At 46.0% G+C, this 288358-nt stretch overlaps 2 protein-coding genes, 1 long non-coding RNA gene and 1 other non-coding gene across 12 annotated transcripts; 1 reads left to right on the forward strand and 3 right to left on the reverse strand.

Moving 5' to 3' along the window:
* The first annotated feature begins 57424 nt into the window (after positions 1 to 57424).
* Positions 57425 to 192226, forward strand: WASF3 (WASP family member 3). Of its 9 annotated transcripts, none has more exons than XM_043575632.1 (11): positions 114635 to 114847; positions 115081 to 115198; positions 118498 to 118594; positions 147250 to 147392; positions 168466 to 168600; positions 170720 to 170873; positions 174810 to 174927; positions 180157 to 180332; positions 184708 to 184974; positions 186375 to 186742; positions 189035 to 192226. In XM_043575632.1, the coding sequence occupies exons 4-11, from the start codon at positions 147260 to 147262 to the stop codon at positions 189190 to 189192; spliced, it is 1509 nt and encodes a 502-aa protein (XP_043431567.1). In that variant the 5' UTR covers positions 114635 to 114847; positions 115081 to 115198; positions 118498 to 118594; positions 147250 to 147259; the 3' UTR covers positions 189193 to 192226. The 9 variants fall into 9 exon arrangements, with proteins under 9 accessions (XP_043431547.1, XP_043431603.1, XP_043431576.1 ...); XM_043575646.1 differs by having other exon boundaries at positions 118498 to 118575; XM_043575612.1 differs by lacking the exons at positions 114635 to 114847; positions 115081 to 115198 and adding an exon at positions 57425 to 57551.
* LOC122496270 lies at positions 89605 to 89711 on the reverse strand. The gene has a single exon (XR_006300748.1). It is a non-coding gene; the product is annotated as a U6 spliceosomal RNA (small nuclear RNA).
* Positions 145873 to 147243, reverse strand: LOC122480837. Its single transcript, XR_006296676.1, has 2 exons — positions 146808 to 147243; positions 145873 to 146104 (listed from the first exon to the last, which is right to left on the reverse strand). It is a non-coding gene; the product is annotated as an uncharacterized LOC122480837 (long non-coding RNA).
* A 54605-nt stretch (positions 192227 to 246831) lies between the features above and the next one.
* GPR12 (G protein-coupled receptor 12) lies at positions 246832 to 250094 on the reverse strand. The gene is made up of 2 exons (XM_043575688.1): positions 249970 to 250094; positions 246832 to 249162 (listed from the first exon to the last, which is right to left on the reverse strand). Exon 2 carries the CDS (start codon positions 249145 to 249147, stop codon positions 248143 to 248145), a length of 1005 nt encoding a protein of 334 aa, XP_043431623.1. The 5' UTR covers positions 249148 to 249162; positions 249970 to 250094; the 3' UTR covers positions 246832 to 248142.
* Positions 250095 to 288358: the final 38264 nt, after the last annotated feature.

A 288358-nucleotide genomic window follows, 5' to 3' on the forward strand; every position in this document is an offset into this window, starting at 1 on the left:
TCTCTCTCTCTCTCAAACATAAAAAAAATTAAAAAAAATTTTTTAAATGAATCAGATCTCACATTAAGTTGATTTATTTACTTGAGAGAGAGAGAGAGAGAGAGAGAGGCAGAGAACAAGTGAGCAGGGAAGGGCCAGAGAGAGAGAGAGAGAATCCCCAGCAGGCTCCCGCACTGTCCCCGCAGACCCAGATGAGGAGCTCGAACTCACGAACAGGCAGATCACGACCCGAACTGAAGTCAGATGCTTAACCGACAGAGCGACCCCGGTGCCCCCAGATCTCACATTAAAGACAAAGTTGGCAATGGCCGCTGAGAGAAGGTTCCATATTTTCCCTTTTACTCCGAGTCGGCTTTATTGGGTCTGAATCACCGCTACCTTTCAGCCTTCCTTTCTTCCAACCCAGCGCGTTTGGCCTGAAGGTCCCAGCAAGGGAGGTACTGATTCCAAGGTGAAATTTGTCATCCCGGCGAACGGGCTCCTCACTGAAGCTCGGACATAGAATGGCAAGTGCAGCCCCCCCATCCGTAAAAAGACAGAAGGAGGCAACACGCTGCTTTCAACGACTTTCGGTCTCTGGATGCAGGGGAACTGTAACCACAAACTGCTGATGGCATTTGCAGACGTCACCTCAGAGTCTTCGAGAAACGCAAAATGGGACGAGCACCAGGGGACCGGAGACAGATCACGTGGTCGGAATTTTCAAAAGGTGGAAACAACGAGAATAGACCGAACTCCAGACGGAACACGCCTCAGTCCTGCGCTGCTGATCCAGAAGGGGCTTTCGAACTGTGTGTCGCTTCGGGGTCATTACACTAGACACGCTTATCGCGTCCTGGAAACGGGCAGATGTTCGCATTCACACGCTAACTGCTAACAGTTAACAGCTTCCTGGGCAACAGGGGTTGTTGATCTGTTAATAATCTCTTCCATTTATTGGCCCCCTCTGCGCCAGGACAAATGCTAAGTGCTTTCTTTGCATTTTCTTGTTTAATCCGTCCTGCCGCCCTTCGAGGTTTGCATTCGGAGGACATTGAAGCTCAGAGAGGTGAGCTGGCGTGTCTGCAGCCACCCAGGGAGAGTGAGGACAGCTGAGGCTTGGGCACAAATGGATCTAATTCCGAAGCAATGGCCCTTAACCATTTCTCTGTCCTGCTTAGAGAACCCCGGCCACATTTCGAGGAGCAAGAACCAACGAAGGAGACGGAAAAAACGCAGTCATGGGAGCAGGGGGATGAGGCTTCTGCGAAATGCCTCGCTCCCCTCCCAGCTAGGGCGAACTTTCCACATTGGAAAGAACAACGTTCATGCCGGATGAACGCGCTCTCCACGAAAATGCCGGGAGCTGCTTTAAACCAAGGGTTCGAAGTCATGGCGGGGGAAGTGGTGACTGGATGAATGGGACTCTAGACACTCGCCCTGTTTATGTCGTGGTAAATGTCTTCCGTCTGTACTACCAACACTCATCCTCTGAAACCAACGTGGGATTGATATTCTGTTCACAAAAACAATTCTCGGGGCGCCTGGGTGGCGCAGTCGGTTAAGCGTCCGACTTCAGCCAGGTCACGATCTCGCAGTCCGTGGGTTCGAGCCCCGCGTCAGGCTCTGGGCTGATGGCTCAGAGCCTGGAGCCTGTTTCCGATTCTGTGTCTCCCTCTCTCTCTGGCCCTCCCCCGTTCATGCTCTGTCTCTCTCTGTCCCAAAAATAAATAAACGTTGAAAAAAAAAAAAAGAGAAAAAAAGAAAGAAAGAAAAAAAAAAAACAGTTCTCCAATTTTCCCGTGTTCTACTCTAGATCACTTCATCCTTTCCTAGTCACAGGCCCTGGCAGGCAGCAAATGGGAGCCTCAGACCCTCACACCGTGCACCTTCTGAGAGTTTCACGAAGGGGCAATTCATGAAGATTCGGACAAGATTGAAGGAGACCGACAGGTCATGGTCTCAAGATTCCTTAGCTCACCTGCCCTACAAGGGCCAAGAGCAGGGGGCAGGTTCCAGAGCCTGGAGAGTGTGTCTTCCGCAGAAGGAGCAGCAGAGGGGAGGGGCGGGGGGAGACCCGGAGGGGTACGTGCTCTCCCCGCACTTTCTTCCCAACCCTTGACCCCTGTCAGCGCATCCTAATGGAAGTCACTGAACAAGAGACACTGTTACTGTTCCCAGCACACAAATCAAGGTAGAGAAAGATGGAAAATGGATTTGGGTGGGGTTCACAGAAGACACCTACCACACTCCCCTACTTCCCCAGAGAAAAACTGGAATGAAAATAGTTAAAACAAGCAAAAAGAGAAAAAAAAAAAAAAGGCCAAGTGATGCAATGAAGTAATAAATTGTTTTAAAAAATCACAACAAAAAATGCCCACTGAGAGGTCACAAAGAGGTCCTTGAACAGAAAATAACCCCGAGGCTGTGTGATTTGGCCTGGCACATGCCTGACATGCATTTGAATTTGTTGCCAATATTATATTTTAACGTTTTTATTTTATTTTATTTTATCTTATTTTTGTGAGAGACCGAGCACAAGTGGGGAAGGGGCAGAGAGAGGGGGACACACAGAGTCGGAAGCAGGTTCCAGGCTCTGAGCTGTCAGCACAGAGTCTGACATGGGGCTCGAACTTATGGACCGTGAGATCATCACCAGAGCTGAAGTCGGACGCTTAACCCACTGAGCCCCCCAGGCGCCCCTATTGCCAATATTTAAATATTGGGGGATTTTACACAGACATCTGGATTTCCTGTTTTTCTTTTCTTTTTTTAAATGGAATAACTATTGACATACAATGTTGTGTTAGTTACGGGCGTACAACACAGTGATTCAGTGTTTAGGCACATTGCAAAATGGTTATCCCATTGGACCTAGTCACCATCCGTCACCGTACAAAGTTGTTACAGGATTATTGACTGTATTCCCTAGGCTGCACATTATATCCCTCTGTCTTATTGTATAACTGGAAGATTCTACCTTTTAACCGCTGTCACCTCTTTTGTCCACCCCCCCACACACACCACTCCCCTCTGGCAGCCATTCGTGTCCTCTCTGTATCTATGAGTCTGTTTTGTTTTGGTTATTCCTTTGTTTTGGCTTTTAGATTCCACAAGTAAGTGAAATCATAAGATATTTCTCCTTGTCTGATTTAGTTCACTTAGCATAATAGCCTCTAGGTACATCCATGTTGTGGCAAATGGCAAGATTTCCTTCTTTTCCATGGCTGAGTAATATCCCATTGGTACATCTGTTCTTTATCCATTCATCTATCAATGGAAATTTAGGCTACTTTCATATCTCGTCTATGATAAATAATGAACATAGCTCATTAGTTTTTGTTCTCTCCAGGTAAATAGCTAGAAGTAGAATTACTGGGTCGTACGATAGTTCTATCTTTAATTGTTTGAAGAGCCTCCATACTGTTTTCTGCAGTGGCTGCACCGATGTTCATTCCCACCAACAGCACACAAGGGGTCCCCTTTTCTCCACGTCCTTGCCAACACTTGCGTCTTGTCATTTTGAGGCTAGCCCTTCCGACAGGTGTGAGGTGGTAGCTCGTTGTGGTTGCGATTGGCATTTCCCTGATGAGCGGCGATGTTGAGCACCTTTCCATGTGCCTGTGGGTCATGTGGATGTCTTCGTTGGGAAAATGTCTATGCAATTCCTCTGCCCCCTTGTCAAGCAGGTTGGTTGTTTTTTGATATTGGGTTGTATGAGTTGTTTATATATTTTGGATATTAGCCCTTTATCAAATACGTCATCTGTGAATATCTTCTTTCATGCAGTCGGTTGCCTTTTCATCTTGTTGATGGTTTCCTTTGCTGCGCAGAAATCTCTTTAGGTTGTTATCATCCCATTTGTTTATTTTTGCTTTTGCTGTTCTTTTTTGAGACGACAGAAAAAAAAAAAGAAAACAAAACCGCTAAGACCGATGTCAAAGAGCTTACTGCCTATGTTTTCTTCTAGGAATTTTATGGTTTCTTACATTGAAGGTCTTTGCATTGAAGTCTCTTACATTGAAGTCTTTACATTGTCTCTTACATTGGTCTCTTACATTGAAGTCTTTAATCCTTCTGAGTTTACTTTTGTGTATGGTGTAAGAAAGCAGTCCAGTTTCATTCATTTGCACGTAGCTGTCCCGTTCTCCCAGCACCATTTATTGAAGAGGCTGTCTTTCCTCGTTTTCTATTCTTGCCTCCTTTGTTATAGATCGACTGACCATATAATCATGGATTTATTTCTGGGCTCTCTGTTCTGTTCTGTTGATCTACGTGTCTGCTTCTCGGTCAAAACCATACTGTTTTGGTTATTACGGCTTTGTAGCGTTTAGCCCCTTCTGCCTGGGACACAAGCATATCTGCCTTCATCAGCAACCCTCAGGAAGTACCTTAGATATCACTTCCCTCCCTTTAGGGAGCTGTGTCTCAGACGCTCTTACGGCATCCCCGAGCTAGTGATGATCTTGTTCCGTTATTGCCTCTAGACTCAATCTCAAAGGACAGGGATTGGGCCTCTCTTGGCTATTGTATCCACAGGACCTCTTCATGAGAACCACTCAATACTATTTGACAAATCCATGGCCACACCTTACCCGCTAATAGGTTTAGAGAAATGAGACGCAGGTCCTGTCAGAAGCTCCAGTTTTGTCTCCAAGACAACCAGTACGAAAGAAGCAGCTCCTGGGAGAAAGTGAGCGAGGGTGAGAGAGGCCAGCCCACTTCCCGGCAAGGGCCGGCCCCGGCAAGGGCTGGCCCCGGCAAGCCCTTGCAACTCTACCTCTCTCGAGAAAACATTTGGTTTGTAGGTTGTTCTCACTTGGCTTTGAAAACCCAAGAACACGTTCAATTTAATGACCATTCGGCATTAGTCAGCATGGGTTCACACAAGTCCTCACTCTATGTATTTATTAAGAAATCCATCGACCCTTATTTTTCTAGACAGGGCAATTTCAGACACTTCCTGTCTCCAAGAAGCCATTGCTAATATTGAATTCCAATAGTATGTGAAGCTGTGGCTGGCGGCCAATAAAAGATGCTTTAAAGCCCAGCCCTCCCCTGATCGCCCGGCAATTTGTGAGCAACCTAACAGGCAGTGGAATTCATAGCATTCTGACATCCAAGCTGCTCTCTTTTGGTGGCGAGAGCCAAGCCGGGATTGATAACCCCGAAGGAGCCAGTTTGGGAATCAAAGTTGCACGCGTTCACTCACTGCGTTCACGACGAAATGTAATTTTTCCAGAAGACTTGAAAGTGTACCCTGACGTGACAAAGGAAAACACTAGAATACCATTTGCTTTCTTCACCTGGAAGGCAGATGCCCTTTCCAGACCTGACTCCAGCAAGGCAGGTGGGGGCTGGCGCCAGTCAGCTCGGGCCCCTGCCTGGTGCCGGACCTCAGGGCCTCCAGAGACGGGAAAGCCCATCTGCTTGCCCAGCGTGGCCTCGCCGTAACGTGCACAGCGCGTACCTTGTATTTCCTCTCTGTGGGGATTTGATGTAATGTCTGTCGAACGCAACCAGAATCTCAAAAGCATGGAGCCTTAGGGAGAGAAAGGGCCTCAAGCTGTAAATAGCGGCAGAATGAAACATTGTGTTTTTCGTTGACAGGTGTTCCCTGGGGAAGGTCCCCCCCCACCCCCCGCCACATCCCAGGAGGACCTACAATCACCGGAGGTTTCCAGCGCCCCTGACAGGACGACGTGACAGTCCAGAAAGAGGTTGTAGACATGACGGCTCTGTTATTACAGTGAGATTAAATGGGACTCATTGTCAGGGAACAGGAACAGTCTTACTCGTCTTTCTTTCCGTGGAAAGTGGCCTGGGCTGCTGGATTGGGCATGGGCTCTAGAATGAAGTCCATCATGCAGTTAACAGCTGGTTTCACGGAATCACAGGCTGCTACAGCTGCAACAGCACCTCGATGCCACATATCCAAGGTTCCACGAAATGCCTTTCACAGATGACGCACCCTAAACGCAGAAGGTCGGAGTGACTTCCCGGAGGCTGTCCTGGGAGCTAGAAGCAAAGAGGGGACTACCTTTCCTCACCCAACCTGTTACCTTTTATACCGTGCCGTCACCCTGAGGACACAGCCCTGCTTACTTGGGGTTTAGGCAACGAGCTCCAGGTTTAACTGTCTGCTGTAGTCTGTTTGGGCCGCTATAATAAAACTACGGTAGACTGGAAGGCTTCGCCAACAAGCATTTATTTCCCTGGAGGGTGGAGGCTCGGAGGCCCAAGATCAAGGCTTCCGTAGATTTGGTGTCTGGTGAGAGTCCACTTCCGGGTTCAGAGACGGCCACTTTCTCAGGGTCCTCACGTGGTGGAAGGAGCAAGAGAGCTCTCTGGGCTCTCTTTGCGAGGGCCCAAATCCTATCAAAGAGGGCTCTACCCTTATCACCTCCCAAAGGCCCCACCTCCTAATGCATCACCCTAGGGGTTCAGATTCAGCATAAGAATTTTGTGGGGACACAGCATCCGGGCTATAGGGAAGGTACTGGAAGTTTCTAGGCCCCCACAGGCGCTCAGTGGGAGACAATTAGGCCTCTCAATGCCCGGCCGCTGTCTCCTCCCCACTTCCTGCCCACCTTTTTTTTTTTTGCCTCCTAAATCAAAGACAGAAAAGCACAGGGCAGGAAGGTTCCCAAGATCTCAGACCACTGTGACGGGGTCTGTCAGTCACCGGGCAGACGGCAGTTTTGTCCCGCGTCCAGCCCCTCTCGCCTGCTTCTTTCAGACAGTGTCATCTGTGCTGACCGGAAGTTTAGCCATTTCCTGTTTTCAAAGGAAATACCTGTGGGGGCACCTGGGTGGCTCAGATCGTTAAACTCGGTCTTAAGGACTCTTGATTACTGCTCAGGTCTCAATCTCACGGTTCATGGGATCGAGCCCCGCATAGGGCCCTGTGCTGACAGCACAGAGCCTGCTTGGGATTCCCTCTCTCCCTGCCCGCCCCCTGCCCCTACTCCACTCTTTCTCTCTCTTTCAAAATAGTTATTTTAAAAATTGTAAGTAAACAAATAAATATCTGCAAAGGCGACAATGTCAAGGGGCCTAAGAGGTTTTGGGGGGGCAAACGGTATCAGACTCCTCAGGATGAAAAACCAACCCGGGCAGGAAGAATGGCGCCCGTGGGTTTTTATTCTTTTTTTTTTTTAATTTTTTTTTTAACGTTTATTTATTTTTGAGACAGAGAGAGACAGAGCATGAATGGGGGGGAGGGTCAGAGAGAGAGAGAGAGAGAGAGAGAGAGAGGGAGACACAGAATCTGAAACAGGCTCCAGGCTCTGAGTGGTCAGCACAGAGCCTGACGCGGGGCTTGAACTCACGGACCTCGAGATCATGACCTGAACTGAAGTTGGACGCTTAACCGACTGAGCCACCCAGGCGCCCCTCATGGGTTTTTATTCTTAGGGGAACAAACTGCACAACAGCTCGTGTCCAGCCTCTGGCTCGTGTTTATTTCTCCGGCCAGTCAGTGAAGGGACTCCCAAGTCATTATGGACCATCTCTGATGAGTGCGGTGATGTGCTTTTCTTGCGGCCCCGATTTTCTACCTAATGTTTCAGGGGGCTGAGGAGCCACGGGTCCCTTGGCCTCCTGGCAGATCTGGGAGGGATGCAGGGCAGGGAAAAGGTGATTTGATCCCCAGGCTTCATGTGTCTGGAGATAAGACCCCAACGTGCGGGCCAATCCCGTCCTTCATGGATTAATTAGGCTGACAGTCATTAAAACGGGCTTTGGACATATGGGGTGGGGGTGGGCTAAACAGGGAGACAGGCCAATAGGATCCATCAGTTCTCCTTCCCCTGCACCTCGACGTGCAATACAGATACTAGATCTCAGAGTATTAAGAGAGACAAGGGCACGTTCATTCTCTCCTCCCATGTGCTCACCAGGCGGGAGCGAGCCAGGAACCTGCTCCAACAAGAAGCCACAAGGCTTGGCTCTCGAAAGGGTTGAGTTCTGCCTCATCCTTAGCTTCTCTAAGAATATTTGCTTTTTGAAAAAAAAAATTAATAATAACAATTACTTCAAGGCTTACTTAAAAATGGGTAACCTGATTTGCCCGCAAAACAACCAAGCCTGCTCGTCCCTGGTGAAAAAGGTCAGCATCTTCCTTATTCCAGTGTGTGAGCGAGTCTGCCTCTGGGAATTCGCCAAAGTAAATAATTGTAAATTCTGAAAAATCTACACTCAAGATTATGTTTATTATAGCACTACTTAGTAGCATGAACGAAGAATAAACACCTTAATATTTAATGATAGGGTGGTAATCGTTAAGTAAACTGTGTAAATTCCCAGGAAGGAATATTATTCAGCCATTATAAGTGATAAGAAAAGGCTAAGTTCGCCAAAAAAAAAAAAAAGGATATAAAATTAAATAGTATTTGTGTATCTCTATAGAGGCATGGAAAAAAACCTGCCATAAAATTTCCTAAAGCATTAACAGTGATTGCAGAAGGGCGGGGGGCAAGATCATGGATGATGTCTTTCCTTTCTTTCCCAAGTTCTCAGTTACGTAATTGTATTTTTGTAATGGAAAAATATAAATATAACTTTCCAAAAAAAAAATATTGCCCTGGCCCAACTCAAGACATTCAGCTCTTCGGACCTAACAGACAGCTACCTGACTTGAAAGAAATGTCCGTGTACAGGACGTGGTAGTTTAGTGACTCAGCATGAGTCACCCGTGAGTCAACTGAGTGTGAACCGTGTCAGGTAGTTGCTATGACAGCTCGTTAGGTGGTGTTGATAAAAGTGTGGTTTCTAGAGCTCCTGCTGTTCTCTGTGCCGGTCGGTCAGGTAAATCAGAGTTTCCGGTCCAGAAGTGCACGTGAAGGCCACCAGAAGGTGACTAGGGGTGAGGGGTCGGGGCAATGAGGAGTCTGAGAGTCATGTGACGGGGCGGCTGAGGTCTCGAGATGGGCAAGTGGCACTGGGGAAAGAGACGTAGCAACCCTCCTGTCGGTTGTCCTCAAATATCTGAGAAGCCAGAACCTTGTTTTTCTCTTACTATCTAATCCAAGGAGGTTGGTGTCTTTATCCAAGAGCCACCAAGGAAAAGGTGGCCCTCATTCTGATTCTCTATGTGCCACGCACTGGTTCACACCCAGAGGTAGTCCTCGGGGGGGGGGGGGGGTCTGTCTCCCTTATCCCTGGCTTGATTTGCTGATCAAAGAATTCTTCCTTCCCTGGTGCTTCAATTCAGACATTAGCTAGAAAATCCCTCGTCAGTGGTTCTTGAGGTTGACTCTCTGCTCTTCCTACTTTGTTACCGGACAAACCCACGCCGTGCTGGCATTTGTCATCCATTTATGCCACCAATACTTTCATGAGCACTCACCTCGAGCCAGCTCTGAGCTAGACGCGGGGAGGGAGGCAGCACGGAACCCAAAACACGATGACGCTTTGCCCTCACTCAGTAAGCTTATGTTCTAGTGAGGGAGGGACGTTAACATTTAAAAGGTATTTGCATGTATTAACTTAATACTCATCCCAACCCTGTTGGATGAGTACTATTATCATCTCCATTTTAAATGTTTGTTCATTTATTTATTTATGAGAGAGAGAGAGAGAAAGCATGCATGTGCACAAGTGGACAGGGAAGGGGCAGAGAGAGAGAGGGAGACAGAGAATCCCAAGCAGGCTCCACACTGTCTGCACAGAGCCCGACTCGGGGCTCAGACTCACAAACTGTGAGATCGTGACCTGAGCCCAAACCAAGAGTCAGACGCTTAACCGACTGAGCCACCCAGGGGCCCCTGTTATTTCCATTTTAGAGAGGAGGAACTGGAGGCACAAACGTGCTGAGCAGCTCATCCAAGGAGTCAGAGCTGGCCGTCCTCACTCTTCCCCACCCCCCACCCCGGGCCAGAGTTGCCCGTCTGTGGTCCATACTTCTCGGACTCGGCTGCAGCGTTCTTTGGCAACCCTCCGTCTGGAAATTCTCACTCGGCTGAACCGAGGTGGGAGGCGTGTGAAGGACTGGGGTGTGGGAAGAATGACATCGAAGCTGGGGACTAATTGAAGAAATGGTTACCTCTAAGTGACTCTCTGTGCAGTGTCATCCTCCGGACCCTCAGGCTTCCGTGGGGCCCACTCATGATCGTATCGGTTATGTTTTTTAAGAGCACCCCAAAAATAAAAGTTTCAAGTAAAGCATTTCCTTCCCTGGAACACACTTTGGGGAATATTGTCCTAACCGCCTGGGATAACTGCTAAGTACAGGGGAGACGCGGGGAGGGAGGCAGCGGGGAGGGAGGTTACAGGTCAGCACTGTGATGAAAGTGCCTTCAGACCAGGACAACACGGGTCAGCCGTCCACACCGGGACAACATGGGGCAGCCGTCTACAAAGGTTGGAGAGGATTCTGACACACCAGCTCAGAATGCTGAGTTGTCACTAGACAGTGTCATTTTCATGATAACCGTTATAGTTATTAGTTCAATTCCTAACTTGTTAAGGGCATGAATCGAATAGGAAATTCTAGATGACCCTGTTAAAATAACGTCGCCTGCAAGCATTTTTCTGTTTTCCCGATACACAGCTGAAGATTTTGAAAAGATCCTTAATGAGGAAGACAAATTTTCCCTAGCCTCTGGTGTCAAATCAAGAGAGAAAGTATCCTATTTAGAGCACTCGTATAGAGCTATTTTTCTCTTCAGGATTACATACATTCCTTTGTGTTTAAAATTAGTTTTATTTATTATATCATTAACCTAATATTTCCTGAGTGCCTACCATATGTCGGGCATTTTTTCTGGGCATTTATCAGTGATAAATGAAGAAGACAAAACCTCTCACGGAGTTTAAATTTTTTTTTTAACGTTTATTTATTTTTGAGACACAGAGAGACAGGGCATGAACGGGGGAGGGTCAAAGAGAGAGACACACAGAATCCGAAACAGGCTCCAGGCTCTGAGCTGTCAGCACAGAGCCCGACGCGGGGCTCGAACTCACGGACCGCGAGATCATGACCTGAGCCGAAGTCAGACGCTTAACTGACTGAGCCACCCAGGCGCCCCTCTCACGGAGTTTATATTTTTGGGAGGGAAAGATAGTCAATAAAAAGAATACAAACAGGTGTATAAGATAATGTCACCTGGTGATAACCACTATGGGGGAAAATAATACGAACTAAGAGGAGACAAAATGAAGGGCAAAGGTAGTCTTAGATGGGTCACAAGGCAAAGCATCTCTGAGGAAGTGACACAGCTGTAGCTTTAGGGACAACAGCGTCAGGGTCAGACCTGGCTGGGCACGAAGGCCACCTCCCCACAAGCCGCGTGACCTGGGGCAAGTTACACAGCGCCTCTGTCTCCTAGTCACTAAAATGGAGATAAATAATCGTGTCCACATCAGAGTGGTGTTTATTCATCATTCAGTTTCTAAAAATTTCGAATGCTCCTCCTTTCCTTGTCTGCCTGTTTGTCTCATAAATGTGTGGTGACCATATTTGCCGGACACACAGCAAAAAGTGGGCAGGTGCTTTTGCAGATGATTTTGTCTGGTGTGTACATTTTACTCTTACAAAGAGATAAAAGTCAATCGACACTTTGATGCACATGTAATTCAATATGTGTATATATATATATATGTGCACACACACACACGCACACACACACACATATGGTAAAACTTGGTTTGTGAGCATAATTCATCCCGGAAACATGCTTGTAATCCAAAGCACTTGCATATCAAAGTGAATCTCCCCATGGAAAATAACGGAAGCTCAGATGATTCATTCCACAACCCCCCAAAATTCATATAGAAACGATTACAATATTGTAATATAATAGAAAATAATAAAGAAAATACAAACGATAAAGAAAAATAAACAAATCAACCTGCACTGCCCTTTGAAAACCTTCGTGGCTGGTGTGAGGGAGGCGAGAGAGGAGGGTTATCGTGTAGGACAACGTTCACTATCACTAACGAGGCGAATCACGCTGTCTGTCGGCTCGCTGGAATTCTTTTCTTTCAATGCAACTTTAACAAGGAACCTATCCAATGACTGGCTTTTGCCTCCTCTTGAGGATTTCTTGGAAATGGGACATTGCATTGATGATCATGCACCATCCTACAGCGAGAGAGAGAGAGAGAGAGAATCATTGGCTGAGCTGTGATCGTGTGACATTCACTATCTGTACTACTCGTAGTGCAAGGCGTCGTTTGTTTGTCAAGTTGAAGTTTATTAGAAATGTCTGCTCGTCTTGCAGGACACTCGCAGAACAAGTTGCTTGCGGTCCAAGGCTTTATACGTATATATAAACTTTTCATGTTGAAGTAATTACAAACTTACATAAGGTTTCAGGACGAGGACAGAGCCCCACACACCCCTCACCCAGATTTCCCTTAGCAATAATTATATTCGCTCTCATGGGAGGGGCTGTGCAGCAGTAACCTTCTACGGTTGGGCCTGGGTGCTGGTTCACTGAATGTTTGCTCTTTAGGTGTTAAACTGTACACAGAAGCTTTGTCTATTTTTCGGTAAGTTCTATTTTACCATTTCTACAGGACTGAAAGAGACAGAACAAGGGAGCAAGAATGAACGCTCCTGGTGAATTTTTCTCCATTCTTTGGTGAAATTTCTCTCAAATGACATTAAAGAAATTCTTGGAAGTATGAACTCACAAGGAGAAAAAAGTGGGAGAGGAGATGACAGAATATTTCAACAAGTATTTGGAAGATGAATGAGTAGAAAATGAGTAGAAACTAATTTGGCAGAGTGGGAAAATACGAAGCCTCCCTGTAAACCTTCTTCCCTACAAAGGCCAGTGAGGGATTCAGGACATGCCAATAAGAAGCCAAAATCCCATAAAGATAGTTAACTGTAAGGGGACAGGGGGATGGGCTGGAAGGGGAAAGAGGCAAGAGGAAGACTTTTCAAATTATACATCTTTTTACAGTGCTTGGATTTTGATACGTGGAAATGGTTATCTGTCCACAAGAGGAACAAGGTGGAGGGGAGGAGGAGGGGCCGGAAGGGAGAAGGACCCAGGATAGACCTCTGTTGTAGGATCCAGGAAAGGCTACACTGCAGGAGACTCCCAGCCTCATATCAGAGCCTCATATCAGACCCCCAGCCTCATATCAGAGGGTTTCTCCGCAGGAAGGAGATGGACAGAACATCTGAGTTCAGTAGAACAGCTGATTTGAATGAGGGCAGCCTCTGTGTCCCCCCGCCCCCCGCTCTCTCCCAAGGTTCTAAGTGCTCTACAAGGCTTGACTGGTTACCTGTGCGTGGACACTCTCCTCATTCCCAGTTTCCAGAAGGGAAGCCGACATAGGGAGACATTTTTTGAGGATTCTCCTGCATTTAGGGGCAACGCCCATCACACCAGGCATGCATTTGCCACCCCTCCACCTGCTCTGAGCCTTTAAACTGGTGTTTGTGATTTCCCTCTTTTTTGGGTTCTTGGTTTTGGGGGGTCCACTGATATTTTTAAATGCCTAAGCTATGTATTAGAGGAGTTTTAGACTCACAGCAAGATCGAGCAGAAGGTGCGGGGATATCCCCCCACCCCACACCCCTGCCCCGACATGTGCACGGCCTCCCCCGTTGTCCGAACCCCCTTCCGGAGCAGGACATTTGTTACAACTGGTGAGCCCCCATCAACGCAGCATCGTTACTCAAGATCCATCATTCACCTCTGGGTTCACTCTTGGTGTTGTACATCCTGTGGGTGTGGACACGTATCCACCATTATGGCGCCACACGGAGGGGTCGCGACTGCCCTAAAAATCCTCTGTGCTCTGCCCGTTCATCCCTCCCTCCCTGTAACCCCTGGCCACCACTGATCCTTCCACTTCTTCATCGTTTCTCCTTTTCCAGAATGTCATACAGTTGGAATCATAATTAGTATTTTAAAGATAATTTCTATTGTCTAGCAGGGCTTGGAAGAATAAGGACATTAAAAAATTCGTGTTTGGGGCGCCTGGGTGGCTCAGTCGGTTAAGCCTCCGATTTCGGCTCAGGTCATGACCTCGCGATTCATGGGTTCAAGCCCCACATCGGACTCTGTGCAGACAGCTGGGAGCCTGGAGCCTGCTTTGGATTCTGTGTCTCCCTCTCTCTCTGCCCCTCCCCTGCTCACACTCTGTCTCTCAAAATAAATAAACATTAAAAAAAAAAGTTCGTGTTTAATATGTCCCATTAGAATGGGAGATAAGGAAATTCCTGTGTTTCTATTAATTTTTCTTTTCAAATGGAAGACAGTTGCCACGGGGGGAAAAGATATCTTCTATAAGTTGAGTCCAAAACCTGTGAGTGAGGGTTTGATGTGAATACACTGGGGACCCTCTGGAGATTTCAGTTCTGGGGGTGCTTCCGGGAATGTGCAGGGGAGTCATGGCTTCCAATGCAAGCCGCGAGGCAACAGTACCATGTTCTGGTCTATTCTCACCCAAAACCCTGTTATGGGTCGGATTATGTTCTCCGGAAAGAGATACGTGGCGTCCTAACCCTTCGTACTTCAGAAAGTGACCTTATTTGGACGTCCGGCCTTTAGAGATACAATCCAGACAAAGGAGGCCGTGGGGTGGGCTCAGATCCAATACGACTGGGATCCTCGTGAAAAGGGTAAATTTGGACACAGCCACACAGAGAGGGGAGATCACGTGAAGATTGCAGAAGATGGCCATCTGTAAGCCAAAGAGCGTCTGAGACCACCTGAAGCTGGAAGGGAGGCGGGAACAGAATCTTCCCTGCAGGTTCCAGACCCAGCAGGTCCCTGCTGACAGCATGGTTTGAGCCTTCTCGCCTCCAGAACAGTGAGACAACGAACTTCTGTCGTCCCAAGCCTCCTGGTTGGTGACACTTAGAATTCCACGCGGTGAGTTTTCTAGATAGAGACTTGTTGGTTCCTGGTTTGAAGGCCAGATCCAAGAGTGTTCTGTTTTTGCTTTGTTTAAACGGCATTGGCTTTTAAAATAGAAACATTGAACTGGACACCCCCCCCCCCAAATCTGGAGAATTCCTGATCCCTTTGGCTAAAGCAGGGGTTTTTCCTCCTTTAGAAAAAAAGAGGGGGGGTGGTGGGAAATGACAGGTAGTTAAATTTCAAGGTCTATCTCCTCCCGGGCTTTGAAGATGAAGAAAAGCAGCTTAATTGGCTCTGGGCTGTCTTGGGGGTGATTTGATACTCTTTTTAAAAATAGAGAGCAAGGAAAACTGTCTCGTGTTGAAATGCAACTCCCTCAGTCTCAGTTTTAAAGGCTCCTTTGCAGGCATCCCTCCCGGCTTCCGGCTAACCCCGCTGGCTCGCTCGTCTGCTCTCCAGGGCCAGCTGGAGAGAGCTTCCCCCGGCTTCCCGGCTGCTCTCCCTCTGCCAGGGAGAGCATGCCCCCATCATTTTTAGGATGTCCCCCTTTCAAGATCTGCCCACATCCTGAGGAAGTTTGGGAGGGGAAAATGCACCGCTTTGTCTCAGCCACGCTGTCGCTAACCCCCAGTGGAGGAGGGGGTGTTCTGTCTTCATGTTGGCTCAGAGGGAGTCTGTTGTCTCTCCCTAGCCCACACCCCGACCCCGACCGCGGGGCAACTCCGTGTCTCTGGGCCTTCCTTCGAATGTTCGGTGCTGACACGAAAAGGGCCACGGCCCTCACGGTAGTTCAGGGCTGCTAGAGCGTGCTACGCATCGATAGCTCCCAATTGCCGTGGCTTCTCAGCCCAGGGCATTTAGTCCAGCTCATTTCCAGTGGATGCAGCGGAGCATAACCCTGGAATTCGAAGAGGAGGGGACATTTTGAAACCTCATTAACTGTTGGCGTCTTTTCTGTGAACATTCTAGGCCATAAAATTGCTTCATTGGGGTATGTTTTATTAATTTTTACTATTTTTATATGACATTTATTGTCAGATTGGTTTTCCACACCACACCCAGGGCTCCTCCCAACAGGTGCCCTCCTCCATGCCCATCACCCACCTTCCCCTCCCTCCCCCTCCCCATCAACCCTCAGTTTGTTCTCAGTTTTTTCAGAGTCTCTTATGGCTTGGCTCCCTCCCTCTCTAACTTTTCTTTTTTCTTCCCTTCCCCTCCCCCCATGGCCTTCTGTTAAGTTTCTCAGGATCCACGTGAGAGTGAAAACATATGATATCGGTCTTTCTCTGTAGGACTTATTTCACTTAGCATAACAGGGATGGCATTGGGGTATTTTTAAATGCCAAGGTCTTCTGTGCCCTAATGAATTTCAGGCCACCCCTCTTGCGTGCACAGGTGAATTGTACTCTGACGAAACGTAGGAGCCGTTATGCGGACAGATTTATTGATAACAAAAGACCACCAGAAAGATCTCCTTTCCCTCTTGGTTTAGTTTAAGACTGTCCCGGAAGCTTCTGGTAATAGTGTCTGTCGTGGTTTAAGCTCTTGGCCAAGATGGTGAGATAGAGGGACTGTGGGAAAATTTTAAATTCTTCTCTGGGTCTTTCACCGAGGTGCTAATAGCTCAAAACGTGGAATCCTTTATAAAGGTGTCAGAGGGAAGGAGATATATAAGGAAAGAATCAGAGTAACGGTACCGTTATCCCAAATTACAGACCTCTTCGGAATTTGGTGTGATGTGAAATTATAGTCTGTCTTCAACTTCCTTTTTGCAGCTGTGAGTTGTTTACTATTGAACCATACAACCTTAAATTAGAGAGAAGATGGGAGGGGGAATCCCTGTTTGGGGCACAGTCTATGCTTATCTTTGCAGATATCTGGGAGCATGCACAGCATATTTCTATTAGTTGCCACACGGGTTCATTTTAACACCCACGTCCTGGTTGCTTCTGTAGTCCTGAAAGTGGTGTATTCGTAAATAAGGAGAAATCTAGAAAATCTGGAAGAATTTCAAAGCTGAACTAAACTGCAGTGATCTGGTTTTAACCTTTAAAAAAAACCAACTTCATTGTTAATTTCCCTTCCGACATCTCTTGGGATCTGGCAAAGGCAAACTGCAAAAAGGTCAGCCAGATTGCAGTTGGGCAGAAAATCTTGTTTAGATTATATTATCACAACCAACTAGCAGTATTTGGAAATCGGACGTAAATGACGCCAAGGAATGAGGGAGGGGGGAAGGACTCGTAACTCTCACGGCGCCCGCCCCAGACCCTGGGTGCTACTGGGCGGGGGCGGAAGCAGCTGGCAGGGTCTGGGCCCGCTTGCACCACCCGATGGCCGGTGGTCCGTGGGGGAAAGCATCCAAATGTGAAGGCTTCAGTTCCCTCATCTATAAGAAGAGGGAGCTGAAAGAGATGATCGCCAGGATTCCTTCCGGTCCAAAACAAGTTCTGATTCTAGGCCATTTTCGATTCATTGGCTGACGTTGGGTGCTTACGGGAAGCCTTCAAGGAAGAAACGAAGTCTGAGCTGTGCCATGACAATTTGGTTCAAGAGTTCCAGGGGTATTGTGGGCTAGGAAGTGGTGGAACCGATACCTTACAGATAAATGAGAACGCAACACCCTTAGACGGCTGGATTGACATCCTGGTTCTTCCATTTCCTTAGCTTTACAAACACCTAGAAATAATGGTAAAACGCCCAGCACGGTATCAGGAACTTTGTAGGTGAACACCAGACGGAAGCTAATGATGACGCTGGAAGTTGGCCGCCCGTTGAAGCAGGAAGGGTGTGTGTACAGAAGAATATGTGAGTGGGAGAGCTATTGAAAACGTCTGAAGTCTTCAGTCACAAACTACAAATTGTTGTGAGTGGCAGTTGTGACCGTCTATTGATCTACAAAGAGAATCTGAGAGTCCCTGCTTGAGGAGTGGGACCAGGTGGGCAGAAGCAGGACAGGCCGCCAAACTGGGAGACACTTGGCGTGCCACAGTTTTCTCCTGAGATGATGTGGCCCCGGGAATTAACTCTAGAAGTTCCCGTGAGGTTGACAGTAATGAAAAGAATGTGAACAACCACGCAAGGAAGGCGGGGCCAATGCACAGCAGAAAAGTCCTGGCAGTGGAAGCTTGGGAGGCAGTCCTGGTCAAAGCGAAAGGTTGGGGGACCGAAGGGAGCAAATGTAAATCAATAAGAGGGTCCCCAACAGGCTGGGACGGCTCCTGCTCATATGGGACACAATACATACGTGTTCATTGACAGGCTAACTGGCTAGATGGATGGCGTCCTTGAAGCTAAAGAGAGAGAGGGCAGAGGATCACAAGAGGCAGAGTGTATGTCTGAAAAACTCCATTGTTTCCTTCTGCCCTGGTTACTATTATTATTATTTTTTTAATTTATTTATTTTTTGGTTCCTCATCTCCCTACTTGTCCAAGGACAGTCTCAGGTATCCCCAAACCTTGGTTAAAGCCCCAACGGTCCCGGACAAAGGCCTTACACAAGGCTTTAACACACGATAATCATCGTGCCCTTTTCAATTTCCCTTTCTCTGGTCATCCTCACTGCTGTTTCTCTAGAGAGGCTCCCCTGCTCTGACTCTCCTCACAACGGTCAGTCCTAGGGAGACTTGTGCGTACCGATTCACTCCAGCATAAGCCGTTAGATCGTGTCGTGTCCACGCTCAAAACTTTCCCAGGGCCCGGCACTGGGTATGAGTTCGAACCCCAGCCACTTGGCTGGGCTGTGTTTCGTCCCCGCACAACTGCCCGCGCCCCGGCTTTCTTCCAGGAAAACTCCACCCCTGCCTGTGTCCTATGCATTTCCCTTGCCTGCAAAGTCCTGGGTCCAGCCTTGAGGTGCTGATCTGTGGGTCCCTGCTCATCCCTACTCACCCCTCCCCTTTTCCTTTCTGGACTTCATTCGTCCGCTCTCTTCCTTGGGCGATTTTTCCGCCGATTCCAACTAGATAATACACCGCTTGAAGGTAAGGACTGCATTTACCTTCCCTTCTCCACAGTACCTAGCATCGTCTGATTAATAGAAAACTATATTGGCATGCATGAGATAGCTAAAGCACGCGTCAATTTACGAAGCCGTTTCAAATACATTTTAGTAGTTAACGTGAAGGCAAGCTACCTTTCCAAAGGCCATATAAAAATAGCCTTTTAAAATCAGAATTCCTGTCTGAGTAATAAGTTGAATCAAATTTTCGGATTAAAAAAAAAAAAAGATGGGATACGGGTTTTTCATTTCTTCTGCTAGTTGTTTCCAGGCAACCTTGAACTTGTCAAATAAAAAAGTCTAAGCAGAAGACTGAGATGTATGACCTTACTTTGAGAAGCCTGCTCTGGTCAGGCTAAGTGCGCTATTCAGCATTACAAGCAGACATTCTTTAGAGACCAACGTCTTTTCTCACGTTCGGTCTTCTTGGGTGATTTCAGGAAGAAAACATGGTGTAGTGGGAGAACATAGTATTTGGGCTTACTTACTCTGAATCCTTTGAAGCCAGGCTTTATTGCTGTGAGCTTGGGGAAAAAATCATCTAAGGTCTCTGAGCTTTGATGTCTTTGTCTCTGAAATGTGTCTAACCGCCCAACCTGCCTCCCTCCTCATGACATCACGTGTACCACGTGACTGAACGGTAAACTGAAGCTGCCTTTTGCGATCATCATCATTGTCGTCGTCTTCCGTGAAGCTCCCTTCATCGGCTGCCCCTGCCAGGGCCTGCACACATGTGGCTGTGGCCAGTTCCCAAGGTGCGGCCCCCTACCCCACTGCTCCCCACCCCAGGGCCACCTTCGCGCGGCCGGAATTAGAACCGGCTCGGCTCTACCTTCTTGACTTCCACGTCCTTAATCCTTGGCCAGCGAGGGCTGACTCCAGCTCGCACCCACTTTGGCCCTTGGCCGCTGGCTTCCGGTCCTTTCCAGCCACTGGGCCCAATCTGGGGTGATGCAGTTCCAGCCTGATTTGGGGGGTCAATCAAAGAGAGGCCTTTGCCACTTGTTCTGAACTTGGTTGGAGTTCTGATCACCCCTCAGCCCTGCATTTGGCATCTTGCCTTTCCTTATTCACGCGGGGAAGGAGCAATCATTGTCCCTGTGAAAATGGCAAGGCCTCCGTTCCCCTTCTCTGTTCTCAGGCAGCACCAGATAGGGAGAGAGGAAATAAAAAAAGCCACGGGGAACCGCTGAGGCTGTTAACTTCTCCAAACCTCTTTGGTCTTCAGAGACTCATGCTGAAGATCCCCAGGAGAGAATTTCTAAATGGAAAGAGGGAACTGGATTTATTCAAAAGCTACTTCCTCCTTGCAGGATGGAAGGAGCCTTCTGTCTCAACACAAAATATGCCATTTCAGAAGAAAGCTCTTTTTTTTTTCTTCTATTATGGCAAAATACAATGTTCCTTTGTCAGGAATGGGGAAACCTCAGAAGACGTAGCTCTTCCCTCCACAGACGTGAGGACTGACTTCTATATTTTCTATTTTAAGACGGATTCAAATCCTTCATACATGATTTAAGAGCAGCAGTGGAGAATGATTCTTTGGAGGAGAGATTTTTTCCAATGGCATTCTACGCCCTCCCATCCGGCGCCCAAGGCTGGACTGGACCTCACCTACTGGTTATGGCTGGGATGTCGTTATTCTGGAATGGCAAGCTATCATGAAACATCATTATTCTTCATCCTGACCCCAGGAAGCTAATGAGACAGGCCCAATTATGAAGCCATATGGCAAAGAGATATTTGGGTAAACAAATTTGTATTTCAATAAAATTTAACAGCCCCGTAAGATATAATAATTGAAACGTAAATGACAGTAGGTGCACTGGCTTAAAGCTGACTTCATAACTTACCAGATGGCATATTGTAGGTGATTTGTGTTTCATGAGCGGAGGTTTTTAGGCAGGCGATATTTTCAGTATTCTCCCTGTCCATTTTGTCTCTTTGGGTAATATTTCTAGTTTGTTGTCTCACCCCCTGCGATCAGCTTTATTTTATGGAATTGCTTAGGGCAGGCATTGAGTAGTACAGTATATTGAGGGGTTTTCTTGGTTTTGTTTTCTTTGTTTTAATTTTCTCCTTTGCCCTTGGGGGATGAGTGGGGAAGAGGGCAGGAAAATGAGAAGAACAGGAGGTGAGGTTACCAGCGAATTCCCTCTTGCCTGGACTCCCTTTCCCCCCATCAGTCTAAGCCTCCATCAACGACACGAACATCATCTCCTCTCCGTCTCCTTCAGACGCACACGCAGTAGCCTGCAGCCTCCCTTCGGGCAGTCTTTTTCTGAAAGTAGCACTAACCAGCAGGGAGATGTTAAGAAGATCTAGATTCTAATTAAGGTCGCCTCTGATTGCACTAGACAAGTCCCTGCTGCTTGGAAACAGGCTGAAAAACCTCAGATTAAGAGGGTTGTGGAGGATGGCACAGATCAGGGGCAGGGGCTCGCATGAGCCCTCTTTCTGCCAACATTATCTAAAATGGGGGCTGTAGAGGGCATACGATAAAAATGTCAATAGTCAACAATGCCACCCCTTGCTAAACCATGAATTTAAGATATAGCACAGGGCAAATGGTGACATCCATTGTGGCACGCAGCTCTATCTGGTAAACACTTGGTGTAGAATGATTGTGGGCCGTGAAGATGGGGGGAGGGTGTTGGACAATGTGTAGGCTTTCCCTTAAACCAGCAGTGTAAAAAGGTTCTGCCTTTTGAGAGCATAAAGTAAAAATGAGAGCACTGCTCTTCCATCGGAAGAGCGGGAGCTAGGGTTTACCTTCCCATAGCTGGGGGCAGGCAGAGTCTGGTGACGGTCTGGAACGCCCTCACCCCTTCCCCTCAGCGGCCACACTGCTGGCCAGACTTAGGGTCATGAAACTTGGCATCGTGAGTGTGCGCTTTGTGTCTGAAATCGTTCCGGTTAATATGGAGAGACAGGCCAGACTGGTGATCAGAGTAGGTCATCTGATAAGTGTTGGATTAAATTAACCAAATATGTGAATGAATGGTTGTTTAAATGAATGAATGCCTGGTCCCTGCCCTGTTGGGGCTTAACATCTAAAGGAGGCGTCCAGACCAACATACAAGAGGCACGAAGCTCACAGTCTCATCCTCTTGGACCTGCTCCCTAACCGGAGTTAACCAGTGGGGAGAGGGGGTGTGTCTGCTTTTCCATCGGGGTTACCAGGAGGGGCTGGGCAAACAGGGTGGCTTCCTTTTTATTAGTGGAAACCTAGAAGCCCAGCAAGGTTAAATGGCTCCTCTTGGGCCACTGTCGTCCACGGGTAAACACCAGGTGAATATAACTATTTGTCTACGAGGATAAATATGTCTGTATCGGAATTTATTTTTCAGCAACTTTAAATTTGGAAATATATAACTTCCCAGTATACAGAAAAGCTGCAAGGATAAGAAATGTACACAGAACACCCATACCTCCCTGCTTCACCTACTTTGTTGTTGTTCCATTTGCTTTATTATCTGTACACAGTAATAGATGTTTATATTACATTATATCGTGTATCATGTGAGTGAAAAACTATTTTTCTGAAATATTTGAGAGTCAGGTACATACAGTTGATCCTTAAACAACATGAGTTTGAAATGTGTGTGTTCATTTACAGGAGGATTTTTTTCGATAAATACAGTACAGCACTGTAAATGTATTTTCTCTTCCTAATGATTTCCTTAGTAGCATTTAGTTTTCTCTAGCTTACTTCATTATAAGATTACAGTATATAATAAGTATAACATACAAAACATGTTAATCAACTGTTTATGTTATCAGTAAGGCTTTCAGTCAATAGTAAGCTATATTAGTAGTTAAATTGGGGGGGAGCCAAAAGTTATACGTGAATTTTCAGCTCCTTGGGGAGTCAGCACCCCAACCCCTGTGTTGTTCTAGGGTCAACTGTATATTTGGCCTCTTAATGTTTAAATACTTCAGTGTGTATTTCCTATGAATGAGGCTAGGATCCCTACCCCGATCAGCATCTTTCACAGAACCTCTCCTCCATGTGGCTAATTGGGCTTCCTCATAGCATGGCAGGCTCAGGGAAGTTGGACTACTTTCATGGCTTTAAGAGGGAGCATTCTAAGCAGCAAAGGCAGAAGTTACAGATCTCCTGAGGACCAGCTCAGAAGTCACATGGCTTCACTGTCACTCATTCTATTGGTGCAGACAGGCCACAGGGTTGGTTGGATTCAAGGGCAGGGGAACCCAAACCCACCTGCGGTGGGAAAGAATTGTTGGCCATCTTGAATCCAGCACAACACCCACCATTTTCTTTTTCTTTTTAAAAAATGTTATTTATTTATTTGTTTATTTTTTAATTTACATCCAAGTTAGTTAGCACATAGTGCAATAATGATTTCAAGAGTAGATTCCAGGGATTCATCCCCTAGGTATAACACCCAGTGCTCATCCCAACAAGTGTCTTCCTTAATTCCCCTTACCCATTTAGCCCACCCCCCCCCCACCCACAACCCCTCTAGCAACCTTATTTGGTTGCTGTATGTTTTGTCCCCCTCCTTGTTTTTATATTCCTTTTTGCTTCCCTTCCCTTATGTTCATCTGTTTTGTATCTTAAATTCCACATATGAGTGAAGTCACACGATATTTGTCTTTCTCTGACTGACTAATTTCACTTAGTATAGTACCCTCTAGTTCCATCCACATTGTTGCAAATGGCAAGATTTCATTCTTTTTGATTGCCAAGTAATGCTCCATTGTATGTATGTGTGTATATATATATATATATATACATATATATATACATATATATATACATGTATGTATGTATGTGTATATATATGTATTTATATGTATGTATGTGTGTGTATATATGTATATGTATATGTGTGTGTGTGTATATATATATATATACACATATCTCACTTCTTCTTTATCCATTCATCTGCCAATGGACATTTGAATGCCCACCATTTTCTATCTTGTGGTCTAGGCATTTATGTATGATTCTCTGTCTCCTGCTAAACTCTAAACAGATAGAGCCTTGGTGGCACGATTCCTACCTGTCTTATCTTAGCAACTTCTCCCATGATACTCAGCTCACTGCCTTGCACATAGTAAGTGCTTAATATTTATGGAATAAATATTGATTGTAAACAGACTCCTCGATGGTTCAATCTCCTCACATTATTTCTGAGGACCCCGAAACCCTATGAAAGGCCCTTGATAGTCTCAAGGTCACAAAGCCCCATTGTGTTAATCTCCATGACAGTCCTGTGAATCAATGTTCCAGTAGGGAGGTGTGACTGGGGACTAAGGAGGGCTGCTACGGGTTGGTAGGAACTTGGTAGGGAAGAGACTGTTGGCTTTCTCATTTGGTGCCTGTGTTTTTGAGTAAAAATCCTGCTTTGAATGGTTAATTGGCTTACCTGGGTCATAATGTATCTGTAAAATAAACTGGAAATATCTTTTTTTCTACATCTACTGGCAGAGTAAGGATACTAGATTTAAAATACCATGGGAAAGACAGGGAGGAGAGATGGGTAGATGGTTCCAGAAGTAGCAGTGTTGATGGTTGAAAGGATGTCCTGTCCACTTTGTCCCTCCTTGGTCTCTGTAACTGTGCTTAAGAATCCCTAACATGAGCACGGTCAGTGAACATGCCAGCAGTTAGCAAGTACTCGGGGTCCCTAAGTGGCTCTGCTCAGAGCTGAACAGGAGGGCTCAGCATTTTCCCTTCAGCACTAGCTTGGCCCTGTCCTCATGCGTGCCCATGCCAAATCAGAACTAATGCCCATGGCATCTGTCTCACAGGCCGATTTGCTCAACTTCAACTTTGGTCCTCCAGATTTTTGTTTTGACGTTTAAAAAATGGCCTCGTCAGTCGATACACCCTGATTTTTGTGACGGTTCTGAATGAATTCTAACGAGTTAGTGAATCTTTCTGGATCTGTATAGAGATGTAGGAAGATAAATTGCATCCGTCTTCAGGAGAGTTACGAATTCAGCAGAATGTCAGGCTGGGAAGGCGGGAAGGGAAGCATCTCTGACAGCAGGGCTGCGGAGCAGGCAGCACACGCTGGAAGACTGTGGGCTGTCGGACGAGGCAGACTGGACACAGGGGAAAGATAGAAATGGCCTGCACGTTCCAGACTCCTGGGAAACCACTTGCACCTATTAAGGAGGACTCTCCATCATTTTGGCCATGAAAGCAACATCTCACTTACCCGGCACTCGTTTAGATGGCCAGCTCCAATATCTGCGATGCCACCATAACCTAGGAAGGAAGCTAAAACATCTCTGAGGCGTTAAAAGAGATGTCTCGGAATTTGTGACAAAACTCCATGAAGTTTTAGACAGGATCTCAACAAACTTGGTTATCTGCTGTCCAACTCACAGCTAGTAAGAACCAACTTTGGGAAGAAGGCAAGAGGCTTCTAGAGGCAGACGTGAAAAGCAGAAGGAAATCACAACCTGATGGGGGAGGAGCCCTAAAAACAAGTGAAAATCCTCAACAAGTACAGCATCCTGGGACCAGCCTGGGAGGAGGCAGATAACTCTGTATTCTGAATTACCTGAGTTCCACGTTACAACCTGATGGAGAAATGAAGATAGATGGGGCCTGGTGGCATCCACAAGGGGTTAAAACATCCTCATTATATTGTCATTTATACCTACAGCTTAGAAATCTATCCCTCCAAAATGATTTGACATTTTAAGTTCTTACACTTAAAGGAATAGATTTTAGTTATCTGGAAAATGCATGAAGTAACTGTATTAGTCTGCTTGGGTGGCTGTCACAAATATCACAGGCTGGGGGCTTAGTTAGGCCACAGAGATTATTTTCCCACAGCCCAGGAGGCTGGCGGTCCAAGATCAAGAGGTCAGCAGGGTTGGTTTCTCCTGAGGCCTCCCTCCTTAGCTTGTAGAAGGTCCCATTCTCCCAATGTCCTCACTTGGGCTCCTCGCCGTTCACCTGCATGTCTGGTGTCTCCTCCTCTTGTCATAAGGACACCAGTCATATCGGGTGAGGGTCCCGCCCTTATGACCTCATTTAACTTAATTACATCTTTCAAGGCCCCATCTCCAAATATGGTCACTTCCTGAGGTACTGGGGGTTAAGATTTCGATGTATGAATTCGGGGGGACACAGTGCAGTCTATAAGACCAATACAACTTTATTTCTTTATTTGTGCTTTATTTTGTGTCAACACAACTAATTCAGCCTTGGGGGGCGGGGTGGGTGCAGAAATTAGCAGAGTTACTAGGTAATCTTCTTTTCTAGTTATTCTGAAGCCACTGACAAGAGGGTTGAGGACACAACTATTTGTATGTAGTTCTTTCGATGTTTTACCGTCTCTCTCTCTCTCTCTCTCTCACACACACACACACACCCCTAGGAGAGCAAGTCTTATTTATTCATTTTTCTTACAAATCTTTGAAAACCTCTCCCTTCTCCTGCCACTGCTTTCTTTCAGACGCTCATCATTTTTTTCCCGAATTCCATTATCCACCCTAGTCCCCCTTCCCACCGTCCCCCCGGCCAGGTGAGGAGGCGATTTCCCGAAACACAGATCTCATCACACCACTTTCTGCTTACATCCCTTCAGTAGTTCCCCTATTGCTTCCAGGATTAAGTTCAAACTCTTCAGTGGCTTTACAAGGAGGCTGACCAAACTGATGCTATCAAGTGCTGGTGAAGATGTGGAGGAACTGGAACTTTCCTACGTTGCCAGGAGCAAAGCAAAGTGATACAGCCACTTCGGAAAACAGTTTGGAAGTTTCATGTAAACTAAACATACACTTATCATATGACCCAGAAATCCCACTCCTACATAATTACCCCTAGAAAAATGAAAATCTACCTTCACACGAAAGCCAATATGCAAATGTTTACAGTGCCTTTATTGATGATTGCCAGAACCTGAAACAACCCAAAAGTCCCTCAACTAAGGAATGAATAACAAGCTGTGGGACATCTATAAACTAGGATACTCCTTAGCGATAAAAATAAAACACACACATTCCAGATACAAGTAACAACATATATGACTTTCATATCCACTGTGCTCAGGAGTCAGATTCAAAAAGCTAAAGACTTGATGAACCCATTTCTTCACACTCTTGCAAAGGAACAAGGCACAGAAAGATCATTGATGGCCAAGGGCTGAGCTGGGGGAGGGGCTGGTCATAAAGGGCACAGGACTTTGGTGGCTTGTGGAGCTGTGTCCGTATCTTGACTGTGGTGGTGGTTACACACTTGTATATATTGGTTCAAGTTCCCAGAACTGTATACTAAAAAGAATGACTTTTACCACATGTAAACAGTTCCTTAATTTAAAAAAATGAGAAAACAGGGGCGCCTGGGTGGTTCAGTCAGTTAAATGTTTGACTCTTGATCTCAGCTCAGGTCATGATCCACGGTTCGTGAAATCTATCCCCGAGTCGGGGTCTGCCCTGACACTGGAAAACTTGCCTGGGATTCTCTCACCCTCTCTGTCTCTGCTTCTCTCTCTCTCTCTCTCTCAACATAAATAAATAAGCTTTAAAAAATCCTTTAAAAATGAGGAAACAAAAATACTGACCATATGTCCTGATTATCCTGGTACAGCTCAGATTTATGCCTATTGTCCCCGGGTAATTTAGGCCACCTTCCGCCTTTTACTCTAAAAAAAAAAAAAAAATGTCCCCAAATTGTACAATCATCATCTTAGCCCAGGATAAACCCAGAAAGCAGCCCCTGAAATCAGGATTTGTGGACAGACACTTTGTTTTGGAAAGTGATGCCAGGGAGTAGGACTGGAAACTGGGAAATGGTGAAGCAGGGAAAAGGGCAAGGCTAATACTCGGGGGGCCGCCCTTTGTGTAGTGGGGGCTTGTCTCCACGGGTTCTTACCCTGTGTGGTTTGGAAAAGAGGAGCGTTTCTACCCTGCTCTCCTCCTGGGTCGGTCCGACACGGCCCACGGGGTGCTGGGTTCCAGGTTGCACATCCTCGGGGCCACGTGGGTCAGTGTTGGCATCCTATTCATCATCTGAGAAGCCCCCAGGAGGCGAGGGGAAGGTACAGGCAGAAGCCGAGATGTGGTTCTGTCGGGCTACACCCGAGGAAAGTCAATCGCTGCAGCAGTGGCTGGCGTAAAGCATGGGCGGAGATGGCGTGAGGTGGGACACGAGAGGTGTCCGATTCAGGCATCCTACTTAGAAGGCCCTTTGGTGCTGGGTCCTGATTTCTTTTCTGACCTTACCTCCAGCTCGTCCTTCACGTGCTCGTGACCCAACCACCTGACCCTGGACATCTTGTGCTCTCCCTTGCCTCTCAGTCCCTAAGTCGTTCTTCTTTAGGGCTGCCACCGAAGGTTACATAGGTTGTACGTACAACCTATATAACTGCCCAAGGGCTACTGGAACAGGGGACATATCAGGACTGTCATCCAACCCGACCTCCACTGTATCCTCAGTGTAGAGGTGCCCACAGAGCGGTATCTCCCCAGCGACGGTACCTTTTCCCAACTTGCACAAAGGCACCCTGTAGCCTGGAAGCAAGCCCGCTCCTCTTGGAATGTGTCCTCTGGTTTCCATAGTCTCATGTCTCCTGTCCCTCTCTGCTTGCCTACTGTTCATCCTCCAAACTCACCCTAGGAAACATCAGCCTTTCCTAATCCTCCTCCAACCCAGCCCTAAGCTATTAAATACCCTTTGTTATGGGTTGAATTGTTCCTCCCCAAACTCGTACGTTAAGACCCTAAATGTGTACTACCTCAGAAGGTGACTCTATTTGAAGATACGTCCCTTAACTAAGTGATTGAATTAAAATGGCGCCCCTGAGAGTGGGCTCTAATCCAATGTGACTGGTGTCCTTATAACAAGAGGAAGAGACACCAGACATGCAGGTGCATGGCAAGGAGCCCGCGTGAGGACACTGGGAGAATGGGACCTTCTACAAGCTAAGGAGAGAGGCCTCAGGAGAAACCAGCCCTGCTGACCTCTTGATCTTGGACCGCCAGCCTCCCGGGCTGTGAAAAAAATAGATTTTCTGTTGTCTAAGCCCACAGCCTGTGCTGTTTGCTTATGGCCACCTGCGCTAATAGACCCCTGTTCTGTGCCCTCATAATACCTTGAGCATATGTATTTTAGCTAGTATTCCAGAGTCTGAGAATCACTGGTGTCCCTGCTTCCTCCCCCAGCTGGATCATCGGCTCCTGGAGGGCGGTGTGATCTTGTTAGCATTCACTCCCTATCACCCAGTGCAGCGCCCGACATCAGTATTTGTAGAATGAATGACTAGGCAGAAAAACCCTTATCTCATTTGGCATCCTGAGAAACTGTAGCTGCTGAGGCCATTAGAAGCTCAAATGAGAGAAGCAAATTTTATGAAAAATATATCCAGAAACGCCGCTTCATTCCATAAAATGTTTCCAATATAGATAATACAGTGTCACCAGCGGGAAATTATGGCTTCCCATTAGCTATGGGGTTGGCTTCTATCTGCGTTCCAAATTTAACTCCTATCACTCTTTACCTTGATCACTGTGCTGGAGCAAAGATCAACATTTTGCTGCCTGCTCTATCTGCCTCTTTCTGCAGCCACCCCGGCCACCACCCACCACACAGGTCCCGCACATGCTGGGTGGGATCCTGCGGCTGTCCATGCTGCTCTTCTGGAAGGTTCCCCCACTTGTCCCTGACAGCCCTCCTTCCCCTCCTAGGTGCACCATGCCTCTCGTCTGCTCCAGGGATTCTCCCATTTCTGCTTTAGACTAGATCAAACACTTCTTCTGCATGCTGTCTTATACCTGGGAGTACAACTTACCATATCTTTTACCACAGTACATCACAGGTACCCATTTCCACGGTTGTCTTCCTGATATACCAGAAATTCCTTGAAAGCAAGGACCTTATCCCTTTCATTAAACACACACACACACACACACACACACACACGACTTTATCCCTGGTGCCTGGCAAAATGCCTGATATATAAGTTACTCAACACATGATAGTTGTTATGATCATTTCTAATAAAATAGTAGTAAATCATGGGAAGGACAGTTAGGTATCATATAACGTCAGTATGACTTATTTATAAACTAAATATTTTTTCTTTCCAGGTTCATTTCTTTTCCTTCTGCTAATTTCTTTTGAACATAAGTTGTTTTCTAACTGCTGGTCTCCAAGATTGGTGAGAAAAAAATAGAAGAAAAGACAATGAAAGTTAAAGAGGGTGAGGGGAAACAGACACACACACACACACACACCACAAGTATAATTGAAGACAAGGATTTTACATACTTAAATACCCTAACTGCAGCATGGATTCCCTTAGTGCCCTAAAGTGAAGTGTACATAGTCCTTAGTCTCTGAAACTAGAGATGCAAAACATATCTCTTTCAACAAGGGGCTGAACAGATTAATTAATGCTTACAAAGCTCTTTAAAAATGAAAATGTGCACACAAATCCTTATTAGTATTAGTTATGCTCTATATAATAAGCCTTAGATGTGAAATTTATGTAATAAATCAGGTAACATGGCTCAAAAGTAGAAAAAGCATGTACAAAATACACACTGGGCATCCACATTAATCATATAATCAACAACTCCTAAACCCTCGTTCCTGACTGAGCTATCAATAATATAATACGAACTTGAATCCTTTGTGTGCTTTCCAATGTGATTATTGGCACAGTGTTACGTTTTGTGATGTAGATTTTAGCACACTTCTAGAAGATTTCCCTTTTTTTATATTAGATACATTAGAAAGACCTCATTCTGATGTGTTTTTTTTCTGGTGTTGGAAAAAATTGACAGCACTAAGAAAATTCATATATTTTCTTTTATAAGACTTGAAATGCTGGGTTTTGCCATAATGCGTCTATTGTCGAGGAGACAACTGGGCCATTATAATGATAACAATTTCTTCTGTCACTTTTCTTCAGTTTGGGTGAAAGTCCTTAAGCTCTTTCTAAGAAAGAGCTACTTTTCACTTCTCTGAAACAGGGAGATCCTTATAGGTGATAACACTCCTGCTTTATGGTAATTGCATATTTAATGTCTGCCTTCTCCCCCGGATGGTAGCTTCACAAAGCCAGGAGCTATGCCTGCCTTCTCATGTGATATTTGGCACACAGCAGGTGTTCAGTATACATTCAGTATACATCTGAAGTGGAGGGGCTAGGTGTGGAGAAAGGGAGCATGAATATTAATGATATTGATACTATCTATGAAAGAGAGAAAGTCAGATGTAGGAAGGGAGAGACTGGTGGAGAACACGCATTTTAGAAAACTATAGAAAAAGATTTTGAGATTGAACAGAAGGTCCCAATTTGCTAAGGTGATAAATGTGAGTTCGAACCACTCAGTTATGTACATATGGTTTTGCTAATATTTAAACCTTATGATATGAGGAAAAAAAGAGAATAGCATGATTATTTTTGCACGTAAGTTGTATCTCGGTAAGGTATGTGGGCTGACTTTTGACGTTATCATTGGCTATCATTTATGGAGCCCTTACTCTTTGTCTGGTTGGACTCAGCATTTCACATTGTTTATCTCCAATTCTCACTACTGTGCGTCAGAGACATCCTTAGAGACATTTTACGGAATAAGGAAACTGAAGCCCAAATTCCAAACAGCTGTTGAGAGGCCGAGTGTGGATTTAAATTCATTTTACTCTAATGATCCTTTCCCTACATTGTGCTATGTTGGGGGAAAGACTGCTTTTTGGACTTAAGCATGTGACTTGAACATGTTGTTTAACTTTAATGAGCGTCCATTTCCTCATCTGGAAGATGGAGGTCTGAAAATAATTAATCTTCAGGCCTATTTTCCACTAAAATTCTACAAATAGAGGGAGGTAAGGCACTCCCTGCTGGATTTGGAGCTGTCCATGGTCCTGACAAGACAGACCCAATAATGCCATAATCCCTTTAGGAAGAAGTCCAAGAGTCCAGAAACGCCTACATTAATAAAGATCTTGGTCTTATTCTCTGGGTCTCTTAAGTAATTAAGCATGCCTTCTCTTACTGCTGAGTGTATGGATTATTCCAGGGCCCAAGCCACTGCAAATTAAAGATACAGGCAAATATGCACGCCCTTCCCCTCTCCAACACACACACACACACGCACACACACACACACACACACACCCCTGAAATAGTCTATGTGTTCCAGCCAAATGAGCTGTCCATCTTGCCTCCATTTTTTATTCTTTTGCCTTGAATTACAGATTCTTTTTCTGGGCAACAGATGTTCTTGAGCCTGAATTTCCAAGCTTAGCCACCCTACGAACCAAGTGAGATTAATTGAATGAATTATCTCAGAAGCCAAATAAGTTCTTTGGTTTTAGTCTACTTTTATTCCTTTTTCCATTTACCCACAGGGATATATATTTCACATGTGTCTGTGTCAAGGGACGCATATTTATTGTATAAGCAATAATTTCAACACAAGATGTAGTGGATACAGGGATGTGAAAACTTAAGATGAGTGCCCACTGTACGTTTTCTCTGTTGATCATGGGCTAGTCACTGAATTTTGTACCATCATCTCTTACCATTTACAACTTAACCCTAATGTATGACGTAACTTGTAAAATAGCATTAATAATAAACCTCTGGTATTTTGAAGTCTTTTTACTCTATGATGGCCTTTGCAAGATTTTTTTTAAAACAGCAATATTTAAATGCATAAGGAGTTCTCTCCATGTTGAAATAGTGTGTCCCACTGAGAGTTAATTATAAGCTGGAGCTACTTTAATAAGGATATATTAGACCACAGTAAAAGTAAAATCCTAAAAACAAGTGATAAAATTATAGCTAGACACTACTTTTAGTGTTTGCTTGAGTCCCTTTTTGAATTCTGTGTTCATTCACAGATCTGTGTATATAAATATGGTTTTACATTTTCAAATACACATACATGTATTTTCTTACATGCATGCATAAGTAAATATATACGGCTAAATCTAAGCTGTTTACATTTAAGGCCAGAGAGGATTCATTTTTTTGCCCTCCAAATTATCTTCCTGAGTGATCTTCAAGGAGAAGAAGGTCTTCAAAAGGAACGTTTTTAAGGTCCTTGAAGAAATGCTGAACAAGTGAATTCCTACATCAAGCCAAGGAACAGAGTCAGAGAGCCATAGCCTATATGGTGCTCATCCCAGCCTCAAAGAGTAAGAACAGTCTTAGGGAGAGAAACATTTCACCCAACTCATGCATAAAAAGAGGCTTTAGGGCTGGGAGGTCTGAAGGGGACTTAAGATCTTTGGGCTCCTAGAGAGTTTGCAGCTCTGGGGGTGTTGGAAGCAGCTCCCTGGGCAGGGGCAGCATCACCCCAGGATGTTTGGCAGAAACAATTACCAGGAAATGGTGGATGTCCAGCACTATGGGTGGCTGTGCACAGGCCTCGCCAGGCAGCAACAACAGCAGCTCAGGCAGACTGAATAAATCCCTCAGCAGACAACAAGGACCCAGGGAATGCCCAAAGTCAGCTGTGTTTGGGGGAATCGGTAGCAACCTTCAAATCAGATACAACATGCCTTTGCCACATTATTTATACTTAGTTAAAATTTAATTTTTAGGGGCGCCTGGGTGGCGCAGTCGGTTAAGCGTCCGACTTCAGCCAGGTCACGATCTCGCGGTCCGTGGGTTCGAGCCCCGCATCAGGCTCTGGGCTAATGGCTCAGAGCCTGGAGCCTGTTTCTGATTCTGTGTCTCCCTCTCTCTCTCTGCCCCTCCCCCGTTCATGCTCTGTCTCTCTCTGTCCCAAAAATAAATAAAACGTTGAAAAAAAAAAAATTAAAAAAAAAAAAAAAATTTAATTTTTAAGTAAATTATAACGCATGGATATGTGCTTCCTTAGAAAACGTTCAACAATTAGAGAAAAGCTGAAATCCCATTTGCTATCACCCCCCAAACCTGGTTCCCTCTTCCTTTTTTTGAAGACTAGTTTATTTCTGCCATATTAAGGAATCGTTTTCCAAAAGAAAAAAGAAAAAAATTATAGACTGGAAGTCAGTGAGAATACTGGTTTTCATATTGCCTTAAAAAAGTTTTTAATGTTTATTTATTTTTGAGAGAGACAGAGACAGAGACAGAGTATGAGCAGGGGAGACACAGACAGAGGGAGGCACAGAATCCGGAGCAGGCTCCAGGCTCTGATCTGCCAGCACAGAGCCCGACGCAGGGCTTGAACTCACAGACCATGAGATCATGGCCTGAGCCGAAGTTGGCTGCTTAACCAACTGAGCCTCCCAGGTGCCCCTTAATATTGCCTTTTTAAAAAATAAAATAAAATAAAATAAAATAAAAAATAAAAGAAGCACATGAAACACCAAGAATACAGGCAGTACAAATAGGGGGGGAAAAAAAGGAAAGAAAGAAAGAAAAAACAAATAAACAGAGCTTCTGATGAGATGTTGGAAATATTTACCTCTATCAGCCCAGTCTCATAAGTATAACATTTCTCAACGGAAGGGAAATGGAGTTAAAGGTCTGGGTCCACGTGGCTGATTGATGTACCACTCTGATGTGTTGACATAAAGAAAGAAAGAAAAATCACATTCCCCAGGTTGTAGCTACATAAGGCAAGCCTCTGCTGGCAACGTCTAATCATCTTCCCCAAGGCTGTTGTGTCTTTCATATTGATGATTCAAGGTAGTTAAGAGATAGGAGGCTGGGCAGCCTTTCATGGGGTGGCCGATTAACATTTTATCAGTAAAATTCCCTGATTTGGACACGTTTCACAGAGCAGACGTGATTCTTAAGGCACAGAATAAATAGTCAAGGTCTCCATGTGCTAGTTAATTTCTTAGTCACATGTTTTAATGGGGCCCTGTGATTATCATTATTTAATTTGATGAGGCAGGTGCTCTGATTGCTGTGAAATAGTCATCTGGTAAATGGTACTTTCATGGCCTGATGGCGTTGCTGCAGCTACCCTCTGGCTTACTGTCCAGGGGCAGAATCCCTAGACATTTTGTTCTTTGTAACAGGTCACATGGTGCATGGACAGCTTGGCAGTTCTCCGAGGTGTCAGGCAGGTGAGACAGGAATCCCTTCACATCTAGGGAAGACAAGCCAAAGATAAGTGAGCTGGAGACCAGTGACCAGTAAGTCCGTGGTTATATCATGTCCCCTGCCTTCACATCCAGCCTCTTAGGAGCACCTTCCAGAACACTTGGGCAACCAAATCCTTGTGCTTCCCTTTCTGCAAGAAAGTACTCTGTGAGCCTCTAAAGAAGAGGTCACCCTCGCTTTCTCTCCCAGTCACCGATGCTCAAGCAACTTGGCTTATGACAAATGTGAGCAAAGTATCTCATACAAGTTGTTTGGCAGCCACCGTATTTTTGGATGTATATACTTTTCCTTTCTTTAAATGTTTATTTATTTGTTATGAGAGAAAGAGAATGGGAGCGAGTAAGCGGGAGAGAGGCAGGGGTGGGGGGAGAATCCCAAGCAGGCTCCGGCTGTCAGTGCAGAGCCTGATGCGGGGCTTGATCTCACAAACTTCAAGATCATGACCTGAGCCGAGATCAAGAGGCCGACACTTAGCCAATTGAGCCACCCAGGCACACTTGACTCTTTTTAAGTGTGTAGTTCAGGAGTCTTAAGTATATTTACATTGTTCTGCACGCCAATCTCTAGAACTTTCTCATCTTAAAAAGCTCAAACTCCACATCCATTAAACACTAGCTCCCCCCTCCCCACCTACTTCTCCCCACCCCCAACTGCTCCTGGCAACCACCCTTCTCCTTTCTGTCTCTATGAATCTGACTACTCCAGGTACCTCACACAAGTGGAGTCACACAATATTTGTGTTTTTGTATAACCGGCTTATTTCATGTGGCTTAATGTCTTCCGTGTTCAACCATATTGTAGACTGTGGGCTGAATAATATTTCATTGTATGTATATGCCTCATTTTGTTTATCCACTCACCTTTCAACCGATATTTGGCTTGCTTCCTCCTTTGGCCTATGGTGAATGTTGCTGCCAGGAACATGGGTGTGTGAATCACTCTCCTCTCTATCTCTGTCTCTCTGTGTTTCATAATCCAACCTTTGGATCTCACCCTGACTCAACGTTCTGCTGCCAGGAAAGGAGATGTGAGAAATCATTAACGCCTCGGTGCAAATGTGCGTAATGTGTTATTCCTAAATGAGACTGTCTGCATTTTAAAAAGAGGACCAAAGGGAAAGGAACATAAGGGAATGAATACCAAGTTGTGGAGTCCCTGGGTGGGCGCTGTGTGGGCCGATGGCACCCTAGCACTTCTCAGAGCTGATGGGAATTCTGTACCAATGGAAGCGGGACTCTGCTCCCATTGGCCCAGAACACCCTTGTCTTACGTGTCAGTTCCGATCCGAGTCTGTCTTAACCATCAAACGTTAAGCATACACTCGTCTCGACCTGTCATCATCTCGTGTTAGGCTGGGAGAGAAAATCCTTATAACGTGCTGGAGAAAGCTCACTCTGCTCACAGAGCAGGTCTGGTTCCGCTCAGACCCCAGATCACACCTCCCCACTGAGCCTTTTTTCCTCACACCAGCATCCCCGGGGCCACAGCTCCTGCACGGTTGTAATCCTCCCCAGCGAGGGTTGGCTAATCTCTATTATCTTTGCCTTATGACACCTGTCAACTCATGCTCCTCTCGGAGTTCACCACCACGAACACACTGTTGCCAGAAACACACGTCCGCCCACAACTGAAGATACGCAACCTAGGGAATATTTGTCTTCCTACAGACTTTACCCGCTGTAGTCTCAGAAAATGTTAATAGGCTGCAAGAATTCGTGGCTGCTGAACGGAATCTCTGTCCTCTTTTCTTCGGTTGTAATGTCACAAGCGGAGCCTGTCACAGCAGATCAGTCACCGTGACTTAATGTGTTGCCTTTCTGCTCTCACCAGCTGGACGCAGCCTGGGCGGGGGGTGGGCCTGCGGGAGACAACGGGGAAAGACCCAGTCACGTCTGGAAGGTGCAGAGTTCAGAACCGTAGGGAAGGCTGATTTCTGAGTGTTGGGGTGGCCGACCGAGACTTAGGTGAGAGGGGGCGGCGGGCTGGTAAGTCGGGGCGGAGGGGATGGGAGAGAGTGATGGGTGCCAGAGTAGTGCACCCAAATTCAGGAACTGTGCCAAAGTGAGAGTGCAGGAACCAGAGACCTAAGGGGGACGTGGAGAAGTGAATTTAATCCTGGAAATAGCTTTCCACGGACCTGCCCTTATTTTATTATTTATTTATTTATTTTTGAAGTTTAGTTGTTTATTTTGAGAGAGAGAGAGAGAGAGAGATAGAGAATCCCAAGTAGGCTCCATGCTGTCAGTGCAGAACCTGTCCAGGGTCTCAAACCCACGAACCACGAGATCGTGGCCCGAGCCAAAATCAAGAGTCCGAAGCTTAAGTGACTGAGCCATGCAGGCGCCCAACATGGGGCTTGAGCTCACGACCTGAAGATTAAGAGTCGCGTGCTCTACTGACTGAGCCCGCTAAGCACTCCTCACTGATTGCTTTTAAAAGCTTAGGTATATGTTCTGAGGAAATTTCCTTTCGTTAGAACTTCCCATTGCCAGTTAAAACCCTCATGGTATTTTAAAAATATCTTCCGGGGCGCCTGGATGGCTCAGTCGGTTAAGCCTCAGACTCCGGCTCAGGTCCTGATCACACAGTCTGTGAGTTCGAGCCCCGCGTCGGGCTCTGTGCTGACCGCTCAGCGCCTGGAGCCTGCTTCGGATCCTGGGTCTCCCTCTCTCCCTCTGCCTCCCTGCCCCGCCCCCATTCATGTTCTGTCTCTCTGTGTCAAAAATAAATCAACATTAAATCAGAGTCTGTGAAGGTGGGCCTTGGGCACTGGATACAAAACAGCAACTTCCCGCGTGATTGTAACGAAGCCATAATTAACCACTGCTTTGGCCTCTCCCCATGTACGTCCACCCTGCATACCACTTCCAGACAAACCTTTCAAAGTCTGATGCTTTAGAACCCTCAGGGGCTCTCCGTTGACTTCTCAAGTTGATGGGTTTCCTCGGCCTGTCTTCCAACACGCTTCGTGTCATGGGGCTCAGCGCCTGTGGCCTGCCTACCTTCTCCTTCTGGCTCATTGCCTGCTTGACTGTGGCGGCGTAGAAGCCCTGGGTGGGCCAGGCGCAGGTGTGGGAAGGAAATCCCATCTGGGGGGCAAAAAGGGGTGTCTGAGGGGCACGTGAGCAAACACGAGGGGAGCCCAGTACGGGGAACGGAGGCGTCCCATGACACGGGGTGGCAATATTCAGAGGTTCACGCAGACAGCAAGATCACAGACCAGAGAAGGCTCTCAGCTACAGGCTGGTGGTCCTAGAGCCCTGGAAGCCATGCTGCTCAAGCCTAGCTGGGCAATGAGAATGAGGTAGAATGTCCATCTCAGCCCCAGGCCAGCTCTATCCCGACTGTCCACAGTAAGTATCCAGAAATCTTCCAGCCATGCTGCCTCTCCCAAGGCAACAGCATCTGCCCAGGGTACCAGCCTTGGCCCCATAATCGGCAAGGTGGTCGAGGTCCTGGGCTGCCAGACCCCGGAGGGCCAGAGCTCAGAAGGTCAGGCAGGAAGACCAGGCCACCTGCTGGGTTGTGTGCTCCTGTCTCATTTCCTGGGCTTCGCCTGCCTCCTGCTTTCCTGAATCTTCGCTGCCTCACCAGCTGGAACCCCTGGACTGGGCTGGGCTGGGCTGGCTCTGCATCCGTCCATCCGGTACGCTCCGTGCTCTGCCCCTCTGAAATCTCATCTTAGTGATGAGCTCTGCCAGAGCCCCCTCTGGGCTCCTGAACCTGCTTGGAAACGGGTCGAATGTGCCAAGCCCTGTCCGCCCTGCCTGAGCTGGGTTTATCATTGCAATCCCTCCCCAAAGCTATCACTTCTGCTCCCACTTCCTGCATTTGGTCCGTTCCAGGCCTTCTTCCTTGGTCCAGACCCCAAATGAGCTCTCCCCGCACCGGCATGCCCCCTGCGTCTAACTCCCCATCAGAGGGTAACACTTGGAGGGAACCATTTAAAATTGCCCTACAAATAAATATTTGTTGATGTTTGTGTTGGTGCTAAGTGGAGAAAAACAAAAGGTAGTTTGTATCTGTATGTGTTCACCCCACCTATGTAACAAGTGCACAGACAAGGTCTGCAAGGGTATTCAGCAATATGTTAAGAGCGGTTGTCTCTGGGAGGTGGAATTATGGAAGTCTTCCAATTTTGTCCTTTTTGTTTATCTCTGTCATATAATTATTCCGCAGTAAAAAAAAATTGGTTTTTTTAAGAAGGAAAATTATATACATATGTGTGTGTATGTATATATATATACACACACATATATATTTTTTATTTGTAAATACACACACATACACACACACATTTACAAGTACAAAACATAAGGTAGCTACAGGGATCCTGGTTCTCAGAAACAACACAGAGGTCGAACTGAGAGCACCCGGCCAAAAGCGTAGTTCAATTAAGAACTAGAGATTGCAGGGGCGCCTGGGTGGCGCAGTCGGTTAAGCGTCCGACTTCAGTCAGGTCACGATCTCACGGTCCGTGAGTTCGAGCCCCGCGTCGGGCTCTGGGCTGATGGCTCAGAGCCTGGAGCCTGTTTCCGATTCTGTGCCTCCTTCTCTCTCTGCCCCTCCCCCGTTCATGCTCTGTCTCTCTCTGTCCCCAAAATAAATAAACGTTGATTAAAGAACTAGAGATTGCAGCCAAGCCCCAAAGTGTTGGGCCCAAGCTCCCGAGGGCAGGTACTTAAGACTTAAGGGGGTGCTTGAGACTGTAACTATTAACAGCTTGCTCGGGTTTGAATTCCAGCTCACCACCTGAGAGCTGTGCAACTCTAGGCAAATTGCTTAACCTCTCTGTGCCTTGTTTTTCTGAATACTTTGGCGCTTCAGTGGATCAAATCGTGTAACAGGTACTTCAAAAGGTGCCTGCCATATAGCAAGTATGCAACTGGTGTTCACTGTTCTGGGAAGGAAGGCGGGAGGGTCTGGGTGGAAAACCTACCTGGAGCTTCTAACCCTCTTTGGGCTCCTCCTGTTTATATTCCTGAAATCCCACCCATTCTTGAAACTCCATCTCAAATGCCACATCCTTCGCTCAAGCCTCCCCTTTCTGGGCCTCCAACCGGGAGGGGCCTCGCTTTCCTCCGCATCCACCCGTCACTGTGTACCGTGCCCCCAGCCCCGAACGCACCCTGCCTTCTCAGCCAGTAATTTGTACACTCGTTTTGTCCCCTCTTTGCAACCGTACGCGGAGAACCCGTGTCGTGCCTTCCACGCTGTAGCACACATTAACTATCTGAGTTGAATCGCACGTTTTGAAGACGATCAATTCGTCCTACGAAAATGCTAACTGAAAAGTGCTGAGATTTACCGCTCGGATGGAACCGTATTTGTTGCTTGACCGATATAAGGAAGAGTAGTTGTATATTTAAACTTAGGCACTTTGGTCCCACGGAAGATTGGATGTGTCAAAGGGTACCGGCCAGGAACCTCTTTGTTATTTGCAAAACAGGTTACAAATAAGATTGCAGGTTGGCGGAGTAAAGCGGGATCTGGCCACGAAGTTGCCAATGTCTGTGATGGCATCCAAATGCCGAATGGGGACGGAGACGGCGTCTCAGTCCCCGCCAGTGCGAACGTGAGCAACCGTGCGAGGCTGTGTTGTTGGCCTGCAGTCAGCAACTTTCTGTTTGGGGAAGAAAAATGCTACGCTTGCTAGAGTTTTGTTTCATATTTACCTCCCACACGTCTTGGCAAATAAACTATACATCGTTTGTTGTTCTCCATCCAGACCACACTTCCTTTTCAAATGTGTTTGTGTTACATTTGCCAGGGAGCCAGGGGATCTTAACTGGAGTACTTACCACATCAAAACCTGTCAGTGGGAAGAGGGTGGCGTATTGGGCACCTATTTGCACACGGGCTGTACGTTAGCCGCGTGCCCTGAAGCGATATATCCGAGAATGAGAGCTCAGGGCCATACACCGGACACATTTCGTCTGGGTTAAACAGGACGCCACGCCGCCTCCCGCCCAAAGCCCGCTGAAAATTGATCAGCGGGCGCTGTCGTTGCCTTGGACATAGAGTAGGCGCTCAATAAATGCCTGTCGACGGACTGCCTTGCGCCGTTTATTTAATGTCAATTTTTGAAAGGCAATGAGTAGAGCATACGGAAATAGCGTCTGCGTGTAAGCAACCTACAGTTTTCACGGGACAAAGAATTTCCGAATTGGGCTAGAGAGGTGGGAAAACGTAAAGTAGGTGAAGAGAGTTAGAAGGCGGTGGTGGGCAGTGTGGGGCTTTGGGACACTGTGTCCCTCGATGTCCTGTGTTGAAAGGCTGAGACCTACCTCTCTAAGATGTTTCTGAGCAGCAGGATGTTGGGGTGATGGTGAGGTCGGGGTTGGGGAGGGGAACGTATCTGCCCTGGCTTTGACACTGGGGCCTTTGTTTATCCAGAAGCATTCCTGCTTTTCTCCATGGCTTTTGGGATTTCCTTTGCATGTGCGGGAGGGAGTTAAGCAGAGATGGATAGATGGATGTCTCCTGCCTTTAAAGCTGGGACTTAAAGGGGAACAAAATGGGCAAAGTTATTGGGAATGAAAGTGCATTATTTATTGATTCCGAAAGGCTTCATCTTTCATTCATAATTTTAAAAATACAACAGGGATCATTTTAAAAGAGAAAACGACTTCATTTTGAATCATCTGAAGAGAAATATTACTATTACCGTGGCATGTGGGGGCAGGGTGGGGTGAGTAATAGATTAATGCTGTCTCATCTCAGATCTAAAGACGCGATTCTAGGGAAAGGCAGAGACATGTGGTGGGGAGATGGGACGATTTTAAACGGGCATAACTACCCAGCCCAGAGCCGAGAGCCCTGAGGGCGCCCAGAGCCCTCGCTGGCTGCACCGTGTGTGGGGAATGAACTTGCAGCGCGCCTGCTAACCTGCGGCCGTGGGTTTTAACGGCCCCTGCCTGAAGGGTCTTTATCTTTCACAAAACTGGAATTACACAAAGATTGTGGGGCACTGTTAGTTTCCCTCGCCTGGCTGAACTTGACCCTTTCTCCTGGCGTCCACTGGGAATCGAATGGGAAACTGCTTTTAGCAGGGCTTCACTGCAATAATCTATAAGTCATTAACTGTAGCTATATTTAAACCTACAAGAATCAATCTCTGAGATCCTAGCAGATGTTACTGACATAAAGACCAGCGCCTCAAAAAATCCTTTAGAAACAATGATTTGAGGTCTGGGGCTGGGGGTTCGCACCTCCCCATCTTCCAATCATCTTCGATTTGCTACCTGGGGCTGGGACGCACGCCTCCGTCACATTCTATTCCAGAGCACCTGGCACTGGTGGGTCTCACACGCGGGACTGCGATAGATCTTCCTCGTGTCCTGGGGCAGACGCAAGGTTAGAGGCCCCTGTATAAATAGAAGCTGAAGCCAATGTTCTCCAGGGAGACTATAGCGATGATGCTGTTACGTGTTGAATTGTGCCTCGCCATTCATTTGTCGAAGTGTCAAACCCCAGGACCTCAAAATGTACCTATGTTGGGAGATAAGGTCTTTAAAGAGATGATTAAGTCAAAAAGAGGCTGTCAGGGTGGGCCCTAATCCTATATGACTGGTGCCCTCACAAGAAGAGGATGAGACACCAGCGGGCGTGTGCCCAGGAGGGACACCAGTGAGGACACAGCCAGAGCGGCCATCGCCATCTATGAGCCAAGGAGACAGCCTTCAGGAGAAGCCAACCCTGCCTGCACCTTGACCTTGGACCCCCAGCCTCCTGACCTATGGGAAATAAATTTCCATTGTTTAAGCCCCCCAGCCGGTGGTACTTTGTTACGGCAGCTCCAGCAAACTAATACGGAGGCGAAATCACTTCTGAGCATGCTCCTAGCTAAGTATCAAACAGACGGAATTTTTTATGTTACTTATTTGGGGGGGGAGCGTATTAGGGAGCGTTTCAGTTTTGGTCTTGTTAGAAATAGATGGCACACTCCAAGGGTGTCACCGAAGCGTGTGAGGAAGGTGACTGACTGGTGTGGGCAAGGCTGAGGGAGCGGAGGAGGGATGGGGCGACCCGGGGACTGGCAGCCGTGGGGTGCCATTGGCACGCTTGACCTGAGGGCCAAGGGGATCGAAGGGTTGCTGGAGCCCCCGGCAGCTGTAGCTGTAGAAAGGAGGTGGCTGGCCGCAGAGTGGCCGGGGTGGTGGAAAGGGAAAGATAAACACTCAGCCCTCTCTCTCCTCCGGCCCTCTTCACCTGTGCCAGTGCCTCCTGTTGCCCGACCTGCGTGATGGTGCAGCCCTGCAAGGTCAGGCTCCGGGCTATGGCACAGGGCAGAGAAGGGCCGAGAACACACGAGGGTGGGCACGGGGAACGTTAGCTCCTCTCTCAGAAGATCCACTCCTGCCACGTTCAGAATGGCGCCCTCTCGCCCTGGGTTTCTTTGCTTCTCACTTCTCCTCTCGCTTTTGGCCATTTTCTTAGTTGTAGTTTCGTCATTTTTACAAGTGAGAGCCGTAAATATTTTCCTCATGGGATTGTCGTGAACGAAACAACTTATGGACCTGTTGAAAGCCCCTGGCACGGAGGAGATCCTCTAGGAACCTCATTTGTTCTTGTTCGCCCCTAACTACTCCTCCCCCGCCTGTATCTTCCCCATGCTCTTCTTCAAGCCTTCGTAGGTCCACACCAGACTCTCTTGGGATGGCTTTGTCACCAGGTCAGTGTGCTCTACAAAAATGGGACAGGAACAGGAAAGAAATAGGTAAGAAGGCAGTTTTGTGTATTGGCCAGAATAGAGATAAAATAAAGGTCCGTTAAAGAAATGGAAGAGGTTAAAAAAGAGGAGGAGAAGGCTAATGTAGGGACACGAGAAAGTGCCGAAGATCGATCACAAAAGAAGAAATAGGTGCTCTCTGGCTCCTTTTCCTTCCAAGGTCTGAAACCTCACTCCTATGGAGGAAGGGAGGGAAGGAGGGAGGGAAGAAGGAGTGAGTGCATGGCTCGGTGGATGGGTAGATGGGTGGATGGATGGGTGGACAGATAGCTGGCTGGCTGGCTGGCTGGGTGAATGATTGGATGAATGGATGGATGGATGGATGGTTGGTTGGTTGGATGGATGGGTAGATAGATGGAGGCTTGGGTTCCTGCATACCTGTACATAACTGCTCTGTTCTAATAACAACATTATGATTTGAGAGGCACAGAAAGAAGTGCTAAGGATCCTAAGCCAGGGTTGGGGAGGAAATTTTTATAGGAGCATATGGGTACTGTCTTGCCAGGTAATCTAGTTGTCAAGAGTGGATGGGAGGGTGAGAGAAAGGAGTGGTAGTATTAAAAATAGATACAAGAGTACAAGGTGAATTTTAGCTCTTGGTCTTATTTTTGGAATGAGAGCCATAAATAGTCACAATCTTACCCATTCTTCATCCTTCTGGGCTTTTCACAGGGAACTCTTATCTAAGCACAGAAGATGCATAGTCAGATCTGAGCCTCAAATACATTTTATACCAAGAATTAGGAAAACCTTTAAAAAGTGTATTGACAGGCCAGCAAGAGTGCTTCTCACTCAAAGAAGGGGGCACTTCCTGTCCCTGGAGGATGGGAGTCCCAAGAATGGGCATTTCTTGGTATCACCAAGAGTTCAGTGCATCTCAGTTCTCCATAAAAACATCAAAATGTGCTTACTACTAATAGAACGTAAGCTAAGATCTCATTAGTTTTAACGTGTCTAAGGTAATGTCATAACACAAGTTGTTTCTTCCTAAGAATCTGCCATTGTTAGTCTGTGTTATATTGTTCAGAGCAAACAAGTATAGTGAGTCTGTTTGGTGGAGGACGCTACCATGGGGACTCACAGATGCTTGGTGACATGAGCTGACGACTGAGGTCTCCTATCTGTCAAGAGGAAGACCAGACTCTGGACCGGAGACGTCCCACCACACAGGGGTTGTCCAGTGAAGCTATACTTGCTCTGCCTGTTCTTCTGCTTGTTTCCACGTCTCAAGGGCAACCCTGGCTACGCACCAATCCCACCCACTTTAAACTAAGTAGCTTGTCTTCCGCTAATAAGTGTAAATAACTGAAGACTGTTTTCTGAGATTGAACTGGGCACATCCTAGGCGTTTGAGTTAAAGAGGCAACCCACCCCTGATTTCAGATAGCACCCGAAAGGAGTAGTGACTGTCGGGGCGGGGGTGAGAGAGACTGTGGGAGGTAGCAGGCGTGGCCTTGCTCAGCCACATTGTCCTTTGCCCCCTGCCTTCCACGCCTGTGAAAAATGGGATCAAGGGAGTGGGAGTCAGAGGAATGTCAGGACTTTGTTAAGATTTCTGCTACTGGAGGCTTTCTGCTAGTTTTCCCTCATTCCTCCACATTTTAATAGAGAAGTTGAAGTTTCCCCACTACTTTAGGTTTCTACAAGATTATTTCTGGGTACAATACAGCTTGACTTACGTGGTTTTCATTGTACTTTTTGATATTTTCAATATTCCTTCTCTTTCTCTAATTTGCAGAACGCTTAGATTTTCTTTAAAATTGTTTTTGCTTTCAATGCTAGTACTTTTCTTTTTTCTTTTTTTTTTTTTTTTAAGTAGGCTTCATGTCCAGTGCAGTGACCAACATGGGGGCTTGAACTCAGGACACTGAGATCAAGACTGGAGCTAAGATCAAGAGTTGGATGCTTAACCGACTGCGCCACCCAGGAGCCCAATTCCAGTACTTTTCAATTTTGTGTTTACTTTTGATTTGCTAGTCTCCATACTCACTTCTGGCTTCATACATTTTTTTCCATTTTAATTGCAATAATTTCACCTTTTCCATCCTTGTCTTTAATCTTTTATCCTTTCCATTTTTGCATTTTAATTTTTTACTTTTCTAGATTTTATTAAATCTTTTTTTAATGTTTTATTTGTTTTTGAGACAGAGAGGGACAGAGCACAAGTAGGGGAGGGGCAGAGAGAGAGGGAGACACAGAATCCGAAGCAGGCTCCAGGCTCCGAGCTGTCGGCACAGAGCTCGATGCAGAGCTCGAACTCACAAACCACGAGATCATGACCTGAGCCGAAGTTGGGCGCTCAGTCGACTGAGCCACCCGGGTGCCCTTACTTTTCTAGATTTTAAATCTAAATTCTATTTACCCGATCACCATCTTATTATTTAAACAGTTTTGACTTTCAGTCTTGGATGTGGCTTAATGAATTCACTTAAAATAGTGAATTGATGCTTTAAAATACCATTATTTAATCTTAACTTATTAGATTGATTCTTATCTTAAACCACTACCTTCCCTTTTAGTCTTGCCTTTCTCTTATACTTTAAATACTTTCATTTTCATTTTATTTTAGGGATCACACATTGTTTAGAATTTTATTTTGGAGATCACGAAGATCAGACAAGAAACAAATGTATGTGACTTAAGCTGGATATAAGATGATAGGAGAGTAGATAGCACAGGTACCTGGAGATAGAACATCCTGCCTAGAAGACCCATATGAAGACAAACCACATGGGAGAAAATATCTAGGAAAAAAAAAATAGGAGCTAATAATGGTGCTAACTTTTGAGTGGGATTATAGTTTGTTTTTTTTTTCTTTTTGTTTGTCTCTATTTTCAAAATCTTACAAACGTCAATCACAATGCGTTGGTAATTATGGGAGGAGAGTAAACACAAAAGCGAAAGACAACATAAGGAGAATACTATTCCAGCCAGACAAACACATCTGCCGGCTGTATGTGGCCCGCAGGCTCCAGCGTGTGACCTTGACTTATTTTCCCAACGGCAGGAAAGAAGCTTACGCTGCAAAGAGGGGAAGCTGGAGCCACCCTCCTGCCCTCCTACTCAGGCTCCGTGCCTCTCAAGGAGAGTTCTCCCCGAAGCTTTAGCTGTTGGGTCTTGATGTTCCATCAGCAAAATTTCTTGCCAGTAAAACATAAGGAGCACTTTGCACATTCCAAGTGCTCCTGTTTCTTCTGAGCCACTGAATACTTTTTATTTAACAGCTACCGGGAGTCATTTCATTCTTTGGGTTGAATAGAATAGAATGGTTGCTATTCATGATTTTAGCATGATCTCTCAAGTGTCCAACTCACATATGTTTGTTCTTTGGTTTCCTCACTACTTTTTAATCCCGTGTTGCTGAATACATACTGGGAGACACCTTAAGTCAGCTTTGAAATAACATAGGGTATACATAAAGTAATTGACTAAATGCGTGGGAACTGCCTCAGTTTACCTCCTCAGTCTCATTTCCGTAAAACTCTTTCCACACTGCTTGTCTACACACACACACACACACACACGCACACACGCACACACCCCATATGCATCAGTTTCCCGGAGATATCCAGAATTAACAGAGATACTTACCTGAATTCACCATGCATCCTTCGTGCTTTGCATTTGGTCTCACCTCTGCCTGGAGTTGGCCCTTTGTTTATCTTACTGATTCCTTCTCATTCTTTCAGAGTTTGAATCTTCTGTTCACATAGCCTTCTTCAGTTTCCCTTTCCTGCCTTTCCACTTAGATGCTTCTCCCAGTGCTCATATAACCCTCTAGAATAGTGTGTTGGCCTATTTGCTTCTCTTGATCTTCTCCCCTAAACTGGGAATTCTCTGGTGGCTGGGACTTAATCATTTTTTTAACACTTCCATTAAGTGCAAGGAAAATGTTCCAGACACGTGTCCACACTGAAATGAGTGACAAAACATAAAACTGAAACCAGAACACTTTTAGGGGCATGGGCCTTTGTTTGGGTGGATTAATACATTCCATATAGATTTGATCTAGTCATTTAACCATGCATCAATGTCAACGAATGACGCTACCTTAAATCGCTTGGATCTCCCTGGAGAGCAAGGTTTCACTCTATTAATATCTGTCATGACAGATCACTTGGTTTGCTACACTGACCTTGCATTCAGTCGTGTAGAGAGATAGTTCAGGTTTTCAGATTCTGCGTGATTAAACCTCCGCACAAATAGTGTTTATGCATTTTTATCTTTTCATTTGTATAGCACCCAATACATTTCCTTAGCATTCACCATACAACTCCGGATGTTTCCCCTCAAACCTGCTGTTTCTCTGGTCTACCTGTCTGTAAATACCTCCTCCCGCTCCTCCTGCAGAAGCTTGAAACCTGGAAAGAGTGCCTGACATTTTTAATCCCCTCCTCTTCCAGCCCATGGCCAAACCCCACGGATCGTACCCTACGACACACCCCACATCTGCTCTTTCCTTTCCGTTCTCCTTGCTACTTTCTCGGTTTGGGCCTTCATTGCCTGTCAGTCACTGTGAGAACTTAATGACTCGTCTCTCCTCCGTGATCCGCTACACCTGGATGAGAGGAATCTTCACGAGGCCTGCCCGCTCTCCCCTGCACTCTTGTCCACAGCACTGGGCCCAACCTCCAGGCTTACACGTGTTCAATGGACAGGCTCTTCAGAGGCTCCTCACGGTCTATGTCTGAATTCCTTACAAGACACGAGTGACCCTACATAGTTACGTTCTGATCTCTTCTCCTAGCTTCTCTGCAACCCGCTCCAGCATTTCCCAGTTCTCTAGCCTGTCCTATGTCATGTCACACCCCGGGGTGTCCTTGCCCAGCTATCTCTGCTTGTCAAAGTGACATCTGCTTTTCAAGGTTCAACTTGGTTGGAGCCTCTTCCATGCTTCCACTTGGATGCATATATTTTCCCTCTCAATGATATTCCGGTGGAATTTATCTTATAATTTACTTCTCTCCCAGAACCTACTACATTTTTTTTCTTGACTTACATCTTTTTTTTTTTTTTTTTTTTTTTTGAAAACATGCCTGAGTTTCCCTTTCCAGGATGGGGGGATTCTCCCGGAGAGCAGGAAAAAACATTATAGAGTAAAACCTTGAATTGCGAGTAACTTGTTCTGCGAGTGTTCTGCAAGACGAGCAAACATTTCTAATAAATTTTAACTTGACAAAGGAGTGATGTTTTGCAATATGAGTAGTACGAGACGCCGAAGGTCATGTGATCACCACTGAGCCAATGGTTCTCTCTCTGTGGGTGATCGCCTCCCATGCTTGGAGGCTCGGTCTCAGGCGTCGGGATTTGGCAGAAATCAGTGATTTTTCAGAATGTTGGAAGGTGCCCACAATTGGTACTAGTGTATTTGTTGTCCCTTCAAGGCACCTATGGACAGTCCTTAGCTTTTCCAGACAAGAGAAAGCTTAGGGATGCTTAGCTTCACTCTAGGTCAGGCTGCCTGCAGATGTAGACCCTTTCCTCTGCTGCCTTATTGCCAGTTACATTATATACAGTGAATGACAAGAGTTTATGAATACTGTACCGCAGTCAACATCCATGCGAGCATATACAACGGCCCCATGCAGAAAAAGATTCCATTGAGCCAGCAGATAGCAGTGATTCCGGTAGTGATAGTCAAAGTCGTCCTACACAATAATCCTCCTCCCTTGTCTCCCTCACACCAGCCACGAAGGTTTTCAAAGGTAAGTGCAGGTTAATTTCTTTGTTCTTTATATTTTGTATTTTCCTTATTATTTTGTATTATATTCCAGTATTGTAATCATTTTTACAAGAATATTTTTGGGTTGTGGAACCAATCATCTGAGTTTCCATTATTTCTTACGGGGACATTTGCTTGGATAGACAAGTGCTTTGGATGACAAACATGTTTCCGGAATGAATTATCCTGGAAAACCAAAGTTTCACTGTACTGGGCTTAGCACCCTCTGGAGCACCTTGCAAGCTGTGTCCCCTTTTCGAAGCGCTTACCAAATACAATTCGTCCTGTGTACGTAGCAGACTGAGAAAACCTGATGATCTCATATGGGGAGTGAGGGCCGGAGGATGCTCTCTCTCTCTCTCTCTCAAAAATAAATAAACATTAAAAAAATTTAAAAAATAAAAAAACACCTAAATCTGTTAAGATCTCTAAATTTGATAAGAAAAGCCATTGCATAAATGACCCACATACAAATGGGTTTGGAATGGCTAACTAGCAAAACTCCCAGGCTCCGATGGTCAAGAGGAACGACTGATAATGAAGGCAGGTTCTTCAGGTAGCATCAATCTGGGAGTTATTTCCTTGCTGTCAAAGCCCGGGGGGCTTATATAACTCCACCTTACTGCAGCACAGAGATAAAAGGCGTCCTGGGCAATTGCAGCAGGTAATTTTGCAGACTATGCATGGCAAGAGTGTTGTATGTTTGTTTCAGGAGCAAATTAGGAACAGTAATAGCCCAAGCAATAAAATGAAGACTCTGGATTTTTAATAACTGAATTCGGAGCAATTGCCCTTCAATTTTTCTAACAGTATGAAGGCAAGGTACCCGTGGATTTAAAAGCAGCAGAGGTCCCGGACAGGGGCGAGCACACTGGAGGAAGGTCTCTGTGGGACCAGCACAGGGTCGTTGCCCTCAACATCAGGCTCCAAGATTTGTTTTTTTAAAAAAAAACTCATTGCAGGAAACAGGTGCACCCTATACCTTCTTTACCGCTTGTGTAAATGTGCAGCATGAACTTCAGTTCACTTCGTAAGCTTTGGTGTCGTCGTTCCCACGTAACCCTTCCGCCTTGTTTGTAAAATATCGACTTCCAACAGATTTCCTTCAGGTAGTGGAGGAAAGGGATCTAATCAATCAACAAGTGCAGTCTGGAGAGGGAGAGGGTTGAAGATGAGGAATAATCAATGTTCTCTGAATACCGGCAATCGTACAACCCCATTTTTTATGTTCATTTTACACGAGGGAAATGGACAGGCTCTCCGAGACCGTAAGTTACCTTCCTCAGTACACAGTGGATGCGGAGTGGAAACCCTCTGTGGTTTCACTCAAGAGCTCATGCCCTTTGCATCCCGGTCCCCGGCCCCCTGAAGTTTGGGGTCCAGGGTAAGCAGACAAATGAATGGCGTCTACTTATGGCCTGTGCTTATGTTCCTGTAACCCACTCCACGGCCGGATCACTTCAGATCCGGGTATGCTTCCTCCCCTCTCCCCCCAGCAAGGTCAGGACTGTGTGTCTGTTGGATGAGGGTCAGGGGAAGCTGACAAGTGTCATGTGGGCCCGGGGCGGTGTGGAGGCAGGCAGCATGTGCAGGCCCTCGCGCTTGCCAGGCCAGCAGTCATGGGTTCACCTTCGTTCTTCCTGACGCTGTTGTCGTCGGCTTCCTGACCTTCGTGGGGGACAGAAGCCTGGGGAAATTTCTGAGCCTGATGCCTCTCAGAGCTCTCTGTTAGTGCTATTTGGATTGCTTGCATATTAGTTTTTCCTATGATATCATGAAAATCCATTCAACAAAGATTAGCTGCATGCCTGCATGTGTTTGGGTCTGGGGATTCGAGAAGAGGAAGGGAGAGTGTCTGCCCTCTCGGAATTCGCTGGCTGCTGCGGGACTGTGAGACAGGGTAGGACAGGCATGTGAAGAAGTGTAAGGGGAGTGCTTGGCGGGTGTGAGTACCTGCACGAAGGCTCCCGAGAGGTGGGGGGGGGGCGTGTGAACTGCGTTGTGCAAAGCGAACTTCCCAGGGGAAGAAAGGCAGGAAAGGTCTTCAGACAGAAAAGGTCCAGGCACACAGGAAGAATGCTAGGGATGCTTTGGGGAAACTCGTTGGAGGTGGTAATTAGTAAGGGTTTTATTTGACTTCCCCTGGAGACGGTAGGCGCCTCTGACGGGTTCTGAGCAGAGGAGAGACACAATTCGATCTGTATTTGAAAAATCACCCACGAGATAATGCAAAGACAGACCGAAGGGAAATGAAGCCATGGGAAACGTGTTAGAAAAACTACCCCAGCGCAGAAGGGGACCGCAGTGGCCTCAATTTGAGTGGTGGCAATGGGGAAAGAGTAGGGGGACAGACTTGAGGGAATTCCCTGCCGTGGTGTCAGAAGGGCGTGTACATAGCGTTCCGCTGTCTCGCGGAGTGACTTTCAGGGCTGCCCCGGCCCCCTGGAAAGGCAGCTTTCCGTGAAAATATCACGTCAGTAACTCTGGTAAATAACATACTTTCTTGGGGCGGCCGGGTGGCTCAGTCGCTTGAGCGTCCGACTTCGGCTCAGGTCACGGTCTCACGGTTCGTGAGTTCGAGCCCTGCGTCGGGCTCCCTGCTGTCAGCACAGAGCCCGCTTCGGATCCTCTGTCCCCCTCTCTCCCTGTTCCCCCCACTTGCTCTCGCTCTCTCTTTCTCAAAAATAAATAAACATTAAAAATAAAACCATACTCTCTGTGTCTTATCGGTAAAGTGGGCGTCACACCACGTATCCAACAGACACCGCGAACGTTAACTAAACCAAGGCCGCCGTATGGCAAGTAGTGAATTCACGATTCATGTCATATTCACCTTCTCGTATTTTTCCTCTCTTAAAAATAAGGTTAATATCAATAGACTGCCCTGCTCTCACGAGATAACTGGCCTCACATTTCAAGTTAAGATAAAGTTCCTCACTTTTTCGGGGAAGGTTTGATTCCTGTGAGATGCGGGCATGTGGACGCGAGGATTTATTTCGCTCTAGCGTCAAGATAAACATAGATGCTCTCCTCCAAAAGAAAGCTAGGCTAAGCGCAGCGTGTTTATAAAGATTTATGTACGGAGCTAAATTAATTCCTGAGAACTGAGGATTTGTAATCATTCTACCTCGTTCTGAGAACACATACAAATGGGCATGTCAAAAATGATGACAATTATTATGCCTTTGTAATTCGATTTCTTACACAGTCTCATTATATTCTTTTAATTAGTAACCACTCTCGTTCTGGAGCTTCCCCAAAGTGAGACTGAACTCAGTTCCTAATGCAAAAACAGTTTGTAATCTTTATGTCACAGGACACGTTGTTAAGTGAAAAGAATGACAATTGTGTTTTTCACCGAAGACTTAGTCACGGTGAGAGAGAACTTCAGCTAATCACCGAGCATGTATCTAATTTATAAAGCGTCTAATTTGTAAAAGTCACAGTGTCATCACTATCCGAATCGTCCGATTAAAGTAAAAGATGATGCGAACACTACATTTGAACTTTGGGCATTTACCCAAGAGCTTGGCCAGGCAGGAGTAAAGAGGAACAAAGATGACACATTTCAAGAGGTTTAAAAAAATATCGTCTGGAAGAGCTCATTAAGAATACGCTCGGGAGCTTGTTCAGTTGTCATCACCCTGGACAGCATGCGTTCAGCTGGCTGGTGGGCCCAGAACCGGCCGCATTTGATGCACGTCATTTCACAAAACACGAATGATGGCTCGCTAGCCTTGCCTCACCAGAATTCTCCTTGGCCGGATGCCACACCACCAACCTCCCTGGCTCCCAAATTTGATTTTACCTGCTCAGCATGATCCCAGTTCATGGGGATAAGGACGTTCTATGTCAGACTGGCCAGGTATTTACAGAAAACAAAAGGGAAGTGATGCAGCTTGAGTAGTCAGACATACCTTGTCTCCACGAGCCCATTTTAAAGGCTCTGCTTGTCTCTTCTTATGTGCTAGAACAAGCCAGACATTTTTGCTCTTGGAGGTACATGCGGAGGTATTTAAAGTGTCTTAGTGTCTGCGAATTGCCTCCAAGGGTTGACTGAAAAAAAAAAGCCATGTGCAAGAGAGAGAGAGAGAGACTGACGAAGAATGAAGAAGCAAATATGGTACTGTGTAGACATTTGGTGAATCTGGGTAAAAGGTTCATTGTGCCATTTTTTCCGTTTTTCTTTACATTTGAAAAATGTTCACTGGGGCGCCTGGGTGGCGCAGTCAGTTAAGCGTCCGACTTCAGCCAGGTCACGATCTCGCGGTCTGTGAGTTCGAGCCCCGCGTCAGGCTCTGGGCTGATGGCTCGGAGCCTGGAGCCTGTTTCCCATTCTGTGTCTCCCTCTCTCTCTGCCCCTCCCCCGTTCATGCTCTGTCTCTCTCTGTCCCAAAAATAAATAAACGTTGAAAAAAAAAATTAAAAAAAAGAAAAATGTTCACTATAAAAATTGGAGCACCCCCCACATCAACAAAAAAAAGCATATGCGATAAACTTTTTAAGATTTAGCAATAGTTGAAGGGCGATAGCATTTGTCTGTGAATGCATTGAAGGCCCATAAATAAAACAAAGGTGGCCTCTCCAAACATTTTTATTTCCTCTTTATTATGTTCACCTCATTACGGACCAGCGTTATAACAGCATCCTTGACCGTTAACTATGGTTCCCTTGTTTTAGTGATTAACAGACTTTATTTTTTAGTATAGTTTTCGATTTACAGCATAGCTGAGGAGATAGTACATAGTATATACTCACCCCACCCCACCCCTCCACCCCTCACACAGTTTGTCCTATTATGAACACCTCACACTGTTTCTCCTGTTATTAACATCTTGTGCAATTATAATTAATGGACTAATATTAACACATTTTTTATTAACTAAAGTCCATAGTTCACCTTAAGTTTCACTTCTGGGTTTTGCATTCTGTGGATTTTGACAAATACATAATGACAGGTACGTACCATTACGTATCGTACAGAATAGTTTCCTTGCCCTAAAAATGCTCTGTGCTCTGCCGACTCACCCCTCCCGCCCCCAGCCCCTGGCAACCACTGATCTTTTTAGTTTTCATAGTTTTGCCTTTTCCAGAATCTCCTCGTTGGAATCATACAGAACGTAGCCTTTTTAGATACGCTTCTTTCGCTTAGTAATATACATGTAAGGTTCCCCATGTCTTTTCATGGCCCGATTACTCATTCTTTTTATCACCGAATCACATCCTCCTGTCTGGATGACCGGTTTGTTCATCCACTCACCTACTGAAGGACTTGGTTGCTTCCAGTGTTTGGTGATGATGAAGACCGATGCGGGGCTCAAACTCACGAACTATGAGATCGTGACCCGAGCCGGAATCAGGAGTGAGACGCTTAACTGAATGAGCCACCCAGGTGCCCATTGCTCATTTCTATTTATTTATTTATTTGTTTGCTTATTTATTTATAATATAACTTATTGTCAAATTGGCTTCCATACAACACCCTGTGCTCACCCTTGCTCATTTTTAAACTGGGTTGTTTGTTTTCTTGAGATCTGAATGACCTTTTTTTTTTTTTTTTAAAGTGGGTCATCTCATGAATAGGGGGTGGGTCCAATCATGTGTTCACTTATTCCACAACCATGCCAGAAACTGCTTTCCCTTCTCCTTTACTAACAGAATCCTGACATCGTGGCAGACAAGGTCCCTGGCCTGAAATATTTAGTCTTTCAGACTCCTTTGAGAGGTGGTCAGTGTGACACAGGTCTGGCCCACAAGAAACAAAAACAAACAGAGAGTGCTGGTTGGGGCTTCCCAGAAGGACTGTTAGAAAGGAAGACTCAGTTGGCATGCACGACTTTGATCTTTGGTCCTTACCTGTACCCCTACCATTTCCCAGAATGTGATACAGTGCCCAGAAAGGGAGAGATCATCTTGTGAGGAGGAAGACAAAGTCACTTGACGAGTAGAGCCAATGGATAGACGGAATCTGAGGTATAATGACACCGTGGAGGTGTTGCAGAAGCCAGGACCGTCCCTAGACGTCCTGGTTTGTGATGAGAAGCACCCCCATTTGGTAAGCATTTTAGTCAAGTTTCTGTTACAGGCAACCAATGCATTCCCCAATATGGCGACATTTTTCAAGCACAGTTCAGGGTGACACGCTGTCTCCCTGACAAGACTATTTGAAGCAATGTTTATTTAAAGGCCTGGTTCGCAGAAGAACTACATTTGAAAAAATTTCTGTATGTTATGGGCACGATTATATTTACGACATGTTCAGCACTGTGCTGGGCATCACGGGGAGAGGAAACAAGAGAATGAAATAATGAGGTTACCCTCATGGAACTTACCATCTGATTAGAGATAAGAGCGACCTACGTGAAATAATCCTGAGCGCATCAGGACAGTCAACGTTTATTTATTTTGGGACAGAGAGAGACAGAGCATGAACAGGGGAGGGGCAGAGAGAGAGGGAGACACAGAATCAGAAACAGGCTCCGGGCTCTGAGCCATCAGCCCAGAGCCCGACGCGGGGCTCGAACTCCCGTACCGCGAGATCGTGACCTGGCTGAAGTCGGACGCTTAACCGACTGCGCCACCCAGGCGCCCCAGGACAGTCAGATGAAGGGCTCATAGTGGGTATAAACAAGGTATAGCAGCAGCTCCCATAAGGTGAGGTCACTGAAGAAGAGAGGAAAGGGGAATGTGATTGTCAACTCTGAAAACACACTTTGGGTATCCTATAGCTTCACATTTTTGAGTATTAAATCAATGACCTGAATATGGACAGGAAAGCTAGTGCCTGGGTAAGTGAAGACAAAATGAAGAAAAGTCATTTTAATTTGTATACCAATTCAGCTTTGAATTCAGAGGAAATTTATCACACTAGTACCAATATTTCAAATACAGAGGACTGTAAATAATTCACTAAAATTCTATTTACCTTATTAATTGCCAGTATATTTCATGTTGACAGAAATGGAAACTGAGTGTATGTTATCTCAAAATAGAGCTTTCCCAACCCTTCCTTTGGTAGGTTAATGGATTTCACCCGAAGAGGGGCCCATGCTTTTTCTTACGCATTTCTGGTGGTGCAAATTTTGCTAATACTGTCAGCAACTGCTATTCATTTTTCCTAGCTTGCGGTTGCCGTTACTAGCTGGAACAAAGGTGGGTAGTTATCACACGTCTGTACAGACAAGAGCAAGGCAATCTGAATTAGTTTTTCTTGGGCCTCTTTCCTGGGATTTGAAATTTTTTTTCTCAAGTTTTTCAATTTCCATGATAGAAGAATAAAGGCTTGCAACTAAAATACAGATGACATCTCTATCTAAAGTTTTTAAACCCCTTTTCTTCAGGACTTGGGGGCACGAGGACATACTTGGCTTTTCTTTTTTCTTCTCTTCCTCTCCTCTTCCATTCTTGAGTTTACGCCTGAGTCATCAAGTCAAGTCATCAAGTTTACGCCTGGCTGTGCTTCATTGCCACGGGGCTTAGTTTCAGGGTTATCAATCAGATCTTTAATGGGCACTGTGGATTGTCTCACATCTGGGCTGGAGGGCGACTGGAGATAGGGTGAATCAAAAGGGAAGAATCTGTAGAAGGATAGGAGGATAGGCAGAATGTTAACGGATTGGAGAAGGGCATGGAACCAATAGATGACAATGGCTATAATCCTCTCAAGGTTGCCTGAACTTAACCCTGTAGGACGTCTGACTACCTACAGGTAGATGGGACTTGTTCGCAGGGGCCCTCAAAACCCGGGTAAGGTTAGGGTACGGGTGGAAACTCAAAGGGACTGCAGTGGGTCCATCGGTAGCAGAGGCGATGGAAGGGCCCCTGATGATAAACTCAGCCGAAAGTAACCCCACCTCTCCACTCCGGGGCCGACTCCGGCCAAATCCTCATCCGGAGCCGCGGGCGGAGGACTGATCGTGAGAGCCACCTCCTCTGCAATCCCCCGCCCCTCGGCGCCGACGCTCCGCGCTCCTTCCATTTCCCCATTGGCTGAGGCGCTCGCCAATCCTGGTGAAGCGGCTCGGCGAGAGGCCTCCGGTTGGTGGAGCCGGCGCTGAGCCCCCCTCTCGCTCCGGCCGGGCCCCCGGCCGAGAGGGGGCGTGGCCGCGGCCGTGGCCGGGCCGGAGGCGGCGTCGCTGGCGCCGCTGCGTGCGGTGTGGTGCGGGGCGGGGGCGCCGGGCGGCCGCGGCGCGGCGGGACCATGGAGCTCGGAGCGCAGCCCCGGCGCGGGCGGCGGAGCCGCGGACCGGTGAGTGCGGGCTGCGGCCGGCCGGACTCCCCGGTCCTGGCCCCTTCGCTGCGCGGCTCCGGGTCGAGGGGCTGCCCCGGGGGAGGGGCGGGCGCGGGCCGGGTCCCCGCAGCCCCGTGGCCAAGTGAAGTTGCTGCATCGCGCCGGGCGCTCTCGGGCGGCCGGCGGGGCCCACTGCGGGCCGCGGCGCCGCCCCGCGCCTTGCCCTGCAGCCCAGCCGCATCCTCCGCGCCGGCTCCCGTGCCGGCCCGGGCTTCCCGCCGTCGCGGCGCGGCCCGGCGGCCGCTCTCCCCCGCGCGGTCCCTCGGCCCTCGGCCCCGGCGCTGCTCGGTGCGCGCTTCCCGGGCTGCGGGGCAGGCGCCCGCCATCCCGGCCGCAGGTGGCGCCCGGGCCTCCGCTCGCGCCCCACGCACGATGCTCGGGGCTGCCCGGCGTCCGGGACCTTCACATCCCGTGGCTCTGCGCGCCCTGCCGGCATGTGGCCCAGTCCCCGCGTGCCTGCCGCCCCGGGTCGGGCCCTCCACCCCCGGCTTCGCCCTCCCCGCGCCTCTGCGCCGGGTGCCCCCTCCCCCGGGTCTGCAGGCCCGCGGGGCTCCCGGCCTCCGCAGCCAGGCTCGGCTCCCCGAGCGCAGGGCAGGGGGGTCGGGCAGCCGGCGAGGGGGCGCGCTGCAGGGCAAGGGGAGAGGGCTGAGCGCCCGGGAGCCGCTTCGCGGGCATGGATCGTCCCCGGGAGACTTTGCCTGCGCGGCGGGCGGGGGCCGCGGCGCCTGGCTCTCGCCGTCCTCCGCGCCGGAGCTCCAGCGCGTGGAAAACCTTCCCCTCTCCGTCCGTGGTACTTACGGGCAATGGCGATTTCTTCTTGCTTCAGCCTCCCTGCAAGGGATAGTTCCGTGGCGGAGAGCAGAGTTCTTAATTATTAAGAAGCTAAGCGATGGGCTTAGGGATGAATGGGAACATCTCATTTTTCTCAGCCGCCGTCGGGCGTATTAGGAATTCTTTCTCATTTGGGGGTCAGTTGAAATCGTACTTAACTACCAGCAGTAATTTCTCAGTTTTTAAAAGACCGAACATTCAGAGGTCAGTTTTTGCTTTGTGCTTGCTTCTCCAAATCAAATGCATACCGGGGCACGAAATTTTAAGATTCAGAATCCACATTTTTGGTTTTTCTTGAGGGGAGGGGCTAGCTAGCCTCATTAAAAAAAATCGGTTTGTCTGAAACTTAAAAAGCCTGCGTCTCTATCAAAACTAAGTTCAAAGTGTTATAATGGACTTATTTTTCTGTCGCCTCTAGGGCAAATTCTGTTGAACCTTGGTCGCTTCTTTTCTGTGTATGCTTTACTCAACTTTCCTTTTCTAGCAGTGAAACAATGCAGTGATTCTCTAAAGCTATTTCTTTTATCTACTAGAGAGGTTAAACAAAGGAAAGCTGGGTTTGACCTTTCCCATAGGCAGTTCTTATTGTGTATCTGGTCTCCTTTCTAACCGCCTCCACATAGCGCTCAGTTTTCTTCATTTTTGAAGATCTTAATTCATATTCACAAAAGTTGTGCCCTTTCGGATGTTTAAAACTCACTGGGTTGGGAAGTTTGCTTGACTTCATCATACATTTGCAGTTTGACCTGTATTCACTGCTGTCTTAAAACCGCGAAAAGAAGCTTGTTCTGAAACTGCCTACATAAAAATTGTTCTTGCGTTTCCAGTTGCTGACATGAAGTTGCTCTATAGCAGCGTTTTATCTGTTTCCTTGAAACTTATGACCGAATAGCCAATGGTGTACTACTCTGTTTTTAAAAAATTCTGGAAAAAAAAAAAAGAAAGGGCGAAACTGCACTTTACTAAGTGGTGGTGTCGGCATCGTAGCCCCCTGTGTGTTCTCAGCGTGTCTTTGTACACCTACTTTACCCTTCCCAGAGTAACCGTGTGGTAAGTCACTTCTTGGTTATTGGAATGGTTCCATTAAAACAGTTGTCTGTTTATAAGTATTAAAAGAATTACCTGTCAGGGCGCCTGGGTGGCTCAGTCGGTTGGGCAACCGACTTCGGCTCAGGCCATGATCTCACGGTTCGTGGGCTCGAGCCCCACGTCGGGCTCTGTCCTGACGGCTCAGAGCCTGGAGCCCGCTTCGGATTCTGTGTCTCTTCCTCTCTCTCCCCCTCCCCTGCTCATGCTCTGTGTCTCTCTGTCTCTCAATAATAAATCAACGTTAAAAACATTAAAAAAAAAAAAAAAGAAAGAAAGAATTATCTGTCCTGGGAGGCCAGTACTAGTTCCCAGAACTTTTCTTTGAGAAATAATCGTCGAGTATATTTCCCACTTCTACGCTGTTATCATTCCTTATATCTTCTTGGGCCTGCCCCCCACATGGTCGTACAGACTGTTGATGCTCACCTCAGTCCTTTTTGCTCAGAAGCCTGCTTTCCTCTGCAAGGTCAGGTTTTCTTGGGGCCTGCCCTGGGGCATTTGGAGCCCAATGCTACTTGCAGTCCATGGGTGCTCAGGGCTGGGTCTTCACCCATGGCGGCTTTTACGCGGGTAATACAGGAATAGTGTATGCCATTCATACGTAAATAAGGCGTTAATATAAAATAAATTGAGTATCACTACGGAGATCCATGGAGTAACAAGTCTCAGTCCCCTCTTCCTCTTCTTCTTGGGTGCCCTTGTCCTGTGTCTTTCTCCAGAGGTAACCAAACCTGATCCTATGGAGTGTGGCCTTCCAGAACTTTTTCGATAACTTTTTTTTTTCTTCAGAAGCCAGTGAGTGGATGCCCGCTAAGCGCCTAGCGCTATTTTCATTCCGGGAGCGCAGAAATAAGAGAGAAAAGCTCTCAAGATGTTGTTAGTGTGCCGAGACCAACGATTTCAGTGCAGTGTGATCAGTGCCGTGATGGGAGTTAGTAAGCAGAGAGGGGTGCGGAGCATCACATGAGTGGCCTAGTCCATTCGTTTGCTTGCCTTATTCATTCGCTGGACTTCAGAGCTTATTCTATGTGCTGGGGATACAAAGGCAAACAAGGTAGATGCCTCTTTTAGCATCTGGTCATCGGGTTCTCGGACAGTTTTACAGAAAACATTTTTTTTAATGTTTGTTTATTTTTGAGAGCGAGAGAGACAGAACATGGGCAGGGGCCGAGAGAGAGAGAGAGAGAGAGAGAGAGTGGGAGACACAGAAGCCGAAGCAGGCTCCAGGCTCTGAGCCGTCGGCACAGAGCCCGACGCGGGGCTCGAACCCGCGAGCTGTGAGATCATGACCTGAGCCGAAGTCAGTTGCTTAACCGACTGAGCCACCCAGCCGCCCCATCGGACAGTTTTAACCGATGGGGCACGCATTTAGTCAACCAGTGTGGTATATGGTAAGCGCTCTGAAAGGGCTCAGCTACCGGAGCTTAGAGGGTGACTGGAAACCGAAGCTTAGGGACCATTCAGAGAGATGAGAAAAGCCTCCGGGGGAAATGCAAGGGAAGGAATTGGTCAGAGTCTGGGTCAAGGAGAGGCTTGGTAAGGGCTGTCAGGGACACGGTATATTGGAGCACCTGAAAAAATTTAGTCTGGTGGTGTGACGAGGTGTGGATGGGCTCAGGGAAGCGGCAAGAAATGGGGCAGGAGAAGCGACCCGGGGCCATGCGGCATAGGGCCTTGCGATTCCTGTCGTGAGGGCTTTGGACTCTTCTGTGGACGAAAGGAAACGGTTGCGGAATTCTGAAGCAGAAGGGCATGATCAGGTTTGCCCTTTGCAGAGTGGATGGAAGGGAGCAAGGGTGGAAGGAGGGAAGGTCGAGGAGGTAGAGTTACTGGGGCTTGGTTGTCGGTTGGTGGGGGTACATGTGGGGGAGTTAGGAGAGGCGGGAGTTCTGGGCAGTGCTGAGTCCTGGGTGGCCAGCCGGGTGGATGATGGTGCCTTTCTCAACGGAGCAGCGGCCATTTGGAAGAAACGATGCCCGGTGCACTTGCCTTGGTTAAGTTTCAGGTGGCCGCGGGACACGGTGGTTAGTCGACTGCGTTGGGGGATGTCTGGACTTGAGACAGACATCTGAGAGTCCTTAGACCACAGTTCCCAGACTGTGTGCTGATGTGATGCAGTGAACTCACAGGGAGACTGCAGGATATTGAACTGTGGAAGGAAACTCAGCAGTCCATAACATCTGTCCTGCCCTGTGGGGAATACTCGCTCAGAGGAATCTACGGTTTCCACCATCAGTTGCATTACTCTCTTTTCGTTGATAACGTTTGTAAGGCTGGGCGTTCAGTGGTTGGGTTCCCTGTGGGATTCAGTGTGTAGTAGGACGTGCACGAGGTGATATCCAGTCCAGCTCCAGGGTTTGAGAAATTGTGAGGTGCCCAACAGGTGCACGCGTACCGTAAGTAAATACTGGTGGTTTATTCAGACATGAAATTACTGATTTTTTTTTTCTCAATTGAAATGTGCTTTTTAAAAATAGGTAATAAGTTGTTAGGGCATGAATGCTTAAGTTATTTGAACTTGTCCAACAATGCAGCAGTCAGGCGTTTCTTTTGGCCCGAGACGCTAAGGGTGCCGTGAACAGAGAAAGTTCCAGAACCTCTGCCTTGGCCCGTATTTGTGAACGGAGGCTGTTGGAGTGGATGGAGTTATTCAAGAAGCACGTACAGAAAAAAGGAGTGTGTCGGATGTGACCTGGGGAGCTCCTGTGTTCAAAAGATACGCAGGAGAGGGTAGGCTCTCACTGTGAGACCGAGAAGGACAGTTGTGGGGGCAGGGGGGCACGAATGGCGTCCGGAAGCCGTGGTCCAAAAGAATGTCAGCAAAGAGGGGTGCTGAGAGCCAGGAAGTCATTAGTGATATGGGAGGTGGCAGCGGTGACACGGTAATGGGGACAGGAGCGGGATGGCCAGATCGTGAGAGCGTATAACAGCGGGAGCCAGGAAGTATGTGGGGACAGTGTGTGGGGACAGCTCTTGGGCGTGGTGGTGGTGAAGGGTGGCTCCAGGAGGCCAGGGAAAGGAGGGACTTTTTTTTTTTTTTTAGTGCAAGGATTTGAGCATGTTGAGGAACCAAGGGGAGAGGGTGCTAGCTAGCAAGAGATCCAGACAGACAGTGGGTACAGAATGTCCATTGGCTTCCGCTCTGGGACGTCATTACTGGTTTCACAGGAGGAGTCCCAGGGGAGCGTTACTGCCAGGGACCAAGGATTGTACTCGGGTGGGGAGGCTGGTCGGGTTACGCGGTGCTTCTAAACCTTGGTTATGGAGAGGAGAGAAGGGTATTCGCTAGGGAGGCACGTCTGGTTCAAGGGGAGTTGTTTTTTGTTGTTTTTTTTTTAAACATTGACTTTATTTTCTTTTATTAACTTTTTTTTTTTTTTTTAAGAACGCCTTTTTTTCTTTTCCATTTAAGACATGCTTTTCTTAGGACTGGTTGAGCCTTCTCAGGGTGGGGTGCTCTGGGCATGGCCGTGCCTTTTTCTAGGTCCTGGCGTCCCGTGAAGGTCGTATGGTCCGCGACAGTGCTGTCCTGTTTTGCTTTGAGTGGACGCTTTCTGCTGTCAGTGCTGTGCTGCTTACCTCAAGGTCAGTTTTGTTTGTTTTGTGTAAGAGCCTATCCTCCTGTCTTAGCAGATGTCCCTAGATTAGGATAATTTTTCCATACTCAGATGTCGGCCTTAATCTTTGGAGCCACCGTGTTCTGGTTCTTCTTCCCTGGATCTGTGCCTCTTCTCTTTTCTCCTGTTGATGCTCTGTTTTTTTTTTTTTTGGTGGGGGGGGTGGGTGGGTAGGTTTAAACATCCTGAATATCCCAGGGTGATTTCTCCTCTTTCAGGTCTAGTAGGAGCTTCTGAGCCTCAGCTCTGGGCTCAGCATCCGGGATGGAATTTTCCCTTGGGCCTGTTCTTTGGGGCCCTCCGACCTCTGGGAGCAGTGGTCTTGTATTGATCTAAAGATGTCTTCTGCTGCATTGTGTATTTTTGAACTTTTTCAGTGTTTTATTAACATTTCTCTTTAGTTTTTGCTTTATGGTTCTTTTCACATGATTGAATGCCTACTGTGGACCGTCCTGGTTATTGGTGATAACAGCATTAATCGGACAAAGCACCAGTCCTCAATACCTGGAGAGGGAAAACAGAGGTAAATTGTCTTGCAGACTAACTGTAAGCTCCTTGTGGGCAGGCACCAGACGGCACGGTGCCTCATCCACAGCCGGCTCTTAGTAGATGTGCTCCAGCTTTGTTAAGTAACCTCTTAAACACTGTGGCCACTCACAGACTGTTGTTTAGGTCATTACCTTACTGGCCAGTGGTAACACCCAGTGCCTCCTGGCTCCAGCTGGCCATTTGCCCAAAGCCTTTGTGATCTTTGGTCCTTGAATACTTCCTTTTACTAGCGACTGAAAGCCATCTTGGATTTTAAAATTTTTTTTTAATGTTTATTAATTTTTGAGTGACAGAGAGACAGAGCGTGAGCAGGGGAGGGGCAGAGAGAGAAGGAGACACAGAACGCGAAGCAGGCTCCAGGCTCCGAGCTGTCAGCACAGAGCCCGATGCGGGGCCTGAACTCACAGACTGTGAGATCGTGACCTGAGCCGGAGTGGACACTTAACCGGCTGAGCCACCCAGGCGCCCGCATCTTGGATTTTTAAAGCTGTGCTCCAGTGCATCCTGAAGATGTTATTACCCTGCTGCTGTGGTTCCTCTCGCGGAGTGCTGTTACCCATGTTGTGCACACGAGCAGCTCAGTGAAATTGTGTTGCATATAAAAGTATGGATGTGATTGACCGAACTAAGAGCCCATGTGGCCATATTTTATCAGCTAAATGGAAGAAATGGTGTCTTCCTTGCACATAGCAGATACTCAACAAATACGTTTTCATTGACCGAACGTGTCATGGGTTTTGATTGAGGACCATAGGAAAAGCAGAACACTGTCACTGCTTTCTAATTTTAAGGGTCCGGACTGAGTCATTTTGCTCTACTCATGTTGCACTTTTGTTTTAAGCCCCCCAAAACACGTGCATGACACTTCCCCCCCTTGTTTTGTCATGTAGTCCTGTGTTAGAGTTATTACCTAGGCACAGGTCGCCTCTGAATTTGACTTTGTAACTCTTTTCGGGGCCATATTCTGTGCAGTTTAGAATGAACACTTACCGAGAGGTTCATGGATTTAAACTGCCCCCTGTGGTGCATGGAAGGAACACTGTCTAGACACTCAGGGAGTGAAGTATCTAGTCCAGTAGAGGGATGACATTAACCAGAAGAGTGGCAAGAAAGTGAGGGAGCAGCTTATGTTTGTGTTTGTATCATTCTGAGAGAGGCTGTTCACAGCTTACAAGGAAGAGGAACTCACTTGCCTTCCATCTCTTGAAAAGTAAGATTTTAATTTTGGCGGGAAGATTGTAGTTTTCCAATATAGGTTACATGCCCATTTTCAATAGAAACAGAAAAACACATTTTGTTTATAACCAAACCTATAGAGTTTGAAACATAACTTGGTTCTCGGTTTTCCATAGTACTTATCTCCTGTTTGTGTACATCTTTTAGAGTCAATTATCTGGTTTTTGATTTAAAAACAGAAATGCACAGAGACCCCTTAATTCCCCAATCACCTGTCTTCAGATTTTAATTACACACTGCAAACAACATTGTTTCCAAAGGCTTTACTAAAATGTGGATTGTCCTTTGAGATAGCCCAGGGAGGAAGATTATTAAAATGTTACTTCTTTTTGAAAGCTAGCATGGTAAAATTGGAGGATTGCAAGGCCTATCAGTGATAATGAAGTTCATACCTGAGTTTGCCCGTTGTATTGCATAGATTAATTAAAAACTTCTTCCGTTTCCGACATGTCCAGCATATTCCATACTACCTGTCCAAAAAACAAACAAACAAAAAAACAAACAAAAAAAAACGTGGTAACAACAAAACCTCATGATATCATTTGATAGAATTATAGAGGCATTAGGTATTACAGGGTCTAGAACAATTTTCGTTTTAAGCTACATTTATAGTTATTGTTGCTAGACAGGAGTTTAGAAACGGGTGGTTTCATTTCTTAGGCTATTTGGTTTCTGATGATTGTCAAATTACATTTGAGATAAAACATATTGCCCTGCATTTTAGTATTCACCCAGCATGCCCTCTGGTTCTGGACTTAGACCAACTGTGTACAAGTGAATGTTACAAATAGGGTTTTGTTGCAGTGTTTATGTTTTATCCAAATATATTTGTTCAGATTTTGTTGTTTGAGATGCTTATGATTTTATTGAATGCAAACAGTGGAGGCTTGTCCCTCGTCCCCCATTACGTAAAGATTTAAATTAGCTTCTAGGAAATACTCATAGTGATGAAGCTGAATATAAATAACGAGAATCAAAACCATGTGAAGATCATGAATGAAAACAATGAAACCTATTCTTTGACCAAGGGCCCAGCCTCCCAGGTGGGTGTTTTAGTTGTGGAGGGCTAGAATTTTACTCGTGCAAGGCGTCAGTGACTCAGCCCCAAAAGCATCTGTTGCTTAGTGTTTGTGTTCCTCATGGGGTCGTCTTCCATGGGGCCCTTCTGGTAGGCCAGCTTTTTCCACCTGTGACTCAGCCTCCATTAGGAAGTAGGAACTTCCTCCTGCTCGGTTCAGCTGGTGGGCAGGGAGAGAGCCAAGTCCCGTGGAGGTTTTATGGGCCAGCACACATCACTTCTCATCCCCCTGGCTGGACTCCGACGCGGCCTCATTTAATGTGCTGAAGGCTGAAAACGTCGGCTGACTCTGAATCCCGTAGGCTGACTCTGAATCCCCGAGAAGAGAGGACGTAGATATTGGTGACATAACTAACCAGTCTGCAGACTGGGAACTTGGCCGAGCATCCTGGTGGTGAAAGGGGGAAACATCGTCAGCTCTACGCTGCAGCTTTCACCATCTGTAGAAAACATACCAGCTTCCTTTCCTTAATACGTTCCCCACACCCTCACTTGGGGTTCATATTGGTTACACTGAGAGCCGCAGTGAGGGGTGTGCAGCCCATAGGACGTGGTTTTTCTGAGGCTGATTATATTCTGTTTTTTAGATGAAGGGAAAACACACCTTAATAACAACGTTTCTGCAGAGGGTTAAACTCACATGGTTCATGTGCTTTCTGGTGGCAACAGTGAATGCACTGCATCTCTGTCAAAACAGCCCTTCAGGAATATAATGAGCCTCAAATGGATTTTTTGGTAAAAGGTGTATAGAAGCTGGTTTGAAGTTCTCTTTCCTGATTAGGTTGGAGTGCTGGTATTTTATGTTGTCAATTAGAGGTAGACTTTTTAGAGACCAAAAATGGAGAAATGATTGATTAATTCAAAGTCAATGTACTGCATGCCAAGCTTGTTCCAGAACAGGGCTTGGTAAACAGTAGCCTTCGGGCCCAATCTGGACTTTTGCCTGATTTTGTAAAGAAAATTTTATTGGAGTAGAGGCTTGTCCATTCGTTTACATACTGTCTGTGGCTGCTTTTGTGCTATAAGGCAGAGGTGAGTAGTTGTGACAGGAACTGTCTAACCTGCAGAATACAAAATATTTACTATCTGATTCTTTAGAGCAAAAAATCCCGACCCCTCTTCTAGAGGGTAATAAGTGCCCTTTCTCAGAGAGATCCCGTTTGAGTGGGGGGGAAAGATAATAAATAAGCAGCATAAATACATGTAGTGATAATGGCTATATATATAGCAAGGGGACAGTGTATCGGGGACTGCCATTCTTGATAGTGTGGTCAAGGAAGTGGTCAGGGAAAGGTGTCTCTGGGGTGACAGTTGACAGAGGCGTGATGAAGGTCAAGTGCGCCAGTCTGGCAGATATTTTGGCCAAGAGCCTTATGGGAGGAGGAACAGCAGGTGCAAAGACCCTTGAGGTGGTAGGAGGGTAGTATGAGTAAGTGGGGTGTGTGTGTGTGTGTGTGTGTGTGCGTGCGTGTGTGTGCGTGTGCAGTTACAGAGGTAATAAAGGACCAGATCACGTAGGGTCTGGTAGACTGTGGTGGCACTTTGGATTTTATTCTGAGTCAAATGGAAAGCCATTGCAAGTTTTTGAGCAGGGACACGATACCATGTGGCTTAGATTTTAAAAGGGTCACCAGCAGTGTCGTGTAGAGAATAGATTGTAGGGGACAAGGTAGAAAGACAGTGTGTGCACCTGCTAGGCATTGCTAGATGCTGAGGGTATCAGGATGAATCAGATGGCCCTTTCCTCCAGGGGCTGATGGTGTAACCGCTGAGAAAAACAAGTGAAAAGATCACTGTGGTGTATAGCTGTAGGTGGGGAAGTGTAAGGTGCCGTGGGATTGGGCAGGAGGGGTGCTTGATCCAGAGTGGGAGACGACACCCGCCTGAGAAAATGGGAGGACGCTAATGAAGACTGATCGGAATGGGTGCCCGTTGCATACCTGAGCTCTGAGAGTTTTGGAAGAACCACGCGAACAGATCGTCAGAGATTCTGCCATCGAGCAGAGGTGGCGGTGGGTTTCAGATCCTAACGATTGTTCTCTGGAGCACTGCAGGAGAGTGATTCTAAGATTGCATTGGGCCCCGATGGGATACGGTGCAGTGGGTGCTGAAGGGGCACAGATGATCTTTGCCAGAGAGAGCAGGACCAAGGTAATTTTGGTCCGGAAAAATTGTGGAAGAGTCTCCATAATTTATCTGCGGAATGTATTGTAGAGCGTTGATAACCTTTCCCATGAGCCCAGCAGCATGAATGAGGTTGCAAAATATACCTCTAAGTAGTTGAACAAATTGATCTGCCGTCTGCAGTTACTGGATCTGACCCAATGAAACTTTGGAGGATGTCTATAACGATGGTTTTTATTTTTGAGAGAGGTGATATTATCCCATTTTGGATAATAATTAGCGGAAAAAATTGCTGCCATTTTTATTGGTGTAGTGAAGGTTATTCATCTTTTTATTTTCTTTAATAGAGTGTCTAGATCATCTGAAAATAATTTCAGTGATTATAAAAGAAATAGGGAGATGAAATGGATACGTTCACAATCGTAGAGGGAGTTGTTTTTTGTACTACCCTGGTATTGTAGTGAACAGAATTCCGTAAGGATATAGAAGATTTGAACAACACAATATTTGAACAATAAACTTGCCTTGCATGTCTAGACATTGCCCCTAACAACTGCAGAATACACATTATTTACCAGTTCATGTGGATAAGCTGTCAGCTTATGGGATATTTCAGAGGATTGAGGTCAAACAGTATAGTATTCTCTGCGTTAAACTAAAATCAATAGCAAAAAGTAAAATCATTTCTAAATACCCACAAATTATGGAAGATCTTTAATTGCAATGAGAATTTTAAATATTGACAAAATATTTTGATCAGAATTAATATAAAAATACTTCATATCGAAATCTGTGGGATGCAGCTAAAGTTATACTTAGAGGAAAGTTTATAGCCATAAACACATGTTAGGAAAGAAGACGGAAAAACATTCAGTGATCTGTACATCCATCTCACGGAGTTAGGAACAAAACAGCAAACTAAACACGGAGGAAGTACAGTTGACCCTTACCATGGGGGTTAAGGATGCTGACCCCTGGGCAAAGATTCACATGTAATTTTCGGGTATGGATTTTAAGTCAAGGTCTGAAAACCTTTCCCTGCACCCATGTTACAGAAGGCTTCACCAATGATTTCCTTAAGAAGTTAGGTATCTTTCAGCTTTTACATTTTGATTTCTGCTGCACTTGGAGTTTATTCTGGTGTGTGATATTATGAATGGGTCTCGTTTTATCTTCCACATGGGTGTTCACTTGCCCCAACATTGATGAAGCCCATCTTCGCCCATGTCATTTGAGATGCCACCATTATTATATATTACTAGGTTTCCGTATATAGGTTGGGTCTGTTTTTGTATTTTCTGTTACATTTCCCTGGTGTGTCTGCCTCTTTGAGTGCTTACAACCACAATTTTAATCATGGAACTTTGTTCTCATATCTGGTGGGGCTACTTCTCCCTCGTTCCAGGTCAGTGTTAACTGAGTGTCAACTTGTCTAGCTCCATAAAGAAGCTTCCGAGTAATTTTTATTGCAGTTGTGTTATATTTGTAAATTCGTTTAGGGAGAACCAACTGCCAGTCTACTGAAGTTGTGATATCTCATCCACGAATGGTGGATGCGGAAGTCTCACGGGGTGTGCCTTTTCAGGAGTGCGAGTCTGTAGATTTCTTCATGGAAGTTTTGAACATTTCTTGTTAAGTGTGCGTTCTTTTCTCTTGCTGTTACAAATGGGGTTTTCTCTTCCATTACGTATCCTGACTGGTTATTGGTTGTGTACACGAAGGCTATTGTTTTTTTGTTTGTTAGTTTTATATCCTGCTGCCTTGCTGAATTCCCTTTCTTGAGTTATTTTTTATCACTGATTCTTTTGATTTTCCAGGTTTACTGTCATGTGATCAGCTAGTAGAGAGTTCTATTTCTCCTTTTTCACTGTTTGTGTTTTTAATTGTTTTCTCTTGGTGAATGCCTCCAGAACAGTGTTAAATAGTAGACAACATATTGGGCATCCTTGCTTGGTTCTTGGCCTTAAGTGGGCATGCCTCTAGTTTTGACCCAGTAAGATGTTGGCACCCCCGCTCTCTTGTGTGCGTACTCTCTTGTGGGTGTGCTCTCTTGTGTGGGTACTCCTAGGCACACACTTTCTCTATATGTACTGGTAAAGTCATGTTAAGAAGCATTCATTCATTCCTATTTATTCAAGAGATGGTTTTCCAAAATTAGGAATGGATACTGAATTTTGTCAAGGGTTTTTTTCAGGCCTTTTTGGAGGTTATTATGTATTTTTTCTCATTAGATTTATTAGTATGGTGAGTTGTATTCAATTTGCTAATACTGAATAACAATAATAATAATAATACTAGTGGGTTTTTTTTTTTATTCCTTTAAGTTTATTCATTTATTTTTGAGAGAGAGAGAGTATGTATGTGTGTGAGCAGGGAAGGGGCAGAGAAAGAAGGAGGGAGAGAATCCCAAGCAGGCCTCACACTGTCAGTGTAGACCCTTGACATGGGGCCTGATCCCACAAACCATGAGATCATGACCTGAGCTGAAATCAAGAGTTGGACGCTTAACTGAGTCACCTAGGTGGCCTGGGTTTTTTTTTTTTCTTTAATATTTTATTTCATATCTCTGCATCGGTGTTCCTAAGTGCTATTCGTTTGTAAAGGTGTTCTTTTTTTTACTATCTTAATTGGGTTCAGGTATTAACGTTATAGTTTTTTATGTTATACTTGATTCATAAAAAGAATTTGGAAGTTACTCTTTATTTTTCATGTTTTAAAACAATTTAATATTGGAACTGTCTGTTTTTTAAGGGTTTGGTAGATTTCCTCTGGGCTCTCTGGTTTGGTCCTCTTTTAGTAAGGTAGTTCTTTGGTAACTTTTTCTGATTCTTCTAGGGAAGTTAGTTGGTTTAAGCATTGTCTCTGCTGGGGTCCGTTTTGATACGCTGTATTTCCTAAGAAATTATCTATTTCATCTAGGTTTTTAAATGTGTTTGCATGCAAGGGGGCAGGGTTTTTTTTTATGATTTATAGATTTTATCTTTTTTGTATTCGTGTATTCGCTCCTTTTTTTTCCTTTGCTGAAATTAGTGTATGTTTTGTTTTGTTATTTCAGCTGCACAGGTCTGTGGCATTACGTCCATTAAGTGCAGCCATGAGCACCATTCCGCTCTAGAGCTGTTTCACCTTCCCATAATCCAAATTCTGTGCTGGTTGAATATTCACCCCCTGTTCTTCCCTTCTCCCAGCTCCTGGCAACCACTGTTCTCCTTTCTGTCTGTGAATCTGACGACTCTAGGTCCCTCATATACGTGAACTCAGTTTTTTTTTTTTTTTTAAAGAACGAGAATTTTTATTAAGTTAATTTCTGCTTTTGTATCTTTACAGTTACCATCTTTAAAAAAATGTATTTATTTTAAAGTAATCTCTAGACCTAACGTGGGGCTCAAATCATGACCCTGATCTTGAGAGTTGCAAACTCCACCAACTGAGTGAGGGGCCTTCTTTGTACTCCTTTTGGTTGACCTTGTTCTCCTTTTTAGCTTTTTGAGTTAGGAATGGAATACATTCATTTTCTGCTCTTAAAAAATTGACGTAGGTGGTTAGGGCTCTGGATTTGTTTCTGGTTAGTACTTTAAATTCTTCCATGGAGTCCGATATGTAATATTTTCATTATCATTATTTTTTAGGAATTCTGTGACTTGTTTTTATATTCTCTTTCTTCCAAGAGTTGCTTAAGGTTTTCGGTGGGAAGGCTTTAAAAAAATAATTTCTAGCTTTTCTCTGATTTTTAAGAAAAAAATGTTAATTTTATTGATACTGATAAAAATCACATCAGAAGTGTGGAGCTTGGGGCATTTTCACAAAATGTATTCCATCACCCATGAACCTAGCACCTAGAACATTCCAGTGTCTCCTTTAAGTCATGACCACCCCGCTCTCCAAGGGCATCCCCTATGCTGACTTCTAAGCTGATGAGTTTTGCCTGGTTTTGAATTTTGATCATTAAAAATGGTTTTGTATTTAGGTCTTTTGTTCACCAATTTTTAAAAATTCGTCCATGTTGTTGCAAGTACTCTTGGGTCATTTATTCTTCTTGCTGTGTGTGATTCCATTGTGTGTACCAAAATTCATTTATGTGTCCCTTCTTGTACCATTTTACATTGTTTCCAGTCTTACTTTCAGTTTTCTTTGCAATTTTGATCACTGGTTATTGTTGGTAATATTGCTGTTTCATGATTACGTTCATGATTTATTTGTGCCTTATCCTGGGATTAATGTTTTGTGTTTGTTCAAAGGAGGTATATTCTCTATTCTTAGAGCATGGCGTTCATATATGTCCAAAAAAACCCTTCTTTATTGGTTATGTTGTTTAGATCACTTTTTTTTTTAAATGTTTATTTATTTTTGAGACAGAGACAGAGCATGAACGGGGGAGGGTCAGAGAGAGAGGGAGACACAGAATCTGAAACAGGCTCCAGACTCTGAGCGGTCAGCACAGAGCCTGACGCGGGGCTCGAACTCACGGACCGCGAGATCATGACCTGAGCTGAAGTCGGATGCTCAACCGACTGAGCCACCCAGGCGCCCCTAGATCATTTACTTTTAGTCTTTGTTTATTTTCCTTCCTGATCTGTTTTGGGTACTGAGTAGTGCGTGTCTCTTATTTATAGAGATTGTATTTTTTCTTGGATTGGTTATAGTTTCTGTTATTTGATTCATAGATATTCATACTTTTTTTGCATTGTGAAATAATAGCTTGTAGCATTCATCCGCTTGAATACTTTTTTGTCTTAACTTTTATCTTGTCTGGTATGATTGCCACCTAATTGCTTCCATTTGCCTGATAAGTTTTTTGTGCATCGCTTTATTTTTAGCCTTTTCGAATCTTGCATCTTAAATCTGTCTTCTCGTTACTGCGGGACAGGGTTGGCCTTTGCTCTCTGAGGAAGTTTGAAAATCTTTTAAGTAGGGAAGTTTAGTTCATTCACATGAATTGTTATGACTGAGATACTTGTTTTCACCTCTGTTGTTATCTATGATACAGTTACCGTGGGTGTCGAACTTACTGGGTTCACTCATTATTACGCGTATTTTCCTTGAGCTTGATAAAGACAACTTCGTATCTAGGAAGGAATGAATTTTTGTTCTAGCGGTTACTTTTCAATTATGTACCTGTATAGTACACCCTCCCCCTTTTTAACCATTTTAACCCATTTTACTCTCTTGTATGTCACCTTGACATGGCTTCTTTTGATTTTCACCTGTCACCAATACAGTAGTGATTTTATTGTTTTTTTCTTTCTCTTTTACCTCCCCATTTTACTCACTTACTTAACTTATTTATAGTGTATACGCTCGCTCGCAAGCCGGGGAGGGACAGAGGGAGAGGGAGAATCTTAAGAAGCTCCATGCTCAGTGTGGAGTCCTACTTGGGGCTCGATCTCATGACTGAGATCACGATCTGAGCCGAAACCAAGAGTCAAGACGCTTAACCGAGTGAGCCACGCAGGCGCCCCTTCCCATTATTTTTGTTGCAATTTTCTGCTTTGTCACAACGTAGGTTTATATACTTCTATCCGTGACCCTAGTCTTGTTTTTAGTTTTAGTTCTGCCGTTGAATACACAGACTGGGCACTTCTTCATCAGTCCTCTTCAGTCATCCTGTTACCGGTGGGAGATTCTGCATTGTGTGAATGGAGGTCCCAGTTCTTGGCTTCCCCAGGAGAATTATGTGCGGATCCACACTTGCTCTGGAATAAAGGTGGCCAGATGGAAAGTAGCAAGCACGAAGCAGTTTATTAAGGACAGTACATCCTCAAGGTGGGAGAGTGGGCAGGCCCAGAAGTGGCAGCTGCCGGGGTTAGAGGGGACATTTCTTTCTGTGTTTGCATAGGTCATGGGTCACAGCTAGGGCCATCTCCCACTGAGGGCTGAGGTTGCTTCCAGTCATCTACGGGACTACTCCCACAGGTTAGGAAGGGGAGCTTTTGGCCCTATACACACACGGTTCTTGCCAGAACTGTCATGGCCATCTCCCCCAGGGGGTGGGGGTTGAAACCACAGTGTAAATATATTAAAATGAATCTACAGGTTACCCTGGGACAGAGGTTGAAGAGGAGAGCCATGTTTTACATCTGTGGCTCTTGGTCTATCAGCCCTGTGTGTTAGAAACCACAAAGTAAGGGGGAACCTGGGTGGCTCAGTCGGTTGAGCCTGACTCCAGCTCAGGTAATGATCTCAGGGTTCGTGAGTTTGAGTCCCACGTGAGGTTCACGGCTGTCAGCTCAGGGCCAGCTTCAGATCCTGTTTCCCTCTCTCTGCCCCTACCCCACTCATATCCTCTCTCTCTCTCTCTCTCTCTCTCTCTCTCTCAAAAAAACGAATAAACATTTTAAAAAAAAAGCCACAAAGTCAGGATGTTGTGCCCTCGGGCTTCTTATGTGTCTCCTGTGTATCACTGCCTTTGCCTCTTACTCATGTCTGACTGCCTGTTCCATTCCTTGGTTAGATGGAGTTCAATGTCTAGTGCATCCATTGACTATAATGGATTAACTTCTCTCCCGTGCATGTAGAAGTGTGTTAGTTTTGTGTCTTTGGGAGAACTGAGAAGATAGTCACGCCGATCATTCTGTGTCTTTGATTCAGATGATGAGCCTGAGTTGAGAAGGGTGATTGGAATCCTCAGGATGTGTGCCTGTGTAAGCATTTTTTGAGTTCTTGCTTGTTCGAGTATTTTTCATGGTCCTGATAGTTGAAGGACAGCTTGGCTGGATATAAAAACCTATGTTTCGCTGAGTTTTCAGGCTGACGCAGGGCTCCATCTCACAACCGTGAGATCATGACCTGAGCCAAAATCAAGAGTCGGATGCTTAACCAACTGAGCCACCCAGGTGCCATCCCTCTTTCAGTATTTTAAATATCTTTTCCCAGAGTCTTGACTCTTCGTACCCTGGAATACGTGTGTCTTCAATTACATGATGTTTGACCTTCTTTGCCTGTTTTCTGTTTCATTCACTCTCTGCATACTCATTTCTTTATCTTTTTCTTTTGGTGGTTTTCTCACTTTTTCTTAATGCCTTTTATTAAATTTTCATTTGAAGTTAATTTCCTTTGGGAAATTAATTTGGGAAATTTGGGAAATTAATTTCCTTTTCATTTAATCTTCTGCAACAGGATTTTTTTCTTCTATTTCTTTCCCAGTTAAGTTCAGCTTGCTTTTGTTTCAGTTTCTTTTTCAGTCCATTTTCATTCTCAGCTTCTGTATTAGATTCACATGTGCTTGTTTGAGGGTAGTCAGTTCGGTTTTGAGTGTCATACTAGAGTTTTCTTTGGTTTCACAGATGCTTTGGGGGAGAAGTTTTGTTAGTGAAATGCTTTGATTTACATTTTCTGTTTTCTTCTAGCAGTTTCGTGTGGGTATGGACTTCATTTGCGTTTTTGAATCCCTGTTTGTTTTGTGAGTAGGTTTCTTGGTTGGAGAGCACTCTTTCCAGTTGTTCCCCAAAGTTCTTTTAATGATGTCAGTTTTGATGGGTGGGTGGTTTGTCTTATTTTTGCTTTCATTTCTGCAGTTTCTTAATTTTTCTCTTTTTTCTTTCTTTCCCCTTTCTGCCATGTCTCCAAGACGTGCCAGTCTCTCTAAATAACTGACCCTTCTTCACAGACGTTGCTTCTCCAAGGCTGCGACTTCTAGTTCCACTCACTTTCAAGCCCCTCTCTTGCAGCCAGTTCTGTGAACTACCAAGTCTCGATCTGTGTTCAGTGATGTAGCACTTTTTCTCCCCCCAGGGGGTTGAGGGTCATTTAGGTCTTCCACATGTCTCTACTCTGTTTTATATAACCTTTCATCTCTCCCGCCTTGTTCTCTCCAGCCATAGGCTTTCAGTGGTATAGGATGGAAGCTCTGTTGGAATGCAGTTTATCTATTTACAGGTTATTTGAAGGCTGTTGTATTCTGCTTCCTATTCATGCATGAAGGCATGGGTCATACGTGGATGTTTTTGCTCTTCTTATGGATGTTTCGGAAAGAGGATGTATGGGGAGATTTGGAATCAGGGTGGCCAAACTCTTGCAAGCCTGGAAGTCCTGCCAGACGAGCATAATCTTAACATCAAATATTGTCAAGGAATAAATTATAGGACAGTCTCATTCATGAACATACTTGCAAAAATCCTTAAACATGACAATGAGATCTACCAGTGTAAAAGGGTAATATGAGCGTTTTGTATTTATTCTAGAACACAAGGTTGGCTTAATGCTCAAAATCGAATGTATCTCATCATATTAATGAAGGAAAAAAACTATTATAATCATTATGAGATGCAGAAAGCACTCAAATTTAATATTTGTTCATGTTGAAAACTCTTAAGCAAACCAGGAAAGAATGATCTCAGGAAGAGTACCTACAAGGAAACTTACAGCAAATGTCATATTAATGGTGTTCAGTGATGAAATGCTTATCTTCTGAAATCGGGAATGAAATAAGAATGCTTGTCCTTACCACATTTATTCACCATTATGCTGTAGGTTATGGCCAATGCAGTAAGAAAAGAAAAGTAAAAGGATAAGAATTAGAAGGAAAAAAACAATTGAATAGATGTAGGTAGTACGATTGGTCTATATAGTATTGTATATAGAAACATCCAAGAGAATCTACACATAAGTTATTAGACTTTAGAAGTGTATTTAGCATGGTTGTTGAATTCCCTATAGCGATTGGAAGATGAAATTAACAAAGGCATTGTTTTGGCATTAAAGATCCCAATATATAGGAGTAGAAGTAGCAAGAACGTTATAATACCATTGTGCAGGAAACTATAAAATATTTAGAGAATTTAACGGAAAGGTAAGGAAAGGGGGACTGTATCATGTTCATGAAATGAAAGCCTTAATATTATGGAGATGTCAGTCCTCTCTAAATCAATACATGGATTCTGTTCAACCTTAGACCATAGCCTGGAAAATTTGGGGAGGGATGGAAATTGACTATTCGTGTCTAAAATTTATGTGGAAAAATAGAGGGCCACGAGTTTCAAGACATTCTTGAAGAACACCAAATCCCTGGCCTTATCAGATACATAGAGTTATTATAAAGCTATAGGATTCAAGCAGTGTGGTATTAATACGTGTTAGCGTAGGCAAACACGGTTAATGAAGTGGAGTAGAAAGCCCTAAAGCAGGCCCAGACATTTATAGAGGTCTGATTATGTTAAGTGCAAAACAGTCTGGAAAGAATGTTTTTTTTTTTTTGATAAAAATTGTTGTGTGATTGCTTAGATGGATGTCCCTAATTGACATTTGACCCCTATCCTGTATCATACTCAGAGATCAATTCCACACAGACTACAGGTCTACAGGTAAAAAATAATATAGAAAATCCTCATGGCCTGTGAGCAGGAGAACCTTTCTTAAACAGGACACAGAAGGCCCTGACTATAAATAAACAGATGCTAAGTCGAACTGAGTATTAAGAGCTTCTGTTTATTAAAGTGTACCATTGAGATTAAAAAAGTAGTCCATAGGCTGAAAAAGAATGTTTGAATCACACGTAAACTGACATGTCTCCTACCTTGAAAATTTGAAGAGCTGGCAGAGATGAGTAAGAGAGCCAGATAACCTAATAGGTCAATGGGCAAGAGACTTGAACTTGCACTTTTCCAGAAGATGTACAAATAGCCAATGAAGATACGAAAAGAAGTTTAAACTCAGTAGTCGGGAAGTGCAGAATAAATAATACTGAGACATCACCACAGTCTTCAGATGGGCTAACGTTGAAAAGACTGGCAGTCTGTAGCGTGGAGCCACCAGAATGCATATCCCAACTGACGGGAGTGGGAATTGGTACATACGCGTTGAAGAGCTGTTGGGGGTTGTACCGAAGTTGAAGGTACACATTCCTCGTGAACCAGTATCTGTCTTCTACATATACGCTCCATAGCTATGCGTGCGTGATTGCACCAAGATACGTGTATGGTGCTGTGCATAGAAGCATTATTGGTAATACCCCATTCGGATACATCCCACGTGTTCGTCCGTAGCACAACGATTATGTAAAGTGTGGTGGATTCATCCACCACCCAGTGATAGAAATGAAAAAATTGAAGCTGTGTGCGACAGCAGTAATAATCTCATAAATTTGACGTTGAGTGAAAAGATGCTAGACATAGCAGAATCCAAACCGTATGCTTTTGCTAAATACAGTTTTAAAGGGTGTCAGGAACAGGGGAAGTGATGATCTTTGGGGAAGAAGAAGGGATTCTAAGTGAGAGAGGCACGATGGGTACTTCTGAGGGTGCTGGCATTGCCTTATTTCATGATCTTGATGGTGGTTCCCTGGATTTGTCCACTTTGCGTTAATCCTTCAAGCTGCAATTTCTTTAATAGCTAGATTTATTCTGTATACGTCACGTTTACACTAGTGTTTGGATATAGATTTCCTTCACAGCTCGTGTTCGGTTTTGATTCAGTTCACTTATAGGTGTTAATCTTTTCATCGAAAATCAGTGTGGGTTTTGAGCCAGCTCTCTCCCCCTCCCCCTGTCTGTTTTTTCTAGCGGAAGTCCTGCCTCTCTGACAGCTGCAGACCTCATTCGTCCTCCTTGCTTCTCTACTCTCTCCCAGCAGTTTTCTTAGTGTAGAATGGGACCTCGGGGAGTCTCCAGCACCTTTTTAGGGGTCATTGAGGTCGCACTTATTTTCAGAATTATGCTAAAATATAATTTGCCCTTTTTACTCTCGTTATTTCAGAGCATACAATAGGGTTTTTCAGAGGCTGCATGACAGAGCTAACAGTTACTTGCAAAGACTATTAAAAACTCCTCTTTCCAACTAGATATCTGTGTAAGACTGAAATGTCTCCATACACTGCAGCCAAAACAACGTATTACAGTGGAATGAATTCAGAAAGCAGATACGACAATCCAGCTGCCTTCTTTTAAGCCAGATGTTAAAGAAACTCGTAAAAAGACAATGGTGCCAATGGTTTTTTGTTTTGAGAAATACAGTTATTTTTTAAGATAATGTTTGTTCACACATAATGAATTTATTTTGTCCTTTTCGGTGCTTTTTTTTTTTTTTTTTTGAGAGAGAGAGAGAGGGAGAGTGAGCGCATGTGTGTGAGCCAGGGAGGGGCAGAGAGAGAGAGAGAGAGAGAGAAAGAGAAAATCTTAAGCAGGCTTCATGCCCAGCACGGAGCCCAGTGTGAGGTTCTGTTTCATGACTGTGAGATCTTGCTTGACTTGAGCCGAAATCAAGAGTTGGGCGCTTAACTGACTGAGCCACCCAGGCACCCCAGCGTTTTATTTAAAACATTTTTCTCATAATTTCTAATATGGTAAATATTGATACATACAACTCATGAACAATTACAGTTTGGGGTTTCAGATGGTAAGAGGTCCTGAACAAAAATTTTAGAGGATTATTGCTTCATACAGCAGTGGTTCACCCAGGGAGTTTTAAAGATACTCATGCCTGTGTCCTGGTCCCATAAATTGTGATTTAATTGGGCCTGGGGTGTTGCATAGGTTTGAAATTTCTAAATGACCTCTAGAGGATTCTGCCGTGTACACAAGTTTGGGAATTCTGTTGATTTATAGTTTGGAATGGTGGTATATTGTATGCTTATGTGACTTCTGCTCTTGAGGTCTTGAAAAAGAGATAAGGCGCTGGACCCCAGATTTGTACAAAAACCTTACCTTGGGGGTCTTAATTTCATTTCTGGTTGTTGCTGTTCTGTAGAAAAACAATCGATTTTTCAGAAAATAATTAAAAAAAAATTTTTTTTAATGTTTATTTATTTTTGAGACAGAGACAGAGCATGAACGGGGGAGGGTCAGAGAGAGAGGGAGACACAGAATCTGAAACAGGCTCCAGGCTCTGAGCCGTCAGCACAGAGCCCGACGCGGGGCTCGAACCCACGGACCGTGAGATCATGACCTGAGCTGAAGTCGGACGCTTAACCGACTGAGCCACCCAGGCGCCCCCAGAAAATAATTTTTTACTGTGAAGGATTGGTTGCTTTGATACCTTAAATAGTCACGTGTGAAGCCATTTGACCCTGAGCTTTTCTTTGTGGGAAGAGTTTTAATTATTAATCCAGTCTGTTAACTTGCTACGACCTAATTCAGCTTTTCTCTTTCTTTTTTAGTTACTTTTGTTAACTTATATGTTTGCAGGAACTTTCCTTTTCATCTGAGTTGTCCAGTTTGGTGGCGTACATTTGTTGGTTATTCCTTTATAATTGGTTGGTGGTAATTGATGTTTTCTTATTTCATAACTGATTTTGTGCTCTACTCTCTTTTTATCTTCGTCAGTTTCAGGGTTTCAGGGTTTGTCAGTTTTGTTGATCTGCTTCCATCTAGGTAGGATTTAACCTCAAAATCGTTTAAAAAATGATAATTATCTGATGTCTGTGATTAGACTGTGGAATTTTAGGATGATGGTTGTCTGGGATTGTTTTTTGAACATGAAATGGATACGTAGTCCCTGTACAAACAACAAGAGAGAAGCTAGATTAAAATACATAAGTAGAGGTGCCTGGGTGGCTCAGCTGGTTGAGCATCCGACCCTTGATTTTGGCTCAAGTCATGATCCCTGGGTGTTTGGATCTGTCTCTGTGTGGGGCTCTTTGACTCTGTCCCTCTGCCCTTCTCCCCTGCTCGGTCGCTCTCTCTCTCAAAAAAAAAAAAAAAAAAAAAGTAGTAGTAAGCAGTAGTAGTAAGGTGTCTAAGCTAGAGAAAGGGGAAGGATACTGATGATTGATTATAAGTAAGTTATTTAATTATAATCCTTATTTTTTTTTGCTTACTTTTTATTGGGTCATTTCGGGTGGTAGACAAATGCAATTCAAATATTTCAGTGTTCCATGGATTAAATAAGTGAGTAATCTGGGTCCGGACAAGTGTCGAATTGAAGTGCCAATGACAGAAAATAAGGTTGAAAATAATATTTCTCCTCTACTGAGGAGACATTTCTGTTTGGGTTATTTTGCACATATAACATAATCTCACATATATTGTCTCCTTGCCTGTTTTGCCATTATTTATGTATGTATTTTTGGTCTCTGTGAATTTCTGATAAAAACAAAGGAAAAAAAGAAAAACGTAGACCATCTTGCGGTTCCCCCTCCGACCTCCCGTGCAGTGATGTATAGACATGATATGTACCCTTGCAGTGACCCTTTTCTACCAGGGGGTGACATTCCTCATGGTTAGTGTGAACCCTGATTATGCATGGTCATCAGAAATGAATGAACTGGTAACGCAAAGGAATGGATGAATCCAGAAAAAATGAACCACATCATGCTGAAAAACAGACGATTTCCAGACTGACTGCGTTTCTGAAACCTCAGATGTCGAACATTGGAGATGCCTGCATTTCCAGGAATTTCTTACTGTGTATTTTTGGCTTTCTAGTATATAAGATTTCATTAAAAAATAGCCTCTTAAACTTTTCCTTTTAGAAGAGTATTGGGGCAGATCCATTAATATGAATGTGTCTAGAAGTGGGTTTTTTCAGAGATTCTGTAGCATGACATGGGTTAAAAGTATGTGCACTTTCCATTTCTGTCAGGAACATTGGAAAGAATCTCCGTGAATGGAGTTACTCTCTCAATGGGCTTTGTATAAAACTGGCCAAGCATTAGATTCATATTCTTTCATAGGTCCAATTAGCATTCAAATATTATTTCTGAAGTGTTGGATTTAATATATTTTAGAGCTTCTTGACCCTCGCCCCCCAACTTTCTCCCTCCCCCCCCCAATTTTCTAATTACAGCCTCAAATTATTTCTAGTAATTTTTAGAATTTCTTTTCTTGATGATGGCATTTGTTTTTACGGCAGTGATGGTTAATGAAACCCTTCCTTCTCTGGAGGAATGGAATATGATTTCCTAAATTGAGTAGAATTTGATTTATCCTAGTCTTCTGATTGAAGTGCTAAAATAAATCAGAAGATTCAGCAAATTTAATTTGAAGTTCCCTGAATTTTTGAAGTGGTAGGCATACGAATGATTAACTAGAGAAAGCAAATTTTTGGAAAGTTGAATGAATAGAAGCCCAGAGTGCTTTGAGTTGACCAGAGCATTTTGATCGGTTTCCCTTCCCTTTCCCCCAGATGCAGAAATGATAAATGCTACATCTTAAGGTTCTATTTTACTGCTTTCTTTCTGGTTCTAGAGTACCGAAGTTAATCTAGCATAGGTTTGTAACTTTTTTTCAGGCACTGTTATTTTCTTGCTGCTGTATGTAAGTTTCTTCGGTTAGCTTCAGTTTTCTTAATTTGCTGTTTTTCCTTCCCAGTGAGGTTTCCTACATGTATGTATACATTTAATAGCTTTATCATCCAGAGTTTCACTTTGGCTGGTAATTGTTCCTTTGGGAAGGAAAGTGAGGGGGAAACTTCATAAATTCATATTGTGATAGAAGGAAGCAGTAGGACACGAGTTAGCTGTAAACGTCAGAGAAGGACGGGGAGTAGTCACGAGTGACAAGTTAGCGTGGAGAAATCAGTCGGCACCCTTCCGCTCTCGTTCCAAACAGACTCATTCCCTTTGCAGCTGCTTGGTGTTCTAATGAGAAGTTACTGTTAACCTAAAAGAATTAAAACAGCCAATTCTACCAGCAAAATGGGTTTATCCGAGGATAGTGGAGAACTGCAGTCTGAGACGTGCAATCTGTGGCAGGCCAGTCCCCCAGACGAAGGAGAGGAATGTTAATTTATTGAGAAGGAGGAGGAAGTTGGGAGGGGTTGTTGGGAACAGAAAGCCCCTCGGAGAGAAGCAAGAGTTCAGGGTGGCAACGGTTTCTCTTTGGCCGACTTGCAGGGGTAGCACATTCCTCGTAGGAGATGCGGTGTCCCATCTTTTCCCGTTGGGACCTGTAATTGACACTGCTTCCTGTAATTGATGTTGAGTGGGCCAGGCTCCCCTTTCTGGCCTCCCTGGTCCTTTTTAGTGAGGTTTTCCTTCGCTCATTTTCACATCACAGAACCACTGCTCTTGTGGGTAAGGGGTCCCAAGTTGTCATGTTTTCAGTGGAAGATAATCAGAGTTTCTTGGCTTTTTGTTTTTAATTATCTTGTACTAGAGATTCTCTGACAATCGTTTGCTACAAACTGGGCTTTGGTTTCGGAAGAACACAGGGGGGCTGTTTGGGATATTGAGGAGGAAGGGATATGTACTGGTACTTTGGGATAGGATGTTAGCAGGTGTGGATTGAAATATGTTTGCTTTCGGGACTTCGAATCAGGAGTAAAGGCAGTTTCGATGAGTGTTTGGCAGGTTTGTGGCTGTAGACATTGAGTTCTTTAGTATCTCAGATTTCCCTTTGCAAGTCCTTCGACCAAATTTGTTTCACCTGTAGCGGATGTACAGGGTTTAGGGGCTGCCTTCCACACTTGTTTCATTTCTAGCTTACGTGATGCTTCTAGTCTTTTTTTTTTTAACTGACTTCCATCATCTGTTGTCTTTTTGAACAGGGGGATGTACATAAACGCAATCATGTATAGATGGTTCCTGACTAGACCTACCCCTTTGTAGGTTTCAGGCTCGGGACTGATGACTGATGGCCTCTGAGACCGGCTGAGACAGAATTGCAAGCCAGTGGAGCAGGGGCTCTGGGGGGTGGCTCATTGGGTTCAAATCTTGGCTTTGCCATTTCTTAGCAGTGTGGTTTCTGGGGCACTTGCCAACTTCGGGGAGCCTTGCTCCTCTCATCTATAAAACAGTAACTACCCCATAGAGTTGTAAGGAGTAAAGGAGAGCATGTAAATAATAAATAAAGGGTTGAGAGTGATGTACCAAGAATAGAAACCTGCCCGGCAGCTGGCAGAATAGAGGACGATAGAAAGAGTAAGAACATTCTTGGGAAAGTTTCAGACCTGCGTGTGCAGCGTTGACCACACTTTTGAAGAGAGGGACACAACCACCTAGGTGTCCTTTTTAGCTATTAGAATTAATAGGGGAGAATTATGAGGGGATAATCTGTCAACCAGAAAGGTGATGACAGGCCTCTTTGTGGATGTTTAGAACAGGGCAGGAGGAAACTAACGCCGAGTTAGTGATTTGGGGTCTTGGTGTGAAGAGAGTGACAACTGCGGTGTTGTGGTTTGGGCGGAGTTAGTGTGGATAACTTGTCACCAGTTCTCGTAAGACTGCATGCTTGTCTAGTGATTTATGGTGTTAAGGGTCTTTACGATCCGGTGGAATTTGATGAGTACACTCAGAAGGTAGCTTATTGTTCAGATGGTTCTCGTTTGCATGGGGGCAAGTTCCAGAGGCACTGGGGAGCAAGCAAGGATGAGAAAAAGTCCAGCGATTTTCCTTCGATGGGCGAGAGAGAAAGATTCACAAGGTCAGTGAGTGAATGCACCAGGCCTGTAGAGAATTCCTGATAGGAGCGCGGGGCTCTTTCTCCTAGAGATCAGGGTAGTGGCTGTCTGTGGCCAAAATGGGAGCGCTGAAATGTACAGAATAGTTCACAGGGGAGGTGAGGTGGAAGCTGGACCCCAGGGGTCCTTCAACCCGAGCGGGAACTGTTTTCTGCTGGATGGTATCTTCGTAGAAAATTCCTTACCCTATTAAAAAAAAATGTTTACTTTTTAAATTACTAATTTGATTATAGTCTTTGTTTTTGTTGTTTCTTTAGATGGTTTCTCAGAAGAGTGTCCCCTGAACACATGGTACCGTGGGGTTGGGACTATGTTTTTTTCATTTGTTAATTCATTAAAAAAAATTTTTTTTTTAATGTTTGTTTATTTCTGACAGAGAGAGCAACAGAGCATGATGCGGGAGGGGCAGAGAGGGAGGGCGACACAGAATCCGAAGCTCCAGGCTCCGAGCTGTGAGCACAGAGCCCCACGCGGGGCTCGAACTCATGGATGGTGAGATTATGACCTGAGCCGAAGTCGGACGCTCAACCGACTGAGCCACCCAGGCGCCCCTAATTAATTCATTTAAAAAAAAAATTTCTTAATAATTTTTGAATGAGCCCGATGTTTTTATTTTTCTTTATTTTGCTTGTTTTACTTCAGGTTTTTTAATTCCACATATGAATGAGAACATATCGTATTTGTCTTTCTCTGACTGACTTATTTTGCTTCTGCTCTCTAGCTCCATCCATGTTGTTGCCCATGGCAAAATTTCCTTCTTTTCGTGGTTGAGTAATATTCCATCACACGCGCACACACACACACACCCCACTTTGTCTTTATCCATTCAGCTATCGATGGACACTTGGGATACTTCCATAATTTGGCTACTACAAATAATGCTGCAATAAACATAGGGGTGCATGTATCTCTTTGAATTAGTGTTTTTGTAATTTTTTGGTAAATACCCAGTAGTGCAATTGCTGGGTCCTAGGGTAGTTTTATTTTTATTTTTTTGAGGAACCTCCATAGTGTTTTCCACAATGGCTGTTTGTGTTCCCACCAACAGGGCCCAAGGGTTCCTTTTTTTCTACATCCTCACCAACACCTTTTGTTTCTTGTGTTGTTGATTTTAGGCAGTCTGGCAGGTGTGAGGTGATACCGCTTTGTAGTTTTGATTTGCATTTCCTTGAAGATGAGTGATGTTGAGCATCTTTTCGTGTGTCTGTTGGCTATCTGGATGTCTTCTTTGCAGAAGTGTCCGTACCTTCTGCCCATTTTTTTTTTAATTTTTTTTTTTTTAACGTTCATATATTTTTGAGACAGAGAGAGACAGAGCATGAATGGGGGAGGGTCAGAGAGAGAGGGAGACACAGAATCTGAAATAGGCTCCAGGCTCTGAGCTGTCAGCACAGACCCTGACACGGGGCTCGAACTCACGGACTGCGAGATCATGACCTGAGCTGAAGTCGGATATTTAACCGACTGAGCCACCCAGGCGCCCCCTCTTCTGCCCACTTTTTAATTGCATTATTTGGGGATTTTTGGGTGTTGAGTTGTATCAGTTCTTTATGTATTTTGTATGTTAACCCTTTGTTGGATATGTCATTGCAAATATCTTTCGCATTCTGTAGGTTGCCTTTTAGTTTTGTTGGTTGATTGCTGTGCAGAATCTTATTTTTTTGATGTACTCCCAATAGTTTATTTTTGCTTTTATTTTCCTTGCCTCAGGATACATATCTAGAAAAATGTTGCCATGGCTGATGTCAGAGAAATCATTGCCTGTGCTCTCTTCAAGGATTGTGATGGTTTCAGGTCTTACATTTAGGTCTTTAATCCATTTTGAGTTTATTTTTGTATATGGTGAAAGAAAGGGGTCCAGTTTCATTCTGTTTCATTTGGCTGTCCGGTTTTCCCAGCACCATTTGTTGAGGAGACTTTTCCCATTTGATATTCATTCCTCTTTTGTAGAAGATTAATTGACCATATAATTGTGGTTTTATTTCTGGATTTTCTGTTTTATTCCATTGATCTGGGTGTCTGTTTTTATGCCAGCACCATACTGTTTTAATTATTATCACTTTGTAATATAACTTGAAATCTGGAATTGTGATAGCGCCATATGTTTTTCAAGATTTCTTCGGCTATTTAAGTTCTTTTGTGATTCCGTACGAGTTTTAGGATTGTGTGTTCTTGTTCTGTGAAAAGTACTGTTGGTATTTTGATAGGGATCCCATTAAACGTGTAGATTGCTTTGGGTGGTATAGACATTTTAACAGCATTTGTTCCAATGGTTTGGACTAACTTTGCATTCCCCTTTTGTATTACATTTATACAGTATCCCCTTTGCTCTTTAAAGCCTTGAAAGCCTTTTGAAGCTACTGTAGCTTTGTCGTAGTTTGCTTTTGTCATTAGGAGGGTGCGTAAAAACCAGGTCTGTCTCTCCAAAGAGCCAGATAGTAATAGGAGTCAGGGGTGTAGGTCGGCACTTTCGTACCCTGGAAAGGTTGGGAGTGCAGGAGGGAAAAGGCTCACGGGAAATTTGGTGTACTCAAAACGGTCCTGAAAACTCAATTTCAGTAAAGTACATTTTGGGCTCAGTGCATTGAATCTGTGACCTCCTGTAAGATCCTGCATTTTTGCCTAATGTTTACTTAAGCCTCTAACTTTTAAGAGGTACCCCTCCCGCTCTCCTACCAGGCTCAAGCCCTCCCCAGAAGATACTCACTTGGTTTTGCAGGATTATGGAGATCCAGCAAACGTAGCAAAGGCACTTCCTTTTTTAGGTGCCTTTTTTTCTCTGGCCTCATAGCTTAGTTACTTATTTGCACGGGACCCCTAAGTTAGAATGCTGGTGTTTTTTTTCTGTTGCTTTCTCTTGAGGGCTAATGATTTCTGCTGGAATGCAAATGAAGCATCTCAAATTTTCCAGATCTTTACTGTGAAAAATCCCGGACTGTGGCGAATGAGGATATTTTATTAATTCCTGGAAATACTTGCTAAGAATACTTTTCTAGAGTGCTTATTTGTAGAGTAAAAACTGTGACTTCAATTTCCATTACCATGCAGTGAACATAATTTTTGTGAAACAGTGGCTGTAAGGATCTAGAATTAACACTATATGGCTCGTGTTCACCAAATCTGTATTTGATACATTCAGTGCAGTGTTGCGAGTTCTGGCTGTTTAACCAGTGGAATTATTCATTACGGAAGTCGATTTTTAAAAAAAAATTTTTTTTAACGTTTATTTATTTTTGAGACAGAGAGAGACAGAGCATGAACGGGGGAGGGTCAGAGAGAGGGAGACACAGAATCTGAAACAGGCTCCAGGCTCTGAGCTCAAACTCACGGACCGTGAGATCATGACCTGAGCCGAAGTCGGCCGCTTAACCGACTGAGCCGCCCAGGCGCCCCTACAGAAGTTGATTACGGACAGCTTATCGGAGTTGACTTACAGTTTCGTTCATTGTTTTTCATAATTAACCAGGTAAAATGATGACAAATAAGTCAGTCATTTTCTTTTTAATTAAAATAAGGAACTTACAAACGATTCTTCGGTTTTATGTTCCGTTATGTAGAGAAGTTCACAGGCAGCCAGGACATGGGGTAATTATTCAGGAATTTCATTTGCTAGTATTTGTGTGTTGAAGGTACAGAGGGGAATGAGAGGTTTTACGATGTCTTTGCCAAGTCAGAATTGCCTTGTAAAGGACCTTACAGAAATTCCTAACTGTTTCTGAGCCTTTTAAGCGAAGAAACGGAAAGTTAGTACTCCTTCGATAGTTGTGGTAGGGTGGCTCATGCTAGCTGGCCGAAGGAGTGGAGGGATGCCACTATCCCCTACTCCGGGAGAAGAGAGGAGTGTTGGTGACAAAGCCCTTCCTCCCAATCGGAGCTTCCTTGTTAAAGTACATAGTATAATTCTCCCAGGCAATAGTGCGGGAAGCAAAAAAGGGAAGAGGAACTTAAAAAAAAAAGGACTGAAGGGAGTTAGCACATGATTTGTAGTAAGTAGTATCTCTAGGTCAGCAAGGAAGACTGAATGAATGGGTAAGAAACTGGGAGATCCGGATACCAGAAATGGATAAAGGGGAGAAAGCGCATGGAAATAAACACAACATGGTTTTGGGATCAAGGTGATACGGGACTAATGATCTGAATTTACATAGCAGCTGTTCTGCTACCCTGCAGGAAGATACCTCACCCAGCTGACAGGCTCTGACTGTAGTGCCTTCGGGTTTTGAGCCGAGTCACTTGGGTATACCCATAAACTAGTTTAAAAAACGACATGGTTGATGACGATTTGCTTCCAGTAATAAGTTAGAGAGGGGTACTTTTGCTTCGTCGGGCAGTCACCCGGGGAGATTTGAGATGGAAACATAATGTATGTTACTGCCCTTGGTGAGCAGATACCCTTTCTTCATGGTCTGACTAGTCAGCTGGTTCCTGGAAGGCAGAAGACTGGTTCTTTTTCATCTCAGAGTTTGACATACCACCTTACATACAGTAGGAGCTCAGTTAATCTCTGTTGATGCTATACATTTGGTAAGCATTCACTGTTGAACCTGCATGTTGCCCATCTGGCCACATACCCCAGGGCAAGCTTATTCTGGGAAAACTATTAGCCTCGTATTGCTTTACTGTGTGTGCGTTTTGTTGAAATTAAGCTGTGACCTGAAGATGCCTTACGAAAGACATTGCCTTATTGTAGGTTGGATAGTTTCTAACACGAGTGGAGGATAGTAGCTGCGGGTGGTGCTGTAGAAATCTCAGGTCAGGGGCCTAGGCAAGTTTGAGATTCTCACCGTGCATTCTGTTGGATTTGATTTTTTTTTTTTTTTTGTATTGTTTTAAAACCCCTGGCAACTTGGGATCGTAGGAAAGACAGAAAGAGTGCTGTACTTGGCATGGCATAGAACCTGGGTTTTGTGCTGGTTGGACTTGTGCTTGGACTTCATGCCTAATCTTGACCTTGTCCATGAAGTTTTCTGTAAGGAAGCCATGTTTTATGTTTCTTTCTTTCTTTTTTTTTTTTTTTTTTAATATATGAAATTTATTGTCAAATTGGTTTCCATACAACACCCAGTGCTCATCCCAAAAGATGCCCTCTTCAATACCCATCACCCACCCTCCCCTCCCTCCCACCCCCCATCAACCCTCAGTTTGTTCTCAGTTTTTAAAAAATATGGAACGCTTCATGAATTTGTGTGTCATCCTTGCACAGGGGCCATGCTAATCTTCTCTGTATCGTTCCAATTTTAGTATATGTGCTGCCGAAGTGAGCACCATGTTTTGTGTTTCAAGTAGTTTCATGTTTGGCTTCTGTTGTTTTTCAACCATTCTTTGAAAGACCTTCTCCACTACCAGATTGTTAGAAAAAGATCCTTTCGTGTTTCTTCTAGTCCTTTAGTGGCTTCATGCTGTATATTTTTGCTGCACTTAGAGCTTTGTGTAGTATATGGGCAAGGTAAGGACTCAGTTTGGGATCCCCACCCCCCCCTTACTGCATACCCATTTAATTAATAGTCTTTACCCCAGTGATTTGAAATGCCACCTCCATTTTATACTGAGTTCCTTGGTATATTCATTAGTTCCTGCACTTTCTAATCTGTTCAGTTATTAGGTTTATTTCTTCAGATGTCAGCACCGCACTGTTTTAACTATTGTAGCTTTATAATGTTTCAGTATTCTATAGGGATGGCCCCTACTCTTTAGTCTTTTTCAGAAGTGCCTTGTCTATCTTTGCTTGATTTTCTACAAGACTTTAAAATCGCCTCGTCTAGCCCCTAAGGGAATCGCTGGGGGTGCTGGAAAGCAAACCTTCCTCTGTGATGAATGATCCTGGATTCTGAGAGCCCCATCTGCATTGTAAATCTGGAGACTTGGTTTCAGACTTCGTTCTGACGTTCACTGGTGCTGCAGTGAAAAATTAGATTTGTGTTTTACAGCTTTGCAGATGTGTACAGGTGCTTTTAAAGAATTACTGTGGGGGCGCCTGGGTGGCTCAGTCAGTTAAGCGTCCGACTTTGGCTCAGGTCACGATCTCACGGTCTGTGAGTTTCAGCCCCGCGTCGGGCTCTGGGCTGATGGCTCAGAGCCTGGAGCCTGTTTCAGATTCTGTGTCTCCCTCTCTCTCTCTGCCCCTCCCCCATTCATGCTCTGTCTCTCTCTGTCTCAAAAATAAATAAACGTTAAAAAAAAAAAAAGAATTACTGTGTACTTGCTGTTTTTGTCCCTTTTTCAATCAGTAGATATAACCATTAGAAAACTCCTCAATTTTTTAGCGTTGCAGAAGGGCCCTCCTACTTGCAAACGTTGGGGACAACTGGTTGAGAGTTCTCTAAGCTCTTCTCTGTTCTAAAATTCAGTTCTAAATAATAAAAGGTGGTATATCATCAATCCAATCAAGGATTGAATTTAAATCTTTGTAGCCACTGAAAGGGCTACTCTACCAAGAGAAGCTGCAGAAACGTTTCTTGGCAAGATCATTTGTCTGTGTCTTTCTTTTCCTCTGTAAGCAGTTGGTGTTTTGAAAGGAAGCATATTGTCTAGATTTTCAAAGTTCTCTAAAAACAGGATGGGGGAGTGCGTTATTTTCGAAGCTTGTAACACGATTGCATTTTAAGCGGAATTAAGTGCTTTGAAAGCTTGAATTTGTGTTGTCATAGTTGAGTATTTATGATTGAAATAACTACGCACATGTCTTCTTCCCTTTCTGTGTGATCACTGTTAGGTCTAGCGAGAGCCTCTGGACAGAATGGTTGGTTTATAGGAGAAGACAATCAAGGCTGTGATAATTCTCAAAAGTAAAGCTTTACATTTTGAAGGGCAAGTCACATCTATAGTTTGTATGATTCTGTAACAGATGGGGAAATCATGGAACAAATGATGAGAGAAAATTGGCCTTTATCTGTTGGCAAATGGCAGTCAATGAAGAGATGACAATTTTTTTTTTAAATTTTTTTTTCAACGTTTATTTATTTTTGGGACAGAGAGAGACAGAGCATGAACGGGGGAGGGGCAGAGAGAGAGGGAGACACAGAATCGGAAACAGGCTCCAGGCTCCGAGCCATCAGCCCAGAGCCTGACGCGGGGCTCGAACTCACAGACCGTGAGATCGTGACCTGGCTGAAGTCGGACGCTTAACCGACTGCGCCACCCAGGCGCCCCAAGATGACAATTTTTTTGGCTCCTTTTGGAAAATTACTTTCAGGATTCATCGATTGAAAATTGCTACAGGACTTGGGGCGCCTGGGTGGCTGAGTCGGTTCAGTGACTGACTCTTGATTTCAGCTCAGGTCATGATCTTGCTGGTTCATGAGATCAAGCCCTGAGTCGGGTTCTGCACTGACAGTGTGGAGCCTGCTTAGGAGTCTCTCCCTCTCTGTTTGGCCCTCCCCCACTTCTCCCTCTCTCTGTCTCTGTCTCTGTCTCTCTCTCTCAAATAAATAAACATTTAAAACTAATAATAAAATTGCTACAGGACTTAAAACTCTAAAAACATTTACCAGAAAGTCTAGAATTGTATACTGAATAATATTCTGAAGTTAAGGTTGAGGTTTGGGATATGTTGAGTCTAATTAAACCAGACTCAGTCTATTTAAGAGTCTAATGTTCTTAAGGAGGAATAAACATAATTAGATAAGCTGATCTAAATTACCATTATTAAAATTAGAAAGGTTGGAGAGGGGAGTTTAAGAAAACAAAAATATAAGCAGAAAATAATCCTGAGAATGAAAGTCAGTTTATTGAATCTTCAGATGTTGTTTGTGTGCTGAAAAGGAATAGAATGTCCCAGGAATGTGAGACTTCTTCAGATAAAGCTCTTGAGTTTACATTTCCTTTTTTCAAGAGTACATGTGACTAGAATAAGTCAAAATCTGAGCCCCAATTCCACATTCCTGGGAGGGAAACTGGCCCCTTTTGGGTAGTGCCTGTCTCCATCCAGGTCCAGTCAGCCGTGGCCACAGGGTGGGGGTGGAGGTCACAAAGCCCAGGGTTTCAAAGGGTCATTAACCCCTCAGTTTCTACTAAAGTCAAACGGCACCTTAAAATGGACTTGTGTTTCAGTTGTCATCACAGATTACGTTTTGGGAAATAGGTATTTTTTTCCTTGGAGTTCAGTTCGATCTTGCGGACTCTTTGCAGCCTTAAAAAGCTTTAATTTACAGTCTGTTAGAGCGCCCGTGTAGCCCCGTCCTGGCGAACACTGGGCTTTTTCATATGTTTTAATCTCTACTAATCTAGTAAGTGAAAATGGTGTAACACATCGTGGCTTCAGTTTGCATTTCTTCAGTACTTCGGAAGGTTGGGCATTTTTGCGGATCTGCTTTTTCCACTAGCCATCAGGGGGATGGGAACTTAGTTCCTTTCTGTTCTTGTTCAACCAGATTGGTGGGCTACAGGGCGTCTTTCGTAGCGTGCCACTTTGGAGGAAGTTCCAGCTTGTTCTATCAGCCATCAAATTAGCACTAAAAATGGCTCATCTCAGGACTGGCTCAGGTGGAGTGAAGTGCCGGCCGAGCATTAAAGGGAAGTGGTCACAGGGCAGGTGTCATGGTGGGAACCGTCGTGATTGGTAGACAGCAAACCGTCACTGCAAATCGAGCTCAGCGTGGACGGAGGACTGTATGGTTTAGAAAGTTACTTTATGTAGGCAAGCGGCAAAGTCCTCTGAAGGCTTAGAGATCTGGGCCTGGCGTGGCGTTGTCAGTAGGTGCGTTTGTAGCAGTAGGTCTTGCTGTTTAACATCAGGTGAGTGTTCCGAATGAAATCGTGCCATGACGCAGCCTTTGGAGAGATTTTTGCACGTATCTCGTGTTTAAACCTTTCCTTTTGTTATGTCTTCAAAGCTCAACAGAGCTGGGCGGGCCGATAACGTGTAATTCTCTTGAAATTAAATTAAAAACAATCACGTTACGGTAGGTTGGTTGGGGTGTAGGGCGTTTTCCACCTCTGAGAATGTTAGAGCTCGTGCTTTGGATTGTCTTGAACATATACTCCATTTGGCTGGATGTTTCTTTAGATTTTAATATTCATGAGCACTGTCATCGTGCTTCTTAGCATTGAATTAAAGCCAAGGTAGGGCTGTCGAAGGCATTTTCGCCTTTCTTTTGCGTTACTTCCTTGACTGGGCTCTCTCCGCTTCTGGGTTTCTGCCAGTGCAGATGAAGGTTTACTTCATTAGCTCTCAGTGTACAACAGTGAATGGAAAACATAAACATGCGTCTGTTCTTGCATGTCGAACTTTCCCCTTCCCCTTTGCAACCAACTCCTTTGGGGAAGCTGAAACTGAAGACCCGTGTCTGAATAGCATTTTAACAGTATTTCTCATTAATATGCTTTGTCAGTCCTCAATTTGCAAGAAAGGCACTGTCAGGATGTTCTTGGTTTGAAGCCAGGATGCTTTGATTTCCGTCCTGTTAATTTCTTATCCGTGACCCTCTGCTGGGAAATGCCCTCCCCCTCCCTTCCCGTTTGATCACATTCAGGAGAAAAAGTAAAACTTCTGATATCTTTTTTAAATTGTTCACGTATTAATAAGATTGCCACCTCTTCCTCTCTGTGTGAAGATGTAATATAGTATATACTTTTGCTTCAGTAGTTTTTCTGAATTTTGACCTTTTTTATTTGAGAAAAAAACCTAAAGGAAGGCATAAGGTGGAAAGTTGTTGATTATTCTCTTTAAATGTCTTTCCTCTTACAGATGTCATCTTTAAGTGTAGGTTTTAAACCAGAAATATCCCCTACAACTTGACTCACAGAAAGTAATCTGGAAGAGATTTACGTGCACATCAGATCTACATGAGATCACTGGGTGAGGTCACCAAGGGAAAGGTCCAAATAAACACATCTAAAATCTGGTAATCTCGTAATTCTCTGGCATTTTGGAAGATGATAGGTACTATAGAGAAAAAGAAACCATTAAAGATGTTGCAATTTTATGTGGGGTGGGGTCAGAGAAGATAGTATTTGAATAGAGATTTGAAGGAGGCGCGAGGGGTGTGGGGTGGGTGGGGAGGGACATTCCAGGAGAGGTCATAGCAAATGCAAAGGTCTTCCTCTTTGGAATGGCTGCTCCCTGGTGTGTAGAGGGAATTGGCCTAGGAAGGCAGCCAGGCCTGAAGTAGAATGAGAGAAGGGGGTGGGGGTGTGAGGGAGAGGGGATGAGAGAGAGAGAGAGAGAGAGAGAGAGAGATGAGGACAGAGTGGTAAAGGGAGGGAAGGAGGCAGGTCAGGTAGCTATCTTCTAGGTCATTGTAAAGGTTTTGGCTTTGACCTGAGTGAGGTGAACAACGATTAGAGGGTTTTGAATAGAGGAGAGACATGATCCAACTTCCCCTTTGATAGACTTGCTCTGGTTTCCATTCAGAAGAGAACAGGAGCAAAGGGTAGAGGCAGGAGACCAGGGAGAGTCCTCAGGTGGGAGCTGCCTGATGGTGGCCCTGGGTTGGGATGGAAGCAGTCGAGGTGGGAGGAGTGTTCTGATTTTGATATGTTTAATTTTTTTTTAAATGTTTGTTTATTATTGAGAGACAGAGAGACAGAGCATGAGCATGGGAGGGGCAGAGAGAAGGGGAGACACAGAATCCAAAGCAGGCTCCAGGCTCTGAGCTGTCAGCACAGAGCCTGATGCGGGGCTCGAACTCACAAACCATGAGATCAAGACCTGAGCCAAAGTCAGACACTTAACTGACTGAGCCACCCAGGCACCCCGATTTTGATATATTTAAAAGGCAGAATCACCCGTGGTATTTGCCGATGGATCCGATGTGAGCTATGCGAGGGAGAGGGGGGAGAGAAGTTAAGGATGCCTAGTGTTTTTTTGTTTTGTTTTTTAATATTTATTTTGAGAGAGAGAGAGTATGCGAGTAGGGGAAGGGCAGAGGGAGAGAAAGAGTCCCAAGCAGACTCCGCATTGTCGGCTCAGAGCCTTCTTACTTTAGATACAGAGAAATTATTTTCCCAAGGTGTTTCTTAATAGGTTGCACAACTTGTGTCCATATTTTCAGTGCTTCCCTTCAGTTTAGTCTTTTCACAAATTGAACAGTCTGATACTTGCATAATGGGAAGTGGTTCGTAAATTTCGATGGCGTTTCGGGTCCTGTTTCTAGGGCCTGTGCGATTTTGCCGGAGTCCCTGCCATGCTGCTATGCGGTGTTGATTCAGTGAGTGAATGAACTTAGGCGAATGTGTGTGTGTGTCTGTGGGGGCGGAGGGTTGTACTACAATGAAGACAGGAAATGTGAAAAATACCATCTTAGCTGGTAGATGGAAGGATCACTTGTCTTGTGAGATTTTCTGCCTTCAGCGTTGCAGAGTTCATCTTGGCTCAAAGCAGCTTAGTAGAAGCACAGGCTTCCATAAGTATGTTGCTTTCCTGTCCTTCCTGAGTTTCTGGGTTCGGGAGTGGGAAGGTACCAGGTTTTGTAAAAGTTCTGCCTCCTGGTGATGCTAAAGGAGAAACCATGGAGGGCCCACGCACTTCCTGTTTATAATTATACTTTGATTTTCCTAGACCATTTACTAAGCCGCCTGAAGTTTGCTTTGTTTTAAACTTTTATTTTACATTATTTTTACTATTAATCTTGAGGCTTATTTCTTTTAAAACGATTCCAGGTTTTTTTACATAAATATTTACACACACACACACACACACACACACACACATTGTCTTATTATGTCACCTGTTAATGTTTGTCTTACTAGCATTTATTTCATTCCTGATTGTCTTGCACATTGATTTATCTACCCTTCCTGGCTCACTTTCCAGTAGAAGCCGAGCTTCACAAAAACAAGAAATTGTCTTTTACTGCATTTTATCCCCAGTACCTAAGTGATAGTAGGTAATAGGTATTCAGTAAATAGTCTTGCGTAAATAAATACTGCAGACCCTATTTTGTATGCTGTAAAATATTCAGTGTCATAAGAAGTTTATCCCATAATGAAAAAGTCTTCTGAAATACTACCTAGGCGGTTGCATAATTACTTATCTTATAGATCTAATTTAATTTGCTTTGAGTTAAGTATTTTGTTTGGTTATTTAGTTTCTTCTGTTTTATTATTGGAAATGACATTGAAAGGAGGACATCTTTATATATAGATCCTTGACCACATTTGTATTTATCCCTTTCACGTATTGTAAAGAATTATTAGTTGAGATCATTTAGGTCTGAACATGTACTGACAACAGAAGTATCATAGTTTACAACTCCATTGACATTTTACAAGGGCCCCTTTCTTCTAGAATTTGATCTCCAATACTGTTTTCTTCTCGTTTTATACTCCTTCCCTTTGGCAAGCCCATCTCTTACTGCTTTTACAGCCAGTGCTGGTGATTTGTGGCCTCTTAACCTCAGGCTGTAACTCTGTATGTGCTAGATCCTGGAGATCCCTCTGTACCTCAAGTTCGCATTCCCCAACGGCATAATGATTATCTTTCCATCAGAATCTGCTCCCCGCTGCTCTGTTCCCTTTTGAGGTAAATGAAAGTAACATCTTTTCAGGCGCCCAAGATGGAAATGTGGGCATGATTCTCAATTCTTCTCTTTCCTCTTTATCCTTAACTAGTTGGTACAAACCCCTTTATTTCCATGCTTTTTCCTCCTCCTCTGGTTTAAGCTTAGTACCACCTCTTCCTTGGACTATTAGATTATTGCTCTGACTTCCTCTATCACTTTGCTCTAATGGATCATCCTTACTGCCAAAGCGGTCTTCCTAAAAGGCCCGTCTTCTATTGCTGTCCTAATTAAATTCCTTCAAACTCTCCTAGTTCCTTACAGAGTGAAGTTTGAGCAGAGACTTCAGCAGAGCCTGTGCTCCGCTTGCCCTCCGCACAGTCCACCCTTCATCATTTCTTGTAATGAGGGATTTTCCTCCCCTTTATTCTCCAGGTGTGTTGCACCCTTGGTGTTCCACGTATGTGTCTTGACTCTTTTGTCCCTCAGTGGCTGGACTCTGTCTAGAATACTGTCCCTCACTTATTCACTTAACATTCACTTGTAAATTCAGCTCCAAGAAGACTTTCTTACTCTTTTCTAGTGATAGCTTCCTTTTCTGTACAGCTGCGGGTGGTGTTTCAGCACTTCTGTGACAGAATATTCAATGTCATTTATAGGTTTGTATGCTAGGCTGTGTGATTGAGTCTTATTTGTCCTTGATTCCATGGCACTTACCGTAAGAGACTATTGTAGAAAAAAAATATTTAACAAGTATTAATTGAATTAATATATCAATGGAAACATCCTTCAAATTGATATCTTTTTAGTGTTCTTCCTTTCTGCTTCTGACTGGGAAGTATCATTTCCATTTAGTCTGAAGAACTTTAGCATTTTTTGTAGTATGGATCTGTTCAGCTTTGGTTTATTGGAAAATGTCTTTGTTTTGCTTTCTTTTTATTTTTAAATAATTATAGTCCCACAGGAGATTTCAAAAAATCACAGTCCCATGTGCCCTTTGCCCAGTTTTCCCAAATGGGGACATCTGGTATACCTGTTACTGTAGTAGCAAAACCGAAAAATTGATCTTAGTATATTTCTATTAACTATTAAGATTAAGATCAATTAAGATTAAGATCTTATTCACTGTTCAGTGTATTTTCAGTTACACTGTGTGCGTGTGTGTGTAGTTCTGTACAATTGTATTACGTGTAGATTTGTGTAAGCACTGCCACTGTCAAGATACGGTACTGTTTTCATCACCGTATAAGGTCTCCCTTGTGCTTTTTAAAAATAATCTCATCCACTCTACCCCCTACACCCTGTTCTCCATGTCTGTAGTTGTGTTATTTTGAGATTGTTACCTACATTGAATTGTACTGTACTTAGTAAAAAATGGGCAGAGGACCTGAATAGACACTTTTCCAAAGAAGATCGGCAGATGGTCAACAGACACATGAAAACATGCTCAGCATCAGTAATCATTAGGGAACTGCAAATCAGAACCACAGTGAGGTATCACCTCATACCTGTCAGAATGCTGCTTTCAGAAAGACAAGACATAACTAGTGTTAGTGGGGATGTGGGGAAAAGGGAACCCTCATGCACTGTTGTTGGGAATGCAAACTGGTGCAGCCACTGTGGAAAACCGTATGGAAGCTCCTCAGAGAATTTAAAAATGGAACTACCATATGATGTGGCAATTTCGGTTCTGGGTATTTATCCAAAGAAAAAGAAAACACTAATTCAAAAAGGTATATATACCCCTGGGTTCACTGCAGCATCATTCATGATGGGAACAGCCTGTGTGTGTGTGTGTGTGTGTGTGTGTGTGTGTGTGTGTGTGTGTGTAGGGATTATCACTCAGCCCTACAAAGAATGTGATCTTGCTTTTTGCAACAACATGGATGGACCTACAAGGTATTATGCTAAGTGAAATAAGACAGAGACAGACCCAGGACCTTGCGATTTCACTTGAATATTAAATCTAAAAAACAAAACAGACAAAAGAAAACAAATAGATTCATAAATATAAAGAACAAACTGGTGGTTGCCAGAAGGGAAGGGTGGGGGGAATTAAGAGATACAGACTTCCAGTTGTAAGATAAGTAAGGCACAGAGATGAAAAGTACAGGGAAAAGAATATAGCCACTGATACTGTAATAATTCTGTATGCGACAGGGGTAGCTAGACTTACCCTGGTGATAATTTCATAATGTATATAAATACCGGATCACTCTGGTGAACACCTAAACCTAATATAACACTGTATGTCAGCTATACCTCGATAATAAGAAAGTTTCACCAAACCCAAGATAATAAACTAATTAAAATTATATGGGTATGGCACTGTTTCTTTAGAAGACCTGATAAACAAATCTGTCTTCACCGGAAATCATGTTCCGCAGCTGTGATCAAAGAGTGGGAATAAGGTGAAGCAAATCATCATGTTCAGGGTGTCTGAGTAATATCGTTTTGCAAGATGAGCTCCATTTTAATTTACAGAAACACTCTTAGGTAAAGTCAAGTGAATTAAAAATTTTTAAAAGCGAATTAAAAATAAACCGCATGAGTGAACGGATTCCCAGTTCAAGAAGTCCTAACAACTGAAAGCGAACTCATTTTTCTTCATTGACTGTATAATCTGTGAGTATTTGGGGAAGTTAAAATAGCGTTAATATTTTTTGTTTTATTGCCGAATATCTGTAACAGTACTTAGGTCCACCTAATGAAAAGATGAGTCAGATACATAGAATGTGCTACTGCCAGCGTGTTTTTAAGGCATTCACTATACAGTGTATCTCATGTCTTACATCCTAATAAAATATCATAATGAAAACAATCCAGAATGCCCTTACAAATCATTCAGATCGTTGTCTGTATCAATATTTCTTCCTTTTTATTGCTGAGTAGTAAAGCATCGTATGGATTCACCAGAGTTTGTTCAGCCACCCACCCGAATAACATTTGACTGGTTTCTAGTATTATGAATCAAGCTGCTGTGTTCACGTACAGGTTTCTGTATGGAAATAGGTTTTAGCTTCTGTGGAATAAATGCCCAGGAGTGTGTATTGGCCCAGGGTCCAATGGCAAGTGCGTATTTAGTTTGGTAAGAACTTGCCAAACTGTTTTCGAGAGTAGCTGTACTATTTTCATTTTACATCCGCACCAGCGGTGTATGGGTGATCTAATTTCTCTGGCTCCTCATCAGAATTTGGTGTTATTACTGTTTTTTAATTTTAACTGCTCCAGTGTGTGTGTAGTGATATCTCACTGTGGTTTTGGGTGGCATTTCCCAAACGGCTAATGATGTTGACCAGTGATGTTGGCCATTAATGTTAATAATTGATTGCCATCTGTCTCTCCTCTTTGATGAAGTGTTTCCTTCTGTCTGTTGCTCATTTTATACTTGTGTGCTTTTTCTTTTAACTGTTGAGTTTTGTGATTCTTTATATATTCTAGGTAGGAGGCTTTTGTGGCATGTTCGGTTTCCAGATATTTTCTCCGTGTGTAACTTGCTTTCATCCTCTTAACAGAGTCTTTGCAGCTCAAGACTGCAAAGTTTGATGCTTTTGTTTTTGAAAGTATTTCTGCTGGATGAAAAATTCTGTGTTGGGGATGCCTGGGTAGCTCAGTTGGTTAAGCGTCTGACTCTTGATTTTGGCTCAGGTCATGATCACGGTTCGTGGGGGTGAGACCCACATTTGGCTCCACACTGACAGCATGGAGCCTGCTTGGGATTCTCTCTTTCTGCCCCTCCCTTGCATGCACGCACGCACACACACACACACACACACACACGCACTCTCTCTCAAATTTAAAAAATTCTGTGTGACAGTTTATTTTTTCTCCTTCCTCAGCATTCTAAACACGTCACTCCATTGCATTCTGATTTTCACTGTTTTTTAAATTTTTTTTTTTAACGTTTATTTATTTTTGGGACAGAGAGAGACAGAACATGAACGGGGGAGGGGCAGAAAGAGAGGGAGACACAGAATCGGAAACAGGCTCCAGGCTCTGAGCCATCAGCCCAGAGCCTGACGCGGGGCTCGAACTCACAGACCGCGAGATCGTGACCTGGCTGAAGTCGGACGCTTAACCGACTGCGCCACCCAGGCGCCCCGATTTTCACTGTTTTTGATAAAATGTCCCTTTCTTACATGTTATTCTTATTGTGGTTCCCTTTTTCCTATTGGTGGCTTTGGATGTTTTCTCCTTATCTTTGGTTTTCAGCAGTTTAGCTATCATGTGCCTACGCGTGGTTTTCTTTGTATTTATCCTCCTTGGAATTGAGTGAGCTTCTTGGATCTGTGGGTTGATATCCTCTATCACAGTCTGGAAAGTTCTTAGACATTGTTTCTTCAGGTATTTCTTCTGTCCCCTTCTGTCTTTCTCACCTTCTGGGACCCCAGTTACACTTGTAGTTGAGCCATTTGATATTGTGACACAGATGTTGGGAAACTTTGTTGTGCTTTTTAAATTATTTTTTTCTCTTGACATTTGTAGAAATGTCTGCTGTTTCCAGTTTGCTGTTAAGCGCATTGAAGTATTTATTTCAGAAGTTGTAGTTCTCTTTTCTCCCTTTTCTGTTCAGCTGTTTAGTTTCTGTTTTATTCTGCTGAGATCCTTCCCTGTTCATGTTTACTGCTCATCTTTCCTACAAGATTTTTTTTTTTTTTTTATTAAAAAAAATTTTTTTTTTCAACGTTTATTTATTTTTGGGACAGAGAGAGACAGAGCATGAACGGGGGAGGGGCAGAGAGAGAGGGAGACACAGAATCAGAAACAGGCTCCAGGCTCCGAGCCATCAGCCCAGAGCCCGACACGGGGCTCGAACTCACGGACCGCGAGATCGTGACCTGGCTGAAGTCGGACGCTTAACCGACTGCGCCACCCAGGCGCCCCCCTACAAGATTTTTTAGTACACTGAACATAGTTGGGTCTGCTGGTTGCAGTCCAGGGTCATATATGGGCTTATCTCCGTTGCCTGTTTTTTCTCTTTTTTATGAATCATATTCTTCCTCTCTTGTTCGATGATTTTCTTGTGTGGTGGTCACTGTGTGTAATGAACAGTGAAGCCTGGAGGATACCACACGAAAAGGGCTTGTCCCTCTTTTGGTCATGCTGCTGACACGAGGGACTGAGCTGGGCCTAGACTTTGCTGTAGCAAGAGTCAGGTCCGCTTCATCATTAGCTGCAGATATTTTGGGAGTGGGATTGAGACATTGTTTTTGGGAAAGCTTCAGAATGATCCCAGGAAGACCTTGGAGATTTCTGTGCTTTAGAGCTAGGCTGCCAACTTTTTTTTTTTTAATTAAATTTTTTTTTTAACGTTTATTCATTTTTTGATAGAGACAGAGCGGAGTGGGGAAGGGGCAGAGAGAGAGGGAGGCACAGAATCTGAAGCAGGCTCCAGGCTCCGAACTGACAGCACAGAGCCCGACGCGGGGCTCGAACTCACGGGCCGTGAGATCATGACCCGAGCTGAAGTTGGACATTCAACCGACTGAGCCACCCAGGCGCCCCATAGGCTGCCAACTTTCTGAACAGTGACGGACTCTCGGTTTTATAGCTTGGCTGCTAGTTTTGGGGACACTAATGAGTCCTCTTTGCCCTCCGGTCTGTGGCTTTCTTCTCTGGAGATCTCTCTTTGCCCTACTGTTTCTTAGAAGAAGTTTTCTCAGCTCTCCTTTCTTCCTCCTGGTGTTAGAGGGTGCCTGGATATGGAGCCTCTCAGCTCTTGTGTTCTGTCTGTATGTGTGCCATCTACATTATTTGGTAAAGATCCCAGTGGAAGAGTTGGCAGGTGAGTGCAGACTTGCCCTGTGTCTGGGGCTCCTTGAGATTCTAACCCAACATTTCTGCTCATGTGTGGACATCAAAGGTTTATTAACAGTTCAGCTGGTATTTTCTTACCCCTGTTTACGGCAGGTTCTCCTTCCTGGCACTCTGCTGGGGATGAAAACAGTTGTGGGTCCTGTCTCTCCTAGGAAGGCCTTGTCAATATCTGGTATTTACTTCATTTAGCTTTCTTTCTGTTCTGAGCTTTTTTTTTTTTATTATTTTTTTTAATGGGTTTCTTTCTTTCCTTTTCTTTTGAAACTTTTGGTTTTATAGCTTTCTTCAGTTTATACTCATTATTATGTAAAGTTGCTTTATTAACATTTCTTATGAATATGCTTAACATTTTACTAATGAAGCACTGATACTATCTGTATTAATTTCTGATCCTTAGGCAATCTGTTCCCTTAAGCAGTGGTCTTAAAAACCATTTGATTATGTACTTCATAATAAGAAAATGAGCACAGAGTCCCAATATATGCATACCTTTTTTAAGTTTATTTGAGAGAGAGAGAGATAGAGAGAGACAGCCTGAGTGGGGGTGGGGGGAGGTCAGAGAGAAAGAGAGGAGTGGAAGAGAGAGAATCCCAAGCAGGCTCCACGCTGTCAGTACAGAGGCAGATGTGGGGCTCGAACTCAAGAACTGTGAGATCATGACCTGAACCAAAATCAGGAGTCAGATACTTAACTGACTGAGCCCCCTGGGCGCCCCTGCATATCTTACAAATTATAGATATATACTAGGTTATTAAACTGTATTTTTCCCACGTTTTAAGACCTTAAGCATTATAAGATTCATAAAATTTAAAAATTTTTATATTTACCTGAAATTGTTGATAGTGGATATAAGTTTATTTCAATTCATTGCTTTGATGACTGTGAAAAAATTTTAAGTTGATTTCTATAGATGTGTTCAGATTATGATTGTATTTGACTCATGTAGCTGACAAGAGGAAGTTACCTAGACAAAGTGTCAACTTTGCCATTTTCTTGTTAGCTGTGAGAAATAAGCCCACTGCTCCAGTCAAAGGAGGGACACAGAGACTCGGAGCACAGTGAAGCAAGGCTTTAATCAATGTTCTTGCAAGAGCAGGTGTCTGATGGACAGGCATGCTCGGGGCAGTTACAGCAGACAATTTATCTCCTAGTATGCAAGTCCCTCCCCTGGGTCCTCATTGGCTGAGCACTACAGAGGCAAGTCCCTCCCCTGGTTCCTCATTGGCTGAGCACTACAGGGTTACAGCCTTCCCCGGAAGTCGCCTGTGCCCATGTAAGGCAAAAAGTAGTCTGATTGGAACAAATGTACATTCCTTGAGGTGACACACAGACTCTCAGTCCCTCCTCCCTTTGTTCTTTGGCACGTGCTCATTGCAGAGCCCGTGAACGGAGAGGGGAAGAAGAACCAGGAATCGAAGGGTTTGGGACTCCATTGTGTGTGTGTGTGTGTGTGTGTGTGTGTGTGTGTGTGTGTGTGTTGGGGGGGGGTTGTACATATTTCCAGTAGGTTGTGAACCTACTGTTAACTAGACAGCACTGCTTTTATTTGGTATTTCTGAAAATAGATCATCTCTCTTCCTGCATCAGCTTATTCTTGTGTTAATCAATATTTAATCCTTTTGTTGTTGTTCCAGGAGTCTCTTTTTTTACCCTCCTCTTTCATTTTTGTGAGAATTAGTTTTATTGAAACTGGTTAAAATGACTTGTAATTCCACTTTGCGTGGGCCCCTGTAGACTGAAACCCTGCAGAACATCTCACCTGCCAGTAGCTCTTGGGGCAGGGCTCTCCTTTCCTTATCCCGTAATTGTATACTGTTGGGAGGAAGACGTTCCTCTGCCCTTCAGGATCCTTCTACCTGGACTTAGAATCAAATTGACATGAGACAGATTAACAGGAGAAAATCAAATTTAATAGTGTACATAAAAGGGGAATCCACACAGACATGAAATTGTGAAGACAATGAGGCAACGTGAAGCTTATATGAGCTATGGAGGGGGGTAGGGCCTGAGGATACAAAGGAGAGGAGATCATTAGGGGGAACGTGAGAGGAGCTACGTTTGGAAAAACAAGTTGCCCTATGATACAGATCAGTTTTTTAGGTAAAGGGGAATCTCCCTTAATAGCTCTCTTCCTGATGCAGGCTCTCCTTTCCAGTGCAATTAAGTAGTTGAGGACCAGGGAGAGAGCTTTTCCTGCATCTGCTGGGTTTTGATTACTTTTAACTCAAAATAATGTTTATGCCAAAGTGGCCCATCCTGGGGCAGCCTCCCCCGACCACCTCCTATAATACCTTGATACATGACTGCTGACCTATCGTCCGCAGGAAGACACGGTGTCTTACATATGTTAACTATGAGTAAGGCTTATTAATTCCTCTTCTGTCTTCCTATTCATTTTGTGTTTCCATTTCTCCCTGCCCATCGGGGCCCTGCACTTTGTAAATCATTGCCCTAGAAAACTAGAGCCAGTTCTGTATTTGGGGAGCACATTCCTTTCACATTCTTAGAGCGTTCACTGCCTCTGTTCAGCCAACTTTCCTGTTGATCCCGTTAGAGTAGCTATTCCCCAACCGCCCCCCCTGCCCCTGCCCCTGGCAGGCACATCTAGGGCACAGCAGGATCCTTCTGGAAGTCCTAGGGCAAGCCATCTCTGTGTAATGTCATAGAACGGAAGTGAACAGTCATCCCACGGGACTCAATTCATTCAGGCCAAGTAGGCAAAATATTTCCAAAGGCATCATCTGCTGTAAGTGGACTGGGAGTTCACCTTGCCTTTGCCACTAAGAAGCTGGTGGTAATATTCAGTTATTCCTACTCTCTGAAAAGTACTCATTTGTTAATTGGGGTTTATACCACCTGCCTTCTCTTTGGGCGCTAATGATTAAGTGATGTGCTGAACGCAGAAGTCCATAGTAGATTTCCCAGGGCTCGAACGGCTTTTGGAGGATTGCTGTAGAGAGATTGTGAAGTTTACCTTTCAGAGTGGAGTGCACGGTAAGGTGAGTGGAATGGAAATTTGATAGCTTTCCATTTCCTGACTTTGCAGTGAGCCTCTTATTTAATTTCACATGAAAGGGGGTGGATAGTGGTTAACAGCATCGTCTCTGGAAGCAGAGACTTTTCAGGTGGTAATCTCCGTTCCATTATGTGTTGTGTGACCCTTGGGCCATTCCCTTCTCTGTTCCCTAGTTTCCTCATCTGTAAGATGGGGATCATGCTAGCACTTAACCTCATAGGGTTAGCACGCGGATCAAGTGAAAGACACAAGCTTGTAGAGCAGTTGAGCGGCGTGCCTGGCTTATTAGCATTGCAGGCCCAGGAAAATGTTAGCTAGCCTGCTTCTCCTTTTTTCCTTTCTAAATGTCCTTGTGTGATACAGTCCTGGTTCACATTTCAGCCCAGCAGAGAATTCAGAACACAAACCCTGACCCAAAAAGATGTTTTCAGTAAGAAACCTCACAGTGTTTATGGGAGCGGGGATCTTGTTTTGTTGGGTGGTTGGTCTTGGAGGCCAGATGTTTTCAGCTCCTTTCTGCATGAATTTAATCTCCTTGCGTTCAAGTCGTCAGCAAAAGAGGAGCAGGGGCACCCTCTCTGAATCACTTACTGCCTCGAACAAGATGCAGGGTCACCATTGCCACCGCTCTGGCGAATCTCGTCAGTTTCCCTTGCAGATTTCTCCACACCTTCCCGCTTCCGTCTGTCTTTCCTTGACTGTTGCAGGAATGTGGTAAATAGCGGATTGCTTTCTTGCGGGCAGGGTAGAGACTATCTGGTTGCAAATTCTTGAGGTTGTGGTAAGGGAGGGCCGTGATGTATTGAAATCATATGATCTCGTTAGTTTAATAATATTGTCTTTTTAGTATCTCTGTTTTTTTCCTTTCAGTATTTTTAGGTACAATAGCTCATTTACTTGCCTTCAGAAGGATTTTAATATTGCTGGCCTCTTTGTTAATAGATTTAAGGGCCATTTGTTTTAAGCATCGAAACTGATGAAAATAGTATTTAATGTCTTTGCACTTGTGACACATGAAAATTGATACCATTATACGTCTTTGGTACCTGGATTATATAGTAAGTATTTTAGTAAATTTCCATGGCGTTTCCTTTACGTCTGCAGTTGTGAAGGGAGAAAGTAAAACTGGATATGAAACTGGCTGAAGTGTGTTGTGGTCTCATGTCTGCGGCCTGCCCCTGAATAGGTTGTTGTCACTTTCATTCTCTCTGTCCACTTTATACGTGGAGTCAGTCACGAAACCGTGACCCCTGTGCCAAAAGGCTCCATGGACTTGAGGTCTGCCTTTGGGAGAAGTGGGCTTTTTTCGACTTGGAGAGAAGAGTGATGTCAACTCTTCGGGATTATGGTGGGTGGTGGAGAGAACAGAACAGAATCTGGATCTTGGCATCTTCGTAGCCTTCGGGGTTGACAGATTCCGCTGGCATTTCATGCAGAATTCAAACCTAACAGAAAACTACACAAGTGAAAGAGCTTTTGTTAAGTAAAAAAAAACCCCGAGGATTTCAAACATCAGAATACCTACTGTTGGGAATATCCACATTTCCATGCCTTTTCTCTCGGTGTGTAGATTGGCCATCATCTTCACTTGCAGAAATCAAGCAAGGGCTGGGTGGGACACAGCCAGTGCGTTGGCCACTTGCCACGGGCATCCGCTTTGTCATTTCTAGACAGGTGGGTGTTAGCTACAGTAACTTGAGAATGAGAAAGCGGCACGTCCTCTGCCTTCACAAAAGCCACGGTATCTGCATTTCCCCTGTGCCGTAGCGGCCTAAGTAACCCTGCCCGATTGTGGCGGGGATGCTTCCGCCTCCCTGTTGGAGGACAAGGCCCCGCCAAGTGCGCGACAAGTGCATTTAGCTTTCTGTAGGAGGTGGTTAGCAGCCACCACTTATGAAGCGTCTCTGCCTCCTTGCTGTGTTCTTTGACAGAATGGCTCATCCTCCCCTCGTGCTTCCAGAGGGGGGGAGGGCACTGTTGGCCTTCTTACACATGGGGAGACTGAGGCCCGGAGAGTCACAACTTCCCCAGAGTCCACAGCTTCGGGTGGTGGATCCAGGCATGGAGCGCCAGTCTCCGATGGCCACATCTCTGTTCTTTCCCCTTTGTCGTGCAGCCGCTGGTCCCCAGCGCGTGTTTTCTCCAAGATCACATTGGATGCCACTAGTTACGTGATTACTGCTTAATTACTAGGAGACAATTTAATGCTAGAAATATTTTCAGTGGCAATGAGTTACTTTCTAGGTGACTGAAATTTTCTATCCATTTCTGGGTGGTGATAATTCCCCCCCGCCTTGTGTTTGCCTTCTGTCACAAGCTGTGGTATTCTTGTAGTCTGGTCTGGTGGTGAGCCATTCAGCCATTCCCCGGTTACTTTAGATACAGTGTCCATTAGGGTGACCAGAGGCTCAAGGGAATTGAGCGTAGACGTGCCATAAAATGTTACTGCTGTGTTTGTCCGTCTTCTGTGGACGCACAGGGTCCCCCGTGGGTAGAAGTTTATGGACCCATTTGTTATATTGGCTGGTACTGTAATTTATCCTGGGGTGGGGGGGGGTTGGGAACGGGGGAAGTGACTGAAGGTACTTGTTGAATGGCACGTGAAATCTTTGTGTCAGGTGTAGTGTTACATAGCTAGCTTTGAAATATATTTGGATTTGGGGATATGTAAAGATTGTCATGGGAATGAAGAAAAAAAAAAAAGCCTCTGCAATGCAGCACTTACATCTGCTGTTTCCATCTGATAATGCACAGATTTCCCAAGTACTTTGGTGCGGTTAGGTAAGAATTCTCTTTGTCCAAATTGAAGAGTCAGCATAGTTAATGAAGCCGAATGGTAATCCTGATTTGGTTATGATCTGTTTGGTTTCCAACAGGATGTTGATTGCTGACGGGGCTGCCCTAATGTTTAGGATGAGTTTGAAGAGGAAGGATAGAAGGTCATGGGGAGTGAAGAGTCACTGCCGCGGGTACCCGTGTTACTTTCGTCTTTCTCTCGAAATAGCTGTGGACATGCCGAATCCAGGTGCAAACTAAAGATAAAAATAAGGCAATATCCCTCTCCTGACCGCTCATACATAGGAGGCTCAGCCGGTCCCTGTGTAGGGGCCTGGACGGTATCTGTGGCAGTGGGTTTGCTGTGGTTGACAGGATGGGTTCGAAAGTCAGGGTCAAGAGAACCCAGGTGGGGCTGGAACTTAGGAATCCTGGCGTGAACAGAAAGCAGGTGAATATGGGAATCAAGGCAGGTCACATCAAGGAGATAAAAAACCCAGACAGGCAGCCGGTGAATCAGGACCTCAGGAGCTTATGAAACTGAGCAGTCAGTCGGAAACCAGGGCAGTTTACAGTTACAGGAGAGCAGAAGAGACTCAAACCTGTTAAAGAGGAGAGCAACTTTAATCACTGTTAAGAAAGCCTCTTTTTTATTTATTTATGATGGCCTGGGAACGGCTTCCGGGATTTTCTAATCTAGTTGCAAGTGATGCCATAGTTGGGAAGTAGGAGAAGACTTTGTCTACTCGATGATTCTTTGATAGGTGGTGCGATAAAAAATAGTTCAGTGTCTGCCCTTTATGTACATGATTCTAGACACTAAGAAATAGAAGATTCTCGAGGGGATTCTAACGGAGTTGAGAAGACAGCAGGTGGATCCCAAGGTCAACCACAATGGGAAGTAGATGTGTTGGGGAACACCCGGGTAGTACTCTCCTTGAGCTTTGTTGGAGTTGGGGGGAAGGGGTGACCTGGCAGGGCTGGGGCGGGGGAGGGTCCAGGAAGCCTGGTGAAGGTAACAGAGTGCGTCCTTGCAGGAGCTGAGTTTGGAATACAAAGTGGGATCAAGGGTGAGGAGGATGGGGGCGAGCAGCCCTCCCACCTTCATGTGCTGTGTCAGTTTTTGAACTGGTTCCCTAATTTGTAAAATGGAAAATTCCTACCTTTCCCGTTTGCGTGAGGCTTATTGTGGAGATTATGTATATGACGTGATTCATGTGAAAGCACTTTGTAAATGGCACTGTGGGTCCAAATGTAAGTTGTTATTAATAATTGCCATTTGTGGGGTGCCTGGGTGGCTCAGTCGGTTAAGCGTCCCAACTCTTGATTTTGGCTCAGGTCACCATCTCACAGTTCGTGAAATTGAGCCCCGTGTGTTGCTGACAGCACGGGGGCCTGCTGGGGATTCTCTCTCTCTTCTCTCTCTGCCTCTTCCCTGCTCGCACGTGCTCTCTCTCTCTCTCAAATAAATAAATAAACGTTACAAAAAAATAATTGCCATTTGTAGTCGGAGAGCCTGTTGGAACACGGCTGGGCTTTGTTTCAATTCATTTATCACATGTAAATGACATCGCATTCTTCAATCAAAGGTGTTTCATGAAGGTCATGATTCAATGTAAAGGGAAAGGAGCTGTTTTTAAGCAAGGTTAGTTTATGTCTGAGATTTCATGTTAAGCTTATAAAGGCATAATTAATATTGAAAATTAATGTTTAATGTGCATCTGAAGTGGTTTACGTTTTTGGTTAATAAAAAGAGGAGATATATTTCAAGAGTAAGTTACTGAGCTGTGAAAAAATAGAAGCCCATTTAGTAGCGAAATTACATGATGCTTCTCATTCTACATTCTGAAACAGACTATTTTTAGCATCTCTTTGAATCAGTGATGAATTCCAATTACAGGATTCAGTAATTAAAGCAGAGAAAAATACGTAACATCGTTTAGGCAAGAAAATCTTTCACTTGAATTGGATCTGTTTCAAGTTTTAAGCCATTATGTTCAGGGGCCTCCCCGGAATCATTGATTTGTCATCTTTGTGGGGTCACAAGCAACAGGAAAAGTGCCAGAACATCAGCCAAGGACAAAGTGTCCCACTTTTGAGAAAAGGAGTTTAAAAAATTCTGCGATTCTGGGATGTCTTAGCGGGTGCGTGCGTTGTGACTCTGTTGTCTGCAGAATCCCGGAAGAAAACTTCAGGGACCCCTCGGCCTCGCCCTGTTTTCCCACCCTCCTGTGGTCAGCCCACTCCCCGACCAGGACCTCTGTCCCTCTGTCCCCTGCATCTGTCCTGCCTGCTCCTTTCCTCCTTCCAATCTCTGGCTGCTTCTGAGTGTCTCGAAAGAAGATGGCATGATGGTACCACTCCACATTTGTATTTAATGGTTGTAGATTGTCCCATAATGTTGCCAAACAGCTTTTAAAAAGCTTGTTCCTAGTCAGCAGTCTTTCCTCAAGCCGGAAGCCTTACTTTATCTCCAGCCAGTTATTATTTATCTTTTTATGCCCCTTGCACAAAAGCTCATTAACCATTTGGCTGAATTGAAACGCGTGTTCTGTTGACCCCAATTCTCCTCTTTGCTTGGGTAAAGCCCAGCACTTAAGGTGCTGACCCACGGGGACAATACAGGGTCACTAGACACAAGCAAGTCCAACTTTCCTGGTCAAAGTAGGTCAGGAAGAGGCATCGTGATTTTTTTTTTTTTAACCTAGGCATTCAAGAAAATTCACTTATTTGGCAAATGATTTTTGAGTGTGGGCCGTGTGCCAAGCACTGAGCTAGGTCCTAAGAATTTTAAAATGAAAATGAAAAAATGTTCATAGTGAAGAGTTCAGTTAGGGGTCAAAAGTGTTGGGGCTCACAGGTGGCTGTCTGGGGCCAGACCTCTCTGCCATAAGCATTAAAAACATGACAAATAGAAAATAAAAAAAACTTAACATTTGCATTAGGCAGAAATGTCCTACAACTCGATAATCCGTTTTTCCCCTTTGAAATCGGATGCTGTTTATCGTGAATTTCTGAACATTTCAACCTCGAAATTCTTTTTTTTTTTTTAACTCCTGTTTTTTTTTTTTTTTTTTTTTTTTAATTTTTTTTTTCAACGTTTATTTTTTGGGACAGAGAGAGACAGAGCATGAACGGGGGAGGGGCAGAGAGAGAGGGAGACACAGAATCGGAAACAGGCTCCAGGCTCTGAGCCATCAGCCCAGAGCCCGACGCGGGGCTCGAACTCCCGGACCGCGAGATCGTGACCTGGCTGAAGTCGGACGCCCAACCGACTGCGCCACCCAGGCGCCCCTTAACTCCTGTTTTTTAATGTTTGTTTATTTTTGAGAGAGTGAGAGACCAGGGGAGGAGCAGAAGGAGGGGGAGACACAGAATCCGAAGCAGGCTCCAGGCTCCGAGCTGTCAGCACAGAGCCCAACGTGGGGCTCGAGCTCACAGACGGTGAGATCATGACCTGAGCCGAAGTCGGACGCCCAACTGCCTGGGCCACCCGGGCGCCCCTGAATCTCTAAATTCTTTGATCTCCTGGCGGCTCGGTGCATTCTGTTGTGATAATTGTAGTTCAGGAAGTTTAAGCCCAAATAACCTGCCCGGAGTCTTGGAACGTGTGAGTGGGGAAGTCGGTTGGAGTCAATTCCGGCTTGAGAGCCCCCCCTGCACCCTGGCATCCTGCATGGCGCCTCTGGTTGGTGGGGGTGGAGAAGGGAGAAGGGGACGCTACCGGGAAGCCAAACGATGCTTTGCAGGGGGCCCTGAGTCGGCCCAGTAGGAGAGCCGGTAACCGTGGAGAGGCAGGTGTAAAGAAAGGCAGGGGTGGACGGGTCGGGGCCCCATCGCAACTTGAGAGACGTGGAGGAGGCCACCCTGCCAAAGGTTTGCCTGGGAATCGAGCTCCGGAGGGGTGGGCCAGTCCTGAGCAGGAGTGTGCCCGGCGTGGCGGCGGTGTCCGGAAGAGAAAACTGGTGGAGCAGACTGGCAGGCTGGCCGCCTTAAGGGGAGGGGTGTGCTGCCTCCGTCTGGCGGCATCTGGTGTGTGGTGTTCTGGGCACTGCACCTCCCGGAGCACCGGCCAGAGGGCCCCTGGGAGAGGCTGGAGGGACTGGAGCAGTTAACTGTCCCCTCGGATGCTTGGAAGCTGGCAGAGCTGCGGGTGTGGTAGCCTCTGCCTGGGCTCCGCGGGCGGAGCAGAGCATTGGTTCGCGGTTAGGAAGATGCAAGCTTCAACCGAATAGAAAGAAAGGCTCAAGGCTCCGGGGGCGCCTGGCTGGCTCAGTCCATTGAGCGTCCGGCTTCGGCTCAGGTCACGATCTCATGGCTCGTGAGGTCCAGCCCCGCGTGGGGCCCTGTGCTCACAGCTCGGAGCCCGGAGCCTCCTTCGGATTCTGCGTCTCCCTCTCCCTCTGCCCCTCCCCTACTTGTGCTGTGTCTCTGTCTGTCTCTCAAAAATAAATAAATGTAAAAAAAAAAAAAAAGAAAGAAAGAAAGCCTCATGTCAAGTAGTGTTTCTTAACGCGTGGGGTTATGAAGTCATGGCTTCCCTCTCCCTGAGCGGTGTTCTGGTAGATGCGTTCACATGGAGGGGGGGGGGTTGGTGCTCTGGACCCCTTCTAACGCTTGCCTGGGAGTTTCCCGTAGCTTCCCTGGAGACGGGCAGGCAGATGCATACTTTTTATTTTGTGAGGAAGCTCTGGATCTGCTGCTCAGGATCCTGACTTCCTCATGATGTCCTGACGCTCCAGCGATGATACGGCATTTATCTTTATATTCCCTTTGCATAGTCTGTGCATCTCAGAAGACAGTAATCAGTCTCGTGGTGTCACTTTGAGCCCCAGGCGGATTTGAAGGCTTTTCTTGTCTATCGCAGCTGGCACTAGCCTTCTCTTCTCTCATAGCGTGCCACCCGTGTCTCTCTTGCCACTTGGCGCTTTTGAACTTGCGGTGTGGTGTCTCGCCGTGTACAGCCTCACCTTCATCTGACTCATGGCTGTGTTTCTCATGCACAGTAGGGAGAGAGAGTAAATGTTTGGATGGATCGATGAGTGGTTGATGTGACCCCGATCTGTATCGGGGCTATTCGGTTCCTTGACCATCGTTAGCCCAGAGGTGTGGGCCCGCTGTGGATCTCTGCAGACGTCACGCTATATCAGGAATTGATCACTCCTCGTGGTTTCCTGGGTAGTTACGCTGTTCGTTAAGTGAAGGGGAAGAAGATGCTGTCTTACGACCCTCGTATTTAGGTCCGGGGTAAGTCCTTTCTCAGTGAACAGATTACTCAAAACCGGGCGAAGTTTTCATCTGCGCTCATCGTGAACGTGGTTTTGTTAATTAACGAATGAAAGTGAGCCTGGCCGAGAGTGTGAGACACGTAGGGGTTCAGTGGAAGGCAGTCGGCTGCGGTTACTTTTGTTCTACTCACAGCAATATCTCTCGTGCGGCTTGTTTCACATTTTTTGTGTTTATTTGCTCCCCCCCCCCCCCCCCCCCCCCCGATCAAGCTTTCCGGAGGCCAAGACCTCGTCTTGTTACTTAACGTTTTCGCTCTCCCGTCTGCAAAAGAGCCCACTAATACTTTGAATTGAATTGTGGGGCCAGCCAAGCGTGTCCCTGTTGGCTCTGATTTCAAAGACGTAGGACTGTTGTGGCCCTGGGACTTGGGGCACAGGTATCCAACCCGGGGGGCCAACGAGGGGAAGCACAAGACTTCTGTGTTAACCTTGTTGTTACACACAAGATTCTAGCTAAAAACACTCATAATAGACATTCTGATGAGATCTGTTTCTCTGAAGCTAACAGAGGCTACCGGTTCTCAGGTGCCCAACAGTCTTGTAAATAGAACTTTGTATGTGAGTGGTTATGAACATGGATGACGTGCTCTCATGGAGAGGGAGGAACGTCGAACTGGAGTCTGGTTAATCAGGTAGCACGGGGAAATGCGGCAGGGAAACAGCTATCTGGAACACGCGTGGGTATTGTATACCTGCCAGCTTCTCATTTCTGGAAAACTGGAATTCGGAAGCTTAAGAGGGATGGCAAGGACCAAAATAGTAAACAAATCCTAGTACAATCAGATTAGGATAATATTGGTGGATTAACGTTGGTCATTTGGACACAACCTGTTCTCAGGTTTCTGAACAGTATCTGTTTTCGTGTCGCAGAGTTATTTATCTCATATTGACTTGGATGTTTTGGATAGCTACGATAAAAGGGCATGTTCCTAGGGACAGCTTTATTATCATTGACCTTTTAAAATGCTCCGTGGGACAAAATGAGGTGTTTCGTGAGATAAATTCAATCCTTTCCCCCAGCAGAGTATAGAGGAATGTAAACTGAATGTCAGCTGAACTGCATAGGAGGTGAGCGGACTGTAGTATATTTGTAATGACCTGAACTCATCATAAAGCTGTTTGGTCCTCTCCTCCTCCCCGCTTCTTTCTGTTTTTAGAAAAGGACACATTTTACGAGACAGTTATTTATCCTGGCTTGATTATCCTGGGTCTGGGATTATTCCCCAAGTTATGACTTGCTGTAATTTCATGATACCCTTTTTCTTTCTTCTTTTTTCTCTTTTTGTTTTTTTATACTGAAGAGCATAAGGAATTTTAATTTAGCAGTATTGCAAGAATTAGGCTGAGGTTTGGAGACAGCATGAGTGCATTTTGATATCACCGTACTGAAAGCAGTATTTGAAACCTGAAGGAGCAAGGGTAGGTACCTCTTTGATGGGATTTTAAAGGGAGGAGTCCTTCAAGGTCACCCTGTTCCTCTTCATTTGCTTGTTCGTTCACCTATTCGACAGATATCTGAGTGTCTGTATGTCTTTCTCTTGGTATTCCTTTCCCCAGATACTGATGGTAATCCCTCAACTCAGTATCTCAAGCCTGAAGTGTTAAGAGCTGCACTGTTGAAGCCGTTAGCTGCTAGCCACGTGTTGCTGTTTAAGTTTGGTTAAAATGAAATAAAATGACAAACTCAGATTCTCAGCCACACTCACCACATTTCAGGTGCCCCATCAAGTGCTCTGTGTGTGGCCGGAGGCTGCCATATTGGATGGTGTTCATCTACAGGACATTTCTGTCATTGCGGGGGGTTAAGCCGGACCGTGCTGTCTTCGCAGCCCTTAACTCTGCCTTCCGAGAGACATCCCAGCATCCCTTCTGCTTCGTTGCCTGATACCTATGTTTGTCAAGTTCGTTCCCTTTAAAAAATTCTCCCATCTTATTACTTCAGGTCCGCATCATCTGTCATCTGGACTAAGGCACCTGTGTTACCAGGGCTGCGGTGTCTTCCTGCCACTCCCTGCCTTGCGCTTTCTTAATACCATGTGTGTATGTTGATCGCATGGAATGCCAATTCCTTTTTTGTGCAGTTTTCTTCTGGTGGACCAAGAGGTTTCTTGGGGTTGTGGGATTGGGCTTTGATCTTCCCGGGGTGGGGACACACAGTGCCTAACACGCTACTACAATAGATAACTGTTCATTGAGCAGCTAGAGGGCTGAATGGATTGGTGAAGGAGGCTGTTGCATTCTGAAGGCTAGGCACAGTTGGGCTGCATGCAAGATGGAAAAGGGCGATCATACTGGGGGGCCATCTTGGACGCAGGCCCATTGGGCGGAGATTAAAGCACAACTGTGCTCCTAGACTGTCGCCACGGAGAGGCAAGCATTTTCAGCACCACTCAGAGCTTAACCATGGGACATAAATAGAATTTGAATTCTGGTGTTGCATATAAATGTGTTTCCCTGCGCTTGCTAATACGACACCTCTAAGTAGAGGTGCTGGCTTTCACGCTTAATAACCTTAAGCGGTGGCTTCCGAGGAGTTGAAGACAGGCTCTCCTGTAAAATTAAGCAGCACACTCACAAAGCCCAGTTGATTCTTCCAGACTTTTACGGTTCCTGACTTAGGTTAGACATGGTAGCTGCAGAAGAAGAAAGCAAGCTGCACGTGTACGTGTTCAAAAGGAGGCTGTCCCCTACCGCGGTTCGAAAGAGTGACTGCAGCCAGGCAGACCTGTCCTGAGCCCGCTGCTTCCAAGCTGGGTCATCCTGGGCACGTCGCCTTCTGGTCCTCGGTTTCCTCATTTTTTGATGGAGATAGATGTTACCTGCCTTGTGAGGATAAGTTAAAATACCATGGGACACGTGAGCGCTGTGCTGAATCCTGAGCAAACCATTCACCAAGTGATAGCTAATAACAGATTAATAGTTACGTAGCATTTCACGCAAATGGGAAAATTCATGGTTGTGTTTCCCAAAGGAAGAATTCACACGTGATTGCGCTCATGCAGGAAACACGCATATGGGACGCTTTCCTTCCCACTTAGCTAGGTAGGACCATCTCTACAGTGAAGTGCATGGTTACTTTGAGAATCATGCAAGTAAGACGGTCTGGCAGAGGTCAAGTTTGGCCTGGATACTCCGAAACCCAGGGGTAATTCTCCGCGTTTGGAAATAAGGTGATCGCCAGTGGAAACTGCTTGGGAAAAACTCACTTTTCTCTTTCATTCTGCATAATCAAGAGCATGCCGTACAGCTGCTCCTAAGGAAGGAGAAGAAAATCATGTGCTGCTTTTAATTTTAAGTAAGCAAACCAGTGGGACGTGTCTAAATGAGAGTATCATTGAACGATCTGTTTTCCCCACTTCCAAAGCAGTGGTGACAGTCTCAACTGGGAAGACTCCGCTGGCCGACAGATCATTCGTGCACATCCAGAGAATCCTCTTTAGTGGATTTCAAGTTGCTTTCCTCCCACTCAGACATTGCACACTGCTCCTTCCCTGTGCCTACATGACCTTTGCCTGGCCTCACTCCTCCTGAGGACTCTTTGTCCTCGGAGAAGCTGTTCGATGATATGCCCCACTCCCTTCTGGACTCGCTCTTGCTTTCATGTGACTATCTTATTGTAGCATAATTATCGGTATGTATTGGCCTCTGTGAGTTCTTTGACGAGCATTTCTGTATCTGCAGTGTTTTTAAATTTTTTTTTTCAACATTTATTTGCTTATTTTTGAGGGACAGAGAGAGACAGAGCATGAGCAGGGGAGGGGCAGAGAGGGAGACACAGAATCCGAAGCAGGCTCCAGGCTCCGAGCTGTTGGCACAGAGCCCGACATGGGGCTCGAACTCACAAACCGCGAGATCATGACCCCAGCCGAAGTCGGAAGCTCAACCCGACTGAGCCACCCAGGCACCCCTGTATCTGCGGTGTTTAAAGGGACACTTCCTCATACAAAATGCTTCGTAAAGTTTTGCTGAATGAATCAATAATGATATTCACTAACTTTTTCTTCTGTGTATTGTTCCTAAGTAAACTGTAACTCTTGTTTGGGTGGGAAGCTATACCATACATACTTACTGCTACCTCCTGGCTCTAGCACATTGATAATAAACAATATTAGACTATTCTGTAGTCTTACGGCTCTGAATATCTATTATCCTGGAAACACTTTCTAGACTCGATTGAGCAAGTATTAAATTTGTGTTGTTACCATTTTATTCCCATACATTCTAATAAAGTATTTATAGGTGACCACCAGGATTTCTATTGAGTTTAAATATTTTTGTGTGAAAAATTAATACAAGTGCTTTTATATGAGAGAGTTCTTGTGTGAATCATCCGTGTTCAGTTCATTGTAGGCATTAACAAAACCTTAAATGTATGTGTGCAGAGCCTATGAACCGAGCAGTTCAGTTGAATAGACTTGTAATATACTTGGCTTTTTGTTTTTCTGCCCTGTAGCTATTCACTGTGATTTCTTGAAGTTAATTTCAGAGTTTATTCCAGGATAGGGAGTTGGAATTATTCAGGAACTCACATACCTTATTAGCTCCTTGCTTAAACTCATTAAAAAAAAAAAAAACAAAAAAAACCAAAACCTAGTTCTGGGAGTAGCACTCCCTTGATGAAATTGTTGACATGTGAAATTGAAATTTAAAACTTCCTCGAAGACTTGAATGCATTTTACTTACTGTTATTTACTTTTTTTTTTTTTTTTTTTTTTTAGTTTTAATTCTGATTGCTGTACCATCGATATCTGAGCCAAAGTGGTGATGCGACTACCTGAGGGACATTTCTGCAACCCGTAAGTCAACACTTACACGGTAAGAATGTGTGCCTCTTACACTTAAAGCCATTTAATTTCTGTAACATTGTAGTTTAGAATTTTAATTTAAAATAGAATAGTATAAAATAGTCCAAGATTTTAACATATGAAGTATTACTGTATATTAACATAAAAATTAACAGCAGATAATATTTTGGCGCTTTAGATCCTAACCAACAGTTGGATTTGAAAGAGAAAAATATAACTTGATCTATCAATTTCATATTAATTTTTGCGTGAAAAACACACTGCTGTCTAGTTTATGACTAAACTGGAGCCTCGTTTTCCTCCCTACATGTTTTGCCCGTTTACTTTTTATTTCCCAGGGTTTAACCAGTTCTTTATGATCTGAATCTTGTTAATAATGAGTGGATATGAGATGTCAAGATAATCAAACCGAAACCTAGTTGGAATTTGCCACAACTTACTTTGAACTCAAGCGGTGTTGATTCTAACGGTGGCTAAAATGAGGTTTTGAATTATTTAGGGATTTAAATGATCTGTATTCCTCTGTCTTCAAGGGATAATTCAAGAGGAATGAGACACGGCCAACCAGGAAGGAGAGTTATTCCTTTGAGCTGCATTTTCCTTGTACTGAGTGTCTGTAATTTGTTTCATGGAGTTGTACAAAGCAAATGAGATGATCCATGTGAAACTGTCCTTTTCTTCCTTTTTTTTTTTTTGGAAGGGTAGGGGGAGAACAACAAAAAGTCTTGATTTTGACGTGGGATTTAGAGAGGACACACTGCTCTTCTATCCTCTAAGTTTTTTTAATGTTTATTTTTGAGAGCGAGAGAGAGAGAGACAGAGTGTGAGTGGGGGAGGGGCAGAGAGAGGGAGAGAGAGACACACACACACACACACACACACACACAATCTGAAGCAGGTTCCAGGCTCTGAGCTGTCAGCACAGAGCCCAACACGGGGCTTGAACTCACGAACTGCAAGATCATGACCTGAGCCAAAGTAGGATGCTTTTTTTTTTTTTTTTTTTTAATGTTGCTCTTCATATCCTTTAGAGGAAAAGGGTACTGGAAGACCCGATCTCCAGTCTGGTCTCAGTTTGACTGTGGGCATGTCGTTTCATTAATTTACAATCAGAAAATTGAATTTGATTTCCATACTTTCACCTCACAGGTGACTTTTCACGAGTATGTCTGTGTTTTTTGACTACAACAAAACTAAGCTAGAAATCAGTATCAGATTATCTGTGAAATCTCCCAAGTATTTTGAAATTAAATGGCACATTCTAAAAATCCCATGGGCCAAAGAGGAAGTCGCGAAGGAAATTAGACAATATTTTGAACTGAAGCACCTGGGTGACTCAGTCGGTTAAGCGTCCGACTTCAGCTCAGGTCATGATCTCATCTCATGGTTGGTGAGTCTGAGCCCCGCATTGGGCCCTGTGCTGACAGTCCAGAGCCCGTTTTGGATCTTCTGTCCCCCCCACTCTCTGCTCCTTCTTCACTGGTTCTCTCTCTGTATCTCAAAATAAAAATAAACTTAAAGAAAATATTTTGAATTGAATGAAAATGAAAATACAACACATCTAAATTTATGGGATGCACCTAAAACAGTACTTCTAGGGGAAATTCACAGTGCTAAAGGCTTCTGTTAGGAAACAAAAGTTTTAAAACAAAGATCTAAACCTTCACCTTAAGAAATTAGAAGGCAAAGAGCAAATTAAACGTAGACCAAGCAGAGAAGATACGAAAGATAAGAGCAGAATTCATTGAAACAGAAAACAGAAAAACTGTAATCAGTGAAACCAAAAGCTGTTTTTTTTTTTTAATGAGATCAATAAAATTGATAAACTTGTAGTTTTTCTCTCAGGAAAAAAGAGAGAGAAGGCAGAAATTTCTGATATCAGAAGAGAGAGACCATCAATGTAGATTCTACAAAAGGAAGTTAAAGAGAATATTATGAACCACTTAATATATTTGATTACTTAGATAAATGGACATACTTCCTCAAAGACGCAAGGTCCTTAACCTTACTCAAGAAGCAGCAGATAATCTGCATAGCTCTTTATTCAAGAAATGGAATTTGTAGTTAAAAACCCTCCCCCAGAAAGAAAGCTGTAAGCCCAAATGGTCTACTGGTGAATTCTACCAACCTTTAAGAAAGAAATAATACCAATTATATACAAAATCTTTAGAAAATAAGAGGAATGGAACACTGATTTATTTTATGAGGCCGTTATTACTCGGATATAAAAAACCAAAGACATTTCTCAACAGAATATTAGCAAATTGAATAAAGTTTATATAAAAAGGATGATACATCATGTCAAAGTACCATTTATTCCAGAAATGCAGGATTGGTTCTTCATTTGAAAATCCGTCATATATTTCACAGTATCAAGAAATTAAGCAGAATTTTTAAAACCTGTATAACCATCTTAATAGATACAGAAAGAGCATTTGATATTATCATTTATTCACGATAAAAACTCAGAACAGTAGGAATAGAAGGGAGCTTTTTCAAGTTGATAAAGGTGTCTGTGAAAGACCTACAGCTAAGAATTAACAATTATTGATGAAAGACTTCATGTTTTTGCCTGATTTTAGCTCACTCACCGTTCTTACTCAGAATTGTCCTAGTCAGTGCAGTAAAGCAAAATCAAAAACAAAAACATATATATATATATATCCATATACATATACACATATATATACACACACATATGTGTATATGTAATATGTATTATATATATGTAATACATATATAATATATATGAAAAATAGATAAAATATATATGTATAAATATATATATGAAAAAAATACATATATATGAAAAATTAAGGTCCTATGGCAAGGGACCTGAGAAATGAGCTTCTAGCCTTCTAGCCTCTGATACAGGGAAGGGGACAGAGGAGGTGGGAATAAATGTTAATACCAATAGACCGTGTTTATTACATTTTGGTTTCTGTGATCATGATGTAAAAATCATAAGAACAAGGCCACATTTATATGACTTGTGGTTTTAAGTTACTGTTTTCTCTGGAGTTAAAAGTCAGCATAATCTGTTGAGAGAGCTGTGGTTCAGCATTTTCTTCTTTCTGTTAATCTAGCCAGAAAGCTTTGTGTAGTACTTGAAAGTTATGCCTTGGTTTCACCTTCGTTACATAACTTACTCTTTGGTTTAAAGAAAAAGACTGAAACAGTGCTAAGATGTTCTCTTAAATTCTAAGAGGGCCTATAGAATTACTTGTTGATCTGTTACAACTATCATATATCTTTGGATGAGTTAAAATTATTTTGTATGCTTGTTGTATATATCTTAGAATTTGTTGACATGTTTTGCATAATATCGTAAGCCACATACTATGCCTGTTGATTTCTGTTAAATAATTTCCATACACATACTTTTATGATGGGTGGCAGTTAAGAATTGAGGGAACCCTGAGTCCTTGTCCCATTTGCCTGGGACCGTTGTATGGCAAGACATTGTGTCTGTGGATGGTGTTACTGGAATCATTTCTAAGTCTCTTGCAATCAAATACTTTCTCAGCCTTAGTGGAATGCTTATAAATGTAAACAAATATTTAATAACTGTGTGCATTTCCATTTTAATTACAGTTGACCCTTGAACGGTGCAACAGTTAGGGGCGCCGACTTCTGCACAAATTCACATACAACTTTTGATCCCCCCCCCCCCAAAAACTTACCTACTGGTAGTCTTGACTGGAAGCCTTCCCAATGATATAAATAGGTGATTAACATATATTTGGTACATTATATGTATTATATACCGTATTCTTACAATAAAGTAAGTTAGAGAAAAAAATGTTATTAAGAAAATCATAAGGAAGAAAAAATACATTTACAGTAGTGCACTATATTGATGGAAAAAAATCCACTTATAGGTGGACTATGCGGTTCAAACCCATGCTGTCCAAGGGTCAGCTGTACATGTTATCGGCCATATCAGTTGGCATGGCAGAGTGGCATAGTAGGGGGAGTGTAAGTTTAGGAGTTAACAGAAAAATTTGGGGTTCAGATGCTAAAAACATACAGGCTCTAAGCTTTTGAGCAAAATCCAGTTCAGTCCTTGATCCCCATTTCCCTCCTCTGTAGAAGGAGGATAATCTTGACGAGCTGCTTGAAAATATTAAAAATAATACCCAGAGCTTCTAGCAGACAGTGGGCGCTCAAACGGTGATGCTCATAGAGGATCTTACTTGCAGAAATGTTACAAGACTTTGGTATCTGACAGAGCTGGTTTTGAATTGGATTGGAAGAATTAATATTTAAAAAATGCCTATACTACACAAAGCATTGCACAGATGCAGTGCAATCCCTATCAAAATTCCAATGGTATTTTTCACAGAAATAGATCCTAATTTTAAAATTTTCGTGGAACCGTGAAAGATCCTGGATAAGCCAAAGCAGTCTTGAGAAAGAGGAGCAGAGCTGGAGGCATCACATCACGCTCCCTGATTTCAAGCTCTATTGGAAAGTGATAGTATTCGAAACATTCTGGCACTGGTATAAAAGGAGACACACAGATCGATGGAAAAGAAGAGAGAGCCTGAAAATAAATCCAGACATATGTGGTCAATTTATGACAGAGGAGCCAAGAATATTCAATGGGACAGTCTCTTCAATTAATGGTGCTGGGAAAACCGAACAGCTACATGCAAAACAATGAAACTGGACCGCTGCGTCTACAGCATACACCAAACTTAACTCAAAGTGGATTAAAGACTTAAATGTAAGACCCAAGTCCATAGAAGTTCTAACGAGAAAGTATAGGTGGTCTTGGCGATGAGTTTTTGGATCTGAACTTCAAAAGCAAGGGCAACAAAAACAAAAATAAACAAGTGGGACTACATCACACTAGAAAGCTTCTGCACAGCAAAGGAGATCATCAAGAAAACGAAAAGGCACATCACTGAATGGGAGAAAATATTTGCGACTCCTGTCTCCGATAAGGGGTTCATACTCAGGATATATATAAAAAAGTCATACAACTCAATAGTAAGAAAAATCTGGCAAAAAAAGGACAGAAGATCTGAACAGATAGTTTTTCAAAGAAGACATCTGGATGGGCAAGCAGGTATGTGAAAAGATACGCAATATCACTGATCATCATCACGCGTATCAAAACCGTTAGGAGCTAGCCCCTCACACCTGTGACAATGGCTGTTACCAGAAAGACAGGATGAGATGAGGATACAGAAAAGAAGGAACTCTTGTGCACTGCTGGTGGGAATGTAAATTGGGGCAACCACTATGAAAAGCAGTATGGAGGTTCCTCAAAAAGTTACCAGTAGAACTCCCATATGATTCAGCAGTTCCGCTTCTGAATATTTATCCGACGAAAACGAAAACACTAATTTGAAAAGATATCTGTACCCCCATGTCATTGCATTTTCAATAGTTCAAGATATGCAGACAGCTTATGTGACCATCAGTGGATGAATGGATAAAGAAGATGTGGTATATGGAAACCAGAATGGAATATTCAGGTAATAAAACATTACCATTTCTAAGTACATGAATGGACCTTGAGGACATTATGCTAAGTGAGATAAATCAGAGAAAGACAGATACTGTATGATTTCACTTATATGTGGAATTATAAAACAAAAACGGGCGCCTGGGTGGCATGTTGGTTGACCATCGACTTTGGCTCAGGTCATGATCTCCCAGTTCACGAGTTCGAGCCCCGTGTTGGGCTCTGTGCCGACAGCTCAGGGCCTGGAGCCTGCTTCATTCAGATTCTGTGTCTCCCTCTCTCTCCCCCGTTCATGCTTCTCTGTCCTTCTCTTTCTCTCTCTCTCAAAAATAAATATTAAAAAATAAAAAAAAAAACAACAACCAGGGTTATAGATGCAGAGAGCAGATTGGTAGTTGCCAGAGGTGAAAGGTCAAGGGTGGGGAAAAATGGGTAAAGGGTTCACAAGGTGCAGACTTCCAAATATAAAATAAATAAGTCCTGGGAATGTAATGTACAGCATGGTGACTATAGGTATGATATTGTATTGCATATTTGAAAGTGGTCAAAACAGAGTAGATCTTAAAAGTCCCCATTACAAGAAAAAAAATGTTGTAATTATATATGGCGATGGATGTTACCTTATTGTGATGATTATTTTACAGTATATGTAAATTTCAAATCACTGTGTTGTACACCTGAAACTAATACAGTTGACCCTTGAACACAGGGGTTAGGGGTGCCAACCCCCCAACACAGTAAATAAATCTGCATATATAACTTTTGACTGTCCAGAAACTTTACTAATAGCCTGTTGTTGGTTGGAAGCCTTACTGATAACATAAACAGTTGATTAACACATACTTTGTATGTTGTATGTATTAGGTAACTGTATTCTTATAATAAAGTAAGCAAGAGAAAAGTCAGTGTTACTAGGAAAATCATAAGGAGAGAAAATAACGTTTACAACACTATACCATATTTATAAACAAACAAAACCGTGTATAACTGCGCAGTTCAAACCTGTGTCGTCCAAGGGTCAACTATATAATGTTATAGCTCAATTAAAAAAAAGAAAAAAGACTGGCATCTGACAGAATCTTTTTTTCTTTACTTTCTTTTTGGTTTTGAATTTAAATTCTTCTGCTTGCTTTTCAAGCCTTGATCTCTTTTTCTTTTAGTTGGGCGCAGTACCAGCCTGTAAAGTGGTAGTGGGACATAAATGACATAATGCATACAAATGCTTATATATGCAAATGTTCCCATTTGTCATCTTTAACTGGTTCACTACCATTAGCCTTTTGACTTGGTTTCTTTGGCTGGTTTTTTATAAAGTTACCCCAAAACCCTGCCTGCTCCTTTTGATGGCGCTCGTGATTTACTTGCTGGAATATGTTCCAAAGAATGAAGTTGATAGGATGCCAAATTTGATGGTTGGAGACCAGGTACCTAGGTTGCAAATTTCAGAAATTCTACTATCTCGTATTTCTCTTAATGCTTTCATGGCCCAAACAATTGGGAATAGTTAACTAAAAGAGCCATTTAATTGTTCTTAATTTTCTTTCGTGAGCGCAGTTTCCAGTTGCCAAAAATACTGCCATCAGGATGCTTTTGTTTCTAAAAACACAGGAACTCATGTTTAGTAGCATGTATGCTAAGGAACAGTTGGTAGAAAATAGCTTTATTGCTATTTTAATTTTATCTCATTTTATTATGTTCATTCATGTGAAATTACCAACATTTTGGCTGTTTTAGACCAACAAGAGTGGTAATTTCATACGGTTCAACTTGCTGTTTCGGGGTAAGGTGACAGACAATGTGTGCAATTGGCAAATTCCCTAATTTTGTAGCTTATAATTTGTTGTTTCCTTTAAAAACATAAGTTTTAATTCGTTTGGATTCTGTAAATTTGTTTGGTGAAGGTCATTCTCACATGCAGAAGAGGAAGGTAGAGAAAAGTGATAACTTGTTTCTTAACAACAACAAAAAAGGAGATGCTAATTTTTGAGGAGACTTTAAATTTATGGTTAACTGGATCATTAGAAGCAAAAACTAGAGGTGCCTGGGTGGTTCGGTCAGTTAAGCATCCGACTCTTGATTTTGGCTCAGGTCATGATCTCAGGGTCATGAGATCGAACCCCGAGTTGGGCGTTGTGCTGGATGGGCAAGGCTCTTGCTTCTCTCTCCCTCTCTCTCTGCCCCTCCCCAACTAGCATACACGCACACATGTGCTCTCTCTCTCTCAAAAAAAAAATCTAAACCTTGAGGTCACAGGTGATACCAGGTAAATTCTGAGTACCTCAAAATTTTTCTTGAATTAAAAAAAAAATACTTATTTATTTTGAGGAGAGCTCAAGTGGAGGAGGGGCAGAGAGAGGGGGAAGAGGATCCGAAGCAGGCTCTGTGCCGACAGGCTTGACGGGAGCGAGCCAGATGTGGGGCTCGAACTCAACTGACCGTGAGATCATGACCTGAGCCACCCAGGCGCCCCCTTCTTGAGTTTTAAAAAATTCTTTGACATCAGCACCGTTCAGAAAGTCATGTCTTTGGCAAGTGATAAAATGCTGTTGATGGTTTTAGCTTCTGAGTGTTTATTGACGTATTTTATGTTATTAAAACAAGGCTAATTTTGCTTAACTTTTTTAACATTGTGTTTATAAAATGTGTGTAGGTCGCCTGTTGATTATACCTTGAATAAGGAGCTGGCGATTTTGGTTTGTTTAAAAAAGCCAAAGCGTAAGAGACTCTTAAAAACTGAGAACAAACTGAGGGTTGATGGGGGGTGGGAGGGAGGGGAGGGTGGGTGACAGGTATTGAGGAGGGCACCTTTTGGGATGAGCACTGGGTGTTGTATGGAAACCAATTTGACAATAAACTTCATATATTGAAAAAAAAAATAAAAATAAAAAATAAAACTAAAAAAAATAAAAGAGCATTAATGTAACAGATACTTCATGTGGGTTATAGGTTATAGTGTCATGCTAAATAGCATATGAGCACGTCATGTTGACCACAGTGTGGTACTGATAAATGGCTTCTTCCTCTTGCTGTCCAATTAAAGTAAAAAGGAGGTGGTTAAAGGTAGTTAGTTGGTCAAGTGAGCATTTATTTGCTAAAGAGGAACAATATCTAGGGGCGCCTGGGTGGCTCAGCTGGTTAAGCGTCCGACACTTGATCTCAGGGCTCAGGGAATGATCTCATGGTTTGTGAGGTCGCCTCACCCCGGGCTCTGTGCTGAGCGCGGAGCCTGCTTGGGATTCTCTGTCTCCTTCTTTGTCTGCCCCTCACCCCCTCGGAAAATAAATTGATAAACTTAAAAAAAAAAAATAGGCATGGTGTCCAGTGTTTGCGTTCCGCTTTATGGTTTTCAGGGCGTCTTCAGCTGGGCCTTTCAGGCCACCGGGCAGATGTTCTGGCTGCTGTGTGTTAACTAAGGACTTGGGTGTAGTGGGGTTTCAGTGACTCCCACAGGCCTCTCCGCTCCTGAGGAACTGGGGCTTCTGCTCGTGTGGCTTGTTGGGCCGTGCTGGAGAGAGAGGCCCCTGGAGGAGAGCCAGCCGTGCTCAGACTGTGGCACACTCCCTGATGAGGTTGGTGAGGCAGATTCCCTTCAGGTGAAGGAATTCTGTAGGAGGAGAACTTTCCTTAGGGAACTGAGCTCATTTCTGTTTATTATGCCACTAACCGGCCCTTTGTAAATACTCTTGGAGCGGTGGCCTACCTGCTAAATTTATCGCTTATGTCTGTTTCTTCTGCCGTGATGTTTAGTCCTGTGTCTGTGGCCAACAATAGAGTTGTCTCTACAAGGCCGTCGTGATAGAACCTAAGCGGTGAAGAAATATTCAGTGATCTCCCAATTAGTTTTCCGCCCTTATCTCTTGTTCGTCTCCACTGATTCATTTTGTAAACGGTTGTATCGAGGTGTAATTGACATACGGTAAACTATGCACATTTAAAATGTACAGTCTGATAAGTTCTGACATGTGCACGCACCCATGAAACCACCATCCCCAGCAAGAAAGTGAATCTACCATTACCCACACAACTCTCCTCGTGCCCCTGGTCATCCCTCCCTCCCGTCTGTCCCCAGCCTCCAGGCCACCACTGATCTGCTTTCTGTCACTGTAGATTAGCTTGCGTTTCCTAGAACGTTATTGTGAAGGAAGAACACTCCTCCGTGTGTCTCCTGTATTATAAATTCCTCACCACGCACGGCACCACCTCACTTCTGACGATAGACGTGTGGGTTTTCTTTTTTTTTTTTTTTTAATTTTTTTTTTTTTTCAACGTTTATTTATTTTTGGGACAGAGAGAGACAGAGCATGAACGGGGGAGGGGCAGAGAGAGAGGGAGACACAGAATCGGAAACAGGCTCCAGGCTCCGAGCCGTCAGCACAGAGCCCGACGCGGGGCTCGAACTCACGGACCGCGAGATCGTGACCTGGCTGAAGTCGGACGCCTAACCGACTGTGCCACCCAGGCGCCCCTAGACGTGTGGGTTTTCCACACATCAGGCCATTTGACCACAGCAGCTGGGTGTCCTGCAGTTTAACTCATTTATTTCCCTGGAGACCGCATCGGATCCCGCAGATTAAAGGTTCTGTCCCACAAGACTTCCCCCCCCGCTCCCCCCATCTGCCCAATTTCAGTCTCAAGCCCAGAATGTTCCCTGTGCTTCCAACCGACTGGCTGTAAATTGGGGGTTCCCATGCCCCCACTTCTTGGGTTTTATTAATTAGCTTGAGTGGCTTATAGAACTCAGGACAGCAGTTCACTTAGTAGATGACTAGTTTATTATGAGAGATGTTAAAGGATGTGGTTGAACAGCCACAGGCCTGGCAGAACACAGGAGCTTCTGTCCTCATGGAGTTTGGGCTGTGCCACTCGCCGGTATATGAATGCATCCTGGCTCACCGACCTGGAAGGTCGCTGGATCGTGTCCTTTTGGGTCTTTATGGAGGTTGATTACCTAGGGACAGTTGGTTAAATCACTGGCTCCTGGTGACTGACCTCAAGCCTCTCCTTTCTCCCCAAAGCTAGGGTGGCTGGGACTGAAAGTTCTAACCCTCTAATCACATGGTTGGTTTCCCTGGCAACCGGCTCCCACCCTTCTGACAGTAGGAGTGTCTTTCCCAAAGTCACCTGGCGAGGTTGAGAGGGATTTGTTATGAATATCAAAATTCTAGCTCTTCTCACTTAGGAAATTCCAAGGATTTTGGGAGCTCTGTACCAGAAATGAGGATGAAAACCAAATACAGATCTCTTACTATAAATTACAGTATCATAGGCCCCTGGGTGGCTCAGTCATTTAAGCATCCAACTCTTCTTTTTGGCTCAGGTTTTGATCCCAGGGTCATGGGTTCGAGCCCCATGTGGGGCTCTGTGCTGACAGCATGGAGCCTGCTTGGGAGTTTCTCTCTCCCTCTCTCTCTCTGCCCCTCCCCACCTCAAAATAAATAAACTTAAAAAATATATTTTTTATTTTATTTATTAAAATTTTTTTTTAATGTTTATTCACTTTTGAGAGCGAGAAATAGGGTGTGGGTGGGGGAGGGGGAGAGAGAGAGGGAGACACGGAATCCAAAGCAGGCTCCAGGCTCTGAGCCGTCAGCACACAGCCCGACGTGGGGCTCAAACTCATGAACCGTGAGATCATGACCAGAGCTGAAGTCGGAGGCTTAACTGACGGAGCCACCCAGGTGCCCCTAAAAAAATGTTTTTAAAAAAAGATTCTCCCTCTGCCCTCCTCCCCCACTTGTGTACTCTCTCTCTAAAATAATAATTAAAAAAAAAATCACAATATCACAATTATGTAAATGGAATCGTACAGTATACACTCTTTTTTTCGGTCTTTTTTATTTTTTAAGTTTATTTTTGAGGGAGAGAGAGAGACAGAGAGTGGGGGTGGGGAGGGACAGAGAAAGAGGGAGAAAGAGTGCAGAGCCTGATGCGGGGCTCAGACTCAAGAACCATGAGATCATGACCTGAGCCGAAATCAAGTCGGACACTTACCCGACTGAGCCCCCTGGGTGCCCCTGGTCTGGTTTTTATTCAGCACAATTATCTTGAGATTCATCCATGTTGTTACATGAATCATCCTGTGTTACTGCTGATTAGTAGAGTTTATTTATCTATTTGCTTGTTGTAGATTTAGGGTGGTTTCCATTTTTGGATCATTTGGGCTACTACAAATAAAGCTGTATGAACATTCGTGTACAAATCTGCATGTGGGTGTTATGCTTTTATTTCTTTTGCATAAATACCTAGGAGTGTGTGTTTAACTTTCTAAGAATGTGGCAAACTGTTTTCAACAGTGATGGTGTTATTTTACGTTTTCTTCAGGGTTTGAGCGTTCCAGTCGCTCTGTATTCCTACCAACACTTGGTATGGTTGGTCTTTTTTTTTTTAAGTTTATTTATTTATTTTGAGAGAGAGCATGCGAGCGAGCACGAGCATGAGTGGGGGAGAGACAGAGGGAGAGAGAGAATCCCAAGCAGCCTCTGCCCTGCCAGTGCATGAGCCCCAAGTTGACCTCCATCTTATGAGCCGTGAGACCATGACCAAGAGTAGGATTCTTAATTGACTGAACCACCCAAGGGCCCCTTATTGCATACATTTTAAATCTATATCCTTTTTTTTGTGTCATTTCTGGGGATTTGAAGCCTAAGGAGAAGCCTAGACTAGCTTAAGGAGAAGTTCTCACGTGGATTTGTTTTTCTTTCTTCAGTCGTCCCATTCAAATTATAATAGCTTTTTTTTTTTTTTTTAATTTTTTTTTCAACATTTATTTATTTTTTTGGGACAGAGAGAGACAGAGCATGAACGGGGGAGGGGCAGAGAGAGAGGGAGACACAGAATCGGAAGCAGGTTCCAGGCTCTGAGCCATCAGCCCAGAGCCCGACAGGGGGCTCGAACTCACAGACCGCGAGATCGTGACCTGGCTGAAGTCGGACGCTCAACCGACTGTGCCACCCAGGCGCCCCAAATTATAATAGCTTTTGAAATGATTTTCTTTTTTTTTTTTTTTTTAATTTTTTTTCTTCAACGTTTTTATTTATTTTTGGGACAGAGAGAGACAGAGCATGAACGGAGGAGGGGCAGAGAGAGAGGGAGACACAGAATCGGAAACAGGCTCCAGGCTCTGAGCCATCAGCCCAGAGCCTGACACGGGGCTCGAACTCACGGACCGCGAGATCGTGACCTGGCTGAAGTCGGACGCTTAACCGACTGCGCCACCCAGGCACCCCTGAAATGATTTTCTTTAAAGAGCTAATAACACCACACACACACACACACACACACACACACACACACACACACCCTAGTTCTTACAAGTTTCTCATTTTGATTGAGAGATTTACTTAGTATTGCTAGGGCCTAAGAAACAATAGTAAGGTACCTGTAATCCCAAATCGAGGAATAGGAGATGGTCACTTTCTCTTGTCCCAAAGGTCCTGTTAAACTGGGAAGTTTTCCTTACTGTACCCACACACAACAGCATTTCCCTGCTTGTCCTTAGAGACTGGGTATATACTCATAGTCTCCTGCACATACCTTTCTGGCAGATGTCAAATGGGAGTTGAGTTACCAAGGTGTCATGCTGAATCATGCCCAGTAGAGGGGTAGGTAGAGTGCTTCCCTGGCCTGGGAAGTAGGATGGAACACAAATATCTGGGTTTCTGGAATAGTTAACCAAAAGCCAGTCCCACTGTAAAAGCTCACGTATTTCGAAAATACAAAACAGAATAAGATCAGGACATCTGATGCTTTATGCATCAACAACAAGGGAGCGTCAGGAGTTGAGGGACCAGACAAAACCCCCTGTTTAGAAAAAATACTACAGTATCTTCCACAAATGGAGCCTTGGAAAGACCAGCTTCTTCCTTTCACGGTTGGAGTTGGCCACTCGCAACAGGTGCGTGGTTCAGTGTTGGGAAGGTAGCAGGAAGGAGAGGGACTGTGTTGAAGCATCATCTGAGAAGTCAAGGCTTACTTGCATACCAAGGCAGAGAATTTTTGCGGCCTTGCTGCCCTTATAGACTAATAAAACACAGAAATGAAATAGCCTTGGCTTGTTGGTATATTTACACATGGGGCTTATAGGAGGAAGGCTTGCAAATGGGAATGCGGTGGGCAGAGCACCAGCAAAGTCAGAGATTGAGCTAATTTCTCCTCTTCCTTGGCAAATGTCCACAATGTGGGAGAGTTGGGGGTCTCTTGGTCTTGCTCTCTGACTGTAAAATGAAGAAGTTAGTCTAGATCTCCCAGGTTCCATTCATCCAGCAAAAGTTTATTTTAATAAAGAGCCGGTTTTGTTGGGCTGGTCAAAACAGGGAAGGAAAATAGTGTCTGGCGAAAGCATCTTCGAGGTTCCTAGAGTAGTAACATGCGTGGGGATAAATTTGTACGCACAACAAAGAAATAGAAGACAGGCGCAGGCTCCAATATAAAATATATTCTCAGATATACTGAGTATCTGGTTGTATGGACGCCAGGGCCATTATGGACTTGGAAACAGAAGACATATTTTATTTTATTTTATTTTTTATTTTATTTTAATTATTTATTTTTAATTTTTTTAATGTTTATTCTTGAGAGAGAGAGAGAGAGAGAGAGGGAGCGAGCACGCCAGCAGGGGAGGGGCAGAGAGAGAGGGAGACGCGGAATCTGAAGCAGGCTCCAGGCTCTGAGCTGTCAGCACAGGGCCCGACGCAGGGCTCGAACTCATGAACCGTGAGAGCATGCCGAAGTCGGACGCCCAATCGACTGAGCCACCCAGGTGCCCCAAGACGTATATGCTTTAAAAACATTTCATATCTAATAGGAACTTAGTAATTTATTTAAATAAAAAAAAAATCCAGACTAAAGAAGGATATAAAACAGAGCATAAGAATCAGTTTAGCTAAGTGTAGCTAAATAGAAATAAATGGTGGAAGGTTCTAGAACAGAGACTTTTTTTTCCCTTTTTTTTGGGGGGGGGCACTCATCACTCTTCCCCACAATAACCAGGAGAGAAAAGAGAGGAGAGGGACCTAAGGATTTTTCTTAGCGATTGTTCTTTGCCAGGGTCCCCACTCTGCTTCTCTATATTCTCACTTACGATAAATTGCTTTTTGTCACTTATACTGGCTTTGAGGTTTCTCCCCGAGGCAGAGAAAGCTGCAAGACAGGAGCCAATGGGGAAAGCATTGGTGGGGAGAAATCTCAACCTAGACATCTGACCTCTGCTTTCTCAGTTCGAACCAGATATCAGCTTCCACCTGAAGTGTCTTTTGGTGCCTTTATGTAGCCCACAAAGGGCAAAGGATCACTCTGTGTCTCAGAATGTCCTCCAAAAATAGGTACGGGACACACGTTTCAGGTACATCATGTTATTCGGCAGACCTGAGTCTCCTGTTGCTCCCTGGATGCTTGCTTGCTGCGGCTGCTTGGCAGTTTTTAAAAATAATGCGATGCCTCCCACGGACCTGGAGTAAGACCTCTGTTCATCCGCTAATGCTTGTTGAGTAGCGGCTCCTGCGTGCCGGGCGTGGCGCTACAGGCCTGTGATGCGGGGCTCCCTCCTCCCCACCGCCCTGCTGCTGAATCCTAGTTGTGTTTAAATTTAGTTGCCCGGGTGTGAGAAATACCTGTAACGTAGGGCTTGTCACACTGGGTTGTAACTTAATTTATATGCCTGGGTCTCTCACTAAACCATTAATTTTTTGAGGAAAGGGACTCTTGTCTTATTTTCGTCTGTTCTTCGTATTCCCACCGGCTAAAGAATAATAAAAACGCACTAAAGCTCTAGAAGATAATGTCACAGGTTGGGAGTTGAGGAATCCTGGGCTCTTCCTTCGGCCTTGGGAATGTAACATTAGTGGGAAATGTCTTCGGGGACTGTCAGTAGGCAGGCAGCGTGCCGTGAAACGAGGGTGCACACACATGGCCCTTGCCCTTCGGAATCGACAGGGCCCGGTGGGCAGTGTTGGTGGGAGGTGAGAGCAGGGGCTTGGAAGCAGTGTGTCGCTTAGTTCTGTACGAGCGTGGAGACAGGACCACTCCTGCTTAGATCGCTCTGGAGTACAAATCTCATACACACAAGTCAGCGTGATTGAAAAGCCAGACACGGGCGGCACGCACACGTTGAGTTTGGCGTGTGTGTATCGCCCGAACGGTGTGATTTGGCTCTGCCTCGCGAGGCACTGATTGCCTGGCACGCGGCAGTCAGAGCAAAGGTTACCGGCGCATCCAGAATAGAAAAGACAGAATCATTAACACCGTCAAGTTCTGCAGGCTGTGCGTGCTCTCAGAACTCCCAGGATTGTCTTTGTGGCTGCGGAGTGGAGAAAGGAACCTGTCACAAAGCCTGTTGGTTCAGTTTTGTACACTTAACTCTAACGCTCAGTAATACGGTTTTAAAATCTGTCCTAAAGACTTAATGCAGTTACTAGAAGTTACTCTGCATCCGGTCAGCCCTTCGTACGATTGTGGAATAAGCTGGGGAATGATCACAGTTGTGGGTTGTGGGTTTCAATTTAATTTATACTCCCCATGGCAGTATGTTCCATGCATGAAAGCTATTGTCTGTACTCCTATGGTAGTGTTACTCCTTTGTTTCCAAAACAGTTTGCTCACTTTGGGGTCTGCGCACACAGATACTTAGAGTACCCTCAGATGGTCACTCCTCAAGAATGTCCGTTTGCTTTCTTGTCCCTTTGTGAATACAGTTAGCCGTTTCAAGTCTTAACAAAAGAGGAAGCTGATGTGTTCATCTTGTCCTTACCATGCTGCCAGAGAGTTTCTTTTCCAGTTACGATATAAAAAGTTGGAAATGAGCATTGCTTCCATCAGTAAGAGAGAGAAGCCAGATGATCTATAAAGTAATAACTTATCTTGAATTATAAAGAGTAGCAAGCCCTCCTGCTCCTGAGGAGAGCAGGACTCTTAAACTGTTTTGTGTTTTGCAGAGCATGGGACGGGGGGACAGGTGACCACCATCAAAGTGGCTAAAAGGAGCTCTTAAAGGTTGAGTGTGAGTGAACACATCCGTTCGAATAACCAGGAGCCTAGATACAAGGGGGGTTCACACTCGCAATCTGTTTTCTGCAGGCCTCCACCAGGCACTGGTAAGAAAGAAGAGGGACTAGACAGGACTCCACTGGTGGTGCGGCCATGTGGGAGATGGTTGTACTGGGGGACTGGTAGGCTGTAAGGTCCGTTATTCTGCTCCTTCTCTCCTTTGACACAGAAGTTGTTGGGAGGGCAGCAAAGCCCCCAGGACCCAGGTAAATGTGAACAGCCAGATGAAGAAGTACATGGGATGAGGTCTCGAAGGGCCACAGGGACCAGAGCTTCTGTCCCCAATTCCCACAGAGTTGAGATTTGCCACCCTCCTGGTACATGAATGTGTTCACCAACCTGGGGGATCTCCACACCCCATAGTTTGGGGATTTTTAATGAGGTTTCATCACGTAAGCATGATTGATTTCCATTTCCCTTCATTTCCAGTCCCTTTGCCTCCCCCATGAAGGGGTGGTGCAGAGAGACAGGAGGAAGAGAGAGAGTCCCAAACAGACTCCACGCTGTCAGACCAGAGCCCGAGGTGGGGCTGGATCCCATGAACCCCATGAACCGTGCGATCATGACCTGAGTCAAAATCAAGAGTTGGAAACTTAACTGACTGAGGCACCCAGGCGCCCCTCCAGTATTTTCTCTGGATAATACTTTCTTTCTTTTCCTTTTGGATTTCCAATTAGAAGTATGTTACGCTACTGATATTGTTCCATACTTCTTGGGTGTTCTGTGGTATGTTCTGTGTTTGTGAAAGCTCATGGTTTCTCTCTCTCTCTCTCAAAATAAAGACATAAATATTCTTTTTTTTAAATGCTTTTTTAACGTTTTTACTTATTTTTGAGACAGAGAGAGACAGAGCATGAGCAGGGGAAGGGCAGAGAGAGAGGGAGACATAATCCAAAGCAGGCTCCAGGTTCTGAACTGTCCGCACAAGAGCCCAAAGTGGGGCTCGAACTCACGGACTGTGAGATCATGGCCTGAGCCAAAGTCAGACGCTTAACCGACTGAGCCACCCAGGCGCCCCAAACATAAATATTCTTTAAAAAGAACACCACTTAAAAAAAATACTTGAAGAGTTGCTGAGAATTATCCAAAATTAATGGAAGCAAAAAAAAAAAAAAATTAAATAAGGAAATACATACAAATCCAACAATTTCAGAGAGCAAGAAATGCGAACCCCTCCTCCAATTCTATAAACACAAGAACCAAGCTGCTGAAATACCAAAGATAAACAGGAATATCTTAAAGGCAGCCATAGGGAGAATAAACATTACAAATGGAGGAGCAAAGATAATAGTGGAATAACATCTGTAAAGTACCAAAAGACAAAACAAAAAAGCCTACATCTTGGCAACCCAAATTTCTATACCCATCAAAAATATCTTAAAGAAAAAAAAAAAAAAGGACCATGTGAAGACTTTTTAAGACAAACAGAAGCCGAGGGATTTTTTTTTTTTTTTTCTAGGAGATCAGCACTACAAGAAATGTTCAAAGAAGTTCTTTAGGCAGAAGGAGTGCCAGATGGCAGTCTGGATCTACACAGAGAAATGAATAGACCCTGATATGGTGAAAAATGAGGGTGAACATGAACGTATCAGCATTGGAGAAAGAAGACAAAAATGCACGCTTCCGAGGTTACAGCCAATGTTCACACACGATGCACGATGTAGTTCAGTAGTAGTTGAAGGTAGGCCGTGATTACACATAGATCGTAAGATGGTAGGGAAACCACTTTAGAAAGGTTAAAAGTGAATAAAAGCCAGTTATGGAGATGAGACATCAGAAAAATAATTACTAGAGGACAGAAAGACGGCAAAGTGGAGCAAAATGCAGAACATAGAAGACCACTGGCAAGAAGGTTTAAATTCTACCTTATCGTTACACTTGAAAGAAAGTACATGACCTAACCACACCGATTAAAAGACAGAAATTGTCATTTTGGACGGAAAAGCAAGACCAAACCGCATGCTGTCTCAAACCTACTGTAAAGACATGGAAAGGTTAAAATCGAAAGGAAGAACTTACATTGCATAAACACTGGTCAAAAGAAGGGATGACTGAAGTAGACTTTGGGATGGTGACCAAGCTCGGGGGTGAAGGGAACGTTACATAAGGACAAGGGGTTTATTTCACCAGGAAGACGTGATGATCTGAAATGTGTGTGTAGATTCAACAACAGACCTTCAAAATACATAAAAACTGATAGAACGCCAGGGAGAAATGGACAAATCTATACTGTGGGCAGCCTCAAACCTCCTCTCAGGGATTCAGGGAACAAGTGTACTAAGAATTAATTAAGAAAATAGAAGATCACAACATCATCATCATCAGTCACCACAGCTGAACGCACGTCTGTTCGCCAAGACATACATGTGGAATGCTCACCAAGACAAATCATGCTTTGGGCCATAAGACACGTCTCAACAAATTTAGACAAGTCCAGACAAATTATGTCTTCTGAATACGGTGAAATTAAACTGAAAATCAGTAACAGTAAGTGATCTGGAAAGATCCACCAGTGACTTAGATTGCTGAGATGACAGCTCATCCCGGGTGGTTCGGTGTGGACGGGAATGGTTAGGAAAAGGGACACTCCGAGAACTTCACACCGTTTTTAAACATTTGTTGAATTGCTTTTGTAACCTTTTTAGAAAAGACATTCCATTAATCATTCTATAGGAAGACTTCAGAGTTTTATAATACGGAATTTCATTTTATGTATTTTTTAAATGTTTATTTTTGAAAGAGAGGGACAGAGAGAGCGAGCATGAGTGGGGGAAGGGCAGAGAGAGAGGGAGACACAGAATCCAAAGCAGGTACCAGGCTGTGAGCTGTCAGCACAGAGCCCATCGTGGGGCTTGAACTCACGAACTGTGAGATCATGACCTGGGCTGAAGTCGGACGCTTAACTGACTGAGCCACCCAGGCGCCCCAGTGTATGGAATTTTTAAAAAGAGGTTGGATAACTTATTGGAAGAGAGAAAAGTTGCCTTTAAGTAGAAAGCACACTGATATTACTTGAAATTCTTTAATCATTTGACTTTAGTTAGAAGATTACCACTCTGGGAAGTGAAATGCCAGTGTTTGGACATTCGGCTGCCATAGTAAGTCAAGTTGCAGGAGAAATACAGGTGTAGATTAATTGGACACTAAACAAAATTAGAGGGAAAAAATTAAGTATCTTACTTTAGGAATGAATGTTAGATTAATATTAAAATTTAATAATACCATCAGTATGTTACTTTTTTTTTTTTTGCCCAGCACACATTTTCATGTGAGCTGTAAGGAAGGCAGGGAAGGTGTAATCAGCACACACAGGGACTCAGGGTTAATTTGTTAATGCAATTCATAAATTGGAGTAAAAAATACGTTTTGCTCTATATTCGACATTGTCTTCCCCATTGTTACCCACTTTACCCATATTATTCTCTGCTGGTCGCCGATCCTTTCAGTTTTTCAGTATACCTCGCCGATCGTTGTACTCACCCTTTCTCGTTCCACATTTGAGGACCACAGTGGAGAGGGTTATAGGAACAGTGAAACATGATGTGATACAGTGATGGAGAGGCTGGGGGGTTAAGAGAGTCCTCATAGGAGACGTCTACGAAGTGAAATTAGCCATGTGAGTTTCTGTGGACACGTACAGCTGCTGGGTAAAGTATAGCTGACTGTGTGTTTGTAATTTATGGGTTTTGTTTTTTTTTTAAAAAAACCTTGCCTTGCTGGAAAGAACACGTTGGAGGCCTGTCCATGGGTGTTAGAAGCCAAGGGGGTCGAGAGGGGAAAGGACCCCAGAACAGGTGCTGGAGGCTAGGTTCTGATGCTGCCCATGGTACAGAAACGTGTGTCCGGCCAGCCTGAGGCAGCGAGCTAGGACTGGAGCCTCAAATGAACACTGTGATTTTCAGAGGGTTGTCAGATCCCTTAAAAATTGGGTGGAAGAACGGCTCGCCAGCCTTGAGAAATGGCTTGCCATCTGCCTGGGGCTCCAGAAATAAAAAACCCCAAGCTCTCGGTGAGAAATTAGAACCCTCGTCCTGTGCCAGGGTCTCTGTCAAAGCAAGCACAAGGTTGCTGTGTCGGGAAACTCCTGAAACGAGGTGCGGAGAAGAAAGCCCCACGGTGAGAAACAAGTTAACCATGAGATAGATGCTCCAGGAAATCGGCAGGTGCGGCGCACACACGCACGCGCACGCGCGCTGACCGAGCACGCTAGGTAAGGTGGGTCATCAAGTACCCGGATCCTGCCGGAAGCGGACAACAAGATGCGTGTCGCCTGGCTTGCACGCGTGCTCCTCCCTGCCCTTTGTGTAAACGCAGCCCTTCCTCCTGGTCCCAGTCGGCTTCCTCTGCCCCAAGGGGACTCTGGTCCCTGGCCCAGGGGGTCCAGGGTGCTGCCCGGAGCCAGAACCTGCAGTTCCCTGGGACCTTGACCGTGGTCCCTGCCGGAATGAGCCCTTCCTGGCCCTCCAGAGTCCAGCGGGCAGGGGCAGGAACACAGAACCCCTCAGTGGGCTCTTGGCAGTGATGGTAAGTGGGTCGTGGCAGCTTCCGCCTCCTGGCTCCTGAACCCGCGTGCCCTTCTTAGGGACGCGGGGCCACAGAGCGGTCTTCGACCTCGCAGACCGCATCGTGAAGCGTGGCACCCATCCTGTCACACTCTCGAGCTGGTGCTTCCGTGTGCTTTGAGAAGGCGGTTGCGGCACTCGGGGGGGGGGGGGGGCAACTGCATCTGGACGGTGTGGTGTGTGTTACCTACCACCCACCGTGTTGGGTCCGGTCCCGAGCCTCCCCGCTGTGAAGGGGGGGCCCCTGGTCAGATGCGGCGACCGAGGCGATCCCATCGGGCAGATCCTGATGCCGCGGCCTCTGGATCTTGCCCACTCGGTACTCCGCGCCTCTCCCGTGGGGGGCGGGGGGGGGGTTGACACGATCCAGGAGTCTTCCCACTGTGCCCGCTCCCCAGTGCCTGCCCCGTATGCTTGTATCCAGACTTCCTTGTCCCTGCTGCTCTCGTTCCCCTGACCACACAGCAGGCAGCCCAGGCATCTGGATTTTCAGCTCAGGCTCCCTCTCCGTTCCGCACGAGGCGGGGTGAACTGCCGTGTCGCACCTCCGCGTGCGGGAAGATTTTCCTCTCCGGTGTCTTCGAGGGCAATCCCCAGTTGCTGTTGTAACAGAGCCATGGGCGCTCTTTGCTTTCGTCCCTGACATCAGGCTGACCCGTCTGTCATCCAGGCTCGTGCCTGCCCCGCTCTGCCCGCTAGACGTACAAGTCGGCGTTTCGCCGGGGCACGGGCATGGCGTGCGCCGGCAGCTGTGGTGGGGGACGTGGAGGAGGTCTGGACTTGCTGCTCGTGGGAGTCACTTGTGCCTTCCACGCTGGCTCACTCTGGGGAGTGCCCTTTCCATCCCCTGGTGGATCGGTTGACCTACAAACCCAGCTCACCGGTGGGGGCGGGGGGGGGGGGGGGGGGCCTTGGATGCTTCCGCCCTTGCTGTTCATGACCTCTACCAGGGCCTGGTAATGCACACGCCAGGAGCTGTTCTCAAAGGGCGTATCATTCTCTGCTGTGATGGCGTGGCCTTACTTCAGAATCCCAGGGGGGGTACGTTTGATTCTCCATCTGGCGCTTGCCAGGGGCTCCTTACTGCACCTGTTCCCGTTACGGACCCCTCTGTATCATCCAGGGTCACTGGATCCTACGGCCTAAACATCCGGGCCGCTTGTGCCAAGCCCGGCCCTGCTGCAGAGAAAGCCTCTTGCTCTGGGCCCCACTCCCAGGTGGCAGCCGCTGTGCCACCCGGTCTGCGGGCCAGAGCAGCATTCCCAGCTGCGTTGCCCCCACGACCCAGCCGAATGGGCGCTGCACTTCCTTCTTTGTGGATGTGTCTTTTACTCAGGAGGGGCTCTCCCAGCATGCCAACTGCCACGCCCCTAGAAGCTTCACCAGAGTTGCCACATCCAGAACCTTCCCACGCTTTATCTTCCACGCTCCCGAAGCTTGTGTCTCTGGGGCACAGCCACCCACCGCTTGCTTGTCCTCCCCGGGCTGCCTGATGTCGGTCTCTCCCGCCAGGCCCAGCACCAGTTCCCCCGTTGGCACGTGGGAAGGGACGTGTGAAGCCCGTGCGGGTCACCAGCCAGCCGTGGGGGCAAGGCCTGTGCGGCATCCCCCAGTGGTGTGCTGACCACTTCCGGAGGGAGCTGGGGGGTGGTGGGGAAGTGTTTGCGCCCAGCATCCTCATGGGCATCCGTCAGGAGTCCGTGTTCCAGTTCTCAGGATCCCTGAAAACCGCAGCCTGGATCTGCATACTAACAGAATGCTCTGACAGAGCATTCGAACATCTTGAGCTCCGTAGCTGTCACGCAGTCCAGTCCGCAGTTCCATTGCAGGTCGCTACAGGTCACCGATGAGGACCGGTTTACACCCACCAGGAAGGCTCCGGTGTTCTCTCACTTAGCCATTAACTGCTTGTTAACAGCTTCCGGTCCCTCATTACCCTTACGCAGGCCATCAGTGCAGGCTAGCAGCCACGAGCCAACCCTGCTGTTGTTGTAGATGTTTTTTACCTTCTGGATCTTCCACGGGTCCACACTGTTATTCCTGTCGTGGCATTTCCCTCCACCGGACAGTTCCAGGTCACTTACGGCTCAGTCCCCGTAGCAGGTGAGCCACAGTTTGTGGCAGGACTCTCCACGCCTGCCCTTTCAAGACGGCCGCCTCCTCTCCTGCACAGCGGTCTGTGCACGAGGCCCGTATCCCTGGATTACTACCCGTTTTTTCTTAAACCACTCCCAGAGCCGCTCCTATTTGTCTGGGTCCTCGAGAGAAAGCCATCAAGATGGGGTCATACCTGCGAGGGTTTGGTTACGGGAACTGTGGTGTGGAAGGAAAGAGAGGAAGCGAGAAGAGGCCGGAAGAGGCATCAGACGGGGATGCAAGCCTGACCCCCGCCCCCCCGCCTCAGTGAAGTGGGGGGTTGGATAGAAGTGTCCTCTCTTCGTTGGCCGTGCATTCTGAGGAGGGTTGGGCAAAGCCCTGGGGTGTCCTTGTCTGCCTCTTGTCTTTGCCAGTTTGTCTGGGACTTCGTTCTCATTTCTTGGCCGTGACTGTGGCAGTCTCCACTTCCTGTGGCGGAGGGGTTACCCATGCCTGCTGTTCGAGAGAGCAGCAGCTGAGCTGGGTGTGGGGTCCCACTTCCGAATTCCCAGGGAAGGGCTCTGGCCTGCTTTCAGCCGCGTCTGGAATCTAGTTCACGGTTATGTGAACCAGGTTGTCTGTCTCTAAATTGAAACATTTCCCAGAAAGGTTGGGCGAACTACAGGTTTAATAGCAATACCTTATGTAACCTCTAATAGTCCATAAATGTATGATTGGCAGTCTCTGATTTTTTTCTTAGCGCACAGGATGACTTTGAAGAATGCTCCGGATGCATCCTAGTTCTTCAAGCGAAGGAATCGAGAGGCATACTTAAGTGATTTGTTGGTGACTAATTGGGTTAGTTCATGACGTGTCCGTTTTTGTCGTTGCAGAGCATTTTCAAGAGTAATGAGTGACCCAACGTTTTCCCCTTTACCTCTACCCTGCCGTTCAGTATATTCAAAACTGGATTAGTGTCAGATAAAATAAAGGCCGGCCGGGGGAAAATTCACGTGTTAGGGTACTTCACCCTGAATCGGGGAGTCATGACAGTCATTGCTAGGTAATTAGAACTTTCCAAAGGAACTACAAAGCCATTTTTCTGAAGTTGAGAGGAGAGTAGCATTTCCTCCCCCTGTCGTATCGTTTGTATTTAGACAAGTGTGGGGGTGCCAAAGAGACGTATAACGACCGTGAGAAGTGAAGGCTGGGATTCATTAGGGCTGAAATACTGGAACAACAACAGACGCAGTGCCCAAGGAGAGGGCCAGACAGAGACGTGTCTGCCTACACGTCGGCGTGTGACCAGCAGACGGCTTTTCGATGCTCAGGTTGTGTTGGGGACCCTGGAAGTCGGTGTGGGAAACACAGAACTTGTAGGCTCAGTCCCTGAATTCAGAAAGCTTCTAGTCCACTTGGGGAGGGAGTCCTAGCCTGGGGCCAGGCATGTAGACTCCTGCAGTTCGCTTGCAATGGTAAGCAGGGACACGGATACATCGCTGCCATGTTGCTTCCTTGGAATCCTTCCCAGACTTCCCTGTTGTCTTAAAATACAGTATGCTAATCGAAAAGGTGACATACGGGCTGGCCGGCAGATCAGGAGGTGATACCATAAGGTAAATGTTACAGATCCCAAGATGAGGGGACTGCGCGGGGGGAAGCACCGGGTTTGGGGGGTACCTGGAGACAGAGCGAAAGAGGAAGCTGGCACGGAGAGCCTTTATCTCGGTTTCTGTGGGGAAGGATGGATAAGGCAGGCTGAGCAGGTTTGGGATTGGCTACTTTGAGTAATTTCAGCAGGCTTTGGGGCGTAATGTTGTCCCCGGTTGTCTGGCACCTGGTCCTGGGGTGACTGGGGCAGTTGGACGGTGGCGTGGGGTGTGAGAGCGGATAGAGGAGGTGCGGGCTGTGGGTTGATAGGTTTGCATACGAGAGGCGAGCCCCTGGGTGAGTTTACCAGCTCTAGGAATTGGCTAATCCCCGGAGGACCGATGCCTCCAGGGACCTCCGTCTGGCTCCAAGATGTCAAAGCATCAGAATGCAGAAATAAAAGATGTGGGTACTACACCCGCTTAGACTTAAGCTTTTTTTCTTTGGTGCCCTAATAACACCTTAAGCAAGCCTCTAGGTGAGCCCTTTTGGTGAGGCCGCAGTACCCATGGAGCCTCCCGGGACCCACCGTGTTGAGCCAACAGTTCACTGCGTGAACACAAGAGGGGGCTGTCTTAAATACGAAACTGAGGGCCTTTGGCGGGGGGGGGGGGGGGGGGGGGGGTTGGTTATCAGAGTGGGCCGTGAGCACCTCTGACTGAGAACGTCGGGAAAATCCTGTGTGCTTTTTCAAGATTCCCTCGAAACAGACAGCCAGTGGGTAGCTCCCACATATGCCCTGATGAATGGCAGGCCTATCCGATATTGGGGACCCAGCCCAGGGAAAGAGGGGAGGGAGGTATTAACTAGCTCTGGCCGTGTTTCGGACATGTTGGTGGGACCTCTGTGATGCGTGGATGATTAGATTTCTGTGCATTTGAATAAATCGTAAGAGATGTGGTGGTGGGCCGGGGGAGGTGTACCGGGAAGGTTGCTGGGCATGTCAGAGGCTGAAAAATGCGAGTAAAGAGTGACATTTCATCCTGGATGAACACAGAACGGATGTGCAGGAGTTGCCTGTTATATGCGTAGCCTTCAGCTCCTAAATCTTACATTTACCCCAAACTCTCATAAATCCCTCTTTTGAGAAATTATTTAAAAGGTAATTCACACTTGGGCCAGTTTCACAAATCGGCGTTACAAGCAGGCTGCCCGCGAATTCAGAGTCTTCTAAGAACGTCCAGTTCGCTAGCTTATCTGTGCCGTCCTTAGAAGCTTTTGCCACCACATCCCTCTCCACCCCCCACCCCTGATCGCTCCGTGCTTCTTTATGGATATCATGGTTTTTGTTGCTTAATTTCCTTCTCGCTTTCCTGGAGCGAGTCCCCGTTTTCAGTAGTTTTCTTTCCCACACCCTATGCTTTTATTAAGTTTGTTAATGAGTTTTCTCTTTTTCCCTTACGACAAATTCTGGCTTTCTAGTTCATTTTATTGTGATTAGTTACCATCCTGTCCTGTTGTTCTAATGTGGTTCCAGAAAGAAATGACAACTCACAGTAAATCTTCCGGTTTTTGCCTTGAGACTTGGACCTCTAGAGTTTTCATATTTTAGCATTCCTTCCTTGAGTGTGTACATCTTCTTTCACATAATTTCTGTGCGAATATTGTTATCTTTTGTGGTTCAGCCTTATCGTCGGCTAGTAAACCGCTCCTTGTACTAGTATGATAGAAATAATAGTTAACATTATAACAACATATAAGATGTCATTAAATTAATAATCAGTCACATTTTTTTTAGTGCTGCTACAGTTCAGGCTGTTCTAAATGATTAATATATGTGATCGTTCATTAGATTCGCACTCTCTAAGGTAGGGACTGCTATCTTCTCCCCATTTTGCAGGGAGGAAACAGGCACAGAGAGGTGAAGGGATGTGCTGTAGGCATTGCGCCTGCGTCAGTGGGAGTGGTATTTCAATCCGGAAATAGGGTCAGTGTGTTGAACGACCACCTTCATGGATATAAGGCAGAAATAGTCGATTAAACGTTGGATAATTGGACAGAACTTTTCCTTTACAGCTCTCACCCCCTTTTGCCTTCCTTTGCTCCATTCTCCACATTACCACACAGGACCCTTGTTCACCCTTCAGATTTCAGGTCCCGCGTCCACAGGAGCTTGTCCGTGACTCCAGACAGCTGAGCACCCTGACCCCACAAACGGTTTTCTAACCCCGAATTCGTTAACCTGCGCGGTCGGGTCAACGTCTCTCTCCCTCGTAGAATAGAGCTTCAATGGGAAGGGGGGTTCCTCGTCTGCTTTGACTCCCCATTGGATCGTCAACCTCCTACACCGCCGGGTAGGTGGTAGGTGCTCTGTAAGTATTTATTAGATGTATGAGCAAAAGTTTTAAAGAAAGGAGGAAGAAAGGCAAAGATGTATTATATGCTTACCACATTCCAGGATCTTTAGGTACAGGGCACCATTCAGTTGTTGTACCAGTTGGAAATAAGTTTCACACCAGGTAACAGAAAGCCCAACTACGGTGGTTTGAACAAATAGGATGTTATTTGTCTCCCGTAACAAGAATTCCAGATTGGCACCTCAGGGCAGGTTTGACCGCTGACCAACATCCTAGGCTCTTGTGTTTCTGTACCTCCAAGTTGGCCAATGTGATGATCTTGTCAAAATAACGGTTATGTCCCAGTCACTGGATTTTCTACTGTCGTATGAGCGGTAGGTTGGCTGTCTAAGTAGCAGGTTTGAAACTCTATATGCCTCCTTAAACAAAAAGTTGAGACTTCATGCTATTTATAATGTACTTTTTGCAGAGAGAAGTGAAGAGGATTCCCAGGTTTCCCCACATTGGGGAAAGCTTTCCTGAAGTGTCTGGTGATCCTTCACTGTGCGTTCTTCTGTCCGGGGCATTAAAAGCCATGTGGGAATTGTGCGGGGAGAGATTATTGGCAGGTGTAACTGGTGGGTGACCTGGTTGGCAGTTTGCGTAGGGGGAAGCCCTGGCCCAGTGTCCCATGTTTGTAGATCTCTCTTCCAGTATTCCCAGGGAGGGATGTCCCGGTCTCTCTGGGTGGGAGTGAAAACCAGGCTGCCAGGGCTCTGGGAGCCACGTGGAGAAGCCAGCCAGGGAACGAGGGTGTAGGGAGAAGCCCCGTCTTACGTTCCGTGTAGACTTTGATTGAATACCCCTGGTCTCAGTGCATTTCCTTCCCCAACCTTTAGCTCTGCTTTGTGTCTCAAGTCCAAATCCTGGAGTTCACCAGAAAGTAAAACATGCCGGGTAGGGTGGAGTGGAGGCAGCCCAGGAAGGGAGAAGGAATTTGTAAATGGATTTTTAAAAGCTAGTCCTCCTGTTGTCATATTCCTTCGTGTAGATCCTTGTGGTTCATCCAGTTCATGAGCTTATCCCACTTGGGAAGCCATCCCCTGCTCCCCCACCTCTGTCCGTTTCATGCATACGTGTCACCTTCTGTTCCTGAGCTGTTGTTGGGGAAGGTGGGCAGTGGGCTCACTTCCTTTCTCCCTTCATTGGCCTCCAGGGTATGGCCTTGTCTGTGTCTTCATCTGATTAGGCTCTGTCCAGTTTGGGACCGCTGTGTCCTTTCCTGGCCTTAGCACTTCTGGGCTTGTGCCTTTTTGATCTCTCATCATGTTAGTAGAGAGGGAGGGAAAGTATAAATGCATGCATTCAGTCATTCATACTTTACTGGAAATCTTGCTTACATTATCTTTCTATAAAAGTCGGGTTGTATGCTAAATATATCTTGGCAATCGATAAACTTTTATGTAATTAATTCGACATCTGCTGTGTTTCTAGCTGATTGTCTCACGTAGAAAGGATAATGAAAACTCTAAGTTTCTTAAAATGTGACTGTGAGCTTTTAAAAAAATGTCTTTTTGATTTTCAGATCGTGAGCCATGCCTTTAGTGAAGAGGAACATCGAGCCCCGGCACTTGTGCCGGGGAGCCCTGCCGGAGGGGATTACCAGTGAACTTGAATGTGTAACCAACAGTACCCTTGCTGCTATCATACGCCAGCTCAGCAGTCTAAGTAAGTCATCTTCTGTGTGGAACACTTTTTTCTGATTACCGATGGCATGTGACGAACTTTAACGTCAGCACATTGGTTTCACTTCAGTCGTTAGTTTTGTCCCAAGAAGAGACCGCAGCTTTGAAGGAAAGAGCCCACCCCCGCCCCCTCCCGATTTTCCCAGAGTGAAATAACTCACTGGTCTTACGATACCAACTTTATGTGCTGAAGAGGTAAAGTTCAAATTGACCCTTTTACAGATTGTTAGATAAGACCGAATTGTGGATTCAAAGTAGTGTCGGTTCTTATTAAATGAGGATTAAATGATTGGTACTTTTTTTAAAAATGTGAATTACTTTGTTAAGCTTGGACAGGACTGATTTTTTTCTTTTTAACGGGATAAATTAAAAACTTGTTAACACTTGTAACATGCCTGGCACAGAGTAGGTGCTCAAGTATTTGTTGATGAACTAATGCTCCAAATGAATTGACGATTAAAGCCAAAAAGTAGTGAGATTTGCTGATTTTCACTTACCAAAATGCAGGTACCAACTTCCAAATTGAGGTCAACAGATAAACTGTTACATATACAACACTGTGTATGTATTACATGTGCAGGTATATAAACGCAAGCAAATATAAGGAAGAAAGGACTTTCTGTTATTTTCATTTTGAATACGAAGGTGAAACACCCAAGAAATAGTTCATTTCTTAAGACTCAGATATTCACGAAAATGCATTTTCCTTCAAAGTTTCTTGAAGTCAGAATGTTTTCCCCCTAACTCTTACATTTAAAAAATGATCTTATCTTACTTTGTCCCACTCCTTTTTGGTTTAGATGGTTTACACCGCATTTGGGTGACGGGTTTTCACAGTAAAATGTTCCAGAAGCTCTGTTAATAATTAGAAAATCCTCCCTGATTTCCCCTACTGGTAGCCTCAAGCATAGAAATACGCTTTTTAAGAACATTCAGGTACTTTCTGGGGTGCCTTGGGGGCTCAGTTGGTCAAGTGTCTGACCCTTGATATCGGCTCAGGTCACGATCTCGCAGTTCATGGGTTTGAGCCCTGTGTCCGGCTCTGTGCTGACAGCACAGAACCTGCTTGGGTTTTCTCTGTCTCTCTCTCTGTCTCTCTCTCTGTCTCTCTGTGCCCCTCCTCCCCCCCCCCCCCCCCGCTGGTGCTCGCTTGCTGTCTTTCTCTCTCTCTGTCTCTCTCTCTCAAAATGAATAAATAAACATTTAAAAAAAATAAAAACACTCAAGTAATTTTATTTAAATTTTGAAGAAGAAATATTCTGGAGAAGTATTTTTTCTTTAAAAGAATTGTACAGTGTTGTTATATTTTTCATATATCTATAATCATTGGCTGAGGCAAAAGTAACTTGAAAATTACTTAAAATCTGTTTCGAAATAGATATCTTTCGGAATCTAAACTAATTACAATTGATTTTGAGTAGCGGTTGTTGATAAAATGTATAAATTGGTATAATTACAGGAAAATAGCTGGTAAATTATCGAAGGCTAGAAATGTTTCTGTTTGAATTCATAATATTTTTGTAAGAACACTCTGGTCTCTTGTTTTTATGGCTGAAGTGTCTATTGACGTGGAGTCTAAAAGATGGAAACCAACATAAATCGTTGAAGTTTTAGTAGTCAGGCTGCATCTCATGCTGTCATAACACTCAGCATCGTGTTGTTGGTCGTGTTTATGGCGTCTGTAAGCAAACCCCACACGTTCTATGTTCTGTTGCCCGTAGTCTGCTCATGGAGGCAGAATAAGAATGGCCCCTCTAAAGATGTCTGCGTCTTAATCCCCGGAACCTGTGGACACGCTGTGTGACATGATGGGGAAATGAAGGTTGCTAATCAGCTAATCTTAAGAAAGAGGTTAGCTTGGATTATCCAGTGCAATCCCAGGGTTCCTTTAAACGTGGAAGGAGGAGGTGGAACAGCCCACATCAGAGCGATGTGATGTGAGAAAGACTGAATCAGCCGTCGCCGGCTTAGAAGATGGCAGAAGAGATCGTAAACCGCGGAACGCGGGCCACTTCTGGAAGGTGGAAAAGACCAGGAGATAGATTCTCCTCTGGGGCCTCCAGGATGAACGTAGCGCTGCCAAAACCTTGATTTAGCCCAGTGACATCCCTTTCAGACTTCTGACCGCTAGGTTTCATTGCACCCACCTAATCCACTCAGGGATGGGCACCGACTGGCCTCAAGGACAGTCAGCCTTAGTTAGGCTGCCCCAGTGGGTCCCAGCCCTGTCCCTGCTAGAATCACCTGGGGAGCTTTAAAACAAGGCGCTAGGAATCCCCCCAGAGATGATGATTGGAGTGTGCCCTGGCAGTGTGATCTAGAGAATCTGGTACCGTGTATCCGCATTGAAACGATGAGCCGGGTCAGCCCTATGCTTGCAGGAAGTTTGACCTAAGAAACACGGCGAGCTCGCTAGGTTATTATGGGACCTGCTGCTGAAGTGTCCCCCAGGACCGAAGCAGTGACGGCCACCCGCAAGCCAAAGCTGGGGTTGTGGGCAGAGTTTAAGAGAAGGCAGAGGAAGCCAGCTGGTGAAGGCAGGCGAAAGCATGGGCAGAAACAGGAGCTGACTGGGAGAGAGACCGCAGGTCGCAGCCTGGCGGAGGGAGCACCTCGTCCCTACACCTGCGCGGGGGAGCTTTCCCTCCGGTTCAGGGGGCGGTGGTCGGGCATCCTCAGAGCACAGCCGCTACCTTCCCCTTCCTCGTGATCCATGCTTGCGGCCCAAAGAGACTTCCGGAAAGGGGACTGTAGTGATACGTACGCCAAGGATGTAATTGTAGGAAACTAATACACCTGGTTACTTACTGGTAGTAGAATAGCACGTTGTCGGTTACCAGTGATTTATTCTTGAGTGATTGTTCACTCGGGATCCCCTAGGTGCAACGCATAGCAAATAAAATCGACTTGGTACCTGCGTGGAATTTTAAAAGCATATATAATTGGCGGTGATGTCAATAAACAGGAAGCATATGCACTTACTATGACGATGCTCTAGCACTCACACGTGTAATAAATGACCGCTCCATTTGGGGTGACTCCATTTTGGGGGGGGGCTTGCACGGAGTCGAACTATATGACAGGAGATATTTTTTGATCTAATTTTTTATGATCTAAACTTGCTAGGAAGAATCAGAATTTAAAAATTACGTTTTTATGTTATTTTCTAATTTCGTAATCCTTCATCAGGTATTTTTAAAATGAAGTTTTAGGAATGCATGAATCTGTCATTCAAAGTCTTCTAAAAAAAAAAAAAGTCTTCTACTGAGTATTAATTCCCAAGATAAAGTCAAAAAGGAATCTATTTTTTTATCCCATTAGGCAGTAGGCCCAGATAAGTCTTAATCTTCCCTGCTTCCCTACCCACCGTCCCACACGCCATGACCACCCCTCGTGGGGGTTCCCCAGGTATAGGAGCGGGTGATGACATCACCTGAACTTCTCATGAACCATATAGAGAGAGGCTGGACTCCATCTACAAAGGCCACGGTGGGCAGAGTCCCATGGGAACTTGAAGGATTTGCCTCGACCCCACACACACTCCTATGCGCCTGAACAGCAGAGACTTGCCCTGGGCGACCTTCTGCGATGGTCCAGGGTAACTGATTCTCCAGTGGGTGCAAGGGAGGAAGAACAGACCAGGAGTCCACAGGAATTTGGTTGTTCTTTTCCAAAAAGGAAAACTTAGAAATCCAGGCCCCGTTTCACCAGATCATTCTGATTCTCATCACGTGTCTGGGGCCGTTCAGCATCATGTAGATATCACTGACTTTGCATAATCAAGAAAAGAATATGGTCCTGGATACCAACTAGACCTCTGAAGCCCCTAAAATTCTGCATAACTTCTGGGAAATCTATAGGTTTTTACCAACTACCATGTTCCCATTATATCCAGATGAGACACTTGACTTCAAAGGGTGAGAAATTTTGTCAGCTCTAGATTTTTTTAACCAGGCTTTTCAGGGAATTGAAATCTTTTCAATGAGAAAATATTGATTATTGTAATGAGCTTAAGAACAGTCATAGAAATGCAAGAGATTTGTAACTTGAATCGCCTTATAGTTAAAAGATCAAAGCTTTCTCCAATAAAGAATTAGTAATTTTCAGATTTTTTTTTCTTTTGTGTGTTCCTGACTTCTAATAGGAGTGATCTGGGGGAAGTGGGAGGAGACAGGGAAGCCATTATTTAAAACAGTTTTGGTTAGGGGCGCCTGGGTGGCTCAGTCGGTTAAGCGTCTGACTTCGGCTCAGGTCGTGATCTCGCGGTCCGTGAGTTCGAGCCCTGCGTCGGGCTCTGTGCTGACAGCTCAGAACCTGGAGCCTGCTTCTGATTCTGTGTCTCCCTCTCTCTCTGACCCCCATTCATGCTCTGTCTCTCTCTGTCTCAAAAATAAATAAACGTTAAAAAAAATTTTTTTTTTAAACAGTTTTGGTTAATAGTGTGTTACTTGGTTTTCTAACTATGGAATATTGACTTTTTTTCCTTCAAATAATGACAGTTTAGTGTAGCAATTAAATCAGTGCTTTTTCATCATTTTGCTTGATTAATAATCTGAGTACTCTTGTTCCTATCAGCTAGTTGCTCAATTAAAATTACAGTATCTTGCAATCAAATTCCTACTGATATTATAATGTAATTTTAATATAATTTGCATTAAAAAGGACATGGGAATACAGGACATTTGTGCCAAGGATGACATAAATCCTCTTTAATACCTCTAGGCTTTTTTTACTACTTCTTTTCTCTTTGTTCTTGTGACAATAATGGTCTTTCTTTTCCCATCTGAAGAAGCCTCCCAGGATGTCACAAAGAAAGGGATCAGACCTTTAGTGCAGCACCCCCACCCCAAGGTTTTTGCTTGTATTAGATGGCATTAATGAGGTAATACAGAGAACTTACAGAGCACAGGAAAGCACACAGGAAAAAAAAATTGCAAAATTTTCATTAATCAGAGAAGGTAATCGGTAATGCCTTATATACGTCTTCATAAAAATTGTATCTTATTATACATATGGTTTTGTAGCCTGTACTCAATATATAGTAAGCATCTTTGTTGATTCTTCTAGGACATAGTTTTTAATGGCTAGAGATTATTATATTGATATACCATAATTATTTAACCATGTTTCTACTGTTGGACATATAAATTGTTTCTTTGTTAAGGGGTGACACTATCATAAATTCTTGTATAAACCAGTATATACATCTCCAGTTATTTTGGGTATTAAAAAATTTTTTTGAGACACCATTCATTTTAAATATACCTCTCCCTTAAAAACTTATTACAAAATCAGCTGCCTGGGTGGCTCAGTCGGTTGGGCATCTGACTTCGGCTCAGGTCATGATCTCAGGTCCGTGAGTTTGAGCCCCACGTCGGGCTCTGGGCTGACGGCTCGGAGCCTGGAGCCTGCTTCAGATTCTGTGTCTCCTTCTCTCTCTGCCCCTCCCCTGCTCACGCTCTGTCTCTCTCAAAAATAACATTAAACAAATTAATTTAAAAAAATTATTACAAAATCAATTTTTCTGTTAATTTCAGTGTTTCAGGTAATTGCATGAATGAGAAAGGAGATCTGTTGACTTCTCAAAGATTTTAATAAATGATTAATATTTTTACTAATAATCCTTGTGATGCATACTGTTTCATATCAAACCAAATGCTAGATCAGCATAAAAAATACTACCTATTAATGGGGAGATACCCTGGTGGCTCTCAGTTAGGTGTCTGACTTTGGCTCTGGTCATGATCTCATGGTTTGTGAGTTTGAGCCCTGTGTGGCGCTCTGTACTTACAGCTCAGAGCCTGGAGCCCACTGTGGATATTCTCTCTCTCTCTCTCTCTCTCTCTCTCTCTCTCTCTGTCTCCTGCTCCCCCACTTGTTCTCTCTCTGTCTCAAATATAAATAAATAAATATAAAAAAAAGATTAAAAAAATACTACTTTAAGGGCTTGCTCACTTTTGGTTTATCTAATCAGATCTAAAATTTGGAGTTAGATTAATTGATTATATCAAGTGCAGTTCTACTCAGAATAGAGATCTAAATATTTTGAAGGCATGCACTAAATAGATCTCTAAGATGTTCGTAGGGGGATATGGGGGAGGAAGGGGAGATACCCAAGTGCAGTAGGTACAAGAAATAGGTCACAAGTACATTTCCATGCAGTGTAAGGCCAGGGTTAAAAGGCTATGTTAGGAGAAAACGTACTGCTGTATCTGGATAGACGTTGACTGGAAGAAACAGCAAGAACTTTAAAAATTTTAATGCTTCAAACTGAGATAAATGTTTGCATTTCTTGTGGACTCAAACAGAAAGCCAGTGAAGGGAGCAATGTATACTTAGGAAAACTATGAGATAAAAGTTCTGTCAGCAAATTGGAGGCAAGTGTAAGAGGCCCCCCTCCCGAGAGGCAGGATTGTTAGGAATTCAAGCACTTTGCGGACCCATCATTTGACCTGAAATATCAGAAATTCTTCCTTACAGGCATTATAGAAGTAATTATGACTTAGATTGTTTTTCATTTCTCCTTTTTCTAGATGGACCTCTACATAGCAGAGTTTAAATGTAAGATAATTCATAGGAACCCAAGTTGGAGAGTCCAGCCAAATCTGTATGTTTAGTCCTATCATTGAACTTCTGGTTTATCATATGTATCCTTCCTGTTTCATGAGTATGTAGGCTTATGTGATTTATAGATGGTTTCCTTTCCCTTTTCCTTGCTTTCTTCTTTCTTTCTTTCTTTCTTTCTTTCTTTCTTTCTTTCTTTCTTTCTTCTCTTGAGAGTATGCAGGAGTTGGGGAGAGGAGCAGAGGGACAGAGAGAGAGAGAGAGAGAGAGAGAGGACCTCAAGCATGCTTGACGCCCAGTGCAGAGCCTGATATGGGGCTCGATGCCATGACCCTGGGATCATGGCCTGAGCTGAAATTGAGTCGGACGCTCAACTGACTGAGCCACCCAGGCATCCCTAGATGTTTTTCTAATTGTCTTGCTTTACTAAAGCCGACCATCTAAAAACTTTGAGGGAAGCTTTTAAAGGTTTTTAATATTCTAAAATTTTGCTATGCTCACTCCCACATTAGGAACATGATTGTTATTATCAGCGGCCTAAAGTAGCATTCTTCTGTCAAGCGTGCCCTTGTATAAGACTAAACATTTGCTATCTCATTTCTACTATTCTACATACCTTGTCCAGTGAAAAAATACAAGACATTCAGAAAAGGAGAAAAATGTGACTTCATAATTAAGAGAAAAAGCAACTGGTGGCCGCAGGACCCACAGATGACCCCAGTTTGGGAGTAGCTGAAAAATGCTATGAAAACTATATTGAAGGCGACTTCCAGGTTCCAGCCTGGCATTGAAGGGGCTCAGAAATGATTGGTGATAAAAAAACCACAAGAAAAAGCTGAACAAATTGAAAACCCAGAAGCTTCTCTTCGATCTGTCAGAGAACGGAGGTCACAGTTCAAACCACTGCCCCCACGTGTGGAGAGACTGGTGAATTGCTGAGGGCTCAGTGAGAACAAGTTTGAGAGTTAAAAGCTCGGGGGGGGGGGGGGTCCATTCTTTGTGGGGCTTCCACACTTCGTGAGTTTTACTGTCAGGTGCCCTTCTGTTCTCACGGTAAACATTAGAGCAAAATCCCCTTGAGTTTCCATCAGAGGAAACTGATGGGCCACCTACTCCAGCCCCTTCTCGCCTTCCTTTCTCATCTAAGGGGGAGCGGAGTGAGCCCCGGGGGCCTAGGCTCACTGAAAGACTGACACCGGGTCATAGGGCTACCATCAGCAGGTGAAGGGATAGGAAGATGGGGAATATACGTGGACACGGTGGGGTATTTATTCAGCAAGGAGAAGGAAGGACATCCTGCCATTTGGAACATGGGTGTACCTGGGGGACTTTATGGTGAGTGAAATGAGCCATACAGAGAAGACTGTATGATCTCATTTATGTGCGGAGTCTTTAAAAAAAAAAAAAAAAGTTGAACTCCTAGAAACCAATAGCAGAATGGTTGTTGCTGGGTGAGGGCTCTGGGGGAGGGGAAGCAGGCAGATGCTGGTCAGAAGGTACAAGCCTTTAGCTTTTGGTTACAGGATGACTAAGTTCCAGGGATCTGATGTACAGCATGGTGACCATAACTAAAAATACTGGATTGTATGTTTGAAATTTGCTAAAGGAGTAGATGGTAGGGGTTCTCACCAAAGAAAGAAAAAAAAGAAAAGGTTTGTGAGGTGATGGTATGTTAATCAATTGTGGTAATCTTTTCACTAAGTGTATGTATTTCAAATCATGACATTGCACACTTTAAATATATACAGTTTTGTCCGTTACACATCAGTAAAGCTGGAACCAAAGGGCATAGGACTCTAGAACACTTTCCCTCCCCCCACACCTTCCCAACACGTCACCAAAGGCCTTCGTATCCCAGTTTCCTTTGACCCTGTACAGCATGTCTGGGTTTCACCAAAAAAAAAAAAAAAAAAAAAAAGAAAAGAAATTAAAAGGTAAAAAAACCCAGTTTGAAGAGGCAGAGGAAGCATCAGAAGCAAAGTCAGATATGGTAGGGCCGTTGTAAATGAAGAAATAGAGAATTTCTTTTCTAAAAATTTTTTTTTAGTGTTTATGAAAAAATTTTTTTTTAACATTTATTTATTTTTGAGAGACAGAGGCAAAGCATGAGCAGGGGAGCGGGGGAGGGAGAGAGATACAGAATCTGAAGCAGGCTCCAGGCTCTGAGCTGTTCGGCAGCACAGAGCCCGATGCAGGGCTCGAACCCACAAACCGCAAGACCATGACCCGAGCTGAAGTCGGGTGCTCAACCGACTGAGCCACCCAGGTGCCCCTAGTGTTCATTTTTGAGATAGAGACAGAGCACGAGCAGGGGAGGGGCAGAGAGAGAAGGAGACACAGAATCCGAAGCAGGCTCCAGGCTCCGAGCTTTCAACACAGGGCATGACATGGGGCTTAAACTCACGAACCGTGAGATCATGACCTGAGCTGAGGTCAGCCGCTTAACTGACTGAGCCACCCAGGCGCCCCAGAAATAGGGAATTTCAACAGAGAAATGGAAACTATAGAGAAAATAAATAGAACTGAAAATGCCAGTATCAGAAATAAAGGAGTTCACTTGATGGTCCTACTTGCAGAATGGACACAAGCGGAAGTGGCTTGGGGACAAACCAGTAGAAATTATTCAAACTAATTCACAAGAGACACCGAATGATAAAAAAGAAAAAAAAAAAAAACAGAACAGAACCACCAGAATATGGGCTAATATCAGAGGGTCTAATACGTATGTAATTGGAGTCCCAGAAGGAGAGGAGCGAGCAAAAATAAGGTAGACAAAATAACGGATGAGAATTTTTGAATATTGATGGTAGATATCAACCAGCGGGTTCAAGAAGCTCAGCAAATTTGCAGAAGTGTAAATTACACAAAATCCCATTTAGTCACATCCTAGTAATATTGCTGAAAAAACGAAAGTAAAGAGAAAATCATAAGCAAGAGGAAAAAAACACATTACGTATAGGGCGGGCACCGTGTTGAGAATGACAGCTGATTCTCATCAGACACAAGACCAGAAATGAAATATGAATGAAATGAAGGGAAATGGAAATGAAATAGACATATTTTATTTAGACAAAATCTGAGAGAATTCATCTTCAGTGTATCTCCATTACCACAAATGCTAGAAAAACTCTTTAAGCTAAATGAAAACGATACCAGATGGTAGCCTGAATCTGCAAGAAGGAATAAAGATCAACAGAAGGAGTAAATATGGGACTAAAGAAAAATGGGCATTAAAATGATATATTTGTATCTCTTTGCTTAAAGGCTGTTGACTGCTGAAAGTGTATTGTAGAGTTCATACCCTGTGAAATTAAAATATATGGCAGTAAGAGCTATAAGAGTAGAAGTGGAGAAATGGAACCTATGTTGCTGTGTTTTACATTGGTTTTGAAATACTGTACTATTTGAAAGTACATTGTGATGAGTTAAGGATGCCTGTTTTAATTTCCGGTAACCTCCAGGATAACACACAGAGGAGATAGATGGAACCCCAAGGTAAATCATTTGGTTTTCCCAGAAGAAGGCAGGAGAGGAAGAAGAAAGGAACCAAGAACAGAAAGGACAAATGGAAAACCAATACCCAGGTGATGGAATTAAACCCAGCCATATGAAGAATTACATTAAACGGAAACATGTTAAATACCCACTTAAAATTTAAGGCAGAGCCTAATCAGGTTAGGTAAAAAAGCAAGACTAAAATACATGCATTATTAAGGGTGAAGACACAGATTTAAAGAAAATAATGTAAAAACTATACCATGTGAACATAAAGCAGAAGGAAGCTGATGTGGCTATAATAATGTCAAATAAAGTAAACTATAAAACAGAGAGAAAGAAGGAATGTTCCATAGTGATAAGAGCTCATTTGTCAAGAACTCACAATTCTACATTTTAGTTTAAAAGAACGTGGCGTAACAATAGAACCAAAAGGGAGAAATAGACAAATGAAGAATGACAGTTGCAGATTTTAACAAAAACCTTTCGGTGAATGCTAAAAAAAAAAATAGACAAAAATCTGTAAGAATATAGATGGTTTGGGGCGTCTGGGTGGCTCAGTCGGTTGAGCATCTCACACTTGATTTTGGCTCAGGTCACGATCCCAGAGTCATGGGATTGAGCCCCGTGTCGGGCTTTGTGCTGAGCGTGGAGCCTGGTTAAGATATATTCTCTCTCTCTCTTTCTCTCTCCTCCCCTCCCCCAGCCCCTCTCCACTGCTTGCACGCTCTCTCTCTTTAAAATATATGTAGATTTGTAGATGGTTTGAACAACACTACTAACCAATCTGATTTAATTGACCTTTATAGAACACTCAACTCCCAAATTATAGAATATACATTCTTTTAATGTTCACGTGGAACGTTCACCAAGATGAACATAGGCTCAGCCATAAAATACTACATTTGAAAGATTGACATCCTGAAGAGTATGGTGGTTATGAGACGGTAATTATAATAATCTTTTAAGAGAATTCTCACATATCAGAAGATGAAGCAGGATCTTTTAGAATAATCCCTGGGTCAAAGAAGAAATCAAAAAGGAAATTAGAAACTGTTTCTAATGTGTGATAATGAACCATGTATTTCTGGGATTTCCTTAAAGCAGTGCTTAGGGGGAAATCTGCACCTTTAAATGCTTATGTTGGAAAAGAAGAGGGATTTAAAACCGTGGGCACGTTGCTCAGGTGAGCCCTCAATGTTGCTCTGCGATCCTGCTGTAATTGCTTCGTTAATCCGTTTCCCTGCCCTTGGGGTGCCTCTTCTGTACCTTTTCCGCCTCAGACCTCCCCTCTGAGCTGACGACTTGTTTCTTACTTCGTTTGGAAAAGGAAAGCAGCCAGAGGAGAACCAGACATCCCCTTCTGCCAGCTCAGTCGGCCAATACCAGACGGAACCCGGATGCGCCGGTCACCCTCCTTTCAAACGGTGACTGTTGATGTTTCAGACACACCGGACCCGATACCCTCCTGCTGGCTCCAGGACGGCGTTCACCCTCTCTTTTTCCTGCAGTATCTTTCTCCCCTCCCTGCCTCCATCATGTCTACCAAATAGTAAAATATGGAGAAATCTCTCGACTTAAACCTCCAACCGTCCTCTACCTGTTTCCCCATTTCTTGGTCCCCTTCACAGCAGGATACGTTGAAAGGACCCTTCCTTCCTCCGCTGCCTTCACTTCCCTCATTTTCTCTTGTCCCCTCTACACTTAAAATTTGTGCTTGTCCGCACTACCAGGGACCTCCCCGTGGCCAAGCCCAGTGCTTAGTCTCGAGTCTGGAGCAAACTTCTTGACCTGGCTTCTGGGCCAGCGCGCTCTGGTTCTTCTCCTCCGTCACAAGCTGTTCTTTATTAGTCTCCTTTGATGATACCTCTGCCCGTGGGAACACTCCAGGGCTCGGTCACCGACACTCTTCTCTGGCTGTACCCATTCACTAGGCGATCTCATGACTTGAAACACCGTCTTTACGCCGATGACTTCCGAACGGGGGTCTTCAATTCTCACCTCTTCCCTAGATTTCAGACTTGTATACACAACTGCCTACGAGGTATCTGCGCTCGGGTTTTTGTTCTTGAAAGTAGGCTTCATACCCAGCGCAGAGCCCAACGTGGGGCTTGAACCCCCGACCCCGAGATCAAGACCTGAACTGAGATCGGGAGGCCGACACTTGGCCGACAGAGCCACCCAGGCTCCCCTGATTCACTTGGCTTTCTGAGGCATCTCACACCCTACATGTCAAAAGCAGAATTGTTTCATTCTTCTTTCTTCCCTGCCCCCCCCCCCCAGTTCTTTTCTATTTGTGACCCCCTTCTCTCCTACCGCATACCTTCGGAGTAGGGAGCACATCGGTACACCTGTTGGCACCTCCACGGCCGAGCCCCCACGGTGTCCCTGCTCAGTGCTCAGCAGCGGCCTCCGGTCTGGTCTCCCCACGCCACTCAGCACCCCACTTCACGGGGAAGGAACTCATTTGCCTGCGCTCTCCTCCTGCTTTTCCCTCCGTTCACCAGACTCCAGCCACATTGGCCTCCTTGAGGCCGCCCTCCCACACCAGCCGGGGTTCTGCCTTCCGCCTGGACGGTTCCTGCCTGAGACGAGATCCGCGTACGTTTCCCTGGCCTTTGGTGACCGCCTACGGGGCACCCCCTTCCTACCACTCTCTGCGCCCTCGCTGTCTTACTTTCTTCACAGCACGTATCATCACGTGACGTGTCACCTGTGTGTTCCCTGCGTGTAACGTCAGCTTTGTGGCTGTGTTCGCCGCCGCGTTCCTTCGGGCGACCGGGATGGCACCCGGTGCGGAGGGGGTGTTCATGAAACGTTTGCTGAGTAAACTGAATATGCTTAACAGTCAGCTTCTATTATCTTAGTGCTTATGAAATGCTAGAAAGAGTATTGTGAAGAAGTGTACAGAAAAGTTCACCACGGTTGCCCGTGGGTGACGTTTCTACTTTTCTGAGTTTTCCAGATTTTCTATCATGAGTGTATATTTTATACTCCGAGAGACACTTCAGTCATAAGGTGTTCACTAGGTTTTTTGGCTTTTCCACAGACTGGTCAACACAACGAAGACAGAAGAAAGAAATCGGAGTGTCAGCAGTAGATGGATTGGGCTTGGGGCCATTTCTTTCTACTGTTTACTCTTCCGTGTTTTCTGTATTTTTTATAATAAGCATGGATTGCTTTCATAGAAGGAAAATAAAACTTTAAAAGGGGGGAAAAGGGGCGCCTGGGTGGCTCAGTCGGTCGAGCGTCCGACTTCGGCTCAGGTCGTGATCTCGCGGTCTGTGAGTTTGAGCCCCGCGTCGGGTTCTGTGCTGACCGCTCAGAGCCTGGAGCCTGTTTCGGATTCTGTGTCTCCCTCTCTCTCTGCCCCTCCCCTGTTCATGCCCTGTCTCTCTGTGTCTCAAAAATAACGTTAAAAAAAATTAAAAAAAATAAATAAAAGGGGGGGAAATCCTTAGGGCCCCCAAATTATAACTTGGTATTTTTATGGAACTCAGTGGTTATTGGACTTCACCGCAAACACCGCAATAAGGTTTCTTTTTTACCTTATTTTGAAATGACTTCCGACTTCTAAAAAGATCAAAACGGTAACGAGTTCTCAAACTTTCACCTGCATGTTCTTTTTCTCAGACACTCTTCCTCCTGCCCTCCCTTCTCCTGTACACGCACGTACACATATATATTTAATATTTTATGTGTATGTTTAGCGTTTTTAAAATATTACATATTTTATGTTTAGTATAATATATATATTTAATTCTCTTCTTCAGCCTGAAGTGGTTCCTCAGTCTTTCTTTGACTTGATGATTTGATATTTGAAAGGGGAACTGGCCGTTTCTTTTGTGGAATGTCCGTTGGTCTGGGTCTCCTGAGGTTTCCTCTTGATTAGATTTAGGAAATCGGCAAGACCGTGACAGAGTGATGGTACGTCCTTCTCAGTGCGTTCGTTCACAAAGCACACATTCTCCGCTTGTCCCATAACTGTCCCATGGTGACTTCGCTCACGTTTTGTTTTCCATCACGTTGGCGTTTTGTCCGTAGATTTCCGTAGCTAAAGTTGTGTCTCCTCCTGTAATTGGTAAGGATCTGTGGGGAAACATATTGAGACTTTGTAATAGCCTGTTTTCATCCACTGCTTTCCACTAGTCTTAGCATCCCTTGATGATTCTTGCCCCACACACTTACTGTTGTGGTGGTTGCAGAAAGGTGACTTTTGTGGTTCCCTAACTCTGCGTTTATTGGTTGGAATTCTGCTGTAAGTGCTTTCGTTTCTTCCCTTGTCATTCATTCATTCAGTCAGTTTGAACTCATGGATTCTCATTTTATTCTGTGGGCTATCATCCATTATCTTTCTTATTTATTTTGATGCTCACATTTTCCCAGATGTGGCCAGTGGGAGTCCTTTCACGCGGGCCCCTGTGTCCTTTTGACGTGTCTCTGCCACTCTCTGAGTACTCCTGTATGTTTTTAGAAAAGCACAGCAAAAGGTGTGCTAAGCTCCTCTTGGCCTTATCCACCCTCGGCCCGAGAACCAGTCATTTTTCCAAGGAGCCTTGTTATTTTTCGTGGTGAGTGAAAAGCCAGAATCTCGACCAATCAGGATCGAGGTGCTAGGGGTGCGCACTAAAATTTCTGAAGGCCCTTGTTAGGACTGGTTTCTTGTTCTACAGAAAGGACTCCTATCAGACAACGGTGGTTGTTGCCAGTAAACCGTCGCTTTTGAATACAACTGAAAATCCATGCATAATTTTGACTGCTTCGGCAGCTTAGAGGCATACTTCCCAACCTGACATACCTGGACACGAATCCGTAATGGTACCGATAAATCCATAAGTAGATCCTTTGTCAGTAAAGAATGAATAAATTACACTTAGCTCAGCGTGGTCTTCAATTCAGAATGATTTTAGTTTCGCTATTAATGGACTTGCCACTTCCAAGAGCGCATAAAATTAAGCTTTTCAAATAAGTTGCTGTTTGCAAAACTGAATACTGTAATTTGCAACATTTTAGTCTCGTTCATCAGGAAAATATAGTTTCTCCCATTTTCTTCAGTCACTTGTTGGCTTGCCGCAGCTGGCAAAAGATGAAGTATGCGGTCCTCAATTTCTGTGTCATTTTTTTTGTTGTTGTTGATAAATTAAGAACCTCCGGGGCATCTGGGTAGTTCAGTCGGATAATCGTCTGACTCTTGATTGCAGCCCAGGCTGTGGTCACGGTTCTTGAGTTTGAGCCCCACCTCGGGCTTTGCGCTGACCGTGCAGCACCTGCTTGGGATTCTCTCTCGCCCTCTGCCCCTGTCCCGCTTGCATGCATGGTCTCCTTTTCTCAAAACAAAACAAAACAAAACAAAACAAAACAAAACAAAACACTAAAAGAACTTCCTACAGAAGTATAGTCAATGGCATGGTTTTTGGTCTTTGGTTTTTGTTTTTTTCCCAAATAGGGTTAAGCATTAAAGGCAGAGGCCACATGTTATTTATCCTTGTCACCTTCTATAGTATCTAGGGGAACGTGGTTCTCAGCAGTAGTCGCTGTGCTTGGAGAATGCTGGCGTGACTTTGGCAAGGGACGAGAGTATATACTCCCATATTCTTGGTGATACATGCTGTCCCTGTTAGATCTCTGTATAACTGAAGGGAAAGGGGAAGGATTTGGGTGGGCAGAGGTGGGAATCACACTGGAATATTTTTTATTTTTCTTTTATTTTTTAATGTCTATTTTTGAGAGAGTGTGAGCAGGGGAGGGGCAGAGAGAGAGAGGGAGACGCAGAATCCAAAGCAGGCTCCAGGCTCCGAGCTGTCAGCACAGAGCCCGACATGGGGCTCAAACCCACGAACTGCAAGATCACGACCTGAGCCGAAGTCGGACGCTCAACCGACTGAGCCCCCCGGGCGCTCCTGGAATATTTCTTTTAAACTATGAATGGCCAGATAGAGAAACAAAAATTAGTTGGCTCTATTTGATCATGTCTCGTATTCAAAATAAACAACTGATAGGCTTGGGTAGATGCCCTTTGGAACCTGGTACTTTGTCTACAGATCATCCAGCCTGAACGGGCATTTTCCTGAATAAGTGTCGTAAACCAGAACTTCCAAAGGATGTTATTAGGTGGTGCCAGGCCCAGTCCGTTTGAAAACATGGTATGCTAGATGCTTCTCTTACAGATTCCTATTGCATATGAGCATATTAAAGATTTGAGATACCCCAAGGCATAGAAACACGTTTGTCGAATCTTTTCAGCCCAGCATTCCCCAAACTTACTTGAGCAGGGAGCATTTGTTGGTTGTGTACGTGTTAACAAGAAAACACTGGTAGAGATCCTGTGTTTTTTTGTTCAAGAGGTACTTGCTGAACACTAACTCAGCACAGGCAACGAAGAGATAAAAGGCTTTGCTCATACCCGCAAAGAACTTCTGTAAAGACAACGTTTGAGTTACGTGAAGAGTCCCGTGACTGACGCATGCCTAGGGTATTGTGGGAACACAGAGGGAGGCATGATGTTCCCCCGGTCTGCATCCAGAAGGATTGATTTGGAGTTAATACGTTTTTATTCACTTATTCCAAAATCTTTTTGAGCACATACTATAAGGCAGACCTGCCCTAGACCTTGGAGATTGATACAGCAGTGCGCGGGACCCAGTAGAGCCCTTGTCCTCTTGGGTCATACATTCTGGCGGAAGGAGACAGGCAGGAAACACGAGGAATAAGCACACGTGTCCGGTGAAGCTCGGTCAGTTAAGCGTCTGGCTCTTGGTCGCGATTTCGCGGTTCGCTTCGTGAGTTCGAGTCCCAAATCGGGCTCCGTGCTGATAGTGTGGAGTGGGATTCTCAATCTCTCCTTCTCTCTCTCTCTCTCTGCCCCTCCCCCACTTGTGCGCGCGCTCTCTCAAACGTAAAAAGAAAGTACGAGGCTACAATTATAACATGGTGGTGAATGCTAAGGAGAAAACTACAGCAGGGAAGGGCCAAGGGGGTGTGTGTGCCTCTAGTGTGGTGAAGTGATTGCAATCTTAGCTAAGGTTGCTAGAGACGTCTCACTTCGAAGGTCACAGTTGGGTACAGGCCCGGATGAAGCGAGGGACCAAACCATGGGAGTTTCTGGGACAAAAATGGTCCAGGGAGAAAGAACAGGAAATGCACACCCCCCCCCCCCAAAGGCAAGTGTGATTGGCACGTCTGAGAAACAGCAGGAAGCCAGAGTAGTTGGGGGAGTGGAATATGCGAGGGGGTGGCCTAGTGGATGACTCCAGCGGGGTAGGTGGCCTTCATCACGTGACCTGTGGCTTTTGCTCTGGGTGGGGGGACAAAGGGCGGAAGGGTTTGAAAGCGCAGAGCGGTGGCGCCACCTGTGGGGCAGGGCCATGGGCACCGCAAGTAGTCCCTTCGGACCGGAGCATAAAGGGAGGGCACAAGTGAGGAGCACGGGGCCTTGTGTGGCCTGCCAAGAGGCCTAGATTCTATCTTGAGATGCTGGGGAGGAGGAGGGACAGTCAGATCTTTCTTTCAGAGAGATCACTTGGCAGCGGTGTGATGAACAGGTTCGAGGGTGGGAGGCGAGCCTGAAAGCAGAAAAGAAAAAAAAACCCAACAACTGTCGCTGGTTTAATTCAGGAGGGAAACGGGGCGAGTCGGAGCTCAGGGGCGCCGGGAAGAGGCAAGTGACAAGGTCTGGTGTTGGGTGAGCCGTAGCGGGAGGCAGCAGCCACGGATGACCCCGTTTCTGCGTGGGCTTCCCTTTAGGTGATTGATGCCTCTCCACACGGGGGTGCAGGTTTGAGTTAACGTGAAAATGAATTCCTGTGCGCACTTGTACAGCATTTTGGGGTTCTGTAGGACATCAACGTGGAGATGTTCATGAGCCAGTTAGGCACACAAGTCCGGCACTCAGCAAAGGGTTCCGAAGGCAGTGAACACGCGCTAATTCTGGATATCGCATCTAGTTACAGAGTTTAGAAATATGTAATTTGTGAGGACTTTATTTCATTCCCTTGCCTTTGTTGAAACCGTTTTGTATGTTGTGGCAATGGAAAGCGTTGGCAGAATTTTAAGCGACTCTAGAGGATCATACACTAGATAACAGACTAATGATTTATTGCTCAGCTGACATCAGTGGCCTTGGGGATCCCCCTTCCATTTTTGGCAGAGGGATGACTTTTTAGATACAGAATGTTTTTACTGATTCCTTTATTGCTCTCATTTTTAAAGAGAAAGTTCCTCCTGTTAGGACAGTCACACTATGGGAATTTATGAAATTGTACTGCTTTTAGATTCACAAGAAATGCTTATCTGGTGTCTGGGAGTGACCATTTAGGCAGCAAATATTTTAGTCCCTTTAATTAAGTAAACAGGAAATTACCGAGTGGCTTGTGGCCTGAAATAATTTGTGGAAGTTGCTAATTTCTAGGCAGGGAAGTTCAAGGAAGTATATGATAAAATCAGGAGATTAGAAGCTAGAAGACCAAAGTTTAGTTTCATCTTTTTCTGCCACTTACTAGCCATGAGATTTGGACAGATCACCTTTCTGATGGTCAGGTTGGTCATCTGGAAAATGAAAGCAGTAGCTCGCTATTGACCTCATAAGCCGGTGCGTTCTTTGAACAGGCGTTTGTCTGGACTCATTGGTCTAGCTAGGGCTGGGCTGCAACACTGAACAGACAGGCTTCGTTCTTATTCTCACATCTTGCAGTGTTGTGAATTACAGCAGACAGTCTGCAAAGTGGATATCAGACTGTGTAAATTGTAAAGCACTATGAAAACATCACGGTTATTCTTGCTTTAAGTAAGTATTCTTTCCAGAAGAATTAAAATGAAAACCTTATGCTCTGTGAAAGATAGGAGAATAATAAGACCTACCACAGACGGGGAGAGAATGTTTGCAGGAGACATAATCTGATAAAAGGCTGTTACAAAGACCTCTTAAAATTCAATAAAAAGAAAACTAACAACCTGATTAAAAAATGGGCAAAAGACCTGAACAGACATCTCACCAAAGAAGATGTACAGATGGCGGTCACAGCACATATGAAAAGGTATTTAATACGGTATGTCATCAGGGAAATGCAAATTAAAATGAGAAAACTACTTCACACCTTTCAGAATGGCTAAAATCCAGAACACCGACAACACCAGATGCCGATGAGGGTGTGGAGCAACGGGAACTCAGAAACACGGCTGATAGGAGCGCAAAGTGATACCGCCACTTTGGAAGTGAGATCATGACCGGAACCGAAGTCGGACGCTTAACCCACTGAGCCACCCGGGCACGCCCCGACTGCCTGTTTCTTATAAAAATAAACATATTCTTACCATACAGTCTGGCGGTCCTGCTCGTTGGTGTTTACCCAGATGAGTTGAAAACTTTTGTCCGCACAAAAACCTGCACACAGCTGTTTATTCCTCACCACCAGACACGAGAAGCAACCCAGGCGTCCTTCAGTTGGTGAATGGATAATCACACTGTGTTTCGTCCAGACAGTGGGACGTTATTCAGCGCTAAAGAGAAACTGGCTGTCTTGCCATGAAAAAGCATGGAACCTGAAGTGCTTATTACTAAGCAAGTATGATTAATTGTAATTAATGATGATTCCTACTATATGACATTCTAGGAAAGGCAAAACAAGACAGTAAAAATCAGTGGTTGCCAGGTTGAGAGGGGGTGGGGTGAGGGAGGTAAACAAGTGGGAGCATAAAGGATTTTCAGGGCAGGGAAGCCATTTTGTTGAAACTGTAATGGCGGATATGTGTGTCTTTTATGCGTATGTCAAAACCCATGGAATGTATGCCATCAAGAGTGGACGGACCCTCATGGAAACTAGACTTTGGATGTCACAATACGTCACTGTGGGTTCATCAGTTACAACAAATGCATCACTTGGGGGTGGGATGTTGATCGTGGGGAGGCTGTGTGTGACGGGGTTAGGGAATACATGAGAACTTTTCTGTGCTCTCTGATAAATTTTCCTGTGAACCGGAAACTGTTCTTAAAAGTAGAGTCTTGGGGCGCCTGGGTGGCGCAGTCGGTTAAGCGTCCGACTTCAGCCAGGTCACGATCTCACGGTCTGTGAGTTCGAGCCCCGCGTCGGGCTCTGGGCTGATGGCTCAGAGCCTGGAGCCTGTTTCCGATTCTGTGTCTCCCTCTCTCTCTGCGCCTCCCCCGTTCATGCTCTGTCTCTCTCTGTCCCAAAAATAAATAAACGTTGAAAAAAAATTAAAAAAAAAAAAAGAGTCTTATTTATTTATTTTTAAAGTGGGATCTCTGGCAGAGAGAAGATGCAGCTCTGCCTCGCACAGTCAGGGTAGACGGTTATTAAGTGTTCGTTGAATGAATAAAGGAACGATGTTAGGATTTGGAAATTCAAGCAGGTACTTATTCCTGTCTTTTCAGAAATGTTTTTATTCCATTTTTTAAAAAATGAGAGTAGTTGTGTCTGGCACTCATAAGGATCCATGCAGAAAAAATTAACTCAGAATGCAAAATAGTGATTTTTTGAGAGTGCTTAGATTTCAAAATATGGATTAGAACAATTTAAGGCCACTAGAGAATGTTAGGCGCAGCGTAAGATACCTAATGTTTCTGATCGTGAACGAAGCGGAATCTTAAATTTAGAAACCAACGTGATTTATTTAATTCTCACGGGAAGTAAAAGGAAGGTTAAGTTCCTGAGATTCTATTTATACATAAAGCATGCAAAATGTGAGCACATTTTTTCCCGACGAAGTTTAATGGGAACCAAGTTTCGCGACACCTCACGTAGCAAATGAGTGAACGTTCCATAGTGTCTTAAAACTTTACAACTTTGGGTCAATTTCAGATGTACATGAATTTCCGCAATACATTTTCAAAAGCTGTAAAGGCCTTTGACCGTGACACTGTAATTTTATAATCGTTTGCACAAAATCCCACGGGTCGACAGCCCTCAGCGGTGGTGAGAACGTGTGAAGGCTGCCTCAGCAGTTCTTAACAGATGGCTTTCTCCATTCATTCTCTCCTATAGGCAAACATGCTGAAGACATATTTGGTGAGCTGTTTCATGAGGCTAACAACTTCTACATCAGAGCAAATTCTCTTCAAGACAGAATTGATCGCCTCGCTGTCAAAGTTACCCAGCTGGATTCAACAGTGGAAGAGGGTAGGTAATGGCACGAAGCAATGAGCTAGAGGTGATGTTGACAGGACAGCAGTAATTAATTGTGGTGTCATCACTGTTTTTTCCTTGGGGTAGTGTACTGATACTTCATCTCGTCCTTTCTGGAAGAATATTAAGGGGGGGGCGGGACCCCAACATTGGGTTACTTAGTAATTAAAAGATTCTTGTCTGCCTTATATACGCCATACTCTTTTTAAAAATTTTACACATAGAGTATTTGTGTTCAAAGGCTTCTTTGAATGAATTCGGTATTAGAAACCCTAATTTAGGTCATTGGTAGTTATTCTAAAGATACTTTCTTAGCCAAAACTCACAGAATCACTCAAAGGATGTGGTCCAACGAAGAGGGAGGGTGATACGTACACAGCATGACTGAGCGAAGGCTTCTAGCTGCTACGCTTGTTGGGGTTGATGCCTGTAAATAATCTTGGTTGATCCTGCTGATTGCACACCTCGAGAAATAGCATTTACCGAAGGCCTTTAGCGTCAGAGTTTTCAAATAAAGTCAGTATTGGTAAGCACTGTGTAGTTAACTGATCATCACTTTGAGGATTTACCGTGAAATTGTGACAGTTTCACAATTAAAACTCTACAACTCCTCTTTAAAGATTTCACTTTCTGTAGCTTTCCAACGAGAGACTGAGGTTAGACTGGAAGAAAAAAAAAAAACTTGAAAAAAAGCGTAAGACGTGTCATTTCGTATTTACTTGAGGAAAACGTTCAGAGTAACAATTCCTGTGGTAGTTACCGTGTCTCGTTGCATTAAAGGGATCTTCGCATCTGCTTTTTCTCCTAGACCTATAATAGTAGTGTCAGTAACAGATGAAAGTTTCATTTATTTTTTTTAAATGTAGCATTTTATGCAATTCATCCCTCATCATTTATGTTCGGGGCTTTCCAGAGGTCGTTATTAAATTAGTGAATTAGAAATTTAACAAAAATGCAGAGCGTTGAAATTTTAATATCCATGATGAACATTCTCTAGTCTGATTTTTCCGATTGATCCTGTTTGAAAAAGGAAAACCTGGATAGCTATGCGGTCTATTCAAATGAGAAATTTTATCATCTTAAGCCAGGCATTCATTTTTCAAATTGGTATCACAACTGATTTTTAATATTTATTCATCTGCCTTCAGTTTTGTTTTTCTTTTTTTCTTTTGTGGGCTCTTGCCATCGGAACACCCGTGATAAACCTTGGGCTGGAAAAGATTAATCTGTGCACTAGATTTCCTAAGATTTTGCAGTGCGTCTCTCTCATATCCTCAAAATCATTTCCAGTCAAGATTTACCTGATTACTGTCCTTGGCATGGATGTTATAGTAGAAAAAAACCATTTGACCAAGTTAGGAAATCTGTGTTCTATCTCAGGCCTACCTTTTTTTTGCTGGGTCACCTTGGAAGGGTCACTTAACACCGTCATGACACTCCCCTTCATCGGTCAAGTGGTTAACGGACCAGGTTGGCCAATTCAAAAAGTTGACGTCACAGTTAGATGAGTTAATACACGAGGTACGGAGCGTTGTGCCAACAAGAAATAAGTATAGTCAGCCCTGATTTTCTCACCCCTGAGTGTAGTTTTTGTGTCCTGCTACTTAATTTCTAGGACTGTAGAAAGCTTTGCCATCTTTCTTTAACGTTCGCGTCAAGAAAACTTAATGCGCTTTTTACATTTGTGTGTTTTTTGCAGACGTATTTCGTACATGTGTTACAATTCAAGTGGTATTAACTGTTTGAATGTTTTTTTCCTTCTAGGATACCCAGATCTTTGCACTTACATGCCTGTTACACTCAACTGTATTCCTTGTGGTTTCTGCAAAGTGCTAGTATAAAGAATGATGCTCTAATGCTAGGTTCAAAGAAATAATTAGATCACGACAGAAGTGGGCAAGATGTGATTCGACTTCATTTTATAGAGATAACTATTATTTATAAGAGGGAAGGAAGGCACATGCTATTTAATGCACAGGCTTTTAAACGAACAATAAAAACATGATTTTGTTATCCTAGGGGATATTTACGATTGTGTCTCAAATGATGCTTATTTCTGCACAGTGAAAAATATTTCTGCATAACTCAACTTGGGGGGCTTTTCTCTAAATAGTGTCACTACAGGATATCAACATGAAAAAAGCTTTCAAAAGTTCCACAGTCCAAGACCAGCAGGTGGTTTCAAAGAACAGCATTCCTAATCCCGTTGCTGACATTTACAACCAGAGTGATAAGCCACCTCCTCTGAATATTCTTACGCCGTACAGGTATGGCTTCGTGCGTTCCTGGTGCCGTTTTTAGTCTAGATAAGCTGAGACAGGAGGGCAGTGCTGTGAAACTATTTACGCTGTGAAAATAATAATTGTATTATATATACAACAAAATTAGTTACTGGTACAGAACTGCTAAAGGGTTCATATTTGAAACTGTAGATAAACTCACCGAGAGAAGCGTGAACTGTCGCGTTAGCTTTTGTATCTGAAGTAGACACCTGCAGTACCTATCTCCTTTTGTAGATATCTGAGCGTAGATCTCTGAAGTCGAAGCGGACACATCATACGGTATCGTGTGTGATGTTTTTCCTCATATCCAGAGTCAATTTTAAAGGAACTGCCTAGTTCATGTACAATGTGGCAAAATGCGGGTTTCAGCATTTCAGCACTGCAGAAAAACGTATTCCGTGGCAGTAGGGGTTTCTAAGATGGAATAATATAGTCAGCGAATTAACCCGTTACTGTCAAATGGTAGGACACGTTATTAGGACCAGACTTCTGACAAAAAAGACTGGAGAATCAATGGCGAAGAAAATGAATATTCAGAAACTGAAAATGCTGTTTAAAAACACCTCTCCTAGCTGTTTCCACATTCGTGTTTTCTTTCCATATTCTGTCACCTCGTCTCCCATCTCCCTTATCTGCAACCTTCTCATTGTCCCTCATTGCACACAGCTTGTTCTTCTCCCACACTTACCCTGCTGGTGAACTCACTCCCTCACAGCACAGGCTGTGGTAGGGGTGGTCTTCACTGTCCTCAGGATTGGCTCCGCTGGGTGGCGTTCTTGACCGCGGAGGGAGTTCTCTGCTTCCGGTGCTGCCATCTTGGTTGGGCCTTTGGTGCTTCTCAGAGAGTGCTCAGACGTTTTTTGGTCTGAATTCCTGTCCCTTCTCAGGGTCCAAAAGGAGATGTTCGGACCCACCCTCCATTGAAGCTGTGCTAGTAAAGTAGCAGTTCCAACTGTACTCCCTTCTTTAGCACAGACAGAAAGAGTCTCTCAAAAAAGAAGTCCTAGAAATCCCCTGGAAACTGTGATGGGAGAGGGCCAACCTGTCACGGTTTTCTGGGAAATATGTCTGCTTTTCTGGAAGGTTTAGCACACGCGTCTAAAAATTGATGGTCTATATGACTAGTAGTATGGTAAGCCTAATGTTTTAACCTGTGATTTTGCTTTTGTTCATAGGCATTTTTCTGGGGCAATTTCAGTTTCACTTAGCACTAGAAGCCCTAAGGGCGGGCCTGTTAAAACTTTCCTAAGACAGCTCACTAAATATTCTAAAGGAAAAAGCCCATAAAACTCCTCAGTGAACCACTTATATTTGATAAATCAAGATCATGATTAGATCATTTGTGGTGACAGAAAAATTCTAATTATATAAAAAATGACTTGTATATATTGGATGTGTACATTCAGTTTTAGGGAAAATAAAAATGTCTCTGACTTTTTAATAGTGTGTTTAAGAAGAGCAGTGCTGGGGCGCCTGGGCGACTCAGTCATTTAAGCGTCCGACTCTCGATTTCGGCTCAGGTCGTGATCTCACTGTCGCGAGATCAAACCCCACGTAGGCCTCTGCGCTGACAGTGTGGAGTCTGCTTGGGATTCTCTCTCCTTCTGCCCCTCCCACCCCTCAAAATAAATGAATAAACGTTTAGAAAAATGGAAGGGGCGCCTGGGTGGCTCAGTGGATTAAGTGTCTGACTTTGGCTCAGGTCATGATCTCACAGTTTGTGGGTTCAGCCCCCGCTTTGGGCTCTGTGCTGACAGCTCGGAGCCTGGAGCCTGCTTCGGATTCTGTGTCTCCCTCTCTCTCTGCCCCTCCCCTGCTCACACTCTGTTTCTCTTTCTCTCAAAAATAAGTAAACATTAAAAAAAAATTTTTTTTTAAAAAGAACAGTGCTGACTCAGATGTACTTTTTGATAGTAAAATAATATTTGTGGTATATAAAATACTAAATAAAGATTGGTATTATATGAGCATTACGATGTGACCAGAAAATGACGTATTCACTTGCTATAAACACAGGATATTGCTGCTTATATTCTTGTGTTTAGATTACTGTTTGTTTACTTATACGAGCTTCTGCCTTCATTAAAGTATTAGCTCCCCTCTTCAAAAAAAAAAAGTGTGGATTTTGTATGTTTTAAATTTTGCAGCAAGTTACTGCTCAGTTTTTTCTGTATCTTCGTCTATATAGAAGGCCTCGTATCTTAGGGAAACATATATGTTTCACAATAACGTTCTTAATAAAATCTCTATAATGGAAGTCTCATACCCGTTAGGAAACTTGGGAAGGAAGCGAATTGCCATGGTTAGTGATCTTCAGACAGTTGAACTGGCCAGAATAGCCCCTGTAGGAACTTGGGCCTTAGTTTGAGATGATGAGAAGTTCAGCAGGAGCAGGAACTTCAAGGACAGGCAGGGTTTTCCCCTGGACTCATTCAGTTAGTTTTCTTTGACTGTTTAGGCAGAAACTTTTTTTTTTTTTTTTAAATTCAAGTTACTTAACATACAATGTAGTCTTGGTTTCAGGAGCAGAACCTGGGGATTCATCTCTTACCTATGACACCCAGTGCTCATCCCAGCAAGTGCCCTCCTTAATGCCCCTCCCCCATTTAGCCCATCCCCCCACCCACCTCCCTCCAGCAACCCTCAGTTTGTTCTCTGTAGTTAAGAGTCTCTTATGGTTTGTCTCCCTCTCTGTTTGTATCTTCTTTTTCCTTCCTTTCCCCTATGTTCATGTGTTTTGTATCTTAAATTTCACGTATGAGTGAAATCACAGATACCTGTCTTTTTCCGCTGACTTATTTTGCTTAGTGTAATACACTCTAGTTCCATCCATGTTGTTCAGCATAAACTTACACTCCTCTCACTGTGCCCCATTTCATTTTGCTTTTATCTGTGCCTAAAATGACTTGTTGAAGCACTAATTTGAAATGTAAATGTTCTGCTTCCTCTTGAAGGTAATCTACAGGCCAAATACTTTATGATTATTTTGAGTGTTACTGTTGATTTATATTACACCTTGGGATTTGTATTGGCTTTATGATAGGTGAATAACTCCTATAACCCCCCGGAATATTCTTTCAGACCACAGTAGTTACAGCAGGACTCGAGAATGAAATGCCACGAGTGAATTCTCTTTGTGGGTTAATTCAAACTTCTGTCACACTTACACACCTTGAACACGTTGCTTCTTTCCAAATTGAATTTACAGAGGTTGGGCCAACCTGATGTAAAAAAAAAAAGGGATAGCGTACTTTCTAATTAAAAAAAATTTTTTTCAATGCTTATTTTTGAGAGACAGAGAGAGAGAGAGAGAGAGAGAGAGAGTATGAATGAGGGAGGGTCAGAGAGAGAGGGAGATACAGAATCCGAAGCCGGCTCCAGGCTCCGAGCTGTCAGCACAGAGTCCGACGTGGGGCTCGAACTCACAGACCGCGAGATCGTGACCTGAGCTGAAGTGGGACGCTTAACTGACTGAGCCCCCAGACGCCCTGTGTACTTCTTAGTTTTTATCCTAATAGTATTGAGACTCCAGAAAAGAGGTGAATATATATACACAAACCAAGAATCCGTCCATCTGTGTGTGTGGCCCCTGTTGGAATAAGCAAAATGTTTCCTGAAATAATTGAGGTATTAGATATTGTTGTTTATGAGCCGTCTCGTGATTTTTAGGCACTTTTCTGTACTTAAACCTGAATTGGCAAGAGTACTTTTTGCCTGATTATTCTAGAAAACTTTGCCCTTCCTGCATGTTTGCAGTTTGTGTCAAATAAGGAAATCGGAGAAACGTAATATATAGGACAGTTAAAATGCCCCATGCAGACGTTATCCTCTCACGAGTTGAAATTAAATTAGTATTAACCCCATCTGAAAATGTCTAACAACCTTTCCCCCCCCCCCAACTTGTAATACATTGATTTATAGAGATGATAAAAAGGATGGGCTGAAGTTCTACACAGATCCTTCCTATTTCTTCGACCTCTGGAAAGAAAAAATGCTCCAGGACACGGAAGACAAAAGGAAGGAGAAAAGGCGTCAAAAGGTAAATAATTCTAGGACGGGAACGTGCATACTTATGTGTCAGGGAGCTTCTTGTTTAGAAATAAGTCAGTAAGTTCTTTATTTAAATGGTTGAGAGGCTGGATTTAGGGCAGAAGCAGGTTGCATTTTTTACATGAAGATACTGACCATTCAGTCTAACACAGTAATACTGTATTTCAATAAATACTATCTGATTTGTTCCCTAATACTTGCATTGCTTTAGCAGAAGTAGAGGCTAATATTTCAGTTCCGTTTGTAACTGTGTTTTATAGCTTTTCTCCTGCTGTTCTTTAAATATATATCAGGGAAACATCAGATACAATGATCTGTTCTCATCTCTTGAAAGCATTCTTAATTGGTGGGTTGGCACCTCGCTGTAATTAATCCCTTGGTGAGATGTTCATGTTGAATTGAAAAGCATGTGTGATCTGTACATATAGGGGATAGTATTTCCTAAAAAATGAGACTCCTTTCGGTGAGGTGGTCGTAGGCAAGAGAGTTGCAAGTCTAAAGGTTGACAAACATCCACATTATAAGCACTCTTAGAAGAATAAGCCACTCTGGTCAGGTGTAGGGACTTCTGGGTTTTTTTAATGTTTGTTTATTTTTTGAGAGAGAGACAGAGTGCGAGCAGGGGACGGGCAGAGAGAGAGAGGGAGACACAGACTCCGAAGCAGGCTCCAGGCTCCGAGCCGTCCACACAGAGCCCGACGCAGGGCTGGAACTCGCGGACCGTGAGATCATGACCTGAGCTGAAGTCGGACGCTTAACCGCCTGAGCCACCCAGGTGCCCCTAGGGACTTCTGTTTTAAAAAGACAGAAGACTTAAAAAGAAAAAGAAAAAGACTTCTGTCCTTTGGGGCCCAGAAATTAGACTTAACCCACTGAGAGTTAATTCTCCAAAGGCAAATATTTGCTAAGACTCATGTATATAAAGTATGTTTCAAAAAAAATGAGCACCTGTTTTGCTTGACAAAGATTAGGGTGCTTTGGTGAGGACAAATTCTTGGTCTCTTGTGGGGTGGTGGCATTAATGTGTGGCAGTATTTAGATGTACTGGCCCCAGAGAAGTGACAGTTTGGGATGGAAGAGAATTTGGGATGTGAAAATAGGATTTAAGAAAGGGACGTGGAAAGAGTTTGCAGACTGCAAATGTAAGATGTTCTCACGGAAGTCCAGGGAAGAATTCCAGAGGTTGGTTATTCATAGTCTCTCCCTGCACTGTGGGTCGGGGAAATCAATTGGGAAATTTGGGGAAGAGTATTCCAGTGGAAAAGTATTCAAGGGACGAAATTACAAAGTATTCAAGTGAAAAGAAGAAAGACCCTAATCTCCTGACAGGAGAGGAAACATTTATCTAAAGGCCCATTGGTCTCAGTCCCTATACCTTTTTATATTAACAGAGGTTGAAGAGTATTTTCCTTTAAAACCTAATGTCCTTTTAAATGGCCTTCGAGGTTTCCCTTCTCAGTGATATCTTGGCAAAAAAATACCTAATTTTTTCAGCATTGTTCTTCAGGGAAAAACAGGGTTAGTCTATGGATGATTATCACGTCTTCAAAATGACGCCATTTCCTTGCTGTTTTGTCTCATTGCACATTCCTCCGATACATAGAATTCTGATAAGGACTTTTTATTCACTTACACAGTAATGCGTCTTGAGTGCCTTCTAACTGCTGGATAAACAGTGGTGATAAAGGATTATCGCCCTCACGGAAATGACAATGTAGCAGGGGAGACAAACATGAAGTAATCATGCAGCCCACTGGAACTCATAAAGAGGGAAAGAAGTTTGCAAATTCTAGAACAAATCTGCTTTTATTAGGCAGGAATGTAAAATGAGGCCAGATAGCCTTCATTTCCCGGGATTTCGTAAACACGCGTCGCTGCTTTCAGTTTTGCACTGACAGATCTCTCTGAAGAAAAGTTAGTTCAGAAGAATTTAGGGGGTGAGAAATCCATTGTTTCTGAACTCGCTTTCCTTAGTTTGCTGGTTTCGAAACATTTTTAGAATTGCAAATAAGTAGGTAGTTGTGAGCGTGTCGTTACGGCGCTGTAAACGTTGCGAAGGAAAAGTATGATGTGCGGTGGGGTGAGGTGACGAGGAGGGGACAGCGCAAGTGCAGTGGAGTGTCATTCATTGAGCCCCAGCAGTGGGGAGTTAGAAGTCAGCTAAGCAGAGTTGGGGGAGGATGTGTGTGTGTGTGTGTGTGTGTGTGCGCGCGCGCGCGTGCGGGCGCATGCTGGAAGAACGGAGGACAGAGGAGGTGGGGTGCATTTGGGGTAGAAGCAGCCAAGACCATACTGGGCTAGGAGACAGTTGGGCACATTCTGGGACTTTAGGACAGTGTAGTTGGAGTATAGATGCGTCACTGTTAAAACTTTGTCAGAGTTTGTGCACGTGTGTGTGTGCGCGTGTGTGATGTGCATGATGGTGGGTAGATTGGGAGGCCGAACCGCTGTAAAGACCGTTGCATAGTCGTAGCAATACCTGAATAGTCAACATGCATCATTTAAAAGTAAGGGTGAGAGTTACTGATCAGTGCAGTGGTCCTTAATCAGGATGCATATTGCTTGAAATCCATTGAAGTCTCCCTCCTTTGGGTTTCTACAGGTATGCAGACAATACATGCTGTAAAATGCTCAAATTACACTGAAGGAAATACATTAGAAAATTTGGGGAGAAGTTTCTTCCCTCCCCAGGTGTCACTAATCAGTAGTAACAGTTCAGGGCGCCTATTTTTAGGTCTTTTGGGCATTCGTAAACATGTGTGCACACGTTTCACCAAGTATTTTTACGTGCGTAGAATTGTACCACTCTTGACGTACACACACGCAGACGTGTACGGATATTGACATAATTAAAGACCTTCTTTGGTCTTTTTAACAGTTGTATGGTACTCCAAGGTATGCCCACTACGTAGACTATTTACCCAATAGCGTATTAGGAAATAGGGTGTAAATAATTGCTTAACTGCAATACTGCTATACTCATGTGTCGATATCTCTTCTCAGTAAATTCCTAGAAGGCAAGTAGGAGTTTTAAATTTTGAAAGATGCCATCATATTGCCCCTGACCATTAAAAGACTGAACCAGTTTATACTCTTAACAGACTTCTTCTAGACCTGGATGTTGTTATTATTTTTTGGATGAGCTCACCCCTCCCCCTCATCTAATTTGTATCACACATCCTTATGAACCATTTGCATGTGTTCTGTGAGCTCCACGTTCACATCGTCCGCCAGGACATCGCCTACGCCTCCTGAACCCCTCTGCAAATAGTCCGGCTCCGCCTCGGCGCCCACCGCGAGCCGTCAGCCGCCCCTTTTTCCAGGACCTGCCTGAGCAGCTTCTAATTGGCATCCCTGCCCTTCCCCCTTTTATCTTTTATTTAGTTTTATTTTATTTTTTTGCCTTCCCCCTTTTGATCCGTTCTCCACTACCTAGAGGGCTCTTCTCACGTGCCTGGGCAGGGTGTCAGCCCCTCCCTTGTCCCATTGCTCTCGGGGTAAAGAAAAACACTTGTGACACAGCCATTAAGGCCTTGCAAACCTTTTATTTATTTTTTTTTTCAACGTTTTATTTATTTTTGGGACAGAGAGAGACAGAGCATGAACAGGGGAGGGACAGAGAGAGAGGGAGACACAGAATCGGAAACAGGCTCCAGGCTCTGAGCCATCAGCCCAGAGCCCGACGCGGGGCTCGAACTCACGGACCGCGAGATCGTGACCTGGCTGAAGTCGGACGCCTAACCGACTGCGCACCCAGGCGCCCCGCAAACCTTTTAGATCTTGGAGCCATTCACCTTAACTCACCATTTCCCTTCTTTATTCCTCCTGGCGTGCTACTGTCCGCCCTCCACAGGGCCTCTGCATGTTCTCTTCCCTGTGGGCATGCTGCTGACCCCTGCTCCTTTGCAGAATTAATGCCTGCACACCGCAGATCTGACCTCTCAGTCACTCCAGGACACTCCCTGACTTCCAGACTAGGCAGCATTTGGTGTACGATGCACTTACGTTTCACCACATTTTGTAGCTAGGCGTTTATTTTTGTGATTTTGTGGGCTTCGCCCACCGGATTGCAGGCTCCATGAGGGCAGATGCCGTGTTTGTGTGTTTGCTGTTTGTATCAGCAGCACCTGGCATGGTGTCTGGGACGGAGTAAGTGCCCCGAGCCCACCTAGACCTGGGCATATAGTCAGCCTTTGCCAAGTGCACACTGTCTGTAAAGCCGTGTGTGGAGGTGCTTTAAGAGGAGCGTAGGAGTTAAAGGCACACAGTTCTCATCCTTAAAGACCAGGACGTCTTACTCGGGAAGCAGGAAAAACACGTAAACACACGTAGAAGTAACTGCCTTCACACTTAAAGAAACACCTGTGTAGGACCCGTGTATTTACTGGAGACATTTTTGCTGGCAACGTACGGCTGGCACAAGAATGATTCTTTGTATGTGAAGGTAAGTCCTAATCACGGTTTGCTTTGTGTTAAGCTAGTTGCAGGATTAGCTTAAATTTCTGTAACGATCTTCTAGAGACTGGAAATAGAGGATTTTGAGTTATTTCGTGAAACATGATGGCCTGTTAACAACTCAGTCAAAATTGTGCAGTGGTGGGAAATGATTTCTCTGCATGTTAGATATTTCACGTGTATAATACACATCTAAAAGGTACAGCACATTTAAAACAAGCTAAAAGCCTAGTAAGGTGTAAATTCTCTTCTTTAATTTTATTTATGTATTTTGAGAGAGACAGAGGGAGGGCGCCAGCAGGGGAGGGGCAGAGAGAGGGGGACAGATGATCCGAGTGGGCCCTGTGCTGACTGCAGAGAGCCTGACGCAGGGCTCATGACCCACGATGTATGCTGACCGTGAGATCATGACCTGAGCGGAAACCAAGAGTCAGACACTTAACCGACTGAGCCACCCAGGCGCCCCTTAAGGTGTGAATTCTTTACCAAAAATGATGGTAAGCAATTCCTGTAGTTAGCTGCAGTACAGTCAGTAGCTTTCATTTATTTAGGTTTTACATAGTGAAGTACCCGTTCCTTCTGTTGGGTCTGCGTTGGGTAAGAGAGTATATGCTTAGAATTTTCTTAACGTTAAAACCACCGGAAATGGGAATGTCTCTTGTCTGCACACCACGCTTGTTGCCTATGCATTACGACTGCATTTAACTTCTGTTTTCCTCTCCCTTCTGTCTTGGCATGCTTGCCCTCTCTGCCTGGACACCAGGAGCAAAAGCGTATAGATGGCACAACCCGTGAGGTGAAAAAGGTTAGGAAAGCCAGAAACAGGCGCCAGGAGTGGAGTATGATGGCATATGACAAAGAGCTTAGACCCGACAACAGGCTGTCTCAGAGTGTGTACCACGGAGCGTCTTCCGAGGGATCCCTGTCCCCAGACACTAGGTGTGTGTGCGTGTGTCGGAGCAGAGCCTCTGCGTAGCAGTGCTCGGTTTTATCGTACATTGGAAACGTACCAGTGGCTTTCGTGTTCACGTGGCCCACGGGACGTTTCAAAGCTTTCCTTAAAAGTCGATTCTGTATATGTTTTCGATTGTGAAATAATTCTTTGAAACGGTTTCATTTTACATTGGGTCACATCGTATGATTCTCCACCACTCTGACTTCAGTTTATGGTTCCATTAATCTAGACGCTGTGTTTAACGTTGATACTAACTTGGGGCTTGATAACCGTCGATGACTGACATTTTTATTTTAATAATCATTAATTCTTTCTCTTCTGCTTTAGCTTAGAATCTCGAATTTCCTTTGCCACCTGGTATCTAAAATTAATTAGTAGGTAGTAATTGATGTGCCTGCGATGCAACTTTATTATTCTTTAAATAACCTTTTCTAAGAGTGGTGAGCAAAAGCGATAGTGTTTTCTTCGGTGCACTAATCTTGTGTATTCTAATTTCAGGAGAAGAGTTCTGTTGGAGTTACTTTAAGAATTTGTAAGCATTTAAGTAAAAAAAGTATTCCTTGCAGGTGTGAATGACATGGTCACTAAATCACCATTTGTTGCAAAAGGGATTCACCGAACGACAGAAGCTGACTAGTCCATTTTTACTCTGGTTTAATTTCCTGTTTCTGCTTTTGTAAGGTCATGGTCTGCCACTTGCCTGCAGCCTCAGAGTCTTCCGTCAACGTTTCAAAATTCCAATAGAGAATTCTTAAGTGACACAAGAATGTTCTAAAAATAGCCAACAACCTGGACGTCGCATTACATCTGTATCTTTTTTTTTTTAAATGTTTATTATTGAGAGACAGAGAGAGACCATGAGCGGGGGAGGGGCAGAGAGAGGGGGAGACACAGAATCCGAAGCAGGCTCCAGGCTCTGCACAGAGCCTGATGCGGGGCTCGAACTCAGGAACCACGAGAGCATGACCTGAGCTGAAGGCAGACGTTTGACCGACTGAGCCACCCAGGCACCCCACATCTGTGTCCTTTTTAAATTTTTATCTCTATAACCTCGGCGTCTAGTCCCTCTGCACAAGTGGCTTTGTCCTTGGTAGTTACCACGCCCAGAAACATCCCTGCCCCAGAAGGGCTGTACGTCTTTAACTGGCTATGTTAGGAGGCAAGTTCTAGGCAGTTTTTCTGTACTGGCTGTTTCCTGTTCAGTATTAGAGAATTAGTGGAGCTTTAACTGAGTGCTTGCCTCAAGTTTGAATCTCTGTGTCCATTTATTTCCATAGAAGATAACAACGATGACGATCCAGGTTGCTCACGCCTCTAGGGGTGAGGAAGGGTACTTGAATACGATAGCCTTGAGAGTGTCAATTGGCTTTTTGGCATTTTTTTTCCCAACTAATTTCGTTGTGCCTGTTTACTCATAGGAAACCTATGCTTTATTTTATAATACTCCATATACTTGCTCTCCCATTTCAACAGATGCAGGTGGAAAAATGATTTTTTCCTCCCTCAGTTGAGGAATGGAATGGTTACTCACTCTGGCATCCGAGATTCCGTTGTTCCGTGTTGGGTATAAAATTGACGGTTGCTGAGATTATTTAGTATTCAGCCTTTGTATTTATGTGGTTCAGGTGCATCTTCATTTTTCTTAGTTTGCAGAATGCAAATCCCATTTCCCGCAGCCTCTTGCTATCTGCACACACGAGATAATAGATTAAAATTCATCCGTGTACTTGGATTCTGTCCCTTAATTTAGAGACTTTTTTCATTTTACTAAAGTGTATCACTTTTTCTTCATATAAAATAAGCTTTTTATATTTGGAAAGTACCAACGAAAAGTAAAATATTATCCATAATCCTATCATCCAGAGAAACCCCTTTCTGCATTTTAGTGTATGTCCGCCTTTGGTCTTTTTTTCAGTACACGTACATGTTTTTTCTTTTACAAAATTGAAATCATGCGCCATGTTTTCTGTCCTTTGACTTTTATTATCTCGTATTTATGTTTTAAGTATTATTTAGAAACAAGGTTTTTAATGGATATATTGAGGACAACTGACATGCCAGATTTCACGGCATGTATATAACCTGTTCGTGTAAGTAATGTGTTTGAATCCAATCCAGGTAAACTAGCCATGAGATTTTGCTCCACTGATCAGGAATGGTTTGATTCTAAGCATAAATTTAGGATGAGAATTGACACACTTACCTCCTGCTCTCCCTTGCCCTTCTCAGGGCTAGATACCTCCAGCCCAGGTGTCCTTGTGTTTGTCTCTTCCTGTCCTGTGCCCGTGTTACAGCCGTCCCACTGCCCCCCTGTCTACCCACAAGACCCTGGGGGAGTCTTTTGATTCTCCCACTGCATCTCCACTGCCTTCACTTTTCTTCTTCCTTTTTCCATGTGGTCTTCACTCCTACCAGTTCTCCTTTCTGTAACGGACAGTCAGTGATGATCATGACGTTTCAGGACCACCCCACTCGTCTCCACGTCGGTACAGCATCTTCTGGGGCTGACTGCTACCTTCCCGCGGGGATGTCTGGCCCCCACCAGGCCCCCGAATCCCCCCCCACCTTTCCTCCAGCCCACTGGCGCCCCCCGCCTCAACAGGGCAGCCCCCCTCCAGAGCAGCCCTACCCTCCAGACCTCGCCCGTGCTGTTCTTATCCTCAGACGCTCACCCCCTGCTCCTTTACTCTCTCCTCCATCTGGTCTTCCTTCCCCTTTCACCGGCTCCTTTGGGCCTCTGTCACAAGGCTACTCTGTGGGAGGAGTGCCCCGAGTTACCCCAGGATGTTTACAGTTGCTGGCTCCCCATCTCATCAGAAGCACTGCCTATTTTGCGAGATGACCTCGTTTCCTTGAGAAAGTGGTGCATGCAGTCTGTGACACAGGCACACACACACACACACACGGTCAGTCACGCACCACCAGTGGCTCTAGTGTCTTAGGGTTTCCGTTTTTAAAACGTGCTACCTCTTAAGCTAGGTCGGGTGCTTCCCCCATTAAGAGTGTTTTTAACTCGCTAGCAGTTTGCATGGTTCCAAAGACATACTCGTGTTCGCACCGTAATCTAGAATTCACACTGCAAGTAAGCCAAAAGTGAGTTATTCGTTATTCTCATTATATTGCAAGTAGGGAAGGAAAAAAAAAAAGCAAAAAAGCAGCCTCTTGTCATTTAGAATGCTTTTCTGTGCCATGCAACGCTCAGGTTAAGGAAGCTACCGTCGGGATTTCAAAGATCAAAATTCAGTTGGTGTCTTCCCTGCTCTCCCCCCCCGCCCCCCGCATCCCCAACGTGTGTTTGCCTGTTTCCTTCAGAGAGAGAAGCACAAGCTGAATCCTAACAGAAACCAGCAAATAAATGTGAGAAAAGTAAGAACAAGAAGAGAAGAGTGGGAGAGAAGGAAAATGGGCATTGAGTTCATGAGTGACACCAAGGAGCTGGCACAGGCAGGGAGCACGGCCGAGGACAGAGTGCCCAGGGGGTTCGTCACTTTGCGCTCTCGGACCCCAGCCTCAGGTTGCCCGCCTTGCTTTGGCTGTCCTGAGAGGACACGCGGCCCCCTTACTGACAACGCCTCCTGTAACCTGTCCTGTAACCCCGGGCCAGGAACACGCCGCTGTCATTACTAATGCCCGTGGCCCGTGTGGCTGCACCACTCACGAGTCCCCGCTCCCTCCGTAGGGCCTCGCTGGCGTCCCAGCGTCCGCACCTTTCTGAGCTCTGCTCATCTAATCCAAGACATCCATTCCTTCCAGAATTTCACACTCTGCTGTGCGCTCAAAGAGAAGACGACCTTTCCGTGTTACCCCACATTCTTTCCTTTTTGGCCGAGTACAGTTCTTCTGTCGAAGAACACTACGGTTCACTGTATTGCATTCTGGATTTCTCTCCTTTTCTTTCCCGTTCGTGTTCATCCGGGTCACCTGCCATTTCGTAACTTCTAATCATATGCTCTCACTCTCATTGCCACTGAAATCCTCTGCCTTAGGTGCGGTTTTTTAATTAAATGAGATCTGTCTTGTAGCCTTCTCTCTTAGAAAAAAAAAAAAAAGCACGCTGAAATACTGTGGAAATGGGGCTCTGCTGCTCCCCGCTTGCCGATCTGACTTACCCACTTCAACGCTGTGAATCTGAAGCCACGTAACACTGGGGCTTGCTGCTAAAGTCGTAATGATGTTGTTGCTGGGAGGCTCTCATGGGGCTGGACCTGGCTGATGCTTGTAAAGGAAACACAGTGTGTGATTTCTGTATATCGCAAGGTTGTTACTCAGATAGAGGTGTATGCCTGTTGGGGTGGGGTGGGGGGATCCTCCTAATTTAATTTGAATTTCTCCCCCCCCCACCTCTTCCCTGAACGCCAGGTCGCACGCGTCGGATGTCACAGATTACTCTTACCCGGCGACCCCCAACCACTCTCTGCAGCCGCAGCCCGTGACCCCTTCTTACGCGGCCGGCGACGCACCACCGCACGGGCCGGCAGCCCAGGCCCCCGAGCATGAGTACCGACCCCCCTCCGCCTCGGCGAGGCACATGGCGCTGAACAGACCCCAGCAGCCGCCGCCGCCACCCCCACCGCAGGCCACAGAGGGGTCCCAGGCCTCCGCGCCCATGGCGCCAGCAGACTACGGGTAACCGGGACTCCTGCGTCCTGCCGCGCTTGCTGTGGCGTCGGGAGTCTTGCTGTGTGTGCTCGAGAAGGTGCAACTGAACGATCATACCTTAGGGGCCAGAAGCAGCCAGGGGCGGCTGGGTGTAGATACTACCAGCTAAGCCACATTTCGCGTTAAAAGCCTCAGTGTCCCGCTGCTCCCCTTTCCGTTACAGATGCATCTCAGGTTCGAATCTGTAGTCATGCACACCCCCCCTCCCCCCATACATACCCCTGGCTACGTTCGAATGGATTGCGAAGCCAAGGCGTTGATCGAGGGTGACACGCTGATTTTGTGAACCTGTCCCAGATCTCCGGGTTTCTGGACGTGCGCCGGGTGAACCGCAGAGAGTTCCCGTCACACGTGAGAAAACCATACAGTGCAGCCCCCCGTGAGCCGTGTTCGCACTTGGCCCCGTGGTCCCCTTTCTTGACCCGTTGGAGCCCAGACATCATTCCTCCCCCGGGTCCTTTTGTTTTCTGTGTCTCGGGTGGGATTCAAACACCTCCTAAAGAAAGACCCTCACGTTCAGGAGTTTATTAATGTAAGCACCCGTCTCTGTTTTGATAGGCGGTCTTTTGCTCTGTCTTTTCGGGCTCAACCGTAACCTTTGAAGAGTTAGTGCCTCCGAGACAGTGTCCGGGAAGGTTGAGTGTGTGTTTGTGTTAACATGTGTGTTCTTCAGAGCAGCATGAAACACCTGAATGTATGCCCTGCCCGCCCCCCTCAGCCAGCTTTTTGAGGTTCCCTCTGTGACCACTCAGTCCTGGTTATTCCCATCCATCCGTCCTCTCTCTCGGAGTGTGTTCTGAGGCTCTAGCCAAGGGTCAGGCAAAGAGAGGGTCTGTGGTCCAGTTGGTTAGGAAAAGCCTTAGCTAAGTAGAATTCAGTGGATTTCTTAGCTGAAGGACTTTTCAAAGATTTTGAGACTTCCATAGGCACTGTCGGCTTGAGGAACTTCCGTGGGACGGGCTAGGAAATACAGATTTTTCCAAATCTGACTGACCACAGAGCCCTTGTAAGACCGAGTGCGTGAGCCGCCCACCTTTGAGATGCCCAGGAGAAAGGAGAGATTTGAGTCACTGTTCTTAACCTCTGCCGTCAACCGTCTTATTCTGGCCTGCCACAGAGAGTTACTTTTTGAGTGATTTTCTTTTCGGTTCTTTTGAGTAGGCGATCTCGAATCGCATCACAGCGAATAATGTAGACATGTGAGAATGGCTGGTGCGAAGCGTGGATGTTCGCGTCCTACGGTGTTGCAAGTTCAAAGGACAGTGTATATTGTGTTGGAGGGAGGCGCCTGTGTTAGGTGTATTAGACGCGCAGAGGATGTGGCTGTTGCTGCTTTAACGACTCTTGGCGTTTCCTCTCTTTATTAGGATGCTCCCAGCACAGATCATCGAGTATTACAACCCCTCAGGACCGCCGCCTCCTCCGCCGCCCCCCATGATTCCTTCAGCACAAACTGCCTTCGTCAGCCCTCTCCAGATCCCCATGCAGCCCCCCTTCCCTGCCTCTGCGGGCTCCTCCTACGCGCCTCCTCCCCACCCTCCCGCCGCGGGGCTCGTGGTCACGGCCCCGCCGCCTCCGGGCCCACCGCCGCCCCCGCCGGGTCCTCCTGGCGCAGGGTCTTCTCGATCCTCCTCCCCGATGCACGGCCCCCCAGCAGCCGAGGCGAAGCGCCAGGAGACGGCACAGCCACCCATAAGCGATGCTCGAAGCGATCTGCTTGCCGCCATTCGAATGGGTGAGTGAGCGTCTCAAACACAGTCTTCCTTCCAGAAGGAGATCTCTTCGTGGCTCCGACCCCAGCTACAGCCTGGCCCTCAAGTGTCTACTCTCCACTGAACTGTGTCTGAGGATAGGGTTCAAGGACACTTGTTTGATTTTGTTTTTGAAGTTTATTTATTTTGAGAGAGACAGAGGCGGTGCGAGCGGGTGAGAGGCAGAGAGAGAAGGAGAGAGAGAGAATCCCCTGTGCCACCAGCTACGGAGCCCAGCGCGGGCTCGAACTCACGAACCGTGAGATCGTGACCTGGGCCGAAACCAGGAGTTGGACGCTCAGCCGACTGAGCCACCCAGGCGCCCCTTGATTTTGGTTTTGGTAAACTGTAGATATGTTTTTGCCAGTGCAAGATAAACACACAGTAATAAAGAATTGAGAATTCAGGAAACCTTTACTTGACTAGAAATAGCTCATAAAAATGATCACTAATTAATGAGCTCTTTCCTCTGCCTTCTACTCTGAGGGTAAATGTATAAATGAGCGAAAGCGAGCTCATGTATATGATTTAGTTATTTTTAAAAATCTAAGCTGTGTCCTAGACTTCCCATATTTTTAGCTCGATGTGCTAAGCCAGTAAGCTTTTCAGCATTTATTTAGCAGCAAAATTCTTTTGTCAGATTGAAGTCCTACACTGAACCCCAGAACATGAGACATACAGAAATAGAGCATCTCTGGTCCCGTCAGGTTGGAGGAGCCCAGATGCTCACCTGTTCTGGCCCCCCCCCCCCCCCGGAGCCACACACTTCCAGTCTGTTCCACCCCGTTTCTTCTCAGCCCCAGGCACAGCCCAGGCTGGTTGAGGGTCACTGACAGGGCGTGAGATATCCCAAGAGCTCCTCGTCCAGTCGGGAGATGCACCGTCTCCTGGTCACGGTCTGGTTGTTTCTGTTCAGAAGGGACTGAGAAGGGAGCCCGACAGCAGCATCCCTGGCGTCCTTCACAGGACGGCGGGGACGTGACTGCCTCTGCTTTGAGTGCCCACACATCAGACTGGAGTGTGACACACAGGCCCGGGGTTCTCGTATGTCTTGAATGTCATTGGCACACTTTGATTTTGTCAAGGAGAGAAGATCCCAGAGGTACACGACCCCGTCGCAAATAAATTTAGGGTCATAGCAGGACAGTGGTTTTGTTTTCTGACACCTGTAAGCCCCTTCCAGTAAGAGTGATAACATAACTTGGATCTAATCACAAGGAAACCTCTGATAAGCCCACATCCAGGGACAGTCTACAAAAGAGCTGCCTGTGTTCTTCAGAACCGTCAAGGTCGTAAAACACAAAGACGGAAGAACTTCCCAGAATAAGGGACATGAATGACAACTAACGTGATGGGTGTTTCCACGTCGGATCCCAAGCCTGGTGGAAAACTTTCTTCATTTGCTGCTGTTAGGTCTGCTGGCAAAATGGAAATGAAATTTGTGCAGTAGACGGTAGTACTTGTGTCTGCACCGAGAGCCTGATTTTGGTCATTGTCTCTTAGGAATTACACATGAGGTATTTTAGGGGCACAGGGACATCATATGCTACCGTATTCTCGAGTGATCCAGGGAAAAGTATGGGTGTGTGAGCAAGAATGCCAGAGAAGGGTTGCTAGTTAAACAAGACGGTCAAATGGAATCTGGATGTCGGTTATATGGGGACGTGTTTCCGCTAGTTTTACAGCCTATAAATCCGAAATCGTTTCAAAAGAGAAAGTTAAAGAATTAGCACATTAAATCATCTTTGTATCCCACTCTGTTAATAAGAAAGCAGACGATTGTATTTTGTATTCATTTTCAGCAAATCAGTGAGACAGAGATCTCTTAACTCCCCACACCAGCCAAGGGCTGTTGGGGTAAAGCACTGCTTTCTAAGCCTTGGGATTACAGCAGCGTCCGGGAAGTGTTCATGATGCCGTCCAGTATGGTAGCCCCCGGGGCCCAGTAAATTCACCCTTAATTAGCCACACGTGGCTAGTGGCTACCCCACTGGACGGTGTAGCTCCAGAACTTTCGTGACGTTCATATGTCCTGATTCGAACACACTGCCGTAAAACTCTTTGCTACAAAAAACGTTTCCCCTTTGAGTGCCAATTTTGTTGGTCACGAAACTTCTATTTCCCAAGCCTTTCTCCCCTCAGGTTTTCAAAACTTTCTACCCTGGGTGTCCGCAGGAAAAACAACAAAAAAAAGGCCGCTGGGCCTGTTAGTGGGTGTTTCCTTCGTGTGGAGCCAGCAGAGGGATTAAATTCTACGCTCCGTGTCGTGTCTCTAGGGATTCAGCTGAAGAAGGTGCAGGAGCAGCGTGAACAAGAAGCCAAGCGCGAGCCAGTTGGGAACGACGTGGCCACGATTCTGTCCAGACGCATCGCCGTGGAGTACAGCGATTCTGACGACGACTCCGAGTTCGACGAGAACGACTGGTCCGACTGAGGCGGGGCGCGTGCGCAGGTGGACGGCGTGGGGGCAGGGCTGCTTGCCGGCAGGAGACCGTGCGTCGGAAAATGTCTCGCAAATTTTGTGGTCTCCGCACCCACGTAGTGGTATTATAACCCTGTAGCTTAGCAACTTTTGTATTAATAATGTGATATTGCTTTTGCACATCCAAAAATTCTGGGTTTTTTCAGTATTTACTGTGTAATACTTAAGTGCCACTACACATAGCAAATTGTGCTGCACACGAGGAAATATGCTGTAACTATTGCATTGTCCCGAAAACGGCATTTTGCTTCCTTTTTCTTGGCCGTGAGCGTACTTAGTGCAGTTTGGGTTTCCTCCTTTTGGTCGCTATAATTCTGCAGACTTGCTGCGTGTTTGTGAAGCTGCCTGGTGTTAGGTCTTTGCAAGATTAATGACCGTGTGTCAGAGTGATGTCTTCCAATCAGTAAGTGACACCGTTTCACCTTCGTTTTGTTCTGTTTTGTTTTAAATGTGTTTCAGAAGAAGTTGGTTCTAGAGGGAAGGACTCGGCAAGTAAGGAGGATCCGGTGTTTCTGCTCGCAGTGTCTGGGCTCGTGCCTCTGTGTGACTCGGAACGATCTGTTAGATAATTTCGTTTCCTTTGCACCGGCCCTTTGCAGGCAGGGTTCCCTGCGGGCGTTCGCTTGGTCCCTGCCTGTCGGCAATTGCCATTAAGAGGTTTGGGCAGCTGCGCAGTGATGAACATGACCAGCGGGGTTCTTCTTCCGTCAGGGCCATGGGGTTGTGACGCTGGAAATGTGTGACAGCGCTTACAGCCTTGGGTGCCAGCCAGCCGGCACAGACGCGGTGGTCCGGGACCCCCGGACCTCAGGGAGAGGGCTTCCCGTGGCCCCTCGCGCCGCGTGCTCTGAAGTTTAAAAGCTCAGATGGAGGTGGACGTAGATGCTGGCAGCTACTTGCTTTCCCCGGTGCCGCGGCCACATTAGGGATCCATCACCCGAGCGGGGCCGTGGCCCTGCTCCCAGAAGCACACGGTTCTCTTTCCTCACGTGGCCGTCGGCACAGGGAATTTTCAAAAGTACCTCAGGTCAGAGTAGGCTCCTGGCTGCACCGGATCACTTGCCCCTCGCCTTCGCCCTTCCCGCTCTGCTTCCCACACGGCAATACGACCGAGCCATGGGGTTGATCTTCCTGAGGAAGGCAGGCTGCTGGAACGCTCCCGGATGGCAGCTTACGGCTTAGAATTTGGGGTGAGGGATCGCTGCTTGTTCGGAACAAATAAACGCCCCCGGGCTTTGATTCTAGATACGACGTCACAAATAACACTAAGACACTTTACGTACTAGGGATTCTTACCCGAGTACAGCATTTCTCACGGATGGCGGTTACTCGTGACTCTCGGTCGTGACAAAGGAGTCTTCAGCTCAAGGCAGAGCTGGCTGGTTCACGGTGGTCGTCTCAGCAGGACCATGACCGATGGGTTTTTGTTACTGAGTCCTCCTGAGGACTTCAGCGGCACCCTCGAACCGGGTCTCTGCGTCCCTGTGTGGACGTTTACGTGGCTTGTGGGCGTTCATCCTATAAAGCCGATACCTTGAATTTTAATCACGTAGAGTTGGAGACTCTGAAAAGCCTAATGTCTGTGTCCCCTTCCCAAGACCATCCCTCTCACATCAGGTTACCTGAGTCTTTTCAGCGGGACTAGCTATTTTGACACATGCTTCTCGAGTTTCCGTTTCTTGGAGCTGGACGCCATAATTTTACCGATTACAAGCAGTAGTTAGTAATGAACTTTTAAATTTCTCCCTTTGATTTCTCTCCCTTTATTTCAGTGTAAAGGCCTCCTGTGTTGGCATTATTCTTGGGACTTTTACCATTTGTACTCCTCTTTTGTCTTTATTACAATATTTTGTTTTTATTGTTACTTTTGGAGTAGGAATTACTTGCACAATTCTAGAACTTCTATCTGGTAATGCTTCTTTGTTTTTTATGTCCCTTCTGTTCTCAGGACGAAGAGAACACATAAAGCTACTACCCATGTCAGAATTTCTTCTATTTATATCTTATTACAATAAAATTACTGGCACTTTATTCATAAATATTCATAAGCCTATTAATTATTAGTCGTCTTCCTGTAGTGGAATCAACAAGTCACTTTCAGCTTGATTTTCCGACTAGTGAAAAACCTTTTGCCCTGGGGTGTCACATAGCCTTTAACAGAACGGAAAAGGACTAAATTTCCATTTCGATGATTTTTACAGTATTTTTCTCAGCACATCGGATTTCTTCGAAAATTTAAATCCAGACTTTTTCTAGTGTGCTAGTACATGAAGAGGAAAAGGCGAATATTTTGAATTTTCAGTTTTCCATTTTCAAAAAATATTTACCAAAACAAACGGAGAAGGACATTCAAAAGGGTATCTCATAGCTGTGAATTTTACGTTTGAAGTAGTAGTCATCTATTGTAAGGTTATTTTAAATCATCCTCCGTTTTGTTCCCCCTCGTGTATTTTAGATTCATTTCTGATCAGCTTTTTTCTCACATCATAGATTAGGCAGAGGGGATGAGAAGACTGCTCGGTACCACACACATTAGCTACACAAACACAACGTGGTTGCTTTTCCATTGGTGGCCCCAGACCGTAGGATTTGGTACACTTCTGGTTTTCCTTTCGTGAAAGTATACTGTTAGGAAATTAACATTTTCATTTCAGTAAATGTTTAGAATATCAACATCTTTTCTGAGCACCAAGTGGCTAGGCTGTGAAAGTTTTGTAATAATTTGCAACGGAAATACACGATACGTTTGAATCCATTGAAGACTAGTGGGAATGTATCAGCCAGAGTAGCAAGTAAGTTTTGTTTTATAAATCAGAGTATCTGTCACCTTGCAGTATTATTACCAATGCTGTTGTAAATTGAATTGAAAATGGTATTAAAAAAAAAAAAACCAACCTCCTGTTAAACAATTTTTATCTGTTTGTATATCTTACTATAGATTATGTACAAGTAACATCTAAATAAAATTACACTTTTAACCCTAAAAGGTTTTACTCATTGGCAACAGTGTTGTATGTTTAACCTTTTTTGGAGGGGAGAAGTTGGGGGTTTGGCAGAGTTTTTAAAAAAATTTTAAAAAATTTCTTTTAATGTTTATTTTTGAGAGAGAGAGAGAGAGAGAGAGAGACACAGACCGTGAACAGAGGAAGGGCAGAGAGAGAGGGAGACACAGAATCCGAAACAGGCTCCAGGCTCCAAGCTGTCAGCGCAGAGCCTGATGTGGGGCTCGACCTCACGGACCGCGAGATCATGACCTGAGCTGAAATCAGAGGCTTAACCGACTGAGCCACCCAGGTGCCCCTTAAAATTTTTTTAACGTTCTTATTTGTCTTTGAGAGAGAGAGAGACAGTGCATGAGCTGGGGAGAGGCATAGAGAGAAGGAGACACAGAATCCGAAGCAGATCCAGGCTCTGAGCCGTCAGCACAGAGCCCAATGCAGGGCTCGAACTTGTGAACCTTGAGATCATGACCTGGGCTGGAGTCGGACACTCAACCCACTGAGCCACCCAGGTGCCACAAGGGCAGAGTTTTTAATTAGCATTTTCATTATTAGATAGCAAATACTCCGATTTCCATTTAAATTTCTGCATAAGTTTTGCGTCACCAGGAGTTGTGATTGGATTCTGGGAGGGACCCGGCATAGTGAGAAAGAAAAAGCCATTCTGGGAGCAGGAGGCCGTGTGCTTCGCCACGTCTAGTCTTGATAATAGCAGTGATGAACATTCGGTAGCATTTATTGTTCCTGGGATGCTTTTCTCCAGTCCTTACAGTAACACATCATGATACACATCATATACGTATATAACACATCATATACATTCAGTATACACATCATAAATTAGAGTTTAATATTTGTAACTAATGTTTAATGTTTTTGAGGTAAGCGTGAAATGCAGCGTCCTAAGTATACCATTCGATGAGTTTTCACAGTGTGGACGCTCTTGTAACACAAATCCCATCGCTTGTAACGCCAGTCCCACAACGGTAGCCAGCACTGCCGTGACCCCAGCATGTTGCTCCATACCCTTCAGAGGCTTCTATCCTAGTCCCTGGAGCAACCACCGTTGTGGTTTTGTTTTGTTTTTTTAAGCTATGGATTCATTTTAGCCTGTTTGAGAACTTCACATATGTGGAGTAAAATAGTACCATTTTACATCTGGCTTCTTCTAGCATAATGTTTTTGAAAGCCATTAATGTCACGGCATGTGTCAATATTTTATGCCTTTTTTGTCATTGAGTAGCGTTCCATTGTATGAATATCCCGAAGTGGGTTTATCCACGCTCTTGGTAAGGCTCCATACAAGTCCTTTCTGGGCGTATCTGCTCATCTATCTTGGATAAATACCCAGGAACGAGACTGCTGAGTCACAGGTAGGTGTATGTTTAGTTTTATAAGAAATTGCCAGACTTTTGCAAAGTGGCTGTACTATTTTAAACTCCCCAGCAATGTTGCTTCATATGCTTTGGTATGATTTTCCTTGTATTTATCTCGCTTGGAGTTCCCTGAATTTGAATCTGTAATTTATGTCTTAAATGAAATTTGGAGAATATTTAGACGTTACTTTTTCAAATATATTTTCTGTCCCTTTCTTTCCTTACATTCCTATTACACATACATTAACCTTTCGAGGTTGGCCCACAATTCCTTGAGGCTCTTTTGATTTAAAAATTGTTTTTCTCTCTTCAGGTTCACTGACTCTTTATTCTGTCTCTTACAATTTACTCTAAAGCCCATCTAGTAAGTCTTTTCTTCTAACCTTCTTTTCCATGTAGAATTTCATATCCTTTTTTAAAGTTTATTGAGAGAGAGAGAGGGAGCATGAGTAGGGGAGGGGCAGAGAGAGAGGAGACAGAGAATCCCAAGCAGGCTCTGGGCTGTCAGCATAGAACCCAATGCGGTTGATCTCACAAGCCACGAAATCATGACCTGAGCCAAGATCAAGTGTCTGATGCTTAACCACCCAGGCGCCCCTGTTCTTTTTTCTTTTTTAATAGTTTTTTTTTTTTTTCCTCTGCTGAGATTCCCTACCTGTTTGTTTATTACAAGCTTATTTTCCTTTACATCTTTGAGCATGGCTATACTAGCTCTTTAAAAATCCTTGCCTGCCAATTCCGACATGTGGATCTTTTCAGGATCCGTCTCTAGATTGCCTTTTTCTCTTGGGTGCATGCCTCGTAGTTTTGGATTGTATCCTAAACTTTATGAATTCTACATTTCAGGGACTCTGGAGTGTCTTATGTTCCTCTGAAAAGTACTGATTTAAAAAAATTTTTTTTTTTAACATTTATTTATTTTTGAGAGACAGAGCATGAGCAGGGGAAGGACAGAAACAGAGGGAGACACAGAGTCCAAAGCAGCTCTAGGCTCTGAGCTCTCAGCACAGAGCCGGACACAGGGCTCGAACTCACAAACCGTGAGACCACAACCTGAGCTGAACCGACTGAGCCACCCAAGCGCCCCTGAAAAGTGCTGATTTTTAAGGGAGATCGTTAACAGGGCTAGAATTAAGCTGCCACTTCTCCTTACCCTGCCTATGATGGGTAAGCCCAGAACTCTCCTAAGTTCTTTTAGCTTAGGTCACTTTGAGTTTGCCTTGCGTTATACCTGGTTTCTAGGATCAACCAGAGTTTTACCCAGGATTTTTGGATCCTCCTTTCTGGCTCCTTTCTAGTATCTTCTGTCACTTTCTGCCTGTTCTGATCACTCTGAACTTGGTCCTCTTACTTGTTAAGCCAGCAAGGCTGCGAGTTTTCTACTCCAGCTCAGCTGCCCTACTTGGCAGGAGGAAGCCTGTCCTCGGGCAGAAAAGCCATTAAATGTACCCAAAGATTTTCCTCCTAAGCCTCGGCCCTCCTCTGGTGTTCTGGTTTTGATTTCCCTCCAGCGCCTTCGATAGTCGTGAAGTGTATTTTGTCCACTTTGTGGTTGTTCTCTGTAAAGAATTGCTCTAGAATGGGCCAGTCCTGCATTCTCAGGAGCCTCACTCCATAAATATTGGATGCAATAGCTTCTTAAAAACATTTTAAATATCACTTAAAGATGAGGACTGGGGCGCCTGAGTCGCGCATCGCATGATGTGCTCTAAAACATCAGCCATCTTGACCGCCTTGCTCTAAACTGTACAAGCAGAACACGGCACCTGAATGACCTGGAGCCCGAGACGACTTGAATAAATCGCTGGCCTTAACCCCAGTCTCAAATTTTGGTGTTCACCGCAAGGACCTTGATGTTTCCACGGAGTGTTAAAACGTTAAATGTAAGAATAAATCTACGCAGACAAAATAATTTCTATTTCTGACTCTTGGTTCCTTTGAAAAAGGGGTGCCACTACTTACAAGTCTGAAAACGGCCACCTGACATCATCACCGTCCGATTTTCTTGTCTTTAGACCGAGAAGTGTTCGCACTGTGATAGCACATTGTACTGCGGTCCAATTCTGCGTTTTATGAAGACAGTACCAATACGGAGGCCTGTCAAAAGCTGGAGAAGCCTCAGCTATCTAATTTGGAGGTGTGAGTACCTTGTAGAGGTATCTTGACGGGGACTTAGACGCTTAAGAGGTTCGCTTTCAAAATACACTTCCTTCACAGCTGACGCGTGGACGTTTCTTTGCCAAAACACAATAGCTCTCTGTTGTGAATATTTGCATATGTCATTTTTCTAAATCCCCCCCTCCCGCATTCATCCTGTGTACTTGTGATTTGAATAATTGGCTTCAAATATAGCACCGTGATTAGTTAGAGGTGGTGAATCGGTGGATGATTTGCCACGAAGAAAAATTAAGAGAATATGCCCTTTGAGAACAATTTAAAACCTACCAAGTGGTACTTACCATGAAGTGACATTTAAAAGCATTTAATATTCTAGGATGTGCTGCAGCTCTTCTGGCCTAAAACCAGTTTAAATAGAAGTCAAGCGATTTGAGAGTACGTAAGCCTACACATCCTGAAAGTGTGAATATAACTTAGCACTTAACATGGGTAAGATGTTACTTTTTGTGGTGTGCGTGACAGTGGCTTGCAATGTCCCTTCTTACCCTTTTGAAATCAAGACTTTATGATCTCGATAATTAAGTTAGGGTGTCAACGTAACGCTCCTTTGAAAGGTCTTTTAATATTTCAAGGACCTAGGCATTCATTTGATTTGCAAGCTAGAGTTTCAACAACCTATGCACTGAGGGCTCAGACAAAGAGCAGCCCAGTGAATCACCAGTGGATGGTTCACCGTGGAGGCCCCCCCCCCTCCACCGCCCCGGATCGCTGCCCCACCCGTGAGCACCCACACTCATCAGGAATCAGGAGTGATTCTTAGGAACACCGAAGTGTAAGAACATCGTCTTAGCACCTGACCTTGCATGGTTGCTAGGAGCCCAAAGATCACCTGCATTGACCCGGGACCGGTCAGCTGACTGGTGTCGCCACGGGGACCCCATGCTGAGCCCCGGGACCCCACGACACTCTCGTGTCTGCCCGGTGGTGGACAAGCACCCCCCCCACCCCCGGTGCCGACGGGGGGTGAATGGAGTAACAACTGGTCATCTCTGGACTGCAGGTGCAGGGATGCAGAATCACCATCTTTGATTCTGCACCTGGTGGCCCAATTCCATGTTCCTTGCAGAGAGCCTGTCCCCTCATGTCCAAACCTCCCCAAGCTTCTCCTCGTTTATGTCGTTGGGTCTTGGCTGCACAAAGCGCGTGGGAGATGTTACGGTCCCAGAGCAGATAATTTAGAAACTCCTTCCAACTCTCGTCCTCAGTAGCTGGGGAAGAGAAATCCGGGGCCTGTCTTTTGCCCGTGGGCTGTCGTTATTGGTGTCCCTCCCCAGACGGGCCTTGGCCTTTCCCTGGCAGCCGCGGGAGAGGCTCGTCTGTCTGTTGTTGATTCTCTGTTGTTCCTCCTTGGGGCAGGAATGTGGCTGTGGGCTGCACATCACCCAGAATCTCCAGGGTTCTCTTGGGGTTGCTGTAAGCACAACACTCTCGAGAGCCCCCGTCTCCCTTCACGGCCTGTATTTCCCTCCCCTGACCTCTCCCTTGGTCTGTTTGCTTTGGCCCCCTGGCTCTGGGCAGTGGTGCGGAGAAGGAAGGTTCCTCTCCCCCTGTGTCGTCAGTCTGTGGGCGGCCAGGAGCAGGCGGGTCCCTAAGCGGTTCCCTGCAGGAGGCTCCCTAGGGGTGTCCTTGCCTCGGGATGGGAAACAAAAGAAACATTCTTGGGTTGGCCCCACATCTAGCCATCGTGGCTCTCTGCCCTCTGCTAAATGGCCAGAGGCTGGTGTACATCCTGGTGGGCCCTCTACCCTGTGATGAAGGACCCTCGTCTGGGTTCAGGGACAGCACGGGAAGCCCTGTGGCCATATCCGCCCCTCCCCCGCACGCCCACTGGACTCACTCCCAGCCTGTCTGTTCTGAGACAAGAAAGAGATTTTCAAAGTAGCTTAACACAAATGTCTGCCTTCAGGACTAGTGAGGGCAGGAGGTGGGGCTTCCCGTGTTCAAACTCCTTCCTGGTTGTGAACTAGGGAGCAGTGAGAGGTCAGCCCATGGGAGGGAAGGACAGTCCCACCCCCCACCTCCACCATGGCCTGGGGCCACTAACACAGGGCCAGGGCGAAGCCCGAGTCCCATTGGATCGAGCATAGAGTGACACAGCCATTAGCCCTAGTGGGGGATGGCACTCAGTGCCTGACTGCTCAGACTGGTGCCCTGAGGGACAGATGATAGCCCGGGAGCAGCCGCCGTGTCCCCAGGGCCCTGTGCTCCTCAGTGTGCGTGGGGTCGCTGGAGGCAGGCCCGAGACCACCCCTCGGGGTGTGTGGTGCCCAGTGTCAGCCTGGCCCTCCTCTGCTGGGGGATGGGGGGCGCTGGAGTGCCCGTCCCGTCCAGATGAGGGTGTGTGGGCCACAGCTGCAGGGGACAAGGGCCAGAGAGGTGGGAATTGATTGCCCTCGGATCCGAGGACTGGCGCTAAGACCGCTCTCCGACGTAACACAGCACCTCTACGAAGCAGGAACCGAGATCATAGGCGAGGAAACGGGGCCCCATGATCTGCCCACGGCTCCCAGAGGTGAGGCTCCAAGCCAGGCCTCCCTAAGGCGACTCTGCGTCCCTCCTGCTTGGAGTGGCCTCCCAGGCCTCGGGGAGGACCCGCGGGACGCCGTGGTCAGCCTTCACCCCTGCTGCACCACAAAGCTGACGTGGGACTGCGACCAGGGAAGTCATGGGTTGGTTCCCAAAGGGTCAGCCGCACGTGGCTGAGCTTGACGCACGGGGACAGCGTGGCCTCCGAACAGCCCAAGAGGCCCACTGGGTCCCTAATTTGACCCAAACACAGATTGTGAAATTCAGAGGCCGTGTTCCTTGCCCTGCCCCTGACTCCCCACCCCATCCCCGAGCTGTGCCTGGATCTCCGTGGTCGAGGCAGCATCCGAGATGGGGCAGGGGGACCTCCGCCCACCCCCCTCCGTTGTTGACAAGGTTCGTGCGCAGCGGAATCGTCCTGGCCTCAAAGCCACGTTGTCAAAACGTCCTGCTCTTGGGGCACCTGGGTGGCGCAGTCGGTTAAGCGTCCGACATCAGCCAGGTCACGATCTCGCGGTCCGTGAGTTCGAGCCCCGCGTCGGGCTCTGGGCTGATGGCTCAGAGCCTGGAGCCTGTTTCCGATTCTGTGTCTCCCTCTCTCTCTGCCCCTCGCCCGTTCATGCTCTGTCTCTCTCTGTCCCAAAAATAAATAAACGTTGAAAAAAAAAATTAAAAAAAAAAAACAAAACGTCCTGCTCTGTCCCCAGTGGTGTCGAGGGGCAGGAAGCTGGCTGGGGCCCTGCAGGGCCTGCCTGAGAGGGAACTCAGCCTGTGCGAGGGCCCCTGTGCTTGGGGCCACACTGGCGGGGTGCAGGGTAGGGATCCGGGAAGATGCATGTTCCGGAGAGCAGACGGTGACGGACAGGAGCGAAGGGCCAGTGTGTCAGGAAGCGGGCAGCTGTGTGCATCCGCGACCCGGGAGTGGACCCACAATCTCAGGGTGTGGAGTTCAGCGAACAGGCGATATGAACAGGTGCAAGTTGGGCAGGTGCAAGCCTTGGGTGACCCGGGGTGGGGGGCAAAATCTTGCCTGATGGCCCGGGGATGCCTCACCCAGGGCCCAAGGGGCCTCCCTGGGCAGGCAAGGCCTGGGTCTCGGGGGCACCAGGCCATCCCTGGAAGTGACCAAGGGTCCCACCTGAAGGAGGGTGTGGGGAAGGGGCCACAGCCCCTGGGATCACCCTGGGGAGGTGTCACAGAGGCTCAGTGCCTCCGAGGTCTCTGCAGAGCGACCGCCCCAGGTCCCCCGGCACTACGCAAGCCCCCGCGTTGGCAGGCCTAAAACTACAACCACTGGAAATGTGCCATTGAAGGAATGGCCTCACCTCCAGAGGCCCCTACAGAGGACGAATCCGTTCTGAGCTCTGGTGCCGTGGCCTCGGGAGGGCTTTACACAGGCATCGGAGCCTCCTGTACTGTAAAGGACAAAAGGAACGGAGAGCTGTGACTCCTGTCTTCCCTCTTCCGGGCTGTCAAGGGCAACCAAGTGGGGTGTAAGTCCACACACCAGGACCTGGATGTAGGGAGCCTCCCCTGCCCAAAGCAAACCGGTGCTCACAGACCTTCTTTCCCAGGGCGCCTCCCAGCGCTTCCGTGGGAAAACACCGCCTCCCAGTGGCCGGACGATTAAGTGTTTCTCTGAAGATCAACTTGGCATTCGTTCAATCACTCTTCATTCACTCTTTGTCCTTTCCATCAATCTTTCACTCCTTCCGGAGACAGATCCGTGCTTCTCATGCACTGCTGTTGGGAGTGAACTGGTACAAATCCTCTGAAGGGCTATTAACAAACACCTATGGAAATTAGAGCCTTACCTCCCTGTCACGGAGCAAGTGCGTTTCCAGAAAGGTACCCATGACGGATTGGATTAAAATGTTACAACGGTATTTCTGGACTCGAATTCTCTTCCAGGACCTTGCCACTCCGTGTCAAGAGGTGGATTCTATTCCCCTTCCTTTGAAGCTGGGTGGGATTTGGGGGCGGCCTCCTGCCCCCGACTGCCAAGGGCAAGGGGGCCGGCCTGGCTCTCTCAGAATGCCCTTCTGGAGCTCAGCCACCATGTTGCGAAGAAGTCAAGGCTGCCCGCAGGGGCCCCAGGCAAGGGTCTGGTCACAGGTAAGGTCTCAGCCAAATGCCAGGATGGTTTGCGGGCTCCGTGAGTGGACGAGACTTCATCCGAGGGCTCGGTCCCCACCCTGAACTGGCACCGCTGACGGCCTGTGGAGCAGAGACCACTGTCCTCACGGAATCCTGCCAGCTGAAATCGCAGATTTGTGAGCCAAAAAGATGAATGCCATTGTTGCAGGTTACTCAGATTCGGGGTAACTTGTTACCCAGCTTTAGAAACTGAGACAGATAGATTACGCTCACTAGAACTATTTCATGGGCTAAATGCCATAGTCACCACGAGATGATCTGCGATCACAAAAGATGAGAAACACCCTACTGTTCTAGCAACCGAATATGGGTTAAATTACAAGAGACACCAACAGAGTCCTCTGCAACTGTTCAAAGAATGAAGACGTTTGAGGGACGCTTGGCTGGCTCAGTTGGTGGAACATATGACTCTCGGGGTCTTGAGTTCAAGCTCCATGTTGGGCATGGGACCTAGTTAAAAAAAAAAAAAGAATGATAATGTTTTTAGTGATACGACCTTCGAGATATCGTTAACGTGAGAAAACAAGGAGCAGAGAAATGTGCATATATGTGCCATTCACTAGCTAAAAAGGAGAATTGAGAACACACGTCTTTATTTAAATGGGCATAAAATACTTTTGAAAGGATCGGCAAGAAAGCGAGTGCGTTACCTCGGGGTGGAGGTGGAAGGGAGAGCTCTACGGCTTACCCTTTTAGTACCTGTGAATTTTGTAACCCAGGGAATGTTCTTATCTTAACAATGGACTATTTTTAAATGTATACAGCCTTTTTGGTGAGCTATACATGGTGATACGAGAAGAGAGGAAAGACATAATCCTTCTCATCATCGTAACATTTATACTACTGCCCTGCTCTCGAGGCAAAACAGTAGCGTGAGGATAAAAGAGTGAAGCTTCTAGAATCCGGCTGCTGGGGTTCAACTCCTGGCTCTGCTCTGTGACCTTGCGGCTCACTCAAATGATCAATTCTTCAGATTCCTTCTCTGAACAGTGGGTGCCCACCCGTGCTTCCCTCAAAGGGTGGTGGAGTTGTTGGCGACTGGCTATTGATCTGTTCAGATTCTCTACTCCTTGTGGCCATTTAAGCATTTGAAATTCTTAGAGAAATGTTTCTGTTTCCTCTTCTATTTTCCTGTTGTATTTTTGTTTATTTGAATCTCCTCTCCTGATGAGTTCTCCTGCTGCCTTGTCTGTATTAGGAGCCTTTTCAAAGAACCAATTATTTGGTTTTACTGGCCTTCCATTTTTCCATGATTCCCATTTCACCCATTTCTACTCTTTTCTTTGGGTGTTGTGTTTGCTGGTTTGCCTGCTTGGGTTCACTTTTGGGAACTTACTAAATGGGAACTCCATTTGCTGTTTTCTCATGAATATTTTTAAAACTATGATTTTATCTCTAAATTTCTTTAGTTTGTCCTATACATTTTGACATAGAGTATTTTTCATTTCGAGTAAAAATATTTAATAATTTCCTTTATTATTTCTTCCCTATTTCAAAGATTATTTCATATTACATTTTGTTTTCAGTTTTCATTCATGAGGGATCTTATAAATTGATCCTTTTGATGTTGATTTATTTTACATAAGGTCAGAAAACATAGTCTGAACTTGCTGTGGAGGCTCTGGAATATACTGAGGTTTCCTCTGTGGCCTTATGCATAATCCACATTTGTGAATGTTCTGTGTGTACTTGAAAGCAACGTGTATTCTTTCTCTAATATTTAACTGATCAAGCTTTGTTAGGCACATTAATCAAATCTTCTATACGTTTGGTTCTTATTTGTCTGCTTGATCTGTTTCAAAGAGAGTATTCTAAGTTGTAAAAATTTTTTAATGTTTATTTTTGAGAGAGACGGAGACAGAACGTGAGTGGGGAAGGGGCAGAGAGAGAGGGAGACACAGAATCTGAAGCAGGCTCCAGGCTCCGAGCCGTCAGCACAAAGCCCCATGCGGGCTGTGAGCTGTGAGATCATGACCTGAGCCGAAGTCGGACACCCAACCGACTGAGCCACCCCATGAAGAGAGTATTTTAAAATCTCTAACTCAATTGTCCATTATCTTTTTATTTACAATATACTTTCTTTTCTTTTTCTTTCTGATTTTAAAAATTTTGGACTTTAAACAGCTCTGGTACCAAATTTGCTATACCAGCTTTCTTTTGGTTTATTTTTGCCTGGCGCATGTTCAAAAACTTAAAAAAAAAAAAATCTGTATCCTTTTGTTTTAAATGTGTTTCACAATAGATATATCACATATATAGAGATATTCGTATCACTTGTTATTTCTTTTTTAATCTTTATAAGTTTGTCTTACTATACTAATGGGTGACTATTATAAGTAATATTTACTATAGGTATGTTATTTAAAAAACTTCATCAGGGGCGCCTGGGTGGCTCGGTCGGTTAAGCGACCGGCTTCAGCTCAGGTCATGATCTCATGGTTTATGGGTTCAAGCCCCGCGTCAGGCTCTCTGCTGACAGTTCAAAGCCTGGAGCCTGCTTTGGATTCTGTGTCTCCCTCTCTCTCTGCCCCTCCCCCAGTCTCTCTGTCTCTCTCTCTCAAAAATAAAAAGTAAAAAAAGTAAAAAAATTAAAAACTTCATCAGATTAATAAAATTCCCCTCAATTTCCTTTCTCAATTTTGAAAAAAATTATAAATAGATGTTGAATTTTATCAATGACTTTCTGTATTGATGTCAACATTCCTATGAACTTTCACCTTTAAGCTGTTAACTACAGATTACATTATTTTGTTAATATATTTTTTAGAAGTTTTGTGTTTATGGGGGCACCTGGGTGACTCAGTCGGTTGAGCGTCTGACTTCAGCTCAGGTCATGACCTCACAGTCTGTGAGTTCGAGCCCCGCGTCGGGCTCTGTGCTGACAGCTCAGAGCCCGGAGCCTGCTTCCGATTCTGTGTCTCCCTCTCTCTCCGCCCCTCCCCTGCTCACACTCTGTCTCTGTCTCTCTCTCTCTCAAAAATAAACATTAAAAAAAAAAGTTTTGTGTTTATGTTCGTGAGTAGATTATAATTTTTCTTTTTTTTTTTTAAATGTTTATTTATTTTGTTTATGAGAGAGAAAGAACACAAGCGGGGGGCAGGCAGAGAGAGAGGGAGACAGAGAATCCCAAATAGGTTTTGTGCTGCCAGCACAGAGCCTGAGACACGGGGCTCGATCTCACAAAGCCGTGAGATTGTGACCTGAGCCAAAATCAAGCGTGGAATGCTTAACCAACTGAACCACACAGGTACCCCTGTAGTTTTTCTTTCCTAAGCTGTCATCATATTTTGGCATGAAGGTTATGTTTGCCTCATAAAATAAGCAAGAAAATACTTGCTTTTTCCCCCCCTATTCTGCAGAAGAGCTTGTATAAGACTGAAGTTTTGGTCCTTGATATCAGGCGCGGTAAAAATGGAGGGTGAAGCCACGTGAGTCTGAAATTTTCACTGAAGAAGGGCTTTGGGTTGCTGATTCAATTCTTAAATGTTCATAGGGCAACTTAAACGTTTTATCTCTTCTTGAGTCATTTCTGATAAATTGTCTTGTTCTAGAACTGTGACCATTTCTTCTACATTTAGAGAAAGTTTTCATTACATGCCCCCTCCCAGGTTAACCTTTTATATATTTATTTAGCAACATGTGTATCTTACACACACACACACACATACACACACACACACACACACACGCCATATTTGGTAAACTTGTATCCGTTATATTATGCTATAAATCTCATTCTGTATTTCTATTTTTGTGTCTTTTGAGTGGAAAAAAATCATATGTAAATGTAGTTCTTATTCTCTTAATGTGAGCAGCAACTATAGTGATTTCCGTTCTCTCCATCACTGAAATAGGTCTGTGCTTTCTCTTTTTCTTATCCAGGTTCGTTGGAGGCTCATCAATCCCATTAGCGTTTGCAAAACAAAAACAAAAACAAAAACAAAAAACAAAAACAAAAAAACAAACCAAAAAAACTTTTAGTTTGTTGATCTCCGCTATTGTAGATTTTTTTTTCAGTTTCATTTGTTTCTGCTCTGAATTTTAGTGATTCCTTCTTTCTTCCTTCTTTGGGTTTATTTCGCCATTCCTCTTCTAGCTCCCGGAGATGGGATCTTCATTATTTTTCAGCCTTTCTTCTCTTCCAACATGCATATCTTAGGGCTTTGGTTTTCCTCTAAATTCTGCTGACTTAAATTCCATTAGTTGTGACATGGCATTTCCCTGTTTACATATGTAAATTATCTAGAAGCATGTTTCTTAATTTCCAAACATACGAGGATTTTTTTTAGGCTTTTGGATTTTCCCGCTTCCATGTGGGGAAACCGAAAACGACAGAGACTAAGTACTTTGCTGAAGATCACATACATAAGTAGCAGAGCTGGGATTTGAACAGGCTGACTCTGGAAACTGTTCTCTGAATCGAACTTTCACCTCTTTCTAATGAACGGGCTTCTGTCATTATGACACGGGCTTCTTCCTGGTGAGTGTCTTTGCCTTAAATCTGTTTTGCCTGATACACCATGCTCTGCTAGCTTTTTTTTAAATGTTTTTATTTATTTTTGAGACAGAGAGAGACAGAGCATGAGCAGGGGAGGGGCAGAGAGAGGGAGACACAGAATCTGAAACAGACTCCAGGCTCTGAGCTGTCAGCACAGAGCCCGACGTGGGGCTCGAACTCACAGACCGCAAGATCATGACCTGAGCCGAAGTCGGACGCTCAACCGACTGAGCCACCCAGGCGCCCCTGGATTGATTTTTTTTTTACTTACTCTAATTTTCTTCAGTAAGTTAGAAGCGTATACTGTTTATATTTTGGAGTCATTACTCTAAAAATCACAATATGGAAACTTAGTTGATCAAAATCTAAGGTTAATCAATAATTTTTCTCAGAGGGAATTAAAAAAAATGGTTGTGCCGGCCAGGGTGACGCACACGGGGTCCAATCAGAACGCACGGGAGCCAGTTCCCTCGGGATAATGTACAAGTGGACAATGCCTGAGTGTCAGCCCCGGGGACAATGCCAGAGCCTGCATTCTGTTTATCTCTGCTGGCTGCCGTCATAAAACACCGGGGACCGGGGAGCTTAAACAACAGAAATTAATGTTCTTGCAGTTCTGAAAGCTGGAGGTGTGATTTCGAGGGTGCCAGTGTGGTCAGGTTGCGGTGAGAGCCTTCTTTCCCCTTGCGGATGGCACCTTCTCAGGCGCGTCTCTGATGCCTCTTATAAGGGTGCCCATCCATCATGAGGCCCCCCTCTCGTGGCCTCACCTCCACCCAGTCACCTCTTCTTCCAGGCCCCATCTCCAAACGCCATCACAGCGTGGGTTACGACTCCAACATACGAGTTGCAGGGGAACACAGTTCATTCTGTAGCCACCCCTGTCGGACTTCTATGCTTTTGTTCTTTTGTTTTTTTAAACCTCATGAGACAGTATTGTTTCACGCAGTGAATAGATGCGCTTTTAGATCTATCCCAATCCCTATCATTATTATTTTGGCTTATCACTTCTTTGTATATTTCAGGCCTTCCACTTGGGATCATTTTGGTTTTTTCCCGAAGTATGTGGCTTTAGAATTTTCTTTAGTGAGGATCTGCTAAGGGGAAGGTGCTGTGTTCACCTGAAAATATCTTGACTTCACCCTCTGTTCTAGTTGCTGAGCGCCTGTCTGTCAACCCCAGACGCCACCCCCACCCCCCAACACACACATACTCTGCTTTGTGTCCTGCAGCCGGGACTCTGCCAGCGACATTCCTGCTTCTCCCAGCTGAATCCTTGTTAGGGGACTCTATTAGTCAGGGTCTGTCGGAAACAGAGACAGAAACGTCCCTGCTTATTGGAACAGGGCCATTCTAGTATAGCGAGTTACTGAGTAGAACGAGACAAGGTGGTTAATTACTAACAGGAGTTGGGAGGGAGCCCAGATGTGGAAGGTGCCGAAGGACAGCTTTTCTAGGCTGAGAAAGAGAGGACACTGGAGGAACTGAGGACAGGATGGGGACCCCCTCCAAGGCTGAAGCCTCTTCAAAGAAACCTCAGAAACATGCGGGCTGCCCGTGGCAAAACACCGAACAAAGGAAACAAAAACCCGCAAGAATGTGGGCTGGCGCTGGTCTGTAGAGGGAGCCCACCATTCCTGGAGGATGTGGGCAGCCTGTTCTAGAAGCAGCCCACTTTGGTAGAGGGCGTTTCTGGGACAATGTTGGTCTGCTGAGGGGCAGAGGCAAAAGACCCAGAATAGCCAGCACAATGTTGAAGAAAAAGAAAACAGAGTCGCACCGATGTCACCCAACTTCAAGACTTACGATAAAGGTACAGTCATCCAGACAGTGCGGTCCTGGGGAAAGAACAGGCGAGGAGATCCACGGAGCAATATAGAGATCCAAAAGAGATCCAGTCAAGTTCTCAGAGTTCTGGAAGCTGGGAAGTCTAAGGTCAAGCTACGTGTCCATATGCATTGTCTGGTGAGATCCTCCATCTTGGTTCATAGATGGATGGTGGGTGGTCTTCTCATTGTGTCCTCACACAGCAGAAGAGGCAAGAGAGTTCTCTGGGGTCTCTTTTATAAGGGCAAATAATTCCATGCAAGAGGGCCCTACCCTCATGATCCAATCACACACACCTCAACAGCCACGCCCCCGAACTTACCATCTTGAAGAGCAGGTTTCACTTAATGTGGGGGGGACACAAACATCCAGTCAATGGCACAAATATAGTCAGTTGATCTTTGACAAAGGAGCAAAGGGAGTACATTGGAACAAAGACAGTCTTCAACAAATGGTGCTAGGACAACTGGACGATCATGTGCAAGAAAAAAAAAAAAAAAGAATCTAAACCCGGGCCTTACACTTTTCACAAAAATTGGTGCAAGATGGATCGCAGACCTCAATGGCAAATGGCAAAACTATAAAACTCCTAGAAAATAACACCGAAGAAACCAAGGTGACCTTGGGTTTGGTGATGACGTTTCAGTTCCAACACCAAGAACATGATCCGTGGCAAGAAAATTTGGCAAGTCGGTCAAAAACTTTTGCTCTGCGAAATCCAGCGTTCAGAGAATGAAAAGACAAGGCACAGACCGGGAGGAAATATTTGCAAAATGTATACCTGATGAAGGACCTGGAAGATACCGGGGAGTCATATTTGCAACGTCTTAATCAAATACCTGAAAAGTTGTCTTCCACTGTGGCTGCTGGGAGCGCCTGTCCCTCGTCTGCCCTTTGCTGACTGCAGGACCCCGGGCCAGTCACTGGGGCTGTCTTTCCTCACCTGTAAGGTTTGAGGATGGTACCTACCCCACAGTGTGGCTGTAAGCATCAGGGAACCTGACTTCGGGGGGAGCAAAGAGGGGGGGTGGCTAGAAATGCTAGAAAGGCAGGCCTTTCTGAGAAGCTCATTTACAGAGAAGTTCACGGGCTTTCCACACGGTGTCAGTGGTGCCTTAGAGCGCCTGGGAAGCTTTTCTGTCTGACCGGGTTTGAAAAGACAGGACGAGGTATCCCTGGGGCCCAGGGTCCCTCAGCACCCCTGTGGGTCCTCCCACCCGCCTTGACACCTCCCTGCCCTCAAGTTACCTGGCAGGCAGCCCTGGCATGGCAGGTGGGCTCCACCCCAGGGCTCACACTCCTCACAGAGCCTGCCGCCTGCGGGGGGGGGGGGGGGGGGGGGGTCCCAGCCCCCATTGGCAGAGCCTTCTTGCAGTTAAAGAGCCCACGCTGGGGTCAGAAGCCCACTGGGTGGGCTCCCTGGGTGACGGGGCCAGCTGGCCCCTGAGGCACGCTGGCACCTGCTTGATGACCGAGTCTTAAGCAAAAACGGGGGACTGCCAGAGCCCTGGTTTGTAGCCGTTGCCCATTTCTGTGGTCTAACGAGTCTGAAGGCAGCCACCTCGCGCCATCAACGCGGCATCACCCAGGGCAGGGTGGAGACAGGCGCGCAAGGTGCCCTCTGGAGCCCGCGCAGCCCCAGGCTCCTCCTGAGACGGGAGCGACCGTCCCACCTGCTCCTCAGGGCGCCCTTGAGGGTTGTGCAATGCACCTGGCACGATGTCTGCCCTGTATCAAGTGCGGAAGAGACGTTCACTGCCACTGCCGATGCGGCCGTGGCTTCTACCGGTTTCTCCTCCCCCATAGCGCCCCCTGGATGGAGCTACTCCTTTCTCTCCCCTCCTTAAGCAGTCTGCTTTCCCTCCTGTCGTGCGGCCTTGCCATGGGTTTGCAGGGTCATCTCCCCCCCCCCCCCCCCCCCCCGCCAAAGAGTCAGGTGCCCCTGGAGGCAGGACTGCCTGGGGTTGAGCCCCACTCTGCCACTCACCAGCTGGGTCAACTTGGACAAGGAACGTAAAACCCCCTGCCCTAGACGCCGCGAGACGGGCGTGATCACCGGTTCGTGTTGAGCGGGACCGTAGAGGGCGTCGCAAGGCTCGGTGTCTCCAGCGCTGGCGTTCCTGCTGACCACTGCGGCCTTAGGAGTCTACACCGTGGGATCAGGTGACTCCTGGAAGGAGGGAGCCGCGTCGCTGGCAGAGGGCTCTCTGCAGGCGGTGGGCCAGGCCCGAAGGGCGCTTCAGGAGACCCGACGGCGTGCAAGGCCGCCCCGACGGCCAACGTCTCGCGTTGGCGGTCCACCCCTGCAGGCTTTCTCACCGCATCCTCTCGGGGCCCTGAGGCTGGGGCGTGGCTGCTGCGGACTCCGAAGAAACCACAAAAACGCGTCGCGAGGCAGGCCAGTGTTGGAGCTGCTGGCTTATGGGGGAGACCGAAGAAACTGAGGCCAGAGGAAGCAGAGCAGCGGTGGGGGCTGCCGTGGCCGCAGGCTGGGGGTGGCAGGTGAAGGTGGGAAGTCGCCTACCTTCCTGGGCCCCGGCTGTCTGGGTCGAGGAAGCGCCGCTTTACCCAGCGCCCTCCTCCGTCCCGTCCGCAGTTTCATTGGGCTTCTCTACACCACTACATGTGGTGTAGTCCCAAGGTGCGCCTCAAGGGGGCCGACTTTTCTCCCAGAGGTGGAGTCAAGCAGGCAAATGCTAACGGGCTGCTGATATTGGAGGGAAGCTGTGTTTCTGTAAATTAACGCAGCGGGCAGGGTAACTCTGTTGGCCTGGGAGGATTTTTTTTTTTTTTTCCCCCTGAATCAGTGGGTTTGATTCTAAACACGGCGGGTGTGCCCATCTCGGGTGAGCTGGTTCAGTAACCACACAGCTCCGTCAAAAGCAAGGCGGGCCCGGGTTCCCTTCTTTGCTGGCAAGGTCTAGCCTGTGTCGCAGCGAAAACCCCCCTGCGGAGGCCGCCGAGCCTCGCACTCCTGCGTCCACGAGTTCCACCGATTTCGCAGGGCCTGCTTCTAAGGACGCGCGGACTCGCCCCTGAATGTGGTTTCGTCTATAGCTTTGGAGAAATGGCAGACGTCAATCCCCATAATTTATTTATTTCGTAACTGGAAGCTTATCCCTCCCGATCCCCTCCACCCCTGTCACACACACACACACACACACCCCACTCCCCTCCTATGTGGCAACCTCTAATCTGTCCTCTGCATCTATGAGTTTTATCTCTTATGGTTTTTTTTTTAGAGTCCGCATGTACGTGAAATCGTATGTTGTCTTTCTCTGACTTATTTCACGCAGCATGACATCTCGGAGGCCTTCCGTGTTGTTGCACGTGACAAGGTCTCATTGGGTTTGGGCTGAGTGATGTTTAGTGGTGTCGAAGATACCACATTTTCTTTATCCATTCGTCTACGGAGGGACACCTGGATTGCTTCCCCATCTTGGCTACTGTACCTAATGCTGTAATAAACATAAGGGCGCAAATATCTTTCTGAATTAGTGTTTCGTTCTCTGTGGGTAAATAGCCGGTAGTGGAATTATGGGATCGCATGGTAGTTCTATTTGTAATTTTTGGAGGAACCTCCATACTGCCTCCATAGCGTTTGTACCGATTTACGTTCCCACCAATAGTGCGCGAGGGTTCCCTTTTCTCCACGTCCTCACCGACACTTGCTTCCTGTGTTTTTGATTCTAGCCATTCTGACAGGTGTGAGGCGATGTCTCACTGCGGTTTTGCTTTGCATCTCCCTGATAATGAGTGATGTTGGCCATCTGGTAATGTGTCAGCCATCTGTCTGTCTTCTTTGGGAAAATGTCTATTCAGGTCCTCTGCCCATTTTATTTATTAAAAAATTTTTTTTTTTATTTTTGAGAGAGACAGAGACAGACAGACAGAGTGTGAGTGGGGGAGGGGCACAGAGGGGGACACAGAATCCAAAGCAGGCTCCAGGCTCCCAGCTGTCAGCACAGAGCCCGACACAGGGCTCGAACCCACAAACCGCAAGATCATGACCTGAGCTGAAGTCAGACACTTAACCGACTGAGCCACCCAGGCGCCCCATTCCTCTGCCCATTTTAAATTGGATTAGTTTTTTGTGGGTTTTTTTTTTTTTTGGTATTGAATTCTCTAAGTTCTTCGTGTATTTTGATGATTAACCCCTCATTGGATATACCACTTGTGAATATCTTGTCCCATTCAGTAGGTTGCCTTTTCATTTTGTTGATGGTCTCTGTCACCGTGTAAAAGCTTTTTATTTGTGGTGTAGTCCCAATAGTTTATTTTTATTTTCCTTACTTTTCCATTTTCTAAAGGGTGATTTTGGAGGTGCAAATTTTTTAAAATGTATACTCTGCCCAAATTCTCCTTTATCGTTTTTGCCTCTGTAAAACTTACAAAGACCTTCCCAAACCTGAGAGATCTAATTTTTTTTCTTTTCGTTCAGAGAGAAAGTATGTGATGGTAAGAACTCTACATTAACTGTCAGGAGACCTCCATTCTAGTCGTTGGTATGTTGTGCAATAATACATAACCAAAATATTACATCTGTTATTCGAAAAAGACCGTCAACGTCTTTAATGTTGTATTTGTTTATTTTTCCCTTTTTCACTTCCAACTCTTGCTTCATGCGTTTTGGAGTTCTTTGGTAGATGTATATACATCCAGGAACATTATGTCTTCTTGTTGAAGTGTTCTTAAAACGCTTGTTTTCAAGTAGTGTTTTCTTTGATTTTTCTTGTTCTGAAGCCCACTTCGTCTATGATGAAGATAATCGCTCTAGTTCCCTTATGACTAGACTTTACGTCAATACCTTTTCCCATCCTTTTACTTTTAGCCTGTAGGTTTGTACTTACAGTACATTTCTTCTAGAAAACACAGTTGGGTTCAATCTAGTATTTCCTGCCTTCTAATTGGAGCATTGAGTCCACTTATACTTAATGCTTAATTAAAGTGTTATTCAATCTTCTTTTAACGTACGTGTTGCTATAAGTTGGAGTTATGTCTGCTGTCTGGCTGTTGGTTTTTATTTATCCCATCTGTCTTGCTTTTTTCTTTCCCTGCCTTTGAATTAGTCAAGTATTTTCAGGTATTCCATTGTATGTCCTCTGTTGGGTTTCCTGCTACGCCTCTTCGTTTTGTTTGTTTGCTTTTGCTCCTGGCCCTGGAACCTAGGGATGCCACATACATTCTTGACACATCCGTGTACTTCAAATAATACATTTGTCAGTTCTAGGATTTTCATTTGATTTCTAAAAAAAAAGGTTCCATTTTTCCTACCGACTTCTTATCTGTTCGCTCATTGTGTACCTCTTTTTCTTTACTTGTAATAGCTGTTTTAAAGTTCTCATTTGCTAACTCAAAGAAAAAGTAAACAGAGATCCCAATAGTTCATTGTTGCTTTTGTTTCCCTTGCCTCCCGAGACACGTCGAGTAGGAAGTTGCTGTCCAGCCGAGGTCAAAGAGCTTTTGCCTTCTTTCTCCTCTAGGATTTTGATGGTTTCCTGTCTCACATTTAGGTCTTTCATCCATTTTGGGTTTCTTTTTGTGAACGGTGTAAGAAAGTGGTCTAGGTTTATTCTTCTGCATGTTGCTGTCCAGTTCTCCCAGCACCATTTGTTAAAGAGACTGTCTTTTTTCCACTGGATATTCTTTCTTGCTTTGTCAAAGATTAGTTGGCCATACATTTGTTGGTCCAATTATGGGTTCTATATTTTGTTCCATTGATCTAAGTGTCTGTTTTTATGGCAGTACTGTGTTGTCTTGGTGATTACAGCTCTGTAATATGTCTTGAAGGCCAGAATTGTGACACCTCCAGCTTTGGTTTTCTTGTTCAGGTTTGCTTTGGCTATTTGTGGTCTTTTCTGGTTCCATACAAATTTTCGGATAGTTTGTTCTGGCTCTGTGAAGAATGCTGGTGTTATTTTGATAGGGATTGCATTGAATATGTAGATTGCTTTGGGTCGTATCCACATTTTAACAGTATTTGTTCTTTTAATCCGTGAACATGGGATCTTTTTCCTTTGTTTGTGTGTGTCTTCTTCAATTTCTTCCATAAGCTTTCTATAGTTGTCAGTGTATGGATTTTTCACTTCTTTGGTTAGGTATCCCTAGGTATGTTACGGTTTTTGATATAATTGTAAATGGGATCAATTCCATGATTTCTCTTTCTGCGGCCTCGTTATTGGTGTATAGAAATGCAAATGATTTCTGTGCATTGATTTTATATCCTGAGACTTTACTGAATTCATGGATCAGTTCTAGCAGTTTTTTGGTGGGATCTTTGGGTTTTCCATATTGAGTATCATGTCATCTGCAAAGAGCAGAAGTTTGACTTCCTCCTTGCCAATTTGGATACCTTTTATTTCTTTGTGTTCTCTGATTGCTGAGGCTAGGACTTCCAATACTCTGTTGAATAACAGTGGTGAGAGTGGACATCCCCGTCGTGTTCCTGACCTTAGGGGGAAAGCTCTCAGTTTTTCCCCATTGAGAATATTAGCTGAGGGTGTTTTATATATGGCTTTTATGATCTTGAGGTATGATCCCTCTAGCCCTACTTTCTTGAGGGTTTCTATCAAAAAAGGATGATGTATTTTGTCAAAAGCTTTCTCTGCATCTATTGAGAGGATCATGTGGTTGTTGTCCTTTCTTTTATTGATGTCATGTGTCACATTGATTGATTTGCAGATATGGAACCAGTCCTGCATCCCGGGAATAAATCCCACTTGGTCACGGTGAATAATTCTTTTAATGCATTGTTGGATCACGGTGGCTAGTATCTTGTTGAGAATTTTTGCATCCATGTTCATCAGGGAAATTGGTCTATAGTTCTCCTTTTTAGTGGGGTCTCTGTCTGGTTTTGGAATCAATGTAATCCTGGCTTCATAGAATGAGTTTTGAGACCTCATCAAGATAAAAACTTCTGCACAGTGAAGGAAACAATCAACAAAACTAAAAAGCAACTGACAGAATGGGAGAAGATATTTGCAAATGACATATCAGATAAAGGGTTAGTATCCCAAATCTATAAAGAACTCAAGCTCAACACCCAAAAAACAAATAATCCAGTGAAGAAATGGGCAAAAGACATGAAGAGACACTTTTCCAAAGAAGACATCCAGATGGTTAACAAACACATGAAAAATGCTCACCATCCCTCATTATCGAGGAACTACAAATCAAAACCACAATGAGATACCCCTTCATACAAGTCAGAATGGCTACAATTAATAACTCAGGCAACAACAGACGTTGGTGAGGATGTGGAGAAAAAGGATCTCTTCTGCACTACTGATGGGAATGCAAACTGGTACAGCCACTCTGGAAAACAGTATGGAGGTTCCTCAAAAAATTAAAAACAAAAGTACACTATGACCCAACAATTGCACTGCTAGGTATTTATCCAAAAGATATAGGTGTGCTGTTTCAAAGGGGCACACGCACCCCAAAGTTTATAGCAGTGCTATCGACAATAGCCAAAATATGGAAAGAGCCCCAACGTCCATCGCTGGATGAATGGATAAAGAAGATGTGGTATATATATATATATATACACAATGGAGTATTCCTTGGCAATCAAAAAGAATGAAATCTTGCCATTTGCAACAACGTGGATGGAACTAGAGCGCATTATGCTAAGGGAAATTAGGGAAAGACAAATTATCACATGACTTCACTCATGTGTGGAACTTAAGAGACAAAACAGATGAACATAAGGGAAGGGAAACAAAAATAATAGAAAACCAGGGAGAGGGACAAAACAGAAGAGACTCTTAAATATGGACAACAAACTAAGGGCTGCTGGAGGGGAGGTGGGTGGGGCATGGGCTAAATGGGTGAGGGGCATTAAGGAGGACACTTGTGGGGATGAGCACTGGGTGTTAGACGTAGGAAATGAATCACTGAAATCTACTCCTGAAATCCGTATTGCACTAGACGCTAACTCACTTGGATGTAAATTAAAAAAAAAAAAAAAAAAAATGTTCCCCTGCGTGAGCAATGAAATCCTGAAGTCTTCACTGAAAAAAAAAGAAAGAAAGAAAGAAAAAGGAAACAGTAAGAGGAAGACGGATTTTCTGGATCACATAATCTATTCTTATTTATCTCACATGCCTCTCTGCCAGGCTCCTGGAACGCCTGATATGGTGTAACCCTATCCTTTAAAAATGCGAGCAGAGGAACAACCCTAGATGCTTTAGCATGCCTTCACCATAGAACGACACCCCACAACTCCTAAATACTCAACTCCCACCAGCATAAATCCTGCCTTTCGAGTTTAACATTCTGTACAAAGACAGTGTAAATGCTCTTTTCTTACGAAGTCGGTAGAGCAGGTGCGTAGGGTAAGGCCACAGAACAATCGACACAACACCAGAGTCAGCTCACTGAGGGTGGCTCACCAGAGACCCACCCGGCTGTGGACACAGCGCTGTCTACAGGAGTTCCTGGCTTGCTGCTCAAGGCTGGTAACAACTGCACACGGGCTTGTGGTCCTTCAAAGGGTCAGAAGAAGAGTTGCAGCCGGGGTGGAGGCCAGCCCAAAATGAAAGGACAGAGACAAGTGAGCAAGTGGCCTGGGAATCCCTTATTCCCATTCGAACACCCACGCCACACCCATTGAGTCAAGAATCAGGGGGCAGAACTTCTAAAATCTCTGCTGGTGATTCTAATATGCAACCGGGGGTTGAGCACTGCCTCTTTCCCCGCCCCATCCCCAACCCCCTTGGGGCAAAACGTTCTGTGAGTACAAAGGTGATTGTATTTTCTTTATGGGGAGTGATACAAGCGGATGGTCCCCGAACTTCAGCACGCATCAGAATTACCTGGAGGGCATGTTAAAACACAGATTTCTGGGGTCCACTCCCTCCCTTTCTCACTCCGTTGGCCTGGGGCGGGGTCATAACCAACAAGTTTCCGGGTGTCACCGATGCAGCTGGTGGGGCCCACCCTGGATGAGCCTCCGCTTTCTGCAAGGAAGCATTTCTGCCCCCAGTCACTGTACTGGTCCTCACCCCGCCAAGAGGTGAGTCCCCCCCTCTGAGGTGAGGGGCGCAAGCCCGAAACAGAGCCCCCATTTTAATGCATCTCATGGCAATTCATACAACTGGATTTCTGGTGGGGTTTGGAAAAGTGCTTGAGGAGTGGTCACAGATCACCCGGTGCACGACATTAGGAGCTCTGGGTTCTCCCTCCTCCACCCCACCCCCCACCCCCCACCCCCACTGCCTTGGAGCACAAACCCCTGATCTCAGCCTTTGGTGGGAGGAGAGAGCTGAAGGGTTGACAGTCACAGGCTTAGGAATTCCGTTGCTTTTCATGCTGTCAGGTGGGTCACGAGCCCTTTATTTGCTCATCTCTCTGGACTTGACTTTTTAACATTTTTTTAGGTTGACATTTATTTATTTATTTATTTATGGAAAGAACGAGAGAGAGAGAGAGAAAGCAGGGGAGGGGCAGAGAGAGAGAGAGGGAGACAGAATCCCAAGCAGGGCGGAGCCTGATGGCGGGGTTCAGACGTCACAAACCCGTGAGATCGTGACTTGAGCCAAAGCCAAGAGTCAGACGCTCAACCGACTGAGCCACCCAGGCACCCCTAAAAAATTTAAATATGTTTTTATTTTTACTGTGGCAAAATCACACGCCATTTGCAATCGTCATCATTTTGAAGCATTCCGTTGGGTAGCATTAAGTACATTCCCATGGTTGTGCAACCGTGACTCTTCATCTCTGGAATTTTTCATCTTCCCAAACGGAGGCTCTGTATCCACTGAAAACGAACTCCCCATTCCCCCTCCCCTCAGCCCCTGGCGGCTACATTTCTCCTTGCTGTATCTGTGAATTTGACTCCTTCAGGTACCTCATATAAGTGGACTCATACAATATTTGTCTTCTTTGTGCCTGGTTTCTTTCACTTGGCATGATGTCTTCAATTCTAAACCGGTTTTTGATCTCAGTCAGAATTATTATACCAGGATGGGGTCCGACAGAAAACTTTGGACTCAGAGGGTCCCAGTTTCGAGTCCTAGCTCTGCCTCCTTTGGTGATGTGATTTGGGACGATTTACTTCATATGCCTGGGCCTTAGTTTTCCCCAAACTCAATGAGGAAGTCTTATAATATTTATCTCATAAAGTAGCCAGGAGGACTACGGGACAGCAAATATAGGACATATTAGGTAGTAAGAGCGAGCTAGCTCTCCCCCTAGCCTGGAGAAACAGCTCCAAGGGGTTAGGTGACCCTCGTTGGGGTGAGGTAGGGGAGTGGCTGTAGATACACAGGGTCCCATCCTGAGTCACGCTGCCTCCTCCTGGGCTTGTGTTTTCTGTTTCCTGCAAGGCAGAAGTCTTGTTTCTACAAAGTGAGCTTGGCTAACATCCGTGTCTGCAACGCTGGCGTGTGTAAAGAACTGCTTTTGCCTTTTAGAGTATTTTAAAATGAGCTATCTGCTCTGTTCTTTCTCCCCCCCCCCCCACTCTCTTGAGTTTAAAATGCAGTGCTAACAAAATATTTTTGGCATAGTAAGCATAATATATTGAATGGTTTTTATAAAGGATTAACGTAACTTGGAATCCTATTAAGCCTAAGAAAGCAGTTCTCATTAAGATTCCAAATTATGCCATGCAGTACAGTTTTTATGATGATTAGGATAGGCAAAATAGCAAGAAAGCAGAATTTTCTTGGCATAATGCAAACTTGATATCATGATCACTTACAGCCATCTGTGGTTGTTCATGAGGCCTTGGGTACTGGGAAAAAGAGTGTCCTGGGTGCCCTGAGGCCATGGTTCCCAATGTTGGCTGAACATGAGAATCACTTGGGGGGATTTTGGAAATCTCAAATGCCCAGATAATGCAATTCCATCAGAATTCTGGGGTGGGGGGGTGGGGGGGGGTTGGATCCAGGAATCTGTATTATTTTTAAGTCCCCAGGTCATTCCAGTGTGCAGCCACTGTTGAGAACCCAGGGGGAGAGACATTGGATCCAGGAATCTGTTATTTTTAAGTCCCCAGGTCATTCCAAGGTGCAGCCACTGTTGAGAACCCTGCTCAAGTCCCAGTAGTAACCCACTTGCCTTTCCTTTTATAGTCTTCCTCATACAGATCTTGTACATATTTTGTTATATTTATATCTAAGTATTTCATTCCGGGGGATATTAATGTAAATGGTATTATGTTTTTAATTTTAAATTTCACTTGTTCATTGTTGGTATATAGGAAAGTGATGAACTTTTGTGTATTAACCTTGTATCCTGCAACCTTGCTCTAATTGTTAATCAGTTCCAGTAGGTTTTTCTTTTTTCTTTTTGACAATTCTTTCAGAGTTTCTACATGGATCGTCATGTCATCTATGAATAAGGACAATTTTATGTCTTCCTTCCCAATCTGTATGCCCTGCCCCCCTTTCCTTGTCTTACCGCATTATTTAGGACTTTCCATACAATGTTGAAAGCAGTGGCAAGTGGAGATATTCTTGCCTTGTTCCTGATCTTGGCATAAGATCATGAGGTTTTTACCATGAAGCATGATGTTAGCTGTAGGGTTTTGTTGATGTCCTTTACCAAGATGTGGAAGCTCACCTTCATTCCTAGTTTGCTGAGGACAGATGTACTTTTGCAGCCACTTACCAACTGTCTCCCGTAGATTGAACCAAAGCTGTCACCCACTCAGTTTGCATGGGCGTGTGTGTCCGTGACTTAGTCTGTAGGTAGGTTCTGTCCCGTATAATCCTAATAATCATTCTCTCGTTCATGCTACACTCATTCATTGAGTGTCTGTCATGTAGACACAGCATTAAACAGGATAGAACACACAGAACCTACACTGTTTCGTTTCTTTTCATTTGAATGAAATTGTGTTATTTTTTTTCTGATTGTAAACACGCTACCAGCAATACAGAAGAGATTACAGAATAAAAATAAAAATGTCTCTTACATACCACCCAAAGGCAGCCACTGTCAACAATTCTTTACATGTTCGGCAATGGTTAAGAGTTTTTAATAGCAAAAAAGAAAAATTAAATGAAATTGGGAACAGTGAGAGAGTCCAATTAAATTCTTCCAATTGATCTTTTTATTGGGATAAAATATGCATAACATAAAATTTATTCACAGTGTTGTACAGCCGTAGCCACTATTCACGTCCAGAACTTTTTTATCATCCCAAATAAAAACCTCATACCTATTAAACACCAACTCCTCATTGTCCCCATACGCCCAACTCTGGCAACTTCTATTATACTTTCTGTCTCTATGAATTCACCTATTCTAGGTACCTCATATAAGTGGGATATACGATATTTGTCTGTTAATATTTTTTTTATTTTTATTTTATAGAGAGGGTGCGTGGGAGCGGGGAAGAGGGACAAAGGGAGAATGAGAGAGAATCTCAAGCAGGCTCCACGTTCAGCACACAGCCTGACACGGGGCTAGATCTTGTGACCCTAGGATCATGACCTGAGCTGAAATCAAGAGTTAAACATGCAACTGACTGAGCCACTCAGGCACCCTTGTCTGTTAATATTTTGACAAATAGCCCCACATAGGTATCTCTTTTGTATGTTTGCACAGGCACACACACAATTTTATATTTATTAAATATTTCGACTCATATGAGAATGTACCTTATCACATAATAATTTTCTATAATCTTCTTCATGTAAATAGATAGATATATATATTACATGGCATTCCACCGATGTCCTCTTGACATATATTTAAGATTCCTTCACCTCATTTTATTAAACAATGCTTACAATTGTTGTCTTTGGATTTATATCACTTTGCACTTGACTGATCATCATTTGGGATAAATTCCTAGACGTGGACTATTTGGTGCAAGAATATGAACTAAATTTTCTTACATGTTGTCTTAAAAGCATACGTTTTCCCTGGGGCCAGTTTATTTATTTATTTATTTATTTATTAATCTATCTATCTATCTATCTTAAAATTTTTCCACAATGGCCAATTCAGGAAAATGATGTCTACACATAGCTAGGACCCAAGGGTACAAGAACATCTGGCTCTAGGGGCCCCCAACAGACCAGGCTGAGCCACTCACCGCTGAGAAAATCCAGACACAGAGAGATGAGCGGTAATGACACAAGAAAGGAATTTATTTCAATGAGGCCAACTGGGGGAAGACAGAGGACGAGTGTCTCAGAGACTGCCTTCAAAGTGCTGACAGTACATCCAGGTTTATATTAGGAAAATATGGGACGAAGGTCAATGAGTATGTGCAGGTGGGCAGAGAAGGCCAAGTCCTCAGTGTCTTGGGGTCAGTCATGGGTGGAGTCTGCTGGCTCGGGGCACTCCTTATTACTTGAAGGGATAGTTTCCGTTCCCATAGGGGACTCTTTGCCATCTGTGTCTTTTGTCTGAGTCAAGAGATAAGATGGAAAGAAGAACTTAATCCATTAGAAGATAGAAACAAAGGTCAAAATTGGTAGGTAATCAAAGTCCTCTTTCATACAGGCAAATGTGGTCCAAAATTAAAATACTAAAGTTTTATTCATGGAAAGAGTATACATTCTTACAAACAGAATATATGTTTATGGAATAGAAAGGTGTTATTAGAAATGGATTCGCTTTTTTTTTTTAGCAACAAAAATATTAATATCTAGCAACATGAGGAGAGTTTGGGAATCTTCTTTATGAAATCAGATTAAGGGCTGCAGAGAGGTCATAGAGTCTGGATTTGAACAGGTTTGGTAGAAACAGTGTCACTTGTTGCTGTGGTTGACCGCGATTTATTTATTAGATTTGCCAAAGGGAAGGTTAGGGGGAAACGAAGACGCGTGGCGTGTTACAGTGGAAAGAGCATCAGAGAAAGTCGGACCAGGAAACTCAGGTGCCACAAGGTGTTCCTCTAAAGAGGGACATTCTACTTCTCCACTCTGAACCTCTGTGTTTTCATCTGTCAAATAAGGGATTGAGCTAGAGGGTTGAGCTAATACCCTAGACTACCTGGCTTAAACAACAGAAATTTATTATTTCACTGTTTTGGAACCTGGAAGTCCAAGATCAAAGTGCCAGCAGTAGTGCCAGGTGAGAGCTCTCCCCTTGGGTTGCAGACGGCCACCTCCTTGCTGTGTCCTCACAGGACCTTTCACCGTGTGCGCATGCAAAGACAGAGAGTGAGAGAAGGGAGAACAAGTTCTCTGGTGTCTCTTCTTAGAAGAACACGACTCCTGTAAAATCCAGACTCCTCTCTTCTGACCTCGTTTAACCTTGATAACTTCCTCAGAGGCTCCATTTCCAAATACAATCACGCTGGGGTTAGGGCTTCAACATGGGAATTTTGAGGGGACACAAACATTCGGTCCATAATATTTCCCCCAAGCCGCCTCACAAATTCAAGTCTTCTTCTCGCATGCAAAATACATTCATTCCGCCCCAACAGTCCCCCAAATCTTAACTCATTCCAGCATCAACTCTAAAGTCCAAATAGCATCTAAATCAGGTATGGATGAGACTTGAGGTAAGATTGTCTCTAGCTGTGAACCTGTGAAACCAGACACTTGTGCACTATGTGCTTCCAAAATACAATAATGGGACAGGCATAGGATAGACATTCCCACTCCAAAAGGGAGAAAAACCAAAGGGGTGAAAGGGGTGATGGGTCCTAAGCAAGTCCCAGATCTAGCAAGAGAAATCTCATTAGATCTCAAAGCTCACTCAAGAGTCTTTGGCTCAATGCCACAAGTCCCAGACCCCCTGGGGGTTCGGGGGTGGAGTGGGAGAGGTCCTGCCCTTGTGGCTCTGGGGAGTCATCCTGTCCCCCAGGCTTTGGGCAGAGACCAGCTGGCCTGTTGAAATCCAGGCAGTGGCTCCAGCTTTTGAAACGGAGGAGGCAGCTTGGAGGACCTGAATTGCCTTTCCCCTCTCTCGAAGAACAGTACACATTCATGCCTACACAGCCCAGATCCCACCATGTAAAAACCGAGAGTCTAACCCACAGCCTCCCTTCATTGGCTCCATCTTCCGCCAGGTCAGTTCAAACCAACAGTGTTTCTGCTCAAATGATCTCATAATCCCTTTCTCCAGGGAAAGCCCAGCCACACCCTTCTCTTCAGAACAAGCTTCCTTATTTTTTGCAAGATGGGCAGGCTGGGGGCTGTCCAAATATTGAAATTCTGGTTCCTTTTTTTTTTTTTTTTTAATTTGAGAGAAGTTGCACGAGTGGGGGAAAGGGGCAGGGGGAGAGAGAAAGCACGAGTAGAAGAGGGAGAGGGCAGAGAGAGAGGGAGAGAGAATCTCAAGCAGGCTCTACATTCAGTGCAGAGCCTGACCTGGGGGCTCAATCTGATGACTTTGAGATCATGACCTGAGCCAATATCAAGAGTTGGTTGCTCAACTGACTGAGCCATCCAGGCACCCCCTGGTTCTCATTTCCTTAACATTTCCTTCTTCGATTCATCTTCCTCCTCCTGCATTTTATGGTTAGTTATGAGGACCCAGGCCGCACCTTCCACATTTTGCTTAAAAGCCTCCTCAGCTAAATTTCCAATTTCATCATTTACCAGTTCTACTCTCCACAACACGCTAGAACACAGCTCAGCCAAATTCTTTACCGCTTTGTAACAGGGACTGCCTCTCCTCTAGGGCTCAGTAACCTGTTCTCAGTAGCCCATTTTCACTTCCATCTGAGACCTCCCAGATTGTCCTTAAACATCCACATTCCCAGCAACGTTCTGTTCATGGTTATTCGTTCTCTGAGAAGATGGGGACTTTCTCTCCAGCTCTCCTCTTTTCTTTCTGAGCCCTCCACAAAATTGCCTTTACCTTCCATATTTCTACCAATAATCCCATCATGTCAATCTAGGTTCTTTCTAGCATGCACCTCAAAACCCCTCCAGCCTCACTCTACCCATTATCTGGTCCCAAAGCCACTTCCACACCTTTAGATATTTTTTATAGCAGCACCCTACTTCCTGGTACCAAAATCTGTACTAGCAGGATTCTCCAAAGAAATTTATTTATTTATTTGTTTTTAAATTCATTTATTATAAGGAATGGGCTCGTGTGATTATAGAGGCTGACAAGTCTCAAGCTCTTTGGGGGTAAATCGAAAGGCTGGAGACCCAGGAGAGTGGGCGGTGTGGTTCCAGCTTGAAAGCCATCAAGCTTGAGCCCCAGGAAGAGCCAATATTTCAGTTGGAGTCCAGAGGCAGAACGAAGAACTGATGTCTCAGCTCAGAAGCCATCAGGTAGGACGATGCCCTTACTCTGCCTTTTGGTTCTATTAAGCTCTTCAAATGATTAGACAAGACCCACCCACATTGGCTTCTCAGCTCAGAAGCCATCAGTAGGAGGATCTCCTTACTCTGCCTTTTGGTTCTATTAAGCTCTTCAAATGATTAGACAAGGCCCACCCACATTGGAAGAGCAATCCAATTTATTCAGTCTGCCCATTCAGATGTTAATGTCATCCAGGATCACTCTCACAGACACACCCAGAATAAGGTTTGACCAAATATCCAGGCATCCCATGGCCTAGTCTAGTTGACGCATACAGTTTATCATAACAGGGACCAAATGGGATCCCCTTGGAGGGGAGTTAGGAGTGTTGTTGTCAAAAGGTGATCCCATCACTTACACTTTCAACTAGACAATCCTCTTGTCCCCTTGGCCCTTGGGCCTGCCCTAAATCCTTGTTTGGTCCACAACTTTCTTGTCTCTCTTCATTACAAAGAATCATTATATTGAGATCTTACTGTCTCTCATGAAAGCTGAATTTTTGTTCATTTTTCAAAACATTGTAGATGTGTTTGCGCCTATGAAATGCAATTTTACAAAGGAAAGAATGTAACTTCAGAGGAGGATTTATCATTGTTTCAGAATGACACATCGTGGACCCTCTGGGCTTCATTAACTCAATGACAAGAAAAGGGATTTTTTTTTTTTAATAAATAGAGCTTTGGGGCACCTGGGTGCCTCTGTCAGTTAAATGTCCGGCTCTTGATTTCATCTCAGGTCATGATCTCACAGTTCGTGAGATCGAGCCCCACATCAGGCTCTGCCCTGGCAGCATGAAGTCTCCTTGGGATTCTCTCTCTCCCTCTCTCTCTCTCTGCCCCTCCCCTGCTCACACTCTCTCCCTCTCTCTCTCAAAATAAATAAACATTTAAAAAAAAAGGAATGAAATTAACTTTAATGACATATTTTATTTAACCCAACATAGTATATCCAAAATAATATCATTTCAATGTACAATCAATATAAAAACTTGCTGAGGTCTTTCACATTTTTTTCTCCACCAAGTCTTTAAAAGTCTGTGTGTGGGTACATGTGCCACACATCTCAGTGTAGAGGGGCCACATTCAAGTGACCAAGGGGTCACCCGTGACGGCAGCTCCTTTACCGGCCGGGGTAGCCCGCGAGCCTCTGGCCGTCACACACCCGCCGCATCCCAGGGCTCACCGCACTCAGATCCACTGGCCTTCGGTCTCCCCCCTTCACTCATTAAGTCCTTTCCCACCCTACGGCCTTCACACCCAGGGATCCCTCTGCCTGGGGAGTTGCTGCCATTCACTCCACCATCGAAATCGTTCCCTCCTGCTCTTTACTCTTATAGCACTTAGGACGGTTCATAATTACAAATCCATTTGTTTACTCAATGGCCATCTTCATGCTAAATAAAATCCGTACTTCATGAGCCCGGGGATTATTTCCATGTAGCCCAGGACTACCTATCAGGCGTCCTGTCTGCGAGACACACAGGAGGTCCTCAACGTAACCTGTTGAAAGAATGACCGGATTCCTGAGAATCACTGATCCTCTCGTATTCTTCAAGATGTGAGTTGCAACCTATTAGAAAGCATGAAATCAGTTGGGTGGGTCACGCGAACCGTTAGGTAAAAGAAATAGAGTACAACGACTTGATGTGTGATGATGCGTGTGTCATGTATTTGTCCCCGTGAGTTGTGTTCAGACACGTGTGGCAGTGCTTGCCTAAACTGTGCTGAAATGCAGGTGGAGGGTGTCAGTTCACCCCGGGGGCAAGTGAGCCCCCCGTTCGTGGGCCTGCGGGGCCAGAGCTGGGGGTTTCTGCCCCCTTCCCTTAAGCTGTGGCCACACTGTAGTAGAGAAACTGTCGGACTAGATGGTGATCAGTTTCCCCAGGGGGCCATTCAGCAAGAAGAAGGTATTGACCTTGTCACTCTGTATGCTGGAGACCCCTGAGCGGAGCAGGGGGGTCACAGGCAGGCCTCAGTGCCTGCCCGTCAGACCTCTTCAGGGACCAGGCTGAGCGGTCTCCTCACGTCTGTCCCGGGGATGGCTGTCCTGGGAAGCAAAAGAGCGACCCGGTTGCAAACTGAACTGCGAAGCACGTCTCAAACTTTCAGATTAAAATCCTACAGAAGATATATATATATATATATATATATATATATATATATATATTTCACTTCAGTGCAGTTAGGCTAAGCATCAACAAAAAGATAATTGTTACTTGTTTGGAAATAGAGCAGTACTTTCTCTAAAAAAAAAAACCCTATGGGACAAGGAAGAGATCATAGTGTAAATCAGAAAATACTTTAAATTATAATTAAATAGTATATATCAAAACTTTTAGGATGTAGCCAAAGCCATGCTTCAAAGTTTATAGCTTGAAAGGCTTGTATTGCACAGGAAGAAATGCTGAAAATCAACGAGCTGAGAGTCTGTCTTAAGAAGTTCGAAAAAGGGGCGCCTGGGTGGCACAGTCGGTTAAGCGTCCGACTTCGGCTCAGGTCACGATCTCGCGGTCCGTGAGTTCGAGCCCCGCGTCGGGCTCTGGGCTGATGGCTCAGAGCCTGGAGCCTGCTTCCGATTCTGTGTCTCCCTCTCTCTCTGCCCCTCCCCCGTTTGCTCTGTCTCTCTCTATCTCAAAAATAAATAAACGTTAAAAAAATTAAAAAAAAAAAAAAGAAGTTCGAAAGAGAATAGAAAAATAAAGCCACGGGCAGTAGAAGTAAGGATATAATAAGGGTAAAAGTCAAAAATAATGACTCAGAAAAAAAAATACAGAAGAGGGTCAAGAAAGACAAAGAGTGGTTCTTTGAGAAGACTGATATGACTCAAAGTCTGTTAAAGAACAAAACAAAGTAAAACATTGATGTCAGGGAGTACCAAAGGGATTTTGGTTAAAGAGCCCACCATTCTTATTTTTTTAAGGTTTTTATTTATTTTTTAGAGAGCGAGCGAGCGCGTGGGGCAGCAGGAGAGGGAGACAGAGGATCTGAAGCGAGTTCTGCCCTGACGGCAGACAGACAGATGCAGGGCCCGTACTCGTGAACCGTGAAATCATGACCTGAGCCGAAGTCGGACGCTTGACCAACCGAGCCCCCCAGGCGCCCCGGCCCATCATCCTTAAAAAGATGATAAGGGATATGACGATACATTGGAAAATGGAGGTGAAGTGGACAAGTTCTGGAACCACAGCATGGGTCAGCAACATTTTATCAAGAAGGAGAACATAACTTGTCGCCCTCGAGGGTTGCTTGTCTCTTGCTATGCTCTGGAATTCGGTCCTGGCAATGCCAGGGTGATGTACTTGAGAGAGATGCGATCTTGACACGAAATGGCCCACAGGACAGAGGACCTGTTCTGCTCAACGAGGCCCCCGCGGGGGCGTCCACCACCCCCTGGATGGAAAACACCCTGCCGTCCCCCTGCACACCCCCGAGCATAATCCCTCTTTATACTGCTCTCGCACCAATATAAAATCAGCTTAGTAAACCGGGCACACCGCCCAGAATGAGATAGCCCCAGCCTCGCAAACCTTTCCGTGGGGCACATATTCCCGGGACGAGGGCTTTAGGTACCTTCACGCTACGTAAGGGCGCAAGCCTTGCTTGCCCCAGATTGTGCAAGGACGCCACCAAGCCTGCGCCCGGCCCCCCTTCTGGTGGCTTCTGGCATGTCCGGGAGCAGGCTCTTTAAGGGCAGTTTGCCCACGCAGAGCCTGCTTGCAAAGAATGCTAACGGAATGCCGCTGCAACACGGTTCCTGCCGGGCCAGGGACCTCTCCGTGTTCTGCAAAAAAAAACCCAAAAAAACCCCAAACACGCAAAGCAGACTCACCCGGCTCAGCATGACATCGAGAAGCATCGCTTTGGGCCCGGGCCGCTTCCACGGATTCCTTCTTGCAGAGGAAGACCAGGCACATAGGTGGAGGCGGGCGGCCCTGTGCAGAGCCGCTGGCCTGAGCGCCCACGTCTAGCCTCAAAGTCAAAGTCTCCAAGCTCAGCGTTCCCCACGTGCGATGGGTGGATATCACCGCTCTACTGAGCATAACTGGCTGAGCTCCGAACGCAAGGTATTCTTGGTTTCCTTATTTGAACCTCCCGTTCCCAACGTGCCTGCAAATGACAACTCGGCCGGCTTCCATGTCTTTTCAACTTTGGTTTACAAAAAAAAAAAAAATTTTTTTTTTTGTCATTTTCATAGATTTTCCTCCGGAACGTTTTTGGGTTTACAAAAAGAGAAAGAGAAAAATTACACAGGAAGTACAGAGAATCCCCCTATAACCCCTCTCCACCCACAGTTCTCCCTTGCGGACATCACTAAGAGTTGATGAGCCATGGATACATTCTGATTAGCTGAAGTTCATGGTTTACATTAGGGTTCACTCTTGTCCATTCTATGAGTTTTGGTAAGCATGTCAACACATACATCCACCATGATAGTATCCTACAGAATGGTTTCCCTGCCCTAAAGATCTTCTGTGTTCTACCTACTCATCCCTCCCCCCACCCTAATGCCTAGCAACCATTGATGTTTTCCTTGTCTCCATGGTTTCGCCTTTTTGAAAAAGTCCTAGAGTTGGGATCATACAACCTGGAGCCTTTTTAGATTGACTTCTTTCACTGAGCAGTATGCATTTAAGGTTCCTCTGGTTTTTTGTTTGTTTGTTTGTTTTTGTTTTTTTTTGTTTTTTGTTTTTTGTTTGGTGGCCTGAGATCATCACATTCCACACATTCCATTGTATGGATGCCTCTCAGTTTGTCCTATTAAGAGACACCTTAAGACTATACCTTCAGGGACCATTTCTATAGTTTGGCTAGGTGCACGAGTACCGTTCAATTGTGGGTAATCAGTAATACAGTTGCCATCAATATTCACGTGCCGGTTTTCCGTGTAAACATAAGTTTTCAGCTCCGTTGAGTAAATACCTTGGAGCGTGGTTGTCAGATCATGTGGTCAGCCTGTGTTTAGCTTTGTACCACATGGCTCAACTGTCTTCCAAAGTGGCTGGGCCATCTTGCATTCCCACCAGCCATGAACGAGAGCTCCTGTCCCGCTACACCCTCACTAGCAGTTGGCGTTGTCAGTGTTCTGGATTTTGGGTTTCCTAATAGGCATGTAGTGGTATCTCATTACTGTCCCCATTTGCATTTCCCTGGTGACCAATGACTGTTAACGATCTTTCATATGCTTATTTGCCACCTGCGTGACTTCTTTGGTGAGATGTCTATTCATGTCTTTTGCCCATTTTTAAATTGAGTCGTTTGTGTTCTTATTAAGTTTTTAAATTTTTTTTTCAATGTTTATTTATTTTTTGGGGGACAGAGAGAGACAGAGCATGAACGGGGGAGGGGCAGAGAGAGAGGGAGACACAGAATGCAAAGCAGGCTCCAGGCTCTGAGCCATCAGCCCAGAGCCTGACGCGGGGCTCGAACTCACGGACCGTGAGACCTGGCTGAAGTCGGACGCTTAACCGACGGCGCCACCCAGGTGCCCCAGGTTTTAATGGTCCTTTGTATATTTGAGGTACAGGTGATTTGTCTCTCATTCTCTAATAGAATCTGTTGCAGAGCAGGTTTTCATTTTAATGAGGTCCAAATTACCGATGTTTTTCCTTTCGTGGATTGTGCTTTTGGTGTTGTCTCAAAAAAGTCGTCACCGAACCCAATATCACCTGGATTTTCTCCTGTGATGGCCTATAGAAGTTTTATAGTTTTGCATTTTACATTTAGGTCCATGATCCACTTTAAGTTGGTTTTGGTGAAGGGTATGAGTTCTGTGTCTAGATTAATTTTTTTGTCTGTGGCTGTCATCGACTACATCTGCCCTCCCTCCCCTCTCCCACTCACTTGACATTGTGGAGTCCGATTTCTTCTTTGTCCTGAATTCTAACCTCCCTGTCTGGGGCTGTACGTAGTGTTGGACCACACCTAAGTTTAAGGATCCAAGTCCAAGTTCAAGTTTGGCTGAGATCCTGATTCAAACAAACTAGAACCAACACTGGGGTTGGTTTGGCTTGACTCTGAGTGCCTGAGATGTCTCCTGCCCCTCAAGGTCACTCTGCCTGGGTGGGTGGGCAGGGAGGCCTGCCCCTCAGGGAGTTAGCCTCTGATTTCTCACTTGCTTTGTTCTGCCCATCGTTAGCAACCTAACAACACTTCATGGCTGTCTAGTCTGTAAAACATTGTTTTTGCATGTGGTTCCTGCTCAAGGAGTACTGGATTTGTTGGATTTGTTCCTCCTGGCCACCTCCCAGCTTTCTAGAGAAAAGAAAAAGGTACAGAGATCAGACAGAGAGAGAATAAAGGTTCAGCAGAGGCAGGAAATCAGAGCAATGATGACTTAAAACAAGATCGTTCCCCTGAGCATCTCCAGAGCCATGGAGGGTAGGTTGGAGGAAGAGTGTAGATATGCCCTCATACATTGAGTGGGGCCAATATTGACTCAAATAAGGTGATATGTGAGGGATAGGTAACAAAATGACGATAATTTAAATAAATAGAGGGTAAAACCCCTTCCATTATTTATTTAAGGACTACTCAGAATCTAGTCATTTAAGGGCAGCGCGTCCATGACTGGTAGAAGTGTAATTTGGTATCTGAAGGGCAATTTGTCAATAATCAGAGGCATCAGTTTAATTGGGTACACTCGGGGCAGACAGGTGTGGTATACCTGAGACCTAGATCTTTCTGTCATGATTCTGAGCACATGGCTTTTGAGTCATGGTTCAGATAACCGCTGTCGCTCCAGCCATCACATATGCATCCCAGCCAGTGAGAAGAAAGAAGGAGGAGGAGGGTGCGTTTCTTCCTCTTAAGGACATTTCTAGGTGGCTGTAGACACCAAGGTTGCTTATATTTCATTGGGTGCTTTAGGTGCAAGGAAGGTGAGTACGTGTCATTTTCTTCTGGGTGCTCATGTACCTAGCTAAAGCTTGAGGAAAATGGGAAGAAGAATGGGAAGAAGAAGGGAAAAGTCATGTTCGAGATAGAACCTTGTCATGGCACCCTCAGCGACTTTTACTTTAATACTAAAACCACGGTGAAGAGGGTGTCAGGAGATTCAGTTCATCTCTTCTCCAAGAGAGGCTGACCAAAGTACCGGTAAAGCCAAAGTCACCTCTTAATAGAAACCCCAACAAATGGTGACCTTTTTGGATTTTTTATCAGTTTTGATATCTCGTGGCACTGTTCACCCTCTTTAAGGCTCTTTAAGTCTTTACCCTCTGGAAGAAATGATCGCTGAATCATGGAACAGTGACCGTCCAGTGATCCTGAATGGAGGCAAAGCAGCCAGGCCCCTAGCCTCACTCTCCTCCTGAGCAGAGTTCAATGCTCTTTAGCAGGGGCCGGATGTGGAAGGTCATGGCAAATGTTGTCACTTCTAGGTGCGCAGGGTTTCACAGACGGTGGTGTGTGTCCAAAGCCTTTATTTCCCTCTTCTTGGATTGGGTTTTGAGACAACGTATGGGTGGATCTTCACCAAGAGGAGCCCACGCCTGTCCTTAAAATGCCACTGAGCCTTTCCTGTCTCCCAGGGTCTGTCTATCCCATGAGTGCCCACCCCTCCATCAGCAGCGACGAGCCCACTGCCTTCAGCGTTTTGCTCTGCCTGCCGAATTTCGGTCCTGTGGAAATGGTCTTGTTTTCACAAAAAGCGTGAGTTCTGTCCCTCCAGATAGCTGCGAGTCCTACCTTCTGTTTCGGAAGTTCTCAATAACAGTGCAACATCCCAGCCATGTGTCTTGGGCAAATCGTTACTGACAGGAAAGTCCTGAAGCCTGAAATATTGCCTCTTTCAAGCCCATTAAAACACATTCAAGGTTACCTCCAGAGTGGCTGTCATCCCGGTGTGCCTTCTCGAGTGACATCGGAACAGTAGGAGTGACGGCCACTGTGTGAGTGACGGGGCTCCGGGGCGTGTCTCACCCGGAAATGTCAGCCTCCGTGGGCGCGGAGGGGCTGCTCGATTTCTTTTTGACCTCCAGACACGATCTTCTGTGGAGTTCTCTACGTAGGAAATGCCACTCCCTCAACACCCACCACGAGCGGCCTCGGTTCGCTGGCAAAGCGAAGCAACGAGAACCAGCGACAAGTGTGGACGGAGAGCAACATGAGACCCCGTGGGCCCTGGGTCTTCTGTGATGCGGTCACAGAGTCTACGTAGAACGCACACCTCAAGCTCAGCCAGTGGCGTGTTATGGCAGCCCAGCTTCCCAACTTGAGGAGGGCCCCACCAAAGTTACACAGGCACGCCTCTGCGTTCATTGATTCTCACCCCACGATTTTAGCTGGGTTTAGCCAAAAGGGATGCTTTGGAGACGCAGCTGCTTGACATCTCTGATGAAGAAACTACTGCCTTTCTGCCAACCGTCTGAACCTCACTGGCCATTTCTAACCAGGGAGGGGGGCCCGAGCTTTGCTTGGGTGGCTCCCCCTTCGGCATCTTGGGGGCCCGGGGCCCGGGGGACCCACCCAGTGGCAGTTCCGGAGGCCTCCTGGACCAGCGCCGGGGCTGGTGGTTCCAGGTGGGTGGACCGGGGCGCAGGGGTTCTGGGCAGCTGTGGATGTGGGGGCTTTGCCACGAGGTCTGGGGGGGCTCATGCGGAAGGAAGAGTTTTATACCTTCACAGCAGGTGATACATGTTATTAAGATGATTGGGAGCAGATGCCACGGATGAGACCTGCTTCAGGAGGGGAGAGCTGCCACGAAATCCGCAGGACTCAGGTAGAGGCCGGGCTCCGGGACCTCGCCCCCAGTTGTCGCTTATGACCGGGACGAGTTGGCAGAGTTGGGACGAGCAAAGAAAAGAGTTCACTTCTTTTGGTTTTGTTTTTAAGTTTGTTTATTTATTTTGAGAGAGGGGGGGGGAGGGGCAGAGAGAGAGAGAGAAAGAATCCTAAGGAGGGTCTGCACCGTCAGCACAGAGCCCGAAGCAGGGCTCAAACTCATGAACTGTGAAATCAAGAGGTGGACACTTAATGGACAGAGCCACCGAGGCACCCTGAAAAGAGCTCACTTCTGAAAGGGGTGTGGGGGGGCCATCTCGGTTGACTGCCACCCTGGGAAGGGAAGAGGGGCCCAGGGAACATTCCCCTGTGGGGACGGGGGAGCGCAGAGATTAAGTTTGGAGAAGAGGCATGTCAGAGGGGCATTTGGGGAAGAGACAACACTTGACCCCGTGGACTCTTCCCTTGACCCCACAAGTGCTGGATGAACCAACGTGTATCACGATACGCCCAGGGTGAGGGCTGATGACGGGACCAAGATTTATGTCATGTTTGCAAAGGAACGGCTCATATCTAGACGACACTGATGCTTTCCAATGCGTCATGGACGGGACAGCGTACCCCAGGGTTAAAAGCACGGGCTTTGGAGTCCAGCAGATTGAAGTTTAAGTCCTCATTCTCCTGCCTGTAGTCAACAGTCGATAAATACACATGTAGTGACACAGACTCTTCCAGGCACAATGCCAAGTGTCTGGGCGTTCCATGGAAACTGTCGTATCGACTGTGGGGCCTTTAGCAACTTGTCATTCCTTTAGAGCCCTGTCTGTAAATGGAGATGACACTACAGATGTGATTATCTTCATCGAAAGGTTGTCATCAGGGTTAAATGAGAAAATGCATTTAAAGTATTTGCATCATATCCAACTAGAAAAGCCCTGGTTTAAATGTTTGTTGTTTTTTTTTTTTAACTTTTTAATGTTTATTTTTGGGACAGAAAGAGAGACAGAGCACAAGCAGGGGAGGGGCAGAGAGAAAGGGAGACACAGAATCCGAAGCAGACTCCAGGCTCCGAGCTGTCAGCCCAGAGCCCAACCTGGGGCTCGAACTCACGGACCGCGAGATCATGACCTGAGCTGAAGTCGGACACTTAACCGACGGAGCCACCCAGACGCCCCTAGAAAAGCCCCATTTTAATATTATCTAGCCTTCTTCTTCAGTACTCCATTAATACTGAGAAAAAAAAATACATTCTTTACACCTTCAACATAGTAATTAGCTCATCAACTGGCCTCCTTTGCTTCAGGACAAATAACCCCAATTCCTTTGATCTTTCTTCATTGACTGTATTTCCTGACCCTTTAATCACCTTCTAAACAGGATTTATTCCAATTTGTCTGCAACACTTTTTGAGTATGGTGTCCCCAGGTGGGCGCAATGGATGAACAGAAATGTTACTGGTGAGGAGGTGAGCAAAAAAGGAGTTCCCCGCCCCCCTTCCAATTTCACTTGAAGCTTTTCTCCCCACTCACCTCCCCCCAACTCCGTGTTCTAGGGTGAGACACCAGTAGCTTCCTCTGCCTTATGACCCACAAGACTAGCCACTCACTCAACAGAATCATCAAATCTTAACTATGTAATGCATCTAGAATAGAATCAAATGTCTATGGAGAACATTTGCATGCATTGCTGGTAGGATTGTAAATTGTTATCTGGAAGGAAGTCTGGAAATATGATACAATAATTCTTCTAGGATCTTTTTTTTTTTTTTTTTTTTTTGAGAGATTGAGAGAGAGAAAGCAGGGAAGGGGCAGAGGGGGAGGGAGAGAGAGAATCTTAAGCAGGCTCCCTGCCCAGTGTGGAGCCTGAGATGGGACTCTACACAAGGCTCTATCCCAGGACCGTGAGATCATGACCTGAGCCAAAATCAAGAGTCAGACACTCAACGGACTAAGCCACCCAGGCGCCCCTCTTCTGGGATTTTTAAAGAAACATCATAGGTGCAGGCGAACGTGTATGCGGGAATATTCCTTGGAGCATATTTCCAATAATAAAATTGCAAATGATCTGGAGGGTCCACAGAAAGGAAATAAGCAACAGTGTTTCCATCTGATATATAATTCCATAGAGTCAGTGAAGAGTGTGGTTAAGGATTATGCGACACCTAAATGTGTTCGCTACATATCAAGGGACAAAACAGCATGTTTAAAAAACGATGCTGTAAAACAGAATGCAGGTAAAGCACTTAGCATGCTGCGTGGCTCTGTGTTCGCTATCATCGTTTGCAACAATGCGATCTGAGGTTTTAGAGAAGCGTTCATAAATAATGGAAGAAAATGCATTACAACCTCAAGTGGTTATCAATGCGTAGAAGAATTATAGATTTATGTGTCTTCCCCCGTGCTTCTCTGAATTTTCTGAAGTGTCTGTAATGAACCAGTACTCTATCACCTGAGAACGGTCGCCCACAAAGAGCCCTGTGCCAAAGGTGTCCCAACCCGACTCCGTTTCCTTGAGCTGTGATGTTAGACATGTCTCTACTCCTCTAAGCTTTGTTTACCCATTTGTGGAATGATGTCTGACTTCTTTAGGTGAGGGGATCCGTGCTTGTGTTGACATTAGGGAGAATTTTCGTTCATCATCATCAAAATAGCTCCACTTCTGGAACCCATATGGAGATGCTGGGTCTATCCATGCTCTCAATGGTGGCATCTTACACAAGAGGACATTTAGGCTTAGAGAAATAAGGGGCCCCTGGGTGGCTCAGTCAGTTAAGCATCTGACTTCAGCTCAGGTCATGATCTCACGGTCTGTGAGCTCGAGCCCCGCGTCGGGCTCTGTGCTGACAGCTTGGAGCCTGGAGCCTTGTTTCCGATTCTGTGTCTCCCTCTCTCTCTGCCCCTCCCCTGCTCACACTCTGTCTCTCTCTCAAAAGATAAAAAAGAAATAAAATGACTTACCTGCGGCGACACAATGAGAAAGTGGGAACTCCGGGATTTGGACAGGTCTCTCCTACTGCAGGCAACAACCTACCTTAGTGCTCAAACAAGCAAAAATCTTCAAAGGCAGGAACAGAATTAGTTTTTTGAGACACATGTACATTTTATTTTTTGGCCGCTTCATCTGTGGCTCAATCTGGATAGCCTTTGTCCATTTCACGTTCTTGTATGTTCTAAAAGTATGTAGTATGCAAAAATTAATCTGATCAGGATTCTGCACAAATGTAATGAGATGAAATTTTGTCACCTTTTCAAGGTTTTGCTTTGCTGAAAGCCTAAACTTCTAGAGTCAACCTCCCCATTCTAGAGATAGGCGAGCTCCTGTTTCTGAATGGCACATGTAGGTAAATTACAAACAATACATGTATCTATTCAATATGAAGAGATAGGCAGCTTTTTATGAAGCCAAGCTGATGTATCCTTCATACCTCATAGACAACGGTTTTGCTTTTAAGTAAGCTATTACGACATGAGTTAGAAAACTGCGCATTTTCAATTCAGCACAGCGCAATAGGGATGCTTGACAAAGAGCGACTTGTGCCATTTAAAAGTTAACATCAGTCGGTTGAGCGTCCCACTTCGGCTCAGGTCATGATCTCGCAGTTGGTGAGTTCGAGCCCCACGTCGGGCTCTGTGCTGACAGCTCAGGGCCTGGAGCCTGCTTCAGATTCTGTGTCTCCCTCTCTCTGCCCCTCCCCTGCTTGCGCTCTGTCTCTGTCTCTCAAAAATGAATAAACGTTAAAAATATTTTTTAAAGAAAGCAGCAGCATGAAAGTTAATTACAACACCTTCACAGAAGCAGGGTAGTTAGCATGACTGTGAAAAAGAGTCCCCTTGGGGCTCAGGCGCAATCACACCTCAGAGGTTAGGCTGTTTGCTTTCATTTGAAGGGGCAGCTCGTCCCGCTGAAATCATCTGCTGGGCTTAAAGTGAATTAAATTCCCTAGGGAAAGCAATATCTGAAAAATTCTACAGGAAGAAGACTACTGTAAATTACCTTGCATTTTCCTTCGGTTACGCAGACATCAGTGGTTGCGGGGGAGGGAAATGTACAATGTCAAAGATGAAAGTATTCTGTTAGAATCAAGAAAATGGACTCTTTATTGCCAGTGATCTGGGGAGCAAGCCTGGAATGTATGTATGACGGTCACTCTTTTACCGGCCGAGTGTCCAGTGCCCCAGCCCGGTCACCAGCAGGCAGGAACCTGCTCTTAGGTCTTCGCCGACTGGTCCCAGCTCTCTCGCCAGCCCCGGAACACAGGGGTTTCATGACTGACAGCACTATTTCTGATTCCAACCTAGTCACATGAATGCTGTCATCGTTCCTTCGGAAGCCACAGTCCACAGCACTAAAATTCATCGTCACTCTCTCCCATCCTTCCTGTCCTGCCCACCTGGTGGGGGCGGCGGGGCGGGGGGGGGGGGGAGAAATAATTTGTATGAATGAATTATATATGTTTTTAATATTCTGTGTATTTATATATTCTTTAAACCTTATTAGAATTGGTAAAATGAATTTCATTCATTCACTCATTCATTTCTTTAAACCATTTGATTGAGGTACGATCCACATACAAAACCCTGTGCATACTTAATTCATATAACTTGATGGGTTTGGAGATAAACATACACCTGCGAAACTACCACCACAATCTGTGCCATAAATCTACCCGCTACCTCCAGATGTTTTCCTCCCGCATTCTCCTCCCCCTGCCTCTCCCCACCCCTTCCCTCCTCCCTCTCCTCCTCCTCCCTTTCCCCTCCTTCTTCTTTTTCCCACTCCTCTTCCTCTTAAGTATTTAATACGAGATTTACTCTCTTAGCAGGTTTTTAGGTATATAATACAGTATCGTTAACTCCAGGCTCTCTGCTGTACGGTAGATCTCTAGGATTTATTCATTTTGTATGACTGAAACTTTGTGCTCGAGTAGGCTCATTAGTTAAAGGGTAAATGAATTAAAATTATTTTAATGTTTTATTGTATTTCTTTTGAGGGAGGCAGTGTGCAAGTGGGGTGAGGGGCAGAGAGAGAGGGAGACACAGAATCCGAAGCAGGCTGATCCGAGCTGAGATCAACAGTTGGGCACCTGGGCGCGCCGGTGGCTCAGTCGGTTAAGCGTCCGATTTTGGCTCAGGTCGTGATCTCGCGGTTCGTGGGTTCGAGCCCCGCGTCGGGCTCTGTGCTGACAGCTCGGAGCCTGGAGCCTGCTTCGGATTCTGTGTCTCCCTCTCTCTGACCCTCCCCCGTTCATGCTCTGTCTCTCTCTGTCTCAAAAATAAATAAACATTAAAAAAAATCAGTTTCTCAGTATCATGAGTCACATTTCAAATGCTCAATCACCACAGGAGACTAGCAGTTACTGAATTGGCAACATTTCCGTAGTCAGAGAAAGTTCCATCAGAAAGCCCTGCTCCAGAGTTTTTCTAGAGGATAAAAATAAATAAATAATACAGCTGGTACAACTTTTAAAATAAGTAGCCATTTAAACTTGGTAGTTCCAAACTAAATATTTACCAACTAAATTATATAATGCAAAATATGTAACAATGTGTCATCTAAAATATGCGACATAAATAAACATTGACATTAAAAAATAACACACTAGGGGCTCCTGGGTGGCTCAGTTGGTTAAGCATCCGATGTCAGCTCAGGTCATGATCTTGCAGTCCGTGAGTTCAAGCCCCGGGTCGAGCTCTGCGCTGACAGCTTGGAACCTGGAGCCTGCTTCAGATTCTGTGTCTCCTTCTCTCTTTGCCCCTTCCCTGCTCACCTTCTGTCTCTCTCACTCTCAAAAATGAATAAATATTTTTAAAAAACCCACACTGGGGCGCCTGGGTGGCACAGTCGGTTAAGCGTCCGACTTCAGCCAGGTCACGATCTCGCGGTCCGTGAGTTCGAGCCCCGCGTCAGACTCTGGGCTGACGGCTCAGAGCCTGGAGCCTGTTTCCGATTCTGTGTCTCCCTCTCTCTCTGCCCCTCCCCCGTTCATGCTCTGTCTCTCTCTGTCCCAAAAATAAATAAACGTTGAAAAAAAAAATTTAAAAAAAAAACCCACACTAAAAGACAAGTACCATCTGATCTCACTCATGTGTGGAATTTAAGAAACAAAACAAATGAACAAAGGGGAAAAAAAGGGAGATAAACCCAGAAACAGACTCTTAACTATAGAGAATAAACTGATGGTTACCAGAGAGGAGGTGGGTGGGGGAATGGGTGAAATCAGTGATGGGGATTAAGGATACACTTGTCGTGATGAGCACTGAATCATGTACAGAACTGTTGAATCAATATATTGCCCTCCCCAAATTAGTAGAACACTGTATTTAGCTGTACTGGAATTACAGTGAAAAACTTTAAAAAGAGACATTAAAAAATAACACCGATTCCTGAATTGTATGCTTTTAAAAGTCTATACAACCCGTGTTGGGAAAAACTGAGTATGTGTTTTTGAGCATTGGTTTTTGCCCTATTCCCACTATTTTATTTCATATCTCTGGCAGAAAAAGCCAGCTTGAGTTCACATGTCCTCAAGCAGTTTTTCACTGACAAAACTTAAACGAGAATACATGGATTATAAGTGTGTGCTAATGCATGTGTGCACACACACACACACACACCCCACTGACGTACACTTTACTAGATGTTGCTCGTGGTAAGGATTGTTATTCTTGGATCTCAAGTTCTGTGAGTCAGCTGTGCTGAAATAGGCTGCCAAAATTCATCCTTTTCAGTGAAATCTTTTATGAAATATAATATATGGGCCATCTTCTTTAAAAGCTTGTAAACTTGGCAGGCTGGAAAATAGACCATGTATGTTTTTCCCCCTCAGTAGAACTAACAAAGCAACTTGCCTGCTTTAAAAAAAAAAAAAAAAAAAAATCCCGTTTTTGTTGATTGGCTTATTTTGAGAGTGTCTTCAGGCTGACTCTAATTCTGTCATTTCAAATGTCTTCTGGGCTTCCTTTGAAAAAATTATTGAGGCTCACGAATTACTTTCGTCTTTAAAGGGCCAGCTGCCCTCCCTCCCCCGTGCAGTAGAGTGGTAGGGTGGAAGCCGGGAGGGAGGGCCACCCTCTGTGCAAACATTTAACGCTTTCCATTTAAGTTGTGTCCCGGTGTTCAAGCAGAGACAAGGAACCTTCCTCCAGCGTGTGGCAGAAGACGGTCTTGTAGTTCGAGGTGTGGCCACCAAGAAATTATGAAATTCCCTGTCTTCTAGCAATTAGCTTTGGCATCACGTAGACAGGCCTGTCAAGGACAGACCCCCCGGGGCTGGTCCTCAAGACAGATGGGAAAGAAGGGTGTCTGGTGGTTAAGAGGGGGTTGTGGTGTCGGACAGACCCGCCCGCCTCACAGGTGGAGGATCTTGGGCACATTACTTAGCGTCTCAATCTTTAATTTCCTCCCCCACGAAATAGAAAGAATAGAAGTGCCTGCATGTTGCCGAGTCATTTGTAAAGAGCTAATTTACGTAAAGTGCCCAGTGCGGTGGCTGGAACAAGAATAACCCAATACATTTCATTATTTCATATCACTTTTATTTTTTATTTATTTTTTATTTTTTATAGACAGAGATTGTGAGTGCGAGCAGGGGGAGAGGGGCAGAGGGAGAGAGAGAGAGAGGGAGAATCTTAAGCAGACTCTGCACTCAATGTGGAACCCAACATGGGACTCGATCCCGCCGCCCTGGGATCGTGACTTGAGCCGAAATCAGGAGTCGGACGCTCAATCAACTAACTGAGCCACTCAGGTGCCCCGCTATCACTTTTAATAATAGTTGTATCATTAGGATTTCCAGAAGCCTGTCACCCCACTTGTCACGTGTGGGATTTCTTCGCCCCTTGTCAGACCGGAAAAGCACGCTGTGCAGTCTGCCATTGGCTGCCCACTCACTGGCAGGATGGGAACAGGTTCGGACCTCTGCATACCCCTTTATAAAACTTGCCAGCTTTCATGTGACAAAGAGTCACAGGGATTACTGTATTTGTCACCTTGTGTGCTGATATTTTGCGTGTGCAAATAGCTTACAATCTGTATTGAAAATGCAACGGCTTCTGAACTGCAACAATGCTTATTAAGCCAGTCAACTGTTGGAGAAGGTTGGCCCAGAAGTGTGTTAAGCTCCAGGATACATGGGACCCAGGATTGGGGGGCAGAGAAGAAGGGTCCTGAGACTTGCTTCTGGTTTGCATTTGTGAACAACCCCTTCCTGAAGGCTAGATTTTATGTTTTCAAATACTACCTTGAAGATGTGAAGAGCCGGTAGGTCGATACACGTAAAGCCCTTAAAATGGTGCCTGGGACAGAGCGCTCAGAAAGCGTTAGCCTTTATAGCAATGATCACTCCTCAAATTATCGCCGTAATTTCTAATAGTCGGTGGTAACAGCAAATTATTCCGTCACAGGAGGGAACACTAGGCAACGCTTTTCACATCTGAAGCTTTTCCTTGTCCGTGAACATCTGCCCCTCGTGAACATCTGGATGAGGAATCACGATCCTGGCTTCTCATTCTGGGCCTGCCACTTCCAAGGCAATGACCTTGGGATGTCAGCCTGCGTCACTTCAATGTCAGTGAAGTGAGGTCCTCTCCAGCTCGAGAACATGAACTCTATGCCTCCTGAGATATCCAAAGGACCCACGTAAAAGTAAAAAAAAAAAAAAACCTGTGCTATGTTTATGTCTGAAGAGTCTGCATGTAAATTAGCTGCCTTGTTTTAAAAATAAATCTTTCTAAAGAATTTTTTATTCATGCAAATGCATATGTTTACAAATGCAAACTTGTGGTTGCTCAGCTCTTTTCCTGAACAGACATTTTATGGATGTCAATAAACATAAATTTTTAAAAATCCGGCGTTTACAAGGTTTACAAAGCACCTAAATGCGAGCTTTTGGTGATCGTGCTGAAGTTCGTTTCAGTGCCGTTTTCAGAAAATTTTTCAGGAATTGGCCCTTGAATGAAATGTCATTAAAAGAAATTCCGTACCAAATTATTTCCACTTCACTCCTTGGAATCCATCACAGCTATTCCTTTCAGAGAACTCTGTGTTTTCTTTACACTTAACTAGGTCCAGCCTGCCCTTCGGGACCTATTGGCATCCAGCAGTTCTCGTGAAGCCTGTCTACACTCCAGAACGTTAGGTATCTGCTTGGCACTCCTCTGACACTGAACCCAGGCCACCTTCGGAGTCACCTGAACTGCTCACGCACAGGCCACTCTTGGCTCGTCTGACTGGGCACTTCTTAGCAGGTGCTGCCCATTTCTACGCGTGCACAGTTCCTAGCACAGTGACCCCCACAAAGGCTGTGTGACGAGGCAAATCACTCACCCTCTCTGTGCATCAGTTTCCTTGCTTGTGATGGAGAACACCGATACGTGATGTATAGCGTTGCTGAAAAGATCACACGACGATGTGATTTAATGCAATGTGTAAAGCTTTTAGCTCGGCACTTAGCTAACTAAATGGTGGAACTTGTATTAGCAGGAGTAATAAAAATACTAATGAAAAGTAACATCCAAGTAGGTTCGTACCAGGCCCCATATTAAACCTTTCATATGCTGTCTGTCACCCAGCACCGGGAGGTGGGTCTTGACTCACACATGTCTTAGAGAGTCAGGACAGGCAGCTTCAGAGAGGTGAAGGAGCACAGCCAACGCCCTCCAGTAGGAAGTGACAGGGAGGCGACATGAATCCAGGTGTCTGTGTCCAGAGCCCGTGTTCCTGATCTCTATTAATGAAGGCCATGCGACTATTGGTTGACGTCTTTTCTGCTTGCAATTAACAATGAAATTGTTGGGGCGCCAGGGTGGCTCAGTCAGTTAAGCGTCCGACATCGGCTCAGGTCAGGAAATCACCGTCCGTGAGTTCGAGCCCCGTGTCGGGCTCTGGGCTGACAGCTCGGAGCCTGGTGCCTGCTTCTGATTCTGTGTCTCCCTCTCTCTCTGCCCCTCCCCTGTTCATGCTCTGTCTCTCTCTGTCTCAAAAATAAATAAACGTTAGAAAAAATCTTTTTAAAAAAACAATGAAATTGTTAAATTGAAAATTTTCACTCCAGTAGGAAAGAAATGTATTGCCAACACGGCCTGTTTAATCGATGTCACTCTGTCAGGTCTGCAGGTCGAGGTGGGTACCCGGAGGCCCGTAGGTTTTCTTGGTGAAACCTCTTCGGACCAGTGGCGCCTCCTGAAATAGGTCCGTAAGAACCAGCTCGTAACTAGGTGGAAGGGTGTGAAAAGTGGAAACTATCTTCACACTAAGGCTGGGTAGAGTGAATTCAGCTTTGGAATACACTGCATAGAGGGGCGCCTGGGGGACTCAGTCGGCTGGGCGTCAGATTTCGGCTCAGGTCAGGACGTCACAGTTCGTGAGTTCGAGCCCCGCCGTCAGGCTCCGTGCTGACAGCTCGGGGCCTGGAGTCTGCTTCAGACTCCCTCTCTCTCTGCCCCTCCCCTGCTCACACTCTGTCTCTCTCTCTCTCTCTCTCTCAAAACTAAATACATGTTAAAAAAAATTTTTTTAATAAATAGATAAACATTAAAAAAATTAAAAAGAAAGAGAGAAAGAAATACACTGTGTAGAAAGAACTCCCAGGATTCGTCAACCGTTCCAGGCCTGAAACGATGACCTTTTGAATAAGAGTGACCTCAGATGGGCTGCCCTGGGGCCCCCAGCGGCCTCTGGTTTCACCGAGTTAGTGTTCTCTTTGCATTAAGTGTGCTGGGTGGGGACGAGGTGGGAGAGGAAGCCCTTGTCTCTGTGGCGCACTTGCTGTGGGGGGACAACACTCAGGGGGCGCGGGGGCCACTGGGCGCAGCTTGCCGCTTTCAGCAGTGGCTCCTGGGTCAGCAAGACCCATGGAGTGCTCCCCATGGCGTTAGTCATAACCTCTGGATTTGGGTGTTTCGGAAATCACTAGATTTTCACTGGAAGACCACCCACATTCGCGGTGAAAACGCACCCACGTACTAGAACAGTCCATGCAGTGTAGCCTACCCGCCCACGCCGGAGTCATCCGTCAGAGGATAGCATGAGGAGTGCATGGCACCGGTAGAAAAGGCTGAGAGGTCCCGGTTTTGCCGAGATATTAATGCCAGCATTATGTTGGGTTAGAAACAAGTGGATGAACGAACGCAAAGCAGAATCAGACCCATGAATACAGAAAATCGATGGTTGCCCCAGGGGAAGGGGGTGGGGGGATGGGCCAAACGGGTGAAGGAAAGTGGGAAGTACACGCTTCCAGATGGAGTAGATAAGCCACAGCACGGGGAACATAATCCGTGGTATTGTAATAGTGCTGTATGGTGACAGACGGGACAGCGACGCTTGCGGTGAGTATAGCCTGGCACAGAGATGTCTGATCAATCTCTTGTGCACCTGAAACTAATGGAACATTGTGTGTCAACCATACTTTAAAAAAAATCGTTTTGGTTGGGGGGGGCGCCTGGGTGGCTCCGTCGGTTAAGCGTCCGACTTTGGCTCAGGTCATGATCTCGCGGTTCGTGGGTTCGAGCCTCGTGTCGGGCTCTGTGCTGACAGCTCAGAGCCTGGAGCCTGCTTCGGATTCTGTGTTTCCCTCTCAATGCCCCTCCCCCCCTCTCAAAAATAAATAAAAATTAAAAAAAAATTTTTAAACCTTTTTAAAAAAATATTACACTAGTAGGTCAGGATTCAGTTAGCTACACAACGCGCTACTCAAACTCAAGAGTGCATCAGAATGATCTGGAGGGCTTGTGAAAAGATGGCAGGGTCTCCCACCCCAAGTTTCTGAGTCAGTAGGCTGAAGGTGAGGCCTGAGACTCTGCATTTTTAACACCTTTCCAGGAGACTGCTGCTTCTCTGCTGGTTGGGCCCACACTGGAAGGCACATTGCTACACAGCAGACCCTCATTTCTGCTCTAGGGAGCTCTACATTTAGCAGGTTACTGTCTCCCACCTTGAGGTATAGGGAGGAACGGTAGATATGGAAGAAAAGATCAGCGAAATAATCAAAAAGATGGAAAATAAAATAAATCAGAAAAAAAATGCTTTAAGTAATCGGGATAGTTGTATTTGAGAGGAAGAGAACTCTATTGTTTGATCAGTGTTTGCAATAGATGAACGTTCACTGCGGCGGGGACATTCGCTGTATCTCCAGGGGCTGAGCCAAGATAAATAGAATTTGCATGTAATAAGAGAGACAGATTAGGGATATTCAGACACTGCTAAGCAGCGAGGGAGAGGGTGGAATTTTAGTTTCCAAAGATACTTGGACTTAGATGATGCAGATTCAATATTCAACATGGTACTCTGTACCTTGTCTTCCAATGGTTAGACTCTACAGTACCCGAGACTAAATTTGGTGCCAAAACATCCTGGAAGGAGTAAGGATGTATAGTTGCGTCAGAACCAATGTTCCTTCAGGTTGTAGCCCAGGGACCACGATGTCTGGGAAAGACGGGTCAATATCCACCTCATGTGAAAGGCTTATGGTATCTTCCCCCAACGCAAGCAAGAATCCCATAGATTCCAAGCATGCCGTCTGGTGAGAAACGCAAATCCAAGCCTTTCAGAGAACGTTGGGAAGATGTCCTTTTACCTTTTAACATATTCTGCCTGTAATTGTCTATTCAAACCCTCACCTGCCAGGAAATCTGTGACGCAGTCAACGTTTTCCTTTCTGCTCCACACTTATTTCCAGTTGAAAGTTTGTTCACGGCTGCTTGATGTTACCATTTGCATTCCAGTGATAAAAATTTCCCGGAGTTCTTCTGTAAATATTTTATACTATGGACATATTGAAGTTATATATTAAAATCCACTTCAACCATGGACTTGGACATTCGTCCGTTGGATAAAAAAATATTCGCACCTCCTTGGGCTGAAAGGAAGGACAACGGTGGTAATGACCATTGGTAACAGTTAACATTAATCGTATTTTTGGTGTTAAAAAGTAACAAAAGATTACAGATAAATATCAAAACGAAGACGAGATATTTTTGAATGTCTCTGGCTACAGAAAGGTTGCTGTGGGATGAGTTTAGCTGAATTGTAGAACAGAGAACCAAAGTTTCCGCCTCACTTATCTCAAGGTGAATTCATGCATGTACATGAACCACATACGTCATAGAGAAAAGTGTCCTTTTTGGAAAACATGGCGGTGAGAACAAATCTTTGTTGCTACTGCTGCGTGTGTAAACATGCAGAGTTTTGGGTATGCTCCTACATGCATCTGGAAACATACTGCACAGATACATAACGTTCTGAAAGAATTACCTTAAGATAATGGTAATTGGGATTTTAAAAAGTGAGAATCCTAACATGGAAAACATATGTATGGATATTTACAAGATACGGAGAAATCCTAGGAAAAGTTCAAAGTTCATGTCCATTGAACATGGACTAGTTATCTATCAACTTCTGACAAGAATAAACACCTTTAAGGTATATATACGTGTGTGTGTATGTGTGTGTGTGTGTGTGTGTGTGTGTGTATAATATACATATATAAAGTATATATATTTAAAAATGTTTATTTTTTTCAAGTGTATTGGAGAGAGTGTGTGTGTGTGTGTATGTGTGTGTGTGAGAGAGAGAGAGAGAGGAGAGGGGCAAGGGGAGAGAGAGAGAAGGAGAGAGAGAGGGAATCCCAAGCAGGCTCCACACTGCCAACGTGGAGCCTGATGTGGGGTTCAAACTCACGAACTGTGAGATCATGACCTGAGCTGAAACCAAGAGTTGTATGATTAACTGACTGAGCCACCCAGCCACCCCAAAAGTGTTTAGTTTTTTACTTTATTTATTTTTTTTTAATTTATTCATTTATTTTGAGAGAGGAGAGAGTGCGAGTGGGGGGAGGGGGAGAGAGAGAGAGGGAGAGAGAGAGACAGAGCATGAGTGGAGAAGGGGCAGAGAGAGAGGGAGACACAGAATCCGAAACAGGCTCCAGGCTCCGAGCTGTCCGCACAGAGCCCGACGCGAGGCTCGAACTCATCAACCACGAGATCGTGACCTGAGCCGAAGTCGGACGCTCAACCGACGGAGCCATCCAGGCACCCCACACCACTTATAACTTTAAACAGGAGGCTTTGTCTTAATTGTAGAAGTAAAACTTAGTGACAGTAACATGTCCTCAATCATTTCGCTCAGCTCTCATGCCCAGCGAGGGATCACAGGCAGCCTGGTGCAGGGAAGGGGTCAGGCGTTGGCTTTGGGAAAAACCTGGCTCTACCCTGGAGCTCTGTGACCTCAGAGAAATTGGTTAGCTTCTCTTCACCTTAATTTTCTTACCTGTAAGTGTATTTTAGTGAATCCAGCAACAAAGCAGGTACAGCATCCGGCAGGGAGCCTGGCACAGAACGTGCAGAGAGAAACAGCACGGTCATTATCGCTAAAATTCCTACTGTTAGAGATATCCAAGTGGACCACCGTTTCTAGAAAGGCAGCATTTATTGCTTTAAACCTCATTACGAGTCTTTGCCCGCACATGTCGAAACCAACTCACCTTAGTCATCTCTCACAAGGGGACGCTGTCTAGTTTTCCGTCATTAAGAAACGAACAGACCCATCACGTCCCATCCACCAACTCCATCAAACGCTCAAAAGGAATTTTTTAAAGGCATCACGTTGATTAGATTGGTCATATGGTGACAGGGATTAAAAATCCCGCTTCTGAAATATTTCACTCTCCCGCTTCCGCAAGTAACCTAGGGGAGGAGACCCAGATTCGAGTATGGGATTGATTCACCCTTGTGCTACATACGAAGACGAGAGGGACATCAGTATGCAGGCCGACAGAACGGCCCCGAGACCACCACGGGCATAACGTTTGGGACAAACCGTTGAGGTGAATTTATTACCAGTGATTCCCCCTCGGACCCTGAAATACTGGTCTTGCCGCCATCCCAATGGGCTTAGTTGACATCCCGTCCCGAAACCTTTCGTTGATCGTACAGGCACCACTACGAATCCACGGCAAATGGAGGGAAGGTATGTGTGTCTAAAACATCTGTCTGACTAAAGGAAATGGCGCTCAGACGACGATTTTGCGATGTGCTTACAACCGAGTCTTCTGTGTTATTTCTTGACAAAAATCTTTGCTCTCTGGGAACAGGCAATGCAGTTTTTATTGCGTTTAAGTTGTTTTTTGGGTGAAAAGAAGGAAAAGGAATTCAAAGTTAGCTTCTCACGAACAGCCACATGGTCACTCCGCTGAAGAACTTACAGAGGGTAGCTTACAGATATCACCGTCAGATACGCGTGGTTTATACGCACTCGCCAACTTAATCGTTAGAATAGGAGACCACCTGTTTCAAATGCACTTTGTACCACAGACGGTGTGAACCGGAAATATTTGATCTACAAGATTTAATTCTATTCGTCTCAATCAGGACTAACTATTAATACATTCTTAGATATAGAGAGATAGGAAACGTGATGTTTTCATATTTCGCGACAGCTTCCCATTGCTTTATTTTTCAGAATATTCTCCAATAAACGTAACCTACTTTTAATAGATGTTACTAAATTTTTTCTTTTGTTCCCTGAAAACAATCAGACTGTGGTTTAAGAAACTACAATGGCCGGTCTAATCAATCCCACTTCATATGCAAATCAAGACAATGTTCAGAATTCGTTTTAGAGACACATTGAAAACCTATATTGAAAGCGGACTCATTTGATTCAGGATTTACACGGCAACATTTGAAACTAGTGGTCTAGCTAACACAGGCAACCTTGCAGAAAGTCACAACATTCACAGAAATACCAAAGTAATTCTTGTGAACAGTAATTGCTCCAAGTAAAGAAAGAATGAACAAGAATGGGTACACGGTTTCCGTGTTGGTCACTTATCACTGAGTTCACGTTAATAAAACCGGGTCTCTTCCAAACAGAATCATGTGAACTATTTGTGTTGGCTCGAAAGAGATCATCTTCAGTTAGATACATGCAGCGTTGAAAATCTACCTTGACATTAAAAAAAAAAAAAAAATCTGGAAAAAGTCACTGCTCCTCCATTGATCGCAATAATTCAATTTTATTGTCGACTCCAAGTGAACACTCCAGGACCAGTTTACTTTTGATAACATCATGGCCACAGCATACACTTTCTTTCCCACCCGCTACCAATCCTCCAAATACAACAGAAAACAAAAATCCCTGCCTCTCAACAAAACAAAATAATCCTTTATTTTATTTATTTATTTTTTAAAGGGCGAAGACACTGGCAACATTATTTCCACTTCGATCACTTGACTCATCTAAATGAATGTTTCAGAAATGCTGGGTGCTCCTGCGGCTGGAGAGAAAAATCCCGTCGAAAGGAGTTAAGGACAGCATCTCAACCACTGGGCCGGGCAGTGAAAGTGCTTGGTAAATGCAGAATTTAGTGCGCCGTGTGTCCCCTAAGGGGGAGGCTGCTACACGTCGCTGGGGGACCGCGCTCTCTGGGAGAGACTGGACGGGATGCAGCCGCAGCAAATGAGACAGAGGGCTTTCTGGATCTCTTGGTTTCTGAAAGCATATATGACAGGGTTGATGATGGAGTTGTAGGTGGCCGGCAGGAGGGTGGCATAGGTGTACATGGAGGGGTAGGTGTAATCAGCTATCAAGGAGTAGAGCGTGAAGGGCATCCAGCAAGCAGCGAAGGTCCCCAGAATGATGGCCAGGGTGGAGACGCCTTTCCGGGTGGTCACGTAGTGGGAGGTGGCCAGGAAGTGATGCTGCAGGGCGATCTGATGGGCGTGCCGCATCACGATCTTGCAGATCTGGACGTAGAGCTGAAGCATGAGCGCAAACATGAAGAGGAAGGAGACGGAGAGGATGGCCGCGTTGTTCTTGGTGAGAGGTCTGACCACGCTGCAGGTGGACTCGTCTCTGAGGCAGTTCCAGCCCAGGACGGGCAGCAGTCCCAGGCAGATGGAGGTCCCCCAGAGCATGACGAGCATGACATAGGTGAACGTGACCGTCCTCTCCGAGTGGTACGTCAGCGCGTAATACAGGGAAAGGTAGCGGTCAACAGTGATAGCCAGCAAGCTGCAGACAGAGGCAGAGAAAGAGGCGACAATGAGCCCGATTGTGACCAGCTTGGTGGCTTCTGACTGAAGCAGGTAGGCAAAAACAAAATTGATGATGAGTCCCACGCCGGCCAGTAAGTCTGCCAGAGCCAGGCTGCCTATGAGCAGGAACATGGGTGCTCGCAGGCTGGGGTTATGGAAGATGATAAGGACCACAATGGCATTTTCACAGGAGATGAGGGTTCCTGAGGTACACAAGACAATGTCCCAAGGGTTGACAACCAGCTCTGGCTCCGGCTCGACAACAGGAACCTGGGAGGAGACGGCAGCCGAGACGTTCTCCGCAGCGCCAGCATCTAAATAATCCCGAGGCAGCCCGCTTAAATTGACCTTCAGGTCTTCATTCATTTTAACCCCCGTCCTCTTCAACGAAAAGACAGGCTTTTTAATGTTGAGACACAGCAGGGCGACAATCCAAGATCATGCAAAACACACACAGACAGAAAGCCAGCCCCTGCTCAGACACCGCCATCAAATGCCACACGCTTCACCAACTCGAAAGTGTCACGGAACAAAACAAAGGGCAAAGTCTCGCCGGCTGAGGACCCGCGACCACAGATGCCGGTGGGCGCTGGGGACGACACAAGATCGGACTTGGAAACACGAGCGTGAGCGAGGCAGGCACACGCGGAGCCGCGGCGGACCGGTGGCTAAAGTGCGGGCAACGCACAGCTGAAAACCACATCCTGCATGCTGGAACCGAACCCCCGTGCCACCTCTGGGCTGCTGCCGGGGCGGCCGCGCCGCAGCCACAGGTCGCGAGCCGGGGGCCGCCATCCTCGATGGAACATTTCAATCGCCTATTTCCATCGAACTCCCCCTCCCCGCTCCAAAAAAAATCAAACCAAAGCCAAAAAAAAAAAAAAAAACCCACAAAAAAAACAAAAAAACCAAAACCCCTCGCGCGCGTGCACACACTCACCCCCCTCCCCAAGCCAGAACAAAGAGGGGTCCCAGCCGCCCCCCGTGCGCACGGGGCAGTCGGGCCAGGGTCACAAAAGGCAGGTGTGTGCAATGGGAGTGTGGACACAGACAGACAGACACACGCCCATGCACCTGCCGCCGCTCCCCCCCTCCCCCGGCGGCGGGGACGGGCGGAGGACGCGCGGGGACGGACAGGGCGCCGGGACAGGCGGCCCACGGGGGCGGGGGGGTCATCGAGGGGGTCACCTTGGCGCGACCAGGCCGAAGGGGCTCCTCCGGTGCTTCCGAAGCGCTCGGGCTACTCCTGTCGCATGCCCGCGGCGGGGCCCGCGGCGGCGAGGGGCGGTGGCCGCGCCCGGGAGTGGGCGGGTGTGGGGGGGGGGGGCGCGCGGGGCGCGCGCTCCGCGCCAGGTGAGCTGCGGGCGGCAGGTGAGCGGCGGGCTCGGCTCGCGTGCCCGGCTCTCCCCGCCGCGCGCCCGCCCGGCCCACACGCTCCCCGCGCGCGCGCGCCCCCGCCCCTGCGCCCGCGCCCGCCGGTGCGCGCCCCGCCGCCCGCCCGCGGGAGCCCCGGGAGCCCGGCGCGCGCCCCCAAGGCTCGGCGCGCACCTGCAGGCGACGGCGGAGCGCGCGCGGCTGCAGCCCCTCCCCCACCCCCCCCCCACCCCGCCCCGACCCCCTCTGGGAAGGAGAGGACCTGGAGGCCGCGACTTGCACGCTCGCCTTCCCGGCCCGCTGCCCCCGCACCCCACCCCAGCTGGCCGTCTGGGGCTTGCACCGGGTGACGGGCAAAAGAGCACTGCCCGGGAGCCCGGTGACCTATTTATTCCGTTCCTGAGGTCTCTCCGGGGAGTCGCGGTCTCCTGGGCCCCGCTTCTCCAAGCCTTTGCCTAAACTGCCACGTTCATGGCCCAAAGGATGGCTTAGGGTGGTATTCAGGAGTAGCGTTTGGGATCCACGGTGAGCGGGTTAGGGAGGCTGATCCTTCAAGCAGCAACATGATTGGCCAGCTAGTTTGGAGCTGCCGTTGACCACACTGCATCCGGATCCCCAAAGGGTTCCTTTCCTCAGGTGTGTGTTAGACCTGGTGCATTATGACTGTGCCCAGGGGCACATTGGCTTAACCGCATGTAAGGTGCTGTTCTGTGAATCATCATTCTCATCAAATCGCACTTATGAAGTGCTCCTTGAGCTGTTTTCAAATAGAAATCGTCTACTGAATTCCTGCAGAAGCTTCCTGCAGATGCTGGCCGAAACCCATTCATCTGGGTCCTGGAGCGGCAGTGTTAATTTATTTTTTTCATTTCAACACATCGGTAGGTTCTAAGATTAAGAACCCGATAGCCGTCTGCTCTTATGAGCTCATGTCTCCTCTGGCTGCAAAACCTAGAGCGCCTAGTAGATCTTAAAGTTAAAAGTGAACTCCCAGCTTAAAGATGGGAGAAAACAAGGCTGGATATTCTGTTTTTGTTTGTTTGTTTTTTATTTATTATTATTATTTTTTTCCTTTCAACAGTGAAGGTTTCCTGACTGCCTTTCTCCACCGCACGGTAAGGGTCCTGTGTGAACAGAGATAGTCCGTGGAGCATGGGACCCTACAACTCCTTCCTCCAGGGACATCGTCCTCTGGCCATCCTGCCTCTCTCTGGTGCTCACTGTCATTTCTTACCCCAGCCCTGCAGATTCACCTGCCCTTGACTTCCCCTTCTCCCTTTTCCTCCCTTTCCCCCATCCATGAGCTCTGGCTTCTGCAAGATCACCCTGTCTCTCCCTACATGCCGGTTCTCAGCTACATATCAGCAGTTCTGCGGTGGGGCCCAGATTCTTCGTTTGCAATCCTCTGTCCCGGAGATCCCAATGTTCCTGGTCCACGTACTCCCCTTGGAAAAACAAGGTTCTATGGAGTTTGTAGAACTCCTGGGGCACCTGGGTGGCTCAGTCGGTTAAGCATCCGACTCTTGGTTTCGGCTCAGGTGACGATTTCACAGTTCGTAGGACCGAGCCCCCACATTGGGCTCTGTGCTGACAGCGTGGAGCCTGCTTGGGATTTTCTCTCTCCTTTCTCTGCCCCCCCTGCCCTGCTTGTGTCCCCAATCTCCCTCTCTAAAAAAATAAATAAACATTAAAAAAAAAAAAGAAGAACTGCTTGTACCTGGTGGGGAGGCATCAGACACCTGTACCTGCCAAGAGCCATGCTAATTGCTGGGCGCAGATTCACTAAGATGTGATCTCCCTACTCACAGGCATGTATCTCGTGCTGGTGACAGACACATAAAAAGGAACAATAATGTCGGGCAGCAAATGCTGTAATGAAGGGATGTATAGCTTCCTGTCAATTTCTATGTGATGAATCAACGCGCTTTTAGAATCAAGGGTTGATAACCAGCTGCGTAAGCATACACAACAGTTTCAGCACGGTGCGGTTCAAACTATCTGCCACAACTTGGGAGCCTCGCATCCACACCGCAGTTCGCAGTTCGGGGAAGGCTAACGCACAGGGCTAGCCAGACACTGTTCTGGTCGATCACACGGAGACAGTCCCTGCCCTACAGAGCGGACAGGAGTGGCATTCATTCCCTCTTTAGTGTGTTTGGGAGTTGTGGGGGGCGGGGGAGAAGAAGGGTTGGGAAGAGAAAAGGTAATGAGGTGGGTGTGTTTCCCCACAGCGAGATCTTGAATTCAAGGAAGAAACTGAAGGAACGCACACGGGGCTGGATACGGCTAAAGGGCAGTTCCCCGGGGGCTACGGCGATGTGGGCACCTCCTCCAGATTGCCAACATTAGCTGTGCCTTCCCAGTTCTGCTCTCTTCCCCCCCTGCCCCCCGCCCCTCGAGCGATCGCTTGTAACACCACGAAGACTTTAAACTTTCCTCCCAATTCTAGGTTTATTTGTGCATTTGTTAGGACTTGTGTTGCCAAAGGGCCGAAATCCAATTCAAAGTAACTGAGTTACAAATGGAAATTGTTGTCTGACATGGCTGGGAAAGATTCTGGAGTGGCTCTTGGAAAAGCAGAAGCTGCGGGAACAGAATTCTGTGTGCCAAGGCTCGCCGTCAGTCCCCGTCTCTGGCTTATTCCTTGTCTTTGTTGCTCTGTGTTTGGCCGCCTCAAACTGACTTTCCCCAGACAAGCATCTCTCATGCGGCCATGCAAGCGGCCCCGGGCAGCCCTCCCCACCCCCCACCCCCCACCCCCACCCCCACCGCCCCGCTTACATGCTGAGACCATCTTCCGAGCTGGGACCAGGGGTTCCCAAGGAGAGCGCTGGCCCCGCCTGGTGTGTGCCCAGCCCTGCACCAACCCAAGGCTGACGGGATGGGATGAATTAGTTGGCAAGGCCCGGATCATGCATAGAGTCCTGCGGTGGGGTTTCCACGTGTACTTTGCCGAACGGGCATTTCCCCACAAGAAAAGTGAGCTGGGACCCCAGATGGCCTCTGCAGCTCGGAATCCGGTGGGCTGATCGGGAGGTTTTGCGTGGCCCTCAGTGACGTGGGTCGTAGAGCTGCAGTCTGCAAGGCTGCCTCGTCAATTCATTCACCACTCGTTACAGGACACTGGAGCGGATGCCTTCCGGACGTGACATTTCTTGCCTTTTCATCGCTTACCGTTTTGGTCACCTCTCTCTATAGCTCTGGCAAGAAACGGTGAGCCTGAAGCACAGCCTGGCACCTTCACAACCTATACGAACAAGTACTGTTTAGCGTGAGAAAGACTGTGCCCGTGTTAATCACACACAGCATCTTGGCTACCTTCAGCCCCGTACCTACATTTCCTGGCCCTTCCTCGTCATTGACTTTGTAGACCGTGGGGCCGTCCCCACAGCGGGATTATTATTGGCGGGAGCAAGTCGTAAACTGAGCCAGTACTGTGGGGAGGGCACGGTGCCTACGTTACAACGCGACTAATCAGCTTCTTTGCTGCCCGTGTTAATGACCGCGAGTCAATTTCTGTATGTTTGATTAATTGGTGCACTGATCTGACCCAGATTGTTAGCCACGCTTCGCACTGCCTAGCCAAGGGTCGTATCACACCTGAGAATAAGACGCGACTCCAAATTAACGTTTCGTTTTTATTCTTTTTTATTTGACAGTCCTTTTTTTTTTTTTTTTTGGCTGGGTGACCTACATACAGAAAGCGCGTATTTCCCAAGCACACGGTTTGATGCAGAGATGCCCAGTGGATACGCCAACGTCCTCTCTAGCCATCCTGAGAAAGAGAACATCGCCAGCGCCCCAGCTGTCCTCTGGCCCCACGCCCGTTAGTACCCCCACTAGGAAAAGAAAACCACTCTTCTCAATTCTCACCCCGTCGATTGGATTTGCCTGTTTTTGAGCTTTACAGGAACGGAATCCTACATTCTGTATCGTGCTGTGCCTGGCTCCTTTCAGTCGACATTATTTCCATGAGATTTACTGACTCGTTGCATGGAGCAGTAGCGCACTCTTTTTCATCGCTGCGGAGTATTCTATTGCATAATATGCCGCTTGTTTTCTAATACATTCTCCTACGGGTCCTGAGCACGTTGGGTGATTGTCTAGTTTCGGCTATCGTGAAGAAAGCCATGATGAACCTCCTAGAACATGTCATTTAATGCGCGTATGTTTGTATTTCTATCAGGTATACTCCTAAGGCTGCATCGTTTTACATTGACATTTTGATATTTAATCCTCCATTGAAACCAACCCTGACGTCTCTTTAAAGGCAGTGAAGGGCCCATGACAAATCATAACACATCCCTCCTTTTCCCTTTCCCAGGCCCTCTACCCTTCTCATTTTAATGGAGAAGGAACCTGTTTCAGGGGACTATCAGGAGACAGAGAAAGGAAGGACGCATCACACAAAGACGACATTCGGGCTGAGATTCTGCGTGAGAAAGAATTCTGTCGTCCGTGCTAACATTGCCTTCTGTACAAATTTTTGGGTTGTCAAAAATGTGTTACTTAAAAACAATGTAAAAAGTCTTTTTCTGATTCTAAAACAATACATATTCATTACAGAAATCTTGCTGCCTGCGACTAAAATTAAAAAGTAAAATTACCCGTACTCTCAATTCCAGAAAGAGAGACATTGGGAACTTCTTTTTGTTGTTATACATTTTTTTTAATGTTTATTTATTTTTGAGAAAGAGAGAGAGAGACAGAGTGTGAGCAGGGGAGGGGCAGAGAGAGAGGGAGACACAGAATCCGAAGCAGGCTCCGGGCTCCGAGCCGTCGGCACAGAGCCCGATGCGGGGCTCGAACCCACGAACCGTGAGATCATGACCTGAGCTGGAGTCAGACACTGACCTGCTGAGCCACCCAGGTGTCCCGTGTTGATACATATTTTTAATGCATTCGCTGGAGTGTTTTTTGTTTTTTGTTTTTTGTTTTTCCCCAGAGTAACTTGAGGAATTACAGTAAAACCTTGGTTTGCAAGCATACTTTGTTCTGGGCGCGGGCTTGTAATCCAAAGCACTTGTATATCAAAGTGAATCTCAAGAACCTTTGGCCCAGTTGTGATCATGTGACATTCGGTGTCACGTACTGCTCGTGTTGCAAGGCATCGCACGTTTATCAAGTTAAAGTTTATTACAAATGTTTGCTCACCTTGGGGAACTCTCGCAGAGCACGTTACTTGCAATCCAAGATTTTACTGTATTTTACTGTCATTACTGCACGGAAACATACCCTTCCTGCACCGCCTCCTGCTGTCTCTGTCCCGGTGGTAGCTGAATGATGAACGGCCCCCAAAGATATCCTCGCCTTAATCCCTGGAACCTGGGAGTATTACCTTATACGGCGAAATGGATTTTGTGACGCAGATGTAATTACGCATCTCCGGATGGGCAGATTTCTCTGGATTAGGCAGGGGAGCCCTAAGTATAACCCAAAGGTCTTTTCCAAGGATTGAAGACAGAGGAAGCGGGGCCAGGAGCCAAGGGGTGTAGGCAGCCTGGGAGCTGGAAAGGGCAATGAAATGGATTCTCCCTGGAGCCTCTGAAAGGAATACAGTTCTAGGGACCCACTTGTGATTTCTTGCCTCCCAAATACATTGATGGGGTTTTTTTTGCTGATACATACAATTACTAACTAAAGTCCATAGTTTCCGTTAGTGTTCACACATAGTGTTGTACGTTCTGCGGGTTTTGGCAAATTTATAATGCCGTGTCTCCATCATCATGGGTCATACAGAGCAGTTCCCCCTCCCGAAACTGCCTTTGCTGCACCTGTCCCTCCCTCCCCACCCCCAATCTCTGTTCACCACTGTGTGGTTTGCCTTTTCCAGAATGTCATGTGGTTGGAGTCATACTGTACGGAACCTTTCTGAGCTAGCTTCTTTCCCTTAGTAACGTGGGCGCGGGCATTGGCCACGGGGTGGGGGTGGGGGGGGCCGAGCCTGCACCTCGAGTCCGCACTCCATCAGAAGCATAGAGTGGCAGGAGCCGGGCACCGTGCCCATCCCAGGGCCGCCCCCTGATGGGCAGGGCCAGCGTTTCCTCCCGAGGTAGATGGGCAGGTGATGCGAAGGAAGCCGAGCCTGAGGCACCTCTCTGGGGACTCCCCACATCACCAGAGGATGCTCGGCGCACGTCTAACTTTTCTCCATCAAGCCAGTGACGGCCCGGGCCGCCACTGCTTGGGTATAAAGAGGAAGTATTCACCTGGACCTTTATTCAGCTTGTAAACAAGAGAGATCGCTCTCGCCTGGCTTTGTAACAAGGACCCCCCCCCCCATCCCGAGCTGGGCATCGTAGCTGTGAACTGTAGCAGGCTGCTGGCTCGAGCGTGCCATGCTCCCCTGGGCAGAGAGCCTGGACAGTTAGCTTCTTGGGCCGTGGCCCCCCTGCTGCGTTTGTGCAAGAAACACAAGGCGAGAAGCGGGGTGATCAGGCTTGCTGTTGATTCTTTGAGCCACTAAGGAGCGAGCACCGTTCACACAACCTAAATGCTTTGTATTTGAGATGAAGAATTCAACGTCTTTGCAGGCCAGCTTGACAACACATACCCTCTCTGCAAAGAAGCCTTCCTCGGGGATCTATCACTTGGTGCAACATGAATCACGCGTTCTCCATCTCTCTCTTTCGTTGTGACCTACATTTCATCGTATCTGATGGATGTCCCTGCGAGGTTGGGAGGAAATGTGCACGGTGAGCAAAGATACAGCCTTCCCTGCTGATGTGGTTTTAGAATCGTGGCACGCGCCTCCTGGTTGTGCCTTCTTACTTTAAACGGGGAAAGGGAAGGATGCTCCGGGGCTAGCTGGACGGAGGAAAACTGTGTGTTTGGATGATGTGTTACTTTTCTTCCAATTCTTCCTTTACTATGTCAGGAGGCCCAGGCGGACGATTATAATCAATAAATTTTAGCCAAAACGTGATTGTTGGACATGTCCCCCCTCCTGTGGTCCTTGAAATGCTGGTTTAAAGTGTTGGTGGATAAATGGGGCACCTGGGTGGCTCAGTCGGTTAGGCATCCGACTTCGTCTCCGGTCATGATCCCCTGAGGGTCAAGCCCCGCGTCGGGCTCTGTGCTGACAGCTCGGAGCCTGGAGGCTGCCTCGAATTCTGCGTCTCCTTCTCTCTCTGTCTCTCCCCACTCCCTCTCTCAAAAATAAATAAACATTAAAAAAAAATTTTTTTAATAAAAAATAAAAAAAAAATAAAGTGCTGGGGAATGAAATGAGAGAAGGAGAGGGGGCGAGAAGGAGTAACCCCCTAGGGTGCCGGCCCCGTGCGCTGCCCTAGGCTCGTGTAGAACACACTGTATCTTCCCCTCCGCGACACAAACAGGTTGGGGACGGTAAATGCACAGCCAGACTCCCGCAGGGTGTGTGCACAAGGTGTGACGCTGTGTGACGAGAAGAGCTTTGGCAGTGGTCTTGGTTAACAGGGAAGGAGAATTACTAGTTCTGTGCATGATGCGTACCTGCTCCGGGTAACGTGCGCTGGGCAGTTAATGCACGCTCTGCTCGGTCCCGAAGCTGAGCTGTCCTAGCTCTTGATCGTTCTCCCTGGAGGCTCACATCTCTGATCGCTTTACGGTCAACTGAGTTTATATCGCTCATGTGAGAGCAGGGGCCCCCAGAAATTTGGATTTCTTGGGTTGGTAAACTCCGCCAGCGGCAGCAACAGCAACAACAAAATGGAGAGACCGACATGGGGTTTCCAAGCTTTTATTTTGTCAAATAAGTTCATTTAAGCAAGCCAACTTCAAATTACCTTTATTATTCTTTTAATTTTTGTTAATGTTTATTTATTTTGGGGACAGAGAGAGACAGAGCGTGAGCAGGGGAGGGGCAGAGAGAGAGGGAGACACAGAATCCGAAGCAGGCTCCAGGCTCCGAGCTGTCGCACAGAGCCCAACGCGGGGCTCGAACCCACGAGCCGTGAGATCATGACCCAAGCTGAAGTCGGACGCTCAACCGACTGAGCCACCCAGGCGCCCTGACCTTTATTATTATTTTATATGGCATTTTTAGCATGCATGTGTGTGCACACTCACACATGGGTGTATGTCAAGCAAAAGGAGAGTGCTTTAAATGAAATACATCTGGTTCTATGAAGACCTCACTGCATTTTTCTGACTTTTCTAGAACACTCATGTTCAAGATGGATGGAAACTGTTGCAGCCCAGACTAGTCAGAGGATGCCTCTCCACTGATGGACGTGATGATCTTATAGCTACTCAAAGGAATCCTAGAAGACATTTAATACTTCCTGTCACATCAACAGAGAAAATGTACACAGTTTCCAATTATCCACAGTTTTCTTTTAGGCGCTCAGGAACATTCTCCGCCTCTCCAGACTCACAGCCCACATTTATGGACCCCTCACCTGTGCCATGAGCTCTACGCTTTATGGGAATTAGAAAATATTCAGTCAGGGCCGCAAGGTTGTATGTTGTCATTGGGGAAATGGCCAGGCTTCCCCTGAAGGCCTACATAGTGACATTAATTTCTCTGCGAATTTACCCTGGTCTGGGGAGCTTTACCTTAACCAGATTGATACGTTCCTGTCAAAAGCTATCACAGGATAAATATTTATTGTCTCGGGTGCCAAGTATGAGCAGACCTGTGTGGCCTTGAGCAAATAAACCCTTCACCTATTTGTAAAATGAGACGGGTAACAGCATCCACCTCCTAGGGCTGGTGTGACGCAGGATGAAGCACCCAGTCCGCTTATCCCAGCCCGGCACAATACACAATAGTTGTGATCACTGCCGTAGCCATTGTCAGTGCGTCATCTCCCCGTGCCCTGTGTGAGTGGGGATCCAGGTGGCTCCCATTCTCTCAGTCGCACTGGCCAAGGGCCTAGCCATCGTCCTTGGAGTCATCGCCCACAGACCATCCAAACTGTCAGGACATCCTGTGGACCCCACCCTCCGCATACATCCAGAATCGCTAAGTGTCGAAACTCAGAAGCAGCCAAGATGTCCTCCAGGAGGTGAATGGATAAATAAACCGGGTCGGGCACCTCCAGACACTGGAATATTACCCAGCTCTAAAAAAGCCCCACGCCCAAAACACTCTCGAGTCACAAAAAGACATCAAGGAGACCTAAATGCATATCACCAAGTGAAAGAAGCCAGTGTGAAAAGGCTACACGCAACCACATGACATTCAGGAAAAGGCAAGACTTGGGGGAAAATAGAAAGATCAGTGGTCGCCAGGCATCACGGGGAGGGAGGGATGAGTAAGTTGAGCTCAGAGGATTTTTAGGGCAGCGAAACTACGCTTTATGGTGCTGTCATGGTGGATAGCCCATTATACACTTGTCAAAACCCATACAAGGTACAACACCAAGAGCGAATTCTAAGGTATATTATGGACTTTGGGTGATAACGACTGGTCCGTGCGGGTTCATCGATGGTAACAAAGGCACTGTCCGGTGAGGGATGTTGATAATGGAGAGGCTCTGTGCGTGTGGGGGAGGAGGCATACGGAACCTTTCTGTACTTCCTGTTCGATTTTGCTGTTAACCTAAGATCACTCTACAAGATAGTCTATTAAAAAAAAAAAGTGAATAAAGAAACATCGTAAGAGATGAATGCAAACAATGCATCAAATATTCATCAAGCAAAAATCGTAAAAGGAAAAAAGATGCCACTTCTTACCTCCTCCTCCGCTGCTGTCACCCTGATGCAAATGACGGTCATCCCTCACCTGGATTATTCCAAGGGTTTCCCAGCTGGTTTCCTACACGTGCTCTCGTTCTCATCCAGCCTGTTCTTGATGCACGTCTGTGAGGTCGTGTTTGTCCTCACCAAAGCCCTCAGTGTGGTCCCAGCTCACCCAGAGGGAAGCCAAGTCCTTCTGCTGTCCCCAACCACCCAGCCCTCCTGCCACTGTCCTTCCCACCAGCACCAGGCTCCTCCCGATGCCCCGTGACCGGCCCCTGCCTCCCCAGGTCTTCCCTCGAATGTCATGTTTCAGTGAGGTTTCAGCCACCCTGTCCGCACCACACGCCCCCAACACCCAATGACCCTCCTCCTGCTTTATTTCTCTCCTTAGCCCTGATCACCGCTGATGCGCCTGGAGTTTCATTTCTCTCCCTTGTTGTTTATCTGTGTCCTCCCTGCAACACTACCCCCTCTGTTTGGTTCCTTGTTGTAGCTCCAGTGCCTAGAATGTGGCCTGGTGCAGAGGAGGGCCTTCTTTCTGATGATTGGGTCGTGGAATTGAGACAGGAAGTTAGGGAGATTGGACGTTGCAAGGTTGGGCTGAGACCCTGCATCTCACTGTGGGGCACGTCTTCCCAACGTATTGGGGACGTCAAGTGACTAATGACCAAGTGAGCCTCTCCCTCGGCAACGTTGGGTGGGCCTCAGCTGACCGAGGAAAACTCTCTGTCAGAGTGGGATGTTCTTTCCGACACGCAGATCTTGTTCAAGTGACCTGCCTCGATGCCAATGGCAGATGGTGCTCTGGCCGGGACTGTGTCCCTCCAAAAGCCATCTGTTGCTGCCCTGACCTCCAGTGCTTCCAGAATGGGGCTGCCTTTGGAGACAGGGTCCTTGCCGAGATGACTAAGTCAAAGGGACGTCATGTGGGTGGCCCGAATCCAGTCTGCCTGGCCTCCTAAACGAAGAGGAGGTTAGAGCCCAGGACGCACAGAAAGGGGGGAGCCCAGGTGAAGACAGGGAGAAGACAACCATCTACGAGCCAAGGAGAGAGGTCTCAGAGGGATCCAGCCCCGCTGACCACCTGGACCTCGGACTTCCAGCCTTCAGGATGGTGAGACAATAAGTTTCCGTTGCTTCAGCCACCCAATCTGTGGCGCTTTGCTATGGCGGCCCATGCAGAGGAGTCTGAGAAGATGGACAGATTCTGACAGGAAGTCAGGTTTTTCTGGAGGGCTCGAAATTGGTCTGGGGCACCGCCTTCCACACTGTGTCAAGGAACGTAATTCCACAGATGCTCTTACATGTTTGGAAAGGGTACCAGGTGCTGTGGGGGCCCGGACGGTCCCCTTGCCCCTCAGGGCACACTAGCTAACTCCCAACCAACCAGCACCTACATCTCTTTGCTGAGGACTTCCTCTGGTGACACCTGCACTGCAGATGGGAAGTGCCAGGAAGCGTATGCCCTTGGAGCAACCATGTGCCCGTGACCGATGGGGACCGGGGTATCCGTACCCTGGCTCCCGCCTCCCTGGATCTCGGGGAACTGGACTAATTGCCATAATCTTCTCACACTGAAGGAGCCACCACAGCCGGGATGACAGGCAAACGGCCATGGTTGTGTTGCCCACTCAGGTTCAGGGATGCCAGGGACTCCAGCTTGGACAGCTTGCCCTGGGTCCTATTCTCGTTTGGAGCCTTCAAAGTCAAGCTGTGTGGCTCGTTTCCCGGTGGGTGAACCATGTCCCTGGTGCACGTTTTTCTCTGACCCTTGGAAGGTCTAAGCTCCAGTCACTGGCGGTGGGATGGCCTTCGTCAGCTGGGGCTGTCACAGCGACATGCCACAGACTGGACGGCTGAAACAGAAGTTTATTTTCTCGCAGTTCTGGAGGCTGCAAGTCCAAGTGTAAGGTTCTGGCTAAGTTTGGTTTCTGGTGAGAATCCTCTTTGTGGGTCGCAGATGGCTGTCCTCGCACGGCCTCTCTTTGGGGCATGTGTGCAAGTGGAAAGAGTGAGTGAGCTCTCGGTGTCTCTTCTTAAAAGGACACTAATCCTATTGGACCAAGGCCCCACCCTTATGACCTCATTTAACCTTGACTGCACTACAAAGGCTCTTTCTCCAGATTCAGCCACGCTGAGGAGCTGGGCCTTCAAATTACGAATTTTGCATTATGAATTTATTCAGTCCATGACAGGTAATGTGATATAAAATTTTTTTTAATGTTTATTTATTTTTGAGAGAAAGAGAGACAGAGACAGAGCACAAGGTGGGGAGGGGCAGAGAGAGAGGGAGACACAGAATCTGAAGCAAAGCTCCAGGCTCTGAGATGTCAACACAGAACCCGACACGGGCCTTGAGCTCACGAACCATGAGATCGTGACCTGAGCCGAAGTCAATACTCAACTGACTGAGCCACCCAGGCGCCCCAAGGTAATGTGCTTTTAAAAACCTGCTTACTGGGGCCCCTGGGTGGCTCAGTCGGTTAAGCATCCGACTTCGGCTCAGGTCACGATCTCACGGTTCATGAGTTTGAGCCCCGTGCCAGGCAGGCTCTCTGCTGAATGCTAGGAGCTCCCTTCGGATCCTCTGTCCCCCTCTGTTTCTGCCCCTCCCTGGCTCCCACTCTCTCTCTCTCTCTCAAAAATAAACTTTTTTTAAAATTTAAATCTGAGTATTGCCTGGTTTCTCTTTCTTTCCTGCCTCACTTCTCTACCCTTACCAGTATTTCCTGGGCATATACCCAAAACGCATTACTTATACTAAATCTTTGTCTCAGAGTCTGCTTCCTGGGAAACCCAAACTGAGACAGAAAAGCTGAATGTTGCGTGCCCTTCTAGGAATATCACAACACTTGGTAGCATATTGAGGCTGTAAGAAATCTTCCATAAAGAAACATTTCTTTGAGTTTTATCCAGAGTTTCGCAAACTTTCTAAGCCAGGAAACCCCTTAGAATGTTCTTGCATTTAGTTGGAAATGGTGCTGTAGGGTTGGCAGAGTGCACGTAGTCGGTCATGATCATTGCTGGGCGAGCAGGGTGAGGTCCAGGAGGACCCACGGGCCACCGAAGACGTTTCGGGTGGAGGGAGAAAACAATATCTTCAGTCCAACATCGAATTGCACGTATTCATATTCCGACTATTTAACAGTGTTATTTGGGGGCTGATATTCTTCCTATTAAAATTAAATGGCATGAAATTTGAATTAGCTCAATTGAATTCATTTCCTTCTCTAACGTATTTATCCGTGACTCAGAGGAGTTCAGGAAAAGGCCGTCTTGGGCTCGTTCAATAATATACAGCTCCGTGCTCCCTAATCTGGACTCTGAAAGTACCCCCGGGGCCAGGAGGAGATGGAAACACCACAATTGCCACCCTTCGTCTACTCGGCTTGGAAACAGGGGTAAAAATGACACCAGCTTCATTGGGGTTGTATTTTGAGTTTAAATTAACGCACGTGAAACTCTTGGAGCAGGGCCCGGCCAGAATAGAAAGGAGCTCGTGAAATGCTCAGTGTCGTCATTCCTGAGAGTGTCCTTCCACTCAGGCCTGAGGAGTAAGTACTAGAGGGTTGGACTGGGATCCTAACTCCAGGGTAACCTAGGCCTCTTCTTTTTCTGTGAGTTTTAATTTTCCAATCCATGAAGGAGCCGTGCCTTTCCAGGTTGGGGGAGGTGACAGGCACGGCTGACACCCCGCGGTGTGAACCGGGCCTTGGGTCTCGCTTTTCAACCCCAGCACTGCTGAAGCTTGCTTAAGCCCCCCAGAGATAAGGACAGTGAGCTAGCAGATTTTCATATCATACACTTGCTCGAAGGTCTCAAAGACAAGGTCTCTGCTGGCTTTCTGTGGTTCAGCCCAGTCACCGAGCCATCCACGTTTCTGGTCGCGCTGCACTGACAGGAAGGTTCATTGTCCAGGGTGGGTGTAAAGAGGTCGGGAGCTCTCACCGGATGAACAGAACATTCTCACCTTGCTCTGCTGACACCCATGGGGCTCCAGACCCTTGATGATGCCAGGTCTCGGGGATTTCAGACCTAAGGGTTGTAGACACAGCAATTTCCTCATAGAAATTTGCGAGTGGAAGGAACCATGGCAGCCACCACTTCAACTTCATTAAGTCACAGAAGAGGTGACCCAGAGCTGAGGAAAGGGTTCATTTCCTCAATCCCCTCTGTATTCTCTCTTCGCTGCCCACGCCTTTGACTTTGATTATGTACCACTGAGTGCCCACCCCTCATTGCCCTTGAGGTAAATCTTATGGTACCTTGGGGGAGGGGGGTTAAGTTAACCTTAATGAACTAGAATGACCACCATTCTAGAATTTTCTCTCAGTCAGAAAGTGGGAGGTTTTCCTGAGTTTTTTGAAGAATGAGTCAAATGACAAAGATAACATGACACTTAGTTTTCAAAACAAAGAAATCCTGCACGTGTATGTTAAAGGTTTACCCTTACTCAGCCAGTTCTTTGTTGAGAATCAACAAATCTGGGGTGGGGGTGGGGACGGGGGTTTTCAAACTGCCCTTGCAATCCATTAGCAGATTATGAAATCAGCGAGCAAAATTTCTTAGAAAATAAAATTGGAAAAATGCATACAAAAGAGTAATTTTTTTTTATATAAAACTTTTGCATCAATTCTATATAAACATACGTATATATGTGTACTCTTGGGGTAGCAATTAACTCAACTGTGGGGTGTGGTCAAAATAATGTGACAAACACTGATGGGGTCAATTGCCACCATTTTTCAGATGAAGGCATAACAGGCCCCCACGGATTAATCGCCCTGCTCTTGCTCACCAGCTGGATTTGTCCTAAGCTCACTGATCCGGAGTGTTCTCTGCTGGGTACCTGACTTTCTCCACTTCACCGTTAAAGCACTAGGTCGTCAGAATGGTCACCTCGGGTCCCCACAAGATTCTGTCATTACTAAACGATTAGATTTTGCTTAGCAAATCATATTTCCTTTTGCAGGAAAACGGACTAACCCATCTTAAAAAGATTTATTGTGAGGGTTGACATGCAAGAGGTTTTCTAGCAAGTATTTCCTCAGTTAGGAATGATCATCTATTAGAACCATCCCATCTCAGTCTCTGAGGATTCCAGTTGACTATATACACTTTCATAGCCTCCTGTCCCCCTGCCCCAACCCTTCCCAGTCCCATTTCTTAGCATCATGTTGAGCATACATGTCCACTTGAGTCTGTCTTAGAATTGTCTTGACTGGGGCTCCTGGCTGGCTCAGCTGGTAGAGAATGCAACTCTTATTCTCAGTGTCATGAGTTCAAGCCCCGAGCCCACTTAAAAAAAAAAAAAGAATTGCCTGGGTGGGTGGAGGGAAAATTACTATTTCCCTGCTGCTGCTGTTCTGGAAAGGTCCCAATGAAGCCTGGGTGTTACAGGAGCCCATGCTTTAGTCTAGTTTTGGGGAAGCATTCTTACATGTGCACACCACGTTTTGTTTATTGCTTCCATTTTGTTTTCAAATTTCTGTAATACATACACCCAATGTGGGGCTCACACTCATGACCCTGAGATCAAGAGTTGAACGCACTGTTGACTGAGCCAGCCAGGCATCCCCTGGGGCACCTTTCTTGAGCCCTGGTGCATACTGGCTTAAGCCAGATGTTACTGACCAATTAGATGGGGCAGCCCACCCAACTTCAGTCAGCAAATTATGATGTGTTTTGACCTTTGGAGTCAAACGTATGTGGGCTCACATCTCAGCTCTACAACACATTGACTTATAACCTTGGGAAGTTCTGTAACCTCATTGAGCTTCAATATTTTCATCATTCATTCGGCAAATATTTCTCGAGAGTCGACTATGTGCCAGGCATTGTGCTAGGAGTGAGAACAGAACAAAGCAGTGCCTGCATTGATGGAACTCAAAGTATACAAGGAGATTCATGGCACAAATAGTCATTTAATTGTAATTGTGGAGAATCATCAAAGCAATGTTATAAATAGAAATATTAAATATCATAGGAATGTTAATAAAACATATTAAATATCGTAGAAATGTTAATAAAACAGAAATATTAAATATCATAGAAATGTTAATAACATAGAAATATTAAATATCATAGTCATTCAATAAAAGAATAAAAGACTTCATAAAAATATTTTAAGACATATCAAGATAGTAAATATTTAAGATAGTTCTTTGAGACCAGGAGACCCCAACCTGTTAACACTGGGAAGACAGGAGAAACCACATTGAAGAAGCGATTTTTGAGGCCATCCCTGAAGAAGGTGACAGCCATTTACATTCAGAGAGGTAAATGTGGGGGCCAGGGGAAGAGCACTCCAAGCGGAGGAGAGCACATACCAAGGGCCTGAGGTTACTGAGGTCACAGAGTGGTGCAGGCAAAGAAGTGGAGAAAGCCAGTGCAGCTTTCGAGCTGGAGGAAGAGAATGGTGAGATGTGGAATGGGGGGGGGGGGGGTTGCTCTCAAGAACAGGAAAATAAAGCCTCGGTAAGGGCTTCTGTGAAAATTATTGAGTTAAGGTAGCCAATGCACCTAAACTACTTAGAACATGAAAAACGAACAGCTAGGATTAGGGGAGTATTTAATAATTTACAAACCAGAGTTGGAAGCCCTTATTTTGAAACACACCAGAATTTCTGTGGCCAGTGTTGCTCCCCACCTGAAGCTCAGAACATAGCATTGGTGTCACCCCCTCAGGCCCCACCCCCAGGAGGCACCCCCAATTCCTCTTTTCCTTGGAGCTCGCATTTGATCCATAGCTCTACAGCCCACAGACCTCTTTAACCACTCCACCTCGCCCGTCTCCACTACTAACACCCTAGTATCCATCCCAGACTTGGGGCAACTTTCTAAGATGAGGGTTTACATGCCGGACATTTGTCACGTTCAACACATCCAAGGGTGGGGACAAGGAACGCAGTCCTGGGCAGAGGGGGAGCTGAGGTTCAGGGGTACCAGAAGCCTCTGCCAATGCCATGGGGAGCTCTGGATGGCTCTGGATGGCTCCAAATTGAGGCAAGGAGACCAGGCTTTTGCATTCTACTCATCAGAGATCAGTCACTGGCGGCAGGCCGTCGCGGAGTGAGACAGCCCCCCAAGAGGGGGCAGCCGGCCCTCTTTCCAGCTGGAAGGATGAATATTCGGGCCACATGCCTCCTCTAGAAGGTGAGCTCCCAGGGGTCTGGCAAGTCGTCTTTTTTCCCAACGTGTCTCCAGGGTCCAGAATATTAGGTGCTTAAAAATATATGCTCACCGAAAGCCAATTATTAGTGTATAATTCCACCGATCATTTTGAGAAGTGGGAGTGGGATATGGGTTTCTCACGGGATTATTGGCGGGATTATAAAAGGAAAGAGCGTAAGAGAGGACAGAAAACAGAGGATATATATGTATATATATGGATATATTTTTGGATATATATAATATATATAATATAACATGTTACATTATATAACATATATATACATATTATATAACATATATATATATATATATAAGTTTATTTCTATTTATTTTAAGAGAGATAGCAAGCAGGGAGAGACAGAGAGAGAGGGACAGAGCCTCACGCGGGGCTCGAACTCACCAACAGTAAGATCATGACCTGAGCCGAAATCAAGAGTCGGACACTTGACTGACTGAGCCACCCAGGTCGCCCTAGAGGATGTATTTTTAAGGAGAAAACCTATATAGTTTTATTACTCTTGCAGACATCATATGAAGGATTAATTTTTTAAGATTCATTTATTTCTTTTGAGCGAGAGAGAAAAGGAGCTGGGGAGGCACAGAGGATCCAAAGCAGGCTCTACACTGACAGCAGGGAGCCCAATGCAGGGCTCAAACCCAATGAACTGTGAGATCAGGACCTAAGCGGAAGTCAGCTGCTTAACCGACTGAGCCACCCAGGTGCCCCGACAGAGTTACTTTAAAATAGTCGTCTCAACTGTGGGTCTCAGCCTGGAGGACGGGGCATTTGGCTTTAATAAGTCTCCCGGCTGATTCTGTGTGGCCAAGATTGAGAACCGGTGCTAGAAAAGGTGAGAAGGGTAGACAATTGACTCTGACTCAGCAGAGATCCAACCGAGGAATAATCACGCGCCTTGTGAAGCATCACTTCCGTCTGGCCACAGAGGGGCTGCAGACGCCAGAACCAGCAGCATCCACGGGGCCAAGAGGCCAGGGTGCACAGACATTTGAGGTAGATCTGACCTTCATGGAATTTAGCAGTTCAGCGGCAGTGACCCACGTTCCCTGGTCCATTTGACACAGTGTCTGCTTTTATTTATCCTGAAGAGAGTTGAGAAAAAAAATCACAAAGGAAATCAGTTGCACCTGTTTCTATAAATGATGACTGTGTCCTAGTTTTCCCGAGGCTGAGATTCACTTGCTGTTCCTTTTTCAGAGTCATCGCTGCTGTGAGTGCAAAATGTTTACACCCAAAACCAAACTGGACAAGATCGTTTTGAAGGTTTTCTTCGTGGAGGCACTCAGTTCCTTTTTTTTTTTTTTTTTTTTCCTCTTGCTTTCTAATTTTAGGTATGTTCTGTCGTGTGGGGCTCAGGTCCGCCCTGGAAGCAGAATGCATTCCTGCCAAACAGGAGTTGTCTTTTTTTTTTTTTTTAATTTTTTTTTCAACGTTTATTTATTTTTGGGACAGAGAGAGACAGAGCATGAACGGGGGAGGGGCAGAGAGAGAGGGAGACACAGAATCGGAAACAGGCTCCAGGCTCCGAGCCGTCAGCCCAGAGCCTGACGCAGGGCTCGAACTCACGGACCGCGAGATCGTGACCTGGCTGAAGTCGGACGCTTAACCGACTGCGCCACCCAGGCGCCCCATGGAGTTGTCTTTGTTAGTGTTAGAAATTCTTGGGAGAGCTGGGTGGCTCAGTTGGTGGAACGTTCAACTCTTGACTGCGGCTCAGGTCGAGGTCTCGTGCTTCGTGGGATTGAGCCTCACGTCGGGCTCTGCGCTGATTTAGGGGAGCCTGCTTGGGATTCTCTCTCTCCCTGTCTCCCCCTTCCTCCCTCCCCTGCCCTCTGGCTCTCTCAAAATAGGGAAATCAACTTAGAAAAGAAGAAATGATTTTTTTTTTATCGTGGTAGACATACAGAATCTAAACTGTACCATTTTATCTATTTTTAAGTGTGCGTCCTATACATTCGCTTTATTGGGCAGCCATACACCATCCACCTCCAGAACCCCTTCATCTTCCCAAACAGAAATCCCTCAGACGAGTGCAATCGTGCAGTATTGGTCCTTCTGTGTCCGGTTTATTTAGCGCAATGTCCTCAAGTTCTTCCTTTTTTTTTTTTTTGGTCAGTAACTCTTTTTTACTTTTTATTTTTAGTTGTGGTAAGACACACGTAACGTAAGTTTTACCATCTTCACCCTTTCTAAGTGTGTAGCTCACTAGCGTTAAGTAAATTCTCATTGGTGTGCAACACGTCTCCAGAATTTTCTCACCTTGAAAAGCTGCAACTCTCTGTCCGCATGAAACCACCGCGCCTCCCGCCCCTCCCCCCAGCCCCTGGCAGCCACCTGCCTTTGGACTTCCTGTCTCTGGGGATTTGAGTGCTTTAGAGACCTCAAGGAAGAGGCATCCTACGGTATTCGTCATTTTGTGACTGGTTTATTTCACTTAGCATCGTGTCCTGAAGGTTCATTCATGTTGTAGAATGTGTCACAACTTCCTTTTTTTAAAAAAAAATTTTTTTTAAATGTTTACTTATTTCTGAGACAGAGAGAGACAGAGCATGAGCGGGGGAGGGGCAGAGAGAGAGGGGGACACAGAATCCGAAGCAGGCTCTGGGCTCCGAGCTGTCGGCACAGAGCCCAATGCGGGGCTCGAACTCACAGACTGCGAGATCATGACCTGAGACAAAGTTGGACGCTCAACCAACTGAGCCACCCTGGCGCCCCAGAACTTCCTTTTTCTAAGGCTGAATAACGTTCCCTCGTATGCACGCACCCCTGCGCACATCAGCGGACACCGGGCGGTTTCCACCTCTCGGCGGTTGCGAGTGAGGCTGCTTATTTGGTTGCACAAAAAGGTTAGTAACTCTTGAGTGGATGGCATGAGACCCGGAGCCACGATCCACAGCCGAGGCCACTCGAGAGGCATCAAATCAGCATTTGCTGTTGGAAGCAGCCGATCACGTTCTGCGGGACTGTGATTTGAAGACTTCGGATCCTGGCCTAAACAGTCGGCTGTAACTCCGGGCTACTTCGGAAAGTCACCTGCAACCAGAACGCAGTTCTCGTGGAGTCTTGTGAGATCGGTTGCTTCGGAACTGTTTGACAATCTTCACTGATTTAACCAATAAATGAGGGGCGAGGGAGTTGGAGCACCTAACTATCCTTTTTAGCGTTAGCTCATCAAACACCGGAGGCCCTATATATTTTTTTGCAGGTCGCTCAGGTTGTGTCTGCAAAGCTGCGCGAGACAGAAACCTGTTGTGAGAAGCCTCCGGTCCGAGTCTAGGCCACTTCCCTCCGTGCCGGAATGTTCTCTGTGCACAAAAGGCGTTGCAGCTATAAGACTCCAGAGTAAAAATCAGTTTGGCGGTTATACCTGAGGCACTTAAGAATGGTAAGACGGGGGAAGGAGAAGGGAGAAATTCCAACGTCAGACCAAGCGCACGCACAAAGGAAGACATGAGCCAAAAGGGGAACAAAGATGCAATGATCGATTTTTATGGAGCGAGCCGAAAACATTGGGAATACCAACTCCTGAGGCCTTATCTACAATTCCAGTGTCCCCAGACTGAGGACTTGTTATTATTATTTCTTCTTTCTCTCATTTGCTGGCACCTGACCCGAAATGGGGCGAGACAAATTAGGATCCCTCTTCATGACGCTTTGGGTGGCTGTTCACAGTCTTGGCCACAGAAACGTTAATGAGTTTCATTAGGGGGTACAGTCCTAGACCCCGGGAGCTGGTGCACTACATATATCTTTGCACGCTATTACCTTCCCCAAATCTGCAGACTTCTGATGCCTGGAACACATCTGGCCTTAAAGGCTGTGTGTGAGAGACTGTGGGTCTGTTCAGCACACCCAAGGGGCAGAGAAAAAAATAGCTACCGAAAATGACTTAGCAAAGGAGGGCGCTTGGATTGCTCTCAGCAGGCTGTGTTATCTGCCTGGTTCTCTCTTTGGGAAAGGAAACAACCTAGTGATAACTAGATACGCTGCCTTGCTTATTTTCGGGAGGAAAAGGCGTCAGATGGGAGTTGTTTTCCTGTGGCACCGAGCCCTGAGCAGAAGCGTTGAAGGAAGGGAAAGAGCAAGGAAACGGAGCTGGCCCCGGAGTCCTTGTGTGTGTGGCCCCGCAGGGACCCACCGTGGTCCTTCCAGCCCCGCGGCACCTGTGCCCACCCACGCCCGCGTGTGCGCGCCCTCCTGTGTGTGAGCGTGCACGCGTGTGTGCACGGGGGCTGGCGAGTCCTTTCCTTTGGGGATGGGGAACAGAGCAGGCGCTGTGGACATGGAGGTGGGAGAGAGAGGGGAGGACCCGCGACTCATGTCTGTTCTGGTGAGCCATAAAAGCGTGGCAGGCGGACGCAGAAAAAGGGAAGTGCTGAGTGTGTGTGCACCTGTCGGTCGCCGTGTACCCTCCGCTTGCGGACACGGTCAGCGTCTGAAGCCAGACGCGAGGAATGCCCAATACGCGCCCCCCACACAGACTAATTGTGTTTCAGCTCCGTTCTTTCACCGTCTGCATGGGTTTCCGACGACAAACCAGGGCGCTGCCTGTCTCAGAACCCAGGCGAAAGTTTCAAAGCTGAGGACCACGAACGACGAGAGCTCTGTATTCTGAAGGAAAGTTCTAGGGGCGCGAGGGTGGCGCCGTCGGTTCAGCATCGGACTCTTGATCTCGACTCAGGCCATGATGTCACAGTTCGTGGGTTCGAGCCCCGTGTCGGGCTCTGAGCTGACAGAGCACGGAGCCCTGCTTGGGATTCTGTCTCCCCCTGCCTCTATCCCTTCCCTGCTGGCCCTCTCTCTTGCTTTCTCTAAATAAATAAATTAACTTAAAAAAAAAAAGAAAGAAAGAAAGTTCTAGACTCATCCATGTGGTTAAAATATGGCTAGGTCGGTCCGATAACCACGACCCCAGGCTTAACGAGGGGGCTGGAGTTTTCTTGAGGAGAGGTCTTTGAAAGGAATTCATGGGCACAGAGTAGAGCGGTGGCCCCTCTCCATGGCACAACAGAGCGGAGACAGTGCCTCCCCCTGCGCCCCTGCCCCCCGCCTCCTCAAGCCAGGCAGGGGAGCCCCCAGACAAGGTGTCATAGACTGCCAAACAGTCACCGAGCTGGGGAAACAACCCCTATGCCCAGCCCATGCCGCTTCCAGGGCAGACAGCTCTTGAGAGTGTGCGGCCTGTGTCCCTGGGAGTTTGGGGTACTCCTGAAGAGGGAGACTGGAACCAGGTAAGAGAGGAATCAGGCCCACGTCACCCTGAAGGATCCCACCCAAGAGACGTTTTAACCAAGGCTGTAGGTGCATTGTAGGTCCAGAAGCTAAAGGAAAGCTCACAACAGACTAGCCCAGCAGTACAGCTCACACAAGGGAAAAGCAAGGATTCGAAAGTCTTTCAAAACCGAAGCCCTTTGCCAGACAAGTGGGAGCACGAATGGCACCTCGAAGCTTAAAGGCCCTTTGCCTCTTGTCTTGTGCCCCTCTCCCATCCCATCCCAAACCTGGAGGAGGCAGAGGGTGTGGGGAGGGGCTGAAGTTAAGGATCAGACCAAGCTCCCCCTCCTCTCCTTAATTCCCACCCCACCCCACCCCCTGGCCAGGCTGTGGGCGGGGCCCGAAGGAGAGGGAGACCGAGGTCGCTGGTTGCCCCTGCTGAAGGCTGTCCCTCTAATGGTCTTTCCCGGTTGGGGTACGGAGTGCTCCCTGGATCTGTGGATTCACGTTTTCCATCCATCCTGGGAGAAGAAAATTATCTCTTTCTTCTCTCTGTTCTTTCCTCCTGGGATTCTGACTAGATGTCTCATCCGTATCTGTTATCTCTTTCATATTTTCCACATCCTTAACTTCCGGGTGATTTCTTTGGGTAAAAACCTTAGTGTCTGACTCTTTCTCCAGCTCTGTCTAATCTGCTATTTGACACTTTTGCTGAGTTTTTATTTCAGTTGTGATGGCACTTTTTTCATTCGAGAATTCTGATTTTTTTTTAACTTTTTAAATGTTTATTTATTTTTGCAGAGAGAGAGAGAGACAGAGCATGAGTAGGGGAGGGGCAGAGAGAGGGAGACAGAACCTGAAACAGGCTCCAAGCTCTGAGCTGTCAGCACAGAGCCCGACACGGGGCTCAAACTCACGAACCGCAAGATCATGACCTGAGCCGAAGTCGGACGCTCAACCGACTGAGCCACCCAGGCCCCCATCTCGAATTCTGATTCTTAACATCCCCTCTTATTATTCCTGATCATCCCTTGCTGATTGAGCTTTGTGGTTGAATTTATTCCCCTTATCACTCGTACGTAGCTCGTCTCGTCTGTATTCTCTGACAACTCCAATGTCTACGGTCCTTGGCCAGCTAAATCGGCTGCCTCTTGTTCCTGTTGACTGTCTGACTCCCAGTGCCTTGCTCTCTTGTGTCTGGTTATCTTGGGCCATGAGCCCATCGCTTGATCTTAATCTGCGTCGATACTGTGGGCCCACACTGGGGCGTATGGAAGCTCTCCTGCGGTGAGTGTTTGCTTTGTCTTTGCTCAGTCTACACGGAGAGCTTCAGAGATCTCTCTGATCTTCTGTGAGACAAGAGTATGTCTGTCATGTCTTTTCCAGGCTTCTGTTGTCTCCCAAGAGGAGACTTCTTCGCCCTCCTAGGCTGTTGGCCCAATTGACCTTTTTAGCCACTATTTACAGTCACAGAGAAGTGTTTTACATGTACGTATACATCTTAGCACAAAATCTTAGCAACAAAATCATGTTGTCTGCTATTGTTTCTTGCTGCTACTTCCCGTGATTTGGGGCCAAGTGACTTAACTTTTGGAAGCCAGAGGTTCCTCATCGGTAAGTGGGAATGTCCATACCCATTCTGTAGAATAAATAATAAAACAGCCCGAGTAAAGCAGCTGGCTCGATGCCTGGTTGGTTGAGCGTCCAACTCTTGACTTTCGCTCAGGTCATGGTCCCAGGGTCATGGGATCGAGCCCCGTGTCGGGCTCCGAATTAAGCATGGAGCCTGCTTATGATTCTCCCTCTCTCTCTCTCTCAAAACAAAAAACGGGGGCACGTGGGTGGCTCAGTGGGTTAAGCGTCCAACTCTTGGTTTTGGCTCAGGTCGTGATCTCACGGTTTGTGAGTCGGAGCCCCGCATCAGGCTCCATGCTGACAGCACGGATCCTGCCTGGGATTCTCGCCCACCCTGTCTCTCTGGCCCTCATCTGCTCTGTCTCTTAAAATAAACTTAAAACAAAACAAAACAACTATGCAGAGTCTAGTGTCATGGAGCAGGAAGCAGGGCTGTAGGGAGGCAGGGCATGAGTCTGAAGACCGGGTTGGGCGTGAAGGTCACCAAGGAGGCGTTGGGGGCGTTGTCCCTGGCTGCACAGCCTGCAGTCTCCGTCATGTGTGCTGGGCTGTTTTCCCACCACCTGGCCAGGTCCCCCAGCTCAGCGTTGCTGGGGCATGGGTGCCAGTAGGGCTGGGTCAGGAGCCAGGAAGCAGAGCAGACGCCAGGGAGGCTCCTGTGGTAAGGAGGGCACTGGGTATGCTCCGGGGGTCAAGTAAGCTCAAAGAACCAGGAATGTCAAATGTCAAGGCAGCGGAAGTCCACAGCCCAGACTGCCGAAGGTCGGCATCCAGGGAAGAGACCCCGGAGCCTCTGGTTTTCGGGCCAATATTCTCTGCACCGCTGGTGTATCTCACGGTGGGGTCGACCCTGTGACCGCCAAGGTGCAGAGCTGGGCAGGGTCTGCTCCTGCCGGGGCCGAGCTGTAGGAAGCCGCGTGCACGCCCGCCGCCTCTCTGGGTCCTGCCCTGCTCGGGCGAGCCCTGCCGTGTTGGCCTCACAGTATCCTGGGCAGACGGCACTGTCAGAGACTTGCACACGTGACCCAGGGGAGGCGACAGGGCTTGGAGACTCCAGGGCTGATGGATTCTCTTTGTCGCCCAAGCAGGTCCACACCAAGTGTGGACACCTCGGCTCTGGAATCGAGGTCTGAAAACTGGCAACAAGAGCGAGACCGAAAGCATGGTATGGACTTTAAGTATGGCCGGTGGGCAATCGGAAAGAGAGAAAATGCATGAGCATATTTGGAAATATAGTTTCCTTGCATTATGACAGAGGCACGTGAACCCCCAGCTCCGACAACAGGGGGGTCAGCTCTCTGGCTTTAACAAACTCAGATGAGCAGAGGCCAGGAGAGTAGAAATCCTGGGAATTAAAAATGCAAGAGTCAGCCACTCAAAAGCATCTCTCTAAACAGCTGGGTTTTAGCTGATTTTGTATATATTAGTATGTCTAGTTTCCATTTACTGTTGCTTGCATAAAACATTGAGGCCTTTTTTTTTTTTTTCTTATGAAGCCTCTAAACTAATTTTCCGAAGACAATTCTAAAAGCCTTGTTCCCAAATGCTTAGGGGGAAACTGCCGACCAAGGTAGTTATTTTGCAGAAAACAAGGTTCCTTTAGACACGTATTGTGCCTAAGTAGATGTTAAGCACCGTGGAGCTGAGGGGTGCAATGAAGGGGCCCCCTGTCCTCTTAAAGCTCATTATTTGGTGAAGGGGCTGAGCATAAAGCAAATAAACACACAATCATTGCAATTGTGTACAAGTGCTATTGAAGGAATTTTTTTTTTTTCTTAGAAGGAAAATTCTGTTAGAACAGAAGCTTGAGGTTGTTCCTGGGTGGCTCCGTCGGTTGAGTGTCCAACTTTGATTTTGGCTCAGGTCACGATCTCACGGCTCCTAGGATCAAGCTCTTCGCTAACAGTGGGGAGCCTCCTTGGGATTCTCTGTCTCCCTCTCTCTCTCTCTGCCCCTCCCCAGCTCGAGCTCTTAGCCTCCCTCTCAAAATAAGTCAGTAAACATTAAAAACCAAAAGGAACAGAAGCTTGACGATTCCATAAGCCCTACCTCTTCCGTATGTCAGGTGCCTTATACCCGCTCCGTCTCCCGGAGCCGTGACCCTGGTGGTAGGGCGGGCCGGTGAGTGGAGGAGAGACGGAAAGCAGAGTTGAGAAGCCTGCATCGGAGTCCGGGACCTAAGACCGGACAGCGAAGTCAACTCGACACGGAGGCCAGTGTGGCCTGGCCTCTCGGTTGTGTGCTATGGTGGGAGTTCCTGCGTTTCTCTGGGCTTCTCTTTGGTCCATTCGCTCCCACACGCTGCGCTGGCTTCTGTGCTCCTTTGGGCCACTAGGACCAAGAAAACCCTTAGGTTGTCTGAGTGCTAGGTTTCGAGAGGGGTTAAAGGAAATGTCAACAGCCCTGTAGTGGCCTGGAGTTGCCAGGAGCTACTCAGCACTTGGCAGGGGGCTGGCGGCCACTGCCAGCTCTGGGCTCACGGGCACCCCAGGGAACAGGCACCCACTGCTCCCAACCCAGGCCCCATCTCCAGCCTAACTCGGCCATGTTGATGTCGCCACTGAGCAGCTCCCCTCCACCTTATGGCTCTGACTCACTGCCACATCTCTGTGCTCTGTCCTCGCATCAGTGTCCCTGCGTCTTTTAAGGTCCTGTGTTACAACATTCTAACTCTCCGGGACCCTCTGCCCTGCTTAGCCCTCACCGTGTATACAGGGTCAGTCTCGAGCAGAGCTTTCTGGGTCGAGTGCCCAGGGCCCCCTGCTACCGCCCGCTGTGCCTCTCTGTGAAATGGAAAAAGGTGCCCCTGCAGGGAAGACGATTACAAAGCGGACTGTCTCTGAGTGGATGAATTCAAAAAGGAGGCTCGGTCCCCAGGCTCTCGCACCTCTAGCCCGTGCATGGCTTTTTGCAGCTGAGTGTGGCCTGGATCCCAGTGCCCATTGCCCTCTGGGGATCGAGGCACGCCCGCACAGTCACTCGCGGTGGCCTTCGGGTGGGCGTCTTGGGTCCCATCAGCCTGACTCTCCTGAGGGGTGGTCAGGTGGTGATACCTGCCCTCTGGGTAAGAGAGCTGTGGGCACAGCAGGGACCCGTCCTCCCAACTGGGCTGTGGACTCTGTGACCATGGGAACTGTCTGACCTTCAAGGTATCCTCCCCAAAGGAAGGGGGGATGAACACCCTATGGACCCAGGGAGGGCTGGATATAGTGTGACTCACCAATAAATTAATTAGCACCCTGTTTGGGGTTTTTGTTTTTGTTTTTTGGGTTTTTTGGTTTGGGTTTTTTTTTTTTTTTGGTTTTTTGTTTTGTTTTGTTTTGTTTTTTGCTGCAGTGGGAACGCATTTTCCATTCACCAGTAATGAAAAGAGGTATTCTTGTATTCTTTCCTCTTCCCCTGGGCTTTTGTTTTCAGAGTTGTGGGCTCCCCTGCCCTAGGGGATGTCACAGCTTTTCTGTTTCAGGCACGGTGGGGTAGGTGGCCCCCCCCCCAATCACCCTCGCCTCAAATGGCGCAGCTCTTTGTTTGAAATAAGGGTTACTCGGTCAAGGGATGAAAGGTGAGGGTGTTTAGGAAAGGAGACAGGTTTTGCAAGGCCCAAGGGAGACAGAGGCTTGCCCTGTGCTTCTAGGAATGCCTGGGGACCAGGACCCGGATGCCGGAGGCTACGGCACCCTCGTCTTGGGAGCCATGGTGAAGGTTCTTCTGCATGGCCAAGCGGGGCTGGGGGGAGGCGATCCCACCAGCAGAACTTTCCACTTCCAAATGGTGTGTGAAGGGCAAGACAGAAACAGACCACAGCGCCCTGGGCCGGTGGCTGTGCTGCCGAAAGGAGACCGCATGCCGAGTTGCAGGCAGGTTGTTTGGGTTTATTTTAAACACGCAGAGAATGCCTTCCTCCGGCAGCAACTGTAAACGTTTATAGCAACAGAAAAGCTAGAACCTAGAAGAGCTCTAAGCTGCAAGCAATCTATTTGTGTGTGTGTGTGTGTGTGTGTGGCCAGATGTTCACATAAATGTTTCCAAAGGTCAGTGCCTCTTCTTACGGTTTTGACTTTTAGACAAGGACAGATGGCCGGCATTTGGGGTCATGTAGGTCCAAATTCATTTTATTTTATTTTATTTTATTTTTTTAAATTTCTTTTCAACGTTTATTTTATTTTTGGGACAGAGAGAGACAGAGCATGAACGGGCGAGGGGCAGAGAGAGAGGGAGACACAGAATCGGAAGCAGGCTCCAGGCTCCGAGCCATCAGCCCAGAGCCCGACGCGGGGCTCGAACTCACGGACCGCGAGATCGTGACCTGGCTGAAGTCGGACGCTTAACCGACTGCGCCACCCAGGCACCCCCCAAATTCATCTTAGAGTCAAGCGATTGATGCAGCTAAGTCTTTTCTAGGTGGGAAAAGACTGCAAGCCGCGAGCAAATTCTGACACCCCTGCCCCGTTTTTCCTGCCTGAGCACTAGAGTGACCCCAGGGAGGGGGAGGGGTGCCATGACATAGCATGGGGAACCATGGCGGTCAGATGAAACCTGGCCCCACGTTGTCACTCACTCCCCGCTTCAAGCGAGTGGTCACTTGAAGCCAACTATGGTTGGGTCTTTAAAAAAGAAATGGAGTATTTCCTGCCCCTAGGGGGTCATGGGGCAGTTTCTATCTGCCGCACCTGCCTCTCCACCACCGGCTCCTGGGTCCACACAGCATCGTGGTTTGCCTGAACCGCTTCCAAGAGCTCCCTTGCCAAGCCAGACATCCACACGGTGCCCATTCTCCACACTGTGGCCAGAGGGAACTTTTCAAGTTCACATGCGGTCATCTCACTAGACCCAATCTATTGGGAGCCCAATAGTGCTCCAATCTAGCATCCTTTTCCATGGCTTCCCATGGATCTGGGCATGAGGACCCAAATGCATAATCTGGCTTACAGGACCCCGCAAACCTGCCTCATTTTGCTCTACAACCTACTTCGTTCTCAGAGCTCCATCCATCATTCTCTTCCTTTCTCTAGAAAACACCAGAACTTCTCCCATCTTGAGCCATTTGCACGCACCATCCCTCTCCACGAATGCCTTCCCCACCCGTCTAATGCCCATTCCTCCTTCAGCCCTCTGGTCTAGCCCCACCTCCCCGGGCAGCCTTTCTGAACCTCCTGGACGGGGTCAGACCCTGTTTTTATCCATCACTCGTGCGAGGTGTACCTCTGCTTTACGCATGCGCCACAGCCATGAGTGTGCATCGGGGATATGGTTTCATTAATGTCCTTCCCCCACAGACTCTGAATGCCACATAGGCAGGGACCTCGGTGAGCATTCAGAGCTCTATTTTTTGCTCACTGCCGCATCTTCAATGCCTTGTGCTGTGGCTAGAATAAGTAGGTCTTCGATACCTTGTCAGAGGAATGAATGAGCATAGAACCACCGGGCATTTATCAACAGATGGCCCATGAGGCACTGACAAGAAACCTTTGGATCCTACGGTCTGAAAACAAAAAAGGCCATTGGATCTCTAAGGACCTGTCGGGTCATAAAATTCTATGACAATGAGGATTTCTAGCCCAATGACCGATGAAAGGAAAACAAAAGAAATAGGCTCTCAGCAGGGAAGAGAACAGAAAACATGGCTAAAAGGTGCTCTTTTCTCCCCACGCTGTTTGTAGTGATTTCTGTCTTACCACTGAGGTCTAAGAGTATGTCTCATTTATCTTTATACCCCTGGTGCTCAGCATGTCACAGGCGGCAAATAGTAGGTACTCAATAAATGTTGAACGGAAAAGAGCAGTTCATCACTTGGAAATGAACACAGTGACATTATTCGCCATTATTGAGTCAGATTTTACGTTCATAATTGATCGTGGTCATTGAATTCTTTTATTGTGATTTCATTAACTGTTCAGCAATCCGTGGGCTTGTATTAACCTCCCGGCCTTTTTCATGTAATTGAACATAATGGCTTGAAAGGGTTTGTGATAACAAGGTTAGGAAGGTTCCATGCCCTCGATTTGATGGTCTGCAGTTGTGGTGGGCAGTGTGGGTGGGTTTGCACATCCCTGGAAAGTTGACTCTCGATTCCCCTGCACTGCCTGTCTGCTCAGCTCCTTCCTGCTCCCTCGGCTTTTCCCTCAGCTCAGCTCCTGTCCTGACATTACGTCACGGATTGCGGCAACCGTTCCTGCCTGGATGTGCTCAGCTCCTCCCTGGGTCCTCAGCTTGGACTGTACTTCCTTCCGGAAGCCTTCTTGGACCCTCTAAGCCTGCGTGAGGCGTGGCTCCTCTGAGCTCCCAGCGCGTGTGGGTTCCCTCAGAACAGTTTTCAGCATTACTGTGTTACTTACTTCTGTATCCCCTTCCACCTCTAGTTGAGTGATGGCTGTATCTTAGCCACTGCCAAGTTCCCAGGACCTGGAAGAATGCCTGGCACACGGTAGGGACTTACAGAGGCTATTTGTTGACTCCCAGATGAACAGGCTCACTGACCTTGGGTGCAAGCCCCCCGGAACCTGGCTTTGTCTTTGGGGCCAGAAGTTCGGGACTAGCCTGGAGTCAAGGTCTGGCCTTGGAGTTCTCCCTACATGTGTATCTGCCTGGTTCAGCAGAAAGTGGCCTTTTTGTTTATTTCATTAGAAACCTCCTTTATAACAATTTTTTTTTATTTTGTCGTATACACCTTGATGACTATCTAAATGCTTATTCCTACAATCATAATAAACATAACAGAGAAAGTCAACGACGAAGACACAGAAACCAGTTAACTGTAAAATGTCATAGCAAATTTGATTACCGTAACCGTATATTCCCATAGCATTTCTTACTAGTTGTAACCAGATTTTTCTGCCTCCTTCTGCTCTTCAGGACACAGAATACACAGTGTTTCCTTCTTCTCTTTTTTTAATTTTTTAAATGTTTATTTTTGAGACAGAGTGTGAGTGGGGGAGGGGGCAGAGAGAGAAGGAGACACAGAATCCGAAGCAGGCTCCAGGCTCCGAGCTGTCAGCACAGAGCCCGACGCGGGGCTCAAACTCACGGACCGCGAGATCGTGACCTGAGCCCAAGTTGATGCTTAACCGACTGAGCCACCCAGGCGCCCCACATCGTGTTTCTAACAGTGTCCTCACCCTTTTAATGTCAAGGGATGATGACAGGATACATTTGCTTTTTTCACGTAAAAACATATTTCGTGTCATTTGTAAAAACTTTTGAAAATCAAGACGTGCATGGTTCACAGGCACATGAGCAAGAGGTAGGCCCCCTGGTGAGCGAACACACTGCCTGCCGGGCCCCAGAGGACTCTCAGCCCTAGGATTCCTTCCAGCAATGCTATCCATCTTATCCCTGAGGAGGATGGAGTGGTTTTCACCGTAACAGGTAGATCTGCCAGAGAAACAGATTCAAAACTCACTCTTCCAATCTCGAAAACGTTGTTGTGGCTTCCCTGCCCTTAAGAAAAATTGACCTGTGAAAATCCACATAAAAGCATGGGGTTTGCACTACCAGAGATGAGCCTTTGAGGGCTCCTGGGGGGCTCAGTTGATTGAGCATCTGACTCAATTTCGGCTCAGGATCCTGGGATTGAGCCCCACATCAGGCTCCAGTGGAGCCTGCTTGAGATTCTCTCTCTCTCTCTCTCTCTCTGCCCCTCTCCCCAGCACTCTGTGCTCTCTCTGTCTCTGGAAAAAAAAAAAAAAAGGAGCCTTTGCATTTTCTGAAATTCTTCAGAACTTCAGGTGCATTGCTGTGTGGGGGCCTCAGGTAAGGAGCCTTGTCACTCCCTGGGGGACAGGTACTGAGCGCAGGCCTCTGTGTGCAAAGACAGGGCCAGACACGAGGCTTTCGAGCCCTGGAAGCCCCTCTCTGCTTTCTAGGGCGGGACATGCTCATACACACTGCAGAGAACCACAGAGGGATGGGAAAATGTGAAGCTCAGATAAGGGAAGGAAGCTCCCATCGCAGGAAGCCAGGGTGAGGGGGTGTCTCACGGGTTCTCAGCATCTTGGTGCCATCCCTGCCCCAGGCCCTCCCCTGGATGGGCCATCCCTGCCCCAGGCCCTCCCCTGGATGGGCCCTCCCCAGGCCCTCCCCTCCCCCTGCCCTTTGGATGCCACGCTCCTGCCTACCCTCAGATGTTAGCAAAAATGCCATTTCCTTAGGCATCCTTTCTCGATGACAGGCCTGGACGTAACCTAGGTCCCCTTACTGGTCCCTCCCGGTATCCACCTATCCCAGAGTTGTGCCAGGTTGACGGAAGCCTGAGCAGTGTGACTGCTACTGGGATCAACCTTCCTGGAATGTGTTTTGCACCTGTCCATTCCTTCTACCATTGTTTGGCATGCTCTTCACTTTCCCCAAGGAGTTCACCACCCTCCCCGACCCCGGCTAACACTGCCTCGTCCCTTGAGACAGGCCTTCAAGCAGCCCCATCTGTCTGTGTCACCCCGCTTAGCACAACGAAGCACAACCACAGTCTTCCGTGTATGTGTCTCCAGCCCCCTCGTCCCGTGAGCTCCGGCCTGGTCACCCAAGACCCACCACAGAGTCGGGGTTCGGTTACTATCCTTGGATGAATGACATCATCCGGTCAAAGTCCTTTTGGATCGAACGAGAGCATGAAGTGCAAGGATGGGTCCTTGAAGGTCAAACATGACCTTGACCACGGTCACGGCTAGTTTGTCGCAAAATTAAGACCAGAAGGCTGTTCCCATGCCTGTCCCACTGTGTCTGTTGGCACTTAACTTCAGCATGTTTTAGTGTAACAACGTCGAAAGAGAGGCTTTAAATACCGTAGACGTATAATATAAATCTACAGCAGGCCCTAATGAGGACCCACACAAAGATTCATAATATGGATCTTTCTGAGCCCTAGGCCTAGCCCTACAGATTTGAGAACAGAGCGTTATTCAGGATTAGTGACTAGACTGTAAATAAAAGTGCAGAACGTCCTCTCGGGCGAATTGTGAACTTAGGGTGTGAGAAGGGGAGCGTTCGTTCTCTGCTTCGTTTATTCACTCGCTTTAGATTCATTGAGTGTCTATGATATACCCAGCACGTGTTAGGGGCGTGCGGCCCAGGGACAGAAAGCGGAGACCGGGACAGATCACATAAGTATGCGTGGTAAGCGCCATGAGCACACGGTGAGGCGGGCACACAGATGGGGGGCACCCGGCGCTCAGTCGCTCTTTTTGAATAAACAAAACCAGCTGGAGGATCGGTTGGAGAACCAGGATGTGCGTGGCGGGTGAGTGGCGGGGAACGAGGCTGGGCAGGAAAGTGGAGACTCGAGCAGGAAAGGACTTAATGCCAGTGAAGCTGAGGTCTGGTGACGTGGGGAATCTCTGTCACTCTGCTCCCGAAGGTTCTAATGCTGGAGGATAATCTCTCCGTGTGTGTGTGTGTGTGTGTGTGTGTTTGCACGTGCGTGCATTTGCATGCAGGACGGAGTGGGTCAGAGCGAGAATGCCAATACCGTCCCAGCTCAGTTTTACTATTCGTGATAATTAACTGTTCCTCAGCAAAGCCTTACCAAACCATAAGGCCACACTGTGGAAGAACAATTAAATGGCCGGATGGTTCCAGATGCACACCCTTCAATAGCCGGCACCTGCCGTGTTTGAACCTCATTCAGAGGGATTGAAACAGGCCTTTGCGTGGGGCAGGCACTGCATAATCCTCACAACATGTTTGTGGACATCCCAAACGTTTCTCCCTTGCTTTAGATAACTTTTTTCCTTAAACAATGAGTACTCACTTAGAAACTAGTCTAACTGGAAGCTCATGACAGAAGTCACTGTAAACCCCGGTCTTTCTAAGGCAGACAAGGCCACGTCAGTTCCCGAAATCAGCTCTTTCCAACGGCTCTGCTTAAGGGAGAAAGTGTGTGCTCCGGGCTGGTCTTGAGTCTTATGCTGTGCCTTTCATGCCTTCTGTATTTTGGTTTGCTTTTATTTTCCCAGGTCCAGGGTGTGTCATATAATTTATTTTCAAATTCTGAAAAGCTTAATTTTTAAATCGGAGCAAAATTGGGGCGCCTGGGTGGCTCAGTCGGTTGAGCATCCGACTTCGGCTCCGGTCACGCTCTCGCGGTTTGTGGGTTCAAGCCTCGCATCAGGATCTCTGCTGACAGCCCGCTTCAGATTCTCTCCCGTTCTCTTTGCCCCTTCCCCCGCTCACACTTTTTCTCTCTCTCAAAAATAAATAAACACATAAATAGGGGCGCCTGGGTGGCTCAGTCGGTTGAGCGTCCGACTTCGCTCGGGTCACGATCTCTGGTCCGTGAGTTCGAGCCCCGCATCAGGCTCCGTGCTGACAGCTCAGAGCCTGGAGCCTGCTTCCGATCCTGTGTCTCCCTCTCTCTCTGGCCCTCCCCCCATTCATGCTCTGTCTCTCTCTGTCTCAAAAATAAATAAATGTTAAAAAAAAAATTGAAAAAAAATAAACCCATAAATAAATTGGAACAAAATTTTCAGGCACTGATTTCTAGCTTTCTTTTAAAACCCTTTTCTTGATGTTTTATTTATTTTTGAGAGAGAGAGTGTGTGAACGGGCAGAGAGAGAGGGAGACACAGCATCCGAAGCCGGCTCCGGGCTCCGAGCTGTCCGCACAGAGCCTGACGCAGGGCTTGAACTCACGAGCTGTGAGATCGTGATCCGAGCCAAAGTCAGACGCTCAACTGACTGAGCCACCCACGTGCCTCTGATTTCTTTGCTTTCTGACAAAGGTTACCTATGTTCTCACGTCACTGTGATTATGTCTTTGGACAGTGGATGTTCTGGGTTTGCCTTTCCCTTTCATAGCCAAACAACATAACTCGCCGCCCTCCCCTTCAACTGCACAGAGCTCAGTGCCCGCCCCCTTGTTCTGCGGCTTTCCTGGGCAAGAGGCATTCACGTTGGGTGTCATCGTACCTCTGATGTCCCGGCTGAGTTGGTTTGCCCCATGTCTCTGTCATTTTGCCCTAACGTGTGAAAGCTGCTTGGACCTCCTGCATTGTAACGAAGGCCCGTTAACATGTCGTCAGTTGGTGTGGCAAACTTTTATTCCAAGTTTGGAGACAATGGAGAATTATAATGAACAAACGAGTTAAACAATCAAACAAATGAGCCGAGAAGAAGGAAACAACCCGAACGAGGGAACAGTTGAGAACTCAGCCATCTTGATTGTTGGATGCTGGCTCTTCCATCCATAAGAGTAGTCTCTCAGGCCACCTAATCAGATGGTTTTGCTCTTTGACTTTAGAGAACTTTCCCCCTGGTCCTCTGAAATGATCAGAGCCCCAACCACTTCCAGGTCAGAGGGCAACTAAATACCTCTGCTAAGGATTCTATACCCACTTCCAGTGTGTTTGGGTCCCTCCCCCCGACTCACCACCCCACCCCCACCCAACAAGCAATTCTCTGGCACCAGCCAGGTATCCTAGAAGCCAACTCAATTCTGACACCATCTACCTGGAGACAACGTCAGATCCCACAGGGTAAGGGCTCAGTCCCACAAACCTGTCATCCACTTTATTTATTTTTATTCATTATTATTTTTTTTAATATTCTGGTTTGGTGTTTTACTCATAGTGGACTCTTTTTTTTTTAATGTTTTATTTTATTTTTGAGCGAGAGACAGACAGAACACAAGCGGGGGAGGGGCAGAGAGAGAGAGGGAGACCCAGAATCCGAAGCAGGCTCCGGGCTCCGAGCCGTCAGCACAGGGCCCGACGCGGGGCTCGAACTCATAAACCGTGAGATCATGATCTGAGCTGAAGTCGGACGCTTAACCAGCTGAGACACCCAGAGGCCCCAAGCCTGTCATCCACCTGAAATGCCAGTTGCACACTTCTGTGCTTCTGACGGCCATACATCAGAGACCCCCACCACCTTCTCCTGGGCTCACAAGACTCAGGAAGCAAATTTACTCACTAGATTACTGGTGTATTGCAAAGGATGTGAAAAGATATGCGTCGACAGCCTGCTGAAGAGATCCGGAGGGCAAGGAACATGGGAAGGGGCTTAGAGTTTCCACGCCCTCCCTGGGTCAGCAACTCACAAATCTCCATGTGTCAACTAACCCCAAAGCTCTCCAAACCCTGTCCTTTCAGGATTTTATGGAGGCTTCATTCCAGAGGCACAACTGATGAAGTCAGAAGTCAGGGACTTATGGAGGACACCTAAACACTTCTCTCTGGTGCTGGATGTCTGAGAAGACATGCGCATCAGACCACAGTCCTCCGTGAAAACCCCAGACTCCAGGCAGAGACCAGGCTCTCTTTCCGGCTCCCTTCTGAGTCTCCCATACACTCCGCTGTATCTGTGCTCTCTCTTCCTCTTCAGTAAACTCTCCTCTCACTTCCTCCTGGCTTTTGTTTGGTTTCCATTCTGCACCAAGCCGAGGACCCTCTTGGCTGGTCCTGCGGGACCCCCTTTGGGTCCTCGGACCTGGCCAGCCTGTATCACCTCTGAGGTCTGGACAGCCCCTGCAAGCCCACCTGTGACCCCAGCCCTCCCCTTGCATAAGAAGGATTCGAGGACATTTATAGAGAGGTGCAGGGTGGCCAGACCTCCCGAATCCTAGTAGAAGAATTAAAATAAGATTTCAAGCAAAACACTAGTGACAAAGGCAATTGTCTCTCTCTTTTTTTTCTTCTCTGTCAGGAACAAGTAATGGCTGATTTATCTCTACTAATGATATTTGGGGTCTGGAGGACATCCTGGGGCTGTTGACAGCCCTGGTAATGATACGGTCTGAAGGTTTTTAAGTGTCATTATTCACTTCCTGTGAAGAAAACAGTTAAGGTCAATTATTCAAAATAAAATACATCGAAAAACATTCTTACTATCAGAGCAGAGGTGTGGCTAATGAAAATGGTTCCTATCACAGAAGGATCTCTTCCTTCCTTCTTGAAGCCGTAGAGTTTGGCCAAGGGAGATGGACAAGAGGGAGGTTCAAAGCCTTGATGGAGAGACGGGGCGGGGGGCGGGGGGGAACACCTCCTCCGGGAGGGAGGCCAGGATGGCCCTTCTTCCAGGGCTGAGAGGAGGATGTTGCCCCAAACGACCCCATCTCCCTTTGCTCCTTGGAATGGGAGTGTGTGTGTGTTGGGGGGCGGGGAGGGGGGGTTGGTCCTCAAGGAAGATGATGTTGCACCTGAGAGACAGTTGCCCCGGGACCAATGGATTCCAAAGAAGAAAACCCTTGTCAGGGACTTATGTTGCTCGCCACTCTGCTGAGGGCTTCCCGTTCCCGTCATTGAGACAAGGCGACTCTCTAGGTTAGTCTCCTTGCCACAGCAAGACACTCGTGCAACCTGTTCTAGGCAGAGTGAGCAGATACGGCGTCTGTGGGCTTGGTGCCGGCACTCTAAGACAGAAGGCAACACAGAAGAGGCCGTGAGAATATGCCATATACAACCACCCTTCCTCAGTGGCCTCATCTCTGGGTAAAGATTCTGCCTGATCTCCCCACAGGGATGGCCACAGAAATAATACTAAGTACTCTCTAAAAGGGACAGGTCCTCTCTAGTGACGCTGTGCAAGGTTTCTCCTATAAGACTTGTATGACCTGCTGTGTTCATTTGAGGCGTCCCACACAGCATTCATCCCTAGGGTCCCTGCTCCCTTTTCCATGCATCTGTGAGAAATGGAAGTGTAACCTACAGGGCCTTGGGCTTGACATGATTAGACACTAAGACCTAGGAGACAGATGTCCAGGGCTCTTGCACAGAAAGGTTCATCGTATATAGACTCTGGAGAGTGGGAACCTTGTCTTCGGTTCCAGCTCCAAGCAGAGGAAGGATGAGGTTTATCCCCTTCAGAGTAGAAACTGCTGGTCGTGGCCAAAGGGACCCATGGGCAGACCCAGGGCGCTTGCATGAGACTGGGACACACAACCTAGGGCATCTCTAGCCTTTGGAAGCTCGCATCCAGGCAAAACAAAGCCTTCCTTAAAATTCAATTAGGAAAGGGGCGCCTGGATGGCTCAGTCGGTTAGGCATCTGACTTCGGCTCAGGTCATGATCTCGTGGTTTGTGAGTTCGAGCCCCGCGTCGGGCTCTGTGCTGACAGCTCGGTGCCTGGAGCCTGCTTCCGATTCTGTGTCTCCGTCTCTCTCTCTCTCCGCCCCTCCCCACTCATGCTCTGTCTCCTTCTCCTTCAGATATAAAGGAACATTAAAAACATTAAAAAAAAAACAACTCAATTAGGAAAGACTCAATCAGGAAAGACTCAGTACTTCCAAATTTTACGGTAAGCGAGCATACAAGCAATTATGCAGGTTCAGTAATTAGGGCACAGACTCCAGGAGCAGGTATCTTGGCATGAGAGCACCTAGAGATACAAAATCAAGGGTCCAGACTGGGTTACAACTATTTCTGCAATAGTTAGAGAGGACTGGGTACCAGAGGTGGAATGGGAAACAGTATTTACAATGCTCTGTAAGCATGTCACCTGTCAAATCTCCCTTGATGCCCACCCACATACGAGGTGGGTACTCTTTTCTTCTTAACTGAGGCAGACACA

This window comes from Prionailurus bengalensis, chromosome A1 (assembly GCF_016509475.1).
Source record: "Prionailurus bengalensis isolate Pbe53 chromosome A1, Fcat_Pben_1.1_paternal_pri, whole genome shotgun sequence".
Lineage (NCBI taxonomy): Eukaryota > Metazoa > Chordata > Mammalia > Carnivora > Felidae > Prionailurus > Prionailurus bengalensis.

Coding starts and splice junctions, on each gene's coding strand:
- GPR12 (XM_043575688.1), bottom strand. CDS start 249,147: ATGAATGAAGACCTGAAGGTCAATTTAAGCGGGCTGCCTCGGGATTAT.
- WASF3 (XM_043575612.1), top strand. CDS start 147,260: ATGCCTTTAGTGAAGAGGAACATCGAGCCCCGGCACTTGTGCCGGGGA. Junction 184,975..186,374: donor ATGGCGCCAGCAGACTACGG/GTAACCGGGACT, acceptor TCTCTTTATTAG/GATGCTCCCAGCACAGATCA. Junction 186,743..189,034: donor GCTTGCCGCCATTCGAATGG/GTGAGTGAGCGT, acceptor TCGTGTCTCTAG/GGATTCAGCTGAAGAAGGTG.